This window comes from Aotus nancymaae, unplaced genomic scaffold (assembly GCF_030222135.1).
Source record: "Aotus nancymaae isolate 86718 unplaced genomic scaffold, 86718_ANA_hifiasm-v0.15.2.pri h1tg000059l, whole genome shotgun sequence".
NCBI classification, from domain to species: domain Eukaryota; kingdom Metazoa; phylum Chordata; class Mammalia; order Primates; family Aotidae; genus Aotus; species Aotus nancymaae.
Genome location: NW_026988473.1, coordinates 25504427 through 25775523, shown reverse-complemented (window position 1 = coordinate 25775523; position 271097 = coordinate 25504427). Strand labels below are relative to the sequence as shown.

Below are 271097 nucleotides of genomic sequence, written 5' to 3'. Positions count from 1 at the left end.
CCAAGTATATGTTAACTCTCCTGCAGTCATCACAATATAGTCAGAAACAATCAGGACTATCTGGACATCTTTCAGGGTAACACATTGATACATTACATCAGTAACAGAGCAGGGAGAGTAAAAGGCGGCTAGTACACTGGAGGCCTTGCTGAAACAACTCACTCCAGGTGGTAGAAGATAAACCCTATGTAGATGTAGGAACATAGCTCATTGGTAAGATTAGTAGGGATCCAGTGATTAGGGGTGTGCTGAGAGATCCTGTAAAGGATAAATTGCTGCATCATGCATCCTCTATTACAAAGAATGAAGTACAATGTCTGACATTAGTTGCCTCCAGAATCCCCCTTTGGGTTGGGTTCTGGAGACAACACATTTCACACCTCTCAGTGCCACTTCAGCCCAGGAGACCTAAAAGGTAGTTGACTTTGTGTGGGGCTGGGAGCAAGAAAGGGATCTACAGACAGTCCAGGCTGCAGTGCAAGTAACTTTGTCACACGGAACATATGATCTGGCAGAAGATTTTGTGTTGGAGGTGTCAATGGGGGGAAAAGATGCATTATGGATCTTATGCAAGCCCCAGTGGGAGAATCAACCTAAGCCCCTGAGGTTCTGGACCAAGTTCATGCTACCTGCAGCAGAGAATGCTATCTTTTTAAAGAACAAATACCGAATGTTACTGAACCCTGGTGGACATAGAACATTTGACTCTGGGGTATTAAGTGACCACAAATATGAAACTCTGCATCATGATCTGAGTTCTATCAGACCCTCCAACTCCTCAAGTTATATAAGCGTATAGCAATCCATCTTAAGATGGAAAAGGTCCATCCAGAATCAAGCCCAAGCAGGACCAGAGGGAACAATCAAGCTTCATGGGTGGAAACCCCAGACCCCCATGCCATCCTCCATGGCTGTCCAGTGTCCCCTCTTAGCTTGCACTATGGCCATATGGTTATGGGAATTCCCAGTACAACTGTCTGAAGGAGGGAACTCCAAGCTTGGTTTACAGGTGGGACATCTTGTAGCTGCATGAAAGCTGACGGTGGGTGGTAAGTACATTGCAGTCACTTTCAAGAGTAGCTTTGAAAGACAGTGATGAGAAAAGATCTTTCCAATGGGTGGAGCTTTGAGTAGCGTACCTTGTTATCTGCTTTGTGTGGAAGGAGAAGTGGCCTGAGGTGAAAATATATTTGTAGATTCATGGGCTGGGGTGAATGGCCTTGCTGGCTGATCAGAAGCCTGAAGTGAAATGCACTGAATAGTTGGAGGCAAGGAAGTTTGCAGTAGAGGCCTGTGGATGGGCATAAGGGAGTGGGTACCACGTGTGACCAGAAAGCATGAGAGTGGTCAACAAGAAAGCCTCCACCATGGAAGAGGCACTGAGCAACGAAGCAGACAAAAATGGCTCACCCAGTTGACATTAGCCAGTGTTTGTCATCAGCCACCCAGGCCTGGCATGATGGGCACATAAACAGAATGGCCGTGGTAGCACAGAGGGAGGTGTTGCACAGGCTATAGTAGCCTAGGCTATAGCTTACCAAGGCCAATCTAACTACTGCAACCTCTGCAGAGTCAACCTCCCAATGCTGCGCTCCTGAGAAGGCACTATTCTGACCCAGCAGGAATGGGACAGGGACTGGAGATTTTGCATTTCTAACAAGGTCCCAAATAATGCCCCACAAAGGATGGTCTGTGTACCAGTTAGAGGAGTGAGGACTTACAAGAGCAGAAGTTACCTCCTCTGAGATCATAAGCTGGACAATTGACAGAGGAGAAAAAGCTCTCTCAATAGACTGTAAAGGAGAGTCATGAAGATTTTTAGCAAGGAACGCTTTTTCCTTTAAGCAGAAGCAGTAGCAAGGGACTGCTGGCCCTTGGGAGCTGGCATCTATGAATTAGGGAGAACTTTCCAGGCATGCTCCCTGGGAATGAAGCGGTTACTCTTCGCTAAGCGGCTTAGAGGTGAACAGCATGAATTGTGTTGCACCTAAAGGGATTTAGGATTTGTAACAAAGTCGTCTCTTTCCCCTCTGCCCTGCTGGCATGACCATGGGCCTTAAACTTTGCATCTTGAGTTTCCATGAGCTACAACAGCATCATTATCTGAGGAAGTATGCTGAAGGGGGGGCCCCCATAAATCCAAGCCCACACATGCTTCCCTTGGGCCCTGCAAACCTGCTTTACCCTTTCTCCTTCACAGTGGGCCTCCCAGGGCCTCAGCACAACCGTAAGTCAGACTGGATCAGGGCTGTGTTGACACCGGCTTCTCATGAATGTCCCTCTGGTGAACTGGGCCCATTTACCTGTGATTTGGCTCTGGCCTCTTTTTTTCTTATCATATTTCACTGGAAAATCTGATCTCATTTGAGGTTTGTGCTTCCAGTTCTGTTTTTGGTCAGGTGATCAGTGGAATGTAGCCAGGGAAATGTAAACAGTTAATGAAATCGAACAGGGCCCACACTTTCAGTGATATTTCATGTCTCCAACAAGTCTGTCTTTCCTATTTCCTCCACTGGGCTCTTCCTCCTGGGTATGGCCGGGGTCTGTTCTCCATCACCATGGTGAACACTTCAGGGAAACACAGGTGTCTGCAGTCATCAGAAATTCAAATCCACCTGCTGGACCACGTGCACGCAGGAGGGCAACTGGAGGCCAACTTGTATGCGGTGGGTGGGGGGTGGGCGTTGCTGTCTGGCCATGAGCCCAGAGGACCCATAAATCATGCCGGTTTCCAGAGGCAAGGCGCTCTAATGGGAGTTAGGCAAGAGGCCCACCTGCGGCCAGGCAGCTGGATGCTATTAAACAGTGGCCCCAGAAGGACTTGAGAGTGGGCGTATTTGGTTCCTTCTACTCTGGAAGCAATTTACTGTTCATGTCTGCCCTTTCTCTTATTGTGTCTCTCTGTACGTCTCTCTCTTTCTGCACACATGTTCATTTCTCATTTTCTTTCACATATTTGTCTCTCTTCCCCTCTGTTCTCCTCCTTTTCCCTCTCCCATTCTCTCTTTCCCCTTTCTTTTCCATGGTTCCCCTCTCCTCTCTTCTTTCCCCCTCCTGACTTCCAGGGAAGAAAGACTCAAAAATATAAATCAGTCAGACCTAACCATCATTACACAGGGAAGGGAGATTTTTGAGCCCATGGCTGATGCAGGGACCGCTGCCTGGAAGAGACATGGGAAATGCGCTGGGAACCTCAAGGTAAAATTGAGAAGTAGCCCATTTTGTCATTGTCCTTCACTTCCACTCTTTCCCCATTTTAGCATCTGCTCACCCTTCTTGGTACCCCCGGGCCTCCCCTCCAGGCTGTACCCAGGCTTGCCATCACACATGGTTTCTGCTGTCTCTGCTAGTGCTGCAGGCTCCAGCCCCCTTCTCCAACCTCTCTCCCATGCTCACTGGCAGAGCCTAGGACCTCAGGAATTGTCCCCCCGGGCTAGAGACAGTTCCTCTAATAAAAGCATCTTCACTAAATACCTAGCTTTAGCCCAAAGGAATAACGTGGATGGAGGACGTTGCTGAGTTCAGGGTCTGCCAACAAGGGAGACATCTCGGGCAGGCTGGTTTTTTGTTTGTTTGTTTTTTGTTTTTGTTTTTGAGATGGAGTCCGGCTCTGTTGCCCAGGCTAGAGTGCAGTGGCATGATCTCAGCTCACTGCAACCTCTAACTCCTGACCTCAAGTGATCCGCCCAACTCAGCCTCCCAAAGTGCTGGGACTACAGGTATGAGCCACCACACCCAGCCCAGGCTGGTTTTTGTCTGTCCCTATAGTCACACCACATGGAGTCACCCAGCCTGGTGACAACTTGCTGACATCAGCATCAGTGCACCCTCCAAGTCTCAGTGACCTCAAGAAAATGTCAGTGATATATATAAGTTCCCTCAAACTCCCTGAGGTACCAACAGATGCAAGGCCAGAACTCAGATCTCCATCTTAGCTATCGACTCTGGGAAAATCAACCTTCCTCTCTGGGCCTCAGCTTCCTCCTCTGTAAAGTGAAGGGTTAAGCTCTGTGATCTCTAAAGTCCACTAAGCTTCTAACATCAGTGGGTTTATTCTACATAAAGCTGAGTTTCTCAGGTCTCGCCGATCTGTGGGTAGTAACTGGTCACCTATCACGGCCATTCCCACACTTCACTGGGTCTTTCTCCCACAGGATCCTGGAGAACATCAACACCCCCATAAGATTTCAATCTCCCGTATCCCAGCATCCCTCGGAAGTGTCTCTCAGGCGCTCACAAACCAACATGTCACTATCAGACACATCAAGTTGCAGCCACTGGATTTTTCTCTTCTCCCACCTCACTCACCTATGTTGCCTGCATCTGAAGGCCCCCAGCAGATGACAATGCTTACCTCCCAGCGGCCACGGATGCCAGTCCATCACAAGAATGTCAATGTCCATGGCAAGGGTGCTACCTACCACTGCTCCCACAGCTGCTCCAAGGACCAGCATGCTTCTCTGGTCCATTCAGAAGTGAGGAGATTGTCCCTCTCCCCTCAGCATCACATGTGGCCACCCAGACCTTCAAAAGGGCCTGCTTGTGCCCTCAAGGCTCACAGAGACTGCTGTGCAAACAGTTTCTCATTCTTTCCTTTAGAAGCCTCCTTTCCAGGGGACTCAAATGCATGGCTGACTTCAAGGACTCCTCCCCATTCCCTGGTTCCTCCCAGTTAAGGGTGGGAGAGTCTTCCTGCAAACCACCTCCTGATCCCCCTCCAAACCCCTCCTACCGGTTCTACAGACATGAATTCCATTTTAGGCTCAAGTTGAGACATCCTCACTGTCCCAAGCAGCTCTCAGTATCACAAACTACAAGATCAGGTAAAAATAAAGAATTATCTTCTCCAATTCTTCCTCCCAATATATTCTAGAAGCAGGTCTGGGTCTCCAAAGAATGCCTGTGACAAAGAGCGTTACTGGTGATTTTTAAAACTTTATGCTTGCTGACAAAGAAGAATCAAATTGATGAGGGAATAAAATAATAAACTGAAAAAAAAAGTGCTTTTTAGTGGCCAATGTATGGGGCCTGGAGGCAAAAATATAGGCTCAATGCTCAGTCTGGAAAATCCACAACTCTATTTTTAGAACCAATGAAAAGAGCCTTGTGTAAGAACAAGGCACAATAATAGCCATTTTCTTCCTCTAGGAATGAGGATTAAAAAGTGGTTATTAGGAGTCTGGACCAGGATTCTGAGTGAAGAAACCTGGAATCTAATCATGACTCTATAATCCGTGCTCCCTGCCTGTGACCCAGAGAGCACAAGTCAGACCACATACTCCTTAAGGGAGACATCTATTCAATAATTGATGACTGAATTTCAACCAAGACAATGCATGTGACCAGAAGCCCAGACCTAGGCTAAGGGATCAGGGAAGGCTTCCTGGAGGAAGTGACGGCAGAGCTGAGTGTTAAAGGGTGAAGAAGAATTGATGAGATATTAATAGATGGAGTGATACATTAGTGTTCCGGGCACAGGGGGAAGCAATACTTGGAAAGGCAGGCTGGGCAGGAACATGGTGTGTGTGGCAACTGAAAAAAGGCCAGTGTAAACCAAAGCCCAGAGATCAACAGGAGTATTTTATGAGTGGAGGCTGATAAGGTAAGCAGTTCTTTGTTAAGGACTTTGTCTTTAACTTAATGGGTGGTCGTCAGCCTCCAAGATGGTGTCTAAAAATCTTGGCCTCCTGGTTGTCACGAACCTAGCATAATCCCCTCCCACAGTGTGCCAGGATTGCTACGTGTGACCCATCACAGATGGGAGTAGTGACTGCATATTCCTCCCAAGATTAGGTTATGAAAGACACTGCTGCCTCCAACTGTACTCCCTCCTGGGTCACATGCCCTGTGGGAAGTCATGTCCCGAGCAGTCCTGAGGACAGGCCCACCGGCCAGGAACGAAAGCTTCCTGACAACAACCATCTGAGTAAGCTGCTGGGGAGAAAAAACTGTTTTCCCTCTACTCATCTTAGATTCATTTGTTGGCTGGCCCTGCAAATTAGACTGATAACAGTCAGATTATCAAGAGAAAAACAAGCAGAATTGTATTAACATGTGTATGACACATACACATGGGAACACCCAGTGAGTAACTCAAAGGTGTGGCTAGAACTTGGGCTTATATTGCATCTTATCAAAAGAACTATACAGTTTTAGAGAAGTGGTAAGACAAAGGAAAATGACTTTGAGCTTCTAGGAGTGGCAAATTATGGAAAGGCAAATACATGTGGGGGCTAATGGAACAGGAAAACTCATTGGTAAGGTTTTTAATGAAGATTCCTCTGGTGCCCTCTCGGGGCTTGTGAGCAAAGCAGCTGCGAGTGTAATAATTAAAAAAGTGTAATATTGATTGGTCACTTACCCTGTGCTGGGTACAGTGCATGCATTATCTCATGTAATTCTACCATCTAGCCCGAGTTAGGCACTGGATCACCTCAATATTACAGAAAAGAATGTGAGGCACAGAATCACTAAGCCAATGACAATCCCATCCTTCCATGCTCCTGAAAGTTGCAAATAAGTTGTTTGGGTCTTGAAGCAACTCCTACAAAAAGCAAAGCGGAAATCAATTGCTTTTCTGCCATCTCCTTGGTTTCTCACCAACACCACCCTCAACGGCATCCTCTAGAAAATCATCCCGACCAGACAATTATCAAAGTGGCCCCATTCTACCTCCCGGGTACAAATTCCAAATTCTCAACCCCACTTGACCTGGGAGTTTGGAGGTGTGGGCCATAAATGGTGGTGGGATTTGGTGTCGATGGTGGAAGCCAAACAGCAGCCACGCGAGTGCCTTCCAATCATTCATTTCCTGACAAAATACTAAAAAGATGACCATTAAACTTTTCTCCAGACTCATTGGAATCTGGGGTCTTTGTTCCCATGTCTGGAAACACATCAACCTGCCAATTCTGGTAACAGAGTCTATGATGATGCTCTTGGTTTTTATCATTATTTTTTGGCAAAAGCACTGCCAAGTGCTGCTTTATTTTTTTAGTTTTTGTCTCACTTTTCAGAGAAGATAAATCAACTGTAAAAGTGTGTTATGAAAACCAACTTGGCAAGCAAGGTCTCCTGGAGAGGAGCAGGGGTAGCTTTATTTTCCATTATCTCAGTGTAAAACAAATAGATTTATCCTTCTTAGATGTTCTTGTAAGGTCATCAGGAGCACGTGATTTAAACCATGGCCCTTGGCCGACTCCAGTCCAGAGCATGATCTAATCAGGCCTGAAATTCTCGAAGAAGAAAGGAAGAAAATGAATGGCCTCGTTATGAGGATTTCAAAGTTATCTCAGTACAAGGAAGTTTTTCCTCTCTGCCAAAACCTCCTGAGAAATCTCCAAGGAAAGTCTAATTCTTGACATGCTTTTAAGGTTCTCTGTTCCGTTAACAGTGAGTGAGGTTAAATCTGGGCAGACCAGACCCTTGTCTTCATTCTTCTCCCAGCAGGCTCAGACCTTTCTCAGCTTGATGGCTTTGCTTGGAATGTTAGAACAGAACAACAATTCACAAAGTATTTAACCTGTCTGAGCCCCTATTTCCCCATCTGTATGCCTGCCATCAGAACCCATACTGAGACTTGATTATTTTTGTGAAAGTGAAACAAGGCGATTGATATAACGTGATTAGCATCTTGCCAGGCACATCCCAATGAGTCGTTTAATAGAGAAGCCTTTTGTGATCAAGGTTGTGAGGACCACAGCTGGAGATGCTGCATTTGTATCCTGGCTCCATCACTTACCAGCTACAGGCAAATTACTTGATCTCTCCAAGCCACAGTTTTCTCATCTGCAAAAGGAGGTGATAATGGTATGTATCTGCTACTTCACAGGATTGTTAGAAGGATGGTGTGAGATAATGCTTAGACTATGTCCAGAACGTAATAGAGAGTAAGTATGTGGTAGTTATTACTACTGTGACTTCAAAAATGGTGACAACAACATCCACAGCTACTATATGACTAATGTGACCTCTCAAGTATTACTTAGGGTTCTTTGATTACTAAGCAAAGCAAATCATCTCTGGGTAACTTAAGATAAAAGAAAAGAAAATGTATTAGGTGACTCTGAGACAGCTGAAAGAATCAAAAGCTAAATTGAATGGCCAAGGTTTAGAAAGAACCAGGAAGCAGAAGAGCCCCAGATATGTCAGCCACAGGAACTAATTATGGACTCTTTAGGATGTTACCTTCAGGACCAATCAGCTCCACCAAGGTGTTAACTTTGAGCCACTGGCCAAAGGAGGGTGTACATTCTGACATCCCAACCAAGACCAGATCCGATGGGGAGGGATAATTATACAAAGAAAAGCCTAGTTGTTACCAAAAGTAGGGGCTTAAATACCAGAGAAGCAGAAACAACTGATGCCAACCATAATCATGAATGCACCTACCACTATTCCTACTAATATTAATATGCATGATAATAATAGTTGCAGTTCCTGGACCAAACCAAGGGTCAGTCTGCTTGTTCTTACAGCCCAATAACAAAGATGCAGATGAACTGAGAGAGAAGGGAGTTTATTTCCAAAACCAGGTACAGGGAGAAGGCCTGGAAAATATCGCCAGACCAACTCAAAATTACAAAGTTTTCCAGAGCTTATACACCTTCTAAGCTATATGTCTGCATGTAAGTGTGCATTCATCTAAAGACATATGTGATTAATTTCTTCTAATCTGTAACTAAGATCTCAATCTTGAAGACCTTCCTCTGGAGCCTTAGTAAATGACTTAATCCAAATACATCCAGGTGCAGGAGTGATTACCCTAATCTTGTCTCCTGCCAAATCATGGAGGTTTGGGGAGTTCCTTCAGACACTCAATACACTTCTTTGTGGAGGCCTGGGGAGTTTCTTTAGACCCCTAATAAAACATGTTTAATCCTAAACAGCTCCTGTTAAGAATTCCTTCCTCATCGGCTGGGCACAGTGGCTCACACCTGTACTCCCAGCACTTTGGGAGGCCGAGGCAGGCAGATCACGAGGTCAAGAGATTGAGACCATCCTGGCCAACATGGTGAAACCCATGTGGTGGCAGGTGCCTGCCGTTCCAGCTACTCGGGAGGCTGAGGCAGGAGAATCGCTTGAACCTGGGAGGCAGAGGTTGCAGTGAGCTAAGATCACGCCACTGCACACTCCAGCCTGGCAACAGAGTGAGACTCTGTCTAAAAAAATAAAAAATAAAAAATAATAATAATAATTCCTTCGTTATCTTATTATGCTTCAAGACCCAGGAAAGGCCTAGGCAAAACTCTTGGTGGGCTTTTGTTACATTCCCGCCTTTGTATAGGGGCACTGGGTCTTTCAGCTTTTAATCTTTAACTTAACCACTCAGTCAGTGCTGAGACAGTCGTTATGGAGGCCTGCCTGTTCAGCCTTCAGGGAGACCTGGCCTTCCACAGTAGTAGCTGCTAATCTTACCACAGTAGCCCCCCTTATCCTTGGGGAATATGTTCTAAGACCTCCTATGGATGCCTCCAGTGGATGCAAGTATTGAAGCCTATATATATACACACACAAAAAAAACCACACACATACATATATATACAGGGATATATATGTGTACACACAGACACATATACTATATATACTGTTTTTTCTATACATTTATACCTATGATAAAGTTTGATTTATAAATTAAGTACAGTAAGTAATTAATAACAATAATAATAAAGTAGAATAATTACAACAATATAATGCAATAAAAGATACGTGGGTGTGGTATCTCTCTCTCTCTCTATCACTCTCTTTACCAGGCAACTCAAACTGCAGAAAGAGAAACCATGGAGAGATGGTTTGGCTGTGTCTCTACCCAAATCTCATCTTGAATTGTAGGTCCCGTAATTCCCACACGTTCTGGAAGGGCCCCAGTGGGAGATAATTGAGTCATGGAGGCGGTTTCCCCCATACTGTTCTCATGGTAGCGAATAAGTCTCATGAGATCTGATTTTATAAGGTGTTTCCCCTCTGGCTTGGTTTTCATTCTTTCTTGCCACAACCATGTAAGACGTGCCTTTCACCTTCTGCCATGATTGTGAGGCCTCCTCAGCCACGTGGAACCATGAGTTCATTAAACCTCTTTTTCTTGATAAATTACCTGGTCTTGGGTATGTCTTTATCAGCAGCATGAAAACAGATTAATACACATCGATAAGGGGGAACTACTGTATTAATTCGAGAAAGGAAAAAAAAACAACAAAAAACAACAATGTCAATGAATATTCAACCCTGAACTTCATGAATACTGTCATTCCTAGATAATCAGACAGCCATCAGGCTGGAAACATTTTTATTTCCAAGGTTTTCCAAAATGCTTTCATCTTTTGGGAAAAGTATAATTTTCCTGTGATAAAATGAAGACCATCATTTCTTGTCTGCTTCCTAAATGTCTGACAGCATGCTAAACACTTGACATATTTTATCTCACTTACTGTATTGTAAGCTTGGCTCAGGAGAAAAAATTAACCGTTGTTAAATAAAACTTAATGGAAACAATAAAAGTTAATGTTCAAGTCACAATAATTTTTATAATTGCTAATAATTAATACCAAGCTATGATCATTTTTAATTTTGCAATAAATCTTCTTTATGCAGTGAATTGGTCATTCAGTTCACCAGGACACACAATTAAATCCATGCAGCTGCTTGCCCTAGATCACGCTACGCAGAGTCAGTTGCCTGTGTGAGAAGCAGTTCAATCAAAAATTAATGCTTGCAATTTGGAAGGTCTGTCCTTGTGATGTATTAGTAGTGAAACAGGAGAAACAGATGCTCATTGGGCATCTAATTTTTGTTGAATTATTAAGTGATTCAATGCAAAGGACTTCTAAGTACTGTTACAGTGTTTAAAAATTCTTTAGGATGATTATACAGCCTCTTTTTAAGACAGCATCAACTTTCAGAAATTGAATTGCTGTTAGATTCTTTAGTTTAATCCTTTCAAGGCTCATATTTCAAAACATTGTTTGTCTTTTGTCTTAATGGAGAGCTAATCTTTATGGGAAGGCAATGTAATATCCTCTGGGCTGGAAATCCATTGCTAGACTGTGAAAGCCTGGGCTTCTCTCATCAGCCATCACTTAGCCCTCAGAGCCTCTCTCTGGAACTCAATTTCAGCTGCCCCAGAGCACCTCAGCCTATCTCTTCAGTACCAAATATTTTGAGAGAGACGCATTGTTCTTTTCATTATGAAAAATACGTTGTAGGCCGGGCGCGGTGGCTCACGCCTGTAATCCCAGCACTTTGGGAGGCCGAGGCGGGTGGATCACGAGGTCAAGAGATCGAGACCATCCTGGTCAACATGGTGAAACCCCGTCTCTACCAAAAATACAAAAATTAGCTGGGCATGGTGGCGCGTGCCTGTAATCCCAGCTACTCAGGAGGCTGAGGCAGGAGAATTGCCTGAACCCAGGAAGCGGAGGTTGCAGTGAGCCAAGATCGCGCCATTGCACTCCAGCCTGGGTAACAAGAGCGAAACTCCGTCTCAAAAAAAAAAAAAAAAGAAAAAGAAAAAGAAAAATACGTTGTGAGCTATTAATATTAATATTTTTCCTAGCATGGTAATGCATTTGCACTGACTTTTTATCCTCCGTTGACATTTCGGCTGTGTCCAGCAAGACACACTTGTGCTATCAGGAGTAAGGGGCAGTGTTCTTTGCAGAGCTAATCTGCCCACCATGGTAGACACTCTAGCCCCCTTGGCCACACCCAAAGGAAGCTACAAGAGAAACGGGAGGTAACTCTGAGAGTACTCATAGGAAAAGACCACACAGGCCACCAGGAGAAATGTAACCATCGAGGGACTAATGGAACATACCTCAGCAAGGGAGCTATGGAAAGTCTTACTTCATAATGGCATTGAAAGTACTTATTAAAGAAAAAACTTTCCAGAGCAGAGGAATTCTCTCCATCCTCCCTGGGGCTGCACACTTGGTACCAAAGTACTTCTCTTGGCCCCAGATCCCATCTATAAACCTTAGGGCACAGAAAGAGGAAATGAGAGTAGGGCCCCTGGAGATAAACTTATTCTATTTAATCATTTAGTTAAGAGTTTTAATCCTGTGCCTTTCCTCATTATTTAGTATATCTCCTCCCACAGATAAATGCTAGAAATCTGATCATTTAATTCACACTACAGTCACTGGGGTAAAAAAAGAACTAGAGGGACAGAACAATGCCTAACTTGAAGGCGTAATAGTAAGAAAATAACCAGTCAGTGCTCATTGTAGGGCATTATGTACCAAGCAATGCAAATGCATGACTTGATTGGCCTATTAACCATCTTAAGAGGCAGTAAGTAACCATCTTAAGAGGTAATAAGTAGCTTCTGCATTTTACAGAGGGAAAAATAGATGAAGCTCAAAGAAACTATGATTTGTCCAAGGTAAACCCAGTAAAGAAAACAACAAACTGCCAGAGCTGAGACTCCTGCCTGGATGCCCCCACCTAGTGTCAGCATATCTCTGAATCATGTTAATAGAGCTGTTGTTCTCCATCCTGGCTGCACATCAGAACCACCTAGGCTGCTTTTTCAACTACAGAGACCTGGATTTTTCCATGACAATTAAGTCAGAATCTTTGGGGGTGAGAAGCTGACTTTTTTTTTTTAAAGAGTCTGAAGTTGATTCTATGTGCAGCTGGGATTGAGAACTACTGAGACAGGGCACCCTACTGATGGAGATCAGAATTAGTTCCTCTTTCTTTCTTCATGTGTACAATAAGATGACCCAACAACCAGATCTCCTTCATACTCCTCCACCCTATACCAAGCCAGAGTGAAGCCGCTGCCTCTGCCTTGCTGAGCTTAGGAAAATGTCAGGCCAAAACTAGAAAGAAGACCAAGTTTTCCAGCCAAGAAACCAACAAATTTATCTCCACATCTGTCATGGGAAGTCAAGGGAAGATCAAAAAGGAAGCAGAAGGAAAACAAAAGGGCACCAGATGAATTATGCAGTGGTCAGTCCAGAGGCCACTGGGGCGCTGGAAGCAAAGATTAACCAGTGGGGGAAAGGACTGATTCTGGAAATGGCAAGGGAGTCAGAAGCTCTGGAGCTGAGCAGTGGTCTGGGGGCCTGGAGAGCGGGGTTCTCACCTACCACAGTGGTCTGAGAGATTCTGGACAAAGATAACCTCAGTCCAGCTACTCTAGGGTGAAAGGAGAGAGGTGTCTTTCTCAATGAGCACAGCTAGACTGTTTTTTTGTTTGTTTTTCCTTTTTGCTTTTTTTTTTCTTTAGTATTGCAGTCCAGGCTTCATTGTCCATGCTAATGAAAAGAGGCCATGTTGTATAGCAGTGGGATTTTTCATGTTTTTTTTTTATTATTTTAATTTAATTTAATTTCAAGTGCTGGACACGTAGGCATGATGTGCAGGTTGGTTACATAGATAAACATGTGCCATGGTGGTTTGCTCCACCTATCAACCCATCACCTAAGCATTAAGTCCCACAGCATTAGCTATTTATCCTGATGCTCTTCCTCCTCCTGCTCCCCCCACCTGCTCCCCCCACAGGCCCTAGTGTGTGTTTTTCCCCTCCCTGTGTGTATGTGTTCTCATTCTTCAGCTCCCACTTATAAGTGAGAGCATGTGGTGTTTAGTTTTCTGTCTCTGTGTTAGTTTGCTGAGGATGATGGCTTCCAGCTCCATCCATGTTCCTGCAAAGAACATGATCTTGTTCTTTTTTATAGCTGCATAATATTCCATGGTATAAACATACCACATTTCCTTTATCCAGTCTATCACTGATGGGTATTTGGGTTGGTTCCATGTCTTTGCTGTTGTGAATAGTGCTGCAGTGAACATACACATTCATGTATCTTTATAATAAAATGACTTATAATCCTTTTGGTATATACCCAGTAATGGGATTGTGCATCAAATACTATTTCTGGTTCTAGGTCTTTGAGGAATTGCCACACTGTCTTCCACAATGGTTAAACTAATTTACATTCCCACCAACAGTGTAAAAGTGTTCCTATTTCTCCACAACCTCACCAGCATCTGTTGTTTCTTGACTTTTTAAAAACTGCCATTCTAACTGGCCTGAGAGGATATCCCATTGCAGTTTTTATTTGCATTTCTCTAATCTGATGGTCAGTGATGTTGAGCTTTTTTTCATATGTTTGTTGGCTGCATAAATGTCTTTTTTTTTTTTTGAGACTTGTCTATGTCCTTTGCCTACTTTTTAATGGGATTTTTTTTTTTCTTGTAACTTTGTTTAAGTTCCTTGTAGATTCTGGATAGTAGACCTTTGTCAAACGGATAGACTGCAAAAATATTCTCCCCTCTGTAGGTTGTCTTTTCATGCCGATGATAGTTTCTTTTGCTGGGCAAAATCTCTTTACTTTAATTACATCCCATTTGTCAGTTTTTGCTTTTGTTGCAATTGCTTTTAATGTTTTCGAGCTAGACTGGTTTTTAAGTTTCCTTAAATAATTCCACATCTGGACTATGACAACAGCCTTTTAACTGGCCTCCCTGCCTGCTGTCTCTGTCCCCACCCCATTCCCTTCTCCACTGAGCTACAGTGATCTTTGCTTCTCTACTGCAGAGCAGCTTAATCCTCTGTTCAAAAGCCTCCTATTGTCCCCAGTATAAAGCCCAAATGCATTAATGAGGCTTAAAAACTCTGCAGGGTCTTTTATCTTCTTGCCTTTCTGTACCTCAAATAAGCCATCTTTGACTGCTCTGGGCCTCTCCACAGACTGCCCCTTCCTCCTGAAACCCTCTTCCCACTCCATTTCTTACTCATCCCTCAGGGATCAAGTTAGACATCACTTCCTTCGGGAAGTCTTCTCTGATTCCCCTAGAGTGTGTGAGTGCCTATTTTAGCTTTTATTACACTGGATTACAAATGCTTGTTTCTTAGTCAGCTTCCCTTGAGATATAAACTCCCTCATGCAGGAAACATTGCTGTGATATATTTCCAGCACCCAGTTGTTTGAGGTTAAACTGTCTCCAGCATTGGAGGGAAGAAATAACTATAAAGAGCAGATCAAGAATAGCCCATCCAAATATATATCTCTTTCACTGGGGGAAAGAAAAAATCCCAATGCTTTAGAACCACATTCTAAAATCAGAGGTCCTGATTTGACTTTGGGACTTAACTAGGAGATTATAAACTCAATCTCCAAAGGGCTAGAAAAGCCATGAAAGAATAAGAGAGGAGGAGATAAAGAAACAGAGTCTGCTTCCCTTGAGATGTAAACTCCCTCATGTAGGAAATATTGCCATGATTTTAATCTCAGAGGTTTGATAGTAAGTGCCATGCTTTCTCCAGAGCCCAGCATCTTAACCACAGCACCCAACTGTCTGTCCCGCCCCACTCAGCCACTGGCAGGATCTGCAGGCTTTCAGCTAAGCGTGTGCTACTCTGTAAGCGCGGGTATACTTTCTAGTCCCCAGTGAGAAAATCGCAGTATGTGCACTGAAACCTGAAACCCTGACTATTCCAAGAGCCTAATTATATCTTTCAAGTGCTCACATTCTGCAGCCCCAGCTCACCGGTGCTTTCTCACCAGAGGGCTTCAGTCTGCCTGGAACTTTGTCCCTCTGTAGTGTGGAGAGACCACAGTTATCACTCACCGGGGACGTAGCTACAACCAAGCAAGAGGGCCTAGAGAGCAGTAGTTGTCAAATGCGGCAGATTCTATCCAGTGATTCCTGAATTCCGCGTCAGTCTTTCCTCTTGTGTGACCTCAGTAAACCACTCTGTTTTATATTAGGTTGGTGTGAAAGTCATTGTGGTTTTTGCCTTTATTTTAAAAAAAGGGTAATTGCAAAAACAGCAATTACTTTTGCACCAACCTTTAACCAGCCTCTGAATTTGAAGTGACAGGACTGACTGGAACATCAGATGATGCACATTGACACCTGTGTAGCCTTGAAAATCCACAATTCTGAATCTCAATCTCTTCAACTGTGGGGTGGCACTGTACTTGGACACCCCAATCCTTGACACATCTCTGAGTTCTCTTGATGCCATTCCCTGTTTGCTTCTTCCTTTTGAACAAATCCATGTTGATGGTCCCCGGCTTTAAATTTTGGCTCCTCTCCATATCACTGAGTTTCCCATTCTCCCTTAAATTGCACACCAGCCAAAGCTCGTGGTTAACTACTAACCAGCGCTTCTCAGTGTCCCAGGTTCTTCCGTGGAGATAGATATTGGAGAATAATTTTGCACCAAAGGATTTGTTCTTTTTTTCTGTGTAGCCAAACTTTGGAAGGTGGCAGATAATGGTCAAGTGACCTTTGAATCTGAAGCCCAATAATTAGTTCTGTGAGAGGGCAAGAGAGTAGATTCGATGACATGGCAAGTTCCCAGGGCACCAAGTATATGTGGGAAGTTTGTGTGCTGCATATAGGCGCCCAGGCTAGGGGACAAGTGGAGGCCAGAATCCAGCCCAGCTTCTACTGACCACGCCATGGGCCCATGGTTACATTCACCCAAAGGAAGCGGGTATCTTTCAGTAGACTGAACAAACGTACCCTACAAAGGATCCTAACAGGTCCTGGTACATGTTAGGGCTCCATAAAGGTTAATTGAATCTTAAATTCTTTATTATCCGCACAGACAGAAAATAGAAACTGTTATTGCTGAAATCATAATAATCTCAGCCTACTTCCTTGGGGTAGCAATACAGCCGAGTAATTAAAAACAAAAGCTTTGGAGTTAGCCCAGGGTTTGAGCCCCAGTTCTGCCACAACTATGCTAAATGATCAGAAGCAAGATAAGTAACTTCTCTGAGTTTCCATTTCATCATCTGTACAAGGGGAATAATTTGGGAGGATTAATGGTGACTATGATAACCAGTACCTCCTGAATACCTCCTATTTCAAGTGTTCTGGGACCTAGCTTTATAGGGAAACAGACCTCAGGTCCACAGAGGTAATCAAACATTCATTATTGTAATTGGTATTTATTAAAGTTCTAATGTGTTCTAGGCTCTGGAGGGCTTATGCCATCTATTGAGAATTTTCTGTTTACCAGATAATGTGCTAAGCACTTTGTACGTGTGGTCTCATTTAGACCCACAACCGCCCTAGGAAGCAAGACCTATTATTATCTGTTTTCAGGGAACTTACAAACTAGTTAAGAAAGCAATGAGTTAATACTTGAAACCACTTGAGTAAGCACAAAATGAGTAAGAACAGATTGATTTCCAGGAAAGACAAGTACGGGGATGCACTTTGAGTGACAGTGTAGCTAGGAATTGGAGTTAGTTGTTGGAAGCCACCAGGTATCTGTCTCTAGAGTGTATGGTATAAAAATATGATAAAATATTATGCAGCAGTCAGAAATAATAATTTATTCCTAGGAATAGGGATAGATCTTAAAGACCATGTCAAATGAAAAAAATAAGAAACAGAGTGACATTTAGAGCATAACAAGGTAGTATGTGCCAGATTGTGGGGTGATCCTACAGAGCTTCCCTTATCTAGGAGGGCTCTTAGCCCTGGGAGCCTCCATTATTGATATCTGGGGACAGCCCCAGAGTCACCCATTCATTCCCAATGTGCTGCCATGTAACATGGCATCAAAAACAAAGGTGAGTAAGACATGGACCCTTCCTCAAATTGCCATGGCCTAGAGTGGAATCCCTGAATGTGTAAGCTCTGATAGAAAATTATCCCTGTTACACATGAGCTTCTCTCTCAATAGTTGTCCTCCTGGGTCAGCAAATTCATTTTTCTCTGCCAGATGTGTTTTTATAAAGTGGAAAAAATTAAGGCCTGGTCAAAGTGGGGAGTGATATCAGCTGGGAATTGTGCTGGGTAATTCTGAAGAAGGCAATTAGCCAATGTAACATTCCTATCAATGACCAGTATTCTGTCCTGCTTGTTGAATTGTTATAAAAGAAGCTACCTGGGGTAAGGAAAAATAGGTTCAACATTCTGCTCAAGCATCATAACCACCCCCAGCCCTATATAAGGCCTCAAACAGTACAGCCTGACTTTTGGTAGTGATAGGCATATCTTGAACCTGCAAATATTCTGAGACCAGGGCCTTCTCCAGCCCCTATATAACTCCAAGACCCTGTTGGCTGCTACCAATGTGTATTTGATTGTCAGACTCATCACATCGTAGCAATACTTGTGGCAAACTCATGCTCCAAGATAGCCCCAGAACCTACTATGTGCATGTTCTGCCTCTACCCAATCCCCAGCCAATAAAAAGATCACTTCTTACATTACCTTCTCACACAACTAATTCTTGAGCCTCAGAGCTACAGATCACCCGACCAACCATCATCTGCTACCCTCCAAAATTTGGTCACACAGAAAAACAAGAACAAATGCTTTGGTGCACAATTACTCTCCAATATCTATTTCCATAGGGACAGTTGGAACTCTGAGAAGGACTGGTTAGGAGTTAACCATGAGCTTAGGTGGTGTGCAATTTAAGAGAGAATGGGAGACTCAGTGATATGGAGAAGAACCCAAATTTAAAGCTAGGGGACCATCAACGTGGATTTGCTCAAAAGAAAGAAGCAACAGGGGGTGGCATCAAGAAAGAACGCAGAGATGTGGCAAGGATTGGGGTGCGGAGGGGTGCTAGGCACTGAAGCCACCAGAACAGAGCAGGAAGCAATCTGCTTGGACATTCGCAGCTTCAGTGTGAGTGATGAGGAGACCATGAAGGTCTTTGAGTAGCTGTGGGCAGTATAAAGACCACTGAGTATTTACACACACTCAGTAATGGGAGGATCACCCTGATTGCATTGCAGCAGAACTCATGTGTTTCTAAAAACTCAGGTTTTCACATATTGTATTTAGATTCCAGAAAGTAAGAGACAGAAGGAGATAGGGTTTGGATCTGTGTCCCTGCACAAATCTCATGTCAAATTTTAACCTGCAGTGTTGGAGGTGGGGCCTGGTGGGAGGTGATTGGATCATGGGGGTGAATTCCTCATGAATGGTTTAGCACCAGCCTGTCTTGATATTGTTCTCATGATAGTGAGTTCTCACAAGATCTGATAGTTTAAAAGTGCATAGCACCTCCCCTTCTCTTCCTCTTACTCCTGCTCTAGCTATGTGAAGTGCCAGCCCCCCTTCACCTTCCACAGTGATTGTAAGTTTCCTGAGGCCTCCACAGAAGACAAGCAGATTCCTCCATGCTTCCTATACAGCCTGCAGAACCATGAGCCAATTAAACCCCTTTTCTTCATAAATTACCCAGTATCAGGTATTTCTTTACAGTTATGTGAAAACGGCATAATACAAAAAGACAAATCACTACACACCATTTTTCATATGGAAAAACATTCCCAGGGAGAGAAAGCAACTTACCCAAGCCCAGGGACATCACTAGAGACTGAGGAGCTTGGGGAGAAGTTGCTCTCTTCTTTTGCTTGGCCCTGGGACTAATTACCCCTAATAAAAGAAGAGGTCATGATGCCTGCTAGCCCAAGTAGTGGAATGTAAACGTTGGCTAAAACTTCTGAGGTCGGATATGTTCTCTGATTTCACAAATGGGGAAACAGAAACTGTTCATCTTATGATCATTCTAGTTCCAAATGCCTATGGATCACATCTCCAACTAGCCAAATACTTTCAGGGCCCCTACACCACACAGCAGGCCCTAGTATGACCCCTGCAGATGGTTGACTACCCAGATAGTGAAGCACTGCTTCCTGATGACACAGAGACTTGGGTTCTGAGAAAGTCTCAATGGCCAAAAGGCTGTCCTAGTGTCAGGGCTGCTGAAGATAACCAGATAAAATGTTTTATTTGTCTGGAAACCCACATACCACTTTTGGGGAGCAATTCTTGTTGTTCTTTCTATCACCAGCCTGGACTTTGGCCTCTCTCTCACTCTCATTTAGGATGTGGATTGGAAATTCAAACTCCAGTTTGTCCTTGTGTTTTTCCTTCCTCTACCTAGTCTATCTGTTACTAAAGTCATCTCTTTCAAGACTTACATTCCCAAGGCTTCTCTTTCAACCTCCCATCAACGATTTCCCAATGCAGCCACGTATTGATTTCAGCTCTACCCCCAGTTCCAGCTTGGCCTGTGGGTTCTCAGCCAATCACCTCCCCATCTCCATTACCTTAAGCGTCAAGCCCCACAAGGGGTCCCTGGTTATCACCTCACCATTCAATTACCCCACTCTGAAAATGTCTGAGTCAGAGAAAGGCAGAAAAATCTCAAGAATTCTTCTAGAATTGAAGGATTATCTCTTACTCCTGAAAAAATGTTCAGAAGATGCCCTTGTCTCTTTTAAGAAGACTTTAAATCTTGTTACACAAGGTAGAGATGTAGTCAGGATTTTATGCCAATGGATTCGTGATTCTTGGTATTTTAATGAGCCTCTCTGTTTTGAAAATTCTTCAGCAGGAGTCACCCTATGCACTCTTACTAACAGCCACTAGGCTTCCTTCATTAACACAATGAGACTTGGAGAAAGAGCATATTTGCTCAGATGTTTGTCTGCTGCTCTTCTTACTGTAGCAGGGCCTGCTGTGTATTTACCTTTTCCTGCAAGCTGCTAAGTGGACCTCATCTCTAGCCTCCCTTGCCATATGATTGTGTTCTAGCCAAAGGAATATGAGTGAAGTGATGCATGCCACTTCTAAGTCTGGTCCATGGAACAGCAGAGAGACTCTGCTATCTCTCTTTTCTCATCTGCCAGCTAAACGAAGAAGATTTCAAGAATCTTGAGGAGGACAGAGCCACTAGATGTAAGGATCCTGAGTCTAGAAGTCATAACTTGGAAAAGAGTTGACTGTGAACACCATCATGGACTGTTGCAAAAGCGAGAAACTTAATTATTACTAGGTTAAGCTCTAGACATGTGGGGGTAATTTGTCATATCAGCTAGCCTACTTTGACTAATACATTACTCTATTTTTCAGAGACAGTAATTTAAAGTCAATAATCTAAAGTCAATTCAAGACAGAACAATCTTTAAGAATCTGTCTACTTATAATAAAAGCATCTTGAGAATAACAGATGGTGAGAAAATATTTGCAACATATTTTATAGTCAAGCAGTTATTGTGACTAAAGAACAAAGAGTTCTAAATATATCAAAGGATATAAACATAATTCACAGAATTACAAATGACTCGTAAATGTATAAAAAGATGTTCAACTTCATTAGTGATCTGAGAAATGCAAATTGAAATAGCAATGAGATGTAATTTTTCACCAATTAGATTAGAATAGATTAGATTAGATTGGCTTGATAATTTATTCAGTATAGGCAAAGATTTGGGGAAAAGAGCATTCCCAGATACTTTTAATAGGATGGTAAATTGCTATAATGTTTTGAACATTTGCCTCTATCAATCAAAACACAAAATGTGCTTCTTATCAAAATGTGAAATGCATGTATACTTTGGCTCAACAATCACACTTCTAAGAATATTTACATAAGGACACAAGGATAGATGTTAAAGGATTATTCATTGAAGTATTACTGGTAACATTGAAAACTCACCTAAATAATTATCAACATGAGAATAGTTAAATAAATTATGATACATCCACCTGTACCACATGAGACGTTATACAGCTGTTGAAGAATGTAGAAACTGTCATGCCAGTGAAAAAGGCAAGTTTAGAGATATAAATGAGTATATATGTATATGTAACAGATTGCTAGATGGGACTTTTCCTATAGCCTTTGAATCCTGCTAATACCCAGAGCTAAAAACAGTAAGTGCCAAGTACCTATGCATTCTAGTTCTAGACTCATCCACCCACAGAGGTCTTCCACTACCAGGCCCCCTCGCCCACCTCCAGGTCATATAAGAAAAGGTTGAGATCCCATAGACAATTTTTTTAAGGAAATTCATAGGGGTAGAGAGCATAGTTGTGTTTTTCCTCCCTTTTCCTTCAAACTGAGGGACTCTGAGTTTTGTCTGCCAGGCAAGGCAGCTACATCTCACCCTTTAGCTTAATGCATCCTGGAAACAATTCACAAGCCCATCACCTGGTGCTACTACCTGAGTGGGGCACAAAGGAGCTCTGGGAGAATCTGAACTGTAGCCCCAAGAGTTTGAGAATTGTGGACATGGAGATAGAAGTGCCTTCCTCTAGCCTAGACAAGTATAGAGGTGGGAGACGAGCTAAAGCGACTTGTGATGCTGGGGAGAGGAGAGAGGGTAGAGGCAGAGCCCACCTGTATTTATGCATGTCAAGGAGGCATAAGGTTTCCTATGGGTTGAGTCATAGCCACTCCTAATATTTCCAGAGTCCACAACAAGAGTACAAATGGAGGCCCACATACTCTATGTCTAAATAGTTTAAAGTATAAATAAAGCTCAATAAAATATGTTCTGTCATTCTACCATGACAAATATATCTTCAAAATGACCTGGAAAGCCAGATCCAAAAAGAAACTTTTAATAATCCTTGGTGTTGACTCCTATACACAGAGGCATAATGAGAGCTGGCCCTGCCAAGCTTCCCTTCTTGTCCCATCCCAGGTTCCTGTTCCCACACACATATACAAGTTTATCCACATACCAAACAAGCAGCACACCTTGATAACCCCTTCAGGCTAGGGGTTTACACATCTGCAATAAGGCCTAGGTGAACCTGGAGAAGAAACCTATATGGGCTTTGCAAGAGGCTTTGAGGCCATACAAGCAGAGGATTCAGGAGTCCCTTTACCCAAAATGAGGTCTAGAGGAGCTGTGTGAGCTCAGCTGGGAACCTCCTTGTGGACTGCTAAGTTCTCACCTGGTCAAAGAGCTGCTGGCAAAAGAGGGCAAAAGTGGAGTCCTCTCCAGTGTGGGATCCAAGTCCAGCAGACTTCTTGCCCAAATCTGAGGAAGGACTGGGCCAAATGAACTCTGTGAAAGTTGAATGGGGATAGGAGGCAAGTAGACCCCAGGGTGTACCCTTGGGAGTAGGACCCAGGTCTTGGGGACAATAATTGTACCAAATAGTATATCCTGAAGAGCCAGTATTCAGGCACCTGCACACAGATCACAGCACTGCAAGCCAAGTAAGACTTGATTTTTTTTTTTTTGAGATGGAATCTCACTCTGTTGCCCAGGCTGGAGTGCAGTGGCAAGATCTCAGCTCACCACAACCTCCACCTCCTGGGTTGAAGCAATTCTCCTGCCTCAGCCTCCCGAGTAGCTGGGATTACAGGCGCCCACCACCAAGCCCAGCTAACTTAGTAGAGATAGGGTTTCACCATATTGGCCAGGCTGACCTCGAACTCCTGACCTCATGATCCACCTGCCTCAACCTCCCAAGGTGCTGGGATTACAGGCGTGAGCCACCACACTAGGCCAAGACTTTGATTTTTAATTCTAACTCCCTCTTCCCCATCTTGGGGGAGCTAAAAGCCACAAAAGACGTCAGGGCGCAAAAAGTTTGAAAGAACAGATCAAACTACCACTACTACTCCTTCCCCATCAGCTCAGGACTAAGATGGATCAGAGGTGATGGCAGGGGTGGCAGGGAAAGAAATTTTGAACTAGATGCGAAATTGAAGACTTAATGTGTACTGGACTGGACTTTTTAAAATCTGACAGTGATTTGAAAGCTATGAGACCACCCAAGATGCCTTCAAGAGCCCGGAAAGGGAAATTATTAGAGCACATTTAAAGTAAACACTGGAGTAAATTGTACTAACTACTGACTGTACCCTATCATATTCTTCCCATTCAGTAACCAAGAAACAGAAAAAACCCAAACCAATTAGTAACACATTTGTATGTCATACATAGTAATTTTATGATGGTTCTTATAAAAGTGGTTACCCAAGAAGAGTAAGCTATAAGAAGGGGGAGAGGTGATTTTGACTTTTTATTTCACACATCCTGAATGACTTTTGTTTAAAGAAAATATCTGGAAAGGTTTTGAATAATGTATAATTGCCTCAATTTGCCCAATGAGGCACTGAGAAATTCTCTTCAACCTAGGAGGAAAAAAATCAAGCCAAACATGAGACCTAACTTTTATATTACATAATTCTTCTCCAAATGTTGCCACAAGGCCAAACTCTATGAGTTTCCTAGGAAAAAAGAAGTTGTTTATTATTCCAACTGTTGCCATAGCAGTCAGTGTTTCCACGTTACCATCCTTTTTTCTCCAGACATTACTCCACTAATACAAGTTCCAGACCTGCAATTCCAGGCATTGCAGCCAGAAGGAAATACCCTTGTGCTGTTGTAAAAATCAACAGAGAAGGCCAGCCCTGTGGTTGCAGTCTAAGTTCCAGCATTTTCAATCCCTGCTTCAGTGAGGAAGAAAAAGTGGAGCCTGTCTCTAGACTCAGCAGGGCGGGATCCTGAAGAATTGAATCTAACCCCGTGATTGATCTCCCATTCTTTTCTGCCTTTGGGACCCCTTTGGCCCCAGCCATTAGAACTGAGCTAGTCTCCTTATGAAGAGTAAAAGAAGAATATGGAAACCTAGAGATTCATTATTTGAAAGCTTGGCCCTGGTTATATCTCTGTTAGCATAATTAAATGAAGAATCAGGGCAATTCTTCAATTCTCATCAAGGTATCTGTTGTCTGGTATCACCAAGTCTCCCAGCCTTAGTGGCGTAGTGTGGCCCTTTCATTTATCATTCAAATGGAATAGTAAATGAACTGGCAATCAGAATCAATACTGTTACTCAAATAATTCTGAGGATTCTTTGGTGCCTTACATTTCTCTGGTCACCTTTTACCCTGATTTTGCATTCTGTTGAGTGATCTCTCTCCATTCCACTCACTTCCTTTGATTCTTGTCTGTTCTCTGTCCTTCTTGTGACACGCTAAACACCACCCCATTTCTTCAGCCCTTCCAAGTGCTCTAAAGTTATGTATAGCAGACTTTTACCGAAGGTTGTAAGCAACAGAATTACAGCATAGCAAATATAAGAATCGGCTTGAACTTTAATCTCATATGGTTGTATGTGCACAGAACATCCCTGGAAGCATGTGTTACACAGAAGAACACGGAGTCAGAGAGACTTTCATTCACCTGGCAAATACTAATTGAGTGCCCAATGCATACCACGCATTGTTCTAGGTACTTGGAATAAATCAGCAAACAAACCACACAGAAGGCCTGGTGCTGTGGCTCAAGCCTATAATCCCAGCACGTCGGGAACCAAAGCGGGCAGATCACCTGAGGTCAGGCACTCAAGAGCAGCCTGGCCAACATGTGAAACCCCATCTCCACTAAAAATACAAAAATTAGTTGGGCATTGTGGTGAGCACCTGTAATCCCAGCTATTCCAGAGGCTGAGGCAAGAGCCTTTGTTGAAACCAGGAGACGGAGACTACAGTGAGCTGAGATCACGCCACTGCACTCCAGCCTGGTCAACAGGGTGAGACTCTGTCTCAAAAACAAAACAAAACACACACACACACACACACACACACACACACAGAAGTTGCTTGCTGTCCTCAAGGATTTTATTTCATCAATGGGAGACAAAATAAACAACAAATAAATACGTAAATTATACATTAAAATAGTATACATTTTTAATATATAAGTACTATAGAACCAGTAAAGGAGCCAAGAGTGTAGGGGGAAAGAGAGTTAGTTTTAAATAGGTGCACAAGAAAGCCTCATTGGAAAGGTAGCATTTTAGCAAAGACTTGAAGGAGGTGAGAGAAGAAGCCATGAAGATACACAGAGGAAGAGCATTCTCCATGAGGCAGGGAACAGCTACTGCAAAGGCCGTGAGACAGAAGTGCACCTGGTGTGTTAGACTCTAACAGGTAGAGGGAACAGCAGGTAGGCTGGTGTGGTTGAAGTAGCATGAATGAAAGGGACAGGAGGACAGAGGATCAGAAAGGTAGGGCTGACAGGGTCATGATCAGGACTTTGGAGTTTTCTCAGAATAGAATAGGGAATCATTGGAGGGTTTTGAGCAGAGGAGTAATGCAATCTGACTTGTGTTTTAGCAGAAATACTCGGGCTGCAGCGTTGGGAATAGACTACCATAAGCCAAGAACATAGCAGGGAGCCCAGCTAGAGGGCAATTGGAGCAATCAGGGAATGTGACTCCTACCACACTGGTGGCAGATTTCAGATTACTTTATCATCAGAATTTCCTAATGGGTGGTGTGGTGTGAGAAAAGGAGATAACTGTGGATGGAGTAGGTCTGGGGAGGAATTTTAAAGGTTAAATCTCAGAAACATTAATGTGGGGAGGTCTATTAGATACCCAAGTGGAGACACCAAGTAAGTAGCGAAAATATGAGTCCGGAGTCAAAAGAGATGTTTGGTGGGGATGTAAACTCAGGAGCCATCGATACATAACTGAACTTAGAGCCATGATATCAGAAGAAATCACTGTTGTAATTAGTATGGACTGTACATAAATGGCTGCACAGAACATCTGCAGTATTAAAATTTCATGGGGAGAGGTGGTTAAAAAATATCAAAAAAGATTCCTTAAGGGGACACGAATGGAAAAAGAAAACCTGAGAAACAGTTTAAAGAGAGAATGTGCGTAAAGGAATTGGAGGCAGAAGGTAAGCAATGCTCTCATGAGTTTTGCTGCAAAAGAAATCAAACAAATAGCCAAGGACAAAGCAGGGTTCAGAGAAACTCCTCTAAAATATTTAATAATGGGAATGTAACTATAGTGCTTATGAAGTGTTTATTCTAGGCCAAAACACAATCAGTCATTTCTAAAAATTAGTATTTGGGGTTTCATCCATAAGATGTGTCATTTTCTGATGTGGAGAATTCCTCAACGTTTCCTTCCTCTTTTGGTCCTTCTCTGTTTCTTGGAAGATCTTCTCTCTACTTTGGCTATCAGCTCCCCTAACTCTAATTCTTAAGACTTTCTATCCACAGCAATGTGTGCTTACCCATCCCGATTCAGCCAAGGGGGTCTGAACTTCCAAGCTGAGAAGTTCATCAAGGCTAATAAAGGTGATTCCTTTCACAGAAGAGCCACCTAATTCTAAAACTAAATTAAACATAAATATAGCAAAATGTAAAATATTGAGTTAGCCCTTTCCCCTGGAAGGTAGAAATTCAGACAGTCATTTTATTTATTAAATTACAGTTTTTCCCGTGAAAATCCCAACACCCCCTCAGTAGCATTTCCTTCCACAGGCAATGGCTTAATTAATATAACCCAAAAGTACTTCAGAGAAAATTCAAATAAAGAAATCCTTTGCCTTAATTAGATAAATTTGTCAAGGAAAACTATATTTGAAGGCCAAATTATTTGCATATTATCTTAATTCTTTACTTAATTTAACAGGTTCATAGCAAGTCAGAGGCAAAATTGTTTAATTTTAGTAGATGAGTCCTAACCAGTATCTGTCCATGACAAATTATTTTAATTAGGGTTCAATTTGGGAGCAGGGACTTTTTTTTGCTACTCTACAAGGGGCAAATGTAACGGATTCATGAGAAAACAAATGACTTTCTGAATGTGCTGTGTAAAAGGCTTTTATGGAGTGCCCTGTGAGCACACCACAGTTCCCAGTCTTGCTTTCTGGTCTTTGGGTCTGTGATTCTGAGGGAAAGTGTCTCATGTTACTCTCTTCTGGAAAACTCTCCACCAACCTTTGGAGCAACCCTACCCCAATCCAAAGAAACTGATCTTACCCAAGGATCCATCATTCCTCCCACAGCAGGCAATATCCCCAAGTGGAATTCATGGATACTAAGTGGGGGCTGGGGCGAGCTCCAGCAAGATTCAACCCTGTCCTCTGACACCCTAAGGCCCATGAAATATCCCAGAATATTTCTTGCTATGCTTTTGAAATTGGTCTACAAATGGAATTTAGAGATAAATTTCATAATTCTCCCTATTGTCCAGCTCCTCCTAACAATGGAAATCAAACACATCCACTCACAATTCCAATTTCAGAGTCAGTACAGTCATCTTATAAGCAGAAATATTTTATTTTTTCCCATAATTCTCAATGTATGAGGCTATCTTTCACATAAAGAAGAGAGTCTTTTCTTCTAATATGCAGAAGTGTGATTTCCTTTCCTCCAACTGCTAACCTCAACCTTTCAAACAGTGTCCTCAGATAGTTGGCACTGATGAGCAATAGATATCTAAAATAACAACCCCCTTAGCTCCAGCCTGAACTTAGAGTAACCATGTGTAAGAACATTCAAGTCTTGGCTAAGGACAATTCTCATCCTAGAGGATGCTAAAGATGCTTCCTTTCCTCTAGATTATGTAATTTTTTGTTCTCTAATTGTACTATTCCCTTTTATCCTTTACTCAAGAAGAATATATGAACAGAAATGGGAGTGGGAACAGAAGTGGGAGTGATATAATTTTATAGATAATCCAGAGTCCACTCTAATTTCTCAATGTAAATCATTAGTTCTTTTTTCCTTTTTGTTTTATATTTTTAAATGCTCAACTTAACACTTAATGATATATATATAATTGCATTTTAAAATCATTAGTTCTTATCAGTATTTTGGAATTGCCAGTAGATTACTTGTAATATATCTAGCAGCTGATTGCAGGTACATAGCAATTCTTTGGTTGAGAACTACTGACACAGAATAGAGTAAAGGTTTATAGAGACAAGATAGAATGGGTTCATAAGTTAAAGGTATGAATACTGAGCACTAGGTAAGTAGTACCATGGTTAGGAGCTTGAGATGTGAACCCAGAGTCCCTAAACCTGTCCTGTGCTTTAGTAACTTTTAAGACTTTAGGCAAGTTACTTAAAAACCTTTTGTGACCCTGAGTGTTCTCTTTTTAAAGTGATAATACAGTATATATTACTGTGTTATATATAATTACCCACAGCACTGCTGTGAGAATTACAAGCAGTAATATAAGTAAAAGAGAAAGTACAAGGCTAATCCATAAAGCGCTGTTGGTATCCAATGATCACAATCCACACAGTCATAATCCTATGGGAGGGAAAGAAGTTGGGTTGAAAGTTTTGCTAAATAGTTTCCATATTATTGATAAAGAAAACATTTCAATCCATTTGCACATTGCACAGATGTTTTAAATTTAAAAATATGTAACTTATTTTGCAATAATGTGAAGTTATTTTCCTAGGCCCATATTTATACAGTGAGAAATCAATGTTTTGAGACAATAAAATGGTCCATATATTTTTGTGTTATCTGGATGAGCCATTTTGAAAACATACAGCTTTGAAATCTCTCTTGAATCTAAGCTAGTTTGAGTAAGTGTTTGGAAGTTAAATAAAGTAAAACTTATCCAGAAATCTTGGTACTCAGATAAACTGCTTTTTTAAGAGTTTTAAATTATTTAGATTAAAAATTATTTAATTTTTAAATAGTATAAAATTGTTACCAAAATATTTTCCCTAAGTGATCTGGTTTCAAAACACATTTTGACACTAAGCAGGCTTTCGCTGCCTTAAAAACCACTTATAAGTTATGAAAACCACATTAAATAGATTCCAAAACAAATAATGTTTAGAAAATCGTTCCAAAAACAGTATTTTGAAAAGGTTTGCAAATTTAATCATTGATGACAATGACTCTCAAGATTCCCAAGAAACCAATTACTAGATGTACATTTCATGTGCTCAAACTTTACAAAATATCTTATTCTTTTTCACTCCTGGTCTATTTTAGCCTTTTTTCCTAGAAGACACATAAATGTAAGTATATTTAGCAACCAACAGCATGCAGAGAAGAAAAATATAGCAAGGATGGAAAGGACCTGTTTTTGACTGAAGTTCAGGTTTGAATTCCTTCTCTGCCATATACAGTCTGTGGTAGTATTCTACCACATTACTACCCTCTTTTGATCTGTAATTTCTTTCTTATACCAGATTCCCCCATAAAGCAAATCCTGGTTAAGAGCTCTCATGCAGGTAGTTTGGGAATTGGTCTGGGGAAAGGATTAAGAACTGAAAAAAAGTAACACAGGAAAAGAGAAAAAGCCATTACAATGGCTGGAGTTGGCTACTGTTGTGGACAATTGGGCCCAACTGTGCAGGTACCTTCTGGGGGCCATGTTGAATGCCCCAAGGACAGAGGTGGGGACAGTTCTTGATGGGCTCCATTCTCCCCATAGGGGTACCCTCCCAGATTATGCATGCATAAGTGCCAGGTGGATTCCTGCAGATTTTCCATGTTAGAGAAGCCCCTGAGGTGGAAAGTGAGAGAAGTGAAGTGTGGCCCATATGAGGTGTTGTCAGGCTGCACCTATGCAAGCTGGTAGCTGTGGCAATAGCTGCAATAAATGGTAGGCCCAAGAGGATGTGAGGCAGGGCACAAGAAATGTCTAGTGAAGTTTCCTCATCTAAGTAATGGAAGTAAAAATATTATTTGCAGAATCTACGCTTCAGGTGGGGCAGGATGGCTCATGCCTATAATCCCAGCACTTTGGGAGGCCAAGGCGGGCTGATTGCTTGAGCTCAGGAGTTGGAGACTAGCCTGAGCAAAACACACAAAAATTAACCGGGCATGGTGACACATGCCTGTAGCCCCAGATACTCAGGAGGCTGAGATGGGAAGATTGCTTGAGTCCAGAAGGTGGAGGCTGCAGTGAGCTGAGATCGCACCACTGCAATCCAGCCTGGGTGACAGTCAGACCCTGTCTCAAAAAAAAAAAAAAGAAAAAGAAAAAAATTCTTCATCGTCTAACTCTTTGCCCTTCTGAAACTTTTTGCGATATGAAGCAAAGAAGGCTTCCTTACGCCTCTGTGCCTTCCTCCAGGATCTCAAGGAAAACATTCTGTCCTCTCCATTCCAAACCACCCCCAGCCACCACCACAAACTTCTGTACTCTTCTCCTAGTGAGAAGGGGTAGTTTATCTGAACTGCAATCTCAGAAAAAGCTCTTTTTCAGATTCGTCTGGCCACTCTTCCTTTTCTACCGTTAGCACACTGGGGCCTGCCTTCTACAGTAGGTACGTGCCACCTGGGCAGGATGAGGCAGGTTTTACCTTCCCTGAAGATGATGGGAGGGGAAGGGGTCTTGGGAGGAAAGGAAGAGCAAGGCAGATTCCAGCAACATCCTCCCATCCCAATCATAGTACTTGGTTTTTACATCATCCATCCCAGCAACTGTAAACAGTTCTGGCTATCCCCACTAGCATGGGCTAAAGTATTCTGGTGTCTTAAATAATAACCAGCTAATAAATCTGGTATGTTGATCACCAACTGACGCTTCAAGCTATTTCACACTGGGCTCCTCTGTCACAATATGAGTCCTCCAAAAAGAGAGCTTGTTCTCCTTTTGTTCACTGATGTCTCCTACATGCCTGGATCACAGCCTGGCACACAGGAGGTGCTCAGTAGTTGTTTAACAAATGAATGAACTCACAGGGAGAAAGGACATGATTAGCACCTCAGAAACCTCTGTCATTTCCTCCAGACAGAAATGGACTCTCCCTCCTTGGTGCTCCCTAACATCTCCTCCTACAGCACTTAACACATTGTAATCATTTGATACAGAATCTAGCTCTCATATTTAACTTGGAACTTCCCAAGGCCAGGGATTTTGTCTTATTTATCTTTGTTTCTAAAATGCCAAACAGCATGGGGACTGACCATTAGAAGGTACTCAAAAATGATACCTGAATGAATGAGAAAGAAAAGAAATGCAATAATATCACACTTTAGCTGTCTTCTTTTACTGCTAATGCCAGAGATTCATTTGTTTTAAAGTTAGAATGTATGATGAATGAATCACTCCCAAGCCTATTCCAGAACTCTAAAGAGAAGGAATGGAAAAACAAGATAAGCCAAAAGGAAAAGCCTAATGGACAAATGTAGACAGTGACTCTTGGCGACTATTCTTGAAATCCAAGAAGCATGTGTCATTCAAAAGGAAGGGTGTAAAATTCTTTGAGAATTCGCTAAAATTATCAAAACCATGATTCCAAAAAGGAAAATAAGAGGGCCCAAGGAAATAAGAAAAGAAGCCGTCAAAACATTAAAGAATTATAAGAATGGCAAATATGTGGCAATTGTGACAAATAATTTCCCCCACCCTCCTCATCCACACCTTCACCTGCCATCTTTGGTAGACGTCACTGATGAATCAAAATACAGTCATGCACTGTATCATGACATTTCAGTCAATGATGGGTTGCATATGACAGTGGTCCCATAAGATTATATATAACACTTGATTTTTGCTGTGCCTTTTCTGTTTTAGATATATTTAGATACACAAATATTTACCATTGTTACAATTACCTACATTATTCAGTATAGCAACATGCCATACAGGTTTGTAGCATAGGAGCCTACACATCATATAGCCTAGGTACATAGTAAGTTATACCATCAGGTTTCTCAAAGTACATTCTATGATGTTTGCTGTCGTTAAGCAACACATGACTGTGTGTGTTTTTATCAAGGACTCAAAGTCCTTCCCAGTCAGCATGGTCAAGAACTATATTTGTTATTTGGTCTAGATCAAGAGTTTCCCAACTTGAATGAACTTCAGACTCACCTGGGGAGCTCCTTAAACATTCAACTGCCTAACCCAGCTTTCCAGAGGTCCTGTTAAACAGCTGGAGTTGGGCACAGGAATCTGAGTGCTTAAAAGTCTTCCTGTGAGGAGGATATTAGGGAGGAAAAACTTTTCCTCCACCTTCTTAGGTTCAGTACTTAGGAATCTGTGAATTAAACTAATAATAGAAGGCAGAATAAGATGGCCAAATGGAACCCTCCAGCAATCATCCCTCCTGTCCCTCCACAGGAATACTAAATTAAAAAGCTATCCACACAAGAAAGCACCTTCATGAGAACCAAAAATGAAGTGAGCAATCACAGTACTTGGTTTTTACCACATCCATCCCAGCAGCTGGAAACTGAGTTCTAGTTATCTCCATCAGCACAGGCTAAAGTTATCTGGTGCTTTAAATAAACTTGAAAGGCAGTGTAGGCTACAAAGACTGCAGTTCCTTGGAGAGTCCTGGTGCTGTGTTGGTCTGTGACCAGTGGATTTGGTGCATTTGACCCAGTGAGACACCAGCTAGGGTGGCCAAGGAAGTGATTGCATCACTCCAGACAGTGCAACTCCCAGCTCTGGAAAGAAATGCAAGAGTAAAGGGGATTTGGCCTGGCAACTAGAATACCAGCTCAGCCATGGTAAAATAAAGCACCAAGAAGAATCCTAAGGCCCCCATTCCAGGCCCTAGTTCCCAGATGACATTTCTAGACCCACTCTGGGTCAGAGGAGAACCCATTGCCCTGAAGAAAAGAATCCAGTCCTGGCAGAATTTACCGCCTGCTGACTAAAAACCCTTAGGCCTTAAATAAACATCAGCGGGAGCCAGGAAGCAGTCACCACAGGTCTTGGACAAGACCTATCATCATGCTGGCTTCACGTGTGACACAGAACATTCCCAGCTGTTGTGACTATAGGGAGAGACTCCTTCTGCCTGAGGAAAGGAGACGGAAGGATAAAGAGGACTTTGTCTTGCAACTGGGGTACCAGGTCAGCCACAGTAAAATAAAGCAACAAGCAGACTCCTACGGTCCCTGATTCCAGGCATTCCCTCCTCGAGAGGACTTCTAGACCCACCCTGAGCCAGAAGGGAATCTGCTGCACTGCCCAGTCCTGGCAGGATTTATTACCTAGTGACTAAAGAGCCCTTGGGCCTTGAATAAACATCAGCAGTTGTCAGGAAATAGTTGTCACAGGATTTGAGCAAGACTCAGTACTGTGCTGGCTTCAGGTGTGACCCAGCACAGTCCCAACAGTGGTAGCCATGAGAGTGCTTGCATCATCCCTCCCCTAGCTCCAGGCAGCTCAGCATAGAGAGAGAGAGAGTTTGGGGGAAAATAAGGGAAGAAAATAAGAGTCTTGCCTGCTAATCTAAGGAATTCTCCCAAGAATCTTATCCAAGACCACCAAGGTGGTACCTCTGCAAGTCTGCAACAGTAAACAGCCTTACTGGGCTTGGGGTGCCTCCTAATGCAGATACAGCTACAGTGACCAAAGACTTAGTTCACAACACTCAATTCCCTTTGAATAGTTGGAAAGTTCCCCAAGAAGGACAAGTACAAACAAGCTCAGACTGTGAAGACTATAAATGCCTAACTCTTCAATGCCCAGACATTGATGAACATCCACAGCCATCAAAACCATTCAGGAAAACATAAACTCACCACACACTAAATAAGGCCCAGTGATCAATCCCAGAGTGACAGAAATATGTGATCTTTCAGACAGATAATTCAAAATAGCTGTTCTGAGGAAATTCAATGACATCCGAGATAACGCAGAGAAAGAATTCAGAATCCTACCCGACAACTTTAACAGAGAGATTGAAATAATTAGAAGGAATCAAGCAGAAATTCTGGAGCTGAAAAATTCAATTGACAAACTGAAAAATGCATCAGAGTCTCTCAACAGCAGAATTTATCAAGCAGAACAAAGGATTAGTAAGCTTGAAGACAAGCTATTTGAAAATACAGTCATTGGAGTCAAAAGAAAAAAGGATAAAGCATGCCTACAGGATCTAGAAAATAACCTCAAAAGGGCAAATCTAAAAGTTATTGGCCTTAAAGAGGAGGCAGAGAGATTGAAGTAGAAAGTTTATTCATATGTTCATTGCAGCCCTGTGTACAACAGCAAAGACCTGGAACCAACCCAAATGCCCATCAATGATAGACAGACAAAGAAAATGTGGTACATATACACCATGGAATACTATGCAGCCATAAAAAATGATGAGTTCGTGTCCTTTGTAGGGACTTGGATGAATCTGGAAACCATCATTCTCAGCAAACTGACACAAGAACAGAAACCAAACACCGCATGTTCTCACTCATAGGTGGGTGGTGAACAATGAGAACATGTGGACTCAGGGAGAGGAGCATCACACACTGGGGGCAGTTGTTGAGGGGTAGAGGAGAGACAGCAGGGGGTGGGGAGGGAGGGGAGAGTGGGGAGGGATAACATAGGGAGAAATGCCTGATATAGTATGCACCTAAAATTAAATAAATAAATTTTTTAAAAAAAGAAAGTTTATTCAAAAAGATAGTAATAGAGAACATCTCAAACCTAGAGAAAGATGTCCATATTCAAATATAAGAAGGTTATAGAACACCAAGCAGGTTTAATCTAAATAAGACTACCTCAAGGCATTACTAATCAAATTCCCAAAGGTCGAAGATAAAGAAAGGATCCTAAAAGCAGCAGGAGAAAAGAAAAAAATAACATATAAAGGAGCTTCAATATGTCTGGCAGCAGATTTTTCAGTGGAAACTTTACAAGCCAAGAAACAGTGACATGATATATTTAAAATATTGAAGGAAAGAACTTTTATCCTGGAATGTAATATCCAATAAAAATATCCTTCAAACATGAAGTAAAGACTTCTCCAGACATACAAAAGCTAAAAGATTTTATCAACACCAGACCTATCTATAAGAAATGCTAAAATCAGTTCTTCAGTCTGCCTAGCAAAAGAAGTAATCAACAAAGTGAAGAGACAACCCACAGAGTGGGAGAAAATATTTACAAACTATCCAGCAGTCAAGGAATTAGTAACCAGAATACATAGGGCACTTTAATAAGAAAAAAGTCTAATAATCAGATTTTTAAAGGCAAAAGATCTGAATAGACACTTCTCAGAAAAAGACCTAAAAATGATAAAGAGGTATATAAAAATGTGCTCAACATTTTGTTCATCAGAGAACTGCAAATCAAAACTACTATTAGACATCATCTCACTCCAGTTAAAACCTTTATCCAAAAGACAGACAATAATAAATGATGGTGAGGATGTGGCAAAATAGTAACCTTTGTATACTGTGGGCGGGAGCGTAAGTCAGTACAGCCACTACGGAGAATGATATGGAGGTTCCTTAAAAAACTAAAAATAGAACTACCCCATGCGCTAACAATCCCACTGCTGGACATATACTCAAAAGAAAGGAAATCAGCATATCAAAGAGATATTTGCACTCCCATGTTCATGAAACATTATGTAAAATAACCAAGATTTGAAATCAACCTCAGTGTCCATCAACAGATGAATGGATAAAGAAAATGGGTGCATATACACAGTGGAGTACCATTCCATCATAAAAAAAGATGAGATGCTGTCATTTGCAACAACATGGATGCAACTAGAGAGTACTAGTCAGTTTTCATGCTGCTAATAAAGACATACCCAAGATTCGGCAATTTACAAAAGAAAGAAGTTTTTTGGACTTACAGTTCCACATGGCTGGGGAGGCCTCAAAATCATGGTGGAAGGCAAGAAGAAGCAAGTCACATCTTACATAGATGGCAGGAGGCAAAGAGAAAGCTTGTGCAGAGAAACTCCCATTTTCAAAACCATCAGATCTCGTGAGACTCATTCACTATCAAAAGAATAGCATGGGAAAGATCCAGCCCCATGATTAAATTGTCTCCCACTGGGTCCCTTCCACAACACATGGGAATTATGGGAGCTACAAGATGAGATTTGGGTGGGGACACAGAGCCAGACCATATCATGGAGAAAATGTTAAGTGAAATAAGCCAAGCACAGAAAGACAAACTTCACATTTGCTCACTCATTTGTGGGAGCTAAAAATTAAAACAATTAAACTCATGGAGAGAGAGGATAAAACAATGGTTATGAGAGGCTGAGAAGGGTAGTGGGAAAGAAGAAGGAATGTTGATGGGTAATGGGTACAAAAATACAGTTCCATACAATAAATAAGATCTAGTATTTAACAGTACAACAGAGTGACTACAGTTAGCAATAATTTGTTGTACATTTTGAATAACTGAGGTAGTATACTTGAAATGTTCATAACAGAAAGAAATGAGAAATGCTCGAGGTGATGGATACACCGTTTACCGTGATGTGATTATTATACATGTATGCCCGTATCAGAATATCTCATGTTCCCCATAAATAAATACAATTACTATATATCCATAAATATTAAAAATTTATTTTTAAATGGTGGGACTGTTATTTGAACCCAGTGGAAAAAAGACATAAACTGACTATAAATTAGCAAGAGAAAAAAACAAACAATCACACACTTACTGGAGTTTACAAAGAAATGTGATGCAAGGAGGTAGTTACAATTTGGGGTTTATATACTATCTTAACAGGGGAAGGAAAGAGAAAGGGCACTTAAGGGAAAACAAACGGCTTTTTGGAAAGATAAATGGGCCCTCAGGGGAAGAGATGAGGGATATGATAGTTTTGTGACATCTGTGTGTGGTGCTGATTTCTCATCTCCAGTGATAAGAGTCAATCTTCCCAAGTTCCCACAGGGAGGGAATTTATGACAATTGAATTCTGTTGGGAAGCTCTGCTTTTAATCAGATAGAAGATTTCAGGAACCAAATGCCTTCAGTTCAAAATAATTTTTATGCTACAATGATGTATTATGGACCCCTTCGAGTATTTTATCACTGACATGGTTTAGAATTGCAGATGCATGGCGATCATAAAAAGCAGAAAAACTTTTAATCCTTTTTATTATTGTTTGTAAAATCTCTACAGACAATACACTCCATCACTCCTCATCCCATCTTTAATACCCACTGCAGAGCACTCAACTTCTTTTGTGATTAACCTGTCATTTGCATAGGCTGGAAGCTCTATGAAGTCAGAGGACTCATCTGTTTTTCACCTTTACCATTGTATCCCCAGCACCTAGCAAAGCCTGGCACAGTGTAGGCTCTCAATAATATCTGTTCAATGAAGGAAGAAAGGAGCCAACTCAGGTGTGGGTATGGCAGTCCCAGGTACCTTTAGACAACTCAACCCAACCCGACTGTGCCTAACTCCCAGGCATCTGTCTATGAAATGGCATGGTCCTCAAATGAATTCATAATGAAGAGAGAACAACAAGAACAAGGCAATTCATTTTTTGTTCATCTAAGCTTCTTTATTTTTAAAAAATTCAGTGATTATGATTGCATATGTATGTGTGTGTCATTGTACTTTTCATATACTAAATGATATAGAATTGCACACGTAGCTGCTGAGCACTTGAAATGCTGCTCACTAAATTGAAATGCGCTGTAAGTGCAGAACACGTGCCAGATCTCAAAGGCTTAGTATTTTTTAAAAAGTCACATCAATGTTTTTACTATTCCATGTTGAAATTAGAATATTTTAGATATGTTGAATTAATAAAAATATATACTTTTTATAAAAATTGTAAGCCTCCCTGTGATGCTAATGATTTGCAAAATCTGAGTACAACTAACTGAAGCTGAAGGCTAGATAGAGACTGAATTCAGAAAAGAATCTCAGGCACTATCTGACTATCTGAATTAAGAAGGCCGAACTGCTGAAAAGCATTTTATAGACACCATCTTCCTCAGCACTTTTCAACCCAAGCATCTTGACCTCCCAACATGTCACCAGTGCTTTGTTACTAAAAATAATTAAAATTAAGCTTGAGAATTAGTTTCCTTTTAATAAAATATAGCATATTCAAGGATACCTTCTTATCAAAGTTATTTTCTCACTTACATACCAATATCCATTCTTTTTTCCTTGTTTAAACAAATGATTTTATTTTAGAATAGTGTTAGATTTACAGTAAAATTGCAAAGATAGTACAGAGACTTCCCAGAGGCGCTGCACCCAATTTCCTATTATTAACACCTTACATTAATATGGTACATTTGTCACAGCTAGTGACATAATATTTACACATTATTATCAACTAAGGTCCGTAATACCTTATTCCAGTTTCCTTAGGTTTTCTCTAACATCTTTTGTTTTTGGTCCAGGATCCAATCCAGGATAGCACATTACTTTTAGTCATGATGTTTTCTTAGGCTTCTCTTGAAATTACTGCAGTAATTTCTCAGACTTTCCTTGTTTTTTTTAATGACCTTGGCAGTTGTGAGGAAAATTGGTCAGGTATTTTGTAGAATGGCCAACAATTGGGATGCGCCTAGTACTTTTGTCATGATTATTAGACTGGGTGCTATTGTCTGAATTTTTATATCTTCCCAAAATTCATATGTTGAAATCCTCACCCAAAGGTGATGGCATAATATTAAGACGTAGGGTTTTTGGGTGTATAGAAGCCCCTTGGCTCTTTGAAGTTTCACAAAAAAAAAAAAAAAAAAAAAAAAAAAACCAACTTGCAAAAAGCAGATTAACTGGAGGAAAAAAAATACACATTTATTTAACATGTATTCACAGGAGCCTTCAGAATAAAGACCCAAAGATACAGGGGAAATTATCCATGTTTATTCTTAGGTTCAACTAACTATGGACAGCTATGTAGAAATATCACTGGACAAAATAGTATTCTCTAATGCTAATAGACTGAAGAGAAAACCCAGCAAGACCTGTCTAGATTCTTCTTGGCCTGAGCATACATTGATCCTTCTGGGTATGGCAGGGCCCTCTTATGACCTATAGTTAAATAAGGTACATCAGATAATTGCCTTAGTCCAGTTTTTACCCAGAAAGGTAGAGGATAAATTAGAGTAATATTTTTAGGTTTTATAGCTGACTTCGAAGAAATGGAGTTCTGGTTTCTATAACCTGTCTTGAGGAAGAGGAATCTAGTTTCTACGGCTAAAGCTAGCCTCGGGGGAGAATGGGACTGAGAAACAGGAGGGCAGGAGAAGGTCAGACAAAAACTTTTGCTTCTGAGGCTACTTCAGAGAAGTTCATTTTACGGAATTGTTTTCTGAGCACTGACAGGTTATTATGTTATGGGGGCAGAGCCCCTGTGAATGGAAATAGTGTCTTTATAAATATAAGAGGCCAAAGACAGGCCCCTTGCCCGCCCCTTCCACTTTGTAAGGCTGCATTGAGAAGATGGCTGCCTGTAAACCAGAAAGTGGGTCCTCAACAGATCACCAAATATGCTTTGACTGGAGCCTCAGAGCTGTGAGAAACAAATTTCTGTTGTTTATAAGCCACTCAGTTTACAATGTTTTGTTATAGCAACCAAATGGACATTGGGGTTATGTGTTTCGGGGGAAAAGACATTGGGGTTATGTGTTTTGGAGGAAAAGACATTGGGGTTATATGTTCTGGGATTATGGTTTTCTGGGAAAAGACATTGGGGTTATGTGTTTCGGGGGAAAAGACATTGGGGTTATGTGTTTCGGGGGAAAAGACATTGGGGTTATGTGTTTTGGAGGAAAAGACATTGGGGTTATATGTTCTGGGATTATGGTTTTCTGGGAAAAGACATTGGGGTTATGCGTTTTGAGGGAAAAAGATCACAGAGGTCAAGGGCCATTCTGAGCACAACATGGCAAACGTTGCTTATCGGCTTTTCATGGATGACGCTGACGCTGATCATCTGGCTGAGGTTTCTCCAATGTGAAGTTACTCTGTTTCCCCCTTTCCATACTGTAGTCTTTGGAAGGAAGTCAACATGCACAGCACACACTTAAGGAATGGGGAGACAAATTTTATGAGCCCCATTTTATAGAAGAAAGGGAGGTAAAGACAGATTAAATACCTGTCTCTAGGTTTCTAGGTTAGTAATTTGCAAAGGCAGGATTTAAATAACCCATGCTTGATCGAAAGGTTTTTCTCATGGTCTTTTGGAAAGTCAGTGGTAATTGACTTACAACACAATTCTGTATTCCTTTGAAATACAGAATCCCATTGTCTTAAAAAAGAACACAGGCTGAGAAGTCAACAGGTGTAGTTCCATCTCTGAGTTTACCCTGAATGGTCATGTCACCTTGGACATCAAATATCCCCAGCCTCGAGTTCACTCTTCCTGAGAGTTTAGGAATTGGTGTCTGATGTTTGAATTCCAGCCAAGCCACTAAACTGTTGAACCTTGGGCACCTGCTTTGCTGTCTCTAAGGTTCAGTCTTCTCATCTGTAAAATGGCTGTATCAGGGACAAATCTCAGTCCAGAAATTCATGTGAGTGAGAAATATAACTTTGTTTTTCATAACACAGCTTAATTTATATCTTGAGCTCCACTTGTAGCTGAATGTCAGATCTTTACTTTCATCTGGAATCCAGTCTTCTGCCCTTTCTCTCTGTGGTTGTGATCACATTCTGAAGGGGTTTATAACATGCTAAGTTTAAGAGTGCTCACCTGGTCCCCAGGTCATCTATTCATAGTGGTATCTACAAAAACACCAATTCTTTGACCCTTTTTCATCAGCCCAGGTTGGTAGCTACAGCTGTGAGCAGTTGATTTTTCTCTTGCATTTCTGTCTTCAATTTCGACCTATCAAATTTCTCAATCTTAGCCACATCAGATGTGTTGGACGTGGTTGCTAAAACTCTCTGTGAATGTGCACCCCTGGTATCCACATTTTCTTTCTTTCTTTTTTAAGACGAAGTCTCACTCTGTCACCAAGATGAAATGTGGTGGCGCAGTCTTAGCTCACTGCAACCTCTGCCTCCCAGGTTCAAGTGATTCTCCTGCCTCAGCCTCCTGAGTAGCTGGGACTACAGGTTCATGCCCCCATGCTCAACTAATTTTTTTATTTTTAGTAGAGATGGGGTTTCACCATGTTGGCCAGGATGGTCTCTATCTCCTGAGCTCATGATCCGCCCACCTTGGCCTCCCAATGTGCTGGAATTACAGCTGTGAGCCACCGCGCCTGGTCAACCTTTTCTTACAAAAATACCAATCTGATTGGATTAGAGCCCACTCTAACAGCTTCATTTTAATCCAATCACCTCTTAAAGGCCCTGTTTCCAAATACAGTCTTATTCTGAGGTGCTGGGGGTTAGGGCTTCAACATAGAAATTTGGGGGGAAGACACAATTCAGCTCATAATGATAGCAAACAAATTCCAGTTAGTTAAATTTGAGAATTTGGCAGACTTTTTATCAAAAATAAATGAAATGAGGCCAGGCACAGTGGTTCATGCCTGTAATCTCAGCACTTCGGGAGGCTAAGGCAGGCAGATCACTTGAGGTCAGGAGTTCGAGACCAGCCTGGACAACATGGTGAAACGCCATCTCTACTGAAAATATAAAAAAGTAGCCAGGTGTGGTTGCATGTATTGATAATCCTAGCTACTTGGGAGGCTGAGGCAGGATAATCATTTGAATCTGGAAAGCAGAGGTTGCAATGAGCCAAGATCATGCCACCACACTCCAGCCTGGGCAACAGAGTGAGCCTCCATCTCTAAATAAATAAGTCTCATTATTTCAAGAAAAGCAACTGACAGTATGTGTCGCCGATGATAAAATTTAAGCTTTCAACTGAAAATTTGAATTTGGAGTAATTTTATTCACCATTATGAGTTTGATAGTTTCTCAATATTTAAGAACTTTCCTAATGAAATCAAAGGTAATATTGGCAAGTACGATTTTGTGATATTTTATAATGAAATGTTTGAATATCTGGAAGATATGCATAACCTCAGTGAGCCAGTATTTTCCCTGATGTTACAAAATCATGCATGGGTAAAAGATCCATTCAAATTTCAAGACAGGCCAATGGATTTTAGTATAACAGGGTATGAAGAGTACACTAATATCGTTTTAGATTCCACACTGAAAATAAACTTTAAGAAACTACCACTTGGCAAATTTTGTGTAGTATCAAAGGATAATATCTGCAATTTAGCAGGCATGATGGCTCACGCCTGTAATCGCAGCACTTTGGGAGGCTGAGACAGGAGGATTGCTTGAGCTAGGAGTTTGAGTCCAGCCTGGGCAACATAGTGAGACTCCATCTCTACAAATAAAAAATAATTAGCTAGTGTGGTAGCATGCACCTCTAGTCTCAGCTACTGGAGGAGCTGAGTTGGGAGGATCGCTTGAGCCTAGGAAATCAAGGCTGCAGTGAGCCATGATCACACCTGTGCACTCCAGTCCAGGTGGCAGAGCAAGATCCTACCTGAAATTACAAAATATAAGAATATTCACAATTACCTAAACAGCCTACTAAAAAGCTTTTTCCTTCTCTAACTGCATATCTGTGTGATGCCAGATTTTCTTCATAAACTTCAACCAAAACAACGTATCACAACAGATTAATAGCAGAAGCCGATATGAGAGACCAGCTGACTCCTGTTAAGCCAGACATTTAAGAGATTTGCAAAAACATAAAGCAATGCCATATTTCTGACTAACTGGCTTTCTGTTTTCAAAACATTTTCTATTAAAAATGTTATTTAGTTAACATGTGATGCATTTGTTATTTTTAAATGAATCAACTGAAATTTTAATGTTTTCTTATTCAGTTTTAATTTCTCCTATGGTAATAGACATACTTTGAACATCTACTATATGCCAAATAGTGGGCATTTTATAACTACAGCTTGTAGTACAAAAAAGAAGAGTCAGTCTTTCTCCTTAAGAAGCTCACATCTAGAAGAGATGTTGAAACATCATATAGTCACCATAATTTTATTTGTGCACAAATTAAGGTGTGCAGAGGTGGCTCTGGGAAGGGACAGGCATAGCCTTTAACTCTCTTGAGGCGTCACTATTTCTCCCTCCCCTGACTCCCCAAGCTGCAGGCAAAAGGGTAAAGAGGAATCACACAGAAGATGTGGCAGGACAGAGCAGCCCAGGCTGAGAGAATCACACGTTCACATAACCCAAGGAGAGAAAAAGCTGCTCTGCTCAGGGAAAAGCAAATGGTTGTTTAACATGGCGGGTGTGTGGACCACACAAGGATTAGCAGGTGGGGAGGCTAAATTCCTTTTAAAAAGGAAAATAAATAGATGTTGCAAGATCTTTCCTTTTTTCACTGTTAACAGATGATAATAGTTAGCTTCCCCATGTCACAGAGGAAATAGGCATGAATGAGTCAGCAGAGATGACCCATCAAAAGGAAACTGGTGCTATGAGATCTGAGTCAGTCTCTTCAAACTAAATCCACATGGTGTCTCACCTTAGAAAATGAATTTTTCTCCATGGGAAGTAATTTTTATACCTTTATATTTAAGCAAACACATAGATTATGTCCTAGAATGCACAATTCATGTGAATGTTTGAGACAAAGCGTAAAACTTAAAGAAATTTTCTGTTCGCAGCTAACTGCTTTGGCTCCATGGGTACTTTGATATTTTCAGTTATGGTTAGTACTTCAGTGGAGAAGTTTGTTTAGCACGATTTAAGAGTTAACCAGTCATGTTCTCTGCAAAAGCCAAGACAGCCGTATAAAGGATCATATTCTTGGAAATACATTTTCACCTCATTCTTCCATGTCATTCTTCCATTATGCCCTCGAGTAGAGCTTATTTTTGAGTGGCATGCAGCTTGTGGAATTGCTCTCAATTATCCCTTCCTCTTGTCATTTACGCTTTCATTTAAGTTCCTCCCCTTGAGTGTGAGCTGTGCCTAGTAACTCACTTCTAATCAATAGAGTATAATGAAAGAGATGGGTAAGAGTTTCAAGATTAGACTACTCTGGTCTGAATGTTTGTATCCCCACCCCCAAAATGTATATGTGATGGCATTAGGAAGTGTGACCCTTGGAAGGCTATTAGGTCATAAGGAAAGAAACTTTATGAATGAGAATAGTGCCTTTATAAAAAGAGGTCAGAGAGAGACTCCTTGTCCCTTTTCAACCATATGAGGACATGGCATGGAGGTGCTATCCATGATCCAGGATATGGGAACTCTGCAGATATCAACTCTTTCAGTTTCTTGATCTTAGACTTTCCAGACTCCTGAACTATGAGGAAAACATGTCTGTTGTTTATAAGCCATGCAGTTATGATATTTGTTATAGCAGCCTGAATGGACTAAGGTTACAAAAGAAGGACATTTACTTCGCTCAAATCCACTCTCTGTTCCTCTCTCTTTCCCACTCTGATGAACTCCAGCACCACCCACTGTGAGCTGCCCTGTGGACTCACCCGACAAGCAACTGAGGGCAGCCTCTAGCCAAAGCCATCAAGAAACTGAGGCCCTCAGTGCAGTGGCCCTCAAGGAAATGGATCTTGCCAGCCACCACATGGACGTGGACCTTCCCCAGGTGAGTCTTGAAAGGACAGCAGCCCAGATGGCATCCTGATTATAGTCTATGAGTGACCTTGAACCAGAGGGCCAGTAAAGCTGCCCCAGACTACTGATCCACAGAAACTCGGAGATTTGAAAAATATGTTGCTGTTTTAAGCCACTACAGTTTGGGCTCCTTTGTTATAAAGCAACACATAACTAATACATCTTCTGTTGTTAAGTTGTAAATGGATAAAATTGTTGTACTTTAATAAAAGAGGAGAAAAATGTCTGTGCCAGGTTGACAGAATGTGGCAGGTTGGACTGTGGGAATCCATTCCTCAGGAACAAACGCTTACATGTACTGTCTTTTTCCAAGGCATTCTGAAATCTCGTTTTTGACATGTTCTGTCCAATTACCTCCCACCTCTGTGATTACACAAAACCAACAGAGCTGTATGTTCAGTGTCTCCATTCCAAGGGCTGCTACCATGCCCTTAAATGCTCTAATCTCACTTCTTTTGCTATCAAAAATTCAATAAACATGCTGCATGCTGCGTGTCTGAGCTAACATCTTCTCTCATGGTGAGAAGGCTCTAAACTCAAAAGAGATTTTTATGTCTGTTTTTCCTATTCAACTTCCTAACCTTGTTCTATTTTCTCCTCCTGTCAGTGCCAGTTATCTAGAATAAAGGCTAATAGATAGCATTTGCTTCATAATGCTGCTTTTCTGTTAAGGTTTTTAAGTTTGGACTGAATCTAGGTATGGAAGGCAAACTGGACGGTGGCTGTGTGAGTGAGAGCAGGCATTGGATTCAAAATGGGATGGTGCTTGGGATTCGCCAGCCTTCCAGCCAGCACAGGCCCCCAGGGACTGTTCTTAGAGCCCACATTAGCTAGGGTTCTCTGAGAGTCGGACTCCAACACGAGATCAAATATGCAAGGATTTGATAGGTGAAACACCTAGGAGAGAAAATGGGAGGGAGTCAGAAAAGGCTGGGAGAGTCATCAGACTGAGATGAAAGCCTGGCCCTGAGTGGGAAGAGCAGGAAGGGAAGCATCCCAGATTGCCATGCCATCCTAGGAGGGTTCTGTAAAGTTCTCGGGAAGACTTCAAGCCAAAGCTGAAGTGACCAAAGCTTTACTGGCCCTCTGGTTCAAGGTCACTTCAGCTGGCATAGGAGGATATTCCTTTGTCCCCTAGAAAAGGTCTGCCCCAGTAAGCCTGCTGCACTGGTCCTTGACTGGGAGCATGGCCTCAGCACAGACACAGCAATGGGCTTCAGAGTACAGTGCCTGGGGCCCTTGGTCAAGTATATTCCCCATAGGAGAGGTTTGCAAGGAGCATACTATGGCCAGCATAGAGGCATAAGACAATAAAAATTCTGGCAGCAGTGGGTCAGCGGCCAAAGGAGTATTGTGGAATGATATAGCTCCCTCCTCAGAGGTAACAGCATAGTATTTCTTTGTCTATATTGACAATATGCAATCTTTACATTGTCACCAAAGAAGCAGAACTGTGCCATGTTTCCTGATTTATGTAGGTCATTTTCTATGTTGTCACATTTTCTATTCATTTACTTGTTCATTTCTTTTTTTATTCATCCAACACTTTTTTTTTTTTTTTTTTTTGAGATGGAGTCTCTCTCTTTCATGCAGGCTGGAGTGCAATGGCACGATCTCAGCTTTACTGCAACCTCTGCCTTCCGGGTTCAAGCAATTCTCCTGCTTCAGCCTTCTGAGTACCTTGAACTACAGGTGTATGCCACTATGCCCAGCTACTTTTTGTATTTTTAGTAGAGACAGGGTTTCACCAAGTTGACCAGGATGGTCTCGAACTCCTGACCTCGTAATGTGCCTGCCTTGGACTCCCAAAGTGCTGGGGTTACAAGCGTGAGCCACCACGCCCGGACTAACAGTACTTTTCTTTTCTTTTTTCCCAAGATGGAGTCTCACTCTGTCACCCAGGCTGGAATGTAGTGGCACGATATTGACTCACTGCAGCCTCCGCCTCCTAGGTTCAAGCAATTCTCCTGCCTCAACCTCCCGAGTAGCTGGGACTACAGGTGCACGCTGCCACGCCAGGCTAATTTTTGTATTTTCAGTAGAGACAGGGTTTCACCATGTTAGCCAGGATGGTCTTGATCTCCTGACCTCGTGATCCACCCACTGCAGCCTCCCAAAGTGCTGGCATTATAGGCATGAGCCATCGCCTTGGGCCAACAATTCTTTTAACAGTCTAATTCTTCTAGTCACTAGAGAATCAGTGGTAAGTTAGACAGCCATGGAAATAACTTGTTTTAGGAAAAATAGACAATAAAAGTGTGAAGAAAAAAATTAAGATGAAAATTTCTGATCATTATAAAACCCTAGGGAAAATAAAACAGGATGAGCCAATAAAGAATGACTTTTAGTGGGGGAGGAAGACAATGTATTAATTCTATGTCCAATCAAGTTTTCTGCTACTTTCTTTTCTTGTCCTACAGACTCTATTTTGGAACAGTAAGATGGGTTGATCTAAACTGACCAGTTTGTTTTCTCCCCCGGCATAAACATTGGCTTAGACTATAAACTCCAGCCTCTGCGTTTCCCTAACAATGTTATTGCTGGCAAGCCCTATCCCTCCGATACTGTAAGCTGCCCCGTACATCCGTCTATACACAGGGGACAGGGTTGGTCTTACAGTGATGAATAAAGATTTCTTCTGTGTTAGTAACTCCTCTAATTTGTCTTGGACTATCATCATTTTTTCCTTTCAAGAAATAAAACCCCAAACAAACAAAGGTCTAACAAGTCATGTGAGAGTAAAGCCTGCCAGGTCACACTCAGTTCTGGGAATGCTCAGCCCTCCCCTAATTAATTGCAATAGTTGAAGCATTAGCCACACAGCTAGATGAGAAGGAAGCATGAAATGGAGAGAGTGTTGGGCTGGAAATTGGAAGACCCGTATTTTTGCTCCAGCTCTACATTCACTAAATGTGCAATCTCAAATAAATGTCTTCCTTTCTGGCACCTGCCATTTAATAAGCACATAATCTATTTTGTTGAATGAGTGGAACAGGATCCTAAACTACCACTGCTCCTATCAGCTAAAGCAGAGATTCAAAGACTGTAACAAAGAGACCTGAAAATATAGCGGCTTAACCAGCAAAGAGGTTTATATCTCTCTGACACAAGAGAATAGTGGTAAGGAGGGGAGGTTGGCAGCTCTGCTCTGTCAGGATATCCTGGGACCCAGGTTTCTTCTATTTTCTTCCTCTAGATCCTTTTAGGGTGGTGCTATGTGGCTGATGCCGGTTCAGCAGTGCCACAACCAAGTGCCAGCCAAAGAGAAGAGGAAAAGAGAGTGGATGTGAAAGATGTACACTCCTGCTCCTATTCCCATTCCATTAGCAAGAAGCTGATCACGTGGCCACAACAAGCTTCAAGGGAAGCTGGGAAATGTGGCCTCCAGCTGATTAGCCATGTTCCCTGAAAGCACCTATGGAGTAAGGGAGAATTTTCTTACTAAAAGAGAAAAGAGGAGAACAGACATAGTTGGACATTTAGCAGTCTCAGACGTGCCTATAACTGTTCTCCAGTCTATTATTCTATTGAGGAATGAATTTTATTGTCATGCGATCATTTAATTTTATTTGGCTTCTTTTTTTTTTTTTTACCCAGAATTTTGCATTGATTCCAGCTTTAAACCTACTACTGACCTAAACCTAGTGACTTTGTATATGTATGTGTGTTTTAATGTGAGGTCCATGGCTCCCACAGGCTCCCCGCCAGGGGAGTCTTACAATTTTTTATGAGAATATTTTTAATCAGAGGTTTTCCTTTTGATCATAGTCTTAAAATTGAGTTTTACTATCTTCTGCATCATTCTACTGACTCATCATCACATCATACCACAGGATTCCAGTGCCGTTGTTTATTCCAGTGTCACAGATGTAAGCTTTGCAAAGAAATGTTGGGTTAGCACAAAATAAGGCCAAATAAGTTGATAGTATACTTTACAGAGGGAGTTTCCATAGCAGTTCAAATAAAGAAATTGTGGAAAATTGGGTCATCACATGGCACCCTGTAGCATAGACATGCCAAATTTAAAAGAATTAATGAGGCAGCAGTCAATATCATGTTTTCATTTGAGAGATAATTTGGTTTCAGCAAAACACATCATCCTTCCCATTAAATTAATGTTGTTTGATTGAATTACATTGACTTTGTAGTTTTGTTTGAATTTAACTTGTATTGAATTATATAATTTAACTTCTTTTTTGTTTTATACATAGATCAGAGCCATAAGGATAAATTTGAAAGTAGCATTGTAATCAAACAATTTAAGTAAACACTGGCAGGAAAAGTGGAAACTGCTTTTTTCTTTCAAAAGGCTCCATTTATTACTAAAGGTTAAGGAGCAGAGTTAACATGAAGATTTTTAAACCTGCAAGTATGTGATCTGCCCTTATGGTGATTTTCTCTAGACTATGATTCTAGTAGATCCTAAATATTTTTACCCTGGAAATACTTGCTTTAGATCTTGTCCACTCTCACCACTCAACCTCGATGCCTACTCAGTTGCTGCCAACTTCAGAAGAAGAAGAAACATGGAATTGTGTAATATTCGCAGTATTTCATGAATCAAAGAAACTTTGCCCAAGAGGGTGGGTACTTTACTCTCACTGCTAGTTGATTTCTGTTGCTTGAAAGGACAGGAAAGTGAAAAGCTCCTTCCTTTGCCTCTTGTCTTACCCATGACTACAGTTTCTAGGGTAACTGTATGAAAAGGGCAATAAACATTCCACTCCCCCAATGCAATGGTGTAGAAAATGACATATAGAGAGGCTCTGCAGCAGTGCATACATCAGTCTGTCTGGTGCTTGGAGATCCATTGGGATGAGAGGTGCTATATAACTATAAGTTATAGAGATGCTTAATCAACCATTCTCCCACCGACTTGTGTTCTGCCCGTGATTTACTGGCACCTCTGTTTACCTACAAGATAATGGTCCTGGTGGGCAAGAGTATGAGGAAATAAATGACTAGGTGGGTGATTAATTGTCCTCACGCAACACAGAGTCTGGTACCAAGATCATTATTTCTATTGTATGACAAGAAAGAAAGAAGGAACAGCGAAGCAGTGTGCATAAATAATGTGAGAAAGATTTCTTCACTGCTCAGGAAAGTTTTGCTGTCCCATTCTTTTCAGACTTTCTGAAGGGGCCTGTTCCATAATCTTTATTCTCACCTCTCTCTTGAATCTTCAGAACTGATCTTTACCAATCCATTTGATAGGGGGCTAACAGATATTTGGGGGATAGTTTTCATCCCATTCACTACCAAATGCAAAGGGAGTATGGAATTGCTACTTTGCCCTTTCTGGAGCTTAACAATGCAAGCCCCCTCCTAGGAGAGAGCTCTGGGTTCCAAAAATAAGAGGCAGCAGGGAAGAATATATATTTGGTTTGAATGAAAACTATGAGTAAGGGCAGAGAAATATGGAGAAGAGTTCAGGACCCAAAGGCATGAGTTTTCAACATTTTATTTTAATTAACTAAATCAAGCATTTAGCTTAGGTGTTCTCAATCCCAGCACGTATTAGAAACACTTCACTTGGGAGCCTTCAAAAAAAAAATTCCAATGCCCAGGTTTCACCTTAGACCAATTAAATCAGAAAGAGGTCAATACCTTTTAAAATTACTGACCAAATGGAAACAAAGTTCCTGGTCCTTGAAGATAACTCTTTGGGAGATTTGGAGCATTGATTTCATCAGGAAATCCCTCTCCAGTCTACAGAGAGCAGTGGAGAAGAGCAAAGCACAAGCTGCTGTGGACTGTTCCAACTTCAACATTGCTGCTTCCAATAGGAGAAAATAAATCACTGAAGAAGAACTGTGCCTGACTTTAACTAGCCTGGGCTTTAATAGCCCATCAGCTTTGGTTTAAATGCTTTTTGATAGCACTGAGCATTTGACCTTAAGCAAAGCACTTGGAGTCAACCTTGACATTTATCATAATTAGACAAAGAAGATTTTGCTCATTAAATATTATTTTTGTTTCTTGGACCATGAACTGAATTGTGAATGATCTCCAGTTTCAGGTAACACAATGGCATGAGCCTCAGTTCCTTGCAGCTGGTAGCAGCTATGAGCCCCAATCTGCCCTCAACGGAAGGCAGGAGGCAAGGCTGGCATTTCCCATAGACTCTCTTTGCTACTTGCAGCTACTGAGAAATGTCACAGAGGCTGACATCCACCAAAGAGAGGATGGGTAGAAGGCCAGAGAGGTAGGCAACCCCATGCCAATTCTCGTGGATATGAACTTTAGTGCCATGGAATCCCAACCCACTGAGATAAAGGAGTGGATCATTTTTAGCAATACTCACCCAGTTCAAGTAGAAACTCTTAACTCCCTCCTATTCACAGCAGTGCGCCTTTGTCAGTTATTTTGTGAAATATCGCCTCAGTCTTCTGCCATGATTTATTGGACCAGATGTGGGCAATTCACTCAAGTTAGATTGAACAAAGTTCTACCAGGAACTAGAAATGGAATCAAGAAAAAGAGAATATGACTTTGGATGACCAGACCTGTACAATGGACGTGTTCCAGCCGCCACATGAATTGAGAAGCAGAGAAAGCAAGGCTCCAGGGAAGAAGAAGAATGGAACGGAGATCAGAGGCAAGAGACCCACAATGAGTATGGCCTGTGTGTGTCCTGATCCCTGATCTTAGAGCTTTTCAAAGCCCCATTTTGTTCCTGTTGTTGGCTTCCAAAAACCACTCCTGTGTCTTTATAATAAACTCCCCTGTGAGAAAAAGTGAGCTTTAACTGATTTGTTTGTTCTTTCATTAAGGCTTAAATTTTTTTTAGAGCAGTTTAAGGTTCAAAGCAAAATTGAGAGGAAGATATAGAAATTCCTCCTGCCTCCACAAATGCATGGCCTTCCCCACTATCAACATGTCCCACTGGAGTTGTCCATTTGTTAACATTGATGAGCCTACCTGAGCTCATCATCATCACCAGAGTTCATCGTTTACATGAGGGTTTACACTTGGTGGTTTATGTTCTATGGGTCTGGACATAGGTATAATGACATGTATGCACCATTGTAGTATCATATCTAGTCGTTTCACTGCCCTAAAAATCCTCTGTGCTCTGCGTTTTCACCCCTCCTTTCCCCTCGACCCCTGTCAGCCACTAATCTTTTTACTGTCGTCACATTTCTCCTTTCCCAGAACATCACATAGTTGGAATCATACAGCATGCAGCCTTTATAGATGGGCTTCTGTCACTTAGTAATATACATTTAAGGTTTCTCCATGTTGAACTGGTTTTTGTTACTTACAAACATGACCTAAGCAAAGCAGATAGGGAAACATCTCTTCCCTTCCTCAACATTATTTACCTTCTCTCCTTTCTTGATGTGGTGTCTGGGGACCAAGTCATCCACTTAAAACCAAAATCTAGGCTGGGCATGGTGGCTTACGCCTGTAATGCCAGCACTTTGGGAGGCCAAGGCAGGCAGATCACTTGAGCCCAGAAGTTTGAGACCAGCCTGGAGAACATGGTGAAACCCTCGTCTCTACAAAACATACAGAAATTAGTCAGGTGTGGTGGTGCACGACTGTAGTCCCAGCTACTCAGGAGACTGAGGTGGGAGCATCACCTGAGTGCAGGAGGTCAAGGCTGCAGTGAGCCATGATTGCACCATTGCGCTTTAGCGTAGGTGACAGAGAAAGACCCTGTCTCTAAAACAACAGCAACAACAAAAATTCAGACATAATCTCTCACTCTCTGGAAACTCCACCCACTGAGAAGAGATAGTGGATTCTTTCTGGCAACATCTTTCCAGTTCACAATGAGATCCATAACTCCCTTGTGATGGCTAATTTTACGTGTCTACTTATCTGGGCCATAGTGCCCAGATATTTGGTATATTATTCTGGATGTTTCTGTGAAGATGTTTTTTGGATGAGATAAATTTTGAGTAAAGCAGATTACCCTCCATAATGTGGGGGGGTCTCGCCCAATCAATTGAAGACTTTAATAGAACAAAGACTGATGTCCCTTCCCCAAGCAAAAAGAAATTCTGCTACCAGATTGTCTTTGGACTAAAACTGCATCTCCTCTCTGAGTCTGCAACCTGCTGGCCTCTCTACCTCTCCCATCTAATTTTGGACTCACCAAGTTTCCACAATCATGTGAGCCAATTCCTTAAAATCTCTCTCCCTCCCCACCCCCCCCACCTCCATCTCTCTCTGTCTCCATGTATTTACATATATAGCAGACATCCATCCTGTTGGTTTTGTTTTTCTGAAGAGCTAGAGAACTCTGACTAATACATTCCTCCTCATCCACAGCAGAGTGCCTCTGGCTATTATTATCTCAATTCCCTCCTTGTATTTATTTGTGATGTTTTAGAATTGATGTTAACTGACGATACGAAGAGCGTGTGGCAAAATGGAATGAACTCTGGACCCAATTCAACTAATTAGTAGGGGTAATTAGTTGGGCAAGTCACCAATCCTGAGCAAGTCACTTAAATTCTCTGAACCTCTTCCTAGACTATAGCATTCCGAAGGATCCTCCTAGTTTCATAACATCTCAATGAGAGATGAGTCACTCCCTGTTCTGTTGGCCTTCACCAAGGCTTGGGACACACAGCTTTAGCTGGCTGTCCCTTTCTTTGCCATATATTTCCTTGGTTGGAAATCTTGTTTCTGCTCCTATAATCCTTTTGCCATTTTGGACCTGGGGAAGGGAAGGTAAATGGCATAGAACAAGGAAGAAGGAGGATATGGGGACAGTTCTTGTTGGAGAGAAGGGAAATATAGAAGGTGCTTTCAGTGGAGGTAGGAGCTTAGAAGAGGGCTGAAGAGAGAAGGAGCAAGTGAGACACAGCGTCCTGAATTTCCCTCAACATCCAGATCAAAACCCCAGGCTGGGCTGGGTGTAAGCATGCACTGGGACTTTAAAGAAGCTTTGAAGAAACCTCATAAGGCCATGGCTGGTGCTCTCCTTCCCCAGGTACAGCCTGGGAGTGCACAAGTCTATGGGAGAAGTCTGTATTTCCAAAGGGTGCTGTGTACATCAGGTATAGGTACTATGTGGCAGCATGGGCAGAAGTGGGTGCCTGTATAGCCAGGCCCTGAGATAGCCTCATTTTACCCCACCCTAATATTCTTTTGGCTTCAGCAGAGCACAAAGAAGATCTGGAAAGTTCTCAGGGACCAATAAAAGGGGAGGCAAAGGTAACTAAGAATTAAGAATTGAGAAGGCTGCCTACAAGTGCTCACTGAGACACAGGATGGGGAAACCCTGTAGGAGGGCCCACAGGGAGGTCTGGTCAGGTCTGGGGGGCTTATGGAGCTTGTGACCATGTCTCAAAGGACCAGTATCACCAGTAAAATCTCAGGTGGCTGGAGTCAGCAGCGGGAGATGGCTGAGGTTGTATTCCATGGGCTGAGAGAACATTCACCAAGTCTACCAGGCTTTGCATTGAGGCAAGGAAGGCTGTAAGGCCAGAAGCTGGGGCCCAGAGAACGGTGGCCCAGAGGACCACATGCAGTTGAAGAACTCCTCCTCTCTGCTGTGAGGATACCTAAGGTTCTGTTTCCTTCCACTTCAGATGCCATATTGAAAAACAGTAGAAAGAAACTTCTTGAAAAGAGAAAAACAGACATGGTAGGAAACCACTTCAGAATATTTGCCCAAAGGGAACGATTTTGAACTGAAAGAGACTGGGTTCTCTTTTACTGACATGTCTACTTTTGTTTTTGTTTTTCCTGCTACTCCTATGGGGGCTTCAGAACAGAAGAAGATCTGTTACTAAAATAAAGGAAGTTCCTTTCTGGTTTTGCACACCTGAGCTGTAGTGTGTAAAGCTGTAACTGTGATCGAGGATCGAGAAGGGGAAGTCTTTCTTGCCTCCATGCCCTGGAAGGAGAGGTGCTCTTCTCCCACCCTGTTGGAAGAGAGAAATTCAGGGATGGCTCCAAGGATGCCAGCTACTTTTAGGATGTGACTCACTGTCCCTTAGGATACATCACTTTGATAACAAGCCAGAAATATGAGCACTGAAGAAAGTTGTAGAAAGATGGCTCAAGTCCCTCCCTCCTCCTGATGCTATAGTAAGTTGCAGAAAGAAGAGCTGGGAGAGGCACCAGGGATCCTAGTTTGTGGGTGAAAAAGCTAAGCCAGGGAGTGGCCTCTCCCAGATGTTGCTTGACCAGCTGAGGGGCTCAACAGGGAGAGTGTGCCGTTGCCCCTGCTTTTGTCAGTTTCCTTACCTGTTACACTGAGACACTCCAGGAGCTGTTAGGGCTGAGGTTTTCAGAAGAGGCACCAGCCTTGCAAGTTGACAAGAGGAAAGATTGGAGGGTAGCCCATGGGAACCAAAACTGCCTCTGCCATGGGTATGACACAGCTCAACATCAGCTTGGAGAGCTCTCCGTGTCCAAGTATAATCCAGTTCTGCCGGTCCTGTTGTAGTCTTACATTAGTCTTTTATCCCCTTAGCCCTGTCACACTAGTCCATGGCTTTTCCAATCAGACCGATTATTTCTTGAGAATTATCTGAAAGTGAAAAGTGAGTTCTAATACTATCTCTTACAATGCAGTTGCTAAAACTGCATCCCTAAAAACACAGAGCTTTCTGCAACCATATCTCTACCACCCTAGCTATTTCTGTTCTTAGTAGCTACTGCTCAGATCCATGCAAGGACTTGAATCACAATTACCCTTACCAGTTCTGCAAATATGCTTTCTGTACGATCATCACTCTTGTGTGTATACAATGCACAAGGCACAGCAGTAGACATTTGAAAAGTATCTTATTTAATCCTTACAATAATCATGAGACGAGTACAATCAGCCCCATTTTACAGAAGAAATGAAAGCAGGAAAGGTTAGAAAGTGAGTAATTTGCAAATGCAGGAGTCATAAAAACACGGGTCTCTCTTTAACCAGAGCCCATGCTCCTTCCATGATAATGCACTGCTTCCTTATTGCCTGCTGTAACCCCAGAGCTGCCTGCGGCCACACACCAAGGCCTTCTCTCCATGCTGCTGCTGTTGCTGCCGCTGCTGCAAAACGAGAGCTCCTGTGTAACTCTCTGATCTTTCACTGTCATTTTTGTGGAAAGATAACTTCTGGATTAAGTTCAGAACTGAAATGGACTTCACTAACTGAATTGAACTGAAAAAAATCTCATCCATCTTCAGAGGCCCTTCATTTCTTGTTTCCATTATCAATGGCATCAACAACAATAGTGAAAACATGTCTGTTTATGTGTATGTGCAGTATCTTTCCTTTGGGTGTCTACAAAAAGATGATGTGGAGAGAACTGAAATGTCTAAATAATTATACGACAGTTTATATTATGCCCCATTGCTGTCTCAGGAGAACTGTCCAAATATCAACTACAGGGCAAAAATGACTTCACCAGAAGGTAAATGCAAAACCAGGAAATGCTTTCCAGAATTTTGTCAACATTTTTTAAACATCCTAATTGTTGGACATATTATAATTAGTCCATAAGGCTGGCAAAGGCCATTTTCCTTGTGCATCCTATTTCTTCATTTATACTGGTAGAATGTGTACCTTCACTTTTAGAATAATGTCCCAGTTTTGTCCTTCCTGAACTGTCCCCCTTCTTGTCATTGGTTATTTCTCTCTCTCCTTCAGGTGGTCATTGCTAAGTTACTGAGGCATTACTTAATCATGCCCTTCTCCCTTCCATGTTCTCAAGCAATTGAGAAGTATGCAAAGGAATCAGACAGAGGTCCTAATAGTAGCAGTACTACTGGCTATCTGTACTGGTGAATGGAAACTGTCCCTGTGATCCGAATGAGTTTTCTATTCCATACTGAGTTATACTTAGCCACCCTTTCATGGTCACAGCCGCTAAACAACTGCAAGACTTTCCTCTTGAAGGCAGGGCTTGCCTTGGCAGACTCACCACATGAAAGAGGCAGGAACAGAAGGAAGAACGTATGCCAGCTTCGGGCCATCTAACCTAAGAAAGGGAGCCACAGAGAGTGTCATGCTTTAAAAATCATTGCTAAAATGCCTCCCTACATGTATGCCCCCTGGCAACGTGGGGTTGCTACTGCTCCCATCACTTGCCTTGTCCAATGGAAAGCACTAGAATCATGGTAAGCAGTTTCTGAGCTTAACAGAAATTGCTTACCATCATTCTGCTGCTTTCCATTGTCGCTTAAGGTCTAAGTCAAGTGACTTCTGCATTCTCTTTCTCGGAATTCACACACCAAGTGAGGAAGCCCAAGCTAGCTAAATCAGTGGAAAGGCCTTGTGGATAAAAACCAAAGTGCCCCAGCTGACACTTCAGCCAACTGCTAGGCCTGTAAATGACATCATCCAGGATCAGCCAACACCAGTCAACATGCCAAGTGACCACAAATACGTGAGTGAACCCAACAAACACCACACAAATGGAGATGAACAATCTCAGCTGAACCCTGCCCAAATTGCAAGGCCACAAAACCTTGAGTAAATAAATTAACACATGAACAGAGCATGCTCAGTAATTGTTATTCAGCCTCATCAATTAGATAAGTCCCTCTGGTATAAGGCTAGGCAAGCAGTGTGGCTTTAATATGGTTTCGACAGAACATGAGGCATGGGGTAATATCCCTACTCAAGAGTTATGAATTCCCCAGCTATCGTGTATGCTAATGTCTTCCACAGGCACTAGAAAGGCACTTTAACCATTGACCATTATTCAAGGATCCAATGAAAAGTAGAGTATATGTTTCCTATTGCTGCTGTAACAGATTGCCACAAACTTGGTGGCTTAAAATGAAACAAATTAATTATCCTATATTTCTAGAGGTCAGAAGTCTGAAATGGGTTTACTGGGCTAACATCAAGGTGTCAGCAAGGCTGCATTCCTTCCACGGGCTCTAAGGATAAATCCTCTCTCTTGTGTTTTCCAGCTGTCAGAGGCTCCATGTATCCCTTGACTTCAGACATCCTTCCATCTCCAAAGGCCGCAATGGTCAGCTGAGTCTTTCTCAGCCACTCTGACTTTTCTACCTTCCCCTTCCACACTTAAGGACCCTTGTGATTACACTGAGCCCATCTGGATAATCCAGGATGCTCTATTTTAAAGTCAACTGATTAACAACCTTAATTCTGACTGCAACCTGAATGGAAACTGTCCCTGTGATCTGAATGAGTTTTGTATTCCGTACTGAGTTATACTTAGCCACCCTTTCATGCAATGTGCATTTCCTGTTGCCATATAACATAACATATTCACAGGTTCAGAGATTAGATCAGGGGCATCTTTGAGGCATGGGGGCATTATCTTATCTACCACAAATAGTGATCTCAGAAAAAGTAGCGTCATACTACTCAGGAAAAATTAATGCTCAGTTTTGGTGTTTTGTTTTGTTTTTTTTTTTTTTTTGAGACAGAGTCTCATTCTGTCACCCAGGCTGAGTGCAAGTGGTGTGATCACAGCTCACTGCACCCTCAACCTCCAGGGCTCATGCGATCCTCCCACCTCCGCTTCCCAAGTAGCTGGCACTCCAGGCATGCGCCACCATGCCCAGTTAGTTTTTTTTATTTTTTGTGGAGACAGAATTTCACTATGTAGCCCAGGCTGGTCTCGAACTCCTGGATGCAAGCAATCCTCTTGCCTCAGCTGCCCAAAGTGCTGGCATTACAGGCGTAAGCTGCCACGTCGTTACACTCAGTTCTTTACTCCCACCTCGCCTAACAGTTTCTAATTGTTCTGAAAGTAGGGATAATAAGAAGCCATATTTTGTGGTATGTTTTGGAGTTGATCATGTAAGACAGACATAGAACCTTGTTGAAAACAAAATACATTTTATCTCTTGCTTCACTCTAATAGCCCTGTGAAGGCCAAGTTGACGGGCTGTCTAGCTTCCCTCTCAATCATGTTGCCAATAACAACATTGAACCAGTGTTGGGGCCTTCAGGCCGGACACTGTCAACAATGCAGGCTTCACCGAGAGATGGGCAATCTTTCTCAGTCTGTCAGATGCTACAGGATTTTTTATGGCAATGGCAGGGAGAGCACTCAACTTCCTGCTTCCATCAGTCTACTGAGTGGTAGGAGAGAAGTAGTACAGCAGCCTCCCTTGCCAGAAGCCAGAAAAGGAGATGGATGGATTAAACAATACAGAACTCTTATGCCTGCTTGACTGTTTTCTTCTTGTAACTGAATGTTAAAAGGATGACTTGAAAAAAGAACAGTTTGTCCCACAAAGGTGCATGCCTTGCCATATCTGTTAAAGGATACAAGACACAAAGGGTCATCCCTACAAATGTGATGTGCATTCATTCACTCTAGGTCCCATACATTTAAAAAGTGAGAGTGTCCTTTCTCTACTTCGTGTTTTTGTTTGCTTTGTTGAAGATTAACTGGCTATAAGTATTTGGGTTTATTTCTGGGTTCTCCATTCTGTTCCATTGGTCTATGTGCCTATTGTTATATCAGTATCATGCTGTTTTGGTGACTATGGCCATACAGTATAGTTTGAAATCAGGCAATGTGATGCCTCCAGAGTTATTCTTTTTGCTTAGTCTTGATTTGGCTATGCAGGCTCTTTTTTGGTTCCAGGTGAATTTTAGGATTTTTTTTTCTAGTTCTGTGAAGAATGATGGTGGTATTTTCATGGAAATTGCATTGAATTTGTAGATTGCTTTCAGCAGTAGGGTCATTTTCACAATATTGGTTCTACCCATCCATGAGCATGGAATGTGTTTCCATTTGTTTGTGTCTTCTGTGATTTCTTTCTGCAGTGTTTGTTGGTGTCCTTCTAGAGGTCTTTCACCACCTTGGCTAGACATATTCCTAAGTATTTTATATATTGCTTTGCAGCTACTGTAAAGGGGGTTGAGTTCTTGATTTGATAGCCACTCTTTGTGTATAGTAGAGCTACCGATTTGTGTACATTAACTATGTATCCTGAAGCTTTGCTGAATTCATTTATCAGTTCTAAGAGCTTTTTGGAGAAGTCTTTAGGGTTTTCTAACTTTATAATCATACATCAGCAAACAGTGACAGTTTGACTTCCTCTTTTCTGATTTGAATGCCCTTTCTTTCTTTCTCTTGTCTGATTGCTTTGGCTAGGACTTCCAGTACTATGTTGGATAGAAGTGGTGAGAGTGGCACCCTGTCTTGTTCGAAGTCTCAGAGGGAATGCTTTCTACTTTTCTCCATTCAGTATTATGGTGGCTGTGAGGTTGTCATAGATGGTTTTTATTACATTGAGGTATGTCCCTTGTATGCCAATTTTGCTGAGGCTTTTAGTCATAAAGGAATGCTGGATTTTGTCAAGTGCTTTTTCTGTGTCTATTGAGATAATCACGTGATTTTTGTTTTTGATTCTGTTTATGTGGTGTATCACATTTATTGATTTATGTATGTTAAGCCATCCCTGCATCACTGGTATGAAACCCACTTGATCCTGGTGGATTATCTTTTTGATATGCTGTTGAATTCATTTTGCTAGTATTTTGTTGAGGATTTTTGGATCCCCAATATAGGGATATTGGACTGTAGTTTTCTTTTTTTGTTATGTCCTTCCCTGGTTTTGGTATTAGGGTGATACTGGCTTCATAAAATGATTTAGGGAGGATTTCCTGTTTCTCTATCTTTTAGAATAGTGTCAATAGGATCGGTACCAATTCTTTGACTGACTGAACTCAGCTGTGAATCCGTCTAGTCCTGGGCTTTCTTTCATTGGCAAATTTTTTTTTATTACCATTTCAATTTCTCTGCTTATTATTGATCTGTTCAGAGATTCTATACATTCCTGGTTTAATCTAGAAGGGTTGTACATTTCCAGTAATTTATCCATCTCTTCTAGGTTTTCTATTGTGCAAAAGTAATTGTGGTTTTTGCCATTAAAAGTAATGGCAAAAGCTACAGTTACTTTTGCACCAACCCAATAGCTTATGCACATAAAAGTGTTTACAGTAGCCTTGAATAATCATTTGTATTTCTGTGATATCAGTTGTAATATCTCCCATTTCATTTCTAATTTAGCTTATTTGGATCATCTCTCTTTTTTTCTTGGTTAATCTCACTAGTGGTCTGTCAATTTTATTTATCATTCCAAGGAACCACTTTTTGTGTCATTTATCTTTTGTATTTTTTGTTTGTTTGTTTCAATTTCATTTAGTTCTGCTTTGATCTCATTATTTCCTTCCTTCTGCTGAGTTTGGGTTTGGATTTATTAATCACTAATTTTTTGAAACAAAATAATTTAGAAAATCAAATAATTGCATGAGTTTTTTATGTAATGCTGCTTTCTGAGTTGCATATGAAAGAAGAGACTTTTGAGGACTTTATTGTTGTATTATCTTCCCTTACCTTTGTTACCTCGAAATTTACTTGCTTAAACTTTTTATTTTTATTTTTATTTACCATTTCCTTCTATTATTGTGTGTGTGGTGTGGGATGGGGAACCCTATGAGAGACAAGTAAGTCTGACCTTGAAAATAGCTCCGAGGCTTTCTAATTGGGCAGCTGAAGTGGTCTTTTGGGATCTAGAGTCATGAAGGTCATCTCTCATAAATTCCTGTTCCTTTTGTGCACTATGGGTAAAAGTAGAGAGAATATATTCTATTCAAGGATGGCCTATCTATATGAAGAGGTCAAATGCATTGAAATGAAAAAAAAAAAAAAAAAAAAAAAAAAAAACTCGAGCTAGTGACATTGCTGACAGATTCTAACATTTCTCCACACTGTTTTGTAATTCAAAAAAAAAGAAAAAGAAAATGTACCTCTCTGCTAAGAACAGCAATGGCTTGATTATACTTATTGGGGTTAGATGACTAGGGACTAAAACAAATGATGCCTCAGTGTAAAAGTAGGTAGATAATTCCATCTTCTAATTTTCTGTTTTAACAGTCAGGAAACTTTCAGTAAATTGGGTCCCCATAGGGTAATTCCCAATTACCTTCTCCCCTTACAATAAAATAAATAGAATATGAGAGAATTCGTTAGTTATTGGACTAACATCAAAATACACAACTTAATATGAAAACTTTACATGTTTAATCTAATTTAATGTGGTAAAATAAAACATAGACTGTTCTTCCTTGGAATGCCATGTTCTTATAAATACTTAAAAATGTCCATTTTTGTTAATGGTACTCTAAACTAAAAGCAACACATAAGGATATCAGGAGTATTTTACCATCTTTTCTGCCATTGTTTGTGAATGAAGTGTCTTCAACCCTCATGTGTCTTTGTTGAAACATTGTTGGCAGAAGCCATGAAAAATAAATAATACCAACCCAGTGGACATAGAACAGACTGTGGATAAATTCAGATTGCAGCAATTTGAGGCAACAAATGGCACAATGCTTCTAATCATTGATGTTTCCATATTGTGAAAAAGGTGTGAAATGCATTTGATCATCATGGATTATCTTTTTGATATGCTGTTGGATTCAGTTAGCTGGTATTTTGCTAAGGATTTTTGCATCTATGTTCATCAGGGATATTGGTCTGTAGTTTTCTTTGTTTGCTATGTCCTTTCCTCGTTTTGAAATTAGGGTAATACTGACTTCATAGAATGATTTAGGGAGGCTTCCTGCTTACTCTTTCTTGTGGAATAGTGTGAATAGGATTGGTACCAATTCTTCTTTACCTGTTTGGTAAAGTTCGGCTGTGAATCCATCTGGTCATGGACTTTTTTGTTGGTGGTAATATTTTTTAACACCATTTCAATCTCACTGCTTGTTATTGGCCTGTTCAGTGTGGTGCTGGGATAATTGGCAAGCCACATGTAGGAAAATGAAACTGGATCTTCATCTCTCATCTTATACAAATATCAACTCAAGCTGGATCAAAGACTTAAATCTAAGACCTGAAACTATAAAAATTCTAGAAGATAACATCAGAAAACCCTTCTAGACATTGGCTTAGGCAAAGATTTTACGACCAGAACTCAAAAGCAAATGCAACAAAAACAAAAATAAATAGATGGGGCTTGGTTAAAGAACTTTTGCATGGTAAAAGGAACAGTCAGCAGAGTAAACAGACACCCACAGAGTTGGAGAAAATCTTCACAATCTATACATCCAACAAAGGACTAATAATATCCAGAATCTACAAGGAACTCAAACAAATTAGCAAGAAAAAACAAACAATCCCATCAAAAAGTGGACTAAGGACATGAACAGACAATTCTCAAAAGAAAATATGCAATGACCTCCAGGTTCATCCAAGTCCTACAAAGGACATGAACTCATTCTCAGCAAACTGACACAAGAACAGAAAGCCAAACACCACATGTTCTCACTCATAAGTGGGTGTTGAACAATGAGAACGCGTAGACTCAGGGAGAGGAGCATCACATACTGGGGGCAGTTGTGGGGGGGTAGGAGAGAGACAGCAGTGGGTGGGGAGGGATAACATGGGGAGAAATGCCAGATATAGTATACACATAAAGTAAAATAAATAAATTTTTTTAAAAAAGAAAATATTCAATGACCAACAAACATATGAAAAAATGCTCAACATCACTAATGATCAGGGAAATGCAAATCAAAACCACAATACAATACAAACTTTCTCCTGCAACAATGGCCATAATCAAAAAATCAAACAATGATAGACGTTGGCATGGATACAGTGAAAAGGAAACACTTCCTTTTTCTTTTTTTTTCAGACGGAGTTATGCTGTTGTTGCCCAAGCTGGAGTGCAATGGTGCAATCTTGGCTCACTGCAACCTCCACCTTCTGGGTTCAAGAGATTCCCCTGCCTCAGCCTCCCAAGTAGCTAAGACTACAGGTGCCTGCCACCACGCCCGGCTAATTTTTGTATTTTTAGTAGAGATGAGGTTTCACCAACACTGCTGGTGGGAATGTAAACTAGTACAACCACTATGGTAAACAGTGTGGAGATTCCTTAAATAACTAAAAGTAGAACTACCCTTTGATCCAGTAATCCCATGACTGGGTATCCACCCAAAGGAAAAGAAGTCATTATACAAAAATGATACTTGCACATGCATGTTTATAGCAGCACAATTCACAATTCCAAAAATATGCAACCAGCCCAAATGCCCATCAATCAACAACTGGATGCCCAAATGCCCATCAATCAAGAAACTGTGGTATACATATATATACAATGGAATCCTACTCAGTCTCAAAAACTATTATTGATGATAATAATAAATACCTGTTCATAGCCTCCTGTAGCAGGTTGTTACACTGATTGTGCTCAATGAATCCCATCTTCCTGTATCCACGCCCTTGCTAGCTCCCTTCCACTGATGCTGGGCTTGGCCATGAGCTTTGCTTTGCCAATGGAACATCAACAGATGAGACATCAACAGAGGTGAATAAGTGCCTGCACATTGGGGCTTGCCCTCTTAAAATACTGCCACTACCATGAAAGAAGCCTGATATCTTCATGTAGATGCTACCACCTAGATACTGCAGCTAGCAGCCCCAGCTTCTCACCTAGTGTAGAGCCCAAGGCCCTCCATCATCTGGCCCCTGCCTGCTTCTCCAATCCCCTCCCTCTCCTTTCCCTATCTCTCTCCTCCCCTCTTTCTATTCACACTGACCTTCCTTCTGATCCTCAAACCTGGCAGGTTTGTTCCCATCTCAGGGCTTTTGCCCTTGATGATCTTTCTCCTTGGAAAATGTCCCCCCAAAATCTGTACACAGCTGTCATTTTTCTCTCATTTTGAGGGCTCTGTTTATTGTCACCCCCTGCTACCGCCTTCTCTGACTAGCCTAGCTAAAACAGCCCCTCCCTTATGTAGTCACTCTATATCACAGTACCTATTTTATCTTCTTGATGGCTCTTAGACACACCTTAAGTTATTTGTGTCTGCTTGGATTGTCTACTGCTACTTTGCTTACTGCTGTTTCCCAGTGTGGCACACTGCCTGGCTCCTAATAGGTACTCACTAAGCATAGATTGACTAACGGACAAGTAAATAACACAGGTGGCACTCAAACTTGGGCAGACAACTGTCCCCCAGATGCTAAGGGGTTTTCCAGGATATGTGACGTTCAGTGATAACACTGGGAAAGTCCCAAGCAAACCAGAAGAGTTGGTCATACTCCACTGCCCCACCTTTGGGATTCCAGGACATCGCATGTAAAGTCAGAGACCTCATGCTTTACAACAGTGCCTGACACAAAGCAGGCAAATGGCAAATATGTATTGGATAAATGAATGAATGACATTAATGAATGAATGACCTGGCTCCCATAATTAGAAGCCCAAACAGAATCTCCCTGTGTAGTACACAAAAATACATGTTCAAGGCCTCAGAGTTTCCACAGCTGTAGAGAGGATGGCTTTGGAACCCAAATGACCTAAGTCAAACTCTCAGCTCTGCAATTAACGTATCAGTCACCCGTCTCTATCTGTGGTTCTGTATCATGGATTCAAAACCAACTGCAGGTCTGAAATATTGGAGGAAAATGAAAATAATACAACAATTAAAAATATAAAGTTTAAAACACAGTATAACAACTATGTTCATAGCATTTGCATTGCATTAGATACAAAGCAATCGAGAGATTATTTAAAGAATATAGGAGGATGTGTGTAGGTTATTTACAAACACTACACCATTTTATATGAGAGTTGAGCATCTGTGCATTTTGGTATCCACGGGGTTTCCTGGAACCAATCCCCTGTGAACGCTGAGGGACCAACTGTACATATGTGACCTTCAGCAGATTATTTAACCCCTCCAAGTCTCAGTTTCTTTATCTGTAAATTGAGATTTCTGTGAGAAATGAAGATTATGGAAGTAAAGCAATTGTCACATAAGAGGCACTGGTAAACAGTGGCTTTCTCATCATTACATTAAAAGTTTATATCCGAGGGAGAGTTGTTTGGGCCAAGGATAGTAGGTGGCTCTGTCCCTGGATAATGAACAATTATCATTGCAGCTGTGCTTCAGGGGCTCGCTTTGGCATCCTCACGGAGAGGTGGCAATAATGAGGCTGGCAGTTTAAGATGCCCAAAACACTGCCTGACTAAACCCTCCCTCCAGCACTAATTCCTGACTTTCATTTCGATTTAATAGATTTGGGTTTAACAAGATAATTATTATACTTGAAATAAATACTGACTGGCCAGAAATGCAACGTTTACTGCAAATGAAGAACAAAGAGACTACTTCGGTTACGTCTCTGCTTTGTCTCAAACACAGCCTTTGAATAATTAATTCGCCATTTTGATAATACATAATAACTGGCCTATTAAGCCAAGAATCCTGCATTTATTAAATGCTAACTTAATGGCAAACAAATAAAACCTGAGTCAATAGTTGCTTTGCCAGATATTAAAAGCTCTCCTCCCTGAGGATTTGTGTGGGAGGCAGACCACATGGCTGGGGCGTGTGGATCTTAGGAGCAGGCGGTAGGAAACTGAAAACTGAACGTGTACGCAGGAGGATATTCAAAACTCAGATTCTGCTCCGGTGGGAGGATATTACTAGGATCATCTGGAGTAAGTGCCAAAGAAACCACCTGGATTTTCCACCAACGCCGTACCAAAGCCATAACATTTGCTTTCTGTTTGGGCTTTCTGAACGTTCTTAATGCCTGAAGATGGGGCTTGGAAGCAGGAAAGATATGTGGAAAAGGCCGGGTGCAGTGCCTGACACCTGGAGTCCCAGGACCTTGGGAGGCCGAAGCAGGTAGATCACTTGAGCCCAGGGATTCAAGACCAGCCCGGGCAACATGGCGAAACCCTGTCTCTACAAAAAATTAAAAATTAGCCAGGTGTGATGGCATGTACCTGCAATCCCAGCTACTTGGGAGGTTGAGGCAGGAGAATCACTTGATCCCAGGAGGTTGGGGCTGCAGTGAGCCATGTTTGTGTCACTGCACTCCAGCCTGGATGACAGAGCAAGACCCTGTCTCAAAAAAAAAATGTGGGAAATGGTAGGGATCCCAATATTACAATCTCTCAATCAAGAATAGTGGAGAACTAAAGAATATAGCCCTTGTTGTAGTTAAATACACAGTACAGATGTGAACAGTATGGGTTTCAATGAGGAAACAATTAGGATGTTATTGATTGCATATAAAAGCAATTCTAACTCCAAACAGTTTATACATTAAGAAAATTAATTCTCACCCACAGGAAATTCAGAAATATATAGGCTTCTCAGTTGGGATTAAACCAAGCTGCATATAAAAGAAAACATTAAGTAACAGTGGCTTATGTTAGTTAGAAATTGCTAGCTTACGTGGAGAAAATGCTGTATTTCTCTCACATAAAATAAGCCCAGAGAAAAACAGTCAAAGCAGGTATGGCAGGACCCACACTCTCAGCATTGCCATCTTCAGTGTATGACTTGTATCGTCAAGTTATCTTCATGGTCACATAATGGCTGCCATAGTTCTAGCCATCAGGCCCACATTCCTGGAAGCAGGAAAGTAAAGAAAGGTAGGGCGAAAGGCCACATAATTTCCATTGACAAGGAAGTCTAGAAAATGTGGTTTTATATCTGAGTACATTACTACACTCATCAACATAGATTTTCTGTTAGTAAATGAGAATAGAATGCACATTGGAAAGGCAAGTCATAGTTTCTGCTGCTGGAGGCTTCTAGGGTGGGTTATGTAGTAACTCAGTCCAATCCTCAAGGACCCGGATTCTCTTCATCCCTGCACTTCCATTTTGGGTATTTGCCTCACTCTCAGATTTGGCAGCAACTGGCTGTGCAGCAGTTCCAAATATCCCATCCTGACGCAACAACATCCAGAGCAAGATGAAGGAAACCCCTCCCATAGCGCCCCCTCCGAAGTCAGAACGCTCTTCTCAGAATCTCATCAGCAGATTTCTAATGGTCAAAATTAGACCAGGGGAAAAGACAGCTGTTGCTCTGGAGGTGAGGGTGAGCACATATTCCTTAAAGCACATGGCTTCATGGGGGAGGGTGGGATAACTGGCCAAATTTAGGGTCTGTCAGAAAGGAAGAGGGACGTGGGAGATAGATGCTGGATGCAAAGACCAACTCCACCATATTTAGCCCAGGACCTTATCACGGACTTAATGACTAACTTGTAGGATGTTGTAAGGCTAGAGTGAGATGATGTATGCCACGTGTGTGTGTGTGTGTGTAATTTTACATTTCTATAGATATGAGCTGCCCCATGCTCTTATAACACAAGTAATGCTATAGGTCTTTATTTCTCTAATAAAATGGAAGTGGCTCACACTCCCATACACCAGATTGGAGGGACGTTCAGTTACTGCACTTTTGAGACTTCTCTGGGGCTTATGGATCCCAAAAAGGAGGTTTGTCAAACTGCCACTTTCACACCAGGATGCCTCCTGAATCACTTGGCCTCCTGTTTCTTTTACTGTTACTGCTTCTCACTACTTCCTACCAACTAAAAGTAAAAATACTTGTAACAGCGATCAAGAATGCCCTCCGTGGCATGCACTCCAAGTGCTACACATAAATGAACTTGTTCAGTGTCCCCAAGGCCCCTCTGGGTCTGTGGCCCTCCACATGTCTGCTGCTGCTGCTCCCAGCTCCATGCTCATGCCAAGATAGCCTTTGAAAGACTGATCTTTGAAAGACTGAAAGCCTTTGAAGTATCTCCCCCACTGATTCACTCCCACAAAACCATGCAAAATCCTGGAGGCCCCTTGTCTAGCACTCTAGGACTTGGGTTCTTCATGCCCAGTTTTCTCAGGCACCCTCATGATTATTCTCCTCTACAGTCCCCAACCTAGAGCCCACACCCACTGTCTTGCTTCTCGGTTGGAGAAATCTTCTATCCCTCTTGGATATTTTCCTACTTCAATTTCAGCCACTCCCCCATGCACCTACAAACACCAGCTATTCCTGCTTTATTATCCAAAGCTAGAGCCTGACAGCTCCCTAACATCCCTCCCACACACACCTCCATTGTGCAGCTGCCATATGGGTGGGATATGGTGATCCCACCACCACTCTCCCTATAAGTGTGCTTTGCTCAGATAACCTAAGCCAGTTAACATTCCCCAGTCAAATGGACACAGTCAAGTATAAGAATGAGACCCAATTTGAGTCGGTGAGAATACAGCTGAGCTTTCCCAAGAAACTTCTAGGGGCAAAAAAGATTTCTCTATGTCCTTCTAGATAATATGGAAGTAAAGGTTGGAACTGCTGCATCCATTTTGCCACCATGAGGAAGCCAGGCTGCTACCATATGAAGAGCATAACAGAAAGCTTGAAAGAAAACAGCGCTGGATAACATTCGTGAGTCCCTGAACTGACCCAACCCAGAAGACCTTCTAGGTACTTGTGCCTTAAATCTATCTCCTATATAGTTTAAGCAATTTGGAAGTGAGATTCTTATAGTTAGAAGAAAACAAGACTAAAGTGACCCTATGAGGCATCCAGAAATGGCCCAGACCTTAGAAAGGCCTTAATTCTCTCAGGCTGTGATAAAAATAGCCCAGGTCAAGGGAAGAATATGAGAAATGCTTCCCTAACTGAGGACCTAATTAGACTTCTAAAGGAGTTCAGCCTGAACCTAAAAGAAACGACCCTTAAATGAAGGAACTCATTCATTTGTCCATCCATCCACCACCCACCCACCTATTCACTGATAATTAGAATTCTAACTCCTTTACATCCCTCCATAGCTCTGCACCAGTATCTAGGCTCCCTCCTCATGCAAACAGTGCCACTTTGCAGGCCTTAATCCAATGCAGGTGATACCCCTGGCTCCCGGTTTTTAATGGCACTCAACTCCCCTCCCTTCCTTTTCATGTCCACTGCTGCCACCCAAGCCCACACCCTTGCTACCATAACTCCAGCTCCAGTGGGGCAACTTCATAACAGTCCCCTATCCTATCTGCCTTTTGATAACCTGATGCCATAAAGCATGAATTATTCATCTGAGAGCATTCCCTTGATCATTTCAGTCTGCTCAAAAATATATGCTGAATATAATGAATTTAAATGTCCAGGAATATATAAAATTTTTTGAAAAAGAAAAGGAAGAAAGTCCTTTCTCTTCAAATTTCTTCTTCTCAAGGTAAGGTAAGTCAACAGTTAGATATGTTTCCTTTCAGACTTTTTTCAAGGAACAAATATATCTTGTACTTTTCTTTTTCAACAAAGCACAGTGTAGCTTTCTGAAAGTTACTATACTACAAGAGAGGGACTGCCCTGTGATCACATAAAAAACCATCCCTACATGATTCCTTAGGGCCACATTCACTCAAAATAATGGAAATTTAAACTCAACTGCCCTGCTGGGAGAGTGCTCTGAACACAATTGGAACACAACTCCAATTTTGTTGCTGTGATATTTCCGTTGTTACATCCTCCAATGGCTTCATTAGTGCATGCTATTGTCTGACACAATGTCACTTTTACTCCAGTTATAGCCAGAGGCGGTTAACACAACATTCATAATATTTTAAATTCCAATAAAACTATTCTGCCTAATGGTCCTGTTTCAGCAACTTTAGAAGGTAGAACACCAGCATCTGAAGTTGCAAATGAGAAAAAAAAAAAAAAAGCTTTCCATGTGTCTCAGAAGGTCCATGGCTGGGCATGAACTCCTGAGAATTCCTGGTACCTTGGCCTCCCAAGGCATACACAAAAGAGTTGACTCAGAGGCTTGGCTTAAAATGATGTTAATACCATGCTGGCTCTGGGAGCAAATATTATATCCTAATTCCCAATCTGTGGTAGTGAAGACTACAACTACTCAGCAGTTCTGGGACCCATCCCAGGGAAGCCAGGGATGGGTATCGAAGCTGCCAGTTTTGGGTCCTTTCGAGCTGGCTTTCCAATACAGATGGGTGGTCAGGACCGAGTGACCTGTGGACACACTGGACCAGGTTTGAATCTGGCCTTATCATTTCAGAGTTGTATCATCTTGAGCAATTTACCACTCTGAACCTCGGTGTGCTCATCTGCAAATGGGGCTGATAAAATTCACCTGAAAGGGTTTGTGGGGCTATGTGAGCTGCCTGGCATGTAGTGAGACTCTGAAACTGGCATCCGTTATTAGTCTATCCCTGGTTGTTAGAGATGTGGCTTCTGGCTTCCAATAAGTAATTTCTGATCATCTTCCCCAGCAACCGCCCACCTCCACTTCCAAAGAAAATAAACAAATCACAAGGAATGGGTGGGCAGCAGAGGGGAGATTTATTGCCACTCGAAAGGACTCTTGTGGGCTGACCGGAGGGGAGCTAGCTGAGCAAGTCCTCTGTGGCGCAGACGTTGCCAGGAGGCATTACAGAGAACACAGAGCATTCTTCCTCCCCTCCTAAACTGGCCAGGCTCCCTGCTTCTCACTTTATCCTCAACCTCTTGGGCCCTGGCTGGGTGCCTCTTTGCTGGGAAACATGGATGGTCTGCATAGAAAATGCAGTCTGGATTTGAGCTTGCCTTAGAAGAGCCCTAAATCAGTCTGCCCCAGGGCAGTGACATGTTTGTCTCTCTCTCTGACTTTCACACACACACACACACACACACACACACACACACGTATAGATTAAACCTTGCGTGCCATCTGTGTGCTTCATATTCTCTGCCTCCCAATCACTGTAACATTACAGGTCATGATAGAAAAATCAAAAGATCCCCTGTTACTTTTCTTTGCCCTAATAAAGGTCTCAAATTCCCTTCCTAACCGGGGAAGGAGCACTAAAAAAATTTATGGTAATTCCGGATCTGCTAACCGTTGGAGTCAAGAAGACAAGTGTTGTTATTGTCGTGTGGGTGTGTTTGCCATCATAATCAACATTTATTCAGACCCAAGGCAGACTTGTCACTCTGCGATGTATCACCAAGCATATGAATGATGAATCCTGCTGGATTTCAATTTTTATTGATTCCTTGCAAAAGATGCACAAAATTCGTTTTGTCGAGATTTTATGGAATAGCTCTACTTGCTTTATCCATTGTTAGAGGTTTTAGATCATTGTTTTAAAACAAATGCAAGATTATAACTTTTTAAAAAAATGAAACAACACAAAAGTGTCGGGATGGACATGTGTAGAATCATAGTCCAGCACAGAACTGTTTCCTTACATACTAAAGGCTGAATGAGCTGATGCTGAAAACCTGGGCCTAAAATGGACCAATCAGATTCCCCCTTCCTGGAATATAAAAGCTTGAAAGGAAGGTGACCCACACCCTTGATCAAAGGCACTCCTGTTTATGTACCCAGGGCTGCTCAATTCTGGTGTTTGCTGGTGCCCACTTTTCAGTTCTTCCATTGATGCTGTTACTTGTAGTGAGTATAAATTTTGTAGTCACAGCTGGGCACAGTGGCTCATGCCTGGAATCCCAGGTGTGAGAGGCCAAGGTGGGAGGATCACCTGAGACCAGGAGTTCAAGACCAGCCTGGGCAACAAATTCAGACCACGTCTCAACAAAAAAATTAAAAACTTAGCTGGGCATGGTGGCACTTGCCTGTAGTCCCAGCTATTCAGGAGGCTGAGGTTAGAGGATCCCTTGAGCCCAGGAGTTCAAGGCTGCAGTGAGCTATGATTGCACCACTGCACTCCAGCCTGTGTGACAGAGCAAGACCCTGTCTCAAAAGAAAAAAACACACACACACACACACAAAACAGATTTTTACAATCACACCGACAGATATACAAAAATGTCATATTGTTTATTACTCTCTATCTGATCATTACACTTAACATGAGCAGCACACACCCATTAACACTTACACATCAATCCCACGATGAGGTATAAAGTAATAACATATGCAGTACGAAAGTGAAAGTGCCCCCCACACACAAACGTCCTCTTGTGGAGTAATGCCATTAACAGTTTAGTGTGCGTCCTCACAGACATTCTTCTATGCAGTTTCATGTGTGATTTTTATTATTTATTGAGAGCCTACTATATGCCAGAAACTGCATGTGAACTTTTCACTTGCTATATTTAATCTAATCCCATAATCTCATTGAATTCTTGCAATACTTCTGTAAGGCAAGCATCAATAGCCTATTTTTACAAATGAGAAAATCGAGGTGGGAAGACATCTATAGTCCAGCTACTCTCACTTTTCCTAAAGAGCCATGCAGGTCTGTTGTCACCCCTAGCTAAATGGCCCTCTCAATGGGGAGAGATGAAGACTAACTCAAATACCATGCTTGGATCTGCTGACTTGATTTTGCCCTGAGTGAGCAGGGGAATTGTGCACGGGAGCAGAAAAACAGGAGGAAGCTTTTTGCTTGTTACCATTTCCTATTAGCTATCTCAGAGCTGTTTTATGATCTTTTTCCCCCAAAATCCTTCACTCAGCAAGTAAGTCAGTAATAGTAATTACCTGAATTTTCTTTATCTGACTTCTTGGGTTAGCTCTTCTGCTTATTGAAACAGGTAGGCAGAGAAAAGTATTTAAAAATAGTATCTCTCTCTTTTCCCTAATTTTCTTCCTCATTTTCCTTCCCCGCTTCCTTTCTTTCATAAGTGCTAATAAGAGAGATAGAAGAAGCCAGTGTAGGCAGGTCAGTTGAGGCCAGGAGTTCAAGACCAGCCTGGCCAACATAGTGAAATCCTGTTTCTACCAAAGGAAAAAAAAATACAAACATTAGCAGGGCATGGTGGCATACACCTGTAGTCCCAGCTACTTAGGAGGCTGAAGCATGACAATCACTTAAACCCAGGAAGTGGAGATTACAGTAAGCAGAGACCACACCATTGCACTCCAGCCTGGGTGATAGAGCAAGACTCTCTCAAAAGAGAGAAAGAAAGCACCATTGAATGGGAAAAGAGCATCTAAATATTCTAGCTTTTTAGCAATCGTTGGTTTCTTTTATCTGCCCTCATTACTGGAATTTTAGCAGCCATTGTAATATACAGGCAACATGTACCTATAACTATGTGTAAAACATGAGATAGAGATAGAATCTGCAGATGTGAGTCACACTGGACAGAGTGTCCTGTAAAACCTCTGAAGTGGAATTTGAGTAAAGTGCATTCTTGTTCCTGGTGTGTCAGGAACTAGCTGGGAACCTAGGGCTCATCACACAACTCTCTGAAGCTCAGCTTTCTTCTTCATCAATAGGAATGATAACTAACCCCTGCCTTACTACCCCTCCCTAGCAGGTTGTTGTGAAAGCCCAATGAGATCACCATGTGAAAGTGCTCAGCCAAATTGCAAGGAGCTAGACAACTTTATCACCATCGTTACTCCTCAGCTTTTGTCCTGCTATTCCTCAGGCCAAGATTGTAAAATGTAGCCATGCTTTAAACTCAAGCAGCAAGAAATGGCCTTTGAGGTTTCTTTCTTCTTTTTTTCTTCAGGTGAAATGAAAGGAAAGGAGATATGCAGCAGCAAGTCTCAATGTGTGGTGTGTAACAAACACACCCAGCCCCACAGAGGCATCTTCCCTGGGGCAAACTCAGAGTTTGCTCACAGGAAGGGCAAAACCAGAGGAGAAATGACAGCAGGTATTCTCGTATTGCCATTCTTGTCCAGGCTGATCTGCTCCCCAGTGCCATTTCCAGGACTGCCAGCCCAGCCCTCCTCTTTTGGGACCCATCACCCCACCTGATAAGATACTATTAACCCTGTGGAGCTTTCTGTACTGCAATGTATCTCTCAGTAAATGGGCTTGGGTTTAATCACTCAACAGAGATGAGGATGCAGGTAGTACCTATATCAAACAGCCTTGAGAGACAGCATGCAGGTACCGAGAGAGACAATTCCCCTGTAAGAGTCCCTTGTGCTAACTCACCAGTGTTTCTCAGCTCCAGGAAGCCAAATGGCGTTGTTGTTAACATAACCTTGGTCTTCTGGCAGACGAGAGTTGGGGTTTCTCTTCCGCCCAGTAGCAAAAGTCTTGTGGTCTGAGGTTTGCTCTAACGACGCTCCTTTTTCCCATCAATGAGATGGGAAAATAAGATCTTGGGGTGTTGTTGGGGGGATCTTAAAGATTAAACGCATGGAAAACTCTCAGCACTCTGCCTGACGTGTAGAAAGTATACTGAAAATGATAAATTGTGTCTACCAGAAATCTCTTCAGGGACTCCCCAATTTGATCTCTAGAAAAACCTTTACCTGAGGTAGAAGCTGAGATCCTGAATGGATCCTGAATGGGAGCAGCCCTATTTTACGTGATGTAAGAGGAAAGTTTCACCTGTTTCCCCACAAGGGAGGGAGAAAGGAAAGAGAAGACAGCTGCATGAATGAAGACCTTGTATAGTGTGGTAACCTCTCCTCAGCAACGCCCTCTCCCCCAGATATTCAGTAAAGTCACTAAATTCATGATGTCTTAGTCCAAATAAGGGCGGAGGGGTAGTTAAGGCACTGAACTTCACACTCATTTAACGTGTGCTGGAGCCAAAGCCACGACTATGAAAGCAGGAAGTGAACACAGAGACAAGTTTGAGGCACAAAGCTCCAAGGACTCTCAGGAATAGAGGGAAAGTCATTGAACCTCCCGCCACCAAGACCATACAATTGGATCTCAAAACAGCAGGCGGCTTCAACTGACAACAGGGTACGTCATTATTATCTTCATGATCATCACCATGGCTGTCATCACCATCATCATCAAACGTTATTGATTGTCTGCCTATGGGATGCAAAAAGCTGATTTTAGGCGACCACACCTGGGGCCCTGGAAGCTAACACATTCTTAACGAGGGCTGCATTACCTAAGAACTTCTGTTTTTTCACCCACCTGATTGTGGAAATATAAAACTACCTCCACGGTCACCGTTCCCCATCAGTGAGTGTCTGTACATCATCCTGTGCCTTTTCCTACTCTTGCCAGCCATTTTTCAGTCCAGCAGCAATGACTTTTCCTGGGTCTGGAAGTCCCTTGATCTCCCACTTAGGTGGCTCACGATTCCAATGCCACTTTTCTGCACTGCAGTAAGCCCCCAGTTATAAATTACTTACCTGCTGGCCATCATTTTAATGTAAATGGGTTTTAAAAAGCAGCAAAGGAATATATTTTCATTTGGAGTTAAAGCATCCATTTTTTATTTGAGTGTGAGCCTGGTCTAGGGGAGATGGCAGAAGAATGGCTCCAAGGCTAATATGGTTAATGATTATGATGGAAATCCCAAGAGCAGCTGATATTTCACTTGCAGCCATCTCGATTCGGGCTTTGCTGCTTGCAGTATTTTTTTTCACTGCTTCTTCCATTAACACCCATCGCCTATGATGGAACCATTATGATAATATCTCTGCTTTCGGCAGCCTCGATTGGTCTTGACACATTATCACCCTAAGAGCTTAGCCACATCGCACTAAGTCCTATTTATAATAACCCTTGGCAGGAGCCAGCAAAATAAAACCTGGTACTTATGAGCCACCTTTCATCTGAGGAAATCAGAAAGCTTTACAAGCTTAATTAAGCTTCAGCATCTATCTGACTGATGAGATATGTGGGGCCTTGGAAAGCTGAGGAGGCACAGAATCACTAATTGTGCACTGGATAAAGCTCTGGGCAGCAATGAAGAACAGAAATCAACAAAGAAGAATGACAGTCACCTCTTTTAGTGGGAGTGTTTGTTGAGTGAATTCTTTTCAGAGTGGGTTGAGACCAACAATCATAGGTTATTGATGAAGAGGCCATTGAGGGTCTCTAATGAGGTACCTCTCAATCTAGGGAAGGGGCCTGAGATTTACTTCTTTTGCCAAAAGAGGATTAAGTTAATTCAACACACTCAATTCTTTCTTTCTTCCTTCCTTCCTTTTTTTTTTTCGAGATGGAATCTTGCTCTGTTGCCCAGGCTGCAGTGTAATGGCATAATCTCAGCTCACTGCAACCTCCGCCTCCTGGGTTCAAGCAATTCTCCTGCCTCAGCCTCCCAAGTAGCTGGGACTACAGGCATGTGCCATGCCTGGCTAATTTTTGTATTTTTAGTAGAGATGGGGGTTTCACCTTGTTAACCAGGATGGTCTCGAACTCCTGATCTTGTGATCCATCTGCCTCGGTCTCCCAAAGTGCTGGGATTATAGGTGTGACCACCGCACCTGGCCTCGGTGCTTTCAAGGATGAAGAAGTTGAGGAGCTCCTGAAAGATGTGGTAATCTACCTGTGGGCACATGGCTGCTGAGTTCACATACTGTTCCCTCTACTTGGCAGAATGTCCCACCCGACCTGTAAACCTCCATTTTTCCAACCAGACTGATCTTGATGAAGCCTTCCTGGACTTCCCAGCAGAATCAGTAACTCCCTATTCTATGCTCCTACACGTGCTTTCTATTTCCATAATAGCTACAGCAATTGACATTTATTGAGTCCTTACTAAGTGCTTAAGATACATCTCATCCATACAATAATGAGGCAGGTACAGTTACCATCTTCATTTAACAGATATGTAATTTTTCCAACACAGCACAGCTCACAGTGGCAAGACTCTGCCTGGCTGCAGAGCACATGTTCCAAAAAATTAACCCACACTACTTTCCCAGTAGCCCAGTTGTGATGGAAGAGATCTGTCTGTTTATAAGTCAGCCTCCTTTAGTTCCTAAGCTCTGATGTGAAAGGGTATATCATTCAGGAAACTTTTGGCTACAAACAACAAAAACCCCAACTCAGAGTAGCTTAAACCACAGGAAGTCTAGAGGAAGGACATTTTCAGAGTTGATTAACTTCCATCTTTCTACTGTGCCTTCCTGATTGTGTGAACTTAGTTCCCCTCATATTAACATGACTTCCCCAGTTCCAGGCCTCCCATCCAGCCTTGAACCACGCAGAAAAGGTGCCATACCTTTCTTGCGTCTCTGCAGGGGTACCGACATCTTTCCCAGAAACCTTCCACTGGGCTTCCCCGGAACGTTCACTAGCCAGAGTAGTCTCACGTGCCTATGCCTTAACCAATCACTGCAAGGAACTGAAATCACCATGACTGGTCTCGCCCAATCAGGATTCCGCAGCCCTTTAAGGTCAAAGGCACAGGGGAGGAAGGTAGAGAGACCTGCCAAGAAAGAGGAAAAGAAGGTGGAGGATGAAAAGGAGACAACGAACGTTCCCTGATGCAGGTGTGAAGGAAGATCTGATGCCCAATCACCTATTACTCAGTCTTTTGGCCTTTACCATGTGGGCAATAAATGTCTGTTGAACTAAATTATAGTAGAGAAATCCACACCTCCAAATGCCCATTCTGGAGTTCTTACCATCATACTCTGTAACCAGGACTGAAATATGTGTTGGCAACTGCTCTAAAGTTTACAACATTGATTCACCAGTGCTCCAACCTTTAGATTCAAGTCTTTAACACTAGCGTCTGCAGGAACCTTTTCAAAGCAGGTCCAAAAGACAGCTAGTTGGAATAAAGAGAATCATAAAAATGTTAGTCTCATCACAATTTACAAGGTTCATGTCAACCTCGACTTTCTTTCCAGAAACACGATGTGTTCTTAAAAGTGGGACTTGTTCAAGCAGATAGGTTAATTGCATTCAAAGACTACTCTATTTCCTGACCTCCTTCTTGATCTCCAGCAGGATTTATCTGGAACTAGGCAATATACCTGCCCTCGACAGCCAGGGATGTGAGAATGAGATCAGTTAAGCAATTTTTGGAAGACCACGATCATAGTCAAAGAGAGATACCAAGAAAAGGAAACTGATCCCCAAGCAGTTTCATCTTGAGTTAAGGTACATCTCATCCATACAGTAATGAGGCAGATACAGTTACCATCTTCATTTAACAGATGAGTTAATGTACCCTGGGGTAGAAAAGATGGGAAGAAGGGAGTGTCTTAGTTCAGGCTACTATAACAGAGCACCATTGGCTGGGGTGGTTTCAACAACTAACAGTTGGCCAGGCGCAGGGACTCACACTTGTAATTCCAGTGCTCTGCAAGACCGAGGTGGCTGGATCACTTGAGGCCAGGAGTTTGAGACCAGGAGTTTGAGACCAGCTTGGTCAACATGGAGAAACCCCATCTCTACCAAAAATGTAAAGAAAAAAAATTAGCCAGACATAACGGTGGTGGCACACACCTATAATCCCAGCTACTCAAGAGGCTGAGGTAAGAAAATTGGCCTAGGTTGCAGTGAGCCAAGATTGTGCCACTGCACTCCAGCCTCGGAGATAGGGCAAGACTCTTTCTCAAGTATATACATATATATATTTGAGGAGGTTGGGAGGTCCAGGATGAAGGTGTCAGAATACTCTTCCTGGCTCATAGGCAGCAGTATTCTTGCTGTCCTCACATGATTAAAAAAAAAAAAAAAAAAAAAAAGAGCCGGAGATCTTACAGGGGTCTGTTTTGTAAGGGCACTAATCTCATTTATGAGGGCTCCACCCTCATGATTTAATCATCTCCCAAAGGCCCTACCTCCTAATGCCACCACATTGGAAGTTAGGATCTCAACATATGAATTTGTGGAGGGGAGAGGAACACAAACATTCAGTCCCTAACAGAGACATAAATAATAAAACTCTAGCCCAGAGGTTTAGAAAACTCCCCAGGGTCAAACAGTAGTGGCCAATGTGGGAGTCATACCAGTTTCAGGGAATATTACACTCATCTCTGACATCTTTTTTCCCCTCTCTTCCTTTTCGTAGAAGCATGTGGAAGGGTTCAACTGGAGGCCTCTGTCTTTTCCAGGGGCTGATAACTCAGAAGATCCAAAAGAGGTCAGGATTGAAGGAGGCAGAGTAGTAAGAGGAAGCCAGAAGCTGTCTGCCTGAGGCTGGCTGGAGGCTCTGGGCTTTTAACAAGCGTTACACCGGGAATCTCGGTAGAAGCCAGGTGGTCTAGCTCCATAGGGAAGAAATATTGCAAAACTGTCAGGAAGGATACCATTTCAGGCTTAAAGCAGGTGCATTGATCTGGAACACCACCTGTGTTAGGGCTCTCAAGACCAAGTGAGGCATGGGAGAGGACAGCAACAATAGAAGGAAGACATCCCCATCTGGGCAATGAAACAGTGAAACAGAAAGGAAAAAGAACAACAGCTATCATATAGTGAACACTTAGATGGTCTTTTAAGCACTTTAAATATAAGCACTAACTTAATTGTCCCAATCATCTATAAGATTTGTTTGGCCGGGCACAATGGCTCATGCCTGTAATCCCAGCACTCTGGGAGGCTGAGGCAGGCAGATCACAAGGTCAGGAGATCAAGACCATCCTGGCCAACATGGTGAAACCCTGTCGCTACTAAAAATACAAAAACATTAGCTGGGTGTGGTGGTGCACGCCTGTAGTCCCAGCTACTAGGGAGGCTGAGGCAGGAGAATTTCTTGAACCCAGGAGGTGGAGATTGCAATGAGCCGAGATTGCGCCACTGCACTACAGCCTGGGCGACAGTGCGAGACTCCGTCTCAAAAGAAAAAAAAAAAAAAGATCTGTTCCTATTCATTAATCACTAGTAATCATTAGATATTGTATATTGTTACAATTTTTATTAGTAATACTAGTAATAGTATTCCTACTGCATTTTACAGATATATACAGTGAGGCACAGAGGGGTTAAGTAATTTAGCCAAAGTCACATACCAGATAAGTGGCAGGACTGGGTTTTAAACCAGACAATCTGGCTTGACAGTTGACACTCTTAACCATTTCACTTGGGAGTAACCCCAGAGAACGTATGAAACCAAAATTTCATCTAAGTTGAATCTATTTTGATTTAATGCAATAATTTCTGCCCCTGACATTTCCCTAGCAGTTTATAATTTATAAGGGTTTGGCCCCCATCATTTTGGAATCTCAGCCCTGCCACTTTCCTGCTGCACGACCTCATTCCAGTGACTGGCTAAGCTTCTGCTTCCCCATCTGTAAAGTGGGGATAATAATACTTGCTGGGAGGGTTTCATGAGATAAAGCACATGCAGGGTTTAGAGCCCCACATCAAGCCCATAATAAGAGCTCAGTAAGTGTCTGCTGCCACTGTTGCTGTGGTTATTATTAATATTTCACTTGAGCTGCATGACAACTCTGCAAGTTAGTTAGATTTATTAACTCATTTCTCAGGTTCTGAAACTGAAACCTATAGAAAAAGTAAATAACTAGCCCAAGGATCAAACCAGAAAGTGCTAATGCCAGACCTGGAAAATATTCCAACTCCAAGCTTCCTCCCCTGCTTCCAACTCTCAACTCCACCTCCTCTCTTTTCCCCAGGAGGCACCATTACATGAACCGGATCATTCTTCAAACACGACTGTGGGAAAGTTTGAAGATATTGGAAGTCTAGGCTCAGGGATAAATTCTAAGGAGTATTAAGAAAGCCATAAAGGTGCAAATAGATTTCTCATCCCCAGGCAACAGCCAGAGGGCAGAAGGGACTGAGGTGATTAACTATGGGGACATTAGCTATAGGGACATGGCGATTAACTCAGCTACCCCATAGAGCCAAAGGGGTTTGGCAACAGACCAGGAAATAAAGGAGAATGGGAGTGTGCATCTAACAGCTAAACAGAAGCATGTTTTTAAACCCTGTCTCAAATAATCAAATACCATTCCAAAATTGCATTCCACTTTGAGGAAGGGGAGTGTTTGTTCCTTTGGTTTTCTGTGTTTCTGCATTTCACTTAATTTATTAAAGTTTCAATGAATGCATCCTGTTCTGGTACAAGATGCATTCGATCCTGTGGGTATAGGAAAAGGGCTGTTCAATGATAAAGTTAGTTCATCTTATGAGGTGTACGATCTTAGTCAATTTCTTTAAGCCTGAGTTTTTTCATCAGTACCAGTAATATGATTGGGAGATTCCAGGAATTTCTAGTCTTTGGATTTGAAGCCAGCCCTCCTAGAATTAAAATCACGTGCTTCCCCTCACATCTATTATGCAGAACTCTCACCAATATTTTTTCTTTTTAAAATTAATGTAAGTTCTTATTTTGTATCCTTTAATCAGCTGAACAATAACCCACAACCCTTGGACCAAATTATTTTGTATTCTTTAGTAGTGAGGTGTTTAATAAAAATATAAAAAAAAAACTTGATACATGCTACTTGCAGAGCTTCATCTCATTAGCATTCTAACGATGTATTCAGCAGATTGTTGTTGAACACACACTAAGTGCCAGGCATTGTGCCCAGGCAGCCATAAAACAATGGACAAGACAGACTCCCCAGGAAGTTTACAATGGTAATTACTTACGACTTTTGTTAACAACTAGAAAGACAGAGACCCCAACTACTTTGGATTTCTCCATACCCCCTAGGACATAGCTTGGGACATAGTAGACATTTAATAGTCTCCAGGTTTAACTTGAACAATTAATCATCCAGTTAAAAATGTACACTTTTCTCCAATTGGATGGTATTCTACTTATGCCCACAAGGTGGCAATCTTGCTTACAGTTTGCCCTCGCTGAAAGAGGCTGCCTTTCAAATATATATATATATATATCCCAGTATTAGTTAAACCAAAAGAAAAAAAACTAAATTTATTGAGTGCTTATTTAGTGTAATATACTATGTTAGGTTGTATAAGAAATAAAGAGTTGGCCGGGCACAGTGGCTCACGCCTGTAATCCCAGCACTTTGGGAGGCTGAGGTGGGTGGATCACGAGGTCAAGAGATCAAGACCATCCTGGCCAACATGGTGAAACCCCGTCTCTACGAAGAAAATACAAAAATTAGCTGGGCATGGTGGCGCTCGCCTGTAGTCCCAGCTACTCGGGAGGCTGAGGCAGGAGAATTGCTTGAACCTGGCAGGCGGAGGTTGCAGTGAGCCGTTATCTCGCCACTGCACTCCAGCCTGGCGCCTGGCGACAGAGGGAGACTCTGTCTCAAAAAAAAAAAAAAAAAAAAAGTTGATAAGACAGCCCCTGCCTGCTAGGGAAAGATGGGAAGGAGCTCGCATAGGGCAGAAAGATAACACCTTTGAATGAATTAATATATTTTGATGTAACCATATGGGAGTCATAGTAATCTCATTATCAGATAAGAGTTATAAAATGGCATGATATGGCCACCATGTGGTTGGGAACAGATTCAACAAAGATCCCACAGTTCAGCCAATATGTACTTAACCACACCAGTGAAAACACTTGACAGTATCTTGGGTCAGTGCTGGAATACTCCAGATGTGGTTTTTTGATGCCTCTGCTCAGCTACAAACATTAGAGTGTCTGCTCTATAACCCTACAATGTTTTTTCTTTGGCAAATAAAACATAATCAGCACCAGCTGATGAGGTAGTCCAGTTGAAAACCCCCACGTGTACCTGATGGGGAGATGAAAGGAGAGAAAAGATACACCATGTAAGGAAATCGATTTCAAACTGTGGCCTTCGGGAGGTGGGCGCGATCTTGTGTCTACCCTGGGTATCTGTGTGGATCTGGGACTCACTCTGATGCAAAGAGGTAAGGAGAGGGCCGACTAGCATCCAAGAGTTTTCCTAGTAAATTTAACCTAGAGGTGGCTGGAAGATGCGTTGGGGTGGAGACGTTGTTTATTTTGTTTTGTTTGCTCCTTCACCACCTCCCAGCCCCACACCATTTCTTTTTCCCTTAAACCATAAAAGCAGCAAATCAAATGTAGTATGGCATTGAGGGTTTTGTTTCTCCTTTCATATGAAAAATGCTTTTAATTGAAAAATCATATTTGGGGAACAAAGTGACTGGTTAAACGACAGTGAAACTTGAGAATGCTGACTTGATTTTAAAAATATGGATCTTTCTTGATGGAGGAAAAATCAAGTGCACGAGGCTAGGAGACCTCAGTTTGACTTTTAGCTTCACCACTTGCTAACTGTGCAATCCTGAGCAACCCCCATCCCTTCTCCGTGCCTCACTTTCCTCATGGACAAAACAATATCATTTCTTTCTAAAAGTCGTCCCTGACTTCCCTCTCGCCAAAACGAGGTTGGATGGCCATAATCTCTCCTAGCAACCTGAGAGTCCCACTGGAATGTAAACTCCAGCAGCACTGGGACACGGATCTGTGGATTTTGCTGCTCCTGAGTAGAACCAGAACCAAGGGCAGTCGCTGTGTTGAATGGAGGCGTGAATGAATGGGAGCTGGCCTAGGTGTTCAAGGGGCACGTGCACGGCGAGGTTTCATGCCCCGCGAGTCCCTTGGGAGAAGCAGAGCGGCCAATAGTGATTGGTGCTAGTGTGCGTGCTCGGAAAAGGGGGTGTCGGTTCAAAGTTGTTGGCTACAGACGGTTCCTCTTTCCGCTGGAATCACATCCTCTGTGGCTCAGAGACGTTCCCAAGGATTTACATAAAGCAGCGTGAATCACCCGGGCAGAAACTGAGAAAGCAAAGGGACCCTCCCTGATCATAGCCTGGCGCCGCTCGGAGCGCGGTGGAAATCTGTCTGAAGTTTGCAGGTGACCCGGCGCTGCCTAGGCGAAGGGACCCAGCGACCACTATCCCCCCGCGAGGGCCCAGGGTGCGTCCCTCCCGCCAGGCCCCAGACTCCGGCTCTGCGCCGCCCCCTCCTACGCCCTGGCGCGGGCGCCGCCAGTCCGGCTTCCTCCAGGCCCCTAAGTCCCCGACCGAGTGTGGGACCGCCTCTCCCGCTCGGAAGGAGCCATCGCCGCTTTAAGGGGAAGAGGAGGGGAAGGGGGCGGAGGAGCGGGGGGCGGGGAGCAGCGGCGGAGGAGGGGGAGGGGGATCCCCCTCGCTCCCACGTGGTCCGGGCGCCTGTGAATCGCGCCCACCGGAGGGTCTCACAGCGAAATACAAAAGCAGCTGGGAAGCGGCGGCGACGCGAATTCCCAGCGCCCGGCGGAGCGCGGGACACAGCCCCGCAGCCGCGATGGAGCCGAAGCGCCCGAAGCCCCGGAGCCCCCGAGCTGCCGGGCCCGCCTCGCCGCCGGGACCCGGGTGCCTGGGCTCGGCTTGAAGCGGCGGCGGCGCACCGGCACAGCCGCGAGAGCATGGGCAGGAGGATGCGGGGCGCCGCCGCCACCGCGGGGCTCTGGCTGCTGGCGCTGGGCTCGCTGCTGGCGCTGTGGGGAGGGCTCCTGCCGCCGCGGACCAGGTTCGTCTCCCGTCCGCCCGAAGACCGACTGCCACGGCGCCCCGGCCGGAGCGACGGCTCAGCGCCCGCGCTTCGCTTCCCTCTGCCCCCGCCCCAGGGGTGGGACGCCCGCGGCGGCTCCCTGAAAACTTTCCGGGCGCTGCTCACCCTGGCGGCCGGCGCGGACGGCCAGCCCCGGCAGTCCCCGGGCGAACGCAGGTGGCACGTGCCAGCCGGGCAGCCCCGGCCGGAGGAGAGCGCCGCGGTGCACGGGGGCGTCTTCTGGAGCCGCGGCCTGGAGGAGCAGGTGCCCCGGGGCTTTTCGGAAGCCCAAGCGGCGGAGTGGTTGGAAGTGGTCCGCGTCTCTCGGGTGGTGGCCCTGGAGCGCGGGGGTTGCGGGCGCAGCTCCAACCGACTGGCCAGCTTTGCCGACGGCACCCGCGCCTGCGTGCGCTACGGCATCAACCCGGAGCAGATTCAGGGCGAGGCCCTGTCCTACTACCTGGCGCGCCTGCTGGGCCTCCAGCGCCACGTGCCGCCGCTGGCACTGGCCCGGGTGGAGGCGCGGGGCGCGCAGTGGGCGCAGGTGCAGGAGGAGCTGCGCGCTGCGCACTGGACCGAGGGCAGCGTGGTGAGCCTGACGCGCTGGCTGCCTAACCTCACGGACGTGGTGGTGCCGGCGCCCTGGCGCTCGGAGGATGGCCGTCTGCGGCCCCTCCGCGACACTGGGGGCGAGCTGGCCAACCTCAGCCTGGCGGAGCTGGTGGACCTAGTACAATGGACCGACTTAATTCTCTTTGACTACCTGACGGCCAACTTCGACCGGCTTGTAAGCAACCTCTTCAGCCTGCAGTGGGATCCGCGCGTCATGCAGCGTGCCACAAGCAACCTGCACCGCGGTCCCGGCGGGGCGCTGGTCTTTCTGGACAACGAGGCAGGCTTGGTGCACGGCTACCGGGTGGCAGGCATGTGGGACAAGTATAATGAGCCGCTGTTGCAGTCAGTGTGCGTGTTCCGCGAGCGGACCGCGCGGCGCGTCCTGGAGCTGCACCGCGGACAGGACGCGGCGGCCCGGCTGCTGCGCCTCTACCGGCGCCACGAGCCTCGCTTCCCCGAGCTGGCCGCGCTCGCCGACCCCCACGCTCAGCTGCTACAGCGCCGCCTCGACTTCCTCGCCAAGCACATTTTGCACTGTAAGGCTAAGTACGGCAGCCGGTCTGAGACTTAGTGTCACCCGGAGGAAAAGAGAGAGACCTGGGACTGGGGTATGGATGATGGGGGGAAGGGCCGTCGCTTCTGCCACTGTGGGAGACCAGCCGGCCAACGCCCACCCGCAAAGGTGTCTAAAAACTTCAGCTCTTCACCCACCTGCCCCTTTCTTTAAATCCGACTCTGTTTCCTTTCAAAGTTCTGGGAGGACGAACTCGCCGAGGCGAGAAGTCTAACATTCCCTCCACCCAGCTTATAAAAGGATTCTTTTCTGTGCCAGCAAGGAGATTGGATCCACAGAAACTGGCTACTGGGGTTTGGCCTTGGAGTGGCCGTCCCTGTGGGAGAGGCACCCCATTCTTGGGGTTCCCCCACTCCCTTTCCGAAAAAGGAAAACTTCCGTTTGAGCCGTTGAGCTAATTCTGCAATTTTCTACCAAACTCAGTGCTGGTGGCCCCGGAGCAGGGCTGTGACATTGGCTGGTGGAGCCCCCTTCCTGTGTTCTCCCTTTGTTCCAGCGCCGCGATGGTGAGATCACTGTTCCAAGCAGGGGGACGGCTCCCGATTGGACAAAGAGCAGGACCTCCAGACTCTGGGGAGCCCTGCAGACCTTGACAATTTGCCTGACTCATTCCTGACCTCTTGTCATTTTGGCCTGAAGGCTGCGAATTCAGGGCCAGCTGTATGCACTAAGTCAAATAATGAATTTTTTCTTCCTCCCTCTCCCAGCTGACCAAAATTTTGACAATGATGATGTTCACCAGAAGGAAAAAAAATCAGTTTTATGCACTTTATTTTGTTTCTATTTTAATTTTTTATTAAGAAAAAGTTTTTTATTTGACAGAATTTGCCTTCTCTGTATATATGTGCATAAAGTGTGGTGTAAATATACTAAACAAACTTATATTTCAATAAAAGGGAATTTAAAATTTAGAATTTAATTCCTGTGGTTTTAACTTGTTTAATGTTTCTGGTACCCTGTCTGCTTTCAGAATAAGATTTAGGTTTTCTTTCTTGTGGATGTGCTTTTAAAACAAAGGATGCATATCCAAGCCAGTTGTGACCACAGAACTTATAGAATTGAACAAAGACAAGAGCAGACTCCCTGTCCTCACTTAGATGAACCCTGGTGCTGGAAATTTGAGTTTGGCTTAGAATGTGGGGGGAGATGGAAAGACAGATGGGAGGAAAGTGTTCTATTTCCTGGCAAATAAAACTTTGATATGAAAGGATTTCACTGTAATATATTCCTATATTAATCATTTAGCAAATATGATAGAACCAGATGTGGGGACTAAAATATGACAAATGCCCCCTTTTAAAACTTACAGTGATCACATGTTGCAAACTATTTTCAGCATCATAATTACCGTGCATCGCAATGTGTACAGATAATAAGCTGAGTCCACATTGGGAACAGGTAGAGAGAGTCATAAATTAATTCTTATCTTTAATCTCCTGGCATAAATTCCAATGGATTCAGGAGATCATAATCTCCAACATCTGGACTCATCCAGTTCTCTAAAGAGGTTGTACTGTTTTCCGGGTACTAACTGCATGGTCCCCTCAGAGCAGCCAGCGTGATACCACAAAAGTGTGCAGTTCTTTGCAATTTGGACCTTTTTTAGGACTTCAAACAAAATACTTTTGGATTTTTGACTCGAGAGGAAGAGGTTGATTTTTATTTTACAGGCTTTTATGTTTTATTTTGGCATTTTCTTTGGTATCTGGGCTCAAGTGATCTTGCCTGTTACCTTCTTTTTATTTAATGACCTTTAACTCAAATCAACTTTTGGTTGCAATTTTAATAGTTTTTTATTGGACTTGGGTTTGTAAACCTAGGGTTTTATAGAGTCAGGAAGCTATTAAATCTCTGGGGGCTCCCCCTACTCACTCTACATTACAATGTAGTGTGTAATTTAACTATTTAATGTCATCCTTATGTTTTCAGTGCCTTTTGCTAAGCCAAATCTTATCTCAGCCTTAAAAAAAAAAGTCCATAAGCTATGTGTGATGTAAGTAAAATGTATTCACAGTACAGCCATAGAATGTACTGATAATTGCAAATTTATCTTTTTTCGAGACATTGTTAATGTGATACCTCTCATAATTACACCTTTCAGAAAGAAACATTTTCCATTTCTGGGGATTATTTCACTATTAGATTTGCTGTTTAAGTTAATGGAGACTGTTCGAAGAACAGGACAAGTATTCAGCAACCTGCATTTTTACCCAGTGTATTCATGGAGGAAAACAATGAGCAGTAATAAGTTAGAAGTTTCACAGATTGCACAGGAAATACATCCTGGCTCCCATGAAGATTCAGCACTGGTGAGTTCTGGGCCAGCAACATTCTCTACATTCTTTCTAAATTTCAGTTCCAAGCCCAGACTTGATCGTGGTTAACCCAGAGCAAAACACTGAGCATAATTTAAACGGCTCTTCTCAGATTCTTTGGTGAACCATATCTGCCTGTTCGAGAACTGAGTTTAATTACGTGGTGGAGTTGTTAATGGAACCAAGACTTAATTACAGAATGGGTTTTAACTGTTGCCGTTCCTCATGGATAATAAGTAGGCTGTGGCATGGAAAGATCAATTAAAGTTTCGCCATGGTCAGTGAATGCTACTGGGGACAAATCATTTCTCAAATGAGCAACGACAACAACAAAACAACTTCAGACCCCAGCATGATTCGGAAAGAGTAATGGGTTCTGCAGGCAGATGATATTCTGAATTCTGTCCCCTGCCTGCTTACCTTCAGCAAGTCATTTAACTTAGTTCCCTGATCTGTGAAATGGAGATTCAATCAGAATATTGTGGATTTAAATGCTAACATATAAAACATACAAGCACATTCAGGTGCTTCAAAAAAACAAAAAAAAAACCTCACTTTTTATTACTCTTTAAAAAAAAAAAAAACTCTTGCCCTTCTTACGCTTCAGTAGTTTTCATTATCAAAGCCAAATCTGGCTGTTTCCAAGGTCTGTATTAGTTTTAAACGTGGTAGTAAATTAATTCAACAAATTGCTTACTAAGGACCCTCTTCCAGCACTATGCAAGGCACTGGTTCATAAGGCCAAGGGCACAGGTTTGATCACATGGGTTTGAGCGGGTGGTTTCAGGGCCCAAGCAGACTTCGGCATCAAGGCAGCTATACTACAAATATATGAGGGTGGCTTAGATTAAAAAAAAAAAAGCAGATGGCTTATTGCAGATCCATCACCACTTCTGGAAAGCTTCAAGAAGTGATGAATCTTTGCAAGAACAACTGTCTTCCCTATTCCTTCTGCCAAGAGAAAGCGGGCAGTTGACCTTTTCTCCCTGGATTTGACTTTTGATTAATTCGCTTTATCAATGACATAGTTCTAAACTCTATTAAGTGTACTCACCCTCCTGTCTTCAAATCAGAAAGAAAAATTATTTTAACACATCTCAATGCTTCTCAACCTTCTGCCTACAACTGCAGCTGGGAGAGTCCTCTAAGACCTTGAGGTTGATTATGTGGATTAAATGAGTAAATATTTATAATATTGTCAGAATAGTGCCTGGCACACAGCAAATGCAATATAAGTGTGTGTTTATTGGTGAGGTAGAACGTTTCTCCTGTAACTCAAAAACAGAGGCACCTTAAGTTCCAGACATGATCCTCTTTCATAATCCTGTTCTATCTCTGCAGTTATGGAACACTGTCTACATGCTTCTGTTTTGAACCCAGGAAAACCAGCTAGAGTACTTGAGTCTGGCAGGAATTACCCAGAACCCACAGCTGTCAGCTAGCTGTCTTGTGTCTGAGGATGCCCTCTAAGTGAGTGGTCATATGTACTTCCCTCTTTTTCACAAGGAGGCTGTAATTCTATTCCTGATGTGGCTCATCAGCTCCAGGGAGCAGTGAGCTGTGGAACTCCAAATCTTCTGAGCTACCGTGAGCTATCCATGAGTCATGGATCATCCAAGCCTAAGTGCGGATATTTTGCCCCTGTGCACACCAGCCCACATCACACAAAATCACTGATCCCAAGTGGTAGAAGGGCCGTGGGAGTGCTAGAGATGGAGAAAAGGGAATTCAGAGTATAGGAAATGTTCTAGAAGAGAATAGAATGTCACCTGCCAAGGAAGTATGGAAATCAAGGGACAAGGGTTGACATCACCTTCAAACATATTTTAGGCATGAAAGTCTAATGGAAATGATACTGGGAGACAGGAGACCTGGGCTACTTCTGACACACTGTGTGACTGGAGAAAGTCCTTTCCCCTCTCTGGCTTCGGTTACCTTGCCTGCAATGGGAAGGTATTTGGTTAGGTTGATAATTTCCAATTTTTTGGACCAGAACTCACAGTAAGACACACATATTTTATATTATGACCTCGGTTAGGCAGAGAGACACACGCTCATACCACTGAAACAAAAGTTTCACAAAGCAGTATGTATAACACACTTTTCCTTTTTCATCCAATGCCATTCTACTCCTTCTCCTCCTCTATTTCCTAACGCTAACTGTGACCCTCTAAATTGATTTCATATCTCATCGGTGGAGCACAGGCTGCACTATGCAAAACACTGGATTAGATCATCAGTAAGCTCCCTTTCAGCTCTAAGATTCTAGGGAAATTCCATTTATAACCAGATTACTACCTACTACAATATTTCCCCAAAGGCAATACAAACAGACTTCAATTTTGAACACTCTTTAAAAACAAAAGAATGTAGTGCTTTATTTCAGAATGTAATTGGAAGAACTGCTCAAAATCTTACATAGGGTCTTTCTATAAATACTTGAAACATTCCCTAAATATGGGAAGTAACTTTCAGTCTGTTCCAACCATGTATGAGCAAACAGTGCTTTGAAGCAAACATAATAATAATAATCTTTTGCATCTCTGCTTCAACATGGCCCAAGGACGACTCAAGAGGACAGTTCCTCTTCTGTGTATTCATAACGATCAGATGTAGGAGACATAATTTTTTAATGTGACTGTTTTACCAGTTTCTCTTTCTGTGTCCTGCTGTGGGGGAAACTGCATTATTAAACTACGTCTTAATGCTGCCTAGCTAGAATTTTTTTCTCTGCAGGAGTCCACTAAATATAGCTAAAGGAATGCTCATTTTATTTATCTTTCCAACTTTCTTTCCATTTTGGATATGTCTTCTTGACACTTTGGAAATTTTTCTCCTAATGGCACCTTAGTTTAGTTTAGTTTTTTTTTTTTTTTTTTTTTTTAGGAGAATAGAGAACTAATTGTTCATTGAGTAACAGCAACAAAAAAGAACTCCTTTTTTCTCTTTCATCTGTGCCATATGGTGTCTTTTACGGTTTTATCAGTTATTTTACACCCTATGCAGAAAAATTATGTAGAACTGGCATTTTTCCAGTACCAACTCACAGATTCTACTTTGCTGAGAAATTGTGGGTTAAAAAATAGAGAGGTGTCACTTTTAATTAGATACACCATGCATTTGTCTTTGCCACTTTACGCCTTCCTCACGATGATTCTTTTTTCTTTCTAATGTTCACTAAAGACTTTGTCCTCACCTCACAACTGGCCTGGAGAGGCAAAGTGGTTGGGGAATGATTAGTAATGAACTCTTCTTTCTTCATTGTGGTAAAATATGCATAACATAACATTTTTCTTTTTTGTTGTTTTGTTTTGTTTGTTTGGCTTTGAGATGGAGCCTCACTCTGTCACCAGGCTGGAGTGCAGTGGCGCAATCTCGGCTTACTCCAACCTCCCCCTCCCTGGTTCAAATGATCCTCCTGCCTCAGCCTCCTGAGTAGCCGGGATTACAGGTGGTGCACCATCGTGCCAGGTTAACTTTTGTATTTTTTTGTAGAGACTGAGTTTCACCATGTTGGCCAGGCTGGTCTCAAACTCTTGGCCTCAAGTGATCTGCCCACCTTGGCCTCCCAAAGTGCTGGGATTACAGGCGTAAGCCACTGTGCCTGGCCCCATTTTGATCATTTTTAAGGGCACTGTTTAGTGTCATTACATATACTCACAACTTTGTGCAACAACACCATTGTCTATTTCTGAAATTTTTTCATCAATCCCCTGACCCCCTGCTAAAACACCTCTGTAACCATTAAGCAGTAACCCCTCATTCCTCCCTTCCTCTAGCCTCTGATAACCTCTAATCTACTTTCTGTCTCTATATTATATCATTGCCTATTCTAGATATTTCATGTAAGTAGAATCATACACTATTTGTCCTTTTGTACCTGGCTTCCACACACAGCCAACGTCATGGAGGTAACGTGATAAAAGTGAAGCAATACTGTTTGGGAACTGGCAGAACTGCATTTGAGCCTGATACTTACTATTTGATAGCCCTGGACTGTAAGACAAATTTGGTGAACTCCTTATTTCCCTCATCTGGAAAAGCAATGGAAAGACTACATAGTCTCTGGAGTCCCTTTCAACTCTAGAAAAATGCCATGGTTTTATGTACAACAACTATGCAAATGAATTCCATTTCTGACTTCCAGTTTCTTTTCCCTACCTGCAGATTCGAAAACTTTTTAGGTACCTCCTAAAAAGCCCCAGGCTGTAGACTAGGCACTGTGGATTCAGTGGTGAGCAAGATAGGTAAGAACCTGCCTCCATGAAGCTTAGAGTCTACCAGCGAAAGACAGATAATTATCTAGCAGATGCTAAATATGAACAATGCAGTCTATAGTAGAGAAAAGTGCCATGGGACCATATGACAGGACTTTGGATGCTCATCTGGAGGGAGGTCTGTTTTTATCTGTTTTACCTGTGTTTATCTCCAAATTTCAGGAAAAGTTTGAAGAAAAGGAGGGTACAAAGAGGAATTTTCATAATGGTTTTCTGAACAACCTAAAGATGTTCTGCTGACTGTGATGAGGCATGACCTCTATAGCTTCTCTTGGAGGGTTGAGGGAGCCCTGTAGTAGTGGTTTAAACTTTCCCAGCGGGGATGCTATGTACTTTCTGCAATAGGGCATCCATTTAAATAGTAATCACCCCAAGATTGGCTGCACAGGGAGAGTACAGTAGGAATTAATATCACAGGGAAATTAGTTCTGTCAATAACATCAATACCTACTTTTTACTGAATACATACTAACAAACCAGGCTTTGGGTCAGGCATTTTGCAAGATTGTTAGGATAAGCAATGATATCTATACACCAAATATTTCTGTTACAGACGTGGACACTAAGGCTCAAAGGGATTAAGTAAACTGCCCACATGGCTGGAAGACTTGGTTGGGGCTCTGGCTTGAAGATAGATCTATCTAGTGCCAAAGAGTGAGCTGTAATTTTTCCTCCTCATCTTTTTCTTTTTTGTCCTCTTTTTAAATATTAGTCTTCTAATTCTTTTAAAGTTTTTTTCTTTGTCTTTGATTTCCAATAATTTCATTATAATGTATTTATATATGGTTGGGGATTTGTTTATTGTTTGTTTTGTAGAGAAAACATCTTGTTAGGTTGCCCAAGCTGATCTCAAACTCCTGGGTTCAAGCGATCCTCCCGCCTCAACCTCCCAAAATGCTGAGATTATAGGAATGAGACACCAAGTTGTGCCTTCACTGGGATTTTGTTATTGTTGTTTTTCTGATAGAAACATGCTCTTTCTTAAATCTAAGAATTCTCTTTTATTTTCCAGTCTAGAAAAATTCTCACTCATCATCTCTTATTTTCTCTTTCTCATTCTTTCTCTTCTCTCCTTAGAGAATGTTATCTTTCTATCCTTCATGGCCCAATCTCTCTCACATATTTTTTATCTTTCTGTGTTGCTCTCTGGGTATTCAGATCTGTCTTTTAGTTGATTAGCTTTCTCTCTGATAGAGTCTAAATTGCTGCTTAACCATCCCTAAAGATTTGTTTTTTCTGTCTGTTTGAATTCAACGACTTATTTTCTTATTTCCAAAAGTCCTATTTGGTTCTTTTTCAAGAATTGCCACTTAAAAAATATTTTCTCTTCTTTTCTCGTGTATTCAAGACTTTCTTTAATATATTCAATCATTTAAAAGTATACATCTGATTACTCTATCTGAAGTTCTGGGGTGCTCTAATCCTGTACCCCAGGCTTTTGTGTGTCTCCTGACTTTTGCACATTTAGGGCTGCCACATAAAATATGTGAAACTCAGTCAACTTTAAATTTCACATATGCAATGAACAATTTTTTCGTATATATATGTTGCATGTAATATTTGGAATATGCTTATATTAAAAATTATGTATTATTTATTTGAAACTTGAAGTTAACTAGGTGTCCTGTTATGTTTTGTTTTGTTTTCCCCAATCAGCAACTTGACACATGGAGGCTTTTTATATTGTAATTTTAGATTGTAAACTCATGTTCAGGCAGGATTTTATCTGTGAGACTCTCATTTTGTTTGGTGAACATATGTCTTTCCCAAGATGTTTTCATTTCCTTGTAGCAGACAACCCAGGGTTAAAGCCAGACTGGATCGCTTTTATATTAATCATTTTAAAGTGTAAATTTAAATAACAAACATATGACAACAGGAGGAATCTTCCCAGAGACCTTCATTTTTTTCCCAACCAGAGTTCAAGCTAAGACAAGCAATCTCCTCTCGCATCTTCCTTTGCTAGAAGGATAAAGTTTTCCTTTGACAGTCCTGACTTTATGGAGGATCTTTGAAAGATCCAGCTTTCTCTCCCACTGGGGCACATTAAACCCAATCTGATTACAAAGACCAGACACACACACACACAAAACCAGGGCAGCTCCAGTTTCAGCTCACACCTATCATTCTGCTTTTGGTTCTCTCTTTGTTTTAGGCCCCTGGGGATTTTCCTTACATTTTTATGAGCTCAGCTATGCATTTTAAAAGATGTTTGTTATATTTTATAAAACACGTATAGGTGTTTTACAGAGGGAATGTTTTTAGGTCATGTAGTTTGCCCTATTGCTAGAAACAAAGTCCACCTGAGCTCCTTCTAAAGCCTGTTATCAAATCCTGCTTGCAATAAGCTGACCCTTACTTGAGGATTAGATGCCCTATTTGGTTATTCAGAGAGATTTCCCCACAATGGAAACATTTACTTTAACAGGATTTGACCTGAAATAATCCATAAAACAAGTGACCCAGGAGTTAATAACAAATTCTGTTCTGTTTGCCACCAACAAGTTTGAGATATACGCCAGGAAAATGATTAAAAGGAAAGACAAAAGGAAAAGATTGGGAACAAGGGGAAAGGGGAAAGATTGTTAAAAAGAATCACATGTGGTAGAGTGGCAAAGAAGCAGCCTTTGCCTCTGGTACAGATAGCCCTCACACTGACCTTCAATCAGCATCGGAGACAGCAAAATGATGCCACATTGCAGGGGAAAGAGCTAGTGCCTCTGCAGGTTACATTTAGGATTAAAGAAAGGTCAAGTTACTGCAGGGATAATTACTTTTCATTTGCAGTCAGCGTCCTACCTCTGCCACAGCTCCCAACCATGTAAAGTCCAGCCATCGCCACTTGATCTTTGGCCCCTTGACACTGAAGAGCACATTCTGCCAAACTTTCAAAAACGAAAGGCTTTGCCATCACACGTGAATCTCAACCTTGCACTCCCAGAGGCAGCACATTCAATTTCATTATTTAGTGAGCCTATCTCTAGTGACCTATTAGCAAAATCAAAAATGCTAATGAAAAAAAAGGTTAAGCATCTTTGACTTATCAAGGCATTGAGCTAATAAAAGATGCCCAGAAAACATTGCTGTGTGGCTCCCTTCTCCTCCACCTGTTTATAGTTGGGACCCATCCAAAGTCTCCCTGCAATATAACATTCATGACCCAACTCCACATAGTGTCTGTCTTTTCTGATACTACGATCCTGGATGCATGACTCATGTCATAAAAATTATTGTAATGCCTCTAGACTTAGCAATTCAGAAGTTGGTGCTCCATGTAAAATCCCTCCTGGGCTGTTTTCAAGTGATTACTCATGGCCCAGGTATGTGCTGCATGTATCAGTATAGTTATGTTGGTTATTAGACTACTGAAATACTTCCAGCTCAATTGATAAATGTCTACTCTGAGGCCCCAGAATGACTCTTCCATGTTTCTGAACAATACCCCCTCACCATCCCATGATCCTGCAACTAACAGGTTAACACCTGGAGTAGCAGAGAGTTTCCTGAACCAGTGACCCAGCACTAAGACCAACAGTAAGTTCTGATTGCCCCTTATGCAATTTGAATAGCATTTCCTGGATATAAGATGTAAAGGTTCAAATCCATGGAACAACAGAGGTGTCATCCTAAGCCCTATCTTTAGTTCCCCTGCTTTATTCAAAGCCTTCATTTTGAATAAAGCCTTCACTTGGCAAACAGGCATTAAGCACCTCTCATTGCATTAATGTTTCCTGGCTGCTAACTGTGGGTCAGACGCTGTGTTAGGTGGTAGGACAGGTCAGTTAACTGGAGAGATATGGTTTCTGATCTTCTGTAGTGTAGAGTCTGGTAGAGGAGACAGACATTAAGCAAATTATTACTGTAATAAATGGGATGACAGGAAAATGCATGGCCCTATGAGAGTGTTAATAGGGGACAACCTCACATTGGAGGTTGAAGGATGCGGCATTTAAACAGAGACCAGAGCAATGTGCAGAAGTCAGTCAGCACAGAGGGGGAAAGAAGGAGTGGAGAGCATTTCAGTCAGAAGGAATTGCATGTTTGAGAGCCTGAGAGAAGGAGCTTGCGTTACGGAAATGAAAGCCTGGTGTGATTGAAGAGTACAACCCTAGAAGGGGATTGCAAAATTTGAGGCTGCAGAGGTAAGTAGGCACCTACCTACTAAGTGCCAGGCACAGAGGGTAGGAGATGGATATCATAATCCTCACCCCTTAGGGAGGCCCTATCGCATAGTGGTAAGGGCCGAATTACAGAAGGAGATTCTATAGGTTTGAACCCTGGCTCTTCCATTTTCTGGCTTTGAGAGTTTAGGCAGGTTATTTATGCTCTCTGACCCTCAGTTTCCTCATTTGAATATAGGAATAATAATACGACCAACCTATTTATGAATTAACACATGCAAAGTATTTACAACAATGCCCAACACATAGGAAAGACTTAGTAAATATTAGATGATGACTACTAGGACACAAGAAAGAAGTGGAAACACAGATTAAGTGGCTTATTTTCTACCCATTTCCACCTAGTTCAAAAGTGGTTATGTGGTGACATGGTTTGGCACTTCGTCCCCACCCAAAACTCATGTTGAATTGTGATCCTGAGTGTTGGAGGCAGGGCCTGTTGGGAGATGATTGGATCGTGGGGTGGTTTCTAGTGAGTTAGCACCATCCCCCTAGTGCTGTCTAGTGATAGAGTTCTCACGAGATCTGGTGGTTTAGAAGTGTGCAGCACTTCGCCCTTTGTTCTCTCCTGCTTTGTCATGATAAGATATGCTTGCTTCCCCTTCGCCTTCTGCCATGATTGTAAGTTTCCTGGGGCTTCTCAGCCATGCTTCCTGTATAGCCTGTGGAACTGTGAGCCAATTAAACCTCTTTTCTTTATAAATTGCCCAGTCTCAGGTAGTTCTTTATAGCAGTGTGAGAATGAACTAATATATGTAGTAAAACATTCTGTGCTTAATAATCTCACTTAAGGCACCAACATTGTCTGTGCTATATAGTTCATGAGATGCTTATGTAATGACTCTCCCTCCCATGACCCATTCTATCAAAAGGAATTTCCAGCCAGGCATGGTGGCTCACATCTGTAATCCTAGCACTTTGGAAGGCCGAGCTGGGCAGCTTACTTGAGCCCAGAAGTTTGAGACAAGCCTGAACAACATAGCAAAACCCTGTTTCTACTTAAAATAAAATATAAAAAATTAGCTGGGCATGGTGGCACTCATCTGTAGTCCTAGCTACTCAGGAGGCTAAGGTAGGAGGATCACCTGAGCTTGGAAAGCTGAGGCTGCAGTGAACCAAGATCATGCCACTGCATTTTAGCCTGGGTGAAGGGAGTGAGACCCTGGCTTAAAAAAGCAAAAAAGCAGTTGCCATATGCCTACTGTAGGGATTTGCCACTGATTCTTTTCCAAATCAATTTCTTCACAGATTTCTCAAAAGCAAAGCCACAGAACCCTGCTGTGGCAGGGAGATCGTCCAGATAGCGCCGAAGAAACAAAGCCATCATCAACAGAGTTGTTATAAACAACAAAAAAAAGAAAAGACAAAAGAGGATAAACCACTTTTCTTAAATTTATCACAATACAGGATAGAAGGAAAAGGAAATCTAAACAAGAAAAGGCACACTAAGGCCCCCACAATATTTCTGACAGGTTTACAGAAGACTTTCCTGGGTGCTTAGCTGGTACCCAAAGAAATGTACAGGAGCCTGGAAGCAAACAAATCACCCTATGATGTCATCCCAAGATTATAGATCCCTTGGGATTCTGCAGAGCTGTCATCAAAGCCGTCATCACATTAATCACCCTGGGCAGGAATGGGAGAAACTGGAGGTGAAAAGGGCAGATTAAGTTCTTAAGTCTTTCCCCAGAGAATGCCACATGAAGATCGCCCTGTGAAGTGCATTCTCATGAACTGAGTAAACTTTGGGATTACTCAAGCTAAAGGCAGGCAGCTTTTCCTTTGAGGTCATTGTTTTCTGCAGTCTGATGGGCTTTGGGTTGTTGTTTCTTTTGTTTTTGTTTTTGTTTGTTGTTTGTTTTTTGTTTTCATGGATCTATGCTGCCCTCACATTCTGTGAAAGACCGTGGACGTGAGGGTTAGTTGCCATGACCATCTCCTTTGCAGAAATGGACCACGAAACATTTCCCACTGAGGGGACTAAGAAGGCAGAATGAACATTTGTTGTGGTTATGGTCACTCAGCATCTATTTCTTCAAGAACATCTGGTTTGCTTTGGAAAATTATCCAGTTGTGGTTAATGTTATTGAATCCTAAATCTAGTTCTCCCATACATGGTTCTCCTATACACACTCTCCATGCCAGAGTGGGCATGTGATCTAAACTCAGTTGATTGAATTCTCCCTTTTAAGAAGTTTCTTCTTGGCCAGCCATGGTGGCTCACACCTGTAATCCCAGCACTTTGGGAGCCCAAGGCAGGCTGATCACAAAGTCAGGAATTTGAGACCAGCCTGGCCAATACAGTGAAACCGCATTTCTACTAAAAAATACAAAATTTAGCCAGAAGTAGTGATGCACACCTGTAGTCCCAGCTACTCGGGAGGCTGAGGCAGGACAATCACTTGAACCCGGGAGGCGGAGTTTCCAGTGAGCCAAGATTGTGCCACCGCACTCCAGCCTGGGTGACAGAGTGAGACTCCATCTCAAAAAAAAAAAAAAATGAAGTTGCTTCTTAACTATTTTTTCCAGCTGGGGAGACAGCTGGGGAGGTCCTGCAACCAGAAGTTCTGCAGCTGCCTGGGACCTGTCTATTCCAAGCTACGTACTTCAAACTTCCTTTCAAATCTTCTTCATTTCTTGCCATTAAATTCCCATTTTGCTTATGTTTCCCAGATGTGTGTTTCTGTTGCTTACAGTTAAAGACCCCTGATTAAAGAAAGCATTCAAAAAGGAGGAGGGGTGGGAATGATGTCTGGAATGATTGTCCCATGACAACAGATATTTCACCTACTGCGTTGTACAGGGGTGAAGACTACATGGTCAGGAGAGGAGGGGTATCCACTTCTTCTCATCTGCTTAACTGGTTAGTAGGCTTTTGACCTGGCTGGGACCCCTGTCTTCATCCTGCCTTGAAGCTGTGGAAAAGGAGGCTCAGTGGCGCAGTGTGTTCTCTTGCACTCAGCAGTGTCTTGGTGAATGTTTAACAATTGGCTTTGGGTAGGGGATGCGGACAGGGGTCGATCTGCAATGTTTGCCAATTTCTATGGTGTAAACATTCCCACTGTGGTCGGTTTCAAGCTACAGATGTGATGTCATTGAATGCAGAGCTAGGAAGAGAGCCACACATCAACTCCCCTGAGCCAGTATGAGCCACTCCAGCGTGCCACTGCCTCTCTGCCTCTGACTGTGGCAGTTGCACAGGAAAGTTTCTGGGTAATAATGATAGCTAAGACTTATTTTACACTTTGCCTCGTGCTACATACCATTCTGGGCATCTTGCTACATGTATTATTGCATGAATTTAATCATGACTTCTTTGACAGATGCAATTCTTGCCTCTATTTTACAGACAAGAAAACTGAAGTACAAAGAAAATTAGAAATTGTTCCAAATCCTAAGACTTGGAAGTTGAGGTGCCATGATTTTCATCCCTGGTCATTGTTTATCTTGCTTAACCACAGCGTTGTGCTGAGAGAACAAATCGGATCATGAAAGACTTCTGCCTTCTATAATGCAAGGTGAGAAATGGCATCAGGCTCAAACAACCTGGCAGAAATGACAATGAAAATGTCCACAGATACACTCAATACAGATGTTTCCTATTCGAGTCTAAACCTTATTTTCTGTATGTACATTCTAATTATTCATACCTCATCTACCACCAAAAGGGTACAAGGTAGCTTGATATAGTAATATCTAACAATTATTGAGTACCTACTATGTAGTATTTACATATTACCTCATCTTCACAACAATCCTTTAGAGAGAGGAATTGTTCTGCCCATTTTGCAGATGAAGAAACTAAAGCTCACTAAAAGTTGATCTACCTCAGCCCACATAGCTAATAAATGACCAAAGAAAGGCAGATTTTTTTAAATCCTCTTTATTTCATTGATGGGGAAACAGGCATAGAGTGGTTAAGTAACTTGCCCCATGTGACACAGTTAATTAGTGCTGATGCAAACCCCTGTCTATCTGCTGCTGAGGCCCATGATCTTCACACTATATCCAGTGACTTCTCCCTTTAAGCAGATCCCCTCATGATGCAGCCAGAATTGATTTTCCTAGAAAGCCCTGTCTGGGACACTCAGGAAAATGACTCTGTCAAGTGACCATTGAAGAACCAGCTGTAATTCCACAGCTCAGAGGGCTGTCTCAGAACCTCCTACCACTTACTCATGATCCACAAAGTCAAACACTTTTCTCTCTGAAAAGCTCACCTCTCTGCGAAGATCAGCAACAGGTTAGATGCAACATCAAAAGAATGAGTTTATTTTCCCAATAGTGGTTACCTGTGATCTTCTCTTGTGACTTCCCTACGGAGACTGGGCTGGATGGGGGAGGTACCGCACCAGAGTGCATGATTCTTCTTGTGTGTGATGCTGAGTGGCTTTTGCCGGACGCATACACAACTCAACCTGACTGCCTTGACAGGTGTGATATGAATGAGATGCTCCTGTTATTGGTGATAATGAGACTTTTCAGTGTCTGTCAGTTACAGAACAATTGATGTCATCCGGTGAATGGCAGCTTCTCGGCTAACTTGAGGCAGGGCTGCTGAAACATGGAACACTTTAAGGAAGTCATTGATGCTGGTTCCGGAAGGGTTAACACACCCCAATGTGCCTGCCTTCATTCTTCCAGCAGAAAGAGGAGGGCGTGGACTGGGGGTGGGATGTGTCACATTCAGACACATATCCACAGCAAAACAGTGGAGAAACAGTTTTAAACCATAACGCTCCCTATTCTGGCTTGCATACTGATGTCTTTGGAATTACTTTTCCCCGCTCTGGCAATCTGTCACCTGCAACTGGGGAGGAAAGGTGGGCATCAGAGAGCCTAAATGATTAAGTAGTGTAGTCTTGTTTTTAAGGAGCTGCCTTGCAGGTCCTTGACCTCATTAGAGCACTGATGGTGGGACAGTCCTGCAGGAACACCTGAGAATCCCTGAGGGTACCTCTCAACACCCCTTCTGCTGCAAATAATATACACATGGGACATCCAGCATCAAAAAATTAAACCTACAATTATCATAGGACCAGCAATCTCTGGGTATACACTCAAAAGAATTGAAAGCAGGGAATTAAACAGATATTTGCACACCAATGCTCATAGCAGCATTATTCACAATAGCCAAAAGGTGGAAATAACCAATTGTCCACCAATGGATGAATGGATAAACCAAATGTGGTATACACATACAACCTTAAAATCACTTAGCCTTAAAAACAAATGAGTTTCTGACATATGTTACAATGTGGGTGAACCTTGATGACCTTATGCTAAGTGAAATAAGCGAGACACAAAAAGACAGTTATGGTGTGATTCCACTTACATGAGGTACATAGAGTAGTCAAATTCATAGAGACACAAAGGAAGATGGTGGTTGCTAGGGGACCAGGGAAGAGAAGAATGGGGAGTAATTTTTTAATGAGTACAGAGTTTCAGTTTGGGATGATAAAACATTTCTACAGATGGATGTTGGTGAGGGTTGTATAAAAGTGTGAATACACTTAATGTCACTGAACAATACACTTAAAAATGGTTAACATGAGGCAGCGTGGTGGCTCACACCTGTAATCCCATCACTTTGGGAGGCTGAGGTGGGAAGATCACCTGAGGTCGGAAGTTCAAGACCAGCCTGACCAACACGTAAAAATGCAAAATCAGCTGGGCATGATGGCACATGCCTATAATCCCAGTTACTTAGGAGGCTGAGGCAGGAGAATTGCTTTAACCTGGGAGACAGATGTTACAGTGAGCCTAGATCATGCCATTGCACTCCAGCCTGGGCAACAAGAGCAAAACTCCGTCTAAAAAAAAAAAGAGTAACACAGTAAATTTTATGTTATGTACATTTTACTACAATTCAAAAAAAGATACCTAGCACAGTGCATGTAGTCAGAATACTTACAAATCACAAGCCAAATGAAAGAGAGCTGGGGTATTCATTGCCATAGTCTATAAAGTGTCCTACAAATGTTAGCTAAATGTGTACACTTGCCTTTAGCTTACTTATTCTTCAGGGAAATATCATCAGCTTCTTTCGACAGAAGAGGAAATAGAAGTCAGAGAAGTAAAGTAAGTTGCTCAGATTCCATGGCAGTGATAGAGGGAAGATGTAAACCTTGATCTGTCAATCATCAAATGCAGTGCAATTTACATACTGCAAAATGCCCAAAAGTGTACCCCTTTTCAGGGTGTTCACATGCCAGACAGTCAGATGAAGCCAAATTCTCCTGTTCTATGAAACATGGGAGACTTACCCTCATAAATACTTCAGAATTTGTCAATGTAGAAGAAGTCAACTTTTAATTTATAGAACTAAAGTGTATATCTGCTCTGATCATAGCTAAATAGAGAGAGGCCTAGAGAATTTCCTTAATAAAGTTGCATCATCTGTCATGTGTGGCTTTGGCTGGCTTAGTAAGAAACAGAATCAGAAAATTCAAAGCATTCCATTTATAATCAAGAGAGCCATGCCTCCACTGCATCGGTAATAACCACACCCCACTGGTAATCACCACACACCACTGGTTATTTTTCTAAACCTAGTTGGAATAACTTACTTATCCCTGGCCAGATCTATCTCTTAGTTTGAAAAAGGTAATGATGTGTTATTCTCACTCTGTTTTTCTTATAGGTTTGAAGATCTTGGGGCTGTGTACTTTTCCCAGGTATTCGTTCCATTCTCAATGTTTATGTTAGCATATACATTTAGTCTAAGCCAGGCTTGGACAAGATCAGCACAGTGGTTCCGACCATGGGCTCTAGGGCCTTACTGCCTGAACACAAATCCGGCTCTACCACTTACTGGTTATATGATCCTGGGCAAGTTACTTCATTTTTCAGTGACTCAGTTTCTTCATCTGTGATATGAGGACAATAATAGCACATACTTCATTGGATTATTGTGAAATTTACCTGCTCTAATAAAACTACCCACCAGGGTGCCTGGTTTAAAATAAACATACAAAGTATATTAGCCATTATTATTAATTTCTTTGAGCACATGGATGCATCTTACTTCCCAAATTCTAGTCATTCAGAAAAGATCTAAGATCACTTATATTTTCAGAAGTGCACCCACTACTATTTGAAGAGAGGGAAAGAAAAGGTGGCTTTGAACCAAGTATAAGCATCACACATTCTCCTCTGGTACCAATTACTGTGATAAATTGAAGGTGACAAGTTATTTTATGACATAAATGCAAATCAGCATTCACTTCACTGTTATTTTCCAATGCCCTGGCACTTTAATGGTCCCCATAAGTTTGCTTCACTTGCAGCAAGTATCAGTATGTTCACAGTCAGCCAGAGAATTTATTTTTAGGTGGGGAGTGCAATGAACTGAGCCCACCAGCTGACTTAGAAAAATGATCACATTTCCATCCACAAATTATTCGCAAAGCTAGTTAGCATTTGAGCCTTTGTTGGTGAAATAACGCAATAAATAGAGATGTGTCAGGAGGGCTCATTTCCACCTGCCAGACTTGACTCCCTAAATATCAGGCATTCACACATTTGTGGGTGCATGTGTGTTTACTAGGAAAACAAAAACTTATCCCAAAAGGTAAAATTCCCTGCAATGGTTAGGAGTAGAGACCTTTTACTCCTCAGAAAACACTGTGGAGGGAAGAGCATGGCTTCCTGTCTGTTGAGCCAGTAAAACTGTGTATACCTGAAACTAATGGCAGTGACTTCCACATGAAAGGAGACAAAAACAAGGAAAAAACCGGTTGTTTGCTTTTCAGCACTGAACTTGATTTCTCGTTCTGCCAGTTCTACCAGCCTGTCATTTCCTTCTTCATTGATGTTGATGAGGGGAGGAGGGGGGAGAAACCAAAAAGTTAAAAAATAAAAAAAGCACAAACAAAACCAAAGAGACTGGCAGCAATTGTCACTGTAAACAGGCTCTACCTCTCCATCTGTCATTGTACCATTAACAGACAGTGGAAGCTGTTGAATACACTACCCAATTAATTTAAAATAAAACTTCAGACAGACAACCCCTAATTGTTAAAAGCTTTTTATTAGGACATAAAGGTAATCACAGAATTAAGTCATTAAGAGTCATAATAAGGAAACTGGTGCTCAAAATGAAACCCGATCCCCAATGTCACCCTTCCTCCGTCAAGGAGTTAGCGGCTGCATTCATTCATTTACTTATTGACTAAATATTTAGTGAGTGCCTACCACTCAACCCCTGCCAGTGAGGCACCAAAAAGAAAGTCTTACATTCTAAAGACAGGTGGCATTTTCCCCTCCTTCATCCCTCGAATTGCTGCTTCTGTGTGTGAGTGTGTGCACATGTGTGTATGGTTTGCTTCCTCAGATGCAATCCACGTGCAAGAGCAGAGAAGGCCGAGGGAACCGGGCAGTGTGAAACACTTTTAAGCACACCACAGAATGAGGAGGCTTTCTATCAACACCTTTCCTTAGGTGCATTGCATTAAGCATTCCCTCTTACAAGTTGCCACTTACAGACACAATCTTACCCCCTTCTCCATCCTCCAACTTGAAACCTGACATTGCTTCACATCAAATGTTTAATTTCCCATTGTTTGAAATGAAATGGTATGTAAGGCATGCGTTGCCATGGATGCAAGATCCGACGGTGCATATAGAGTTTTCTGAAGTCAGCAACTTTGGATCTGCCCAGGTAACCAGGGGCTGAAGAAGGCAAAGGGAGAACTGACCCTCCCAAAAGAACTTCCAGTGCAAATTTCCTCCATTGCAACCAAGCAATAGAATATTTCCCAGTAACGAACTCTTTCTTCTGCCTTTAGAAAATGTGCCTGCTTCAGTTTTTCCTCATCTGCTGTCAAAAAAAGTCATTTTCTTGGCCAGGTGCAGTGGCTCATGCCTGTAATCCCAGCACTTTAGGTGGCCGAGGCCAGTGGATCACAAGGTCAGGAGTTCAAGACCAGCTTGGCCAACATGGTGAAACCTCATCTCTACTAAAAATACAAAAATTAGCCGGGCATGGTGGCATGCACCTCTAGTCCCAGCTACTCAGGAGGCTGAGGCAGGAGAATTGCTTGAACCCGGGAAGCAGAGATTGCAGTGAGCCGAGATCACACCACTGCACTCCATCCTGGGTGATAGAGCAAGACTCCGTCTCAAAAAAAAAAAAAGTCATTTTCTTTTTCATGGAATGTTTCCAGGTTCAAGACCTTATCTGGAAGCTCCTCTGATGAAGAAGTTCCAGAATGACACTGTTGTGATCCCTGAGACATGAAGCTTCTTTTGTATACAACACTTAAGGTGAGGCAATAGCTACTAGCAACGGATACACATTCAATTCCACTCCTAGGTATGTACCCAATAGAAACGTGTTCATATCTTCAAAAAAGACACATTAATTAGCGTGTTTGCAAAAGCTCCATTCTTAATAGCCCCAAACCGGAAGATGAAAATCCGCTTCTTTGTGCTGCCAGGCCAGATGGTCAGATGCTGCTGCTTTGACTTTTGCTCCTCTAGTTACCCTCCTCAACCCCAGCTGTCATTGTTTTTGTTTTATTTTGTTTTGTTTGTTTGAGACAGGGTTTCACTCTGTCGCCCAGGCTGGAGTACAGTGGTGTATACACAGCTTATTACAGCCTCAACCTCCTGGGCTCAAGCAATCCTTCCACTTCAGCCTCCCATGTAGCTAGGACTACAGGCATGTGCCACCACACCCGGCTATTTTTAAAAATTTTTTTCTAGAGACAGGGTCTTACCAAGTTGCCCAGGCTGGTCTCCAATTCCTGGACTCAAGTGATCCTTCTGTCTTGGTCTCTTAAAGTGCTGGGATTATAGACACAAGCCACCATGCCCGGCAAACCCAGTTTTGTTAAATTCAAATTCCCTGTGTTTTAAGCCTTCAATCTTAGAACACACTGAGTGGCCTTTATATTCCTGATGGAGCCCTGATAAAGCAGAATAACAGAAGGGCACACACACAAAGAAGATCTACCATTCTGGGGCCTAAAGCCTAGACTTAACAGAGCTGTGAGGCTGCTGCCAAGCCCTGAGCCTTACCTGAGGAGCTGGCTTCCAGAACAGCTGTAAGACCTCCATAGTCCCACCTCTGGCTCTTTCTCTAACTGCACCTAATACCAATCATTCCTCACTCTCTCAGCCCCAGCCAAACAAGCCATCTGTGCTTTGGGACCTGCCTTATTCTACACTGACTCAGAGACTTCACACCAGCACTTGCTTTTATTTGAGACCCTCCTTCTCCCTTCAGTCATCTAGCACACATCCTGAAGGCGTTAATTAACCAGTCACTTCCTCAGGAAGTCATTTTTGATACCCCAGAGCACGTACTCCCATTACATTCTCTGTGGCTCATTTCTTATAAAACCAGTCTGTCAACGCTATGTGGGCAGAAACCAGGCCCAAAGAACGCACCACTGTATCTCTAGCATCCAGCATCCTCCTGGGACATGGAGGGTGCACAATGAATATTTGTTGAATGATTGGTATTTGAAGCCTCCTCTTCATGGGTAAATAATGTATTTCCCTCAGAACAGATGGGACCCAGTTTTATAGCAGGTGGAATTGAGCAAAAGGAAGAATTACATGTATTGGGCACTTTCTTTACACTGTACATGGTGTCAAGAACTTTGCCTACATTAACGTCATTTAATCCTTGCAAGAAGACTAAGAGGTAGATGCTATTAATATCTCCATTTTATAAATGAAGGAACTGAGGCTTAGAAGGGTCAAGAAACTTGGCCAAGTTCATACAGTTGCCCCAAGCCTCAATTTCTCATCCCCTGTTTCACCCGTAATTGCTCATGATGTCATATGGCCCTCACGCTGCTGGCAAAAATGTCTCAGAAATTGCAACAGTTAATTTCCATAATTATGTGAGGTTGTTTTGAATGTGTCCTGATATTCTATTTTGCCACTTTAGCAATGACAGGCTTGCATTTCTACATCGTTTAGCTACGGTGGCTTAGTCCTGACCTCTAACCTCCCCCAACTCTTTGAAATTGCTTCATTTCTCTCCCTTCAAAGGGAGCCAACACTGTTTCAGTTAAGGGGCTCCACAACAATTTCCTTCTAAATCCCTCATTTCTCAGGATGGATTGAGGTTAGTGGTGCTCTAAGAGGCTCCCCCACTCCAACCCCACCCTTCACTAGTAGCCATGGTTCATGGCCTGCTGGCAAAAGCAGGTGGGTATTTAGCAGTATCATAGCCAAATAAGTGGGCTTTGGAGTCAGATTACCCACTCAAATCCTGGCTTCACTGTTTATAGCATGTTACACTCTCCACCTCAGTTTCCTCATCTGTAAAATGCATATAATAATAATGTCTCTTGCATGGGATTGTTCAGGGGAGTCAATGACATAGAAATGGACCATGCTTATGGCAGCACCTGGTCCATTGTAAATGCTTGACAAATGTGAGCGTTTGTCATTATCTGTGCTGTGTAAGCACTTGAGACAGAATGTAAGCAAGTTTTATCCTGCCTCCAAATTGCAACCACAGCCCTGGTTTTCGCTTTGTTTTGTTTTCCTTCTCCAAATAGACTTGAAGCTAAGTATCCTTTGGCTGTTTGGCAGTGAATTCAAGAAAGCTTAGCTCCAAGGGCAAAGAAGGATAGACCCTAGTGGGGTAAGCTACTGGCATCCATGCTTTCATTGTTGAGGAGTTTCCTCCCTTCAAGAAGGAGAAAAGGGAGAAAACTCTTCTCCTCTTCTCTCATCTCTTACCAGTGTTCTGTGGCAGAAAAATGTATTCCCCTTTCTAACTGAATCACAGCTTTAATAAAGCTATTGTATTTGACCACAGGCTTAGAAAACGGTAATATAACATAATAAGAGAAGATCATTAAAGTTCTATAAAGCAAGCATTCAGCTCCTTCATTTCCAGTGTCCCCAAGCCTTAGATAAGGGATAAACATTTTTTAATCAAAATCAAAATAACAGTAAATATCACTTTTCATTTTATTTCAACTATTTTTCCAGTTAAGTATGTGGTGTTTTCTAATTTCCTGTGTAGATCAGATGGGCTATAAAAGGTGTTTTTTTTTTAATTTTAAGTTGTAGGGCACTTTTCTGACTGCAATTCCAGCACACGTCTCTGGTTAGGTTGTCAGAGAGGCGAGCCAAGAATGATTAAAATTCTGGAAACCGATTTGTAAGGGAGTAACAATGGATAAGCACCGAGAGGTAAACGAACTTGCTGTAGGTTAACTGGGAAAGTAGCTCAAAAAGACCGAGAAAGACAGACGTAAGTACAATATTCAAAAGGGTAGAGTTGCTCTGAGTCAGGAAAATTGTTTTAAAGGTAAACAGAAGCTTTTTATCCCGCTGCTTTTGCTTGAAACAGCAAAGGCCACAAGCACTGAGGTCCCAGGCAGAGACTCAAGTCTTATTTATCTCTACCATTTGCTGGCTGGTTAGTCTTGGAAGTAACTAAACTTCTAAACCTCGATTGTATTGTCTGTAAATGGCAATAAGAAAAACCTAATTATGCATGAGAAGGTCAGGAGAAATCAAGAGGAATATTTAATGCAGTTAGCACAGTGTCCAACACATAATCAGTTTCAAAATATCAACATTATTGATGTTTTGTGGTGATATTTCTGAACAGTATCATATTTTGAATAATGTAAAACTTCCAAAGGAATTGTTTAAAGAAAACTTACTTAAGACTTTTTTTTTCTCAATATGGAGTCTCACTTTGTTGCCCAGGCTGGAGTGCAGCAGCGTGATCTCGGCTCATTGCAACCTCCATCTCCTGGGTTCAAGCGATTCTCCTGCCTCAGCCTCTTGAGTAGCTGGGACCACAGGTACACACCGCCACACCCAGCTAATTTGTGTATATTTTTAGTAGAGACGGGGCCATATTGGCCAAGCTGTTCTTGAACTCCTGGCCTCAGGGAATCCGCCCACCTTGGCCTCCCAAAGTGCTGGGATTACAGGCATGAGCCACCGCGCCTGGCATTAAGACATTTTTAAATGATCTGGGCTGAGCCTGGCATGGTGGCTTATGCCTCAAATCTCAGCACTCTGGGAAGCCAAAGCAGGAGGATCCCTTGAGGCCAGGAGTTCATAGTGAGCCTGGGCAATATAGTGACCCATCTCTAAGGTGAGAAGATTGTTCAAGCCCATAAGTTGAAGGCTGCAGTGAGACTTTATCGTGCCACTGCACTCCAGCCTGGGTGACAGCATGAAACCCTGTCTTAAAAAAAAAAAAAAAAAAAAAAGTCTGGCCTGAAGTATAAAAAATCTAAATCATAGGTAAGCCTGGAAACAGACCAGCAAACTGGGATTTGACACTTCATCAACACCATCATTAAAAAAATATTTGTAACTTTATTTTATGGACTGTAAGATGCATATTTTTCCACATTTTCCAATCAGGAAGTCTTACGATCCCTAACTTTTTTTTTTCTTGGTGCTATATGGAATGATAGTATGTATTCCAATGAATGGCATCTAAGATTTGATGAAGTATAGGATTAAGCATTAAGCTTACTGGTGCACTGTTTCGAGTAAATCAGCCCAAACAATTTTGGCTCTTAAGGAATTTATAACGTGAGGCAGACAATGTAAAAAGAACATTGAAACAACTAAGTCAGTTCTGCATGGAGAGAGGGAAGATGTGGTTTTCTGTGGGCAAAAATTTTTAAAAGAAATTTAATTCTTTAATTAAAAATTCCATTTCACCATTTACTTATTGTGTAAACATGTTTAAGTTACTTAATTTCTACATGTGTTCATTTCATCCTCTATGAAAGGGGCCTAATAACATCTCTTAAAAGGTTGTGGTGAGGATGGAAGGCATCACTATGTTAAAAGGAAAAGCCCATATTGGCCCTTAGCTTGGCACATGGGAGGCACGGCTTTCACACTACCAAAACAGATGTCTCTTTCCTTCCTGAGCACTCCCCAATATGGATGATGTTTAGTCCATCCAGCCTGCTATGACAAATTAGTCCAGCCTCAGGACTCTCATTGTAGATGGTGGTTTAGTCTTTTGGGGCTGCTTTGCACAATTACCAAAGACTGAGTGGCTTAAACAAGAGATTAATTTCTCACAGCTTTGGAGGCTGGGAAGTCCAAGATCAAGTCACCAACAGACTGATGTCTGCTGAGGGTACTCTTGTGGTTTACAGACGGCAGTCTTTTCACTGTGTCCTCACGTGCCAGAGAGTAGAAAGAGGCAACAAGCTCTTGTACCTCTCTTTTTATAAGGGCATTAATCCTCTTCATGAGGACTCTACCTTCATGACCTAATTATCTCCCAAAGTTTCCACCTCCTAATACCATCACATTGAGAGTTAGGATTTTAATGTATGAATTTTGGGGAGACACAAACATTCAGTTTGCAGCAGGAGGAATTGCAAGTATCTACCATCTCAGCTCTTGTTCCAATTTGCAACCCCTATTCCATTGATACTTGCCCTTTTCATGGGTTTCTGTCTTACATCTCTCCTGCGTAGCCATCATGATTTATATCTCCTGATTCTCCTTGGTAAAATCTATCCATTACCAAGTAGGTTTTTATAAAGCCCTAGTTGCTACAGAACACACACCTCATAAGCTACGTGAGGGTAGGGTCATGCCTGTCTCATTCACTGCAGGGTCAATGGTAGCAACGAGAGTGAAATGGGAAGGTGATCAGTAGCAGGTCTTACCAGACTGAAGTCAAGGTTTAGAGCTCGCATTCCTTTTTAGAGACTCTAGGAGAGAATTTGCTTTCTTGTGTTTTCTATCTTCTAGAGGCTGCCTACATTCCTTGGCTCGTGTCCCCTTTCCTCCATTTTTAAAGGCAGAAATAGCAGACTGAGTTCTTCTTATAACATTGCATCACTCTGCTTGCCTCTTCTTCCATTTTTAAGAACTCCTGTGATTACATTCGACCCACTGGATAATCCAGGATAATCTTTCTATTAAAAGGTCAGCTGATTAGTAACCTTAATTTCATCTGCAATCATAAATCCCCTTTCATGTAACATGATATATTCACAGGTTCTGAAGATTGGGACATAGATATTTTTGTGGGTCCATTACTCTGTCTACCATACTAAGTTAGATTTTTATTAATAATAACAAATGTTTGTGAGAGCTTAGTATGTGCCAGGTACTGTATTGGCTAGGCACTTTGTATACATTCACTCATTGTATCTTCACAATAACCCTGTGAGGCAGAAACAATTATAGCCCTAGTTTTAAACATGCTGTAGCTAAAGAACCCAGAGGTTTAAAAGACCTGTGCAAGGCCACAGATCTAATCAGTGCAGAGCCAGTATTTGAACCTAGGAGCAGGCTTAGTCACAAGGCCTTAGTCTTAAGAGCTAGACCATCTAATTGCAGGTAGCAAGTATATCTATAGGAATTAATGAACTTGGACAAGGAACAAAGTTTCCAAATAAAAGTCCAAGAGAGTACCATAAAATTAAAGTGCCAGCTTGGTGGATGGCTTCAAAATGAATATCCACACTTCCTTAGCTGGGATTCCGTTCTTTATATCTGTCACTTTATAAGTGACAGAAAGTCTTATCAGGAAAGTCTATTCCAAAAAAGCGGTGGGTCAAGTAAACTGAAAAATACAGAATTTGGGCTTCAGACATGATTGGATTTAAGACTCAGTTATCTTATCAAAAATCAGTTTTCTGAATGTATAATTTTTTTTTAAGTTTTTTTTTTTTTTAGAAAAAAGGAATTGGTGTTCTTTTTTTTCTCTTGTGTTTACCTTCCATGGAGTTGGCTCTTCAAGTCAGCAAGATGTAGGGAAATCCAGCAGCTCCAGCCACTATTCCTCTCTGCTTCTAGGTCCAGCAGGAAAAAAAAAAGGAAAAGAAAAAAAATTTTCTCTTTCTCAAAAGGCCCAAGGAAAATCACATTGCCTCTCATTGGCTCTGCCAGAGTCCTGGCCCATCTTTGAAATAACCACTGTGATCAGGTGAATGCAGATGCTAATTGCTTAGTTTTGGGTTGTGAGCGCCTTCCTAGAGTCACCCATGGAGTCAGCATCTCTAGAACCATACAGATTCAGAGGAGTGGAAAAGGAATGCTTTTAACAGCAGATAACAGATTTGCTTGTTTATTTGGGTGTATTATCTCACATAACAAGAAGTCCAGAGGTAAGCAGATCTGGGTTGGTGTCTTAGTTCATCTGTGTTGTTATAAAGAAATAACAGACTGGATAATTTATAAAGAGAAGGGATTTATTTGGCTCATGGTTCACAGGCTGTACAAGAAGCATGGTGCCAGCTTCTGCATCTGGTGAAAGCCTCAAGCTGCTTCCTCTTATGGTGGAAGATGAAGGGGGCCCTATCACAGAGCAAGAGTAGGGGGGCAGAGAGAGAGAGATAGAGAGAGAGAGAGAGAAGGAGAAAGTGAAGGAGGAGGAAGAAGAAGGTAACAGGCTCTTTTCCACAATCGGTTCTGGGGATGCAGGGCAGGGGTTGGGGGGAGACAAAGTGAGAATCAACTTACTCCCTTGCAAATGCCGTCAAGCCCTCCATGAGGGATTCACCCCCATAATCCAAACATCTCCCACCAGGCCCCACCTCCAACACTGGGGATCAAATTTCAACATGACACTTGGCAGGACCAAACAAACCATATCCAAATCATAGCACTGGGTGACATAGCAGTTGGATAAATCCAAAGCTTAATAATGTCATGGGTTTGGGAGGCTGAGGCGGGTGAATCACGAGGTCAAGAGATCGAGACCATCCTGGTCAACACGGTGAAACCCCATCTCTACCAAAAATACAAAAAATTAGCTGGGCATGGTGGCGCGTGCCTATAATCTCAGGAGGCTGAGGCAGGAGAATTGCTTGAACCCAGGAGGCAGAGGTTGCGGTGAGCCGAGATCGTGCCATTGCACTCCAGCCTGGGTAACAAGAGTGAAACTCCAACTCAAAAACAAAAAATTTTTAAAAATTAAAAAAAAATAATAATGTCATGGGTCTAGGTATTTCTCTGTGGTCCCTTACTCTAATGATTATAAGATGACTTCCACAGCTTGTTCATCACAAGATCCTAAAGCAGGAAGGAAGGGACAGGGCTTTCCTCTTGCAAGTCTCTTTCTTCTGTTGAGAAAAGGAAATCTTTTCCAGAAGCATCACGATAAGACTTGCCTTGATGTCTCATTAGCCAGAGCTTGGTCACATGTACACCTCAAAACAAATTACTGGCAAAAGAGGTTGGGATTCTCATGCTTGGCTTAGCTCTATGATGGTTCATGTCCCAGGGCTGAGGATGTTAATATCTAAATATCTGGACAGATGAGGGTTCTGTTAGTAAGGAAGCTGGGCTGTAACCAGCTATGTGTGCACCAGGTCCCTGGAGGGAAACTAGGGAGCTTGGTTACCAGAAGAAGGCTGAAGGGACACTAGGTAGAAAAAACAATGAATGTCTATTAGAGCTAAACAGAGAGCAAAAAGGATTCAAGATTTGGAACATACTAGGCACTCAGTAGGGAATTCACAGAGTTCAAAAACCAAATTGTGAAGAACGGGAATTGCCTCAGAGCTTTAGGTTCAAGTATGGACTGGCAGAGCCAACATGGACCACACAGATTACGGTAATTGCTTTGAAAAATGCTCAGAACAATCCCTCCCATCCTACATGCCCTTTCATAATGTAACTCTGAAAGTCTTCAGGAGCTGGAGCCTTTCTCCCTCTCCTAGAATCTTAGTTGACCTCTGACTTGTTTTGACAAATATTCCGCAGTGAAAGTAATATTGAATGACATCTGGAGTAGGCCTTAAGAAACTTTTGAGTTTCTATTTTGAGCCTCTTGGAAGCCAGCTTCCATGTAAGGAAGTTCAGGTTATCCAGCTGGAGGGACTGTGTAGAGAGAGAATGACCCTAGGGGTTAAGAGTTCCTCTCCCTAGAGGAGAATGGAGGCTGACAAACACAGCTGCCAAACAAGTGGGTAACACCATGTTGGATGTTGCAGCTCCAGCTGAGCACCCCACTGAAAGCAGCTGCATGAGCGATCCCAGCCAATAAAGCAGAAGAACCACTCAGCTGAGCCAGACAATCCATACCATCCTGAGAAATAATGAATTATTATTGTTTTTTTTTTAGCACCTAAGTTTTGGAATGGTGTGTGACATACCAATAGTTAACCGAAACAGGAATACTTCAGCTCACTCATTTCACAGAGGAGACTGAAAAGCCAGTGAAGTTAAAGGACTTGCTCAGAGCCACATAGCTCATTAGTGGCAGAGGCATGGCAAGAACTTGGATTTCTGCATTCTCAATCCACTGCTCTGATCATTAAACCTGGCATAATGGCCAGGCACAGTGGCTCACACCTATAATCCCAGTGCTTTGGGAGGCCAGGGTGGGAGGATGGCTTGAGGCCAGGAGTTCAAGAACAGCTCCAGCAACATAGTGAGACCCTGTCTGTACAAAAAAAAATAATAATAACAATTTTAAAATTAGCCAGGTGTGGTGCCACATGCCTGTAGTCCTAGCTGCTCAAGGAGGCTGAGGCAGGGAATCGTTTGAGCCCCACATTTTGAGGGTATAGAGTGAGCTTGCACCATTGCAGTCCAGCCTGGCTAACAGAGCAAGACCCTGTCCAAAAAGAAACCCCTGGTATAACTATTTGCATCCAAAAACAGGTGTACTTGTAACTTTTGCTAATGTGCATATAAAGCAATAGTTTGCACTGAATGATTGTTTATTATTGCTTGGGCTGTTTAGTTATTTCATTTAATCCTTACAATGAAGTGGGTCTGATTTGACCACTCCCTCCCCATTTTACATGTACGATAATCGAAGTTAAAGAGGCTAAATAATGTGCTCAGAGTTGCCCAGCTAAGTAGGTGGTAGAGCCAGGATTCAAATTCAGTATTGTCAGGTTCTGAAACGCGTACTCTTTAGCTGTCATGATACACAGCTTCCACTGACTCACGAGGGCATTTTTCACTGCAGATCAAGTTTTCCTTTCTTGCATGATGCAGTGATTCCTTTCAGTTCAACTCTGAATTTTGTTAGTTCTCAAATGTGCCTTAGGGTGTATATGGATTTCAGGATGAAGACAGAGTAAACATGTTTGAATTATTCTAAGAGGTTTTCTTTACTGAGCATTTTCTCTGAGTCACTACGACTGTTTCTAAGGAAGGAAATTAAAAGATCTTGAGTTTTTATCCCTCAGAAGAGCTGCATTCAAGACACTTCCCACCCTACCCCACCCACTGTACACTCGGCATTGAGATTTATGGACTCCTATCATCCTGAAATTACCTGCGAAGTAAGGATGAGAATTGTAGGGTTGTATTTTGGCAAGATTGGACAGTCTTGCTGAGCAAGAAGAAAGAAAAAAAGAAGGGAAGAGGAACAGGAAAGAAGGAAAGGACTTGGATCCACAAAAGAGAAACTATTGATCTAGGAGGATTATTGGGGGACTAGAAATCTAAGGCTGCCCCCCTTGGTTACCTTAGTAAGACGACTGTTCATCACACTATACGTAGGACAGTTCTGGTCTCTACCTAGTGTCCTGGCATGATTGTCAGTAGTGCTCCATTTCATTCTCAAGGTATCCCGGTTGGGACAGTAAGTCATGTAGTGATCCTTTCAATCATGTTTCCCTCTCGGCCCACCACTTCAAGTTTCAAGGGAGAAAACTAGGTACTAGATGCTATCCTGAGTGCTGAGCACACCAGAGTCAGCAGATACAGCCCATTCCCCCGAGGAGTTCATTGCACAGTAGGAGAGACACATGGCTGCTTTACGATTTATGAAGCACAAGAACAGAGGCACTGCTGGGCACAGGGGTAGGCAGCGCTTGAGAGAGGAGAGGAGGTGGGCATTACAGGAGAGGGAACAGCAAGTGCAAAGCCATGGGGGCATGGCAAAGCATGGCATGGCTTAGGGAACCATAGAAACTAACCACTCCTAACTGCCAAATGCAATGCAAGATTCTGGCCCCATATTATCTTTCAGAAAAGGGCCATCTTATACTTGATTTCTTCCAAAGTCTCTCATTTTATGAGGTGATTTCTGGGTTACTTTATTTTAAATAAAATAAATGACCATTTAGGAAAGTAGATGAAATTAGTTGAGAGAGAGTGTGTGTGTGTGTGTGTGTGCACGTGTGCATGTGCACTCATTCCTGAGGCTCCCAAGAACACTTCCCAGAATAGCTGGGACTAAAAGATGGAGCTCGCTCACAACAGAGTCTGTCTCCATCCAGTGTTCTTTGCCCCTCTGCCCTGCACAGCCTGAGAGCAGGGTTTGCTAAAAGGGAGAGAGGCAAAGAGAGGATAGCAGGCACACAGAGCCCAGAGCCCAAAGGACAGAGAGATAGATAGACAGAGAGAGAGAGAGAGAGAGAGAGAGAAAGAGAGTGAGATTTAAAGACTCAGTATTGTCCCTTGCCTGGGGTACATCCTCAAAATGCTTAGTGGTGCATGTCATTGTAAGGTAGCTTTTTAAAGTCCACTATTAAAAAGCAACAACGTAGCGCATGGCTACATTGTGGAAAATACATATATTCTCACCTATAAGGGGCCTTTTTTTTTTTTTGAGACAGTTTCACTCAGTTGCCCAGGCAGTGGTGTGATCTGAGCTTATTGCAACCACCATCTCCCAGGTTCAAGCGATTCTCTCGTCTCAACCTCCTGAGTAGCTGGGATTACAAGCACCCACCATCATGCCTGGCTAATTTTTGTATTTTAGTTGAGATGGGGTTTTACCATGTTGGCCAGGCTGGTCTTCAACTCCTGACCTCAGGTGATCCACCCATCTGCCTCAGCCTCCCAAAGTGTTTGGATTATAGGCGTAAGCCACCACGTCCAGCCTATGAGAGACTTTTTAAAAATGTCCTGTTGTTATATAAAGGCATATGTGTGACTTGTGATACAAATTCCAGTGGCCGTATCATTTCGTTTCAAAAAGTCCTATGTTACAGTGTAGAAAGCTGTGAAGATGGAATGCTTTGAAAAGCTGTGTTCTGTGACTCAAAACATGGCTCTAGTGGTGATGAAGACAAACATTGTCAGAACTGCCTATGAAGAGTTGGAACAAACTTATTCATGAAATTTGAGAGACAAAAAGAACCAATGTTTCTAAATTAATATTGTATATGTTTATTTAAAATATATGTAACTAAATTAATACATGAAATATTACAAGGAAACACTGGAAATTTTCAGCTATATCCCCAAACATTTATGCATTCAAGTTGGCCATACAAGTTTTGTTATATGGTCATTTCATAAGAAAATGGGGGAATTGCCTTATTTGGGGGTCACCAGATGTTTCACATATACGAAATATCCCCCTTGGTCTATGGGGAACCAAGGTGTAGAGTAGCTGGGGGAGGAGCAAGAGATGAAGTTGGAGAGGTAAACAGGTGGTCAAATCAGGGAGGACCTTGCATACCATGCTGAGTTTGCAGTAGGCAATGGAAACCTAAAGAATATTCAGAAGACAAGTATATCTTAATTAAATTTGCATTCTGAAAGAATGATTCTGGTGGTAATGTGGAGAAACAGAATGATATGTTAACATAGAAGAAATAGAAGAACGTTAACATATGCTAGAAGTATAAATGCACTGGCAGCGCTCATGGCTTTGTTTTGCAGCTGCATCTTCAGAGTCTAGGAGAGGGACTGGCCATGGAAAATTACCAACACTTATTAAATGAATAAGTTAATGACTGAAGGAATGACCCACTCTGAAACTACCTGTTCTCACTCATCATCCCTCCCCATCAGAAGAGGCTGCCTCAGCGTTTTCAGGATGGCTCTTCCTCATTTTGACTGTCTGTGGGCCCTCTAGCTTATTTGTGTTTCTTGAACCGAGGCCTCCTCCATTCTCAACTCCACTTCTCTAATGTCTTGTCATCATAGTCTAAATAACTACGATGGCTATATGTTATTTTAAAACTTTTTTGAAAAGGTGACACTTTTAGAGAGCATACTTAGGGGAAGTAAGTCACCAGTTAGCTGTCCCTCACTCTCTGCTCTTAACTACATCATTATGGTACCTCCCACAATACAAATTTCTTTATTCATAGATAAGATTATAAATTGAGTCAAGATATTAAGAAAACGGCCTCACTCTATAGAAAAAAAAGGTTAAGTTAGACCCTTATCTAAAACCATATACTAAGGTAACTTCTAGATGGAACTTAATGTGAAAGGTAAAACCATAAAGATAAAGAAAGAAGATATTGTAGTGTATATGTATAATCTTGAAGTACAGATAAACTTTTAAAACAGAATGGATTTGACTACATCAGAACACAAAATCTCTATTCAAAAAGGATACCACTAGACAATGTTAATGGACAGGTGACAGACTGGGAGAAGATATTTACAATGTCTAAAACTGACCAGGATTAATTACCCAGAAGAAACAAGAAAATTCTATGAAAACAATAATGAAATGTCAGAGAATTCAATCAAAAGTAAGCAAAAGCTATGAACACACTGCTCATAAAACAAGAATATAAAGAGACATTCATCTTTATAAGTAAACCAGGACATGCAAAAATAATACAAGTTATCCCTTTATACCCACTGACAAAAATTAGAAAGTCAGATAATACCAAATGTTATCAAGGAGTGGATATCCAAGATTTTAACAATCTCAGCATTGTATTAAAAATAAAAGAAAGAAACAGAAAGCATTCCTTAGTGCCATATTTATGTAAGGACTAACATGTGCATAAACAAAATAATATAACTTTTTTAAAAAATAGATATATACTCAAGGATATTTATCAAACACATTATAGTGAGTTTCTTTAGGAAGAAGTTGGGGGAATGAGAGTGGGAGTTTGTAGATAAAAGAAAAATTAAAATTACATAAAATAGGAAAGATGACTTGTATTAACTAAAGACAGGTTATGATCTTAGTAATATGATTAACTGGTATATCTGCACCTGAGCTCCAAAATAATTAAATAAATGGAGAGAACAAGCCTTGGGGAGATTTCCCCTCATAATCCCTGATTTACAAGGGCAGTGCACTAACCACGGAAATACAAAGACTTTAATTACTTCCAGTCCAGAGGTGACTGCTTTTCCAACTGGAGTAATGGAAGGCAAATTTAGGGATTTTTCTCACTCCCAAAGAGGGCTGATGTCACAGATGATTAAGTGTCTGCTTCCATTCCCTGAAGCCCACTCAGGTAAAAGTGAAGACCACCCCTAAGAAAGCATTTTCAAGAAGAGGAGTTTGGAAAACATCATTTTGCCAAAAAGAATTAGCACCACCCAGGGGTTAGGTAGCTGGCTTGGGGACCAGGAAGTAAGTCAGAGATTAACTCACAATGGACTGGATGTTCTTTTAAATCTCTCTCTTGGCCTTTCGTTTTCACACTGTTGAAATGAAGGCCTCCACTAGCAGAGACTATAGAAAGTGTCTGAAGAAAACTGAAACAACAATCAATGAAATCTTTTGAATTCTTACAGTGAATAAAATAATGAATATACAAATGGGATATGTTAGTATTGCTATTATCAGGGCTCCAAGTCAAGTCTGGCTAATTTAGCCTTGGTGACCTGCACATATACCTCTGGATGGTCCCCAAAAGCCAGAAAGTCTGAAGCATCCACAAGTAACCAGGTGGCCATAGAAAGAAGTGAAACAACTTGTTCCTGCCTCAGCTAATTGCTCTCCTGCTGCAACCTGCAACCATTGTTCCTGCTCAGCCTTGTGAAAATTTCTCCCTGGACATTGGGTTTTTCAAAACCCCCACCCCTGTTATTATGTAACTTACTGCACCCTTCCCTCTGCTTGCAACCAATAGCCCCCCACCCTTATGATTATGCTTGTTTGTAATAGATAACCCCTACCCTTGTGACCATGCATCCTGTGATGCCCTTCCCCTCCCTAAAATAGATTACCACCTTTAACTGACCACTTGCCCCAACCTATAAAACCAACTCCTATCCCACCACCCTCCGCTGACTCTTTTTTTGGACTCAGCCTGCCTGCACCCAGGTGAATAAACAGCCATGTTGCTCACACAAAGCCTGCCTGGTGGTCTCTTTATGTGAGTGACACACCTAACATTTATAGTTACAGGAACTATTTGGCAAGTATGATACTAATTGCATGTAATGAAAATGTCTTGATTGGGGCTTCTCTGAAGTTATCTTTACAACTGCTTATTTTTTAAGGGTTTGGGGTGTTTAGATCATTGTAATTTTTTTTTTTTTCTGTTTGTTTTGGGTTTTTTTGTGTTGTTCTTTTTTTTGAGACAGAGTTTTGCTGTTGTTGCCCAGGCTGGAGTGCAATGCCATGTTCTGGCCTCATTGCAACCTCAGCCTCTCGGGTTCAAGTGATTCTCCCACCTCAGCCTCCTGAGTAGCTGGGATTATGGTTATTTGCCACCGCACTTGGCTAATTTTGAATTTTTAGTAGAGACGAGGTTTCTACGTGTTGGTCAGGCTGGTCTCGAACTCCTGACCTCAGGTGATCTGCCTGCCTCGGCCTCCCAAAGTGATGGGATTATGGACATGAGCCACCTCGCCTGGCCAGAGCATTGTAATGTTACCAAGAAGTGAAGCACTTGCTTGTAAGCACTGGATGAAATGAAAATATTCAGAAGGGAATTGGGCCTTGGAATTATTTTGCATATCTCTCACCAATAGGCTTCTGAGGAACAGTCAGGCTCAGCCATAAAGGCTTCATTATTTATATTTTGGCAGGGCTGGGATGGGCTGGGAGATACTATATTTTACTGCACTGACTTTAATAGGACAAGATGTTAGCTAATATGATAACAGCATGAGATGAGATTTAGGTGATCTCAGGGGCTTGTTGGGGAAAATGAAATTAGTCACTGAAGTGACAGTCTAATTACATAAGAATGGGATCAGCTGAACAGGGCATTACTTTCCCTAAAGCAGTGGACTTTGAAATTTCACCCTGTTCTCTTTTCAATTTCTAAAGGTTTTTCTGAAATTAAATGTACTATATAATGCATCTTACTAAACTCGATTCTTCTGTTTGGCATAGGTGAAGGCAATAGAAATAGATTTCACAGCTCAAAGGAAAAAGACAGGTAAAGTTACTTAGAATCAGGCAATTAGGGGAGATATTACCTACTGTAACCACAGATGAATATGGTAATATCCAATCTAAGAGATCTGAATTTGAATCCCAACTCAGCTAGCTTCTGGCTGTGTAAACCTTAACAAGTTTCTTCACCTCTCTGAATCTAGGTTTCCTCATCTGTGTAGAGTTCAAATGTTAAAAGTCTTAAGGGCTAACAGCCATATAACAGCTGACACCTGTTTATTTAGGAATACACTATTTATTTCTGGAAGTCTCACATGCACTCAGAAAACAGCTGCAGCTGCTAACTGCCCCGTTCTCCACATCTGCTGGCTCTGAGGATCTCGGAGTTGCCTTAGGGCCATTGCTAACTACAATGGAAAGACAATGGCAATGCCAAGTGTGATGACCAGCCCCCAAGATGACTCAGAGTTTTGGGGTAATTTGTTATTGTTGGGGCTTAGAAAATGATACCCCAAAATGAAGGTGTCTGAAGCATAAGTTTCTCTCTGACCTTCTCCCACTTTCCTGTCTCTAGCCCCTCATTCTCCCCCAAAGCTAGCCATAGAAACTAGAATCCTTCTTTCTCAAGGTGGGTCATAGACACCAGAACTTCTTTTCCTCAAAGCCAGTCATAAAACTTAAAAGTATTACTCTAACTCTCCCCCAGATTTCTGTGTAAAAACTGGCCAAAAAGAAATTATCTGACTTACCTTGCTGGATTTTAGGTCATAAGACCCCCATTCCAGAGAAAGTCCTGCCCTGTTCCTAGAAAAAAGGAACATTGCACAGAAAGGCCAAGAAGAATCTAGACAGGCAGGCCCTGCTGTCTCCCCACTCAGTCTGTTAGTGTTATCTGAAAGAGAGGGTTCTTGGATCTCGAGAAATTAAGAATTCAGGGCGAGTCCATGAAGTGAAAGCAAGTTTATTAAGAAAGTAAAGGAAAAAAAGAATGGCTACTCCAGAGACAGAGCAGCCCTGAGGACTGTTAGTTGCCCATTTTTATGGTTATTTCTTGATTATATGCTAAACAAGGGGTGGATTATTCATGCCTCCCCTTTTTAGACCATATAGGGTAACTTCCTGTCGTTGCCATAGCATTTTTTTTGAGAGAGAGTTTTGCTCTTGTTGCCTGGGCTGGAGTGCAAGTGCGTGATCTTGGCTCGATTCACTGCAACCTCTGCCTCCCTGGTTCAAGCGATTCTCCTCCCTCAGCCTCCCGAGTACCAGGGATTACAGGCATGCACCACCATGCCTGGCTAATTTTGTAGCCATAGCATTTATAAACTGTCATGGTGCTGGTGGGAGTTTAGCAATGGGGACCACCAGAGGTCACTCTCATTGCCATCTTGGTTTTGGTGGGTTTTAGCTGGTTTCTTTACTGCGATCTGTTTTGTCAGCAAGATCTTTATGACCTGTATCTTGTGCTGACCTCCTATATAATCCTGTGACTTAGAATGCCTAACATCTAGGAATGCAGCGCAGTAGGTCTCAGTCTTATTTTACCTGGCCCCTATTCAAGATGGAGTTGCTCTGGTTCAAACGCCTCTGAAATTAGCATTAGATCATACCCTTTTTTCTTCAATCATATTCCTACATAGTTGTTCATATTTCATTGAACCTAAGTATAAAAATAGTTTCCATGGTATCTTTGGGTCTTCATTCTGAAGACTCTGGGAAATGTAAAACTTATATTAAATAAATTTGTATGTCTTTTCTCCTATTAGTCTGCCTTTGTTCAGGTGATTTTTCAGGAAACCTGCTGAGGGTGAAGTTTCCCCTCCGTTCCCACATTATGTAGCAATAGACAACGAACATGAATTTTATTAAAAAGAATAAAGTTGGCCGGGCGCGGTGGCTCACGCCTGTAATCCCAGCATTTTGGGAGGCTGAGGTGGGTGGATCACGAGGTCAAGAGATCAAAACCATCCTGGTCAACATGGTGAAACCCCGTCTCTCCTAAAAATACAAAAAATTAGCTGGGCATGGTGGCGCGTGCCTGTAATCCCAGCTACTCAGGAGGCTGAGGCAGGAGAATTGCCTGAACCCAGGAGGCGGAGGTTGCGGTGAGCCGAGATCACCCATTGCACTTCAGCCTGGGTAACAAGAGCGAAACTTCGTCTCAAAAAAAAAAAAAAAGAATAAAGTTTTATCATAACAAAAACCTAAAATGTTGGAGTGGTTTTGGAACTGAGCAGTAGGTAGAAGCTGGAAAGACTTCAAGGACAATGTTAGTGAAAGACTAGAGTCTTTGACTAGGGTCTTTGTTGGGCATGGTGGCTCACGCCTATAATCCCAGCACTTTGGAAGACCGAGGCAGGCAGATAGCCTGAAGACAGGACCAACATCTTTAAATCTCTTGAAAGACCCTAAGTCAGAATCAGTCACTCCCAGAGTCCTGCACAGAAACTATGTGAGATAATAAACGTTTATTGTTTTAAGCTGGTACATTTTGAGGTCATTTTCTTTTTTTTTTGGTTTTGGTTTTGATTTTTTTATTGAGATGAAGTTTCGCTCTTGTTGCGCAGGCTGGAGTGCAATGGCACAATCTTAGCTTACTGCAACCTCTGCCTCCCGAGTTCAGGCGATTCTCCTGCCTCAGCCTCCCAAGTAGCTGCGATTACAGGCATGTGCTACCATGCCCGACTAATTATGTATTTTTAGTAGAGATGGGGTTTCTCCATGTTGGTCATGCTGGTCTTGAACTCCCAACATTTTGAGGTCATTTTCTATGCAGCGATAGATTAATATAATAAGGGATCTATTTGTGGACACTCCCAAATATACTAATTCTTGGGGGAATCAGATGGTTTGGATTTCTGTGCAGAGGGTTACGGAGATCTGCCTCATTGAGTTTGCCACACCTTGTCACCAGAAATTTTTGAAGTCCCTTTTAAATAGTTTAAACTGGCCAGGTGTGGTGGTTCACACCTGTAATCCCAGCACTTTGGGAGAATGAGGCAGCTGGATTGCTTGAGTCCAAGAGTTTGAGACCAGCCTGGGCAACATGGCAAAACCCCATCTCTACTAAAAATACAAAAATTAGCCAGGCATGGTGTCACACACCTGTAATCCCAGCTACTCGGGAGTCTGAGGCAGGAGAATTGCTTGAACCTGGGAGGTGGAGGTTGCACTGAGCCAAGATCATGCATTCCAGCCTGGGCAAAAGAACGAGACCTTGTCTCAAAAAAAAAAGTTTAATCTCTCTGCCTTTAAGACCCTCTTTCCACACAGTGCTCAAAGAAGGATTGTAAAGTGTCAGATGCTGAACTTCACAGTGTTATATTTTATAACTTTCTATCAGGTAACATTAAGAAGAAACAGTAATAACAATATTGATAACATGACTCCCCTTGCCCCCACCAAAGACCCTGAATACAAAATGTCCTTTTAAGATATTAAAAAGGCCAGGCCATGGCTCACACCTATAATCCCAGCACTTTGGGAGCCTGAGGTGGGAGGATTGCTTGAGTCCAGGAGTTCAAGACCAGCATGGGGAACATAGTGAGACCTCTGTCTCTACAAAAAATAACAAAAAATGTAGTGGAGCTTGGTGGCTCATGCCTGTGGTCCCAGCTACCTGGGAGGATTGCTTGAGCACAGGAGGTTGAGGTTGCAGTAAGCTGTGATCACACCACTGCACTCCTGCATGGGCAACAAACAGAGACCCTGTCTCAAAAAAAAAAAAAAAGGACATTAAAAATTATTTTCATTGAAAAAAGACTTTCTAAACGTGAGAACATTATGTTTGTAAAGGCAAAGTTGTTTCCTTTTAAGCCTGGGGGGAGGTCGGGAGTGAAATAACCAAGCAAGGCACACTTCTCACTAGATACATTAATGTTGATGTTTGAGTTGACATTTGTTGAATTTTTTTTTTCAGAATAGTACATCAATTCATGTTTCAAAAGCAGACACAGAAATAGTTTCCAGAGAAATGAACCAGGGGAATACAGAAATATGTATGGAATTGAAACAAAATAAACCTGACTTTTTTTCAACATTCTATAGAATTGTTCTGAGGTTAGAAAGAAAGGTTTCTAAAAAATAAATATCTAACAAAAGCTGCACAATGATTAGGCATATATTATCCCTGGAGACATTAAAAACTATTTAAAATGCTTTTTACCCCACCTCATCCTCTGGTATGTTTGAGGAAAGCATCTGGAAATTCTAGCTCAAAATCATCTAAGGGAATCAGTGTAAAACAGACACCATTCCAATCCTCTTCATTCTTCTTGACCACACCTCAGCCTCTCCCTTGACTAGATAAAAACATCCTTTTCCCTCTCTCAAATACAGTGCAAAACAAAAACTCTTCTGTGAATGGAGAGACATGGATATGGGGTAGAGGTGGGGTCTTGCCAGCTGAAAATGCCCTATGTGAGTAAAATATGTTCCTTCAAAGGTGCATTGTGAGCACTAAATATACTTTGTGCCAAAAATAATGAAAGCTTAGTGAATACAGTACAGGAATCTTTATATTTAATCCACAAAACTACCCCCTGAGGTAGATGTTTACCATTCTTTTCACTTTACATATCTTTTAAAAAGTGGAAAACAGAATGATGAATTAACTTGTCCATGGTCAAAAAAACTGATAGGTAGTGGCACCAGGATTTGGGGACCATAGGGCAGTGGATCTTCCAAAACTGGCTTTTAAAGAGCCACAGAAAGATGTAGCCGGGTTCTTAGCACTATACTATTGCTTTATAAACTACAGTTCCCTTCCTTTCTCTTAGAGCCCAATAGGATCTAGAGGGACACTTTACATAAAGGAAAATGACTGCAATCTGGACCTGTCACTTGACAAATGATGCCTCTCCCCACTTCACTTCACCTTACATCTCTGCCCAACCCAAGGTAGGCTGTCAGAAAACCGTACAGAGGTTACCACCCCAGAAGTTCTGAGATCCTAGGAGGCAGGAATGCAAACAGACAAAGCACAGTATTGCTTTGGATCGAAAATGTTTGTTTGCTCATCCTGACTCCGATTCCCCGAGCCTAGAACAAACCCAGCCCTTCCGTACTCAGGAAATCCCGAGAGGCCAGGTTCAGTCTGGTAAACAACACTGTTCTGGCACCTTGCAGAAGGCTGGGGACTGTGACGGGCGGCGACAAATTGGAAACAAGAGCGACTGAAATGCACAGGGACACCAGCCTAGTGGCCTTGAAAACGCAGGTTGACACTTCCAGGGAATGGGGGAGGCGGAGCCCAATTCTCGCCCCGGGAAAGAGCAAGAGATTTCCCCTATCCTCCTCCTCCTCCCCCCACCCTCCTCCAAGGCACTGTGAGATTCGGAGCGGCGGAGCTGAGCCCCGCGGGAAAAGCGGAAAAGGGTCATTGCCACTTTAAATGACTCAGGAAGTGAAAGCAGGCCGCCTGACGGGGAAAGGGAAAGTGGAACCGGAGCGGCGCGGGGGCCGGCGGCGGCCGCGATCTCGCCCGGGTAGCGGGAGGCCGAGCGGGCGGCGCGACGCGGGGGCCGACGGGGTCGCCGGGCGGCCGCGCCGGAAGTGCCCGGCGCGGCAGAGGAAGCGCAGGGACCCTGCGGAGCAGGCAGAGCCGGTGGGAAAGCTCTTTGCTGCTTCGCCCGGTCAGGGGCTGCCGCGGCCCCAGGTCCCGCTCCAAGACGCGACGCGGTCCAGGCGGGCGGCAACTCCCGAGGAAGGGAGCAGGGGCGGGAGGAGGAAGTGAGGAGGCCGCGCGGAGGGAAGGCGGCGAGCCCCGAGGCCCCGAGGCCTTGGCAGCGTCACAGCACCCACATGGCCTCCGGAGTGGGCGCGGCCATCGAGGAGCTGCCTCACGACGGCACGTGTGACGAGTGCGAGCCCGACGAGGCTCCGGGGGCCGAGGAAGTGTGCCGAGAATGCGGCTTCTGCTACTGCCGCCGCCACGCCGAGGCGCACAGGCAGAAGTTCCTCAGTCACCACCTGGCCGAATACATCCACGGCGCCGAGGCCTGGACCCCGCCGGCTGACAGGGAGGGGGCGGGGAAGGAAGAAGCGGAGGTCAAGGTGGAGCAGGAGAGGGAGATAGAAAGCGAAGCAGGGGAAGGGAGCGAGTCGGAGGAAGAGAGCGAGTCAGAGGAAGAGAGCGAGACAGAGGAAGAGAGTGAGGATGAGAGCGATGAGGAGAGTGAAGAAGACAGCGAGGAAGAAATGGAGGATGAGCAAGAAAGCGAGGCTGAAGAAGACAACCAGGAAGAAGGGGAATCTGAAGCAGAGGGAGAAACTGAGGCAGAAAGTGAATTTGACCCAGAAATAGAAATGGAAGCAGAGAGAGTGGCCAAGAGGAAGTGTCCGGACCATGGGCTCGATTTGAGCACCTATTGCCAGGAAGACAGGCAGCTCATCTGTGTCCTGTGTCCAGTCATTGGAGCTCACCAGGGCCACCAACTTTCCACCCTAGACGAAGCCTTTGAAGAACTAAGAGTAAGTATTAGGCTTTCAGAGCATAAGCATAGGGGTCAGGACACCTGGGTTTCAACTCAGGTGGCCTGGCTGTGACCACATTCGTTTTCATTATGTTCCTAAGAAGCTAGTCTTTCCATCTTTTGGGGAGTAGTTCTTATTCACCCTTTTTGGTTGAACTCCTTTGAGAATCTGATGAAAGTTCTGGACTCTGACCTGAGAAAAAACATGCACATACAAAATCTGGTATACAGTTTCTAGAAAATTGCAAGTTTCTGGTCTGTGGATCCCAGATAAAACATTTTTTGGGAGTTTTGGCCCCACTTAAGCCAATTTCCATGGCACCGCTGTTGTTGAAACTGGTGCTTTGTGCTAGGGCTCTTGATAAGGCAATCTTTTTGCCTACTTGAAAACATGGGAAATATGATTTGGCCACATGAATCCAATCAGGTGATACTTCTGCATTGAAAAGACTAAGAAAATAGTTTTAGTAGTAACAATATGTGCCCTGAGTCATTTTAGATTCTTCATGTTTGAAACTTAGTAGGAAAGGAGGATAAAAAGATGAAGGCCAAATTGGGGTGGGAGTGGAAGTTCCCATGTCCTTTGTCTGGGTCTTTATCTGTCTTGGACCTTACTAGTCCCTCATAACAGTGGACACTTAGGAAATATTTGTTGAATGAATGAATTTGCAGACGATGCGCCTTTTATTTATATTGTGGGTGTTGACTATCAGTGAGAGAAACTGCTGGTGTTAATCGGGGAGGGAGGGGGAAATTTTGAGTGGAGTGATCAATTCATTAAGAAATCTGTATTAGTGAACATTGTCATATTATGATGACTTTTGCTTCCCTGAGCGACCTTACAGTAGCTGGCCCTGGGATAACAAATACCTCAACAATGAAGATCCTCTGTGTTAGGTTTTCCTTTTTTTAGTCCCTATTTATAGTTGTAAAATGCACATTCAGAAAGTATGTAAAAACTTATGCACAGTCTAACAAATAATTATAAAACAAGTATTTAGGTAGTCTCCTTCCAGATTAAGAAATAGAACAATTGAATTGAAGCAATATTGAAGCCTTTCCCTATACCTTTTCCAATTATAACCATCTCTCTTCTGCATAAGTAAGCATAATCTTGACTTTTGTGATCATTTCCTTGCTTACCTTTATGCTTTTACCCCATATGTATGCATTCCTAAACTTATTTGAACTTGATACCATAGGTATCGTATTTTTATCATGCATTTTTCTGGGTTTTGCTTCATTTTCTCAACATTGTGTTTGTGAGAGTCATCCAGTGTGTGGCTGTAGTTTGTTCATTTTCATTACTATATTGAATTCCATTTTATGAATATACCACAAGTTACCTATTCTGTCATAGATGGACATTTGGTTTGTTCCCAGGTTTGGGACCATCAGGTTATTACAAACAATGTTGGTGTAAATATTCTTGGTCATGTCTCTTGGTGTACATTTACATACATTTAAGTGGAATATAAATGCAGGAGTGAAATTGCTGTGTCAGAGGCTATGCATATCTTCAGTAGTACTACATGTTGCCAACTATTTTCCAGAGTGGTTGTACCAGTTTGAATCATTATGAAGAGTATATGAGAGTTCCTGTTGCTTGGTATCTTCAACGCATGCTGTTACAGTGTTTTTAAATGTTGTCAGTCTTGTGGATATGTAATGGTATTTTATTGGGGTTTTAATTTTCAGTTACTCTTGACTTTGAGGATCTTTTGTATTTCCTCTGAAGTACCTAGTCAGATCTTTTGCTCATTTTTCTATTGAGTTGTCCTTTTCTCATTACTTTACACACACACACACACTCTCTCTCTCTCTCTCCCTGCCCCCCCTCCCCTGGCTGGCGTGCAGTGGCATGATCTCAGCTCACTATAACATCTGCCTCCCAGATTCAGATGATTCTCCTGCCTCAGCCTCCTGAGTAGCTGGGATTACATGCACTTGCCACCATGTCCAGCTAATTTTTGTATATATATATATGTTTTTTAGTAGAGACAGGGTTTTGCCATGTTGACTAGCCTGCTCTTGAACTCTTGACCTCAGGTAATCCGCACACCTCAGCCTCCCAAAGTGTTGGGATTACAGGCATTAGCCACCACACTCGGCTATACATTTGTTTGTGGTTTTGTTGTTGTTGTTGTTCTTTTTATATGGGTTGCAGATATCTTCTATGTGGTTTTTCTTTTTAAAAAAGTTCTGCCTTGAATAGAATTTTAATGTAAAATTTATTAATACTTTCCTTATGGTTAGTGCTTTTTGTGTTTTGTTCTTAGTATTGATTTTTGTATAGTAGAAGTAGGGGCTCAATTTCATTTTTTTCCCCATACAGATAGCCAATCGCTATTGCTGTATTTATTGAAAAGCCCTCCCCTTTGTGCACTGATCTGCTGTGCCACCTGTCATATATCAAGTGCCCATAATGTGTGTGAATGTGTTTCTTGGCTTTTCTGTTCTCTACCGTTGATCTGTTAGTATACCCCTGCATGAACAGCATGTTTTCTCAGTTACCATCCCTTTATAACATGTCTTAATATCTGGTAAAGCAGGCCCTTCCATCTTGTCCTACAAGAGTGTGTTGGCCAGTTTGGGCCCTTTAAATTTCTTAGATTCATGCCATTAAAAAGCCTGCAGGAGTCTTTTTGGATATTGTATTAAATTTATAAGCCAATATAGGGAGAATTAATATTATTACAACATGAAGTCTTCTGATCCATTTATTTAGGTCTTTTTTATTGCTTTGCAGTAAAAGTTTAATCTTTTTTTCCTGAAAGATTTTGCACATCATTGTAAAATTTATTTTTAGATACTTCATAATTTTATAGTATTGTAGAAAATATGAGCCAAGCACCATGGTTCACACCTGTCAGCTATAGGTAAAGCTGAGGTGGGAGGATTGCTTGAGTCTAGGAGTTTGAGGCTGCAGTGAGTTAATGATCCTTCCACTTCCCTCCAGCCTGGTGGACAGAGCAAGACCCTGTCTCTAAAATAGAAATAAACGATTTTAAGTCTTATTTTCTAATTGTACATAGGAATATGATTAACTTTTATATATTGACTTTTTTGTAATCTATCAGCTGAATTTTCTTACATATCCTAATACTTTATCTGTAGATTTATTCTACATACACGACTGTATTATGTGTGAAGAGAGATAGTTTTTGTTTGTTTCTTTTCAATCCTTATACCTGTTATTTGTTTTTTCTTGCCTTTCTGCATTGGATAGTACCCTGAGTTTTATGTTGAATGGATGTGATTGGTGGGTATTCTGGCCTTGTTCCTAATCTAGCAATAACTGACAACATTGCACACATAAGTGACATGTTCTATGGTTTTTGAAAATAGATATGTTTTATCAGTTTAAGAAAATTCTAGCCGGGTGTGGTGGCTCACACCTGTAATCCCAGCACTTTGAGCGGCCAAGGTGGGTGGATCATGAGGTCAGGAGATTGAGACCATCCTGGCCAACATGGTGAAACCTAGTCTCTACTAAACATACAAAAATTAGCCAGGCATTGTGGCGCATGCCTGTAATCCCAGCTACTTGGGAAGCTGAGGCAGGAGAATCATTTGAACCAGGGAGTGGGAGGTTGCAGTGATTGGACCACTGCACTCCAGCCTGGTAACAGAGGGAGATTCCTTTTCAAAAAAAAAAAAGAAAAGAAAATTCTAGGCCTAGTTTGCTATGTTTTTCTGATTTTTGATTGGTTACTTAATATCAAATGCATTTTTTGCATCTTTTGGGATGATCATATGATTTTCTCTTTTATTGTGTTATGATGATGAATTACATTAATTGATTTACTTTTTAAAGTTAAATTTAAAAATCAGTGATATGTTCACATATCTCAAAAGCCTTTGCCCTTTTCACCTGATTCTTCCACCAGCTGTTGGCAACTACTTGTTTTTTTCTTAGAAACAGGATCTTAGTCTGTTGCCCAGGCTGGGATGCAGTGGTAGGAGCATAGCTCACTCTAATCTCAAATTCCTGGTCTTAAGTGATCCTCCCACCTGAGCCTCCTGAGTAGCTAGGACTACAGGTATGCACCACCATGCCTGGCTAATTTTTTTTATTTTTTATTTTGTAGAGATTGGTGTCTTGCTATGTTGCCCAGGTTGGTCTTGAACTCCTAGCTTCAAGCAGTTCCTCCACCTTGGCCTCCTAAAGCTGTGGGATTACAGGTGTGAGCCACTGCGCCTGGCCAGTAACCACTTTTATTAGTTTTTTGGTTACCTTTCAAGTGTTTCTTTTTACAAATATAACAAATATAGGTGTGTGCATATATTTGGTCTTATTTTTATCTCTTCGTATTGTTGTATTTTATAATTAAAGCAGAAAGGCAAGCATTTCTGATATATCCTTAACCCAACTTGGTCATAATGGAATGACTTATGTTTTTGGATTTGGCTTATTAATAATTTATGTAGCATCTTTTCTCCATTTATATTTATGGGCTTCATAGTCTGAGGCAGAGTGTAGTGTTTCTATATATTCTTTCTCTCTTTTAATGCTCTGGAAGTATTTGTGAAAGATTGAAATTTCTTCCTAGAGTGATTGGTAGAACTGACTATGGAAGCCATTTATTCCTGGAGAGAGTGAAGGGGGAAGGGAGAGTTGGTTTATTATTGGTGTTTTGTTTTGTTTGTTTTTGTTTTGCATTTTTAAATTGGTAACCAACATTTTATTATTTTTAGTTTCCAACTTGTAAATTCAGGGTTACGTGTGCAGGATGTGCAGTTTTGTTACATAGATAAATGAATGCCGTGCTGGTTTGCTGCACAGATCATCCCATCATTTAGGAATTAAGCCCAGCATCCATTAGCAATTCTTTCTGATGCTCTCCCTCCTCCCTCTCACTATCCACTGACAGTCCCCAGTGTATGTTTTCCCTACCACGTGTCCATGTGTTCTCATCATTCAGCTCCTACTTGTAAGTGAGAACATGCAGCATTTGGTTTTCTGTTCCTGCATAGTTTGCTGAGGATAATGGCTTCCAGCTCCATCCATGTCCCTGCAAAGGACATGATTTCATTCCTTTTTTTGGCTGCATAGTATTCCATGGCAAATATACCACATTTTCTTTATCCAGTCTATTATTTTTGGGCATTTAGGTTGATTCCATGTCTTTGCTATTGTGAATAGTGCCACAGTGAACATACATGTGCATGTATCTTTATAATAGAATGATCTATATTCCTTTGGGTATATACCCAGTAATGGGATTGCTGGGTATTATTGTTTTATGTAGTATTTTTGACTGTGGACTCAATTTCTTTAATGGTCATAGGTATGTTTAGGTTGTCTACTTTTTCTTAGGTCAGTTTTGATAAGTTACATTTTCTCAGACATTTGTCTATTTTGTCTAAATTTTCAAATGTGCCAGGAAGTATAAATTTGTGAATCATATTCTTTTATTTATTTTTTCATTCTATAGCTGCCTTATCGATTTCTTTAAGAACTGTAGGCATATTGATTGATAATATTCTCTGATAATTCTAGTATGTGAAGACTTTGTGGACCTCTTTCTGCTGTTTTTATTTTATTTTTTCATGTTTCATGTTTTTATTTCTTTTTGTGCTTGGTTCTGTGTAACTGTAAGCTTCTCATTGCCTTTAAAAGATTGTTTATGGGACTTTCCCAAATCTTGCATGAAGCTGCATCCTTCGAGAGAGAAATTGAGTTTGATTCTGCTAAGGCCTGAGAGTACAACTTGTTTAGAATCCCCTTTTACTAAATTAATTTCTTGAGGTTTCTTGGACCAAACTTTCAGGAGGACGTTGCCCAAATCTTAGAGATTTTCTTTCCTACTTTCCCCCCGCTCTGTTTTGTTTACCTCTCTACTGTCCCCTTTGGATGTTTGGATAGAGGCAAGTTTAGTTTGCTTTTACTCTGGGATTTTACTCCTTAGCAGAGTGGAAAGGTGAGAGGGTCTCAAGTTTATATGGAAAGGATCCCCTTTATTTATTTATTTAGTTAGTTAGTTAGAGACAAAGTTTCACTCTTATCGCCCAAGCTGGAGTGCAATGGCTCGATCTCGGCTCACTGCAAACTCCATCTCCCAGATTCAAGCAATTCTCCTGCCTCAGCCTCCTGAGAAACTGGGACTACAGGTGCCCACCACCATGCCCAGCTAATTTTTTGTATATTTAATAGAGGTGGGGTTTCACCATGTTGGCCAGATTGGTCTTGAACTCCTGACCTCAGGTGATCCACCTGCCCAGACCTCCCAAAGTGCTGAGATTACAGCCATGAGCCACCGTACCTGGCTGTAAAGGATTTCCTTTAAATGTTTTTTTTGGGGGGGTTTTGTTTTTGAGATTGAGTCTTATTCTTTTCTCCAGGCTGGAGTGCAGTGGCGCAATCTCGGCTCACTGCAACCTCCGCCTCCTGAGTTCAAGCAATTTTCCTGCCTCAGCCTCCTGAGTAGCAGGGACTACAGGCATATGCCACCGCACCCAGCTCATTTTTTGTAGTTTTAGCAGAGATGGGGTTTCACCATGTTGGCCAGGCTGGTCTCGAACTCCTGACCTCAGATGATCTGCCTGCCTTGGCCCCCAAAGTGCTGGGATTACAGGTGTGAGCCACCACACTTGGCCGTCCTTTAAATGTTTTACTCTGAGCATGCCATAGGCTTTGCTTTCTGTTATCCCATACTCCCCTCACACCTCACTTTCTACTAACCAAATGCACAGCCTAGTTTCTTGGGCTCAGTATATGTTCTCAGATCAAGAGCTGCTTCATGTACTCTGCTTATCCTAATGTTAGACCATTACTAACTGAACTATAGACTTTACTGAATGTCAGTAGTTTTTCCTCTGATGACTTCTGTACCACGATTCTATTTAGGACCTCACATTACATTTCCTTGTTTTGGATGATCTTGATAGTTTTGAGTAGTGCTAGTCAAGTATTTTGTAGAATGTTCCTCGATTTGGATTGGTCTGGTGTTTTTTTTCTCATGATCAAACTGAGTTTTAAAGTTTTGGGAGAATATAATATTATTTTATGCTTTGTTTTTTACACCTAGTATGTCCTGGAAATCACTCCATAGATTTGCTTCATTCTTCATATATAGCAGCTGGAAATACTCCATTGTGTGTCATTAAATTCTTAATTTAAGATACCGTGTTTTTCAACTCCAGAATGTCAGTTTGGTTATTTTTTTAGAGATCTGTTTCTCTGGATCTTTTTGGGAATCACCCTTGATTGTATACTATATTATTCTGATTCTTGTCATGCCTCACAGTTTTTCATTTAATGCCAGATGTTGTGTTTGAAGGAATTGTAGAGTCTGGAGTAATATTTTCTTTATTCTCCTCAGAAAGAGCTTGACATTTGCTCTGTTAGGCAGCTAGGGTGAGAAGCTGTTCATTTTGATTCAATAAAGATGTGAGCTTAATGGCACCTCTAGTTTCAGTTTTCTGGTTTCAAATGTTTTGAGTGAAATGTACATTTACTTATTGGCAAGAAAATATCTTGGAATAATTTGGAACAGTAATAGTGGCTCAGTGGGATGATGCGCAAAAGAGAATTGTTGTTATACTGCGTTCATTCATTTAGCAAGTGTTTATTGAGCATCAGCTGAGTGTAGATACTCTAAGTATTGGGAATATAGCAGTGAACAAAATGAAAGTCTGTACTTCTGTCAGAGCTTACATTCTATTGGAGGGAAGTAGAAAAGGACAAGTAAGCAAATAAACATGTAATAAATGTTATATATGAAAAGTGAAACATACGGGATTAGAGAGCGACAGGAAATATCCTGGCTTTACCACTTTTTGACCTTATGCAAGTTATATTATAGTTTGGCCTTGTTTCCGTATTTCTAAAATGGGCATAATATTAAGAAATAAAATAGAGCTTTCGTGAGAATGAAATGACTTTGTGGGTGATTAAGAGACTTTAACAATGCTTAACGCATTGTGGTGCTCAATAAATGTTAGCTGTTCTATTTATTTATTTATTTTATTATTATTTTTTTTAGTTACTTTTTTTTTTTTTTTTTTTTTGAGACCGAGTGTCACTCTTGTTACCCAGGCTGGAGTGCAGTGACGCGATCTCGGCTCACCGCAACCTCTGCCTCCTGGGTTCAGGCAATTCTCCTGCCTCAGCCTCCTGAGTAGCTGGGATTACAGGCACACGCCACCATGCCCAGCTAATTTTTTGTATTTTTAGTAGAGATGGGGTTTCACCATGTTGACCAGGATTGTCTCGATCTCTTGACCTCGTGATCCACCCGCCTCAGCCTCCCAAAGTGCTGGGATTACAGTCGTGAGCCACTGTGCCTGGCCCTATTTATATGTTTATTGAGATGGCCTCTCATTCTGCCACCCAGGCTGGAGTGCAGTGGTGCAATCTCGGCGCACTGCAACCTCCGCCTCCCAGGTTCAAGTGATTTTCCTGCTTCAGCCTCCCAAGTAGCTGGGACTAAAGGCATGTGCCATCATGTCCGGCTAATTTTTGTATTTTTAGTAGACACAGCATTTCATCATATTGGCCAGGCTGGTCTTGAACTCCCAACCTTGTGATCCACCCTCTTTGGCCTCCCAAAGTGCTGGGATTACAGGCATGAGCCACCACGCCTGGTCTCTTTTTATTAATATAAAGAGGCTAAGTATACAAGTTTAGAATGAGAGGAATTTGTACAGTTTATATTTTGATACCTCAATGTTTAACCAGGCTGTGAGTGGCTGGTATTGGCAGTAGAAGGCCAAGTTGTTGCCAAAGTCTGCTGACATTTACAGGAAAAGCAAACTTCAGCGTAGGTCAGAATGAGCAGAAAAACAGGGTTATCCTAAAGCGAGAGGGGATTAGGAGTGGAGACAACCTACTAGACCAAATGGACTGAGAGAACATCTTGAAGGGGCAAGATCAGCACTTAGTCACTTGAAGTACTGTTCTTTCTTTTCTCCTGGACATTGCTGTTTTACGGTTTTGGTCCGTGGCATTTGGTCTCCAGAGGATTTTATGGGTCCAAGTTTGAATTGAGCCTAGTCTTTAGCTTTATCATAGAAAAATAGTTATGCAGCCAAATTTATGACCTCTTACCTGAGTCATGACTTCTCATCTCAGATATGTGGGATTCTCTTACTCTGACCATAATTTCTGGCTAGGAAAATGGGTTATTGGCTCTGACAAAGGAGCTTGATCTGGCTTATGGATTTATTCATATGAAAATTCTTACATTGTCAAGGGAATTTGCATTCAGAGCTACATTTAATGAATTTTTATGTTGAACAGTAAAAGTGCTTTAGATATACTCAGTAGTCTAGTCTAAATTTTTAAAATTATTTTGAACACAACCTACAGCAGAGGAAATATATTTTGTATTGTGACTTTCTTTATATACACAGCCACCCACTACATATACCCCTTTAACTCAAATGGAACACCATTTACCTTACTACATATGATATGTTCTGTTTCTCTTCTATTCTGTTTAAAAAAAAAAATTCTGGAGGCTCCCGCTAAAGTGATTTCATGGCAGTCTAATGTGTCATGTCCTGTGGTTTGAAAACCACTTGTCTAGTTTACCCCAAGATCACCTGAAGAAAAGGTAGAGTCTTACAAAGTGGCAAAAGGAGAAGTGGTTGGCAGAATTCAGTAAGTATATAGCATCTGTGGAGTTCTTAACATGGCTTTTTAAAGACAAATCCTAAGGTTTTGAAGCCACACCCTTTGCTTTTAAGATGGATATTTGGGGAGAATGTTTGTTTAAGTGATAAGAGGAACAACTGCATGGGGAGTCACTGAAGATACATAGGTATCTGGGTGGATGGAAGGATGTAGGTATATGCTCAGAAGAGCTGTAATTCCTGAGGGACTGGAGGTATGCCGTAGTGTATCCTGTAGTGATCAGTGAATCTGGCTTTTCATTCAGCTCGTAGAAGCTCTTGTGGGGAGACAGAAGGTTGAAGGCTTGCTGTAATGTATCTATTTATATTTTTATATTTTTTATTCTTGCTGAAGAAATACAGGTCACCTTCTAATTAGAGTTCGTAGCACTGGCACACATAATAGTTCAACCAATGTCTTATTTATTTGTACAGAATGAAACGAAAGCTAAGACCCAGATAAAGTGTATGGCATGCTGTCATTAGTTGGAACCACCCCCTACATAGTTCTATAGAAAGTTTATGTGAGGCCGGTGGTTCTGGGATTTCCAATCAAAATATACTTACTTAACCTGTAAAAAGTCTTGGAAGTATGCAGTGAACTAGACAGATAGGGCCTTAGCTTTTTGGAGTTTACTCTCTACAGTGGAAGAGAAATAGAGTAATTTCTGACAGTGTTATGTGCTATGAAAACAATAAATCATGATAATGTAAGAATGAGTTGGTGTGGCAGGATAGGTTACTTTTTGATAAGATGTATTATAGAAGGCATCTCTGAGCATATGACATTGGGTAGAGACCTGAATTATGACATCTTGCGAAGATCTAGGGAAACTCTCCTATTGTGTTACCATTTGATGTTACTGTATAGAGTCCAGTGATTTTATTCATAGCATAGACAGTTGGTTTGATTTATACGAACAACTCCTCATAGAAGGGTTAGCTGGCTCTGTAAATGAGAGAATGACATTGTTCTAGCAATTGAATGTGTTATTAGCACAGGTGAAAATACTGCTCTATGGAGGGAATATGAGATTATGGAGTCCCTTTTACATTAGTTAGATTTTTCAGGGGATTCAACATTGGCAGTGATGGAGCTTCATTAAAGAACTAGAGTGCTTAGTCATGGGTTTGAACAATCCGCTCTTGAGAGAAAAGGTCCAGTCTTTTTCTACCCTCTCTATCCTGAAAGTCTAGTGCCTTCCTTTTCTCTTTCCTGTCCTTTCAATCAAGAGAAGATGAGTTCATAGGCATTTTATGCTGTTAGGCCATTGATTTTTGGGGTGAGATTTCTGATGCAGTAGGCTTATTCTTAGGCTCCGCTGGAGATAAAGAACTCTTGAGCCTCTGTCACCATCGTCTTGACCACAACTCTCAACGTGGAGGTTGCCCTGCCTCCTGTTCATTGACATACCCACCTTTTCCCTCGCCTTTCATCTAACCCAAGTCTAAGAAGCCAGAGATTCATCTGTATCAATGCCTAGTATGTGTTCTGCTTGAGCTTATAGTTCTGGGATGACCAGCTCAGTTTCATGCTTATATTCTTGTTTTAATATTCAGAAGCAGGGGCTAAACTTGTTAGGTGGCAAGAAGGAACACAGATGCTCATGGACCTTTCAGAATAGGAGACATATTATAGACAGTGGATGGAACAAAAGCTCTAGTCTTGATATGGGGAGTAGAGATGAGAATCGGGTAAGAAACGCAGAAGGCTGGCTCTGGGAGACTTGAATCCTGTGTGTGTATGGTGGGAGAGAGAGAATTGTGTGTGTGTGTGTGTGTGTTTGTGCATGCATGTGTGCATGTGTGTATATATCGCTATGATAGGATCAAGCCAACATTGCGTCAGGTTAAAAATCAGTATTGATGGCCAGGCGCAATGGCTAACGCCTGTAATCCCAGCACTTTGGGAGGCCAAAGCAGGTGGATCATCTGAGGTCAGGAGTTTGAGACCAGCCTGGCCAATATGATGAAACCCTGTCTCTACTACAATTTAAAAAAAATTTTTTTAAAGAAAAAAGTAAATAAAAATCAGTATCGATGCCCTTTTTAGATGTCAGAAAACTGATCAAGAATGAAAAAAACAAAACCAACCAGTAAAACAAAATCTCCCAAATTTACCAAAGGCTCAATCCACAATTTATGGCAAATAACCGTATGGGCAGGGACTTTGATGTGTACTGTAATGTGCTTGATTATTTTTGTTGAACATTTATTTATATATTAAACCCACTCTAGATGGGTTTAGCTAGTTTTTGGCAAGGCAATAATTGGTTTTTAACGTCAATAAGAAGATTAGCAAATACATTCATTATAATAGGCCCAAACTATAACATATAGCTAGCTTTCATTTTAGAGACTGATATTTTATTTTTTTAAACTAATTTTATTCATCTGAATAATTTTGGAGTACTTATTATGGAGAGCTGTATGGTGGATACTGAGAAGAATAAGCAAAGTTTCCAACTTCAGGAAGCTTATACCCTAATAGGAAAGATAGTCTTTTCACATGCTTATTTGTATGTATTAGAGAAAAGGTACAAACAGTATGCTATGGAAGTGGAGAGAAAAGAGAAATTGATATCACTGGAGGGCATGGAGCCAGGAATAGATTCTTAGAGGAAGGAGTCTTTGAGGTGGGTCTTGAAAGATGGGTAGGGTGTTAGTGGGTAGTTACAGGCTTTGAGGTATCCTCTGTGTTTCCATAATAATAGCCTGTAAACATTTATTGTAACACTAAATACTGTGTACTATATCATGTTATTTCTTTCCATGTCTTTTCCTGGTGAAATAACATATTATTTTGAAGAGGCTAGAACTATATGTGATTCATCTTTGTATTCCCAGCACCTAGCACAGTGCCTGCTGGATAGTAGATGAACATGAAATATGTGGTAAATGTGTGATAGGAAGTATAATCTTGTCTAGTTCCAAGACATTAATGAAGAACTGAGAGAGTATTACATAATTGTTAAGTATTTACATTGGTTTTAAGTTTGACTGCATCTAAAATAATGAAATAGTTTGGAGACATCCAAAATAACCCCTCCCACATAATGTTTATTTCTCTGTCACATAAAAGAACTTTAGGTGTAGGCAGTCGTTGGTGTGGAGGAACCACGAAGTTACCAGAAATCTAGGCTTTTTTCAGCTCCATTCGGACATCCTTACTGTGTCATGGACCAAGATGACTGCTGGAGGTCCAGCTAGTATTTCCTAGTTCCAGAATGACAGACATAGAAAAATGAAGAAGGGCACACCCCTCTATTTTAAGGGAACCCTCAAGAAGTTGTACACATTGCTGCTTAGTTTTCATTGGCCAAAACTCAATTCCCTGGCCTTATCTAGTAGCAACGGAGGCTGGGAAACAGTCATTTCTCTGGGCCACAGTGTGTCCAGCTAAAACCTGAGATTCTCTTACTAAGGAAAAATGGGAGAAAAATATTGAAGGACCAAACAGTCTTTGACCCAGTTGGCTTTGCAATCTGTTTTTGAGTCTTAGCTCTTCCACCTACTAGCTGTATAATGTTGGGTAATTCATTCAGCCTCTCTGAGTCTTGGTTTCTTCTTCTGTAACATGAGCTAAGTATTGTTTCTCCTTATTGAGTTATCATGAGGAACAAACAAGATCATAGATGTAAAGAGTTTAGCACAGTGCCTGGAATATAATAAGCCCTCAGCAATGGGTTGCTCTTATTCTTATTACTGTTATAAAGTCATCTAAGGTTTATTCTGAGTTCCATTCCAGACAAGTTAGTCTGGCAGCAGTAGAAGTTCTGGACACCAAGTTTCTTGGGTGCAAACTGTTCATCCCCCTCTTCATCTGTTCCTTCTGCCTGCTCTAATCTGGTGGGTAGATAGGCTGGAGAAAAATTTGTCTTTAGAGAAGAAGCTTCGGTATATTTCAGTGTCCTGCTGGTGCCTTATGCACTAGCTAACCAAAACACAGCTGGTAGGTCTAATTTTAGGTTCACAAGTCTTGCTGGTTGTCCTCTTTAGATTCTGTTTTACATTCTGAACTATGGGAAGTTTTTATAGAAGCAGAGGGGAGGTGGGGACGATATACTCTTTTCTTTCTGGTTAGAAAATAGCCTTCATTTTCTTTCTAGTAGGCAGTCACGGGGAGAGATGTAAGGTTAAGTTTATATAGGCACCCCTACTATTTTCCTCTCTGAATTTTTGAGTGTGTGCAAACCCTGGCAGGCTATAACCTGTGTTGATTGGTAGACTCTGACTTCATGTTTATAAATAATGAAAATGCTAATCTTTGACTGAGGTTATAAAACCAAGAGAGTCTAGAAACTTTTGTCTGTTGAATTTTGAGACTCTGTTTCCTGAGATGAGAAAAATAACAAATAGCTATCATTTATTGAGTGGTTTGTGGCCAGGTGCTTTTCATGTATTGCTTCATTTGATCCTCAATAAAATTCCACAATAAGCTGTGTTGTTATGTTTCCCATTTTATATATGAGGAAACTCAAAAGAGGTTTGGTTTTGCTGAAGGTTACTTAGCTAGCAAGTGTAAGGACTAGGATTTGAATCCAGGCCTGACAAAGTAAGTATTCTTTCCATCCTTCCATTTTTTGCCTCTACCAATTTGATAACTTCCTCTTATATTTAAGCTAAGTTGTACTCACACCCTTATGTTTATTTTCTGTATGATGGTATTTAATAGATGAATACTTTCTGTATATCCTAAAACTATTTTTCCCTTCTCTTTGGCTTTCTTTCTATATATTGTATATAATTTTCATTAGTAACATTGTTTTTTATTTTGTTCCATTCAGCACTTCTCTAGATCAATACCTGATACTTAGTAGTCACTCAGTCTATTGTTATTTAATTAATAACAATGCCAGAAATGATAACTTTTATTGAGAACTTAGCTTGTACCACTTTTCTACTATAAACTTTGTGCATATTTTTTAATATTTACCACAGTTCTTTGAGGTATAGTATTTATTAAGATACGTTTATATATTATTCAAATTTAATGGCATGATTTTTTTTTCTTTTGGTCTATTTATTCATTCAACATATATTTATTGAGGCTTAAAATTTGCCAGGTGGAGTATTTTGGGCAGTAGGGAACCAAACAAGGAACAACTCTAAGTCATGGAATTTATAATCTATGAGCAAAACAGACAGTAAGCAAGTTAAATAATAAGTAATATTTTAAATAATAAGTGCTATGAATAAACAAACTGGAGAATGAGATAGGGAGTGACTGGGATGTGGGAATGAGAGGGAAGCTTTTTAAGGATCTGAGATGGACTTTTTGAAATAGTAACCTGGCTATAGTTAGAGCCAGTGATGAGAAGATCTAGGGGCATAGTGGTTCAGCTGGAGGGAATAGCAAGTGTAAACGCTCTGAGGTGGAACAAGTTTATTGAGGGGATATAATGAATGGCTGGAGTATAGTCAGTAGGGGTGAGGTGGGGGTTAAGAAGTAGATGAGGTCAGTTTACCAGGTAGCCTGTGGTAAAGATTTTGAGTTTTATTCTAAGTTGTCATAGACTGTTTAAGCAAGGGAGAAGATGATCTGATTTCTGTTCTTTTTTTTTGAAATGGAGTCTTGTTCTGCCGCCCAGGTTGGAGTGCAGTGGCGCGATCTCGGCTCACTGCAACCTCCACCTCCCGGGTTCAGGCGATTCTCCTGGTTCAGCCTCCTGAGTAGCTGGAACTACAGGCATGCATCACCATGCCCAGCTAATTTTTGTATTTTTAGTAGAGATGGGGTTTCACCTTATTGGTCAGGCTGGTCTCGAACTCTTGACCTCCTGATCCACCTGCCTTGGCCTCCCAAAGTGCTGGGGTTACAGGTGTGAGCCACTGCGCCTAGCCTAATTTATGTTCTTAAAACTTCTCTTTCATTCTTATGTGGAGAATGGGCTGTAGGGTAGCAAGAGTGGGAGCAGTATTGCTGCTTGTACTAGGTTGTGAATAGCGGACATGGTGAAGAATACATGCCAACTGGATATGGCATATATATTAGAGTTAGGCCTAATAAGACTTGCTGATGGATTTTTTTTTTCAGAGCCAAGAATGACTTTGTATCTGAACCACTAAAAGTGATAGCCTAGCATAGGAGTGGGTTTGGAGTTAGAAAAAGAAGTAATGTAAAGGAGATGGTAAAAATTTTCGTATGTGGGATGGTGATACTAAAATTTAGTTTAATTTCTTCTTGACAAAACTTTGCTTTCTGATTTGATTCCTTAGGAGAACTTCTTTCCTCTCCTCTCTCCTCTCTTTTCCTCTCCCCTCTCCCCGCTCCCCTCTCCCTTAGACAGAGTCTTACTTGGTTGCTCAGGGTAGAGTGCAGTTGATCCCGGCTCACTGCAACTTCCACCTCTCGGGTTCAGGTGATTCTCATGTCTCAGCCACCCAGCTAGCTGCAAATACAGGCATGCAGCACCACACCCAGCTTATTTTTGTATTTTTAGTAGAGATGGGGTTTCTCCATGTTGGCCAGGCTGGTCTTGAACTCCTGGCCTCAAATGATCTGACCGCTTTGGCCTCCCAAAGTTCTGAGATTACTGGTATGAGCCACCGTGCCTGGCCAAGGAGGACTTCTGTATTCCATCTTCTGATCCTTTTCCACTATTTCTCCCTGGCAAGACCTTCTGGTAAAAATGACCAAGTTGGTTTGATTTTTATTATTTTTTTTTAGAAGAATGATACCAACAAAAGCCAATGGAATGTGGGAGGAAACACCCCAAAACAGCCAGTATTCTTTCTGAATTTAGTGTCTTCTGATTGATTCTTCGTATTAATAAAATTCAATATTCAGGAGCCAGTGTAGGATATCTTTGTGGCTTATTTACATTTTTGCTGGCACGTGACTTTTCTTTTGAGTGCCTAGCTGGTTACTGGCATTAGACTAGACTGACTTCCGTGAAAGTGCAGAGACCACTTGTCAAGGAATACTTCTTCCTATTCTTATGCCACTTTTACCTGCCGCATTCTACTTTTGCTTCTACCCTTTGCCCATTGTTAAGGCATGTTTACATTAGAGTGAAATGCTATTTCTGTATTTAGGGGCGAATGGATATGAATCTATCAGGTAATATGTGCTCCTTTGAAGAAAGGCACCCCAATTTTCATGGTGTTCAAACACAAGGAACCGTAGAGTTAGAAAACTTTTAGATTTGCTTCCAGGGATAGCAACTTCAAATATCTACCAGAAAGGTGCTGTAAACAAGAGAAGCAAGCCAAGATAACTGGCAAACTTGAGAGAGCTTACTTTACCTCAAGTGAGTAGTTGCTACTCAGCTTTAGCCAATTTCTGCTGTGTGGGAATAGGAGCCCATTACAGTCATACCCTTTGGATTTACAAAAGAAGCTAGAAATCTTTATTGTTATGTTGTATCTCCCGATTTTTAAATGCTAGCAACTAACTTAAAATTCTTAGTAGATGTGTGGGACAGCACTCTAAAAGCCAAAGAAAATAGTTCTGTAGGCTGCAGGCTGTGGATGTATAGCTTTTGATCTGGTCCATCTTTCTCATTTACAGATGGAAAAACAGAAACCTAGGGACGTAAAATGACTTTCCCAAGCTCACACAGCAGTTGCTGGCAGTGCTAGTAGTAAAACCTGGGTTTCCTTTCTCTTTGTGCAATGCTCTTTGCGTTTGGAATGTTGTTTTTCAGGATGTGAGAAAAGCTAATGTGATATGCAGCCCAAATTTTAAATCGTTTTGAGGAGTTCAGAGCCCCTGAAATCCATACATGAATATTAAGTAAAGAACCTTCTCTTGGCCCTGCTGGTTCATATGTTTGCAGTGTCAAAGGAAAAGGCCCCAGTATTAACACTTAGGCAAACTCATGGGAAGAAGCGCTGGGAGCAGGAGACCTTGGCCCTCTTGGTTAACTTCTACCTCTCTCCTTCCCTGCCTGCCTTTTTTTTTTTTTTTTGTATGCTAAATCTTAATTATGCAATTAATAGGAATATATTTAACTCTAAAATTCTTCTATCCCAAGTATTAGTTCCTGACGTACATTAACAAATTTAGGTAATTTAAAAGCAATAATTGATTTTCTAATACTTTACATACTTTCTATATCACTCATAGAAAATAATCATTTTTTAAAATGTATTTGTTACATGTACCATTTTGCAAGGTTTTTCTTTTTTAATTCAACAGTATGTCATGCCTTGTAGCCAGGTACATACAGACTACCTTATTCTTTTTATTTGCTATGTCATATTCCACAGCGTGTTAATTCCATGGCTTGCTTAGTCACCCACTATTGATGAATCCTTGGGTGTTTACAGATTTTTAGTATTACAAACAATGCTACAATAAATACTTTTGTACATGTATCCGTGACTCAGATGTGAGTCTTTCTCAAGAGGAAAGGAGAAGTAGATTGGTAGGCATGTGATTTCAGAGTGGCAGTAATTTTACATATCCAACAACATGTGGAAATCTCCAATTTCCCCAGGGACTAACACTTGCTGTTATGAGATTTACATTTGTTTCAGGCTGATGGGTAAGAAATGATCTTTTAATTATGAGTGAGTTTGAGCATCTTTGGCATGTTCTGTTGTGTTTGCATTTCATATTTCTAGTATGTTTATTTGAGACAGGGTCTCGTTTTATCTGTTCATATTTTGGGGGGGATTTCTTTTGGGTTTATTTGGCTTTTTCTTACTGATCTATAGAAATTCCTTATGTGTTTTTTGTATATTCTTGATACCAGCGTCTTCGATTGTATATGTTATAAATCTTTTTCATTTAGATCTTTCTGATCCTGGTTTTGTCATTGACCATCTCTGTGATTTTGGGGCCATCGTTTGTCTTCCACAGTGCCATTTTTGTCTATTGTGAAGTGAGAATACACTACCTTTCAGTTATTGTGTTATTGTGAAATGCCAGTGAAAGAGTATAAGCTCTCTGATTTTTTGATTCATTTGATTTTCACCAGCCATTTTTCTCAGCTGTAAAGTGAGAATACACTGCTTTTTAGGGTTATTGTGAAATGCCAATGAAAGAGCATATGAAAGTGCTTTGGAGACTAAAGAATACCTTCACGTGTACACCATTTTGTCCTTTCTTTGGTTTTATTATGATTCCTAGGAACTGGCTTTTGTGAAGCATCCTACACTTCTACAGATTAATCAAATTCTGAGTGGTGGGTGTCACAATGTAGCACTTGTCTCTTTTTATTCTACACCTTCTTAGGGGAGGAACAAGGTACGTAAACAAGATATGCTCCCATTGAACTCCTGTGTTCTTGGAATGCATTGGGTGGGATGGAGGTGGAGAAGTACGGATAGCAGGAGAATCCTGCTAATTTGCTAGTCATGGTGTGCGCCCCAAGGATTGATAATCATTTCTACTATGGAACCGAATGTCTGTAAGGTTAGAATTAGCCTGCCTTTTGTTATTGCCCTGGTTCATTTCTCAATTAGAACTCAGGATTCAGAGGGAGCTGTTCTGTTCCACTAGCTGTTCTGTTCACTAGTTCCCTAACTAGGGAACATATGAGGGTATAATCTCTTGTCTGGCTATCTTTTGACTAATGGCTGTCCTCAGCAACCAACCAAAACATGATACTATTCTATGGTTTGGGGATACTCAGACTCAGATACCACCACCCTTAAATGCAAACAACCCCATGCACCTGACCTATCTCCCATGCTTTTTTTTTTTTTGAGATGGAGTCTTGCTCTGTCACCCAGGCTGGAGTGCAGCAGCATGATCTTGGCTCACTGCAGCCTCTGCCTCCTGGGTTCAAGCGATTCTTCTGCCTCAGCCTCCCCAGTAATTGGGCTATGTCCCATGCTTTTGAAGACCCCTCCTGTAGCCATGACTGTGCCCTTCCATACCACTCTTTAAGTACCTAGCTACCTAATAATTACCTGGCAAAATGGCCTGAGCTTGATTGCAGGGCGTGCAGAGCCTCTTCCTGAGTCCATCTGCCTGAAGATGGACCAGCCTCTGACACATGTATCCCTAGGTCCCACATATGTATCAGGGGTGACCACGAGGGGTACTCTCAGCTTGGACATGCTAGCTTGAACACCTGTGCACAAGGCTCCTTGGGGTGCAGGAAGGGACTGGAATGTGGGGAAGGTGGTGGGAGTGGATTGGGGCCAGAGTCCTCCATTTGGACTCTTGCCCCAGCTCTGCAGCTGTCAGGGTCAGGTCTGCCCAGAGGAGCCTCTCCCTTCTGACCAACTGCTTATTTTATGGTTTTTAAAAAAGCCTTTGGGAAAGGTTTTCTTCACCACTCATTTAGAGACTGAGTATAGCAGGCTCACCATAGAGCCCAGTTAATCTTTGTGAGTAATTCACACAGAGTGGGTTGGGGAGGTGGAACAGGTGAGTTTCCTTAAGGGAGGCTCTTTTGAGGTTTCTCTCCTCTGTCTCTTCCCTGGTTAGGCGATGCTGCTGGTGCTTTGTGAAAAGGAGGAAGGATTCTTTTGACACACTGAATTTTTATGAAAGGAGGCTAGGGTTCCCTCATGCGTTTACATGAAGCACATCTGCCTGCAGACAGGCTGTCTGCTTCTTAGGGATTCCTTCGTTGTCATTTTATTCTTTTCTGAAGGTTTTAAGGCACAATTTGATGCATTCCTTTCTGTTCTCTAGAGCCAGGGTAAAGTCATAATATATCAGGGCTCTTGCTGAAGAGCTTAAAATGGGCGCTGGCAGCTGGGATGTGGGGGAAGAGAGCTTTCCAGGGACAAGTGACCTGCTTGTTTAGCCAATGAGAAGCAGTTTAGAGGAATGATATCACCAGACAGCCTTTATTGTCTGATCATCTCGTAAAAGCAGGATTGTGTCTGGCAACTTAACCCTTTTTTAGGCACTTCAGGTCTCGTCCGCTCCCTGGTATGTGACTTCTAGTTTCCTTTCCTCAACTGTCTGCTGTGAGACTGCAGAGATTAAAGACTAAAATTAGTGGAGGAATTAGGCAAGTTGTAAACCATCATTTTAAAAAATAGAACTTATTAAAATTTAGAACCACTGCTAAAACGGAAATATGATCTAAGCTGTGTTTGGAGAGCACATCTCAAGTAGATATTGGTCGTAGGCATGTTATGTCTGAGTTTTACTGTGTAGTCTTGAGAGGCAAGAAAGGTCAGAGAGGGAAAAATTGAGCCTTTAGTATCTTATAATTTATATAATGGAATCTTATTTGGTATTTCCTATTTTGGAGGAATTGAAATTAGTTCTGTAAATTTGGAAGATATGTTATCACTGATCCAGAGGCCAATTTTGAGTAAGAACTATTTGCAGTGTCTGTTTATTCTTGTGCTTCTTTATTGTCCCTTCCCCCATAAATATGACAGTGATTTTACCTCTTCGTGCTTCCTTTCCCTCATTGGTAAAATGAATGGTCCTGCCTATCTCATAGAGTTGTTGAGATAAGAAAATAAGTGAATTCCTGTGATTTTAGATTGTCCTATATACAGTGTAATGTATTATTATTAGGGCATTCATGTCTTAAGGTTATATGTTCATTCATTGATTTGTTTAGACTTTTTACAACTTCTAGATGCTGGGCATAAAAGATACAGAGATATAAAACATACTTCTTACCCTTAAGGAACTGAAAACATCATGAAGGAGGCAGTAATAAAACTGTTTCATACTTCCTTTTGTATCTACCATGTGCTAGGCTTTGTTCTGAGCACCTTGGCATACATTAATTTAATTTTACTACAGTCCTGTGAAATAGATACTGTTATTAGTTTCATTTTACAGGTAAAGAAATTGAGTCATCAAGAGGCTAAGTAACTTGCCTAAGGTCACACAGCTAGTGTGTGACTAATGGCACTAGAGCCATTAGTACTCAGAATCTATACTGACCAATATAGTAGTCACTAGTCATATGTGGCTTTGGAGCACTTGTAACGTGGCTGGTTTAAGTTGATTGGGCTGTAATTGTGAAATACTAGATTTCAGTGACCTAGCATAAAAAAAAAATCTCATGTTGAAATTACATGTTGTAATGATATTTTGAATATACTAAGTAAAATATGTCAAAATCAATTTTACTTTTTAATTGTGGCTACTATAAAATTATATACATATGCTTGCATTTGGGGCTCACATTAGTCTTTTACTTTACTGCACTACTCTAAATCATTATACTGTAAGAATAGTAATAGCATGTGAAATTTTTGAGCACTCACTCTGTGCCACATACTGTGCTAATACCTTTTAAAACATTGTTTTAATTAGGCCCCAAAATAGCCCAGTTTATTATCCCTATTTTATAGAAGGAGGAGAAGGTTTTGAGAAATTTAGTAATTTGCCTGAGATTAATTAAGTAGCTAATGGTAAATCCAAAATTGGAACTATATATGTCTAACTCAAAAACCTGTCAATTTTGTGGGTTTTTGGTCTTGAACTCCTGGCCTCAAGCAGTACTCCTGCCTCAACCTCCTGAGTAGCTGAAATTACAGGTGCAAACTAGCATACCCAGTTAAAAAAACTGTGTTCTTCATCACTACACTGCAGTTCCATTCATAATTAAATTTCAGGCTATTTTTTTGTTTTAATTTTTATAAGTGTATTTAATATTGCATACGTCTATATCTGATGCACAAAGGTTCAAAATAAAAATTATTATTCTATACAGTAGACATCTTGTATGGAACTTTTTCATGGAGCCGCTGAACACCGGCACAGTTGAGCCTGAGATGAAGCAGTGAGTCAGCCTATACAAATTGTATTTAATTTTTATTCCATATAGTTCTTCCAGTCACTGGGCAATTTGCGTCCTGACTCTCTTTGTCCATAGAGAAGGGGAAGAGAGGAAATGCACCTCTCCTTAGTTGTTTAGCTTTCTTGGCTGATAAGAAAAAAATTGCTTTCTATTTCATTGTCCTCCGAAATGCTGTTTGTGTTTGAGAGAGCAACAAAATACTATCTGGTGACCCCTCACTTTTCTTTCTTCTAGAGCAAAGACTCAGGTGGACTGAAGGCAGCTATGATCGAATTGGTGGAAAGGTTGAAGTTCAAGAGCTCAGACCCTAAAGTAAGTATTGTTTTGGAATTGATTGGGTGTTGACACCCCAAGCATTTTATTCTCCCTGAGCTAAATTTGTGGGGCATTAATGATCATCTTTCTGAACACTGCATTAAGATTTAATTAAGCCTGTCCATCAGAAACAGTGTCCTGATATGCCTAAAGATAAGTCATCTATTCTTCCCCTTCTTTATTTTATGACTTACGACACATAATCATTAATTGTTTTCCCTGAACTGTAGACAAGTGCATTTTTAATCTTCCTTTACCAGGGTTCTTTGAGACTTTGGCCCTGTGTCCATTAAATGCAGCCAAAGGCATCTGAGAGAAATACTGATCATCTTAATGCCAGGGACTGGAATAGGATCCAGACTCATCTAGTTGGTGTTCAGCACTAGTGTCTTATCTCTTCACTGCTTCCAGGAGCCAGCTGCCACTCAGAATACTTTTTTCCTCATGGTCTGGAGTCTGGTTTGGGAGCTGGTTTCAGTGTTCCAGCCTTTTTTTGTTTTTTTTTTAAAATATGTTAGGGTCTAGAAGATTGATATTCTGGGAGACACCATAACGGGGTGGAAGTAAACTGGGAACTGAACATGCTGGAGGGACTGGGACTAACACAGACTCCCTTCTCCTTCCTACCCAGACACTTATTGTGGCACTACCTGGTATTGGGGCCAGCTGGCTTTGCCATAGAATCAGAGCTTTTCACAAATAGGGAAAGGAGCATGATTTGATTTTATTTTACCGTAGGTCCTTTTTTTTTTTTTTTTTTTTTTTTTTTTTAAGAGGCATGGGACTAGTGTTTCTTGAGTATCTACTGAGATCCAGGCACTTTGCTGGGACTCTTACATAATTGTACTAAAATATACATAAAAAATTACAGTTCAGTGGCATTAAGTACATTCACTTTGGCTTTTTTGTTTGTTTGTTTTTTGTTTTTTTGAGACAGAGTCTCACTCTTTTGCCTAGGCTGGAGTGCAGTGGCATGATCTCAGCTCACTGCATCCTCTGCCTCCCATGTTCAAGCCATTCTTCTGCCGTAGCCTCCTGAGTGGCTGGGATTACAGGCACATACACCACACCCAGCTGTTTTTGTATTTTTCGCAGAGACGGGTTTCACTATGTTGACCAGGCTAGTCTCGTACTCTTGACCTCAAGTGATCTGCCTGCCTCAGTCTTCCAAAGAGCTGGGATTATGATCATGAGCCACCGTACCTGGCCACACTTTGTTTTACAACCATCACCACTGTCCACCTCCAGAACTTTTTATTATCTTTAACTGAAATTCTATACCCATTAAATGCCAAATTCTCATTCCCACTCTCCCCTTAAATACTTTTAATTATTTTGACAACACTGTAAAGTAGCATTTTATTCCTAATTTATTGATAAGAACCCTGAGACTTACAGAGGTAGATTCATCTGCCCAATACTAATATAATATAGAGGTGGAATTCAAACTCTGACTCCAGTGCCTGTACTCTTGATTTTATGTCGTGCTGCAAACCAAGCACTGGAGTTTATCTCCTTTCTGCCACAGAATCACATTGTGCTACAGTTTTCTAAACTGAAACACAATGTGTGGCAGAGCCACAGACAGTGATATAGTCTTCAAAAGCTGGCTGCAGCCACAAAAATAAATTTCTCTTCATCTGGTGATGAAAGTATTGAGGACATTGGTAAGATCTCTTGTCTTCTGGTGTAGTTAGGGTTCCAGAAGTAGAGAGTATCTTGGTAGATAGAAAAAATTGGGGTAACCTTTATCAACTTTCGTAGCTCAAAGTAGGAGGACCCTTGATAAAAGTTTTTCCTTTAGTTAGGATGAACCACTTATTAAAAGTTACTGAAAGCTTTTCTTACCAAGTTTCTCTGGTTTCTGGGGCAAGTCTCGTTTTGCAGGAGACCACCATATTCTGTTTCTGCCACATTTATAATTAGCAGGGCAGATTATGAAGAGGGAGAGGATGAGTACAAATCACACTGAGTGTTCTCTACGTATGACGATAATACAGGTAAAGTGCTTTGGGAGCCTTTATGAATGCATATAGTGCTTCTGATGGAAAGCTTGCCAGAAGTGAAAGGATTGAATGGTTGCATGAGAGGAATCCCTGGAGGTGTCAGGGTTTTCCCTTGATGCATCATAAGGTAAAGGATATTTGTAAGGACCTGACTTGATCTTGGGTATATGTGTATACCGGCACCTCTCTTTCACCTATTCTTTCTTTTGCCCTGGGTCATTTACTACCAACCTATTTTATTTTCAAGCCTCCTCTTAGTCTACCACAAGCATATGCCATATATACTTGGAGCCAGTTTGAAGAAGGATGAACCTAATTGTAGAATGACTGCCATGTCAGCAATGGGGGTAAAAAATGGGCCACTTAAATATATAATTTCTGCAACAAAGATTTTTCTAGAAATAAATTGGCATCTTCCAAGACAACCAAAGTTTTCTGGCTTTTCTCTTTTCCAACAGAGGCCTACCATGCCCTTTTTGAGTTGGCCTATTTAAGAAGGGCAAAAATCTCTTAGGCTTTGTAACTTTTGTCATTTCTTGGCACAGAGGCTTTACCTAGAAGCACTAACTGAGTCATGGAGGACTGAGCACTATCTCTGCCTCACTTCCTCTAGAATTCCCTAAAGCATCACAAAGCTTGATTAGTCCAGACACTGAAGCCTACTGGGGAATGAGTTAATTTTTACCTCTGAGTTTTGCTAGAGATCAGTAGAAGATGCCTAGATTAATCATTTTTATAATTTATAAAATAATACGTGTTTATAGATTTTAAAATACAGATATTCATAAAGAAAAAGTAGAATAAACCTCTCCCAAGTTAGCCACTCTTAACAATTTAGTATGTAACCTTCTAGACATTTTTCCATGTAGAAATACATTTTCAAAATTTTTTTACAGAATTATACCTGTGGCTTTACACTTGCTTTTTCCTTTATGTAGAATATCCTAGATAGTCTTCTGTGTCAATAATATAGACTTGATTCTCTTTAATGGGATGCCTCATTTTATCCAAAACATTTGTCAGACATCTTTTCTTTCAGATCCAGAGGTTCTTAAACTTTAGTGTACATGAAAATCGCCCAGAACATGTATTAAAATACAGAGTGCTGGGCCACCTCCAGAGTTTTTGATTCAGTTGGCCCAGGGTAACTAGAGAATGGCCTGGGGTAACTAGAGAATTTTCATTTCTATCAAATTATCAAGTGATGCTGATGTTGCTAGTTCAAGTACTGCACTTTGAGAACCTCTGTGCTATACCTTAGCTATTGTCCTCTGTGCTTGTTAATGATTTTTTTTCTCTTTTGAACAAATAGAAGAGCCCCTATAAATAAGTCCAGGTGATTTCAACTTTGAAAAAAAAAAGTAGATAAAAATCTAGGCTTATGAAACAAACAAGTTGAGCAGAGGTAACAAAGGAATAGGGAGGGGAAAAAGAGGTGGATTGGGAAGTTAGCTCAGGCTAAAAGGACAGGACTGCTTACACTGTCACTTCTAGCAAAGCCAAAAAGAGGGAAATGGGTTTTGATCAGGATTTAGGAGGATGATCAAAGCTCCCTGCCATTGTCGAGGTGTAGGCTGAGTTCTAAAACCAGAGGAAAATCAGGAACAACCAGCCATTATGGGTGACCCTGAGGAGAGGAATCAGAGCCAGTGATGGTTAAGAAATAGGACACAGGACCAAACAGTTTTGCGCGTGGATGTTGCTGTGTTGAACCCTGCTTTAAAGGGTGCATACCTCTCGGCATCTAGAACCCTTTATATCATGGAAGAAGATTACTTTTAATAACAAATAATCTTCCGTTTGTCAAAAGGATTAATAGAAAGTGGTTTTTTACATAAGTTGTCCTAATGTGTTTGACTTGATTCAGTTTGCAAACGTTTTTTTTCTCCAGCCATACTTTGCTGAAACACCTATTGCACAAGCAGGATTTTTATCTGTAAATTGCTTACATTTATGCTAGGCTTTAGGGAAATTTTAAAATGTAATCAATCAGGTGTGTGTGTACTTGGATTTTTAAGAAATTGAAAGCTTTCTTAGTTCTTTATCTTCACAGCTTTCCTTTGTAATGACTATACAGTTATACGATTTAAAAATTAAAAAATGTAATCAATCAGGTGTGTGTCTGTACTTGGATTTTTAAGAAATTTAAAGCTTTCTTAGTTCTTTATCTTCACAGCTTTCCTTTGTAGTGACTATGCAGTTATCTTTCACAGTTTACTCAGAGGTAACCTAGGCTTAGAAAACACATTGATTCCCTTTCCTTCCTTCCCCCGCCCAGTCCTCAGAAAGCATTGAACCAAAAGTACAACATGCTAAGCCCAATCAAACTAACCTCTTATTATACAGTTAGTAACAGCCATTTTCTCTCTATTATGTATTGATTGCTCTTCTTTCCCTGTGATACGCACTGTTCGTTGTTTCCTATAACTGGTGTGCTTGAAGTAAACAGTTAACAACACAGTTGTGTGTCTTGATTTCATACTAATCTTATATTCTCAAAAAGGAAGCATCTTAAAACTTGAGCCAAGTGGCTCACATTATTCTGTGACTGGAGTGGGATTAAACATAGGATCTGATCATACCCAGTACTTCCTAAAACGGCAGGGTTTTTTTTTCCTTTGGTTTCCTCTAGCCTGTAGAGGTATTCTTACTGAAGTGTGAAACCAAAAAATTATCTAGCAACGTGAAATTAGTTAAATAAATCCAAGAATGGTTTTCTTTTTTTATATCAGCCTTTATGTAGCATTTTATAATTGCAAAATAACTTTGCAATCATTTTTCATAGCTGATGTAATTGGCATGAAACACAGCCCAGTTCTTCACTCTTCCATGATAATCAGATTCTTGTCAAAAAATATAAATTTCAAATGTACAGGTAGTGATGAATATAAGCAAAACCTAATTTGAAATTCTTGTTATTGTGTCCTATTACTCACAAAGATCAAGCCAGGCATCATCTTAATCCTTGCCCCATGCCAAAAAAAGAAGTATTCCCTGGGGCACTGTATATCCAACTAGCCAAAGAAGAGAATTGAGATGCCTTAGCTATCAAGTTGTTACATGTAGAAGTGTTCCTTTGGTTGATGAGTTATTAGAATTATTGACCCATTTCTGTACTTTTAATTTAAAAAGTTGTAAGTAGGGAATTTTAGAGGTCCTGAGTTATATTTATTTTATCTCTGGATCTTCAGCCCTTATTAGCACGGAGCCTGGCACATTGTAATTGATATGTATTATCTATTACAGCAACCCTATAAAAATAAGTATTTGTCTTGTTTTATGGATGAATATTTTGAGACTTAGTTGGGTTAAATAGCTTGCTAGTTAGTGATGGGACCAGAGCTTAACTTCAGGTTTGTCTTATTTCATGTTCTTCATCCATACTCTATTATTGAATCCATGGGTAAATAGATGTATATATTCCCTGGCATCCCTAGCAATATGACCCTTAACTGATTATTTTTCCCTCACACTCTTCTTTTACCTCCCTTTACTGGGATCCTACATCCACAGCACAGTGCTCCACAATTCCAGAGAACTAGGACTGGAGAATGGCCTTTTCCAACAGAAAATGTGGGGAGATGGTAAAAAAAAAAAAAAAGCCGTAACACTCAGAGCATTTAGCCCTAGCTAAATAAAGAACTGAGGCAAGTACTTCCACAGTTTGACCTGATTAGTGGAGGACGCCAATTGGGAAAAATACCTGTGCTCTCTCACTCCTGGTCTAAGCTCTGAGGCATGAAAACCACCCAGAAGTAAATGTGGCCCCTTTTTATCCTCTGTAGACACTTGGGCAAGAGAAAAAGGAGAATCGAGCTCTTTCTCTCCTTCACCATTCCCCTGGCTTTATCAAAACAAAGCAGCTTACGCCTCTCACCCTCCCCTACCCAATTATAAAAGAAATACACATGCTCCTTGACTTACAATGGGATTACAGCCCAATAAACCCATCATAAGTTGAAAATACTATGTCAAAAATGCATTTAATACATCCAGCCTACTGAGCATCATAGCTTAGCCTACCTTAAACGTGTGCAGAACACTTACATTAGTCTGTAGTTGGGCAAAATCATCTAACATAAAGCCTATTTCATAATAAAGTGTTGAATGGGCTCATGTAATTCATTAAATATTGTACTTTTAAAGTAAAAAACAGAATAGTTGTATAGGTACTTGAAGTACAGTTTCTATTGAATGTGTAGCAGATTTGCACCATCATAAAGCAGAAAAATCATAAGTCAAACCATCATATGGGGACTACCTGTACTTGTTTTCTGTAGAAAAATGTAGAAGACACAGACAAGTATAAAGAAGAAAGAAATAAAACCCACTTTTTTTAATCCCTGCAGTGGTTTGTAAACTTTGGGTACTCACTTTTTTTTTTTAAAGCAGATTCTTGAGCCTCACCAAAGCATCTAATTTTGTGGTTCTGAGATATGCTTTTTGAATATGCAACCTGGATGATTCTCATGCACATGGTCATGTCATGTGCATTCTTTGAGACCATACTTTGAGGTGACAGACACCTATGGGAAAAAACTGGGTAATATTATGGTTCTTTGCCTTTTGTGCAGAAAATGGTATTATAGATTGAGTATCCCTTATCTGAAATGTTTAGAACCAGAAGTATTTGAATTTTGGATTTTGGAATATTTGTATTATACTACTTAAGCATCCCTAGTCTGAAAATCTGCAATCTGAAATGCTTCAGTGAGCATTTCCTTTGAGCATCATGTCAGTGCTCAAAGAGTTTTGGAGTTTGGAGCATTTCAGATTTTTGAGTTTTGGATTTGGAATGTTTAAACTGTATTATATATTATTAAAAGATAAACTTCAGCTGATTTAAATTTAAAGGAGTTTGAGCAATGAACGATTCGCAAATTGGGCAGCCCCCAGAATCACAGCAGATTCAGAGAGACTCCAGGGGTGCCCCATGGTCAGAACAAATAGGTAGACAAAAAAGTAAAGTGACATGCAGATATCAGAAGTGAGGTACAGAAATAGCTGGATTGGTTACAGATTGGCATTTGCCTTATTTGAACACAGTTTGAACACTTAGCAGTGTATGACTGGTTGAAGTTTGGCTGCTGGGATTGGCCAAGACTCGGCGATTGTAACAGGCACATACTTCTAAGTTAGGTTTTCATTCTTGTCTACCTATTAAGTTAGGTTGTAGTCCATCCACAAAGACTCAAATACAGAAGTACGGAGTCCTTCTCAGGCCATATTTAGTTTGCTTTAACAATTCCCCCCTTTTGGTCATTTTCTTAATTTTTAAAGATTGACTAAAACTTTAGTCATTGATGTCAGTATTACCATCATAAATGTACTTCATTTGGTCTTGCAACCCACTGGGAAACAGTAGAACAGTGAGTCTTGCAAAGATAGGCACAAGGACTGAGTAGTGGGTACCTCTTTATGCTGGAATGTCCTGTTTACAGGAGAAAAACAAAACCTGTTTTTTTCTAGTGTAAGATCTATGTTTCTTTAAAGTCTTAGTTTGATTATGTCACATTTAGCATGAATGACTCCATTTTTGTTTGGTCTGTTGGGGCCTAATGCATGAGCTCAGTCTAAAACAATGGCATCTCATAATTTTGATTTAAAAAACTACCCTGTTTCAGCCAGGTTCTCTCTTAGGTGAGTGTGACCAAAACTTATAACCTTAGCGCCACTCTCAGTTACCATCATTTTGGATTTTCAGTCTCAGCATGTCATTCATAGGTTATGGTGCCCTATAATATTTCTTTCAGCTCTTGTCATTCCAGTTGAAGAGAGACCATTTGACATTCTAGAGATAGCTGTATGCAAACATTTAAAACTTTTGAAAGAATAGAATGCACCAGGAAGACCATTATTACAGCTATTGAAAGGATAATAACAAGAGTTTGGAGTATGCTCCTAACCCAGGGTCCCCATAAAGCAAACCACCTAAAATCAAATATATCAAGGAAAGCTAAAGAGTCTACTCACTTAACTAAGCAGTCTCTTCATTAATCCCCTACAACTAACTCTCTTTAATACCAGATTTTTTCTCTATACGCCGTAAGTGCCAACAGCTGCACATACACAGATAATTTTCTGTTTAACCAATTCTATTATTTAGTATAACTTTCGCAGAGAATTTAAAGTCTGTTGTGTAACCATAGCCTTTATAGTAGAATCTACTATAGAGCCGATTATGTGGGATTCGTTCTAATCATTGCCTTTTTTTATTCCAAACCATGGACAAAGGACCTAACAAATGATGCCCTTCTAGAAGAGTGAAAGCTTCCTGGCAGTTTTTTTTGTTGTTGTTGTTGTTGTTGTTTTTTGAGACAGAGTTTCACTCTTGTTGCTCAGGTTGGAGTACAATGGCACGATCTCAGCTTACTGCAACCCCCGCCTCCCGGGTTCAAGCAGTTCTCCTGCCTCAGCCTCCCGAGTAGCTGGGATTACAGGCATGCACCACCATGCCCAGCTAATTTTGTATTTTTAGTAGAAACGGGGTTTCTCCATGTTGGTCAGGCTGGTCTTGAACTCCCAACCTCAGGTGATCCACCTGCCTCAGCCTCCCAAAGTGCTGGAATTACAGGCATGAGCCACCCCACCCAGCTGGCAGTGTTCTTTTTAATTCATGATGTAGGTTAAGAGGAGTGAATTAATGTTCTGTTTCTGACTCATAATGAGGCAACATATGTACCGTTAAAATTTCTCACCTACATTGGGCCTTCATCTTTTACCGTATGAAATATAAGGTTATCCATGTGTAAGCCTGGCTGCAAAATCCTTCACAAATAAAAGTATACCCTATAAGTGCACACAACAGACCCCCTTTCATTTCTGTTGTTCGTAGAAGCATAAATAAGAAAAAATATTCATTGTTAGGAGTCTCATGATAGTAGAAGTCTTGATCTGTAATCATGGAAAAAACTGTTCACATCAAGGAGGCCATCTTCTGGGGAGAGATTACCTGGGTAGCTTTACTCTAAGGGTTCTAATGGGTGTACATTTCTAAGATTGTGGAAGGACCCTTCTCAGTTGTGAGATTATGAACCGAAAATTCAAGGTTCCAAAGTTTTGCTGCAATGTGAATGGCAAGAACAATCTTTCTCTGATGTTCTTAGAGGATCCAGTCTTCAGGTTCTAGATTGTGAAGGGGTTGACTGTCCTCAGTGAACCATAAAAAGCTTTCTTTACCTGGTGAAAATACACTGTGGGATAATAACTTAGTGTTATAAGATTAGCCCTCTCACATGGGAGAGCTTTTATACAACCAGAAAACATGCATTGAAAATAACAGTTGAATGACATTTTTAAAAAAAATGTTTAAATGGCCCATGAGGTGACCAAATGTACCTGAAGCTTTGATTTTTTTCCCCAGGAATATAGAACCAAACATTGTTTATAAACTATTTTAGCAATTTGTAAGTCACCACACCAATATATTCAATTTGGATCATTTTTTCTTTTCCATGACAAGTCATGGAATACAGAACTTTTTTTTTTTTATTGCATTTTAGGTTTTGGGGTACATGTGAAAAACATGCAAGATTGTTGCATAGGTGCATACGTGGCAGTGTGATTTGCTGCCTTCCTCCGCTTCACCTATAGTGGCATTTCTCCCCATGCTATCTCTCCCCGATTCCCCACCCCCCGCTGTCCCCCCCACTTCCCCCCAACAGACCCCAGTGTATAGTGCTCCCCTCCCTGTGTCCATGTGTTCCCATTGTTCAACACCCATCTATGAGTGAGAACATGCGATGTTTGATTTTGTGTTCTTGTGTCAGTTTGCTGAGAATGATGGTTTCCAGGTTCATCCATGTCCCTACAAAGGACGTGAACTCCTCGTTTTTGATGGCTGCATAATATTCCATGGTGTATATGTGCCACATTTTTCCTGTCCAGTCTATCATCGATGGGCATTTGGGTTGGTTCCCGGTCTTTGCTATTGTAAACTTTGCTGCAATGAACATTCATGTGCATGTGTCCTTATAGTAGAACGATTTATAATCCTTTGGATATATACCCAGTAATGGGATTGCTGGGTCAAATGGAATTTCTATTCCTAGGTCCTTAAGGAATCACCACACTGTCTTCCACAATGGTTGAACTAATTTACACTCTCACCAACAGTGTAAAAGTGTTCCTATTTCTCCACATCCTCTCCAGCATCTGTTGTCTCCAGATTTTTTAATGATCGCCATTCTAACTGGCATGAGATGGTATCTCAATGTAGTTTTGATTTGCATTTCTCTGATGACCAGTGATGATGAGCATTTTTTCATATGCTTGTTGGCCTCATGTATGTCTTCTTTTGTAAAGTATCTGTTCATATCCTTCACCCATTTTTGAATGGGCTCGTTTATTTTTTTCTTGTAAATCTGTTTTAGTTCGTTGTAAATTCTGGGTATCAGCCCTTTGTCAGATGGGTGAGCTGCAAAAATTTTTTCCCATTCTGTTGGTTGCTGATTTACTCTATTGACTGTTTCTTTTGCCGTGCAGAAGCTGTGGAGTTTGATTAGGTCCCATTTGTCTATTTTGACTTTTGTTGCCAATGCTTTTGGTGTTTTGGTCATGATGTCCTTGCCTACGCCTATGTCCTGAATGGTTTTGCCTAGTACAGAACTTTTAATAACAAAAGCTTTCAGGACTCAGGAAGGACAAGGTGGCCATCCTGGTTCTCCATGAGTCCATGCTTAATTAACATTAGACTTATGTCCTCCTGAGTACCAGTTGTTTTTTCAAACTAATTGCATAGCACTCATAACTGATGGGTTATCATGGGTAATTTTACTTAGACCATAGAGTTCATTCAAACTGTGTATCTAAACAATTTCAATATCAGCTGATTTTGCATTAAAATCTGGCAAAGTATTTTCTTGGTATTTAATTAATTTTTGTTCTGCTTGGGTTAGCAGTTTTATAACCCAGTCAGTCTTTTCATTAAAGTTCCAGAAATTCTTACCCAGTTCAAATGATACGATTCTAAAGTTATTAGAAACCTGTATTTAGGAGTGCTTTTTAGGGTCATTTTCATCCTTTCATGAACCTCCTAAAAGACACCATATTCTAGGATTTTGTGTGCTCATGAAGTTTTCAGAAACTACATCAGCATTAAGCAATTAACTGTGGAAATGACTTTAAATAGTTATAGATGAAAACACAATTGAGAAGGAAATTTGGTTATTTCTGTGTTCTACAATAACTTAACATAAAATAGTAGTATTTTGAATGATAGCACATACTCAGATATGTTAGAATTTTAGAGATCTCATACAATTTTGGAACATATGTTAATATCGTTCACTAAAATACAATCTGAAGAAGATTAAACTTTTTATATTTTGACAATGCTTCCCATGTAACATGTCAAATCTGTTTACCTCTCTTTTGGATGCTTTAGGGGCCCTCTGTAGCATTGTTAGAGGAAAGAAAAGACAGTTTTGAAGCTGAAATTTGATTTTGGTACCCTATCAAATATGTTAAAGGTTTAAAACACTTGACATTATGAAATAGAATTCCAGGTTGCCATAAGTCATTCATTTAGCCAAAATGATGAGTCAAAAAATTTTTAAAAGCTAAAAACATTGATAGAGTGAAGACTTAACTTTCCAATCTCTCTCTTTCCCCTCACCCCTTTTTGGTAGTTTATTTAAAAGGCAAACAAAAATCTTTCATTATCTTTGAATGTTACATGAAAATCTTGTTCAAGAGAGAAAGCCAAATTTCACTCTTGCATTACTGTACTATTAATTTTTAGTAAAACCTTATAGACAAATCAACTCCAATTTTTAATAAAACCTTATAGACAAATCTTTCCAATCTTAAATCAGTTTGACCATAAGGTGAGATTCTCATAAACCTTTTATAGCCCTTTACAAATTTTTGTTAAAGAGCAGCTCAATGCTTTACAAAAACCCTGTTTGTGCTTTTATTTCTGTATTCAATTTATGAAAAAACTGGAAAATTCTGTTTTAAATTTAGTCAGTGTGTTCATACACAGAATTTTTTTACAAGATTAATTTTTACAAACGTTTTACAACTTGTTCAAACCTTTAGCTTATTCTTATCTAATTTAAAACAATCCTTTAACCCTCTAAACTAGGCAAAAATTTACATTCCCATGCCTTATAATCTTTCACTAAATACACGTTTCATTCTCCTCACACACCTTGCATGTAAAACTATTTTTTCAGTAGTCTCAATCACATGTTATAATGGTAACTCTTAGCAACTTTTGCTTTTGGTGCATAAATGTCCTTTCATGAATCCTTTCATTATTTAACAGCCATCTACATCATGCATGGATTTTCTGACTTATCCTAAACATCCCTCTTTTTAAACAACCAGTTATTTTACTTTAGGACAAGAATTACCCATACAAAATCCTTCCTTATATAAAATCTCTTTTCTTTATAACCTTCTTTGCATAGCTAGGGGGCATGGCTAATTCCACATGTCCGCAGGCCTTATCTACAATCTAATGCTCCAAAGTAGGTAAACTGAACAATTTTCAAAAGCCTAGGAAGCAGTTTTTGTTTCCCAGAGATTACTAAAGTTATGCAAAGTAAAACATTACAGCTTTACTTTTCTGACAAAATATTTAGGCGCTTATTCTTCTTAAAGCCTATTAATTAGAGCTATTTCATATGAACATTACATATACAATACATGTATACTATACACAGGATCCAGTAGTTGTAAGATTTTTCATTTGCCAGTTTTAAAATTTTCTTAAATTGGATTACTGGCTTTAGGGTAGAGTCCTTAGAAGAACAGGGCCAGGACAGCATGTAGTTTCTAGGGTCCAATGTAATAAGCAGGCACAGCTGGAAGGCAAAACAGGTCCCCAGAAATTAAGGGTCCCATTTTTATACCAGCTCCTGGATCCCAAAGGGAACAGAGCCTTAGATTTTGGGTGGATCTATCCATTTCCAATTTCTGGGTTTCCATGAGGAAAACAGGTTTTGGTTTTTTTCCCCCAAAACGGGGTCTGTGGCACCCCCTGTTTTTCCCAAGGAGTCCCAGGCTGTTAGAGCTTGAATATCTGCTTTTAATTAAGCTGATGTTTAACCATAGCACTCTTTTTAAAAAAGTCATTTTAAATCTTTTATTACCCAACTTTGGCTAGGCCAAATGGCCAGTTTTTGTGCTCAGAAAAAGAAAATATAAGACGGTTCATGGAGGGGAAGAGAATCAATGGTCAAGGTCATGCAGATCTCAAACTGGAAAGTACTCAGTCCCTAAGCCAGGAAGTGAGCCCTGAACCTGGACTGCCATTGTGAAAAGAGAAAGCACAGCCACGTGGTTACAAGGTCGAGCTCCAAGGACATAACTGACCAGTTTTCTGGGCCGTCTTGAACAACAGACTTACGGGGTCCTAGGCATTTTATCCTAAGGTACCCCTCTTTATGACAGAACAATACAGAAAGACGCAAAGCACACTAGATTCACTACAGCTTAAGACCAGCCTCGGATGTCTTTTTTTGTATTAATCCAAACTTTATAGAGGAGATAAACAGTGACTTTTACAATTCATTTAATGAGTTTGCACAGAGAGAGAAAGGAAAGGTCAGAGTCTGGTAAGAAATTGTTACCCTTTTGCTGGCAGGCCGGACTTCTGGGTTCCTTTTCCCTGAGAGACCCTAGTGACCCTGCTTGCCACACTATAACCCTGAGGGCCAAGCTGCAACATAAAGGAAGATCATATTTTTTGTTCCATAGGCAAAAGCCTCTGAGTTTTACAGGTTGCCACCCAAGGGGTTACATGGCGTAACCCGATTAACATTTTTCATTCTGGCCAGAGCAAAATATGTATGACTAAACCTAGACATTAGCCACTCTGCCTAGCACCCAATATTGAACTGGCAAGGCTCAAACTTACCCCTGGTTGGACCCTGTCACCTTTAATCCATTTTTAACCAAGAAGGACTTTACTGAGGGAAGGACCTCTACCCCAATCCCATCTTTTACTCAGGTAAAATGTACCCCATTACTTATCCAAAGTCAGCCAATTGGTGCTGCAGTCTGTTTCCTTTGGATCAGGATAGTAACTAAGCTCAAAGAGTAGCAGATATAATTTTGGGGGGCTCTCATTTGTAAATGCAGTTCAATGCATTGTTGTTTATTCAGAACGTTCTACTGTAAGTTACCTTTACTAAGATTTCGCCATTTTCTGTAAGACTTTGCTGCCTCCTGTGCCTAATGTATAAGCCAGAAGGAACTCAGTTTTTCAGAAATTAAGGATCCCATCTTTACATAAAACATTGGCTTTGCTCTCAGATTCCCTTGATTAACTTAGCCAATGACTTTTTTCCTACCTACATGGGCAAGAAAAATGAAACAAAGGGGTTGAAAAAAAAAATTCTTGCAAATTTTTAAGAGCCAAATTGTATACCCCTAAAATATTACCATTTGCTGTCAGTTACTTTCTGACCCAGTCAGATGTAAGAGGCCTCTAACTGGATCCCAGCCAGTTAATTACCGGATCAAATCCATTTCTGGACCCAGCCCAGTTTCTGTCGTGACTTCCAAACCTAGTTTGGATCAGAAATTTGCTCTCAGAGAAAGGAGCTTAAAACGCAAATCCGTAGAGCTCGGAAATCCAAGAAAATACTTATGCTCCCAGCCACTCTGAGAGATTAAAGGACACAGGTGGGTCCTGCAGGCACCTTACTTGTTCACTCAGCACTCCTGGGGGTCGTTAGAAGCTGTGCTTCATACTCCACTTCTGAATACCATTTGTTTAAACAAAAACTTCAGCTGAATCAAATTTAAAGGAGTCTAATTGAACAATGAATGATTTGTGAATCGGGCAGCCCCCAGAATCACAGCAGATTCAGAGACTCCAGGTATGCCTTGTGGTCAGAACAAATTTATAGACCACAAAAAAAGTTAAGTGGTATACAGAAATCAGAAGTGATATACAGAAACAGCTGGATTGGTACAGCATTTGCCTTATTTGAACACAGCTTGAACCATCAATAGTGTATGACTGGTTGAAGTATGGCTGCTGGGATTGGCCAAGACTCAGTGATTGTTATAGGTGCATACTCCTAAGTTTTCAATCTTGTCTACCTATTAAGTTAGGTTACAGTTCATCCATAAGGACTCAAATATAGAAGTACAGAGTCCTCCTCGGGCTATATTTAGTTTGTTTTAACTATATATATAGAGAGAGTTTTGTATTCTACTTTTTTCACTTAATGCTATCTGATAAATGGGTATAATTTTATCATTTGAATCCAGTTCCATCTTTGAACCCCAATTTAGAAAACTGGGATCCTGAAAAATAATTTTCCTCTCTACCCTTGAGAGTTCTTAGTTGAGACAGACTCTTTTAACAAAGACAGATTATCAAGAGAATAACAGCAGTTTATTAACATATATACCTCATGTGTGCATGTGATACCTAAGGGAATATAAGTAAATCCCAAAGAGGTGGTTTTGAGTTCAGGCATAAATACCATGGAAGGGAAGGCTAGTTATGGGGAGAGACCCAGGAAAAGCATAGTAAACAAAGGTAAAGTTTGTTATGCAGATTTAAGTTGGTGCCTTCTCCATTTATAACATAAAATAGTTTCTAATGATTGAGAGTCATCCTTCTCTTCCTGATATAGAGAGGGAGACACCCCCTGCAAATGGAGATTTCCTTTACAGATGTAAATTTTTTTTACAAAAGGGTAACTTCTCTTGTTTTCAGTGCTTCTCCTGTATTTGCAGTTTCTCCAAATAATCAGCTCAAAACAATTCTAATGTTAAAGATGCGTATTATGGGGTGGCATATTCTGCCTCCTACAGTCATATTTTGGGGTAGCATATCTTGAACCCCATCAGTAGTCACTGAAAGAAGTTATTCACAAAAGACCAAATATATGATTCTATCTATATGAAATTTCAGAATAGGCAAATATATAGACATAGAAAGTAGAGTCAATACTATATGGGACTGAGGGAGATGGAGGAATGGGGGGGCGACTGCTAATAGCAATGGGGTTTCTTTTGGGGATAATGAAAATATTTTAAAACCAATGGTGGTGATGGTTACACAACTCTGTGAATATACTACAAACCACAAAATTGTATACTTTAAATGGGTCAATTTTAAAATACATGAATTATATCTCAATAAAACTGTTGAGAATGAGATTACTGCCTGAATCACTATTTTCAACCATTCGCTTGAAGTGTCAGCAGTGAATATTAATTTTCTTTTTCCTTTTCCTGACAGGGATGAGAGTTGGAAACCTGATGTTAGCCTCTGGCAGGAGGAGGTAGTATACTACAATTATTAAAAGTTCAGGCTGGGGAATTGCCCCATCAGCTCCAGCATTGATAGCTATCTGACCTTGGGCAAATCCTGTGCTTAATCTCTTCATTTCTGAGATATTTTGTTTTTTTCCAGTACCAAAATAGGGAATAATAGTACATATTTCATAGGTTGTTGAGAAGACTAAGTGAGATGGAAGCAGGAAAGGCCGCAAAACAAACCTCTCGAACAGCAAACTGGGAAGAAGTGATGATTTATTCGGCCAGGACTGTGGAGGCATAGATGCCTAACAGCGGAGCTCCCCTAACAAAGAACATCCCTGCCTTTTTAAAGGCTTAGAACTCTAAAAATTACATGTGAAAGGGTCTTGGGCTTACAGCTCTAGAAATTACATGTTAAAGGGTATTGATCCATTAAGTAGTTGTGGGGTATGTGACTTAGGTGGGGTGTGATCATGGTTAAGTAAAAACAACACCTTCCAGAAAGATTCCTCCATACCATGCCTACTATCTATAGGAGTGCGATTAAGGGTGGAGCCCAGGTCTTCGGGCCTTTGCTTCTTCTATTGAAATGCAATGTAGAAGAGTAGGGGGAAGGGCTCTTAGAAGCTTAAGCGGATTAAGGGTTCCATTGCCCTGTTAGGAGTTTAATTTCAAAAGTTGTATGCATAGGGGTTCTGATGGATCATAGCAGACATCGGGTTGTCCATCCCCTGGGCTACACACCTTTTACTGAGTACCATTATATAAACAGATTCCCTTTTGTGTCCCTGCACATTCATAATAACTGTAGAACAAAAGGAGAGCAACTTTCCTTCCTACCTCAGTAACCTGGTACACACTCTGAGAGCATTCTCCGAAATCAGTTAATATCCCTACTATGTAAGTCCAAATTTTTAAGGAGAATAAGTCCCACAATGAATTTCCTCATGCTTTGGCCATGTGTGGACTAGCCAGCCTCCAGGATGTGGCTGGAGCAAGCATGTTTGTCCTTCTTAAGGTGATTCTGCAGTTGTTGTCTGGGTCTAGGTCTAGCTTCCCAAGTGTAAGGTCTGTTTTCGCCGAAGACGAAACGGAGAAACTGAGGCCAGGACGAAAATAATCCAATGCAAGGGAATTTATTCAGGCTTCCGGACGAGGTTCTGCGGTCCGGACAGGAAGGGCCGGAGAAGTCGCCCGGACTCCTCTCAGGCACGGGGTTTTATAGGGAGTGGAGGCATCCGATTGGCTGTGGCCAAGGTGGATGGGACAAAATGGAGGGGAGTGGGACCCGGATGGAAGGGAGTGGGGCCTGGATGGTGTCAGGTAAGTCATGATGGGGCTTTTTTCCCCGGGCTCCCGGCGGGGGGAGGAGGCGTGTCTGAGCTCCCGGCAAGGGAAGGAGGCGTGTCCAAGCTCCCGGCGAGGGGAGGAGGTGTGTCCGAACTCTCCACGACGTGGCCAACCTTACATTCCGACCTTTTGATGATAGATAGAGGGCGCCGCTCTTTCTGACTACTTCTTGCTGAATAGGGGCGAAGTAAGGGGGACAGGTCAGTCAACTGGCACCTCGACTGAAGAGTCGGACACGTCCAACTTCTCGCATACGAGCTGGTAGCGCTGTATTGGGTTCTAGTGGTGGGGCCTTGTTTCCAGGATTCCTGCAAGTAGAATTGCCAGGCATAGTAGGGGCTGGCTTTAAGGGGAGATATTAGAAGAAATGTTATGAGGAGAATTTGAAGGATCAGGAGTTGATGGGCAGGGGCAGCGGGTGAGGGGAAGGCAAGTGGGGACCAGGGATTTGGATTTCCACTGGTCATTCTGTGGTGCTGGTTTAAGGCGGGACACATGATACCATGGGGTGTGACCCAGGAGCTTGGCAGCCGTGGGAGTGGTCAGGATAACGATGTGGGGTCCTGACCACCTGGGCTGAAGAGATCCTGGCTGGAGCTCCCGGAGGAGAACACTGTCACCTGGCAGAAGGGGTGCTGCCGGGTGCGTGTCTCCAGGCCCTGGAACAACGGGGAGAGCACGATCTGCATGCTCCCTGAGTAAGTGGCAGAGGAGAGACAGATAGGGAAGGTAAGTGGCTAGGGGAGGTGGTTGCACTGGGAAATTATGAGAGACCAGGAAGGGTCAGCCATACAGCAACTCAAAGGGACTAAGGCCCGTTGGTTCCCGTGGGGTGGCTCGGATCCAGGCTAGAGCAAGAGGTAGGAGAGTAGGCCAAAAAAGTTTTACCTCAATGATCAGTTTGGCCAAATGGTCTTTGAGAATGCCGTGGGCCCGTTCGACCTTACCCGATGACTGAGGGTGATAGGGGATGTGTAGTTTCCAGGAGATGTTGAGAGACTTGACGACCAGCTGGACTACCTGGGCTATGAATGCTGGACCGTTGTCTGACTGGATGGTGGCAGGTAGGCCAAAGCGGGGGATGATCTCTTGAATAAGAATGGATGCTACCGTATCTGCTGTTTCACGAGAGGTAGGGAAGGCTTCAATCCAACCTGAAAAGGTATCTACAAAGGTTAGGAGGTAGCAAAGTTTTTTGTGAGTGGGCATATGGGTGAAATCAATTTGCCAATCCTGAGCCGGCAGATTGCCATGCATTTGGTGGGTGGGAAACTGCAGTCTCAAGCTTCCCTGAGATGAGACCTTAGAGCAAGTAACGCATGTTTTGTGTACCTGCTCAATTGTCTGTTGCAAACCTGGTGAATAAAAGAGGGGTTGCACAAAGCGGTGTAACGCTTTGGGCCCTATATGTAAGGATTGGTGGATTTCGGCAATAATTTTAGGAGCCTGTTCCCGTGGAAGGACGATCTTATTATTTAGGAAGATCCAGCCCTGGTCAGACTTGGTTCCACCCCTTAACATAAGGTCCTGTCTTTCCGATGGCGAGTACACCGGCAACTTGGCTGTGGTAAGGAACAGGACCAGAACAGGAGCTGGCCTGGTACTGGTTAGAGCCTTCGCTACCACATCTGCCCTTGCATTGCCCCGAGAAATGGGATCCTGCTGGGTCCAGTGCCCCCGACAGTGGATGACAGCAACCTCTTTGGGGAGTAACAGAGCCTGCAAGAGGTTTGAGATATGGGTGGCATTGACTATGGGGGTCCCCTTTATGGTAAGGAATCCTCGCTCTTTCCAAAGGGCAGAGTGACAATGAGTAATAAGGAAAGCATACTTCGAGTCTGTATAGATATTTGCCCGTTTCCCTTTTGCCAGTGTGAGAGCTCGGGTTAAGGCAATGAGCTCTGCCTTTTGGGATGTTGTCCCATCAGGGAGTTGGCGTGCCTCGAGGGTGGCTGAATCTGTAACTACAGCATAGGCTGCTTTTCGCCGTCCCTCGGCCGTTATTACTGAACTCCCATCTACATACAAGGTAAAGTCGGGGCTGGGGAGTGGAAGGCTAGGTAGACCCTCTCGTGGTTTAGCAAATGCCTCTATTAGTTCAGGAAAGGAATGAATTGGGGAAGGGGAGTGGGATGGAAGGGGAAGTAAAGTAGCAGGGTTGAGTGGAGAAGAAGGATGAAGACTAACTGAAGGATTTTCAATGAAAAGTAAATGAAACTCTTGTAACCGGGAAGGTCCCAGGTGTGCGAGAGGCTTATGGGAGAGAAGGTCAGTGAGCCGATGGGGAGAAAATACCGAGATGGGCTGGCCTAAAGTAAGTTTTAGGGATTCCTTAGTGAGTTCTGTTGTTGCTCCCAAAGCCCGCAGGCAAGGCTGCCTCCCCCTGACTGTGGGGTCAAGTTGCTTTGATAAATAGGCTACTGGACGATATACAGGGCCTAGGGGCTGGGTTAAGACTCCAACTGCGATTCCCTGTCTTTCATCAGTGAACAAATGGAAGGGGCGGTTTAGATCGGGTAATTGGAGTGGAGGTGATGTGGACAAGGCAGTTTGTAGGGTTTTAAAAGCCTGTTTTACTACCCCAGGGTGGGAGAGGGGTCCTGTGGGTGTGTCTTTAGCCGCTACATACAGAGGTTTAGCCAGGGAGGCAAAATTAGGTATCCAATGGCAGAAAAATCCTACAAACCCTAAAAAGGAGAGAATTTGGTCTGCTGTCTCTGGAGGCTGTAGTGAAAGGAGTGCCTTTTTCCTGTCTGTCGTTAGGCTCTTGGTTGTAGGGGTGAGGCGTATGCCTAAGTAAACTATGGAGGTGGCTGACAACTGCGCCTTGGAAGGGAATACTCGGTATCCTTTAGATCCCAGAAAGTTAAGAAGAGTGGCTGTATGCTGTTGAGACAGGGTGAGGGAAGGACTACAGAGTAAAAGGTCATCCACATATTGTAGGAGGAAACTGGGTTGGAGAGGGCAGGAGCTGAGATCAGTTGCTAAGGCCTGCCCAAAAATATGGGGACTGTCTCTGAATCCTTGGGGCAAAACTGTCCAGGTAAGCTGTTGTGACAGATTAGTGTCTGGATCAGTCCAGGTGAAAGCAAAGAGAAAATACGACTCAGGGTGTAGAGGGATGGTAAAGAAGGCATCCTTGAGGTCCAGAACTGTGAAGTGGGAGGTATTGGAGGGAATGTTAGATAACAAAGTATATGGGCTGGGGACTACCGGGTGCAGGGGTACTACTGCCTCGTTGACAAGGCGTAGGTCCTGAACTAAGCGATAGTCGCCGGACGGCTTTTGGACTGGTAATATAGGAGTGTTACAAGGGGAACTGGTAGGAATAAGGAGTCCCTGGGCTAGGAGTCGAGCAATGATAGGCTTCAGGCCCTGACGGTGGGTCTTTGAAATAGGAAACTGAGGACGTGAGGGAAAACGAGTAGCATTTTTGAGAAGTATTTTAACTGGTGTGTGATGTCTTGCCACTACAGGCTTGGAAGTATCCCATACCAAGGGATTGACTACATCCGGAGGGATAGGGAGTTGGGTCGTAGGGTTAGGACAGGGTGTAGCCTCCGTTAGAAGAGACAGTAGGAGGTGTGTATGTGAGGGGTTTGACTTCGTGTATGTGAGATTAGTGAGTTGGAGGGTGGCCCCTACAATCTGGAGAATATCTCATCCTAGCAAGGGAACTGGGCATGAGGGTATGATTAAAAAGGAGTGAGAGAAGGGGTGTCCCTCGAGGAGACAGGTTAGGGGAGGGGTTTGGTTGGGATAGGAAAGCCTTCCATCAACTCCCATGACCGAGACCTGGGAAGGTATGCTAGGACCTGAGTAGGAAGGTAATACAGAGTAGGTAGCCCCCGTGTCCACTAAGAAGGAAATGGACTTACCCGCTACCTGCAGCGTTACCCTGGGCTCGGCAAGGGTGATGGGGGTCCTCGAGTCTGGGCTGCATCAGTCATCCAGAAGGCCAAGAAATTTAGGTGAAGGGACTGCCTCCTGCAGACCGGCCTGCTCCCCACATAGAGGTGCAGGGAGTGGGCCTTTGGTCCGGGACGGGCAATCAACCTTCCAGTGTCCAGTTCGTTTGCAATCTGGGCAAGGTCCAGGGGGTGGTCGAGGACAGGGGCACTCCCGGGCCCAATGTCCTTATCGACCACATCTATAACAGGACCCGGGTGGGACCCTTAAAACATTTCGGAAGGGTTTCGATGGACCTCCCTCACCAGATGTTCGGTGGGCTGCCGGCCTCAGAGCCGCTACAAGAGCTCGGGTTTGGAGGTCAACCTTTCACCTTAAGTGGGCCTGTCGGGTGGCCTCAGCTTTATCCTCTCGGCCATTAAAAACTTTAAATGCCATGTTTACCAGGTCTCGCATGAGAGTCTGGGGGCCCTCCTCAGCTTTTTTAAGTTTCCTCCTTATATCAGCCACTGACTGGGAGATAAAGTGGGTGGCTAGGACCGTAGCTCCTACCGAGGAGGCCGGATCCAGCCGTGTATGGAGGATCATAGCGTTAGTTAAGCGGTCAAGGAAGATGGCTGGGTTTTCATCAGGTCCCTGAGTTATTTCCCTTAACTTATCATAGTTGACTACCTTTTGGGCTGCATTTTGCATGCCCGCCAGGAGGCACCATAGCATCTGGTCTCGGCGGCGGCGGCCATCTCGACCATCCTGATAGTCCCAATTAGGGTCGGCCTCTGGGACCGCTGCCGCACCTACTGGCATCTGGTTATCAGTAAGATGTTACTGATTAGCGTGTTCCCGGGCTGCTGTAAAAATCCGGTCACGCTCGTCTGGGGTGAGGGTGGAGGATAGGATGACAAACGTGTCATGCCAGGTTTAATCATATGCCTGAGTAAGGTAACGGAATTCCTTGGTGTAAGCAGTAGGGTTGGTGGAAAAAGAACCTAGATGTTTCTCAATGGCAGATAGGTCAGAGAGGGAGAAGGGAACATGCACTCGGACAATGCCCACTGCTCCGGCCACCTCATGGAGGGGGCAAAGGAGGGAGGCCTTGTCGTTGGGAGCACTGTGTGAGCGGGTGTGAGCACTAACAGGTGAGGCCAGGTTGTAATTAGGAGGTGGAGGAGCTGAAGGGATTTGAGGTTTATCATAAGGTGGAGGATCATTGGGTCAGGCCAGTGGAAAGGAGAGCTCCTCAGGCGCATTAGGGTCAGAAAAAGAAGAGGAAGGTGGAGGGGCTAAGGGCAGAGAGGAGGTTTCTTTGGCTAGAAGTACCTTGGTGGTGGTGCAAGAGGAACAGAGGGTGGGTTGGGAACGAAGATACCAGAAAGCCTGCACGTTTATAATAGTCATAATTAGGCAAAAACCAAGAAAAGACATGGCCAGGGCTATGTGCCACATGGCTACAATAAACACAGTACTACATGCACGACTGACAAACAAAGGGTGGGTGCCCCCCAGATGGGAGGCCAGGCTGATGCTTTCCTGGTCACATCCCTGTGGAACCGTGGGTTGAGGCCCACACAAGCCCCGCAGCTGTTACGCTGTGGGACTACACATAAACTCACTCACTCACTTGCATTGGAATTAGGCAGAAAGAGAGAAGGATAGGATTAAAAGTGTAAAGCAGCCACCATCTTAAGGACGAGGCACAGGATAGGACTAAAAGTGTAAGGCAGCCACCATCTTAAGGGCGAGGCACAGGATAGGATTAAAAGTGTAAAGTGGCCACCATCTTAAGGGCGAGGCACAGGATAGGATTAAAAGTGTAAAGCGGCCACCATCTTAAGGGCGTGGCACAGGATAGGATTAAAAGTGTAAAGCGGCCACCATCTTAAGGGTGTAGTACAGCCACCGTTTTGAAAGGGAGAAAGAGAGAAAGCTAAGAGAGAGAGAAAAAGAAAAAGGCCAAAAATACAGTTTTTTTAGAAAACGGGAGCCTTTTATGCCAAATGGGCTAATTTACAACAACAAATTTGGTATGAGCCGGGGGTTTGGCTCTGCCGTGAGGCAGGGCTGCTTAAACAGGGCTTCTGAGTACCCACACCTCGGTTGCTGGTGAGGGTTCAGGAAAGTGGGGATGTCTCCCTCAAATTCCTGACCCTAAATATACCCCTCACGGGGAGAGAACAAGAGTGTAGGGATGTCTCCTCTTACACTCAGGTCCTAAACTGGAGTCACGGACTCGTGGGGAAGGAAGCTGGAGTCCTCACGGACTCGCGGCGGGAGGCCTCCTGGGGTCACGGACCCGTGGGGAAGGAAGGGAGGGAAGCCGGAGCCACGGACTCGCGGCGGGAGGCCTGCCGGGGTCACGGACCCATGGGGAGGGAAGCTGGGGGTCACGGACCCCGCGGCGGTGGGAATCCCTGACGCTGAGCAGCGATTTCCTGACAGGGACTCCCTGAAAGCAGCAGGTGAGGTAGTGGGTACCAGAAGTCTTACCTTGTGGTGAAACAAACGACAGCTTCCCGGTCCGGCTCTGCGCGGAGGAGTCAGTTTCCCCGGGGAGGGGTCTTACAACTCCCTCCTGGCTGGCTCACCATCTGTAAGGTCTGTTTTCGCCGAAGACGAAACGGAGAAACTGAGGCCAGCACGAAAATAATCCAATGCAAGGGAATTTATTCAGGCTCCCAGACGAGGTTCTGCGGTCCGGACGGGAAGGGCCAGAGAAGTCGCCCGGGCTCCTCTCAGGCATGGGGTTTTATAGGGAGTGGAGGCATCCGATTGGCTGTGGCCAAGGTGGGTGGGACAAAATGGAGGGGAGTGGTACCCGGATGGAAGGGAGTGGGGCCTGGATGGTATCAGGTAAGTCCTGATGGGGCTTTCTGTAAACTGTGGCTCCCGGCAGGGGGAGGAGGCGTGTCTGAGCTCCCGGCAAGGGAAGGAGGCGTGTCCGAGCTCCCAGCGAGGGGAGGAGGCGTGTCCGAACTCTCCACGACGCGGCCAACCTTACACCAAGTTGCTGCAGGTTTTGTGCGACTGTGGTGGATCCAGGCTGGGATTCCCTCCACCTTTATGGCTGTGGGAGTGGTCAGGATGATGGTCTGGGGTCCTTTCCACTGTGGCTTCAGAGGGACTACATTCCAATCTTTTATCCACATGCGATCACCTGGTGAGAAAGGGTGAACCAGGGAGAATAAACTTACAGGGCTTCTTTCATTTACCCAGGTTGAAATGTCCTGAGTGATTTTTCCTATAGCTTGTAGCTGTCATCCTAGCTCAATTTCTCCCCACTCCCGAGGAGTTCCTGGGAGTGCCCACGGTATAGGATGGGGCCTATGATATAAGACTTCATAGGGGGAATATCCTGTCTTCTTAGAAAGAGTACGTCTGATTTTGAATAACACCAAGGGAAGTGCCTGCATCCACTTTAATCTTTTTTCCTGACACATGTTCCCTAAGCTATTCTTAATGGTCCAGTTCATCCACTCCACCTTTCCGGAACTCTGTGGTTGATAAAGCGTGCAGCTTCCAAGTAATACCCAATGCCATCACTGTTTTCCGGACCAAATCTGCCACAAATGCTGGTCCGTTGTCTGATCCAATGCATAGTGGCAGTCCAAACCTAGGGATGAGATCTCGAAGAAGCACGTGGGATACTTCATGGGCCTTTTCAGTCCTAGTCGGGAAGGCCTCTCCCCACCCAGAGTATGTGCACACCAGGACCAACAAATACTTATGCCCCCCACACTTGGGCATTTCAGTGAAATCTACCTGGAGATCTTCAAATGGAGCTGCGCCATAGCTTGAATGCCAGGGGCAGTAGTTGGACCTTGCCTCACGTTGTGGTGCCGACATGTAATGCATTGCTGCGCCACAGTTTTGGTCAGGGCTGTAAGTGTGAGATGTAAAAATACTGGCCTAACAACTTCTCAAGGGACTCTTGACCTAATTGAGTGGTTTTGTGTATGGCCTGTACAACCGCAGCCCCCAATAGCTGTGGCACTGCTACTGTTCCATCTGGCAGCTGGATCTATCCCTCTTTATTTGTCCCTACTTAGTGACTTCATAAAGGGGTTTGGCCAGTACCTTGAAGTTTGGAATCCACAGTTTACAGAAACCCATGGATGCCAGCTACTCTCTCACCTGCCTTCTAGTTTCGGGTCCTAGCAGGTTGCAAATGACTTGTTTCCTCTCTGCTCCTAGGCTGTGCTCTCCCTGCTGGATGGTGAACCCCAGATATCAAACTTGCTGTCAGCAGATCTGGGCTTTCTTTTTAGACACTTTATACCCACAGTCCTCTAGGTGCCAAAGTAAGGCATCTGTTCCTTTAGCACACTCAACTGCCGTGGGGTGTCCCAGTAAAAAGCCATTAGCATATTGGAGCAGAATACAGCCTAAGTCCTTAGCAGGAAACTTCTGGAGGTCATGGGCTAATGCCTTCCCAATGATGGTGGGAGAGTTCTGGAACCCCTAGGGGTAGTAGCCAGGTCCAGGTGTACTAAGTGGTTACACCTGTTTCTGGGTTTTTCCATTGAAAAGGAAATAGTTTCTGACCCTCTGAGGCCAGTCCAATGATAAAAAAAGCATCCTTTAAGTCCAAGCAGGTGAACCAGCTATTCTCTGCTGGTAATAATCCCAACTGTGTACGGGTTAGGTGCAGTTAGGTGCAAAGTCACTGTGGCCTGATTAACCAAACACAAGTCCTGCACTGGCCTATAGTCTTTGGTCCTTGGTTTAGGAACAGGCAAGTTGGGGGTGTTCCATGGAGACTGACAAGGAACTATAATTCCATAGTCCAAGTGTTTTAGGTGGACCTGCATGCCTTCTAGGGCCTCCCAGGGAACTGGATCCTGCTTTTGCCTAACTGGCTGAACCGCAGGCTTGACTTCAATGAGCACAGGGGCCTGGTTGATTGCCGGGCCTGGTTGATTGCTGGGCCTGGTTGATTGCCAGCCCTGGTGGATTGTCCTCTGCCCAGACCTTAGGCCATTGTTTTGCTAATGCAGGTTCTATCTCCTGGTCTGGTTTGGTTAAGAAGATCCTCCATACTTCTTCATGATGCACTCTGAAGGCCATTATGACTCCAGTTTTAGGCAATGCCAGCTGTAAAGAGCCACTCTCGGTGAAGGTGATGGCTGCTCGTAGCTTACTGAGCAGATCCCTTCCTAGCAGGGGCAAAGGGCAATAGGGCATGTATAAGAACTGGTGAATCACCTCGTGCCCCTCCACCTCACAAGTCCGAGGCAAACAGAAAGACTGTTTCTCTGACACCCCAGTAGCTCCAACAATATTGGTTGTTTCCTTTGACTGGGGGGGTTACAGGACTGTCATCTTGACCATGGGCTATTTGAGGGCAATTGAGCCTGGCCCCCTTCAGTCCAGTGGCCCTTCCATTAGATTGAACAGAGCTCCTTCACTTTTATCTGAAGCTTCATGCTCAAGATCTCCCTGTTTGCCTGTCAACTGGGGGAACTTGTCCTTCCAGTGTCCCACTTCCCTACAGTAAGCATACTGGTTATGCTGCAGGCGCAGGCGATTAGACTGGGCAGCCCTCCAGGAGCCCCCCTTTCCCCGCCCTTCTGGGGGCGCTCCTCTAATAGCAGCAGCTATCAAGTCAGTGCTTCATCGAGCTTGATGCTCGTTTTCTCTACAGCTTTCCCTACAGCTTACCGCATCTCTGCAGCCATGAATATATGTACAGAAATTGATCAGGGTGTCCTGGCTTGCTGCATGTAACCTTATGCCATACTTTGGAGACAAGAGACCTGTCTAGGCTCCCCTCTGAGGGCCAATCCACCCCAAATGCTGGCCAGTCTACCTCACATGAGGTCCTCAGCTTTCCTGGTGTCATAGTTACTCCATAATCCCCACTAAATCCCTTCTTGAAATTTTTCAGCATAGTCCCTAGAGGAGTAGGCTTGCTATGAGTGTGATCCATGTTTTTGCACAGAAAAACAGTCCTCACAGACAGTTAAGAGAATTTTACTCCACCCTCAGTTTCTCCTGCCCAGCATGGCGTGACATATTCTTTTTCACTTTCGCTCCAGGCTGGTAGGATAGTCTCCCTCTCGGGAGTTTCAGATGCCACTTGGCATTGGAGAGTTTATTACTCCCCTCACAATACCTAGATTGCAAGGGCACCTCTTTCTAGCCATATGCACATCACCCCTAATCCCAACTGGTCCCACAAGTCATTTGGAGCTTAAGGACCTCTCTAAGGGACCTGCTGCTCCCACATTTCACAGCTGGTGAGTCCAGTTGGACCTCTCCAATCACTCACACAGTCACACTCCTCCCCCGGTTTCCCCCACCCAGTACGACCTGACACACACCGTTTCACTTTCGCTTCAGGCCGGTAGAATCATTTCCCTCTTGGGAATGTTTCAGATGCCACTTGGCATCAGAGAGTTCGTTATTCCCCTCACAATGCCTAGATTATGAGGGCACCTCTGTCTAGCCATGTGCGACTGCCCCTAATCCCAACCTACCCCACAAATCGCTCGGAGCTTTGGGCCCTCTCTAACGGGCCTGCAGCCCCCACATTTCATGGGTGGCGAGTCCAGTTGGACACCTCCAATCACTCACACAATCGCACTCCTCTGTCCACCTAAATTGAAACCCAAAGCAAAACTTCCAAGGTTATAGAAAGAGAGAGAGAGCGCTGAGTTCAAGAGTGCCAAATCCAGCACATGTGGGTGATCAGGCCACGCTTCCACCTAAAGGAGGTGGGCAAGTTTCCCAGGATCAATCCTACCATGTTTCTGTCATCCAGACACTCCAGGCACCCATTCCTTCTTGGTGTTCAGCCACTGGGTGGATCCACACTGCAGGAACTTCACTGCTCTGCTCTTGTGAGGCTTTCCATTGGCCCCAATACCTGCCTGGTAGCGCTCTCAGGAATTGTGTTGCCTAAGTGGGCTAAAGTCCCCCACAGGGATGCTTTACAGGGCAAGGCAAAACCGCCTGAAAGGCTGGCCACCAACTGAAACTCTCTTCCCAGTCAGGGAACCAAATAATGAAGCAGGAAAGGCAAACCTCTCGGACACCAAACTGGGAAGGAAGTGATATTTTATTTGGCTGGGAGCTGTGGCAGCATAGATGCCTAACAGCTGAGCTCCCCTAACACAGAAAATACCTGCCCTTTTAAAGGCTTATAACTCTAGAAATTACATGTGAAAGAGTCTTGGGCTTACAACTCTAGAAACTGCATGTGAAAGCGTCTTGATCCATTAAGTAGGTATGGGGTACATGACTTAGGTGGGGCTGTGATCATGTTTATGTAAAAACAGTGCCTTCCAGAAAGATTCCTCCATACTATGCCTGCGATCTATAGGAGTGTGATTAAGGGTGGCACCCGGGTCTGCGAGCCTTTATTTCTCCTATTGAAATGCAATGTAGAAGTCTAGGGGGTAGGGCTCTTAGAAGCTTGAGGATTATCTCCTTCCTCAAGATAATCCATTTAAAGTGCCAAGTACATAAGGAGACCCCCATCTCTACTAAAAATTAAAAAAAAAATTAGCCAGACATGGAGGCACACGCCTATAGTCCCAGCTACTTGGAAGTCTGAGGTGGGAATATCTCTTGACTGTACTACAGTGCACTCCAGCCTGGGCAACATAGTGAGATCCTGTCACAAAAAAGGTGCAGAATACAGCATCCTATAAATGGTGGCTGCTGTTAGCCTGCAGTCCAGAGAATAACCACTACTCCCAGCAGAAGGGCAAGGGTATGTTAGGTCACCTTCCTCCCCACAAAGTTCAGGAAGCCTTCCAAGCCTTGCAGAGAAAAATAAACCACGTGTATACTTTGGTCATAACACTTCCTAGGAATAGTGACACCAATTGCATGTTTTAAAGGGCCATTGATACCTGTTTGAGTGATAATGACTACAAATAAATTGAGTTCAATCTCCACTTTTGGGATCCCTTGGTGTGGCTTGTTGGCTCGCTCACTCTGTGGGTATTTCCTGGTAGCAGAGTAACTGGCAGTAGTTCAGCATAGGTCTGTTACCTGTTCAAGTCAAGGCAAGTGTATCTGCCTTGGGAGTGTGTAGTTGTGAATCCATATATTGCCAAAAGAAGGAAGAATGTTTATTGTTATGAAGCAGACTCCTTAGTTAGCAGAATTGCTTGGTGCCAAACTATAAGAAAAATAAAGAAGTTATGTCAAATTTAACAAGCACATTAGGAAACATATTCCCACTTTAAAGTAAATGCTGCTGAGATTCTTCACTCCCTTCCTACCTCTTCTCTCTTCTCCTGCAGCTTTACCTTATCCTTCTCTTTCTTACTGGAACGCCAGAGTTCCTCAACACCAGTAGGTTATAGTTATTTTAAAACTAAGGTGGCCGTGGTTTCCAAGCTGCCTGGTGGACTGGAGCATTGCTACAAAGCCAAGGGATTGAGCTTTAAATGGCTTAATAAAATTAACACTTTGTGATGTCTTCTTCCCCCTGCTCCAGCTCCTCTCTGCATTGACAGGATACTTGATAATATACTCTCTGCCAAAGGCTTGAAGGGCTGATTACACAGTGAACGTGGAGAGGGGAGTGAAGCTGTCAGAACTCCCCCATAGCAGCCACGCTTCAGGTTTCCAGTGCAGGATTGTATTTGACAGTTAATTTAGGAGCCGGGGTACCTAGATATAAAACTTTACTGTGATAATAGTGATAAAACCACCCAGACTTTTATTTAAGGGCCTGCGGCTCTCCTGTCCCCCTCCTTCCTCTTTCCCTGTTAGTTCAAGCTCTCATTCAGTTAAGAAAATAAAATCAGATTTGCTCAGGGAAAAAAGGTGTTTTATTTGATATTTTTAGACTAAACCTACAGAATGCAACTCTCAGTCTACTTCAGATCTATATGTAGATGCTTATACATATAAATATAAAATTTGAGAACAGTGCCTCTCTCCTAATTGACTGCAATTACCCGAAGGGTAGAATTTATTAGGTCTCCTATTAAGAGACATTTCATTCAACCCAGTGATCCAGCTGATGTCCATCCCCTTGTTTAATGGCTTTTGTTTACTTCTACAGCAGGTGAAATAGATTCTACTGTGTCTCCCTACTTCCTAACTCAATCTATTGATTGATTGATTGATTGAGACAGAGTCTCGCTCTGTACCCCTTGTCGGTTCACTGCAACCTCTGCATCCCGGTTCAAGCAATTCTCCTGCCTCCGCCTCCCAAGTAGCTGGAACTACTGCTGTGCGCCACCATGCCCAGCTAATTTTTGTATTTTAGTAGAGATGGGTTTCACTGTGTTAGCCAAGATGGTCTTGATCTCTTGACCTCGTAATCCACCCACCTCAGCCTCCCAAAGTGCTGGGATTACAGGAGTGAGACACAGCATCCGGCCTCAACCTTATTTAGACATTATGATCCCCTTTTACAAATGAAGAAACAAGATTTAAGAGGTTAAGTGACTTGTTCAAGGTCACAGGGTTAGTAAGTTACCTTTCTTTGACTTCTATATAGAAGTTATTAACTTTTACCTATAGAAGATGTATTGAGCACGGTATTCCAATGTAGAATTTGTTCAGACTTTTCAGGGTAAAAGTTTACATTGAGTATGACTTGCTTTTCTTTTTTTGTGGTGAAAGAGCACAAATATTGGAGTCGATGACATGAGTCCATATACTTCAGTTTTATCTATAAAGGAGAACTAATCATATTATATTTTTATTAATGAAGATCCTGAAAATGAAAACTTGTGAGGAGGAGATAAGAAACAGTGGAAGAAGATTTTGGGAACTTAAAGGTATGTTAGCAATCGTAGTTAGTTAATGAGCACTGTGGTTCTTGTGTAAACAGGTTGTTAGCTCCTTAAAAGAGTAAGTAGGGTTTCAGTCTACAAAGGAGAGAAAATACCGTAAGAGGCAAGTTGTGAGATTGAGGAGACAACTATTCCCATAGACTGACTAGGTACAGAGGAGCAGAACGTGACCCATCCTTCCTGTGCTTTCCGTACTTTGCTTCTGTATCATTGAAGTAGACTGACTCTGAGATGTTGCACAGTCAGATCTTATCAAATTAGGAAGGCAGCCATTGCTCCTTGACAGTCTGTGGCCATTTAATTCAAACTGAGTCAAGGAGCCTCAGTATTGACATCTTTGCTCTTCAGTGCTGAGGATGTGTAAGAAAGTCCTTTATGTGTTCCCTTGGGAAATTAGATATAAACTCCCAGGGACATAGGCTCCCTCTTTTCTTTAGGAAAGCTCATTGGGGGCTCTTTGTCTATGAGAGCTCATTAGGCACCATATGGGAGACACACAATAAAAGTTCACAGTTGCTATTATCTCTAATGAGCACAACGGTTCTGCTGATGGTCCTGTGTGCCCAGAAAGTACTAAGTGCTTTCCATGTATTTTGTGTTAAGTTTAGAAAAATATCTATTAGGATGTTATTACCACCCTCATTTTACAAAGAAACTTTCTATGGAAAAACTTTCACCTTTCTGAGCTTCAGAAGCATGGAGTTAGCAGAACCAGTCCTCAAACCCCTTTCTCTACTACATCAAACTCTATATACTGTACTGTTGTGACCCTCTGTAGGAAAGAAGACTCAGCAAACATGAGACCTGTGTCTCAGTGCCCTTTCCTGAGTATGTGTGTTGGCATGCAGTTGTTTTGCTGTTGTGGTTTTAATAAAATACAAATAACTGTGACATTATAGGGAAATTGCTTGAGGATAGAACTGGAATGAAGGTTGAGTCTTATTTTAAAAGTGCTTTAATCTTCAGCAGATAAAAGAGGCTTTCTTTGTATATTCAAGTCTAACTTATTTTAAGTCAATACTTAAAAATAGTATAAATTCTGTATAGTTGCCCCTCAAACTTCCAGTGTCACTTCCCACCTCCCACTTCCTACATGAGAATTCCCAAAGCAGAAGTTGTTTTTCTAGCTTATGCATAGGTTAAGGTGTTAAGAAAGCAGGAAAACAAGATAAAATAGAAGCTCTCACCCTTTTTCTTGGTTGTTACAAGTCCTGGGTGTCTCTGGGGATACATTCTTCTAGTTTCACATTCCTATAGCAGGGGCCACCCAGAATTTTTTTCTGTTTGCTCTGGAAAAGTGGTGCTCAGAAGTTTGTGATGACTTTCTTTATTGCCACCCTGGGGTCAGACAAAGAGAGAAGCATCTTAAGAGCAAGCATTAGTACTGAGTCAGAGTGAACCCAGTATCCCCAGTGAACTGCTTTCTGTTGCATCCAGTTCAGTGCCATGTCACTGGGTTACACATCAAGTTGTCATGGCAATAAAGTCATGGCAGCTGACAGCATGAACAAGCAGCCCTGGGAGGAGAGGATGCTTGGCGGCGATGCCACAGTTATAGTGGTTAGACATCCATCTCTCACATTAAGGGGTACTTGTCAGTCAGCTGTGACTGTGTCTACTTCACAGCTGATTAACAGATTCAATTCAAGTGTTTATTAGTCCCTTTAAAGCCTCTAAGAAACGTAGTCCTGAGCCTCTATTACTCTGTGTATGTGTATGTGTGTGTGTGAGAGAGAGAAAGAGAGAAAGTGTGTGTGTACACAGGACATGTATATTTATGACTGTATATGGAGGAGGGAGAACCATGAAGGGAAGGCGATTCAGAAGAAGCATAGGGTCATATTCATGAAGCTGTAAGGAACAATACAGAATTTGGACTTAAGTACCAAAATTTTAGTCTTAGGAAGAAGTACAGTGGCCACAAGTAGAGGAAGGATAGAGTAGTCAGACTGAGATAGGGAGTGTATTAGTCCATTCTTGCATTGCTATAAAGAACTACCTGAGACTAGGTAATTTATAAAGAAAAGAGGTTTAATTACTCACAGTTCTGCAGGCTGTACAGGAAGCATAGTGGCTTCTGGAGAAGCCTCAGGAAACTTTCAGTCATTGTGGAAGGTAAAAGGGAAGCAGGCATGTCATACGTGGCCAGATGAGGAGGAGGAAGAGAGAGGAAGAAAGTGCCTCACAATTTTAAACAACCAGATCTTGTGAGAACTCCCTCACTATACTACAGTACCAAGAAGTATGGTGCTAAATCACTCATGAGAACTCCACCCTTATGATCCAGTCATGTCATACCAGGCCCCACCTCTAACACTGGGGATTACAATTGAATGTGAGATTTGAGTGGGGACACAGATCCAAACCATATCCAAAAGTATTTGTTTCTGGGAGTCAATGCTACAAGCCAAGACAAAGACTATATAAGAGAAAGCTGAGTGCCAAGCACCAGCAGAGGGAGGGAAGGGCACATATAATCACTAAGTTTGAAGGGGCCAAAGATGGAATTTGAGGTCAAGATTAGAAAGCCAAGAATTCAGGGCCAGGTGGAGATGAGAAGGGAGAGAAAGCTGGCCGAGAACAAGTTGGAGGTAGAAGCAGGATACTAATCAGTGTCCTCACATCACTCTAGAGTTCCTTGAGACTTTGAATTTTGTTTCAGCAAGATAGTGGTGCAGGGGGCAGTGGGAGTAGATTAAAAGGCCTAGGTGGGGTGAGCAGGGGGTGCTAAAGTGGAGCTTTGAAGAATGGGTCTAAATTTTAGCAGAGAGTATTTGGAAGGGACTGCAAAGAAAAGAAGGGGATTTTCATGTAAATGGGGCAACATCTCCACTGCCAGACTGGTGGAGGGACAGATGTGGGATGACCTCTGACATTCAGTCAGCATGTATTGCCCACCATTTTGTACATGGCCCTTAGTTAAGGTGTCATAATTTCTCCTCGAGGTAGTAGTAAGTCAAGAGACCTATTGTCTGGTAGAGAAAATAAAACTTGATTCCAGAGTTTGGAGCCTGCTAACTGCCTAAATCATGGTGTCATTAAGGGGAATAGAGGAAGCAAGTCAACATTTGAAGGGAGGATGGAGAATAATGTTGTGGTCAGAAGGCAGATTGTATTGTCAAACTATTTGGGTTCAAAATCTGCTACATACTATATGTGTGAATTTGGGCAGGTTTCTTATCCCCCTACTTAAGTTTCTTCATCTGTAAATGAGTATAATAATACTAGCCACCTCATGGCATCGTCATGATGATTAACTGCAATAATACACATAAAGTGCTTAGAATAGTGTCTAATAGTGAGGCAGTGACTAAAGGTAGCAATGATAATGATGAGGAAGGGGAGGACTCAGTTTGAGGCTTGATGGCTTCTGTAATAGAAATGTATCCAGGTTGAGATGTGCATCAGCCAAGAGCAACTGCGAGACTGGTTTCCCGTAGAGAAAATCTGGGCATAGGCGCCATCTCCATGGAGGTGGTAGTTGAATTTCCAAAGATGGAATGAAATTGTTAAGGAAGAGTGTAGAGTAGTGCTTCTCAGTGGAAAGTAATTAGAGGGCAGTGTTTAAAGACTAAGGGGTGTCAGTAGTGCTGAATACTACAGACACATCGGTAGTGAAGTTAAATAGAGTTGGTGACTTGTAGACACCTTTGTAGTGGGGGAAAAAGGGTAGCAAGTGTTATGTTACTTTTTGTAAAAGCCTGGTGTGAAAGGTAGAAGACAGCTCCCTATGGTTTCATCTCCAGCCTGACCAATCAGGACTCCTGACTCCCTGGCCCCCATCTGCCAAATTATCCTTAAAAAGCCCCAGTCCTCAAATTTTGAGGGAGACTGATTAGCGTAATAATAAAACTCTGGTTTCCTGTTCAGCCAGCTCTGTGTGAATTAAACTCGTTCTCTATTGTAATTTCCCTGTCTTGATTAATTGGCTCTATCTGGGCAGTAGGCAAAGTGAACCCATTGGGCAGTTATAAAACTGTGCCTCTGAAAACCAAGATTAGACCACTGGTAAGCAATCCAGAACTGAGGAAAGCACCAAGATAAAAGCAGAGGCCCCAAATATCCAACCAGCTGTGTGATTTTGGGCAGGTAACTGAATTTCTCAGAGCCTCATTTTTTTTATTATAAAAAATGAAAAGCCAAATTCAGTTTCCTTTTATTTCTAAAGTAATAAAACTGCATAGATTTTAGACTCTCGAAGGAGTAATTCACGAATCCAGATTTGTCTCTAATCACATTTGTTGCTAAAACAAGAGTGGAGATTCAGGGCACTAGGAATCTAACTCAGTAGTTGTTAGGATGACATAGCCAAAATAAGAAGTGAAGAAGATAATAATAGAATAATCTTGTCTTTTGACAATGCTCTTTAGCTGTTTTGGATGCCATTATTTTCATGGGCTTACATTGAAATGGGCTTTTAAAAACTTGGATTTATTCTAGAAGAAGGGAGTCATATGAGAAGGAAGGGTCTAATATTAAATGGGAAGGCAGAGAATGAAAAGGTTGACAAATCTGGGTATAAGGTTTAAGCAGAATTATCTTTCCTGATCTATTTGATGCTCACCCCATCCCCAGATCTTCTCTAGGCTTCTCAGTGGCTACTTAGTTTTCTGTTTTAATTTTATTAGGTGGTGCAAAAAAGTAATTGCGGTTTTTGCCAGTGAAATGAACCAAATTAATATTAACATTTTAAAAATAGATTTTATTTAGAGTGGTTTTAGGTTCGCAGAAAAATTGAATGGAAATATAGAGGGTTTCCATGTACTCTCTCACCCCATATGCACAGCCTCCCCCACTGTTATTGTCCTGTACCAGTTAAGTACATTTGTTATAATTGGTGAAGCTGTACTAACATATTATCACCCAAAGTTTATAGTTTGCATTAGGGTTTACTGTCAGTGTTGTATGTTCTATGGGTTGATAAATGTATACACCATTAAAATATCATATAGAATAGTTTCACTGCCCTAAAAATCCTCTGTGCTCTGCCTTTTTATTTTCTCTTCCTCCAAACCTCTGGCAACTGATCTTTTTACTATCGCCATAGTTTTTTTTTACCTTTCCTATAATGTCATGTAGTTGAAATCACACACTGATTCCAAGCTTTTTAGATTGGCTTCTTTCACATAGTAATATACACTTAAGATTCTTTCATGTCTTTTTATGACTTGATAGCTGTTTTTCTTTCTTTTTTTGGGGGGCGGTGCGCGGGGATTGATTAACATTCTGTTGTCTGGATGTACCACAGTTGATTTATTATTTTACCTACTGAAGGACATCTTGGCTACTTCCAAGTTTTGGCACTTATGAATAAAAGTTGCTATAAACATCTGTGTGCAGGTTTTTATGTAGATGTAAGTTTTCAACTCATTTGGGTAAATACCAAGGAGCATGACTGCTGGGTTCTGTGGTAAGAGTATATTTAGTTTTGTAAGAACTGCTAAACTGTCTTCCAAGTGGCTTTACCATTTTTCATTCCTACCGCAATGAATGAGATTTTCTGTTGTTCTACATCTTTGCCAGCACTTGGTCTTGTTAATGTTTTGATTTGGACCCTTCTCATAGGTGTGTTTGGAACCTTATTGTTGTTTTAATTTTTAATTTCCTAATCACATGATGTTGAGCATCTTCTCATATGCTTATTTGCCATCTGTATTTTTTTGGTGAGGAGTCTGTTCATTTTTTAATCAGGTTGTTCATTTTCTTATTTTGAGTTTTTATAGTTCTTACTTAGTATATTTTAGATATTAGTCCATTATTAGATATGTCTTTTATAAGTATTTTTTCCCAGTCTGTGGTTTCACTTCTCATTTCACTAGACAGTGTCTTTCACAAAGCAGAAGTTTTTCATTTTAATGAAGTTCAGCTTATCAATTGTTCTGTTCTTGGGTACTAACATTGGTGTTATATTTAAAAAGTTATCACTAACTCAAGGTCTTCTAGCTTTTTAAAGATGTTATTTTCTAAGAGTTTTATAGTTTTGCATTTTACATTGAGTTCCATGATCCATCTTGAATAAATTTTGGTGAAAAGTATAAGGTCTGTATCTAGATTATTATTATTTCCATGTGGATGTCTAGTTGTTCAGCACCATTTGTTCAAAAGACTGTCTTTTCTCTCTTGTATTACCTTTAGTCCTTTGTCAAAAATCAGTTCACATATGTATGTTGATCTGTTTCTAGGCTCTTCATCATGTTTCACTGATCTATTTGTCTACTCTTTTGCCAGTATTACACTGTCTTGATTATTCCAGCTTTATAGTAAGACTTGAATTGAGTAGTGGCAGTTCTTCAGTTTCTTTCTTCTTCAATATTGGGTTGACTACTCTTGGTCTTTTGCTTCTCCAAGTAAACTTTAGAATCAGTTTGTTGATATCCACAAAATAACTTGCTAGGATTTTGATTGAGATTGTATTAATCTATAGATCAAGTTGGGAAGAACTGACATCTTGACAGTATTGAGCCTTTTCTCAATTAACATGGATTATTTATTTCTTCTTTGAATTCTTTTATTAGAGTTTTACAGTTTTCCTCATATAGTTCTTGTACATATTTTTTAGAATTATACTTATTTCATTTTTGGAGGTGCTAATGTAAATGGTATTATCTTTTTAACTTAAAATCCCACTTGTTCACTGCTGGTATATAGGAAGGTGATGCGATTGACTTCTATATATCAGTCTTCTATCCTGTAGTCTTGCTATAGTTGCTTATTGGTTCTAGGAGGTTTTTTTTCTTTTCTTTTTTCAATTTTTGTGAACTCTTTCAAATTTTCTACATAGACAATCTTATCATCTGCAAAGATAGTTTTCTTTCTTCATTACTAATCTGTATACCTTTTATTTCAGATATATTAGCTAATTTCTCAAATGTTGAACCAGCCTTGCATACTTAGTATATATCCCTCATTTTTGTCATCTGGCCTATAATTCTTTTTGTACATGGATAGATTATATGGATAGACTTGACTTGCTGGTATTTTGTTGAGGATTTTTTTTCTTTAAATCACATTTCTTTTAAAAAATAGTTTTTAAAAAGTGTTACATGTTATTTTAGAAAATTTGGACTGAGAAGTAAAAAAGAGAAAAGCACTTGTAATTCCACCATTCACAAATAATCACTCTCCAACATTTTGGTATTTATTTTGGTCTTTTATAATGAAAATAATAATGATAACAACCGCAATAGTAAATATCATTATCGTTTCATTGAGTAGATAGAGATCCAATAGTGCCCTGTTAACAAAGTGGAGGTGATGAAAGGAAGTGAAGATACAAATGAGTGCTTTTGACTGGAGGCTTCTGAAGAAGATAAGAAAGATCGCTTAATGAAGAGTTTAAATGTTCACTTCAGTAAACTTTTTTTCTTTCACTCTCAACACCCTGTTGTAAAATCTGCTCAAGTCAGGCTTCTAATTAGGTCACTGAGGATGACATCACTAAGAATGTTGGTAGTGGAATGCTGTTCAGAGTTTATGTCCATCATGTTTCTATGCTGCTGAATAATTTTCTAAGCCTCGTGGTGGGCAGTTGTTTTATTCACAAATAGTGGCTATTCCACCCATACTCAAAAGACATTAGAAATGGGAGATCTTACTGTCTATTGAAAAAGCCTTGATCTCCTTGTTGATGAAGTTTTCCCTTGCCTGCCCTCACTGGAGCCTGGCCTAAGCTTGGAAGGAGCTGTCTTGGAGTACAATGTAGGAATAAATGCTGGAGGCTAAACAGAAGCCTTAACTATGAACTTCCCAACTTGAAGTTTCCATAGACACTGGCAAGTGGGGAGGATGCTGCACTGTGGGAGTGTGGACAGCTCATAGCATCTGAAAAATTTCCTTTTCCTGCTTTTTTGTTTTTCTGTTTTAGAATAATAGCCTTTCAAATGAGGAAGAGGGAAGTGAAAATACTTTCTGGGGAGGTATTTAGAGTCTTCAAACTCTATTTTATGCAGTCTACAATTTTTAAAGTTATTTTTGGAGTAGTGTCCTTAACATCTTGCAGGAATTTGACTTATAGGACTGTTACCGGAAAGGGGTCTCAATCCACACCCCAGAGAAGGTTCTTGGATCTTGCTCATGAAATAATTCAGGGTGAGTCCACAGAGTAAAATGAAAGCAAGTTTATTAAGAAAGTAAAGGAATGAAAGAATGACTGCTCCATAGGCAGAACAGCCCCAAGTGTTGCTGGTTGCCTATTTTTGTGGTTATTTCTTGATCATATGCTAAGCAAGGGGTGGATTATTCATGCCTCTCTTTTTTTCAGACCATATAGGGTAACTTCCTGACATTGCCATAGTGATGGTGGGACTGTCATGGTGCCATGTTGATGGTGGGACTGTAATGGTGAGGACCACCAGAGGTCACTCTCATCGTCATTTTGGTTTTAGTGGGATTTGGCCACCTTTTTCACTGCAACCTGCTTTATCAGCAAGGTCTTTATGATCTGCTTGTGCTGACCTCTTATCTCATCCTGTGACTTAGAATGCCTAACCTGCTGGGAATTCAGCTCAGTAGGTCTCAGCCTTATTTTACCCAGCCCCTATTCAAAATGGAGTGGCTTTGGTTTAGACACCTGTGACAGAACAAGTGTTTTTGAAATCTTCAGTGTAGATTTGGATGCTTCTCATTTGAGTAGGTTCTTGTTCCTAAACCTGACCATTATTCTTAGTTCATCTCAGCAATACTTTTCTAAAATTTTTTTTTAATCTCTCTCTCCTCTCTCTCTTTCTCTCTCTACCTCCCTCCCTCCTTCCTTACCTCCCTCTCTTTCTCCCTTCCTCTTCCCCTTCTCACTCTCTCTCCCTTCCTTTTCCTCTCTCTCCCTCTCTTTCTCTCTCTCTCTCTCTCCCCCCCGCTCCCCTTCTCTTTTTCTTCTTTCAACAGGGTCTCATTTATAACTCATTGGAAATGATGAGTTATAAAAGTACATTGGACTGGACCAGAGGAAAGTTTCTAAACCTAACTTTCTTATTGTACTTCTCTGTGGCTTTTTTTCCCCTTCACCTATAAAATTAGAAGGTCGGATTCAGATGTTCACTAGGTAGCTCTGACCATACAGTGGTCAAATTTTTCAAATTGCAGTGCTATAATTTCAATAAAATGCTATGTTTAATCATATTGCGCTTTACCCTAATGCAACTATAACAAAGATGTATCAGCTTGATTGAACTTACATGCTAAAGGTTTTGATATTTTAGATTGGAAAATGCTTATTTGTTAATTAGAGAATGAGAGTGGGAAGAAGGCATAAAAGTTTTAAATAGATTTTTTTTTCTTCAGTTTTCATTTATGACCTGATCTATATAAAATACAGGGTCATGTTGAAAACCCTATGTAATAAAGCCATGGGAAATAGAGAATTTTTAAATCCATGACTTTTTCACCTGCTGTTGTCTGGCCTACACCTTTACTAAGTGAGATGTCAGTGTCGTAACTCACGTGTGTATGTGAGGTCAAGTAAAATAGGTTGTGAGTCAGTTTTTATTATGATATTCATTTTTAGTTACTTGTAACCATTAAGAGAATTTCTCAGGCATTCAGAAAAGTTCATCCCTTAGTGAAAAGGTTTGGTTTCTGAAAGAAGGTCCTAGTCATTTAAGACCCAATTTATTTCAGGAGTAGAGATCCATTGATCAGTGATCACTGTAAAGCATACTAGCCCTAAAATATATACACTAAAAGTAAAAAGGAATTACATAAACACAAATCACAGTTCTCAATCGGATACAGAATTTGCAGGGACATTAATAACATTTAACATTCCTTCCCATTTTCTCCACCACCAGGGAGAGTACCTGTGGAGAGTATATGAGGGCCTATGTCACTTAGTCACTTGATGTGTGAGCAGATACAAGTCATACAGGCCTTATTTTGCACTGATGTCCTTAGCAGTGTTACAAAAGCTGCTTAAGGTATCGAGCTTCTTTGAGTTTTTAAGAGGCTAATTAAAAATGGCCTAATCTGCTAACCCCTCCTTTAGGCTTTCTCTTTCTCAATCTCCTTTCTTAGGTTTTCCCAGTTTGACTTTTCTTCTGACAGGCTTTTATACTGAACAGACAACCAGACTGAAAACAAGATTGGAGTCTTTCCCTCGTCTATAGGTCTGTAACTGTGTCCATTTCCTTATGTGTAAAAAGAAGGGGTTCATTTAGATGACAACTACTTTCTCTTCCAGTTCTAAAATCCTCTGTTGGCTTTTCTTCTGCCTTTCTCCTTTTGTCTACAGTTTCCTTCTTCCCTGCTCCCTATCTCAGCTGCTCATAATGTGTGTAGTTGTTTTAAAATCCTCATAAGATAAACATGGTTGTGAGGAAACATCAATAAATGCAGTTCCTGGTAAAATTTGGAGTTTAGAAGTTCTCATTTTGAAATTTCTCACTTTGTTAGCCTTTCTTATGCCCTAAGCATAAATATAGCTAGCAGTTGTATTTTCTTTGGTTTGCAGTTGTTATAAAATAAAACAATAATATGTGTGCACCCATTATAGTAAAAATTTAAAAGCTTGATATTATCCAGTATTGGCAAGGGTGTAGGAAAGTACTTACTTTGATACATTGTTGTAGGAATGTAATGAATACATCTTTTTCAGAAGACACCTTGGCAGTGTGAACCAATATTTTTAGAGTATATGTCTGTTGACTAAGTGGCTCTAAACATCTTTAAAGAAACTCATATGCAAATATTAAGAGATATAGCCAAGGATGTTTATAGCTGTGTTGTTTATAATAACAAAAATTTGGAAATATTCTGTATTTCCATTAAGAGAGGAATGGTTGGATAGGAGATACACACACACACACACACACACACACACACACACACACCCTCACCCTCCATCTCCATATCATACAGATAGTAAAAATAATAGAATGAAGTTGATCTGTATGCACAAACATATCCTAAGTAGAAAAGCAAGACAACAACCTTATTTTCACTATGATCCATTTATATAAAAACTACTTAATTGTCTATATACAGAGACTTGCTCTGTCATCTAGGTTGTAGTGCAGTGGTGCCATCTTGGCTTACTGCAACCTCTGCCTTCTGGATTCAAGCAATTCTCCTGCCTCAATCTTCCAAGTAGCTGGGATTACAGGTACCTGCCACCATGCCCAGCTAATATTTTGTATTTTTAGTTGAGATGGGTTTTCACCATGTAGGCCAGGTTGGTTTCAAACTCCTGACCTCAAGTGATCCACCCACCTCGGCCTCCCAAAGTGCTAGGATTACAAATGTGAGCCACCGCACCCTGCCTAATTTTTTACTATATATACTCATCATATATATTACTGGTATAAAAGTGAACAAAACCAAAAGGAAAAAAGGATAAGAAAATACTCCCTGAAGAATGAAAAAAGCAAAAAGATTAGCAGGAAATGCATCAAAGATACTAGGGGAACATTGTTTTTAGGATATTCCCAAAACTTCAGGATCAGATAGGATCCATGATCTGTATTTTGGCCAGGGCTCTGTAGTAATAACTCTGCTCTTTTGTTTCTTTGTATGTTCAACTTATTCTTTTTATTTGTGTCTTTTCTATAGGTAACTCGGGACCAAATGAAGATGTTTATACAGCAGGAATTTAAGAAAGTTCAGAAAGTGATTGCCGATGAGGAGCAGAAGGCCCTTCATCTAGTGGACATCCAGGAGGCAATGGCCACAGCTCATGTGACTGAGATACTGGCAGACATCCAATCCCACATGGATAGGTTGATGACTCAGATGGCCCAAGCCAAGGAACAACTTGATACCTCTAATGAATCAGCTGAGCCAAAGGCAGAGGTAAAGGAAAAGCCCGTAATTACTAGTAGCAAGAGAAATAGGAGGAAACTGATGCCATATTTGTTAGACCCCATGTGGTCCCTGAACATGAATGAATTGAAAGCTAGGTAGGGTATAAGTGTTTTACATGATGTGTAAACTAATATGAAAGTATTGGCCACTAGTGCATTCAGTGGCTGGACCTAGCAAATTATCCATCATTACTTTAAGGAGTATAGTCAGTGGGAGCAGATACTAATCACAATTAAGGAAGGAAGCCAAAAATTACAGCCAGAGAAGAGGACAAGCGATAGACCCTAAGTTGTGAAATGAGCGACCTGGGCTGAGTAAGAACAAATCATGAAGTAGAGCATAAAGCAGGCCAGAATGAAAGATGTTGGACTTACTTTGCATGTAGTGAAAGAGTATCTTAAGCTGGTAGTTACATGCAGCCAGCTGAATAAATTGGAGGCATAACTGCTAGATTAAGAGTGGCATGTCCACTAGGGCATTGTAAGATTAAAAAAAAAAACTGAATGAAAGATACAAGGTAAATGTTGAATCACTATACAAATGTTAGTTTTTTTTAATAGCTGATTTTGTCTGCAGCTATTAAAAATTGTTATTTTGTAACAGAAATAAAAGGGGCTTAGGCATTTTACTAAACAACATATTTAGGCATTTTGAATCTACTTGGAAAAAATTATTTAAGGTAACCATTAAAAAAAAAAGCTGGGTTTAGTGGCTAGTGCCTGTAATCCCAACACTTTGGTAGGCTGGAGTGGAAGTATTGAGCCCAGGAGTTTGAGACCAGCCTGGGCAATATAGTGAGACTGTGTCTACAAAATAAAATAAAATTAAAAAATTAGCCAGCATGATGTCACCTGCCTGTAGTCCCAGTTACTCAGGAGGCTGAGGTAGGAAGATCACTTGAGCTTCGGAGGTTAAGGCTGCAGTGAGCTGTGATTGTGCTGTTGTACTCAAGTCTATGTGACAGAACGAGATCCTGTCTCAAAAAAACCAAAAAAACAAAAAACTTAAATTTCAGCCACTAGAGAGAGGCTACTGTTCATCAGATTTCATAGCATTATGTTGACAATTCTAGTCAAGGTAATGCCAGATAGGTTTAAGGTAGGTCCTTCTAGAAGAAATCCTAGGAGAGTCCTGTGGACTTTCTAGGATTGTTGCTGACTCAGTGAGCGCAGGCTTAACTGGAGGTCCTGCCTTGGCTTGAGAGAGCCTGGCCACAGAATAAACTGGCTGGTAGAAGAGCCAAAGTAATCCAGGAGGCAGGTATTTCCAAGCTATCCTGACAGGAAATGTAAGAAACCATTGAAAGGTATCTGCTGTACCCAGCTAAGGCTTTTTGATTAATTTTCATCAATGTGTGAAAAGAGTAACTTTTCATTTTATTCTCTCAATAATTGAGAAATTATGTGCCTAAATAAGTTTCTAGATAGGGAAGAGAGCATTTTATATTCATCATTTCATTTAATCCTTATGTCAGCATTCATTAACTCCATTTTACAAATGGGATATTTGAGATGCAGAGAACTGCAGAGACACTGACCCAGTGTCATTTAGTTAGTGGAAAATAGAGCCAGGGTTTAGATTTAAGTCTGTCCTATTCCAGTGCCTGTGCTTTCCCCTTACTATATGACATATGCTAAGCATCCCATCTGTATGTGTGGGAAAAATGAGAAGAATCCATGTTCTAGACAGCTTTGCATACCTTTACAATGCAGTTTGTGTCTTAATAAACAAAAGGATCAACCAGAGTTAATTCAAGGGATCAACAGCATAACTTTGTCCGCAATTCCCATTCAGTTTGACCCCTTCATTTATTCTGTATATTGATTGGGTGGTTTTTTGAAAAATAAAATTTAATTTTGGCTGGGTGTGATGGCTTATGCCTGTAATCCCAGCACTTTGGGAGGCCGATGTGGGTGGATCACCTGAAGTCAGGAGTTTGAGACTGCCCTGGCCAACGTGGTGAAACCCTGTCTGTACTAAAAATACAAAAATTATCTGGGTGTGGTGGCAAGCACCTGTAGTCCCAGCTACTTGGGAGGTTGAGGCAGGAGAATTGCTTGAACCCAGGAGGCGGAGGTTGCAGTGAGCCAAGATTATAGCCACTGCACCCCAACCTGGGTAAAACAGAGCGACACTCCACCTCAAAAAAAAAAAGTTTAATTTTGAAGTTTATTTTTCTCTTTTATTTTCATTTTAATCAATGAATTTAGTCCTTCTCTGACATGAACTGTCCTTTAAGCACCTCAACTGTACTATGCTTGTTAACTGTGATGGAATTACTCTTAGAAGGATGCAAGAGCTGACAAGGCTTAAGGACCAGGCTGCAGACAAAATCAGCTATTAAAAAAAGAGGGTAGCGTTCAGCCACTAGAGTGTTTACAAAGAGCTGTTATCATTTAATAGCCTCTTGTTCCAGTTAATCTGGTAACTTATTGGTGAGAGCAAATATCCAGTACCTGTCTTTCACTCATCAGAGGAATTCTGTTCTTTGCATCGCATAGAATTCATCAAAAATCACCTGCATTTTGAATTCAGCCAAAAGACCCCCCCACCAACATTTTATTATAAAAAATTTTAAACATACAGCAAAGTTGAAAGGATTTTACAGATTACACCCATGTACCTACCGCCTAGATTATCCTATTAACATTTTGCCATACTTGTTTCATTATATAGCTAGCCATCTTTCCAATAAATCCATTTTATTTTTGGCATATTTAAAGCAAATTGCAACTTCTGGTTCTGAGCAAGATGGAGTAAACATACTCTGTTTTACTCCTTTCACTTATTACAGTAGAACCTCTGGGCAAAAATACTGAAATCATCTACCAAAAGACTCTTGAAGATGGAGAAAAGATGGCATACTGATCCAGGAACTTGGGATTTGAGGGAATACAAGGCAGTGAATTCTCTGGCGTTTTCTTTACTTCCTATATATCCTAACCTGGATGTTCTACAAACTGGAAACACTAATACACACAGATAAAAAAGAAAAAAAAGAAAAGCCTGCTTCTAGAGGCAAACATCATGAAAAAAGTGGCACTGCTCCTCAAGCCCAATTGGCACTGCAGTAGTGGAGCCAGTGAGTGAAACTCACTTACTTTATATACTTCCCGTGGTAATGAGGTGTATTTCTCTATGGAGCTTGTGGGTGAAACTCTGACTTCTACCTTTGGCCCTGATTCTCTCAGTAATGAGTGGTATTCATCTCTCATGCATCTGTAGGTAGAACTCTGACTTCTGCCCTACTCTGCAGTAATAGTACAGAGGAAGTTGTACCTCTTTATTTTGGAGACTGTAGATAGGGCTCTAACTCCTCCCTCTCACCCCTGCATTAACTAGGCTATTCACTTCCCCAGCTGAGTCAGTTATTGGAATTTTATATTTAACTCCTGCCCTGTAGTAATGAGTTGGTTCCCCGCTTCCTCCCCAACTAGCTCTGTGGAGAATGTAGAATGGAGTCCTGTCATCTGAGTGGGGCAGACAAGAATAGCACTGTAAAGGCTTTATAAACTTAAGGTGACGTGTGAACCATAGTTCACAAAAGTGATCCAGGACATGCATTTTGAATCTAAACAGGTTGACTGCTATAAAATAGAAGATTTAAATGGGAACTAGATTTTTATAATGTAACTCAACATGTCCAGGATATAGACCAAAGAATCAATAAAAATCTCAATTCTGGAAGGCCAAGGCAAGATGATCATTTTAACCCAGGAGGTCGAGTCTGCAGCAATCTGTGTTCACACCACTGTACTCCAATATGGGTGACAGAGCAAGACCTTGTCTCAAAAAATAAAATAAATGAAAATCTCTCAATCTCTCAATTCTAAGAAGAAAAGAGAATTGATATATGCCAACTCTTAAGTTGGTATAGATATTGGAATTATCAAAGATTTTAAACCTGCTATTATAAGAATGTTTCAGTGAGCAATTATAAGCACTCTGGAAATAAATGAAAATCTCAATAAAAAATAAAGGTATTACAAAGTACCAAATGAAAATTTTAGAACTGAAAGATACAGTTACCAGCACCAAAAATTCACTGGATGAGCTCAATGGCAAATTGAAGGAAATATTTGATGAATTTGAAGATAGACTGATACAAATCCAATCTAAACAACAAAAAAACGCATGGAAAAATAATTGAACTGAGCTTTAGGGACTTTTAGGACAATAATGAAAGCTACATGTCACCAGTGTCTAATAAGGTGGAAAAGAGTGTGGAGCTGAAAAAAAGTTTGAAGTAATAGTGTCTTAAAATGTCTAAAATTTGGCTGAAAGACATAAACCTACAGATTTAAGAAGCAGAATGAACCCAAACAAGTTAAAGAAATCCATACCCAGATGCATCAGAGTCAAACTTCTGAAAACTTATGGTAAAGAAAAAAAATCTTGAAAGCAGAGAAGCTAAAGAGAAATGACACATTAGGCATGAATGAACATATGTCTCCATTTATAAGTCTATTTTTACATGCTCTCAGAAATGGTTCATGGTTTCCATTTAAAGGTCTTAATGGCTTTTGTTAAATTTATTCCTAGTTATTTAATATTTTCAATACTATTGAAAATAGAATTGTTTTTAAATTTATTTTTCAGTTTATGTTAATATATAAAAATGTAATTGGTTTTAAATATTAACCTTATATCTTGTAACCTTGTCAGATTCACCCATTAGTTATAATAGTGGCTTTACAGATTTTTTAGGATTTTCTATATCAGCAATTACGCCATCTACAAATAGAGACAGTTTTACTTCTTTGTTTCTAATCTTTATGCTTTTCTTTTCTTTGTCTTGTCTTATTGCAATGGCTTGAACCTCCAGTGCAATGTCTAACATAAACGGTAAAAATGGACATCCTTCCTTGCTTTGTTCCTAATCTTAGAAGGAAGGCATTCAGTATATTACTATTAAGTATGATGTTTTTTGTAGATGCCTTTTATCAGATTGAGGAAGTGCCTTTCTATTCCTAATGTGCTGAGGGCTTTTATACAAATTGATGTTGACTTTTTTGAGATATTTCTTCTGCATCTCTTTAAATGATCATAAGCATTTTTTTTTCGTTATTCTGTTGTAATGGTTAATCATGTTGGTTAATTTTACAATATTAAACCAACCTTGCATTTCTGAGATAAACTCCCATTTGGCCATGATATATTATCTGGGTTCAGTTTGCTTATATTTTGTTCAGGAGTTTTGTGTCTTTGTTCGTGAGGAATATTGGTCTGTATATTTTTATAATGCCATTACAAGTTCATATAAACAGCCCTGTTTGATTCTTGGTGAACAACATTTCCACTGGTGGAGATGGAAATGGGAGGTTGCACAAGAGTGCAGTCTGACAACCAAGAGCATTCATGATATGTTTATTAAGGATTTGGGAGCACTGCTTAATCTAACAAGTCATTTAAATGGAAGTTGGTATTTAATAGACTCTTAAACCCTATGTATATCTTGAGTAATTATTTACTATGAAATAATTACTTGTGCTCTGTTAAGTGCAGTGAATACAGAAATGAACAAAACACAAGTTTCTGTTCTCAAGAAGTTGAAATCCAAAGAGGGACACACTGTTTGATGTTGTCATTGTCAGTTTTCTTCTTTAAGTACTAGTGTAGAGTGGCAAACCCTTCAGATGTGGGAGAAAGGAGCAGGAGTAACTTACTCAAGATGTTAGTGAAGAAATTTCTGAGTAAGGCTTGATCTTAAAGGATAGATAGTTAAAATTAACTAGGTTTTTCGAATAGGGATGTGCATTTCAGGTAACAGGAACAGCACATGCACATCTTGTACTAGCAAGATTAGCCCTCCTCTCTGGGCTAACATAATTCATATGTGTGTGTGTTTTCTTGCTTTGTAACAGTGACCATTGTTTCTGAAAAGAAGCATACATGTATAAGCAATAGAATTGGATGAACATAGAGCGAAACCTTGTGTCCCATCTTTTCTGTCCTTCCCTGCCTGCTCTCCCCTAGAAATGTTGTTAACAATTCAAGGAAAGTAAAATAATGGCTGCCATTATTGAACGAGTACAAGGTACTAGTCATTTGCTTAGTGTTTTAGACAGATTTTCTTATTTATTTTAATCTATATGGTGACCCTTTGAGGTAAAAACTAGGATCTTCATGTGCAGATGGAGAAACTGAACCTTGGAAAAGTAAATTGCCAAAAGCTTCACTGTTGGGATTAATGAACCAGAATTTGAGACCATGTTTTTATATTATAACTCAGAAACCCTGTCTATTAATCATTTACCCAAAGTATGTGATTTTGAGAGGACTTGCTCTAAATAGTGGGAGAAAGTTTAGGTATTTTTTCCATAATGTTCTCTTAGGCAATTAGGCTTAAACATCCAAAAATAATTGAAAAATTTGTGTTGAATACAGAGAACACCACAAAGATATTCCTCTAGAAGAGCAACCCCAAGGCACATAATCATCAGATTCACCAGGGTTGAAATGAAGGAGAAAATACTAAGGGCAGCCAGAGAGAAAGGTCAGGTTACCCACAAAGGGAAACCCATCAGACTCACAGCAGATCTCTCAGCAGAAACCCTACAGGCCAGAAGAGAGTGGGGGCCGATATTCAACATCCTTAAAGAAAAGAACTTTCAACCCAGAATTTCATATCCAGCCAAAGTAAGCTTCATAAGTGAAGGAAAAATAAAATCCTTTGTGAACAAGCAAGTACTCACAGATTTCATCACCACCAGACCAGCTTTACAAGAGCTCCTGAAGGAGACACTACACATAGAAAAAAACAACCAGCACCAGCCACTCCAAAAACGCACGAAATGGTAAAAAGCAGCAACACAATGAAGAATCTGCATCAACCAATGGGCAAAACAGCCAGCTAGCATCAAAATGACAGGATCAAACTCACACATAACAATATTAACCCTAAATGTAAATGGACTAAATGCCCCAATCAAAAGACACAGACTGGCAAATTGGATAAAAAGCCAAAACCCATCAGTGTGCTGTATCCAGGAAACCCACCTCACATGCAAGGATACACAAAGGCTCAAAATAAAAGGATGGAGGAAGATTTACCAAGCAAATGGAGAGCAAAAAAAAGCAGGAGTTGCAATTCTCATCTCTGATAAAATAGACTTTAAAGCAACAAAGATCAAAAGAGACAAAGAAGGACATTACATAATGGTAAAGGGATCAATGCAACAAGAAGAGCTAACGATCCTAAATATATATGCACCTAATACAGGAGCACCCAGATACATAAGGCAAGTTCTTAAAGACTTGAAAAGAGACTTAGACTCCCACACATTAATAGTGGGAGACTTCAACACACCATTGTCAATATTAGACAGATCAATGAGACAGAAAATTAACAAGGATATCCAGGACTTGAACTCAGACCTGGAACAAGCAAACCTAATAGACATTTACAGAACTCTCCAGCCCAAATCCACAGAATATACATTCTTCTCAGCACCACATCACACCTACTCTAAAATTGACCACATAATTGGAAGTAAATCACTCCTCAGCAAATGCAAAAGAACGGAAACCATAACAAACAGTCTCTCAGACCACAGTGCAATCAAGTTAGAACTCAGAATTCAGAAGCCAACCCAGAATCGCACAGCCTCATGGAAATTGAACAACTTTCTCCTGAATGTTGACTGGATAAACACTGAAATGAAGGCAGAAATAAAGATGTTCTTCAAAACCAACGAGAATGAAGACACCACATACCAGAATCTCTGGGACACATTTAAAGCAGTCTCTAGAGGAAAATATATAGCAATAAGTGCCCACATGAGAAGAAAGGAGAGAACTAACATTGACACCCTATCATCAAAATTGAAAGAGCTAGAGGAGCAAGATCAAAAAAACTCAAAACCTAGCAGAAGACAAGAAATAACTAAGATCAAAGCAGAATTGAAGGAGATAGAGACACGAAAAACCCTACAAAAAATCAATAAATCCAGGAGCTGGTTTTTTGAAAAGATCAACAAAATAGACCACTAGCCAGACTAATAAAAAAGAAAAGAGAGAATAACCAAATAGATGCAATAAAAAATAATAAAGGGAATATCACCACAGATGCCACAGAAATTCAAACCATCATCAGAGATTATTACAAACAACTCTATGCACATAAATTAGAAAACCTGGAAGAAATGGATAAATTCCTGGACAGTAGCCTCCTCCCATGCCTAAACCAGGAAGAAGTCGAAACCCTGAATAGACCAATAACAAGGTCTGAAGTCGAGGCAGCAATTAAGAGCCTACCACCCAAAAAAAGCCCAGGCCCAGATGGTTTCACAGCCGAATTCTACCAGACATACAAAGAGGAACTGGTACCATTCCTACTGAAACTATTCCAAATAATCCAAAAAGAGGGAATCCTTCCCAAATCATTTTATGAGACCAACATCATCCTAATACCAAAACCCGGCAGAGACTCAACAAGAAAAGAAAACTACAGGCCAATATCCATGATGAACATAGATGCAAAAATCTTCAATAAAATACTGGCAAGCCGATTACAACAACACATCAAAAAGCTTATCTACCATGATCAAGTAGGATTCATCCCGGGGATGCAAGGCTGGTTCAATATACGCAAGTCTATAAATGTAATTCACCACATAAACAGAACCAAAAACAAAAACCACATGATTATCTCAATTGATGCAGAGAAGGCCTTCGACAAAATTCAACAGCCCTTTATGCTAAAAACTCTCAATAAACTAGGTATCGACGGAACGTATCTCAAAATAATAAAAGCTATTTATGACAAACCGACAGCCAATATCATACTGAATGGGCAAAAACTGGAAGCATTCCCTTTGAAATCTGGCACTAGACAAGGATGCCCTCTCTCACCACTCCTATTCAATATAGTACTGGAAGTTCTAGCCAGAGCAATCAGGCAAGAAAAAGAAATAAAGGGTATTCGATTAGAAAAGGAGGAAGTCAAATTGTCTCTATTTGCAGACGACATGATTGTATATCTAGAAGACCCTATCACCTCAGCCCAAAATCTCCTGAAACTGATAAGCAACTTCAGCAAAGTCTCAGGATACAAAATCAATGTGCAAAAATCACAAGCATTCCTATACACCAATAACAGACTTAAAGAGAGCCAAATCAAGAACGAACTGCCATTCACAATTGCTGCAAAGAGAATAAAATACCTAGGAATACAACTAACAAGGAACGTAAAGGACCTCTTCAAGGAGAACTACAAATCACTGCTCAACGAAATAAGAGAGGATACAAACAGATGGAGAAACATTCCATGTTCATGGTTAGGAAGAATTAATATCGTGAAAATGGCCATACTGCCCAAAGTAATTTACAGATTCAACGCTATCCCCATCAAGCTACCAATGACCTTCCTCACAGAACTGGAAAAAAACACCTTAAACTTCATATGGAACCAGAAGAGAGCCCACATAGCCAAGTCAATTCTAAGCAAAAAGAACAAAGCGGGAGGCATCACACTACTGGACATCAAACTCTACTACAAGGCTACAGTAATCAAAACAGCATGGTACTGGTACCAAAACAGAGATATAGACCAATGGAACAGAACAGAGGCATCGGAGGCGACACAACATATCTACAACCACCTGATCTTTGACAAACCTGACAAAAACAAGCAATGGGGAAAGGATTCCCTGTTCAATAAGTGGTGTTGGGAAAACTGGCTAGCCATATGCAGAAAGCAGAAACTGGACCCCTTCCTGACACCTTACACTAAAATTGACTCCAGATGGATTAAAGACTTAAACATAAGATGTAACACCATAAAAACACTAGAAGGAAACCTAGGCAAAACCATTCAGGACATAGGCGTAGGCAAGGACTTTATGACCAAAACACCAAAAGCATTGGCAACAAAAGCCAAAATAGACAAATGGGACCTAATCAAACTCCACAGCTTTTGCACGGCAAAAGAAACAGTCAATAGAGTGAATCGGCAACCAACACAATGGGAAAAAATCTTTGCAGCCTACCCGTCTGACAAAGGGCTGATATCCAGAATTTACAATGAACTAAAAAAGATTTACAAGAAAAAAACAAACAAGCCCATTCAAAAATGGGCGAAGGATATGAACAGATACTTTACAAAAGAAGACATACATGAGGCCAACAAACATATGAAAAAATGCTCATCATCACTGGTCATTAGAGAAATGCAAATCAAGACTACATTGAGATACCATCTCACGCCAGTTAGAATGGCGATCATTAAAAAATCTGGAGAAAACAGATGCTGGAGAGGATGTGGAGAAATAGGAACACTTTTACACTGTTGGTGGGAGTGTAAATTGGTTCAACCACTGTGGAAAACAGTGTAGCGATTCCTCAAGGACCTAGAAATAGAGATTCCATTTGATCCAGCAATCCCATTACTGGGCATATATCCAAAGGATTATAAATCATTCTACTATAAGGACACATGCACACGAATGTTCATTGCAGCACAGTTTACAATAGCAAAGACCTGGAACCAACCCAAATGCCCATCGATGATAGACTGGACAGGAAAAATGTGGCACATGTACACCATGGAATATTATGCAGCCATTAAAAACGAGGAGTTCACATCCTTCATAGGGACATGGATGAACCTGGAAACCCTCATTCTCAGCAAACTGACACAAGAACACAAAATCAAACACCACATGTTCTCACTCATAGGCGGGTGTTGAACAAGGAGAACACAGGGACACAGGGAGGGGAGCACTATACACGGGGGTCTGTTGGGGGTAGGGGGGATAGTGGGGGGGAGGAGAGTTGGGGAGGGATAGCATGGGGAGAAATGCCAGATATAGGTGAAGGGGAGGGAGGCAGCAAATCATACTGCCACATATGCACCTATGCAACAACCTTGCATGTTTTTCACATGTACCCCAAAACCTAAAATGCAATAAAAAAAAAAAGAAAAGAAAAATTTGTGTTGAGATTTAATTGTGTCATTCATAGTTATGTAACTCATATTAACCTTAAATTATATAACTTTTTTCTTGGTATATTATAGTTCCCATGAGACATACCAGATGATAAAAATGCAAAGAAAGCTTCCACCATCCATATACCCTCCCTCTACCACTTGCCCTGCTTCCCTCTAGTTGGAGTGTGGATAATTAGTGCCCTTCCCACTATTGCAGATCTTCAACAGTCTGCTAAAAATGCCCTTCTTATTCAACCTCAAATGGCTAGTCTGATTTAAATCACCTTTCAGACTGCAGCTCTACTTGACAAGCTTGCACCCTGGCAGTCTCCCTTTACCTCAGTCACGCTCAACCCCACTTTGCCTCAGTTCCAATGCTATACAACCCTCAGTGCCCTGCCCAAAACATACATGTGCACATCCCCATTCTCTGGTTTCACAGAACTCAAACTTCCTTGAACAAGACATTTTTAAACACTTGCCTTTGTTCTTACTAGTTCTGTGCTCTTCCCACTTTTCTCTGTTGTCAGCCTGGGAAAATACTATTTATCCCTCAAAGTGGCAATACCAATGTTACCTTCTCTGTGTGAAGCTTTTCCCACCTTCTCCAGGAGAGGCAGCATTCATAACTTCCCTGCTGATAATCATATTATTCTGTTTATGTCTTTGGTATTATCCTTAATACATTTTGTAATAGTTCGTTTTCTTTCTGCCTGTTTCTTGTGCTCCTGATTGGAAGATCCTAGAAGGGTAGATCATTATGGGTGATTTTTTTTCCTTAGTTAGCATATATATAGTAGCTTCTTAATGAATTATATGAATTGTTACTGATACTGATAAATTACCTTTTTTAAATGCATCCTGTGTCACAGGCACTGTGTTTGATGGTTATAAGCATAATTTCATTTAATCCTCATACTTATCCTATGATACAGAGACAATTATTACCCCATTTTACAAATTAAGAAATTGAAGTTAAGAAAGGCAAAATAATATGAGTAGGGTAATACATCAGTAAAGGGATGGGGTCAAGACTTGAACCCAGAACACCTGACTTGAGAGCTCATTCTGCCTTATACCATTCATTCATTCATTCATTCATTCATTCTCTGAGGAGTACAACCAGAATGTACATTCTCTATTAGGACTATCCCTGAATAGCTAAAAAGAAGGATATAAAAGATATGCTGACACCAAAAGGTGAGTGAGGTCCCTTGGGAAAGGCTTGAGAGTTATTTGAAAAATCTCATTTGATCACAGAAGGAAGCTCAAAGGAATCTGCTATGTTCACTTCTGATAAAGTTAGGTTGAGAGAATGCTATACTTGGAAAAACAATGTTCACACATTGTTTTTGAAAAGTGGACAAGAAAAAGAGAGCCATTGTTTGGCTGAAGAATGATGTGGATCATCAAATGCCAGAACTACCCTCTTACAGAGGAGAAGACCAAAATCCAGATTAATTAATGTTTACCCAAGGATACATAAGTAATAAGTAACAGAACTTAGACTAGAACCCCAATTTCCTGAGTCCCAGTTCAGGGCCCTTTACACCACAGTGTTCTTTTACATTAGAGTTGCTGTGTTCATGTTTGGCGAAAAATGCTAGAACAAGGCAGAAATTAGTCTTTGAAGGAAACAGCTTTACGCTTTTGGGACTGGCTAGCTTTTGCCTAAGACCTGCCTCTATTTTGGGGTTCTCAGTTTGCTGAGAACTTAATACTGCCAGCCATACAAATCAAAAGGCAAGGCTTTTCTTTAGGCCTCCTAGGTCTGTGCATTCACTTCTCTGCTCTGCTTCCTGGGGCAAATTATCACTTCATCTCCACTGGGCAGTTTGAACACAGGATTGTATTAGCTCTTGTCTTAGCCCTTAGATGTCTGTTGGTTTGTCTCTGTTACAATAAATGTATAGTCTGTGCATTCAACTTGGGAGAGGAGAGGGAAAAGAAAGAAATCTAACTCTGTACCAACAAAGATTTCTAATACTGTTTCTTTCTGTTTGTCTTTCAGGGCGATGAGGAAGGACCCAGGTAAGATCACATTATTGTTGCTTGTCTTTTCTCATAATTGAAGTAGAGTGACATTTGTGGCCTTTTAGTACTCCATGAAATATGGACAGCCAAGGAACAGCACAGAAAAGGGATCGCTATCTTAAGCCTGGGATTTGAAGATCTTATTTTGTAAGACTCCCATCTCCTTCTCATCTATATCATTTCCTGTCTGTAACCTTAAGATAAAGGTAGACTTTAGCATATATAATGACAGTAACTTTGCTGTATTCTTTTGTACATTCAAAATACCTTGTTAAGAAGAATGGGCACTACATTTAAATCATAATGTAGTATCATTATGATAATGGTAATGGTATCAGGTGAACTGACTAGATAAATTTTTGTATTGTTCTTTCTTGATTGGAATTGGATTGATTTTTTTTAATGGGCTCTAGATCTAGTATTCTTTATTTCTGATCTATAGTATCTTTGTGTCTGACCCAAGACACCTATATAATGAATCCTAGGATATGGGTATACAAAACTTTGTTTAGGAAAAAAAATGTTCCTTTGTGCTTCTGTATCGCCACAGTTGAATACGGTTTAAAGCTGCATTTTATTATGGTCTCAGTCTGGCAGTGAACCTGGACTGTGGTTTACTCGATGTTGGGGTCCGTGAGATCGGCACATCTGCCGGGGGTCTCTTGACCAGCAAGAGGGTCCTAATACCTGGAAGAGAGAGTGCACGGAAGAAAAGAGAGATAGAGAAAAATGGGTCTGGAGGTCTGAAACGAGCTGTGCTCAGATCAGCAATTTATTCTTTGTGCACAGGAGCTTATATATGTTTTTTCATACAGTTACTGACGTAGGTCCCATTACAAAAGTTTTATCAGGAGGGAACAGAAAATTACAAAGTAAGCATGGGAGGGGGTAGCATACAGTTTTATCTAAAGATGGCTGAACCCAAAACAAACAAAAGATTCTTATCCTATAAAGATTCTTATCCTTTTATCAATGACTACAGTTACGGTAAATAACATCAAGGCGAGCGATAATTTGAGGGGTAGCGTTTTTCTAGTAACGTGAGCGATCACAGGATTTCGTGAATGCAGGTAAACAGAGTCATAAAACCAGCCCAGAAGAGGAACTTCAAGAGACAATAGTCTCGTAAATAGTCATGCAGGCCTCACCCAGACATGCCATTAGCTCAGTGGATCAAGAATAGGCTTCTGCAAACTCAGGCCTCTATATCACTTCCTTCTTTTTTCCTCAGCTCGACTACCCTCAGTGGGGGGAGAATATGTCCGGGCTCTAACTCCGTAATGGCGGAGACACGGAGGGGTCTCTACGCTGGTGGAGTGATCCCCATAACTCACCCTTCCTGTCATTCTCCTCAAGCAGTGAAAACAGATTGTGGGAAAAGCTACAGCTGTGTCATCAACACAATTGAGGAATATTTGTACATAGTAAAATGCAGTGTCCAGATGGGTCCCATCTGTCACGTAGAATAAAGGGTTGTTAAGGCTGGGAAGTATCAGAATGGTCATCCAGGCCACTGCTATTCAAACTTTATTTTTAGCAGAAGCACCCTTTTTTCAAATGGACTTTAAGCAGGACCTCAACGTGTAAAAAGCAATTTTCCTCTGGCTAAAGTTGGGGCAGCATTCATCGGTGAACCTTCCCTCTTCATCACAGTAGACCCTGAGGAGCTTTTGCAGAGACCTAGCGTTCCTCATTTTGAAAATCACTATCAAGTCCCTCATTAAAAGAAGCTAAATGAACTGTCAAAGGTTACCTTACTAGAAGCAGGATTTGACCCTTCTTTGTTTTGTTTGTTTGCGTGTTTCCTTTTTACAAACCAACAAAAACAGTTTCCTCTCTTTTTTCCTTTTTCTTCCTTGTATGCTGAGCCTCTTTCTTAGTGCCGAATGTCCCATATCTGCATCTCCTGATGTGTTCTTCCCTTGGAAGCTATAGTTTTTAACATCTGCTCGGGAACCAGAAGATCCTATCCAGCCCCTTGTCTACTATGGCTAAAGCCACAGGCACCCAACTTTAAAAGACATAGGCACCTTGCTTCAAACCTACAGGGTTTCAGGGAACCACTTTAGAATCCATCTTCCAACCATTCTCAGGAACAGGCTTCTTCTGTGTTGTGGTTCTTTTCCTTCCTTCCTCATTCTTCACTCCCTTTTGTTCATTTAACATATATTTGTGACCTACTATGGCACTGTGCTACATCCTGGGCATATGATGGTGACTAAAGCAGACATAGTTCCTACTCTTGTAGATCCTAAGTCTAGTGGGAGAGGTAAACATGTAACTGGTAATTATGCAGTTGGGAATGTGTTCTGATAATCTTAGGCTACTTTAGGAAGGGCTCCTAAGTTTGTCTTGGAGGATAAGGGGAGGCTTACCAGAAAAGGTTATATATAAACAGAGGTCTGAAAAGGGGAGAAGGCAGATGAAGGAGGAGCCGGGGTTAGTTGTTCTAGGTAGAGTAAACAAATTGTATACAAGCTCCAGACAAAAGAAGAGGGGAAGAAAGACAGCAGAGCCCAGATCTTTTAGGGCATTATAGACTTCTTAAGGCATTTCAGCACTATACTGAAGGCAGTGGGAAACTATTAAAGAATTTTAAATAGGAATTAACCTGAACAGGTTTGCATTTTAGAAGTGTCTCCTACCTACAGAATGGAATATGCATTGGAGGTAGATCAAGAGCCTGGGAGACTTCCAGGCACAGTCACGTGCACCTATAATTCCAGCTACTCAGAAGGCTGAGGTGGGAAGATTACTTGAACCCAGGAGTTTAAGAGCAGCCTGAGCAACATTATAAGACTCTGTCTCTAAAACTAAGTAAATAAAAAATAAATTTTAAAGATTGAAAAATAAGGAAGAGCCTGGGAGACTAGTTAGACTAGGTTAGCAATGATGGGAGCCAAAATCAGTATCTTCTAGTTATTGATCAGCTTTTCATCATTTTGCACAGACCTTTGGTTTAGACGTACTTTAAACTCTGCTTGGCCCTCCACCGTTTCTCTCAAGATTAGTTCTAGCTCCTTAAAATCCAGTCCAGTCAGAGCCCTAGAGTTTCTTTCCCACAAAAAGAGTTCAAACAAGACCATGTTAAAGAAAATACTTGGCAGAGGTAATGTACAGGTTCCACAGGATAGACATTTCTGTCTTGGCAGAGCTGGATTAGGATGAACACACTCATCTTTATAGCCACATGCAAGAGTCACGTTGATGAGAAGAATACAAGGAACATATGAAGACATTAACTTATTCAGTGTGAGATACTGGCTTTGGAGTTTAACTGCAGATACCTTTGTATCATTTTGACAAGATAATTGAGAGGCATAGAGTTTCTTTCCTTACAACCAAGATGTCAGGCTGTCTCCCTCGAGCCAGCCTGCTGTGGAGGTCAGCAGGGAGTTCATTGGACTAGGACTTGACAGAACCCTTTTTGGTACAATAAGTACTTGAAGTGCGTGTTCTGATTTGTTGGAGTCATCGTCAAATTTTTTTTTTTTTTTTTTTTGAGACGGAGTTTCGCTGTTACCCAGACTGGAGTGCAATGGTGTGATCTCGGCTCACTGCAACCTCCACCTCCTGGGTTCAAGCAATTCTCCTGCCTCAGCCTCCTGAGTAGCTGGGACTACAGGCGCGCACCACCATGCCCAGCTAATTTTTGTATTTTTAGAAGAGACGGGGTTTCACCATGTTGACCAGGATGGTCTCGATCTCTTGACCTTGTGATCCACCCGCCTTGGCCTCCCAAAGTGCTGGGATTATAGGCGTGAGCCACTGCGCCCGGCCCCAAATTTTCTTTTTTAACCTTTAAATTCCTACTTGTTGGTTCTATTCACTTTATTCATTTTGAACTACCATTTGGCTCAATTTATTCTGATTAATCCTTCAGAGAAAATTGCCTTTGATCCGAAATTTTTCTCATTTATGACATATACTTTACCATTTCAACAAGCCAAATAGAATTGTGTTCCAAAGGCTTCTGTATTGATGACAGTACTAGATGAGAATTTGATGTATAAGGAAGGCAGAAAGGAAGTGTGGGAGTCCCTACACAAGGGATGGATGAGAAATGAAGCTGGAGACACTGAGTTCCAGTTCTTCTTGGATCATTATGCCTGTGTCTCCATTGCTAGCATTCTTTTCACACAGCCACCTCTCCACTATCTACATAGAAGATATGTAGATTAGATTACATATCTAATCTACATAGAGAATTAGATTCCATCCAGTCTCCATGGTGGAAGGAAAAAAGAAAAATTCCTGTCCGATGGAAACATATTTGTCCATAATGAATCTTCCTCCTTTTCTACTAGCTGGAGTGTTTTGCCTTGTTTCCTCTTTTCTGTTTTGATTTCCCAAGCTGTTTGATATGAGGGGACCAGATGTTGTGCTTTTAGTCATGTCTGTTTCTTGCCTGAATTTCACTGTGCAATTATTCTACTAATTTACAATAATAATCATAGCTACCATTTATTGACAGTTCATTATGTCCAAAGTGCTTTATATGTATTCTAATTTAAGCTGCATACAAACCCCATGATGTAGTTATTATCCCACTTATCAAATGAAGAAGTTAATGCTTGGAGAGCTTAACTTGCCTTAGATCACATGGCTAGTAAGTGGCAGAGCATGACTTGAATCTACTGTGGCTTCAGAGCTTAACCACCAAGTGCTCTCAGCCACCATTTGGACTATCTCCAAAATGCCAGCATGCTTCTCTCTGTGACCCGATACAAAAGCCAAGAGGACCCTATATGCAGTCCTCAGAAGATCACTTTTGTCTTGTTCCTCTAACCTGGGAGTTCTTTAATTGCTTTGACATTGAATTGCTGTGGCCTCTGTTTTCTGCAAGTTGCTTCCCCTCTCAGACTCTGTCATTATAAAGGGAATGTCTTTGTCTCATTCTCACGCAGTATCCTCTGAGGGTTAGCAGAAAAAGGGGTGCTCCCTGGGGAGCAGCCGACCGAGCCTTCTTTTGACTCCACAGAATAGCTACCTGTTGCCTCTCGGTCTGACAGATTACTCCTCAAGTCCATGATACACAGTCATACAGCTGGCAAGAATTCTTGGAGGGCATGGAGAAGCAAAAGTCCTAATATGTAGGACATGTATATTAACTGCCGTGGAGTTTAAGAGGGTATCTTTGACTTTGGGAGGCCAAGGCAGGCAGATCATGAGGTCAGGAGATCAAGTCCATCCTGGCCAACATGGTGAAACCCTGTCTCTACTAAAAATACAAAAATTAGCTTGGCGTGGTGGCACGTGCCTGTAATTTCAGCTACTCGAGAGGCTGAGCCAGGAGAATCGCTTGAACCAGGGAGTGGGAGGTTGCAGTGAACCAAGATCATACCACTGCACTCCAGCTTGGCAACAGAGCGAGACTCCATCTAAAAAAAAAAGAGGGTGTCTTTGAAGTCCAGAATATTTTTTTTTTCTAAGCAAAAAAGCAATTTACACTTTTGGCAGCAATTTTCTGTCTTCTCTGTGCTATTATGGGAGATCTTGCGTTCACTCCCTCACAGATTGACTCCTTCTCTACTCCTCCCGGAGCCTGCTGAAAAGAAATGTATATTCGAGGAGAGGGGGTGGCAATAGGATCTGTTGGTGGAAAAGCTATTGTGTAGTGGGAGGAAGTCAGAGAGGGAAAAGACCCTTTAACTCTTGTGCTTAGAGAAGAAGGAGCAAGATAAGGATTAGATTTTTATTTGCTATTGAGGTTTTCTGTAATTTTTTTTTTAACCTAAGAGGAAATTGGCTTTTTAATAGTAACAGCCGTACTTGGAACTTCTGTAGAATTTTTCATCTTCAAAGCTGGCTGTTATTCAGGCAAAAAGCTCCCACTGAGATCAGTGTGAATCTGACCCATACTGATTCTGTGATCAAACAGGAAGCATGTTCTGAAGGAGTAGGAGCTGAAGGAGAGTCAGCAGACCTAGCTTCTATTTTTGATTCTGTCTGTAACTGACTGTGTGACCTTGGGCAAGTCATTTAACCTCCTTGTACTCTATTTTTAGTTCCCTGTAAATACTAGCCTCACCCCCTCCACTCTTTCCTCCACCTAGTTTTGGTGATATCCTTGTTAGGAGGAATACAAGTCTTTTATCAAATACGGAGTGGAAACAACCTGCTTATAGATTCCGTAATTTGGTAGTTTTTTTTTCTCAGTTTTGTTTCTTTAAAAATTATCCTGGGTCTGTATGCTGGTTACTCTTTTTCCCCCTCTAAATGAATAACCATATGTTCTTAGATGTGGCATTTCTCTTTCTATTTAGGTTTTAGAGATAAAAGAGGACTAAGTTACTGATACACTTGGGTTTCTTCTGTCTTTTGATTGCAAATTTGTGGTTTGGTGTTGCATTGTCTTAATTGCAGGAAGTCTATCTGGAAGTGGAAGAAAATGGCTGTGATACTTGTGACATGGAATGGAATTGTCAGGGCTGTTTATTATGCAGAGTGGGGTGCCAACATCTAAATTGTTCTTCAGCATATAGAGTCTCTTAACTGTCATGTTTCCCTATTATGCAGTTTGAGCGGATTTTATTTTTCCATGCTGATAAGGATGTTTATCCCCCACTTAAGCCAGGTGAAAGTTGAAGCCACACTATGCATTGTGCTGCCTGTCTATACCCATCACATACCTCCTTGCTAAAATAATTGATTTTCAGAAATTTGCCTGTAAGAGTCACAACTTTATTTTGTGAATGTTAGTATATTAACCAGAAAATCCATTCACAGCTGGAAACTTCTAGCTTATTGCATCTGCTTCCAACTGGAAATGTTGATTAGAAGCAGCCTATATTTTTAACATACATCTATCTACTTCATAATGCTAAGAGAAAAGGGCCCAAGAGGAAGGGGCATAGATATCACTTTGCATGCTGTGGTTTTACTCTAATCAACTTGTTTGCCATTCAATACAGTAGTTATGATGGTTGGCAGGCTAACCTTGTTTATATATTTGGCCTCAGAACTTATCAGGATAACATTTCCCACTAGGAGCTCTATTTCCTAACCTCTCAGATGAGAAAGATTGCAGAGGAATTCTTTCTTTCAACAAAATCTTAGAGTGCCTAATGCCAGGCCCTCTGCTAGGCTTTGGGAATATGAAAATGACTAAGACTTTGTTCCTGTATTTAAAGATCTCAAAATCTAGTTTGAAAGAGAGCTAAATAAACCATTGATTGATTGATTGATTGCCAGAAACTTGCTCTGTTGCCTAGGCTAGAGTGTAATGGTATGATCACAGCTCACTGCAGCCTCAATCTCCCTGGCTTAAGCAATCCTCCCAACTCAGACTCCCACCCCCATTGGTGAGTAGCTGGGACAATAGGTGCATGTCACCATGCCTGGCTAATTTATTTATTTTTTGTAGAGATGAGGTCTCACTTTGTTGCCCAGGCTGGTTTTGAACTCCTGGGGTCAAGCGATCCTCCTGATTTGGCTTCTCAGAGTGCTGAGAATAGAGGCGTGAGCCAGCACATCTAGCCAACAATTTAAGTTTTATATTTAAGTGTAATATAATAATTATTATCATGATAAATTATCATAGAGAAGCATTGCATGCCAACTATATGTGAGGAAATATTTTAAACATTTATATATATTATCTGCTTCTCACAACAGTCCTAATAAGTGGTTAATATATTATTTTTATTTCTCATTTGAATGAAAAAACTGAGTTGCAGAGAGGTTATACACTTATGAGGTCACACATCTAAAAAGTGGTAGAGCCAACATTCAGACTCAAGTTGTCTAACTCCAGACTGCAGGTTCTTAACTACTGCAATATAATGATTCTCTGAAAAGCATGTTGGAAATAGTATAGGCTCCAACTAACTCAGAATAAAGAATCAGAAAAGATAGCATTTCTTCTGGACCTTGACAAATGGATAGGTCTAGGCTTCTTCAGATGGAAAAAATAGGAAAGCTGTAAGTAAAGAGACCATTAAGTATAAAGGTTCAAGGAGTGAAAACACATGTGCTACGGGGTGGAGGGGGAGGGAATGGTGAATAACTGCATGACTGGCCTGGGACAGGAGACGAGACTAGAAGGTGAGTTGAGTCCAGCTTGTAAAGGGTGAGGTGTACCATGTTGAGACACCAAAAGTGGTTACCGTTTTCTATTATACTTTACCTCTTGACTACAGCATTACTCCCTTACAGAAGAAATGAACAGACTTCTGAATCTTACAGGTTTCTTACTCTAGTCACATCTCATGATTTTTTATGGGTAAATTTCTTTCTTTACATTTTTGTTTCTCTGTCAAAATCTCACATCTTCTTAAACTTAAAGGACAAATAAGCTTTGAAGCATTTAAAGTATTCCCCTTTTGGGGTTTGCTCTTTTAGATGGAAAACTAAGCAACTGAGGTAAAGTAGTTGTAAAAGGGAGTTGTCTATTTGATTTGTGTCTATTTTGATAGCTCCTACCTTCCTCTAATTTATTCTTTTTTCTTTTTTTTCAACAACAACACATTTATTACATAAAAGACACTCTGATAGTCTATTCTGTTTCATCATTATGATCACTAATGTTGTTTGTGACCCACTAAAATAATTTCCCAGCCCATCAATGGGTTACAATCCATGGTTTGAAAAACCCGGCAGTACATTTTATGCTGATCTGCCATGGATACAGGGTTACCACTGTCCATGATACCTTCGTGTGTGAACTAGAAAAAGGTGCCCTTTCCTTAAGATGCTTAATTCCATCTGCCAAAAAATTGTCATAATGTGCTGACTTTGTGACAGTAAGACACTACTGTCATATGCCAGAGAATGGTCAAAAATAAATAAGTAAAACTTGATGTCAACATTATGAATGGTGTCCCTAATAAATAATGATGTTGTAAGCACCAACACAAAACTAGATGACAAAATAGGTTGGAGATGTTTGTTCAATGGATAAATTATCTCAGAGTAGCTGTATACCAGGGATTTGTGACAGCTCTTTTGCCTTCTTAGGTCCTTTCTGCTCATTTCCCTATTAGAGTAGCCAGATAAAATACAGAACATCCATTTTAACTGGAATTTCAAATAAACAACAAAAAAAATTTAATATGAATATGTGCTACACAATATTTGGAATATAATCATGCTAAAAATATTCATTATGTATTTCAAAATTGCTAAATGACTACATCTTAAATGTTCTTAACACAAAAAATTAATTAGCTTAACATAGTTGTTCCACAATATTTACACATATCAAAATATCACATTGTATCCTATAAATATATATAATTATTATTTGTCAATAACATTTAAAATTAAGAAATAGTTAAAAACACTGGCTGTTCTCTGAAATTTAAATTTAACTGGGCACCCTGTATTTTTATTTTTTTTTATTTCTTCAATATTTATTTTAAGTTCAGGGGTACATGTGCAGAATGTGCAGGTTTGTTACATAGGTAAACGTGTGCCATGCTGGTTTGCTGCACAAATCATCCCATCCCTTATTAAGTCCAGCATCTATTAGCTATTCTTCTTGATGCTGTTCTTCCTCCCACCCCCAACCCTCTGACAGGCATTCCCCCTACAGGTCCATGTGTTCTCATCATTCAGCTCCCACTTGTAAGTTCCTATGTTAGTTTGCTGAGGATAATGGCTTCCAACTTCATCCATGTTCATGAAAAGGACATGATCTCATTCCTTTCTATGGCTGCATAGTATTCCATGGTATATGTATACCATATTTTCTTTATCCAGTCTATTATTGATAGGCATTTGGGTTGATTCCATGTCTTTGCCATTGCAAATATTGCTGCAGTGAATATATGCATGCATGTATCTTTTTATAACAGAATGATTTATATTCCTGCGGGTGTATACCCAGTAATGGGATTCCTGGGTCAAATGGTATTTCTGGTTCTAGGTCTTTGAGGAATCACCACACTGTCTTCCACAATGGTTGAAGTAATTTACACTCCCACCAACAGGTTTTTCTCTGCAACCTCGCTGCAATCTGTTATTCTGACTGGCATGAGATGGTATCTCATTGTGGTTCTGATTTGTATTTCTCTAATGCTCAGTGATGTTGAGCTTTTTTGTGTTTGTTGGCTCATGTATATCTTCTTTGGATAAGTGTGTGTTCATGCCTACTTATTAATGGGGCTGTTTGTTTTTTTCTTGTAAATGTAAGTTCCATGTAGACTGTAAATATTAGACCTTTGTCAGATTGATAGATTGGAAAAATTTTCTCCTACCTTCCTCTAATTTGAAGTCAAGTTTGGAAAGCACAGTAAGTCCTCACTTAACATCATTCATAGGTTCTTGGAAACATCAGCGTTAAGTGAAATGATGTATAATGAAACCAGTTTTACCATAGACTAGTTGATATAAGCAAGAAAGATTAATAAAACAAGTAAGATAATTATTTATTCAGTTATTCCAGTTCAGAGTCATGTGTGGCTGGAACAGCTCAGGGCACAAGGTAGGAACCTCCCCTGGCCAGGTTTCATGGCCGGCCGCACCCACACCCACACTCACACCCACACTCACTCAAACTATGACAATTTAGACACACCAGTTTACCTAAGATGCACATCTTTAAGATGTGGGAGGAAACCAGAGTACTTGGAGGAAACCCACATAGACATGGGAGAAAGTGCAAACACCACACACAGTGGCCAGGGCTGGGAATTCCCCCCCAACTTTCTTTTCCTAATCAACATTATAAAAAAAAATGCTAAATGAAATTACTCTATTCAAGGACCTGCTGTAGTTTAGTTCCTTCTAAATTAATGGAGAAAAGCAATATTAAAGTACCATCTTCCAAATAGATTTAAGGACATAGAGGTTTTACTTAAAAGGTAATCAAACAATTAAGTTGATGAGAAGGAATGCCACATTGGTCACTGAGTTAGATCCAATGCTGGGGAGTCTAACTGCAGCCTAATGCTCTTCGTCCTTATTTGTCTTCATAGCTATTTTGGTCTAGCACTAAGCAGAATGGATTTTAGGAAGTCACACAACTTTAGTCTGTGTTTTAAGAATAACTAAATTTGATGTCCTTGGTTATGCCCCTCCTCCCCGACCTGTGGACAGCCACAGCAAAATTGTTGTTGGTGGTATCTTTTTCATTTTAGGAGAAGCCTGCTGGTCTTAAGCATCTTGTCACATTTATTCCCAGTGAGAGGCAGGCAAGAGGTCAGTAATTCCATTTTCCCAACAGCTTTCAAGGATTCTTCCCTTTTTTTTTCTTTGTAGCTCTATGTCACTGAACTGCAGTCACCTCTTTATCCAGAAACTAAAACACCAGGCATTTGTAACTCATGCTGGCAGCACATACTCATGGAGTTTTTTGTTTTTTTTTTCTTTTCAAGAAGATGTGAAGTTTAGAGTCAATGAGTGCAGATTTTCTTAAAATTAGAACTGTAGGGAGGTGGCTTCAGAACTTTAAGAAAGGTAGCCAAAGACTGAGTTAAAACTGGGGTACCCTAAATAGTGAGGTTTTACCATAAGGCAAATTCATGTGCCTATACTTGTTTAGACCCAGGACCTAAACATGAGTAGTTACAGGTTCATAAAATAAATAATTTCTCATCTATAAGCTGGGGTTTCAACGAAGAAAAACATTTTCTTAATATAAACGCCTTACTCCTTCTTAGCACCACTACCAGTTGTTCCTTGTAGGTTTGCAGTGTGGTTGTAAAATGAAAACGTATTTTGTTTTCTTGGTGAGTACATGTCTTACCCTCTGGTTTCATCATTTCTATTTAGAGGGAAGTGAGATTGAGCATGAGAAAAACAGTGCAGAGAGGGAGGAACAGACAGAGTTGCAGCAAAAGCAAGGAGAGAGGTATTTCTCAGCTGCCCCTGGCTGCTAGACGCGTCTTGGTCTAGATACTGTGGGACAGCTGCTATTTTCTCCCACCTGTACAGGTATTATTATCTCTCATACAAGGACTAGTTAAAACTGACTAAGCTGCCAACTTTTCCCTAACTTTCCAGATTGTCCAGGGTTAATAGTTAACCAGCAGTAATACCTGACTATGTATTGAGCATTAACTTTGAGCTAGATCTACATATATAATTTCAAAGTTTTTTTTTTTTTTAAAGAAAGAAAGAAAGAGAAAAAAAATGAAGAAGAAGAAGAAAAAGGAAGAGAGAGAGAGAGAGAGAATGGGAGTATTGCTTTCTTGCCCAGGCTAGAATGCTGTTTAGTAATGGGTATTGAAAACCTCTTTTATACCGATAATTATACTTGATGTAGACAGGAAGGAATAAGGGAAGAAAATAACAAACAAGCAGCCAACCAATATTTCATTTAAACCTATGAAATGCTATGCTATTACTGAGGAATGATTTACTTCCAATTATGTAGTCACTTTTGGAATAGGTGTGAGGTGGTAATGTATGTTTTGTGTATTTGAAGTGGAGAGTTCTGTAAATGTTTATTAAGTTTACTTGTTCCGGGTCTGAGTTCAAGTCCTGAATGTCCTTGTTAATTTATAATTTCAAAGTTTTAAAACAACTCTGTAAGGACAGTTATTTTAACCCCATTTTTGTTTGTGTATATGAAGACATTGATACTACAAGAAGTTAAGTGACTAAGCCATGATCACACAGTTAGAAAGTGACTCAACCAAGATTAAGAACCCAGATCTGTCAGGATTAAAATTTCTATGCTTCCAACAATTATGCTATACTGCCTTTGTCAGAAGATGGAAGATTCCTATCTTCCAACCTTTTGGCCAGGAATAAGTGAAACTGATGGATGGAATTCTGACAAGGCAACAGGGATTTGGTACTTTTATGAGAAAATTTTTTCATTATCTTTGTTGAATGTCAACAAGCAGTTTGTCTGAGAAGAAAGTTTAGGTGGGGGTTGTCAGGAAAGTGTCTAAGGTGGAATGAACTTATTTCCCCAAACAGGTAAACATTAATTTACTCACAGGCTTTATGGAGCCAGCAACTGCCATTGCCTCTTCTGAAAGAGCCACCATTCACCAAGTGGCAGGTGCAGGGCAACTGTTACCATGGCAACGGCAGGAGAGGCAAGCAGTTTAATTCTAGAACTGATAATTAACTGAGGGGTATGGTGTGGGGTGGGGAGAAAATGGGGGGATAATTGTTGCAGGAGGGAAAACTTAGCAATTACTGGCAAGTAGCATAGATGAAAAGGCCAGGCCCAGCATGCTCCTAGCTTTTGGCACTCATCCCCTCAGGTTAGGAATTTTTGATACACTAAAATGAAGGGTTGAATCCCTAGCCAACCAAGTCTCTTTAAGGAATCACCTGAGGAAAGAAGATTGTCACATAGGCTGTGAAACGATATACAAGGGGCCATATAAATGACTACCCTAAATTATACCACTCACCCAGAAGCAACCCAGAAATGCTATCTAAACTCTGCAGGAAGGATTCATATTGGTGATAAAATAGGACCCATAAAGCATACTTGTTGTGGGTGTCTACTTCTTTGGATTGAATGGGGGAAATTGGCTTATTAGAAAATAAAAAGAAGACTCTAGGAGGTGATGAACTTGTTTAGGTACTTAATCATCATCGCTATTAGTTCATCAACCTTTCAGAGACTGTGTTAATGAAAATAGCTAGAACTCACATGGATGATTATCTATCTCATTTAATCTTCAAAACAATTTAGGAAGAAGATGCTATTAATATTCTCATAACAGACTCAAAGATGTTCAGTACCTTGACCAAGGTCATAGAGCTAGTAAGTTAATGTACTGAATCTTATCCTATTGAGTTGTATTTTAAAATAGAAAATATAGAGAAATCGTGTTCCCAGTCTAGAATAAAACAGACTTAAGCAGATATAATCAATTTATAATAAAAAGGAAAATATTTTCTAGTAAAATAAGGTTAGCTGCAAAATGAAATATCCTGAATGAGCAATATTAGAGAATATCCTTTTCTTTTGAGATCTGTCAGGCCCATAGCTCGAGATTAGCTCTAGGTCCCAAGCCCTGATCAGGTGAATAATGTGAGTCATGATTCTTTCCTGACTTGGTTCTGTGGCTCAGGTGGGTTAAAGCTCAGAAGAAGAGGTAACTTGTTGAATGAGGCTGTCCAAAGCTCATCTAATCATCTATTAGAACCTAACTTCCATGTGTATGTATTTCTCATGTGAAAAAGCCATAATGTACAGCAAGACTTCCTTGTATTCCTCAGTGTGTGTATGTGTATGTTAGAGGGTGAGAGAGAGAGAGAGACAGAAACAGAGATTTTACTTTGAAACAGTGAGTCTCAGTGGGAGCAGAAACATGGCATTCATTCAGCAGAGTTTATAGAGCACCTGCTTCATTCTAGCATTGTCTTTGGTGCTAGGGATACAACCTTAGAGAAAACATTCAAAGTCTTGGCCTTCAAAGAATGTGTGCTCTAGAATCTTAAGAAAAGGTAGAGGAAGGTAATTGATGTGTAATTTAAAAACACATTTTAAGAGACCCGTTAGTCCTTCTTTCAAAATCTATTATAGAAAATAAAACTTAGTCCTTCTGGCTGGTAGGAAAATAAAATATACAAAAGATAGAATAAGAGAGCAGTAGAGGCCAGGCACTATGGCTCACTCCTGTAATCCCAGCACTTTAGGAGGACTAGATGGGTAAATTGTTTCAGGCCAGGAGTTCCAGACAAGGCTGGCCAACATGACAAAACCCTGTCTCTACTAAAAATACAAAGATTAGTGAGGCATGTTGGCACACTAATTCAAGCAACTCAGGAGGCTGAGGCACCATAATTGCTTGAACCCAGGAGGTGGAGGTTGCAGTGAGCAAGATTGCGCCACTGCACTCCAGCCTGGGTGACAGAACAAGACTCTGTCTCAAAACAAACAAACAAAGATAGTAGAGGTTGATAATCACTATTTAAAACTATGAGCTTACCCTTGATTTTCTAAAGGTTTGACAAATTAATAAGTTGATACTGCCTTTGCAAGGGAAAAAATTAATACCAAAATTTGGGAGCTTGACTGACACAGTAATTATGCTGGAAAATGTAATTTTGCTTCCATAATAGAGATGGGATTATTTCAAGAAGATCTCATTAATGTGCTGTCCATCAACAAAAAGCAGTGTAACCTTTCTTTATTGGATTAATGCAGGGTCGTGATGCAAAGCCTGTTGGAATATTTCTCAGTTCTTTGTTCTAAGAAAATAAGTACTGTCTTAAAGTCTAGATATGGAAATTAAAATCATTGAAAACAGAAAAACAGTGTGACCACTCATTCCAAAATCTCCATGAACCTTCTGTCATTTCTTTTTTTTTTTTTTTGAGACGGAGTTTCACTCTTGTTACCCAGGCTGGAGTGCAATGGCGCGATCTCGGCTCACCGCAACCTCCGCCTCCTGGGTTCAGGCAATTCTCCTGCCTCAGCCTCCTGAGTAGCTGGGATTACAGGCACGCGCCACCATGCCCAGCTAATTTTTTGTATTTTTAGTAGAGACGGGGTTTCACCATGTTGACCAGGATGGTCTCAATCTGTTCACCTCGTGATACACCCGCCTCGGCCTCCCAAAGTGCTGGGATTACAGGTGTGAGCCACCGCGCCCGGCCGCCTTCTGTCATTTCTATAAAATTCATTCCTTTATCCATTTATGAAACAAATTTTATCAAGCATCTACTATGTGCTAGGTAGTGCTAGATGTTGGAGCTATAGTAGAAAGCAAAACCAAATGCAGTCCTTGCTTTCATGGTGCTTACTACATGGTGAATGGTCTCTCCTCCACATTTCAGGGGCATATATTCTGTGTCTGCTCAACTCACATTAAAGAAATCAGCAGCCTACTAAAAGATGCATGTCACTTGGAACTGTAAATGGAAATCTGCCAATGCAGGGCTTTCTAGATATATTAGACTAAACATTATTTTAGTTGTCAGTTTGCCCTTCTAAACTAGGGTTCCATGGTCCACTAACTTTGGCAAAGTCTACCCTCTTGGAGTTCCACAAGTATCATGATGACTTTGAGCAGCCTTGTGATAATGAAATACGTTTACTTTGTTTAACCTGACATTCCCAAATATATTGACCATAAGACTCTTTTAACCCCTATCACATAAATATTCTTCATAAACTGTGTTCCTCAAGATATACTATGATAAATACTGCTTTTTCTCCACTAGATGTGGGACTTATTGCTAATGACTGACATGCAGAAAGAGGGTATAAAAAAATGTAGAGTTATTTCCTTAGTTGAAATCATCTCTTCACCATACTTTGGGACTTCTAGAATATTTCCCTGTATTAATGTAATTTATCTGTACCACAATTAAAAGTATACCTATTAGGGATATAGAAAATGAAGCTAATACACATTCCTGGGAAATAGAGCTGCTCAGATATTTTTTAAAATTGCCATGAAAAACTTGTATGTACATAATTCCATTTTAAAAAAATCACCATAAATAAGTTTTGTGTTCTTTTCATCTTAATAATGTGATTTTTCCCCTATTTTTAATAACAAAGCAGTGGTACCACTATATAACAAGCACCCAGCACATTGTCTAGCACAGAGTAGACACTCAAATCTTGGTTAAATGAGTGAATGAATCAGATGGTAACAAGGAACATTACTAAATATAAAGCAATGCAGAACAATTACATTTTTCCAGTTTTAAGTCATTGCATAAAGTGAGCCAGTCCTTTTATGTCTTGGTAGTGCCTCTTACATCTAAAAGCTAATACATGTTTACCACATGTTGAAGGAAACCAAGAAGATATTTTGCAAACCTTAAGTACTGCATCTAAGGAATAGTAATTTTTTTTTCACCAATGATCATGGAATTGCTATAACATTCTGTATGTGAGAAATTTCTCTAATATGGCCAGGCCTTGATGCCAAATGAATTACACACTAGGATCACAGTATCCTGACTAAAGGCCAAGAGAGAAGGGCAGAGAGACCAGGATATTAGGCCTTCGTTAGAACCTCACTGTCTCAATTTTTTCATCAGCCATATAGGAGCAATAGTACCTACTCTGTATTAAGAATCAAGTAATGATAGTAATAAGAAATACAAATAAGTGTAAATTGTGTCCTTCAAAAGTGTAAAGTGCTAAACAAGTGAAATAAGATTGGATGAAGTAAGTTTTTTTATAATGGTATCTGTTAAGACATAATTGTATTTACAACCTAAGGCTTAAATATGAGTCATTTAAACATTTACCGGAAATAACAAAGGAGACAAGAAAATTGACCTTGATTCAGCAGCTTTACAATTTACAGGCTGTACAGAGACATCTCATTTACTTATTTGTCAATCCTGAGAGGTGGTTTTGCTATTTCCATATTACATAGATGAGGAAATTGAATGAGTGTAAGTGACTTGTCCAAGTTTGCCCAGCTAGAACTAATAGTGGCAATAGTCAGGACTTAGAGTAAGACCTTCCTGCCTTACATCCTATGGCCTAGCTCTCCTGGCTACTTTTGTTCAAAACATAACTCCTGTTTTCTCCTCTGTCCTCCAAATTCTTCTACCCTTTACCTTCTTAGTAAATGACATTATTCTGTCTCAGGCCAGTAGCCTAGGAATTATCCCCAATATCTTTCTTTTTTCTTTGCATTCCATATCCAGTTAATCAGCAAATCCTGTCAGATTTATCCTAAGTATATATCAAATATAGAGACTTCTCACCACCTCCACCCCAGTGTCCTAGTCTATGCCATATACTTCCCTCCAAGAATCCTACTTCCTTCTTCTTGTTGCCACTCCTACTCATTCTTCCCCCTGACAGACCTCCCATTCCATTCTTCACATAGAAGCTAGCATGAGCTTTTAGGATACAAAGAAGATCATATAATTCTCCCCATCAGAACACTGCAGTATGAATTATATTGTGTCTGGAATTTGTGTCAGAATAACCTGGGGATAAGGGAACCTATATAGTCTCACAAAACAAGGCTCCCACCTACCTCTCTCCATCCTCATGCCCCATCGCTCACCTTAGCCACATTGTTTTCTTCCTCTTCTTCAGAGGTGAAGTTATTTCCTATGTCGGGGCCTTCGTGCTTATGTTCGCCTCTGCAGGAATGCTCATACCCAGATCTTCACATGGCTCTTTCTCTCGCTTTACCCAGGCCCCTGCTAAAATATTACTTCTTTAGTATAATATTCCTGACTGTGCTTTGGTTTTCTGCATAAACTTGTCACTTGCATGAAAGTGTATTATATATTTGTTTTCTTTCTGTTCCACTAGAACATGAATGTAGTAAGGATAAAAAATTTTGTCCATTTCACAACTATATTCTCTAGAATATAACAGGCATTATTTTTGAATAAGCAAATTGCTTTGCAAACCCTGTTTTCTAAGTGAAGAAAACCCTGGTTTGGAATAGAAAAGCCTTAGATTCATTGGATTACATTCCCAGTCTGTCACCTTGTGCAGGTCATTTGCCTTTAGCAGTTATTTGTGATTCTGCTTTTGTTATTTACACAACAGGGATAAGAAGGTGATATAATTGGGGGGGAATTAAATGAGCAAATATATATGAGTCCTTTGAAAATAGTAAGGTGTTATAGACATGGAAGAGAAAGCCTGTATGTGGGCCTAATTCCCCTCTAAGACAGCACTTGTAGGGAATTTATACAGACCTATTTCTTCAGTGTTTCTCTGCAGCTCTATACCCTCACAGCTTGGCAGAGATTCTACTCTGCCAATGTTAGAATCCCAAGCTTAGGACCTGCATTCATTTTCAGACTCTAGCCTAAAGAATAACTTGTCCAAGCCATATGGTTACCAAATGGCTTTGGGAAATAATGCTTATGGATCATAATTTTTGCTAGGAACCAATATTAAGCCATGTAGGGGCAGCTGTCTTAGGCAGGACTACCTTAATGACAGGCAGGTATTCTCTTGCTTCTTTTCAATCTTGTTTGGTTTCTAGAACATGCAGATTGTGCTTAAGTAAATGAGTAGCAGCACTGTTATTACTGAAACCACATCCATCCTAATGCTGTTTGGAATGAGAATGTAGTTGCCAAATTGATTTTTTTTTTTGAGATGGAGTCTTGCTGTGTCACTCAGCAGGTTGGAGTGCAATGGCGCAATCTAGGCTGGCTGTAACCTCTGCCCCCCAGGTTCTAGCGATTTCCCTGCCTCAGCCTCCCAAGTAGCTGGCACTACAGGCATGTGCCACCACACCTGGCCAATTTTTGTATTTTTAGTGGAGACAGGGTTTTACCATGTTGGCCAGGCTGGTCTCGAACTCCTGACCTTGAACCTGGGAGGCCGAGGTTGCAGTGAGCTGAGATCACACCGCTGCACTCCAGGCTAGGTAACTGAGCAAGACTCTATCTCAAAATTAAAAAAAGAAAAAAATAAATTCATTGAACACTTCCTAAGTGACTAGTAAGTGCTAAGCATTTTACATGTGAGTATTAGCTTGGGCCTTGAGACTGTGTTCAAGATAATCTTTTCTTTCTTTAGTAATCTTTACTAATCTTGTAGTGGTTGTACAAAAGAGACATGCTAGTATTATTGTAGTTAAAGGGAAATTATTGGCGAAATCCTTAGGTAAGTAAACAGAGAATCACGTGGCATTCCTTGCAGTATGCAGGGAAACATTCCGGATATAGTACAAAACAGATACCCAGTGTCCATGCTGCCTGCTGTTAACTCTAATGCGTGGCTATTATGGAGACTCACTGCCCATCTCCTCTTTACCTGTACACCTCCTAACTTTCTCTCAGGGTCCCATTTAGTTGCCTCTTTTTCCATCAGTCCATCTTTGATCCTTCAGTCTTTGTAGTTTATTCTTGTATTTTTTTAAATTAATTTTTTAGATTGATAGATAAAATTGTGTATTTATATAGTACGACATGGTGTTTTGAAGTACATATACATTGCGGAATGGTTAAATCTAGTTAATTAACATGCATTACATCACATTATTATCATTTTTTGTAGTGAGAGCACTTAATATCTACTCTTTCAGCATTTTTCAAAAATACAGTATTTTGTTATTATCTATAGGCAACATGGTGTAGTCACCATGCAATCAATCTATTGAACATATTCCTTCTGCCTAGCTGTAATTTTGTATCCTTTGACCAACATCTCTCTAACCCCTCCCTCAAACTGCTCCAGCCTCTGGTAAATACCATTCTCCTCTCTACTTCTGTAAGATCAACTTTTTTAGATTCTACATATTAGTAAGGTTGTACAGTATTTGTCTTTCCATGCCTGGCTTATTTCACTTAATATAATATCCTTCAGGTTCATCTGTGTTGTTGCAGATGACAGGATTTCCTTTTTTTTTTTATGGCCAACTAGTATTCCATTGTGTATATATGCTATATTTTATTTATTCATGTATCCATTGATGGTCACTTTAAGTTGATTCCACATCTTGGCTATTGTGAGTATAATTTATCTTTGGACTTAACACTTCCTTCTCTATTTTATAATTATCTATCTTCTATATTATACCAACAGCCTTTGAGCTCCCAAATGGCAGTGTCTGTACACAAGTTTTCTTTATCTCTATAACTGGTCTGTTGTAGCAGGTCTGTTGTACTATGTGCTTACTATATAGATATGAGCAATACTTTGCCGTGTTCTAGACTTGGAAAATGATTGACCAGGACTCATGAACCCATGGCCATTCCTTAGATAATAATGATCATGGCCATAATAGCTAATACTGATTGAGGGCCTACTGTATGACAGACACTGTTAAGAATGTTGCCTGTCATAATTCCATTTAATCCTTATAATAACCCGATAGGAGTAGAGTAGGTACTATTATCCCCATTTTCCAGACGAGGAAAATTAAACACAGAAAGATAAAATACTTTGTCCAAGGTCACATAGCTAGCAAATGGTAGACTAGTATTTGAATCAAAGCTTTCTGGCTGCAGAGTCAAATCACTATTGTAGGCTTGCACTGAAAGAAAACTTCTCCTATGCATGTCTACTCTTAAAAATGGCTTTAAATCTAACTCCTCAAGGCTGTTATTGGTTATTTTTGCTTAAAGTGACTTACCTTCTCTGTTTGCTCTTTGAGCCTTTTGAGAAAGGCAAGGATGCAGCAGGGAGAGCTTTGGAGAGAGTAAACTGTATTCTCAGGAATATAGGGGCAGAAGAGCACCTGGAGAGATTTGGGCAGTGCTCTTTTCTCTTTCTTTGAGAAGTGATAGGCTAAGAAGGTGCTTTCATGGCAGTGGCTGCCCATTCAACTTCAGGCTTATGTACAGTGGTCTGTCTGAGTCAATGACTGTGCAGGCTGCTCTCTGGAAAAGCAGGGTGTGAATGCAAATTTATTGTCCTGGGACATTCCACAAAATAAACAGACTTTTCTTTTTTGTGCTGGCTCCTGCTTTTCCAATTGAGGCCTATTTTCTCTTTCTTTTTTTAAAATAATCTTTCTAGATGGCATTTCTTTTCCTTCCTGTCTTTGAGGGATAGGGCTCACATCTAGGAAGGAAATGATCTTTTTCTTCAAAGGTTCTATCTCTGTCAGACTTAAAGTTGTTTAAAATTAAGTCTTTGCCTCTGGAGCTCTGAGTCAAGGTGAAGAGTGCTCACTCCAGAGTTCTGATTCCTTCCACAGGACTGGAAGTAAGAGTGAACTCTTGCCCTGAGCCAGCTACAGTCAGTCAAGGAATAAGTCTTTATTGAGCCTTGACTAGGTGCTTAGGCTTGTGGTAAGATAAAATCCTTACCCTCAAGTTGTTTACAACCATGGAAAATGGTGTAGGAGAGTCAAGATCATAATACGTGAAATAACCAGACAGCAATAAGAAAATACATAATTAAGAACAAAATACATCAAACTCAAGTGGTTGTAAGCATTCTCAGAATCAGTATGATGCACTGGTTAAAGAATTTTGGCTTTGGGTTTAGAAGTTCTGAGTTTGAATTCCAGCTTTACCACCTATTAGCTGTATAACCTTAGCTTTGCTATTTAAACTCCTTAGGCCTTAGTTTTCTCATCTGCAAAATGGAGATGATAATAATGTCTAATGTATGGTTGCTGTTAGGCCTAAATAAGATGATCCATTCTTTCAGTTAAAAAAACAATCTGAATGCTTTCTTTGTGCAAGGCACTGTTTTAAGTACATCTGTGGAATATACAGATGACCCTGGAATCTCAGTGGCAATAACAACAAATGTTTATTTTTCTCACGTACTGCATGTCCATTGTGGATCAGCTTTAGCGCTCTTCTTCCTTCTCCTCTATTCTAAGGCCAAGGCTAAAGGTGAGCCCCTATGTGAGACATGCTGGCAAAGGGAAAAGGGCAGTAAGAAAACCATGCAATCCACCCAGGTAGAGCAGAAAATCACTGTTAGGGCAGATTAAGAAGTGATTTCAGATGGAGAGAAAGAGAGTCCTGAAGGCCCACTAAATTAGAACATTATTGTAGTGATTCAGATGAAAGATCTTGACATTCTAGACTTGGATAAGAATAGTAGCCAAGGAGAGAAAAGAATAGGTGGAGGGAACAAGGATACAGGGAAATGGAGAGGACTTAGTGAGTGGCTATATTTGAGGAATAAAGGAGAAGGATGGAGCTAAACTAAGAGCACTAACTTCCAAAATTAGCTGTGCTACTAAGTTTACATAGTTGTATAAACTCAAGACAAGTCATTGAACCTCTCTGGCCTTGAGTTTTGAACATTTATAAAATGAGAGTCCTGAGTTTGATGTGGCCCCTAAGGTTCCTTCTGGCTCTATTCTTTTACGGCTGTAAAACTCCAAAGTCTTTGTTCTGGAAGACCACACAGTACTACTGGGATTGGTGCTTTTGGGAGGGAAAATTAATTTGGAGAGAAAGATGTTACAACAGCCTAATTTTGCATTTGTCTGTACCTGTTGGATTGTGTGCCTTTCTTTTTTGCCTTTGCTCATAGCCTTCACTTTCTTCTTGGCTTGATTGTGAATCCAGAAAGGAGATAGTCTTTCTTTTAACTTCTCTATCAGGTCACTTTTTCCCTGGGACTTAGATAAACTAATTTAGTCAAGAGGTGGCAAGAAACATCTATAGCCTCAGACACCAGTCCATGTAAGTTAGCACTGTACTTTATTAATTGGGTCTCCATCAGCAAAAGTAGTGCCTTGATCACAGTTTAGCTGCTTAGTTTCTGCTCTTCCTGTTTGAAGTTGAAGAATCTGGTAAATAAGTGACACCATGACCTTTGGCAGAACCCTTCAGCATCACATCATAGTTGTTAATGGTTTCCTATCCCTCTTTCCCAGCTTTGCCAGTAGGAGAGTGCAATTATCAAAGAGGCAGACTGTTTGTACTTTGCATCATAGGAAGTAGTTTACAAAGCTCAGTGGCCATCAACCAATATTTGCTTGGCCCATAACTGTGCTTCGAGGAAACTCAATCCAGCTTTATATCCTGACATATTAACCATTTCAGATGGTCTTTTCAGTTAAATGATTGACTTTTCAGTATTAAATTTATTTTACAGTGTGAGCTCTCTGAAGATGAATGTTGTACTTAATAGTTTGGGAATTTTTTTAAATCTCCTTCTTATCCCCATCTCTAGTCCATATCCCATACAGTGTTTTGGAAGAAAACTTTTCAGCTGGCAAGTACTTAATAAATTCTGACATGATATCGAAAGACGTTGTTTGTTTGTTTCTAAAATGAGAGGCCAACTCATCTGAAATGGTTAAGCCATTTGTGTGCATAGTTGTAATCCCAGTTGATTTGTTACAGAAAAAATTTAAATCTTAATAATTATTTTCAGGACCTCTCTCATGAGACAGCTCATGGGCATTGATTTTTTCCACACACATGTATACCAGGTACTGTGTGAGGCACAACAGAGATAAATAATAAGCCAGGGGCCTTGCTTTCAAGGCATCATAGTCCAGTTGAGAAACAAAATTCCTGGACAAAGAATTATAATCTACCAGTATGAGAACCCACATAGAGAAACGTGTTAAATGCTATGGGAGGCAGGGTAAAATATGACTAGTTCTTCCTAGGAATCAAGGAAGATTTCACAGATGTTTACTCATTCTGACCAGTGACTTGAAAAGAGCTGTACTGAGCTCAGTCAACAGTAAGTTGATTGGTAATGGGTAGAGAATGAACATCCTAAGAGTAAGCTCTGTTAATTACAAGGAGATTTTTGAACTGTGGTTAAGGAGAAAGTGTGCGTTGCCTCACTATTTTAAGTCCTTTGTCAGCATCATGCTTTATTATGTAACGAGAGGTTTTGTCAGCATTTATTCTTCTGATTCTAGGCAAAGCATGTACCACAAAAAAGAAATAAACTTGGCATATTCTGAGGCAGCCATAATTTGGGGCCTTTTCAGTCTTGATGTTTCATTCATTCATCATTCATTCATTCATTCTTTTATCCATTCTCTCCTCTTTCTGTGTAATCTGATAGAATAAAATTTAGTTTCTTCTTAACCGTCCCTTACTCTTTCAATTCTTCTTTGGTATAACTATGTCTCCTGATTCTTACTATGTTTGTGAGAGGCAAATCATAAGAAACCAAAATCCATCCAAACTAGTTCAGTCAACACAGTAGGGTAAGGAAAGGATATGGTACATTTCTTAACACCCAATCAAAGCAAGTATTTCTGTGCCTGGTGGAGACAGGAGTAGTAATCGCTTACAACCAGAGATTACTCTCACAGTTTTCTTTCTTCTCTTTGTCTCTTTCTCCTTTTTGTGTCATTCTTTACCTTCCAGAACAGCCTCCTCTGTTTACTTGTGTCTCTCTTCTTCCCACGTAATTTCAGCTTGCACTGGCATCACTTTGGCCCATGCTCTGCAGTTCTCTGATGCACAGTTCACCCTTACCTGAACACTGTTTCAAAAGAAAACCCAACCAATTCATCTGTCTGTCAATTAGCTGCTCGAGTTAAGGGGGCATACCTAGTCCAGTCAACTACAGTAAAAACATATGCATGTGTTGGGCGTCGGGAATTCATGTGGTTATATAGGGCTTCTCCTCTCCAAGGCCAGGGTAGAGGAGAAGGATAAATTGGGGAAGGCAGGCAAAATTGAATGATACTGTGCTTTGTTGCCCTAGAGAGACAAACCAGCATGCAATCTAAGATGACAATTGAGACTTTCTTAACAGAAGTTTTACATAGTTGGACAACAGAGTGCCCCTACATGCCCACATTCAGTGTCCATTTCAGAACAAATTACTTATTGCATGCCTGACATTTTGCAGATAAACAGAGTAGTGATCATTCAACCAGCACATAGTTCTTACCCGTTTCTCACTTGCTGTGGCCTCGGCAGGCCGGGGTATATGAGAAAAACCATGAATTTGAAGTCACTGGATTTATTAGTTCCGTCTCTTACTAATTCAGTGACCATGAATAAGCTTCAACCTCTTAGAGCCTCTCTTCCCTGATTCAAAAAATGAGGTTGACTTGTGCCTCACCAGCCTCCCTGGATACTTATGAGGGGCACATGGTATGTGTGTGTTGAATGACTTTGTGAATAGTTAAAGCACTGTGCAAGTAAGTTCAATTATTAACAAATTATGTTACAGATGGGAACAAAGGTCTATTTTTGGCTTGTCTGACATTTAGCATGAGGTACTAAGGAATAAATTCTCTGATATCTGCTCATCCAAGTCAAGGCATGGTTTTAGGCAACATTCATAAACACACCACGTTTCTGGTTCTCTGGCTCTAACTCTCAGACTGTCATCAAGCATGTGAAGTTCCTTGAATGAAAGACGTAATGGAAACAAATAGGTGCATGCCCCTGCATCAGTATGTGTACCATTATGGCCCCCAGACATGATAGAGGACCTTTCATTTTAGCTGAAATTATTTTAATCATTATAATAGTATTAAATGGGCTGTTACCTGGGTGCTTATTTTAGTTAGATGGTGATGGTGAGAGAAAAACATGGATCACAAATGTGATTTAACTGAGGATCATCTTTACTTGGTGTGTAAGAACAAAGAAAAGACCAAACTTGTCAACATATAAGATCACCTTCCCTGGCCCTCGTCTGTCAGTCAGAGGCATGCAAAAGATAATCCTCAGTACTACCGCTGTGTTCCAGGATGGAGAATTAAGGAGAGGAGAGGTTTAAGGTGCTGCCAGCTCTTTTTGTCTTTTCTGTGGTTGTATTATGTCTCTGTGCTGTGGTGGGATAATGAGGAAACATTATGAGAATAATGGTCTTTCTCTGTGGGAAAAAAGATCATCCATATCTATTTACCACCTCAGATGTATTATTTGAAGAGAGTTGAAGAGAGGCAACTTGATATAATGGAAGGACCATGGGCTTTGAAGTTATACACACATGGATTCAAAAATCCAATCCCACATTAACTATTTTTATATGGATATGACCTTGAGAAATTACTTAATCTCTGTGAACTTTTCAGATGTTTCATCTGACAGTGCAGATAATAGTGCAGATATAGGATCCTCTAGGACAAGGCCTGGAACATAGATGCTTACTAAATGGCGGCTATAGTGATAACCATGTATGCCTCTGAGGGTCGTTGGCTCTGAATTTGTTCAACCAGGTGAAGGCTGACCATCGTGACAGCTGCAGTGGAAATTTTAGTCAGAAGGTGGGGGGGCTTCTTTCTAAAACCATAGTTAGTTCATAAGGCTGCTCACAGCCCTCTGCTGCAGTTACAACATTCACTGAATTATACAGGGGACCTTTGGAGAAAGAGAGCACTGCCTAGGGCATAGCAGACAAAAGGCCTACAGGAAACTTAGACAGGGTGTGGGGATTGAAAACTGAGTGATTTGATTCTGGGTGGCCCAAAGAGACTGTTTAACTTGGATTCAAACTTTGAGTATAGACTATAGAAGAGAGATTAAGAAAGTTTTATTGTTTAATCCCCTGCCATGTGGCAGGCACCACACGAAGTAGCTTACATACTTAATTTAATTTACTGTTTGTGGTAGCCGTACAAGGTAGGTGGGATTATTCTCACTCTGAAAATAAGTAAAAGAAGCTAAATAATTTGTTGAAGGTCACACAGCTAGAAGGTGAGGGTTTGCACTCAACCCGGTTCTGATTTCAAATCCCACATTTTACCCAGTATGCCTCAATGCTGTCAGATCTTAGAGCCCACTTACCTTAGTGCAGTAATTTCTAATTGTGGCCCTTGGATCCCAAGGGGATCCCTGAAGGTAGAAATGAATTCTATGTGCCATTTTCATTATTTCAAAAACGTTAATGGAAAATCTTACATTTAGTTGCAACAAGTTTATACTCAGTAACAAAAATGGCATGTTTCTTTGCTTTGGGTAGAGTTAATGTTAACTGTTTTTCTCCCATGGTGACCTAGTTTGTCAGTTATTGATTAATTAATAAAACCTAATTAAATACTCAAAAATGCTGTTCATTAGACATTCTTTCACATTCTGAAGCTCCTGGGGAGGGTAAATGGGGGTTCTTGATGGTAAAAAAAATTTGTGAAATATAGTCAGATAGTCAGATCTGAAGACTGCAAATTGATGGGTCATCAGCCAATTCTGGCCTAAAGATGCATTTTGTTTGGCTAATAAAGTGGTGTTGTTCTTCAATTTATAAATTACTGACAAGCATTTAAAAATTAGAAAATGTCACATCAAAAAGCAGATGTTTAAGCTTCTTGTCAAAATTCTAAAGTTCTGGCATTAATGGATGCACATATCTCCATGACAATAACCAGCTGGAACTGGGTTGTCACTTAGATGTAGCATGTGCTTTTCCAGCTTCCCACATTTTCCACCTGACCCAGTTCATTGATGTATGTTACCTGTCAGGCCCTGTAAGCATGTGAGTCTGTGATGCCTGAGCTAGCTCAGACTCATCATCTTGTTTGGCTATAGAGTAAAACCCATTTTCTGGTTGTGATCACTCACATCTTTTGTGTTCTGTACAGCTTCATGTCTTGGGATTTTTTCCTATGTTGTTATTTCATGTCTTTCATGTAAATATATCTATTTGACAAGAGTCACATTCTCATCAGTTCACAATTGGCACTGTTTTGGGGGATGGGATTGCAGAGGAGTCATATGGTGCCCCCACCCTGAAGGAGGTCACAGTCTAGGCTTGTTTCTTTTTAACTTACAAAAGCATCCAGCATTCTGATGTGCATGTTCAGGGCTTACTAGAATGTGGAGATTAACAGCATGGGATTTGGTATCAGAAAGGCCTAGGTTAGAGGACTGACATAGTTTATGTAAACTCTTCAGCCTCTGTTTTCTTGTCTTTAAAAGGGGGATATTTTTAGTACTTATGGGATGCAGTGAGGTTTGAATGACCCAATGATTACAAGGGGCTTAGTTCCAATGCATAATATTTAATAACTGCCAAATACCTGGTAACATTTATTACTAGGGCTGGACTTGCAGTTGGCACTCAATTGATGCTTGTCGAATTAACAAATAAATTGAACAAATTGAGTGTAAGGAATTAGATGTATTCAGACAAATAGCTGCAATGGTTGATGTCACCAAAAGTGTCTCCAGCAGGCCTAAAGACTACGGATTTATTTATTTATAATTTCAACTTTTATCTTAGTAAGTTCAAGGGGTACATTTGCAGGTTTGTTACATGAATATATTGCATGATGCTGAGGTCTGGGGTACAATTGATCCTGTCACCCAGGTGGTGAATGTAGTACCCAACAGTTAGTTTTTCAGCCCGTGCCCCACTCCCTCCCCCATCTAATAGTTGCTAGCGTCCATTATTGCCATCTTTATGTCTGTGTGTACCCCGTATTTAGCTCCAACTTACAGATGAGATGCAGTATTTGGGTTTTTGTTCCTGTGTTAATTCACTTAGGATAATGGCCTCCAGCTGTGTCCATATTGCTACAAAGGATATGATTTCGTTCTTTTTATGACTGCATAGTATTCCGTGGCCACATTTTCTTTATCCAATGTACTGCTGATGGGCACACAAGGTTGATTCCAAGTCTTTGCTATTGGGAATAGTGCTGTGATGAATGTAAGAGTGCATATAACGTTTTGGTAGAATGGTTTCTTTTCTTTTGGCTATATACCCAGTAATGGGATTGCTGAGTTGAACTGTTTTAAGCTCTTTAATTGCTTTCCACAGTGGCTAAACTAATTTACATGCCATCAACTGTGTATAAACATTTCCTTTTCTCCATAGCCTCACCAGCATCTGTTGTTTTTTGACTTTTTAGTAATAGTGATTCTGACTGGTGTGAGAAGGTATCTCACTGTGGTTTTGACTTGCAATTCTCTGGATTAAGATGTTGAACATTTTTCTATGTTTGTTGGACACTTGGATATTGATATGGTTTGGCTCTGTGTGCCCACCCAAATCTCATCTTGAATTGTACTCCCATAATTCCCATGCATTGTGGGAGGGACCCAATGGGAGATAATTTGAATCATGGGGACAGTTTCCCCCATACTGTTTTGTGGTAGCAAATAAGTCTCACGAGTTCTTGCATCTTCCTTATTTTCTTTTGCCACCACCATGTAAGAAGTACCTTTTGCCTCCTGCCATGATTCTGAGGCCTCCACAGCCATATGGAACTGTAAGCCCAATTAACACTCTTTTTCTTCGCCTAGTCTCGATTATGTCTTTATCAGCAGCGTGAAATGGACTAATACAGTACATTGGTACCAGTAGAGTGGAGCATTGCTGAAAAGATACCTGAAAATGTGGAAGTGACTTTGGAACCGGGTAACATGAAGAGGCTGGGCTTACAAGAAAACAGGGAAATATGGGAAAGTTTGGAACTTCTAGAGACTTGTTGAATGGCTTTGACAAAAATGCTGGTAGTGATATGAACAATATGAACAATAAGGTCCAGGCTGAGGTGGTCTCTGATGGAGGTGAGGAACTTGTTGGAAACTAGAGCAGAGGTGACTCTTACTATGTTTTCGCAAAAAGACTGGTGACATTTTGCTTCTGTCCTAGAAATTTGTGGAACTTTGAACTTGAGAGAGATGATTTAGAGTATCCAGCAGAAAAAATTTCAAAGCAGCAAAGCATTCAAGAGGTGACTTGGGTGCCATTAAAAGCATTCAGTTTTGGATGGGCATGGTGGCTCATGCCTGTAATCCCAACACTTTGGGAGGCCAAGGCAGGCAGATCACAAGGTCAGGAAGTCGAGACCAGCCTGGCCAACATAGTGAAACCCCGTCTCTAGTAAAAATACAAAAATTAGCCAGGTGTGGTGTCAGGCACCTGTAATCCCAGAGTAGCTGAAGCAGGAGAATCACTTGAACCTGGGAAGTGAAGGTTGCAGTGAGCTGAGATAGCACCACTGTACTTCAGCCTGGGCAACAGTGAGATTCTGTCTCAAAAAAAAAAAAGCATTTAGTTTTAAAAGGGAAACAGAACAAAAAAGTTTGGAATATTTGCAGCCTGACAATGTGATAGAAAAGAACAACTCTTTTTTTTTTTTTTTTTTGAGGAGAAATTCAAGGTGGCTGCAGAAATTTGCATAAGTAAGAAGCCAAATGTTAATCCCCAAGACAATGAGGAAAATGTCTCCAGGGCCTGTCAGAGGTCTTCACAGCAGCCCCTCCCTGCACAGGCCAGGAGTACTAGGAGAAAATGGTTTCCTTGGTCAGGCGAGGGTCCCCATGCTGTATGCAGCCTAGGCACTTGGTGCCCTGCATCCCAGCCACTCCAGCCTTGTCTCCGGCCTTGGCTTCAGAAGGTGGAAGCCCTAAGCCTTGGCAGCTTCCACATGGTATTGAGCCTGTGTGTACACAGAAGTCAAGAAATGAAGTTTGGGAATCTCTGCCTAGATTTCAGAAGATGTATTGAAATGCCTGGATGCCCAGGCAGAAGTTTGCTGCAGGGGTGGGGTACTCATGGAGAACCTCTGCTAGGGCAGTCTGGAAGAAAAATGTGGGGTCAGAGCCCACACACAGTCCCTACTGGGCGCTGCCTAGTGAAGCTGTGAGAAGAGGGCCACAGTCCTCCAGACCCCAGAATGGTAGATGCACTGACAGCTTGCACAATACACTTGGAAAAGCCATAGACACTCAATACCAGCCGTGAAGGCAGCTGGTAGAGAGGCTATACCCTGCAAAGCCACAGGGGTGGAGCTGCCCAAGACCATGGGAACCCACCTCTTGCATCATGTGACCCAGATTTGAGAAATGGCATCAAAGGACATCATTTTGGAACTCTTAAGATTTTTTTTTTTTTTTTTTTTTTTTTTTTGGAGACGGAGTCTCGCTCTTGTTACCCAGGCTGGAGTGCAATGGCGCGATCTCGGCTCACCGCAACCTCCGCCTCCTGGGTTCAGGCAATTCTCCTGCCTCAGCCTCCTGAGTAGCTGGGATTACAGGCACGCGCCACCGTGCCCAGCTAATTTTTTTTGTATTAGTAGAGACGGGGTTTCACAATGTTGACCAGGATGGTCTCGATCTCTCGACCTTGTGATCCACCCGCCTCGGCCTCCCAAAGTGCTGGGATTACAGGCTTGAGCCACCGCGCCCGGCCTGGAACTCTTAAGATTTGACTGCCCTGCTAGATTTCAGACTTGCATGGGGCCAGTAGCCTCTTTGTTTTGGCCAATTTCCCACATTTGGAATGGCTGTATTTACCCATGTCTCACAGATAGAACTCAGTGCCTGTACCCCCAATGGATCTAGGAAGTAACTAAATTGCTTTTGATTTACAGGGTCATAGGTGGAAGGCACTTGCCTTGTCTCAGATAAGACTTTGGACTGTGAACTTTTGAATAAATGTGGAAATGAGTTAAGACTTTGGGGGACTGTTGGGAAGGCATGATTGGTTTTGAAATGTGAGGACATGAGATTTAGAGGGGCCAGGGGCAGAATGATATGGTTTGGCTGTGTGTCCCCACCCAAATCTCATCTTGAATTGTACTCCCATAATCCCACGTGTTATGGGAGGGACCTGGTGGGAGATAATTTGAATAATGGGGGCGGTTTCCTCCATGCTGCTCTTGTGGCAGTGAATAAGTCTCACGAGATCTGATGGTTTTATCAGGGGTTTCCGCTTTTGCATCTTCCTCATTGCTGCCGCCATGTAAGAAGTGCCCTTCGCCTCCCACCATGATTCTGAGGCCTCCCTAGGCATGTGGAACTGTAAGTCCAATTAAACCTCTTTTTCTTCAGTCTATATTAAGTCTTTATCAGCAGCATTAAAATCGACTAATACAGATATCTTTTTTAAAGGAATATCTATTCATGTCTTTGGCCCACTTTTTAATGGAGTTACTTGTTCTTTGCTTGTTGAATTAAGTTTGTTATAGATTCCAGATATTAGACCTTTGTCAGATGCATAGTTCACAAATATTTTCTCCCATTTTGCAGGTTGTCTGTTACACTGTTGGTAGTTTCTTTTGTTGTGCAGAAGCTCTTTAGTTTAATTATTAATAGATCCCACTTCTCATTCTCATTGCAATGCTTTTGAGGACTTATTAATTCTTTGCCAAGACTGATGTCCAGGATGGTGTTTCCTAGGCATTTTTCTAGGATTCTTGATATAGGAAGAGATGGCCAGGGGCAGACCTGTGTTACTTATAGTTAAATGATTACAAGCTTGCCTTGCTTTTTATACACTGCGATTTGTGCCACAGATCATATCCAAACTATGGTGTAGTAAAATAAAAGCAGAGATCAAGCGGTAACAGGAGGCCTATGGTAAAGACCATCTGAGAGCGCCCTATAACCGCGGAACACTTCAGTGTGGTTGCAGAGCAGAAGAAAAGAAACTGCTTTGATTCCACAACTCTTCCACCATAGAATTTGTGTAAGGATCTTGTTAAGGGAGCTTATGCAGAAGACTCCCAACCTCTGCTCATAAGACTCGAGAGGGTCTTCGCAGATGGGTGCTGGTAAGGCCTGAAAGCCTTGCAGGGCAGAGACACTAGAACACCACAGGCTCTGCCTATGTTCTCAGAATATGGAGCAATTCCAATTGTTACGTGTCCACAATGCTTGGAAGATAAAAGCCCCTTGATGCATTGTGTGTGGTCAGACTTTATGGCACCGCTGCACCTCTCTTGCCAAAACACCTGGATAGACAATGGATGGTAAAATCTCAGTGTCCTTAGTTAGCATTTCTTAGGAGAACTGGTTTTGCTATTTAATGCTGCAGACACATGCTCTTCCTCCGGCTATCTTCCTTCTCAATCCCCCTCCCCACAGCCTGCAACATTAACAAGATAATACACCTAATAAAAACACTTGGAACCCAGAGCTCAATGCCAACAGGGATCACCCCGGTGAGAGTGCATTGGACCCCTGGACCCATGCTTTAAAATTCTATTCTTGTGTCTTTTCTCACTCCCTCATCACTGCCAGGACACGGGGCACCCATGCACAGGGTTAGGCTGGTTCCCAACACTTATAGTTTGAGATCATCTGTTTAAATCTTTAATTTATCTTACTTTTTGTATATTGTAAAAGTTAGGCAATTTCATTCTACTGCATATGGCTAGCGAGCCACCCCAAAACCATTTATTGAATAGCGAGACCTTTCCCATTGCTAATTTTTTTTTAACTTTGTCAAGGATCAGGTGGCTATAGGTGTGCAGCTTTATTTATGGGTTCTCTATTCTGTTCCATTGGTCTGTGTCTGTTTTGGTATCATTACCATACTGTTTTGGTTACTGTAGCCTTATAGTATAGTTTGAAGTCAAGTAATATGATGCCTCCAGCTTTGTTCTTTTTGCTTAGGATTGCTTTAACTATTTGGGCTTTTTGGTTATATACAAATTTTAGAATAGTTTTTAAAAAATTCTGAGGACCACAAATTTTTGATGGTTTTGAATACCTTGCAGGATGAGACCAGCGGAAGCACATGTGGCAGAATCAGAACCCAGACTTACTTAAAATAGATTTACAAGCCTACCTCTGTGGGATAACATCAGCCCCAGTTTATTTTTATTTATTTATTTTTTTGAGACGGAGTTTCGCTCTTGTTACCCAGGCTGGAGTGCAATGGCACGATCTCGGCTCACCACAACCTCCGCCTCCTGGGTTCAGGCAATTCTCCTGCCTCAGCCTCCTGAGTAGCTGGGATTACAGGCACGTGCCACCATGCCCAGCTAATTTTTTGTATTTTTAATAGAGACGGGGTTTCACCATGTTGACCAGGATGGTCTCAATCTGTTGACCTCGTGATCCACCCCCCTTGGCCTCCCAAAGTGCTGGGATTACAGGCGTGAGCCATCATGCCCGGCCCAGCCCCAGTTTAATATGAGTTGATACAAGGTTGAGAAGAGAGGAATAAATCTCTGTTATCCTTGGAAGGTATCCATGCTCAGTGTTTTGAGAATGTACTCAGGACTTCAGAATTAGCTGTAGGCTAGACTCCCTGATAGAGCAGCTTGAGATTATCTCCCTGAAGAATTATAACAGTTACTAAGGTGACTGCTAGAAGCATTAGCTACTTTCCTAGGGATCCTGCATTGCTTTTTAGAGCCTTAAGGACAGGCAGAGAAGAACTAACTGATACTCTGTGCTATCACTGTTTCATTTAATTGTTACACTGATCCTCTGAGAAAATTCACTAAATAGATGATAAACTAAATCTCAGAGAGATAAAGGAATATGTTCCAGTAGTCATACGTTTTATAAGTGGCAACCAGAACTCTTCCTACAATTCCTCATAACATCTCAAACCCAACCCCATCACCCCTACACATATTAAATACATAGTACCCATCAGCCCAAACCCACCCTGACTCTGAAAAGGAAACTTAAGGCAATCAAAATGGATTGACTCAGTGAACACACTCTGCCTTCTTTTTTTTTATTCATTTTCGACACATACTTATTAAGCACCTACATTATGCCAGGCACAGCTCTTGGTACTGAGGATATAGGATTAACAAATCACATGAGATTCCTTCTCTGGTGGAATTTAATTCCAGTGGGAAGAGTTAGACAAAAAAACTAATAAACCACTAACTGAACAAAATAATTTTTGATAGTCATGTTAGAAAGGGAAGTGAAACCTGATTTGGTAGAAAGGGACTGGGGAGAAGAAGCTACTATAGCTACAATGTGGAAGGTGTTCAAAGAAGGGCTAAGGAGGTCACTTTTGAGCTGAAACGTGACAGAACAAAGCCATCCAAACAAAAATGAACATGGGAAGTGTTACAGGCAGAGGAACAGAGAGTTCAGACCCACATCAGACCACTTCATATTTTAGCCTTTTGTTTAATGTAATGTGCATAACAGTGAAGCATGTTTCTGATTTATAATCTGAATGATATTGTATTATTCAGCATTATTATTATTTTTCTGGGTGTTTTGGCAGCGGGGCTAGTAATCTTATTTCAAGAAGGCTATGATCTGCACAAGTCCCAGAGACAAGCTGGCTTTATAGGAGGAGAGAAAACATGGGAGTTTACATCTGTTTTCTGAGAGAACAACACACCTTAGGCTCAGCCTGAGAAACAACTCACTGTCAGGGATAGTTGGGTCCCAGATATGCCAGGGTCAGTGGGAAGCCTCCAGATCCCTAGTCACACAGATGGAACTCAGGCGCCTCAGAAGCAAGGTGCTGGATTATATGAACATTTATTTTAGTGCCAAATGGGACTATTGCCAAGATGTCTTTGGTTATCATGAAGAGTAAATTCTAAAACAAGGAAGGAAATGAAATTATTTTTGTGTAGATAAGAATAGACTATATGGCATAAAATAATTGAGAGAGCCAGGAGTAGGGGAATGTTATGAACTCAAACAAGGATCAAGTGGAATAACTTTTAAAACGATAAAAATCACTGCCTAGACCTATGCTTTTCCAACCTAGAATCTCTGAAAGTAGTAACAGGAACTAAAAAGCTATTTGTAGTGTTTCAAAGATACAAGTGAATGATAAGGCTACATAGGCTATCCTTTACTTCATGCCCTTTCAGATCATTCTTTCATCGTTCAGTATTTCAACAAATCGTAAATGAGTTGTCTACTATGTGCCAGGTGCCATGCCAAGTGCTAGGAAATTTTATAAATGGCTCAAGTAAGCATCCTTGCTGTTAATATATTGTAACCATCTAACGTGGCAAAGAGACAAGTAAATGGATAATTTTAAAACAATATTACATATACTGATTGAAGGGTTTATGGGGTACTTTGCAAAGTCCAAAGGGTCGGGGGAATGCTAATACAGCTGGGGTAGGGTCTTGCATAAACTTCCTAGAGGAGACATTGCTAAATCTCAGTCTTAAAGTACATATATAAATTAGCCAGATGGATCCAAAGAATGAAATTCTTGGCAGAGGAAAAATCATATACTTATGTATAGGACTTTTAATTCTCCAGGTACTTATTCATTGTATCAGTTAGAATTGTGTTCAGTTTTGAGGAACAGAAAACTCTGGTATCAGTAGTATAAGCAAATAAAGGTATATTTGTTTCACAGAATAAATTTGGAGATAAGTGACATCTGGCTTTGATTTAGTGGCTAATGATGTTAGGACTGCCATGTGTCTCTGAGATTCCTCGGACTTTTCCTTCATGCTTGTTGCCTTATGATGGAAGAAGAGCTGCAGCTTTGTTCATGTTCAGTCATGAGGGAGGGGTCAGAAGAAGCACCATGTCTCTATTAATCAGGAAAATAAACACTTTCCCAAGGAGCACCCCACTACCACCAAACCAGAAGACTTATCCTTGTGTGTCATATGCTCAAGCAAGGCTACGTGCCACTCCTAACTGCAGTGTAGGCTAGATACACAAATATTTAACTCTTCTACTCTCCAGAGTAGAAGTTAGCAAGTAGAGTGAGTAGGGAATGACTAGTAAGTCAGCCAATCAGTAGTATCTGCCAAATATATCATTTCATTTGCCTCCTTATAATAAGTTTGTGAGGTGGAAAGAGTGGGTGTTATTAGCTCCACTTTACAGAAGAAGGAACATTTGGAGAGCCTAAAATCACAAAGCTGAACATTTATTCACTGATAACAAAAACAAAAGCTAATATTGGTTGTTTGTATGCTTATTATGCACCAGACTCTATGCTAAGCACTTTATATATGTTCTCTCATTTTCTTCCCATGCAATCCTGTAAGGTAGGCTTTCCTCATTTTATAGATGTATCTGAGTAACACATCTGAGGTGTAAGGAGATATTGACATAAGTTGGCCAGGATCACAAAGCTAGTATATAGCAGAGCCCTCAGGATTCAAACTTCAGTTCCCCAGAATATCAGCCTGATGCTTTTCTTGTCTCATCTCCCTTTGATTTAAATGATCAAAACTTTCTCCCTGTAGATCTAGAGAATGTACCACCTCACTGATGTTGCCCAGAGCCCTTGAAGCCACCCTATGCCTGTGTTACTTCTAATTTATGTGAGCCACTCCTGTTTCTTCATTGTTGCTTTTATGGACTTAGAATCCAGCAACACATTATTTCAAATGTGCTGCCATTATGAATGCATTTTCTATCATTGTAATAGCACCAACCATAATGAATACATTTTGTATCCATGCAGATGTCACTGGTGCTTTCAGTGCTTCATTCTAATTTATGCTGGAAAATGAATACTTAAAGTATTGCCCAGGCTCCCATTACTCCAGAGGAAATTAGGGATGCCTTATGTGTGTGCATATGTTTTTGCATTCATGTAGCAGATAGAATGCTTTGGTCAGAATGAATTGTGTGTGTGAAATGAGAGTCTAGCCCTGTCCCGAAAGGGCACATTGGAGGTAATTCCCTATGCCTATCAGTGAACCTTTGCAAACAGGTTTCTTTGTTAGTGGGTGTTTTGGGCACAAATTATAGTCAGATTTTGTAGAAGTAAAATTGGGAAAGCCTTTCAGATTGAGAGATACATGTTTTGTGGTGCCCCAAAGTCTTCTGGCCTTCTTATACACAGCCAGCAAAGGTTCCAGATGTGCTTGGTGGTAGAACTCACCCCATCTATCAGCCTCACACTGATATAGCCTTCAGTGTTGAGGGTGAACAGTGAGGCAGAGGCCTGCTGGAAATGTGCTGGGCTTGGGATTAATTATGTGAACTGACCTTTATGACAAGAGTTAGTTCATGATGTAGAGGATAATAGTCAAAGATTCTGAAACTCTGGATTGTGGTAGGATGTAGCCCCATTATGGATAAGGGCAGGAGTACTCAGCAATCCAAGAAATGACCTCTCTTATGTTTGAAACAATATGTAGGTCATAATGCTCTGGATATTCAGCCTGTCTGTAGGGGATTCTTGAAATAGTATCTTGTTAGGTATATCTATGCCAAAAATATTGTTTCTGAGGCTTGGGATCTGAGCAGCTAAAGGGTACCTGGAAGATAACTTGTAAGATCCAGTATTACAAATCTTCATTCAAGGGTTCTGTGTATTAAAAGAAGGAGAAGTGGTGGTTTACATAATATAAGAGTATTCTAAGTTTCTTTAAAATACCACATTTTTATACCATACTTATTTAAATATTTTAAATATTCAGAAGTTGCCTCTTAATAAAAAGTACCTACTTTGTTTAGGATTACTGATGTAAGGTTTGTTCTCGCCGAGTTTAAAACGGAAGAAACTGAGGCCAGCACAAGAAGAAGATCCAATGCGAAGGGTTTATTCAGGCTCCTGGGTGAGGTTCTGCGGTCCAACAGGAGGGGCCAGAGAAGTCGCACGGACTCCTCTCAGACATGGGGTTTTATAGGGAGTGAAATAGCTGGATTGGTTTGGGAGAGCAGGGTGTGAGCAAAGCTGGACTACTATTGGGTATGGTTACAAGCCTTTGTTTGAAGGCCAGGCTGTGCGAGCATGGGAGAAGGGAACATGCCCGAGCATGTTTGAGCTTGCCCGAGCTCATCCAGGCTTGTCCGAGCTTTCGGAAAAAAGAGGGGAGGGGTGTGTGCGTCTGAGCTCCTGGCGAGGCAACCGGCCTTACAACTGACTCCATAACTGCAAGGCAAATCAAAGAAGGGATAGTGATTGCAAACTGAATTTAAAATGGGTGTGTATTTATATATGTGTGTGTATGTGTGTATACACACATATACTATATATATATATAGATTAAGGGGTTTGGAAATGTTTGTTTTGCCTCTAACACAAAAGGGCAATAACCATTCGAAAATTTGGCTTGGGGAGAAGCAAAATTTCTCTATATATGTTTAGGTGATCTTAAATTTCACCAGGTTTTTATTGCTGAAAATCTAAGAACAAAAAACTAAGTTGTAGAATTTCAGTATCTTTCATTTTCTGTTTCATAATGAGTACTTTCCCCTCCTGGAGTCTCTCAAGCCTTAATTTTTACACAATGCATCACCTGACTTATGTCAATATCTGAAGGACAGATTTGCAAGAGCTAGTTTTCTCAAATCTACCTTAGAAATAGAGCCTAGATAAGACCAATGCAATAACCTTAAAGAAAGTATTGTTCTTCGCTTCTTTCACACCAGAAAGCTATGACTACTTGTCCTATACTGACTGAAATGTTTACGGTTTTACAGGAAATTCCATGGGACCAAGTATACTGTTTGAGGGGATTAGTTAAAACACAAATGAATTTAGCTCTGAATTGAATCTGAGTTCCATGTTCTCCATTTTTGCAGATTCAAATAGCAGTAATGCTTTCTCTATCCCTTAAAAGAAAACAGCAAGAGGCAAAAATCTTCAAAGCTCAAAAGACAGATGCAGTTTACCATCAGGGCAGCTTTGAGTCAGAATTGCAGGAGGCTAAAACCTGAGAGAAGAACCTCTGGGTCTCTACACCCCTGTTGGGGTAAGAGTTCAGTCTTTATGGTGGGGAGCAGGAGTGGCAACACAGTATCAGCCTGATTTGCCTTCAGTTTCCTACTTTCAGCTCCCTTAAGCTGGCAGGAAAGGCTGGGAACCAACCTGATTCCTCCCTAGGAGCTGCCCATCTTAAAAGAGTTCCTCTAGTAACTGTGCCTTCAGGGGCCTATATAACTGAAGCAGCGCCATTTGCATTAATTCATCCTACGCATGTCTTTTGCCTCCTAAAATTTTCAGGGTTCCCTGCCATATGTGTGTACTGGATAGTAAAAGTTTCTAGTCTCTGAATTGCTGTGCTTATAGTTTGCTCTAAGATGATTGAACCACATGAGAGAGAACCAGCCCCAAGGAAAACGTGGCACTCTGTTTCCTTAACCTGAGTCATCTGTGCTTTCACTGCCATTTTTTTGTTGTGGTTGTTTTTAGCCATGAAACGAACTAAATATTTTTTTAAAAAAATTTTCAACCATAAATAGCACCTACTGAATGAGAATAAGTTAATACCAAACTTAGGTATTTTCCAAAACTTTGAAATAAAACAAGTTACAGCTATTGTTTATAAAGTATTACCTTGTGCCCAGAATAATATTAAGAACTTTAAAAAGAATTTCTCTTTAGTAGCATTCACATCTACTCTTACTGGATGCATTTTACAGATGAGGAAACTAAAACTCAGAGAGGAAAGTGACTTTCCCAAGGTTACATTGTCTACTTATCTCAGTTCCCAGTCCTTTCCTTTTAGATGGTTATTGACAACTAGGAGATTGAAGAAAGAGTCCATCAAAGACTTCATTAGCTCACTTAAGATAAATAGGTTGACTCTTCTTTTAATCAGGTGGACAGGATAAGCCACCATGCTCTGCACACCACCCACAGTAGGACCTAATTAACCCAGGAGTAACAGCTACTGAGACCTGACAAGACTCACAGTCCCACCCAACCTTCTTTTTAGTGGGAAGAACATGAGTTTTGCAGCCAGTCACTGACCCCTCTGAGCCTCATTTTCCATATCTGTAAAACAGAATCATAATGCCTTCTTCACAGAGATGCAGCCCTAATTGGACAAGAGATTACATATGAATGCCTATTATAATACGTGTTCATTGAATAATTTTTTAAATATACACAGTTGCTTAAAATGTCATTTTCTTTGTGTTAGCAAAAGGTTTCCCAGGCACAGGAGAGTGGTTGGAAGACACAGTGTTCTTCAGTTTCCATTCTTCAGGTTCATTCTTTATAGCCAACTTTGCTTTTTATGTCATGTTTTTCCCTCCAAGGTAGGAGGTGGGCTGACGCTTTCCCTTCTGCCCTCCCCATCCTTTAGCTTTCTGTAAGTATTCTCTCGCCTCCCTTTTGTGATTTCCTTAAGTGCTTTTAATGGTTGCTTGACACTAGAAAGATATTCCCAGCAGGCACTCAATTTGTAATCGCAGCTTGTTGCTTGATGTGAACTTGTGATTGACCTCTGGGAAAGCTGTGTGGGCGGGCATGGGGATGAGAGGAGGAAGCAAGGCTCTGTTCCAGCAAAGCGAGATGATATGCCCCTGAGCAGCTGGCTGGCAGCTGGAGGGGTAGCTCAGAAGATTGCTGTCACACCTTCTGCCATCTTGGGTTGGCCAGTGTGTCTGGAAGTATAATCTGTAGTAGGTTATGGAATGGTTAAACAACCATATTCTTAACACCAGCCAAAGCACAAACAAAAAAAAAAACAAGATGATAGAGAAGCTACAGTACATTTCCACAGTGTCTTTGTTATTACCACAAGGTGAATGGAATGCCCTGAGGAGCAGCCTGCATACAGCTAGAGCTAATCATCCATTATTCCACAGCCTGTGACCAGGGGGCCTAGAATGTCCCCACTTTTTTTTTTTAATCTTCTAATTCTGATTGTCTTCACCAAAGTAGGTGACTGAGGTATTGCAAATGAAAGAAAAATGCAAAAAATTATTTGTATCTTCATTCTACCAATCTTATACACCTGGCTGCTAATTAGGGCTGAAAGTGATGAATCCAGACACTTGCCTTCAAGCAACAGCTTCCTGTCCAGAGGAGGAAAAGCCAAGTGTCTGTACCGGCTTAGTATTACCACAAGAGACACCTGTGGTAGTGGGTGTCCATGTCAGGGAAATGGATTTCATGTTAAATGCCTTGTCCCCAATCTTTTGTGACCCGCCTGAACCTTATGGGTTTATCCCCAAACCACACTGTGAGCTAGGACTTCATAAAGAGGCATCCAGAGTCTACCACTGTTCACAGCCTCACTTCCTAGCCTTTGTAATGAATTACCCTGTTTATGACATGGCTCACTTTCCAGGCTGCCACTCTCCCCTTCCTCACATGCTCTGATGCCAGCCTTACCCCTATGGCAGTTGTTCATGCTTATTCCCTTGATTAGGCTACTTCTAGCTCCCCTGGTCTTACCAGCCCTTGGGATCCTACATTTCTACTGCTCCCCCGTGAACAGTAGAGCCACTATGTTCCCCTTGGTACTACAAGCAGGACCCCAGATTCTCTGAGCCTGAAGGTGGATGATGAGTAGTCTCTAGGCTGGAGTGGTCAGCACAGACTTAATGGAAGACTTAGGCTGGTTATGATTTGAGTGGGGAAAGAGAAAGGATATGGCTATTCCACCCTGGAGCAAGAGAGATCTTTGTTATGACTTGTTAACAGACATTCAAACCATCATCGTGAAGGAGGAGTTTAGAACTGGAACTGCCACAGAGATTCAAGGATTATCTGTGGATTTCAGTGTTGTACTGTTCTTTACCAAAGGGAGGGGGAAGGGAGAGAAGGGGTCATTGGAACAAAAGAAAGAAAATAAAGCGTCTAGTATGGAGTTATATCAGATTCATAGAGTCATTCTATTCTCTTCCTCGAGACAATTTTTATATTCCTGCATTGGGCCTAATTTGAGAGTCTGGTTTTGACCCCTAACAAGAGTGTCCTTTGCAGCCATGTTGTGACCATTCATGCCAATTAAAATGAAAGTGATTGTCTTGCCTTTCACACATACCAGTGGTTCTCAGCCTTGGTTGCTGGACCCCTACAGTTAATGGCTCCATTTCCAAAGCCTGGTCTTTCCATACTCTTCAGTTAGCAAAAAGAAGCATATGATTAGTCATCAGAGGTCTTAGTCCCACCAGAGCTCAGAGCTTTATCAGAAATCAGACTCAGGAGAGATGGTTGGAGAAGCAGTCTGGGAAGGAAGTAATTTCTCTTTACTGAACATAAACTAAGTTGTTCCATAGGCTTTGCTTAAACTCTTATAGAATTATGACTCTTCTTTTTAACTCCTTTTTTCTTTCTTGTGTATATTTCAGCCTGAGGCCCTAAAACTTTTTTTTTATAGAGGAGGAGATTTATTGTCTCACAGCAAATGTTTTTTAATTTAAAAACAACTCTCAAAAGAATTTTCTCATCTTTTCCCCAAAGTGGTTGACTGAAAAATATTTTATCATTCCGTCCCTCCCACCCATCTCTGCTGGGCTGAGTGAAGACTGCAGTGGAATGTTTTCAGTACTGAGTGGTTGAGTGTGTAGGAAAGTAAAAGATCTATACAGCTGTCATTAACTTCTCATTCTAGGGTAGAAGAGCCATCTGATATAGTTATTGTTCTATATTAAACTTGAGTCTGATTGAGACTGAGAATGAAAGAGCCTTAGAAATCATCCAATCCAAGGAGGAAGAAGGGGATACAGCAATATGTCATGAAAGCTTAGCATGTGCAGGGTACTGCTTTGTACAGTGTTTAATGAGAAAAATGATCACTTAATAGTTTACCATGTGCTATATGTTTTTACACTCATTAAGAACCTGGGAATCATTGATCGTCTTTTACAAGTGAGGAAACTGGGACCCAGTGAAATAAGTTTTGCCCAGTGGGGACTCAGTTAATAAGTAAAAGGACTGGATTCAGCCTTAGTTTCTCTGACTGCACTTTCTGCCCCTCTTAGCCTGAAAGGCAAAATTGAGAGTTCTGACAGCAGGGAGCCCTATCATCATCCAAGTTACTGACAGATGCCCCTCAATTAAGCAGTCTTAAAGAGCAACTGGGTCTTACTCAGTTCTAAGAGGCATATTCCCCATATTTACTGTTCCTTCTGCCTGGGCCCTCCATTTGGGCCAGTGATGAGCAATTGCTTTTCAGGTATCATAAATACATCTTATGACACTTGATTTCTATTGAAAATAAGCCATAAACAGGTTCTTCTTCATGTAGATGAAACAGGTCTGAAGTTGTAGGATTATGTCATTTGGGTGTCACAGCAGAGCTGGCTTCAGGGAAAACTGGGAGGAGGGCAAAATGTGTCTTTAAAAATCTTATCTGCTTCTTTCAGCACCCTGTACTTATGCCCTAGTCCTGACCCTTTAAAGATTATCATTTCTCTTTCTCCCAGCAAAACTTAACCTCATCCTATCACCTACTAAGATGACAGCTGGCTCATCCAAAAGCTCTTCTGCACTCAAGTGGTTTGTGGTTGTTGTCCCATGGCATACTCTTGTCTTGTAGTACATACTGATGTTTAACTAGCGGCGAAACTACAAGGAGCCTTCTAAGTGCAGTACCTTAGACTAAAGGAACAATTTTAATAGGGACTTTAGGCTTAATGGCTTATGGGAGATCTTTTGAATGTGGCAGAGGCCTTGCTGTTTTTCACATGCTCTCATGTTTGGTGTCTGTTACTTCCTCCAGTACACTCCAGTACATAGAGCAGTCCTTTGAGTTCAAAACACTGGGCTTTGTTCAGTCTTGAGATTGGGCAGTGACATATAAAGGATGGAAAGCTGCAGTCTTCAGTTCCTCTCTTCTCTGTTCTTCAGCTCTCCTATTTGGTGTTTTTATGTGTTTTGGGTCATCTAGTGGTGACCAGACTAGTGCTGTCTCTCATATGAGAGCACTGAACTGCAGTACAAGGAGAGCCGCTAGTAAGATTGGCTGAAAGTAAATTGGATGTGATGTTCATCACCTCTTTGCTGTCTACATCAAGCAGCCCTCCTCCCAGGAGGGGCAGATTTCCTACAGTCCAGACCTGTTGACTGTATTATGAACTTTTGAAATACTGAGGTTGGGGTGCAGGTGGGGATAGCTTTCTTACCTTCTTTTCCATTTCCTAGGGAAACTCATAACAAGAACACTTACTGAAAGGGGAATGGTAGAACTGGGTAGTAAACAGGGAAGGAATCAGGAAGTGGGAGAACAGGGACCCTCTGTTCCCTTTCATAAACATCCACTTCTCAGTTATACTCATCTGAGAAGACATGCTGCCAGAGATGCTTCAGTTATTAACTAGGCATAAGACACCTCCTCATGGTTTTTTGTTTTCCCATTTCAGAGCCCTCTCACTGTCCCTGGCACAGGCTTTAAACTCCTGGATAAGTGAGTCGGCTTTGGCAAAGAGGGAGCCCTGGCTTCTGCTTGGGAGCAAGAGTCTATTCACTCCAGACCCCCAGCATCCTGACATTGGCACCTGTAATACACTCCAAGCTGAGTCTCAGATCTGTGCTGATGATATAATCCCATCTGAGCAGCCTAATGCCTGCTGGCCCCCATGTAGGCTTTATATGGAGTTACCACTGAGTGTTTGTTTTTCTTTTTTTTTTCCCTGAAACATCTGCTTGTGCTGCCTTAAGGAGTGTCACATAGAACATAGCCTGAATATTTTAAGCATAGCCCTTGTTCACATTTTGAAGTGCTGGCAATGTGGTAGACGCCATATGGAGTCCTGACACCCTTCTCATCTCCTGTTCTTTCCCATTCACATCCCCCCATTTTCTTAGGAGACACTTAAAGCATGACCCATAAAGATAAGCATTAGGAGCTGCTGATGAGACACATTCTCTCAGTGGACCTCTCATACTTTATCTCTAGCCATTCTGAACTTTTCACATCTCCTTGAACATGCCAAGCTGTTTCACATCTCCAAGAGTTTGTTCAAGCTGTTCCCTCCACCTGGCATACCCCACTCCTCGCCCTGTTATCTTCCTGGAAAATACCAATCCATCTGTCAACACTCAGTGATACAGTCTTCTCTGACTCTGTGAGTGGAATTTAGCACTTCTTCTCTCATGGCACATAGCTACATTCTTCGCCCTACTATGAGCTCCTGAACGGTGGAGATACCTGATACACCACTGTGTTTCATCACTGTCATGTATTTGGGGCTCAGTCACTGCAAGGTGAAAGAGTAGCCACTGACTTCAGGATGGGAGTGATATAAAAACAGTTGAATTTAGTTGAGTACTCATTAGGCAGTAGGCTGAACACATTATATCCATTATCTCATTTAATATTTATATCAACTCTAAGAGGTAGATCCTGATATTGCCCCTTCCTGAATCACCCCTACACATACAAACACACACACGTGTGTGCACACACATGTATATGCACCCATCATTCTCTATTCCAGCATCCTGGTTTATTTTCTTCATATCCACTATCTGAAATTATTTTGTTTATTGTCAACTTACTGGAAGTTAAGCTCCGTGAAAACAGGGACTTTGTCAGTCTTTTTCACTGTTATTTTACCTATTTGAGTGCCTTATATACTATGGGTACTCAATAAATACTTGTTCACTGAAAGCACAAATGAAGGAATGACTCCCCATTTCACAGATGAGGAAACCAAGGTCTAGAGGATGTTAAATAGCTTTGCCAAAGTTATACAGCTCAGAGCTGAAGGGCTTGGATCGTAATCCTGGTCTCATTCCAAGTGGATGATCCTAACATATTATTCTCCCTCCTTTAGGAGTTCTTCAAGGAGACAGATCTTAGTGCTCCTAGAGAAAGGTCTGCTTTCCTGCTGGATGTAGTTTTTTACCTTGAAGGTTTGCCTTCCCCGCCTTTTACCTCACCAGTGAAATCCCTCCTCCTAGGCCAAGGCAAGTTATCAGAGCCGCCATATGCCAGCTGCCAAATGTCTTCAGTGCCAGGCATGTTGCTAAACGTGGGGTAATACGGTGAATGAGAAACAAATGCAGCCTCCAAGGAGATCAAGTGGCAAAGACTGACTTTTACAGTATAACCACCTGCATCACTGGTTCCCTGACGGCAGATGGGGGACATCATCTTGACCTAATTTAGATTTCATCCTTTAGTAGGATATAGTGAAAATCAGCTCAAACCTTGAAAGATATGTCTATGTAACCTAATCAAATGAGTGAGACCTTGGTGTCTCTCACTGCAGGACAGATAGAATTGAAAATGAAACTGATATCTGACTCAAGGAGATTCTGTCCTAAGTTCAGGGGAACAGGTCTTGGTGGCAGGCCCTTTTTCAGGACTGTTTGCTGGAGCCCTCAGAAACCAAGAAGAGAATCTGAGGGAAATGGCCACTTTGCAGCCAGGTTACAATAGGAAAGTTATGACTGGCTGCAGTTGTAAAAACTGGAAAAAAAAAAAAAAATCTGTGTTTTTTTTTTCCTTTTTTTTTTTTTTTTAAGAGACTATTGGGGCCAGCCACAGTGGCTCACACCTCCAGTCCCAGGACTTTTGGTGTCTGGGGCAGGCAGAACACCTGAGGTCAGGAGTTCGAGACCATCCTGGCTAACATGCTGTAACCCCATCACTACTAAAAATACAAAAATTAGCCTGGCATGGTGGTATGTGCCTGTGATCCCAGCTACTCAGGAGGCTGAGACAGGAGAATCGCCTGAACCCAAGAGGTGGAGGTTGCAGTGAGCCAAGATCGCACCACTGCACTCTAGCCTGGGTGACAGATTAAGACTCTGTCTCAAAAATAAATAAACAAACTAAGAGACTGTTGGAATCCCCTGTAACAGGGAGAAAGTTTTCTAGTAATTGGTGCCCAACTGGAGTTGGAGTCTGCCAAGGCCTTGGAACATCTTTAGCAACAAGGTACCAGTTACCTCCTCTGCTACTAGTAATGAGGCATTACAAATAACCCAGCTGAATAAATGGAGCCAGCTGATGTCACCAGCCCCTCATATGCTGCCTTCACTCATGATTGCCCAGGGCTAAAAACAAAAGCCAGGCCTTGATAGTTTCAGCTCTGCCTAGCTGGGACCTTGGGATGTTACTTCATTTCTCTACTCTGCATGTTCTTCGTCTATAAAATGGAGTGTTAATGCTGTTATACAGGGTTATTATGAAAACTGATTGTAAAGATTTTGGTGAAGTGATTAGTTCATATCTAGTTAGTAATAACATCCATTTATTAATTGTAAGTGCTTATAATGTGTAATTATCCTCTTTTTACTGATACGGAAACTTTAAAGAGGCATCTCACCCAAGGTTGTACAGCTAATGTGTGCTGGAATGGGGTCTCGGAACTTAGTTGTGTGCTTTTTCCACAGTCAGTCTCAACCACCACAATAACTAACCCAGCTCTCCCACTTCTGGATCCATGCCTCAACTGACATATTATCTGAGGGAAAGAGGGGAGCCATGAATTAAGCATCTCTTCACCTCTATCTTGGCCCTGCTGACTTGATATCATCCTCATCTCTCTTGCTTCATAGACTGTTAGGGTAAAAGTGGATAAAGTATTGGAATCCAAGCCTGCCTTGAGGACAGCTCACAGCTGGGTTGTGGAGAGTTAAAAGTTGGCAAATGTGCAGCTGTTTTATAGAGAAGCCAGATGAGAACATTTCCTGATGGAGATGAATTTGTTCTTCAGGTTTCTCTGTTTAGGGAGGGCTGGATACGAGCTTCTTCTGCTTTGTTCTTAGTGATAACAGCATTCCCTGTCCATGGGCCACACGGTCCTTTACTATACAGCTTCCAGTAAGGCTTACTTGTTTGTAAGAATAATCAGTTTATGATACAACATTTTCATTCAACCCAGAGCTCCAGTGTTTATGTATGCCTGGTCATTGCAGAGACAATTAGAAAAGAAAGGGAGCTTGGGTTTACCTGTCAAAGTAAGCTACTCATGAGATTCCTAGGCAGTGTCTCCATGACCAGCAAGTAGCCCATGTTTTGCCTGGGGAGGTTTCTTGAACAGTCACGCTTTATAAGATTGTTTTGATCATTTACTCATTCGTTCACTCAAAAATATTTGTTGAGGTTTCAAGAGTGCCAAGCACATTACCAGGTACTGGTGATACAACAGGGAACAAAATAGTTATAGACCTCTGCTACTGCAAAACAATTTTAGATAGTGATCAGTGCTATGAAGGCAATATAGCAATTTAGTGTAATAGTACAGGGACGGGTGGCTACCGTAGATTTCCTGTCCAGGACAGCATCTGAAAAGGTGATATTGGAGCTGAGACCTGAACATTCACGAGTCATTCATTCCAAGATGTCAGGGTAAGAGCTTTGAGGCGGACCAGCAAAGCACAAGCTTTAAAGCAGAAACAAGCTCAGCTTTTTGGGGGAACAGAAAGAAAGCCAGTGTGGCTGTAAGGTAGCATAGATCAGGTTGGAGAGGGAGAGAGGGGCCAAAGCATATAGGAATTTGTGGGTTATGGACTTTATTCTAAGGGTTGAAGGAAGCCATTGAAGGATCTTTAAATGGGGCACTGACATAATCTATTGCACATTTTTGAAATATTATTCTGAGTACAGTTTGGATAATAGACAATAGTGCATTAAGATGAGAAGTAGGAAGACTAGTCAAGAGGCAACTCCAGTAGTTCAAGCAGGAGATGGTGGCAGCAGTAGAGAAGATGAATGGACACAAATGGGAGAGGTCATGCAGGGCGAGTCAGTAGGACATGCTGTTGGACTGAGTGGGACAGGGAGATGGTGCTCCTAAGATTTTGAGCACAACGCTTGGCACATAGAATGCATTCATATTCATGATAGCTGTTACTGTCTTTATTTTTTAAATGGCCTATACACTAAGAGAATAGGCTTGAGAAGGAATCTTGAGCCCACTGGAATGACAGCATGGTGCCTATAGTGTACATGCAGCAACAGTGTTAACTTTTCTCCTTTTTTTGTTAATAAATAGCAGTTTCAGAAGCAATGGGGGTTGCAGGTATGGTGATGTATTCAGGAGCCAGAAACTGACTTCTAGTTGATCTCACTGCCACCAACTCACTGTATGACTTTTTTTTTTTTTTTTTTTTTTTTGAGATGGAGTTTCGCTCGTTACCAAGGCTGGAGTGCAATGGCGCGATCTCGGCTCACCACAACCTCCGCCTCCTGGGTTCAAGCAATTCTCCTGCCTCAGCCTCCCGAGTAGCTGGGATTACAGGCACGCGCCACCATACCCAGCTAATTTTTGTATTTTTTAGTAGAGACGGGGTTTCACCATGTTGACCAGGATGGTCTTGATCTCTTGACCTCGTGATCCACCCGCCTCAGCCTCCCAAAGTGCTGGGATTACAGGCTTGAGCCACCGCGCCCAGCCACTGTGTGACTTTTAACCTCTCTTAGTCTTGGTTTCTTCATACAATGTTATTAAATAACTACAAAATGTTTTGAGCACTTGCTGTGTGACAGGTACTAAGACAAGCTCTTTATATATCTGCCAAGTACTTCATACACATTACTCTCATTAAATCCTTCCAGCGCTTTTCTAGATAGGCACTATGTTGTCTACTATTTCCAAGTATGAACACTGACCTCAAAATCTCACAGCTAGTAAGTGGCAGAGCTGTGATTCAAACCCAGGTGTTTCTAACTCCTAGGTCCATATTCATAACCCACTGTCGTATGAAAAGTAGCACTAGGTCTTTATGGGTTGGTATACTTCCAGCTTCCTACAGCTTTGGGACCTCAACTGAAGATCGTCATCATAGGACTCCCAAAGCTACTGAAAACTATTCTCTCTCTCTCTCTCTCTCTCTCTCTCTCTCTCTCTCTCTCTCTCTCTCTCTCTACCCCCCCTCTCCCTCTCTCCCTCTCTCTCCCCCCCCCCACCGTCTCTGTGTGTTCGTGTGTATCTCTGCCTCTGTGTGTGTCTGCCTCTTGCTCTCTCACACACACACAGCCTACTATTCAGACAGATTAGAGATAAGTGTCAAGTATATTTATTTATTGATCTTTTCTATTTCTCGCTTTGGTAACTTGTGAGATATAGCAGCTGAGGCAACAGGAAATTTGAAGTCCAGCATTTTATTAAATCTTATGTTTGAGATTTCTATGGAAGGAAACTGCTTGAGAGAGATTTGGTTTTCATTATACATATGCCAACAGAAGATGAGGAAACTGGGTCAGGTGGATTCCCTGAAGATATGGGAAGCAGGGAAGGTAAACCCTTTGACTAATTTCTGCTTCTAACTCTCCACCCCCTGAAATTGCCTGGGCCCTCATAGAGGGTATAGGAAAGGTTCCTTTCAGACCTCATCACAGGAGATCCCCAGTGACAGACAATCCAGCAGCACTGGGGGAGGAAAGGGAGGTTGGGGAAGCCCAGTGTAAAGGCAAAGAAAAGGAAAAACTTAACTGCCCCAGAGCATTTTTCTCTTGAAGTTCAACAGGAAACTGAGTAATGTAGAAGTTATTTTAAAGAGACAGAACAGATAGACACATACGTGCATATATATGTACACTATCCCATGCCAGGTCATCTCACTGCAGACACTTTGAAATTGCCTCATTATTGGCAAGGGTGTGGGGAAAATGGGCATTCCTGTGCTGGTGTGAGTAATGATTGTAAATCAATATAAGATTTCTGGAGGGCAGTATCAAATGCCTCTAAAACCACATGTCCTGTGTTCTTTGGAGAGTATCTGATTTTAGGTTTGGGGAGAAAATAGACAGCTAAGCCTGGAGGCTCTATAGTGCTAGAAAGTAGGGGAGTGCTCAAACACCAAAAACAAACAGAAAACCCGTGTTGATGGGGATATGTCAGTGGAACACAGGAGCCAGCTAACAGAGCTCTCAAAGGCCAAAGCTGAGCAGTTTGAGCAACAAAATGGCAATATTGGATTGTAACCTAAAGAATAAAATAAACATCCATGAGTCCATACTGATATAAATGATCAAATAAATAAATGAAGGAGAAGAGAGAAATCTCATGTTTGAAAGTATTTCACATAATTAACGTAGATACTGCACCCTCAAGGAGAGGGAACGTAACTCCTAACTCTTTAAGTATAGGCGGCTCATAGTGACTTCCTTCCAAAGAATACACTGTGGGACTGGGGAAAAAAAGAGTAGCTATACCATAGAAAAATCTGACAAGCACTACCTCAACCAGGTGGTCAAGGTCACCTTCAACAGTGCTGTCATATTGATAGATAAACCCTTGATATGATGTAATGATAATGGAACTTTACCTCTGTAATTTTCCTTCCAAAAGCCCATAACCATGGCCTAATTGTGAGGAAAACATCAGACAACTTCTGATTGAGGGACATTCTGCAAAATACCTGATCAGCACCCCTCAAAACTGTCATCACCATCACAAACAAGAAGTCTGAGAAACTGTCACAGCCACGAGGAGCCTACAGAGACTTAATTATTAAATGTGGTATTCTAAGTGAAATTTGGAGCAGAAAAAGGACATTAGGGGAAAAACTAAGGAAATCTCAAAATAGAAACTTCAGTGTGAATGTACCAATATTGGTTCTGTGAACCTCAAGTATCTGAGACAGGTCTTAGTCAATTTAGAAAGTTTATTTTGCCAAGGTTAAGGACACACCCATGACACACCCTCAGGAGGTCCTGATGACATGTGCCCAAGGTGGTCGGGGCACAGCTTGGTTTTGTACATTTTAGGGACATGAGACATCAATCAATATATGTAAGATATACATTGGTTTGGTCCAGAAAGGCAGGAGAACTCGAAATTGGGAGGGGCTTCCAGGTCATAAGTAGATAAAGGACAAATGGTTACTTTTTTTTGAGTTTCTGATTAGCCTTCCACTGAATCAAAGGAAGCAATTGGATATGCATTTGTCTCACATGAGCAGAGGGATGACTTTGAATGTTGTCTGTCCTTTGTGAGGGAGGTATGTAGCTTTTTTCATCTTTGTAGCCACCTTATTTAAGAACAGAATGGGGGGAAGGTTTGCTGATCACGGTTCCCAGCTTGACTTTTCCCTTTGGCTTAGTGATTTTGGGGTCCTGAGATTTATTTTCCTTTCACAGTTGGTTGGCAACGAATGTAACATGCTAATGTAAGATGTTCATAATAGGAGAGACTACGTATGGGAATCGTGTACTATCTTTGCAATTTTTGGTAAATCTAAAGCTGTTCTAAAAATTAAAGCTTATAAAACAAATGCAAACATGCCTTTGGACCCAGGAGGAAACTCCTGGGAATTTTTCTTTAGAAATCACCAAGGATGATTCATCCACAATGATGTGTGTCACCGAGATGTGGGTAATAGTGAAAACGTAGAAATAATTTAAATGCCCAATATTAGGTATGATAAATCCATAGAAATCTATCATGAATCATAATCTTATAGAAATATATTTCTTGATATGACATTTGTGATTGATAGCTGAGTGGAAAAAACAGGCTATGAAGGAGGCTGTCAAGTATGAGCTGATTTTATAAAAGATACTTACTTTTATATATGTATAGAAGGCATATGGGCAAATATACTTCACTGTGTTAATGGTGATTATCCCTGGTGATAATATAATGGAATTTTTTTCTTTTTTATGGAACCAATACTTGTTTGTTACAGAAAGTAAAAAGCAACAAAAAAGAAAAAGTTACTCTTTGAATTAAAAAAAAAAAAAAAAAGGCTGTAAATGATGCCATTCTAAATCCAGCAGCAGTAAAGGACTCAGTCCTAAAGTAGGGAGTTCTGAGAGCAGATGGGACACTGGCAGGCTACAAGCCTGCCTGTTACTTCCATTCAACCACCTCCCTGTTGCAGGGCACGGCCTGAGCAGGCCTGCTGGCTCCTTTTAATCCTCCATAGAAGTAGGCCATCCCCACACAGGCCCTGCCACATGCAAGAAAGGTAGCCAACTATAAAAACAGTAAATAGGCTGCAAGGTTCATGGAAATCAAACGTGGCACTGTGGTCAGAGTGTGGGCTTGAGGTCATGCTGGAGACCCAAGCCTCTCTCAGAGGTCCCTTAATAGGTCTGGAGAGACAGAGTCAGCTGTGAGGGCTGAGACAGGGCTGTATTTCTTCTTCTATAGTAATCCTTCTATAGTAATCTTCTGGCATTTTTTCATCTTAAGCACTTGCTCGTATCTTCAATCTCTTGATGGGTAGGTATTAATATCCCATTTTTTCAGGTGAAAACATTCTGCCTCAGAAAACTTAAATGACTGCTACTTACCAGCTGGATAACTAGGGGTCAGAAAAATACAGGCTCACCTCTTATGCAAGTTCAGTTCATTTCTGAGGGTTCTAGAGTCTGATCACTTAACCTAGGTCTATTATTTACAAGTTGTGTACCTTAAGCACTTCTTGTAGCCTCTCTGGGCCTCAGTGTTCTCAGCTGTAGAATGGAGATAATACCAGAAGTTAACTGAGTTTATGTTTATAGATTTCTTAGCACAGTTTGTGGAACATTAAGTAAGTCCTCTGTGAATAGTGGCCATTACTGAGAGAAGGCTCATAGGATAAAGTAGAAGCAAACTAGAGAGAGAAAAGCCCTTCTTGTGGTTTGAGAAGGAATTACAGTGAGGCTAGAGCCAAGTCCAGCTTTTTTTTAAGACTCATGATGAAATAAAGAATCATGGGGCTTTTGCTTATGGCAGAGCTTACTCTTGGGTCTGCACTAGGTAATGATCAGGCAGTATCAGTCATCAACTCAATATTTGGGCCCAGCCAGAAAAAGAGGTGAAAGGACTTGGAACATTTAGGCCCTCTTTCAGATTATGGTGACAGAGGATAGAGAGGGGCACAGGATGCTAAGAGAGACAGCTGTATAAATGAGAGCAAATTAATTAGCTCAGCAAGTCTGTATGTTGGAGTGGAGCTTTATTAGCATTTGTCTGGTGTGGAGTTTTCCTAAATTTTGCTTAAAATGCAAGGCATCCTAATTTCTCATATGAGGATACTGAGTCCCAGAGTCACACAGCAGAACCAGGACTAAAACTGTAGTATTTTCATGTTTTTCTCAGTTAACCTAAAATAGACTAAGGACATTTTGCTTTATTAAGTTCAGATCCCTTAAAGCACAGTAACCCCCTTATTTTCAGCCGAGGCTGTTGGGGGAGGTGAGTGTGGGACAGAGGGGACAAAGAAGGCAACTCTGTTTGGTAGAGAAAGGTCCCTGGATCCAAGCGTTTAGTCCATCTCCCCAGCGGTGCTGATGGCACATTTACTGCCACCAGGCAACCACTTTCTCAGATATTTAGTGAGACTTCCCAATTAGCTCCTTTTACAGTGCCCAAGCAGCATAATTTTTGGAGAATATTAAATATTTTTTAATTTCAGCTGAATCTAGCCTTCCTCCCTTGTCAATACCTCTTAATTTGTCCATCTTCCTGAGTTAAATAATCCTTTTACAGCAATAATTAATTAAATACCCAAGAGCTCAGCTGACATGAGTGATGCCAAGTCACATTAAGTTGTACTATATGCTTAGGAAAAGAAACTATTTTTTATGCTGCCATATTTATTAACTTCCCCTTTATACACCTACAGCACTGGGGACAGAAGCTGAAAAGCTGAGCTGCATATCTATACAGCTTAACTAAAAAATTGTCTGACAGTAAAACACTGTAAAATGATGATGATAAAATATAATCATTTTATCAGCGGGTATTTAGGGTCTGAATGTGGGGCTTAAGGCATGTCTCTGATATTTCAGTTTCACAGGCACCACATCAGACCATGCACCCAACTCAGAAGGGATACAGCATTCTGCTGACTGAGATACCTTAGTCTCATTCTGTCACCGCATCCCCTACCCACAACCAAGAAAGTGCTAAATTTCACACCACCCTCCTGGTCAGAATTTAGGAGCTCCCAGTTCCTTTAGTTAAACTTTTTGGTTTGACATCACCTAAAATAAATAAGAAGTATGTGCCTTTTGCCCATTTTTAAATTAATTCCTGAAATTATGTATCAAGTGTAAATAGTTGCTAATGGTGTGATTGCTGACATTATGTAGTTCATATGAGTTTTTGTATATATTTTTGTCAAAACTTTGGCACTATGAAGTTAGCTTATTAAATTTACAGGCAAGATGTACTATATAATCTAATTGGCAAAGCCAGTTCTGATGGTCAAACCATCCAGCCAAATCAGACTTGCTTTCTGTCGGGATTTCATTTTCTTTCAATTCAAATAAATATTAGTACACACCTCATGACAACTATCTCACTTCTAAATTTGAAGTATTAGATCGATGGATAGGTAGAGAAAACACACAGCCTTGCCGAGTTTCCTGCCTGGGTGAAAAAAGAAATTGTCTCTTACTATTGATTGCCCTTCTCTCATAGGACTCCTCTAAGGGAGACATTCTAAAATTGTTACGTGCTAAGATTCAGAAGGGTGAGAGGTAGCATTTCTGCTGAAGTGTGGGAGTAAGGTGATCTGGAAAGTGGGAGTGGTTGAAACAAGAACCTTACAGAGCACGGGCATGTTTCTGAGAAAGTAAGTTTTATGAAACAGTGTATGTGGAAGTTAAGGATTTGGACATTTATTTTTCTTAAAATTACTCAGGCCCAAATACTTCCTGGAAAGTAATTACATACCACAAGGGTATCCATACCCCAGTTTTAAGGCCACCATTTTTAGATACAGCAGTATCCTCAAGCTAGATCAGTGACTGAGCTAAGGCTAGTTAACTAAATTAAACTTCACTCAGCATTTGTTCTCACCAGTGTTTGGCAGGCATGACTTTTCTCAAGACCTGCCACCTAGAAGGGTCAGAATGATACTCAGCCTTTCTACTTAGTACCTGTATTTCATTAGGTCTGGGGTTGTCATTAAAAAACTCCAAGTGAGCAAGGTGGGGTACTGTTGCTCTCCAGATATTTGAAGGGCATTTAGGGATAGGAACACACTTGTTGTAGAATGTAGTATTTCAGCTGCCAGAACTAGGAACATTGGGGGAAAGGTAGGAAGAGGCAGATTTTTATTCAGGATAAGAAGGAAGGTGGGTTGAAGAAGAGGAGCAACATTTTTTATCATTTGTATTGCATAAAATACATAAAGCTTCCTGGAAGATAGCATTTCAGTGAGGAAACTGAGATTCACAGAGGTTGGTGACTTGCTTAAGTTCCCACAATTTATTAGTTCATAACAGGGATTTGAACCTAGTTCAGACAGTTGACATGAAACTAATTATGTAATACTGCCTCTCTCATTGGTAAGTATCTACTGTAGAATGGGCTGTCTGCCTAACACCTTTAGTTTATTATTATTATTTTTTAATGAAATAGCCATTATTAACCTCTGAGTCCCACTCCAGTTATAAGTCTCAGTGTGACTGGTAGATGTTTCAGACGAGCACTATAAGTGACTGGGATGGAAGGCTGTATTACTTCCCTTGCAGAAAGTGAAGACTTTTATAGACTATTTAAGATAAAATATCATGAACAGCCAGGCCCCGGTGACTCATACCTGTAATCCCAGCACTTTGGGAGACTGGGGTGGGCAGATCCACAAGGTCAGGAGTTCAAGGCCAACATCTTGAAAATCCATCTCTACTAAAAATACAAAAATTAGCTGGGTGTGATGGCATGTGCCTGTATCCCAGATACTCGGGAGGCTGAGGCAGGAGAATTGCTTGAACCCAGATGGTGGAGATTGCAGTGAGCCAAGATCGTACCACTGCACTCCAGCCTGGGCGACAGAGCAAGACTCCATCTGAAAAATAACTAAGTAAATAAATAATCTCATGAACACAGACTAGCTTATATACAAAGTGAAGCAAGAACATTCAGGAGAGGAGAGGATGCCGCACACTAATTATATTGTTGAATCCTTCAGGAGAGACCACATACAAGCTGAGCAAAGCTCTGTGTTACAGATTCAGTTATAACCTCTTTTCTTCTTCATTATTGTGAGAAGAGGGTTATTATAAAAATAAGATGCCTTCTTTGAAGATGCTGTTACAGAAAATAAAAGGTTCTCCCTCCCTCCCCCAGCCTGTGTCTCACCTACTAGGCTTTAAAGTCCTAGAGGGCAACTCCTGTGTCCATCTTATTCATTATTGCACCTAGCATCATGACTGACACATGGTTGACAGTCAATAAATATTTAGCAAATGAAATAATCAATAAATGATATGCCAGTATCCTAAGATCTCATGTTTTAAACTGTGAGATAAGTTTCAGGCCCAAGAACAGGTCTCTTTTAAGTTAACGAGAAGAGATTTTCTCCGTCAGGACTTCAGACCTTTTCCCCAAGCCACTCTCCAGATCTTATAATAAAGAACCTGGCAACAGGAAAAGAGTTTATTTATAATTTGATTATTCTCAATTTGGCAGGAGTTGTTGACTTCTTTGAGGAAATGATGAAAAGTATGGCTTCTCTCAAAGGAACACACAGATAAAATTCTGTATACAGTTTCATTAGATTTGTGAACGTTTAAACGTTTAAACTATATATCTCAAGTTAAGAATGCTAAAAAGTGAACTGCGGCTTAGGGCAGAGTCACCATGCTGCCCTCATATTTGAAATAAAACTGACAAGAGAACAATGAGAGCTTGCTTTGGATATAATACCAAGGGGGAGAATATGGCGCCAGTTCCAGCTCTGCCTTGATTCTGATGAAAAGCTTTCATAAAAGACCTTTTGTTCCCTTTGGGACAGTTGCCATTAAATACTGCTCCTTAATGACAGTCCACTGTCCAGCTCTTGCTGGCATGCACCCTTCATCCCATGATTGTATAACCAGCAGGAAAAGGGAGTGGAAATAGGGTGGAATTCAGAATGGTGAAGATTATTGAGTTGGTTCTTTGGCTCCTAGCATACACTCACCCTAACTTGCAGAACCTGTTTCTTGAAATGTTTCTGCCTTTAGTGGAAGTTCTAGAAATCTGTTGCATAAGATATTTTCCCTTAAAGTCTTTCCCAAATGGATGCAAAAGAGCATAGGTTTTATATAGACATACATTTGCCCTTCGGAGTGTGCTCATTCCTGCTTTTTCAGGCTCTGCCTTCCCCTTCCCCGATCCCTGTATCAACAGTGTTCTCTCCCAGGACCAAGCCAGAGGTGCTGTAACTCTGAGCAGCTGAGGTACTAGCCATGCCTCTGGGGCTTGACAACCCTTTTTTTGGCCTCTGAAACATCCATAACATCTGGTATACCCTGGCCAGGGCAGTAATGACTGACCAGTCCCTTCAATTGTGTCCATCCCTCCATCCCTTTCCTCTTGTTCGTATTTCACTTCCTTTTTAAAAACAATTATTTATGCAGCACTTCTATATGCCCAGCCCAGTGCTAGTGCTAGATATACATCGTTAATAGATAGTAGTGCTATTCTTGTATGCTCTAGTCAGGGGTAGAGAGAAGAGTAAATCACAAACAAATAAATTATGTAATGTCATAAGGCCTATGAAAGAAATAAGAGAATCACCAGGGAGTCCTACTAAGTAGAGGCCTTCTCTGACAAGGTAGATATGTCCCTATGGCATGAGTTGAAATCTTGGACTTTTTTCCAAGTGCAAAGTGCCATTGAGAGTGCAGATGACAGTAGCTTTTCCTTGTTTTTTCTATCCTAATAGATGGCTTAAGGCTTACAGGAAATCATACATTTGATTTTTATCAGCTATTTACTTTTTTAGTTAAGTTTAAAAGAATTAGGACTCTCACCTGCTCCTTTAAATAGCTCCTCACTTAGTGTATACCAGATACTGTGCATTTTATATGAATTCTTTTATTTAATCCTCTAGTAACTCAAGAAAGTGCATTTTATCATCATTCCCCCTGTGGCCAGATAAAGAAATCAATTTAAATAAACTAAGTAACTTGCCTTTGGCCATATTGCTCAATCGTGGTATTAAGACTTAAATCCAGGTATGTCTGACATAAAGCCTGTGCCATCAACCAGCAAACTGGGCTGCCTCCCTTCTTGTGATATCTTAATTCACCTGGTTCTCTCTTTTTTTTTTTTTTTTGCAGTGGTGCCAGTGAAGAAGAGGACACATGAAGGCTTACTACCCCCAGTGGAAAATCATCCCCTCCCCTTGTGTGTATGTGACAGTGTGTATGTAACGGCTTCTGGTTCCTGTGAAAGCTGCTCAGCAACAAACGTACTTCCACCGGATGTGTCCCCAGATCCACAGCAGGCACATATCTCTCCAAGGGATGACCAGTTTTATGCTTACTGTGTGCTTCTCATCCTCTGTTTGTGGTAGGTCAAGGAAAAGAGCCCGTTTGATCCACCGGGAGCAATTAAGGGTCCTTCAAGTAATCCCTCAATGGCTGCTTTGAACTTACTCAGGAAAGCCGGCCCCCATAATATTTTACAACCAAACAGTACGCTTTGTTAGGAAGGATCTGGAGTAATCTTGAAGGAAAGTCAGAGTTTTCTCCCTGGCTATTAACAAAAACCCAATTATGTTCATATTGAAGCATGAAATAAATGAGGGCAAGGCAGGGCCAAATTGACTCATGTAGACAGTCCCTAAAAGTCCAGTTCTATGTTTGTGAAAATGTGGTGCCATGAATCAAGATGGATGACTGGAAAAGGTGTTGGAGAAAGAGTTAAAGGTTAGGAAGAGATATTTTTAGTATATGAAGTTATCTAGGACTTGAGATTCATAGTTCAGTGCTGTGGAAGCAAAACAAAATGATAAAAGAGGTGGAAAGGAAATGACCTTAGGAGGGGAAAAAGGACCAAAGAAATCTGATTAAAAGTTGAAATCAGTATTTCCGAATTCAAATTGCCTGAATTTCCAAAATAGTCACTAAAGGATCTAATAGAACCAGAATTATTTGGGTGAATTCTGCAGGTTTTCTGGGCTTATCACAATATGAAGGGCTGGAATGTATATTACCAAATGGGAATTTTCAGTGTAGGTTTTTGTTAGTCCCACCCCCATTTTAGCCTAATTTGGCTTAAATGCAGTAGGGGGAGAATTATTGCCACTCCATGTGTTCTGAATTCAGCTCATCTCCCAGCAGATGATATATACCCTCCTTTAACTCTAACCAGAACCCTTCTTCCTGTGGCACCCCCAACCCACAGACCTTCAGATCATCTCCTACACCCTGGATCTTGCTCTCCTCTTAGTAACAGAGACACACCTGAAGTTGGACTTCCTTGCTTTTCTCCACGCCCAAATCACAGTTTCTTACAACCAAGCTTTGTACTCCCAAGTAAGCAGGGATGTGCTAGGGGAATATAAAACTGCAAACTTAAAAACCTGCATCTTCTTGAAGCATCAGTTTTATTTACCAAATAGTTTGGAGTCAGGAGATGACCTTATTTTTATATAAAAGTTATATTATAGAATAAAATGTTCATACATATAGACTGTTAAGATAAAATAGGAATCTTGAAAGGTACTTCTTACTTGCAAGTGGGCTATGTGTTCACTCTTCTCTGTCTTTATGGTATTTTGGTGTTCACTTATGAGGAATACAACTGGAACTATATCCAGGCAGACTCTGGGTGCTGCTAAACCAGGACCTAGACTTCTAGTGCCTCTAAGGCAAAACCAAAGCAGCCTACACTGGGGGAAAATCCCTTTTCCCGCCTGCCTGTCTGCCTGTGACCTGTGTACCTATTACAAGCATTAGGGCCAGCTGATTTTTGTGCTTGCAGGATGGTTTTGAAATAGAAACAAGACTTGTTTACTGTAGGAGTCCTACTTATTTTTCAGTCCTGTGAATGCTGTGAAATGATTTATTCCTTTGAGGCCAGGAAGCTCCCAGGCATATATGCTTCTAGGTTAGGATTGTCATAACTCACTAAAGATGTCAGGATATTGGGGCTGAAATGTAAAAAGTAGAGTCTGAAATGTAAAAAACGTAGAGTCTGAAATGTAAAAAAAAAAAAAAAAAAAAAAAAAAATGTTTTTCTCTCAAACTTGTGGCCAAGAAATGACTAAGACAATTTTAATGCTTTACCTATCTCTGCAAAGACTGGAGAATTTGGCATACCATTAATTACAACCTCCAGTCATATTCAACAAAACTACCCTAAAAGAAGGACCAGTGGTCACTCTCAAAAAAGTTTAAATATCAGAAGATTAAAAAGATTTTAGGATTTGGAAGCATGTTGTCTTTCCCCAATAATCATTGTTTGATCTCCAAATAGTAGCCTTATATTAGCAATAGACAGATCATTGGCCGTCCATATCTGATCATATGTTATTACTTTGAATCAGTATTTGGGAAATTCAAGCCTTTATGCAGTGGATATAAATGGAAATATAAAAATATGTGCCAACCTGTCTCAGTAACTTATCATATCTCTGTAATCCTCAAGGAAAGCACTTTTGCTTTTACTTAGAAAGGGTTTGAGATTTGCTTTATAGACTCCTGCTGTCTTCAGCACCTGATAAAACTTTAAGCAGGGAAGCATTAAACACAGCACAGCAGCTTTTGCCCAGGCTCCTAAGTTCCTGCCGGCAGCATTTATCAATGTAAGAACTAGGATGCTTCCTGCAGTGGCACCACCTTCCCCCAGAGCTGGAGCATGCTGCTTGGCCTTAAGCCCCAGCATGATGAGGCTTCCCTCCTGCCAGGTTAGTAAAAGTTAGAGAGCTCAAAATTGTGTCTTGCCTGGCTGCAGGTTGCAGGGTTTGCAGAAACCCCTAAGGACATGTCACCAAGGGAGGCAGGTAATGAATGTCTCCAGAATCAATCAGATACTCAGCAATTTCTAGCTACCTTTCAAATGCTGAATTTCTGGATGCTGAGGGGGGACTTTGGTTTGATATCATTAAATCCAGGACAGTCTCAAGAAGTGCTTGGAGTCTCGGCTTTGACAGCTCAAGAAGGGAAATAACTTATATTAAGGAAGAACTATGAGCCAGGTCCTAAACGACACCCTATTTCTTAGATAATAAAACAGATGGGGAGCATTAGACTCACTTGCTTCAAGTTACACAGCTAGGAAATACTCAAGCCAGATCTTGAACCGAGCTCTCGCTAATTCTGTGGACAGGCACTTTGTACCATACACCCTGGTCCACCTAAAGACAGAAGGATAAAGAGGCTTCAGGTTTTCCCACTGCACTCTGACCATCCCAATTTATGAATCTTTTTCAAAGTGACATTTCACAGTTGTAGTTAGGGCTTAGAAATGGCATTGTGGTAGCTTTATTTCTTTCCTTTAGCAGATACTTTAAGTACACCTTGCTGACTTGAGCCCACCCCCAGGAGCTGGGAGAACCTTTCCTTTTTTGTGCCATCTTCCATAAATAAGGTGTTTCTTGACCTTCAAGGGTACAGAACTTTGCAGCAGTAGTAAAAGTAAAGAGTGTTCTGCTCTCTACTCAACTTTATTTGAAAATGTCGGCAGCTTCACGGCTATAGAAAAGGAAATCTTCATATTTTAGTAAACCTAGCTGCCAGTGTGCTCTGTGAGGATGTAGCAATTTAAAGTCCAGTGAATCTGGACTCTTCTACTGATTCCTGTTTGTGTGTGGTGGGGGGTTGGTGGTGGTGTGTGTACCTATATATAAATGACTAAATGACAAGTGTGATATGTGTGTATATGTATATACATACATATATATCCACACACACCACATACAGAATACTTGAGAACTAAGGAAAACTCAAAGCAGCCCCTTCATTATCTTGCATACTACTTCAGAGGTTTCTGTCAGCCCTGATTACAAGTGCCGCCATATAGTTGGAGCTTAGGTACTTGCTTACAAGAAGAGCAATTCTCTAGCAAAGTTATTAGCTTCTAAAGCACTGAGTCAAAGTGACAGCCCTGAAGGAAATTGCACTCCAGCCCTCCTCCAAGATGTTTAATAACACAGGAAATTTGGATGCCCAGCCATTTTGGTGACCTGAGAGTCTAACTACTCAAGTTAGACCTGAGGACACAAATGCAGAATTCATGATCTTGTAGTAGTGGCAGGGTCTAGGAAGTCCTCTCTCCCCAAGTAGAAAATATTATCTTGCCATTCCTGAAATTCCACACTCATATAATGGCCGTTCAATACATGCTTCTCAATATGAAAATGAATTGCATGTTTACTGTGTGCTGATAACATCAGATTTTTATGTTTAAAAAAATCTCATTATGGATTGAGTCCAGCCTAGCCCTAAGAGAAGAAGAAGGCCCATAGGGGAGACTTCAGATCTCATTATTATTGCCTTTATCCAGCAGTGCTTATGAAGCCCCCTAACCCTGTCCCATTCCAGAAACCGTAAGACTCAGGCAGTTCTTGCTTCTGGAGGCCTGCCTGGTAAGATAGTATCATTTGGAACTGAGAACATACCAGAAACAACAGAACAAGGCCAAGAGCAGAAAAATGAAAATAACTGAAGATACCTGTGGGTACATTGGTGCAGAAAAAGCCACAGAGCCCATACTGGGCTTGATATGACTTTGAGGGGACAGCAGATTAATACTTAATGAGAGTTAAATCTGACCAGTCTTTCTACAGTGACAGGCCACACTGCATGAATGGGGAGAACCAATGAATTCATTGTCCTCTGCCTATTTTCCTGTGCACAGTCATATTCCCTCCTTAGTCATCTTCCCCTTCCACCCTTTACATTAAACAAGGGAACACTGAATCTTTCAAGGGAATTACACATTTGAGTTAATGTTTCAGTATATCATTTTCATACTGTAAATTATTTTGTAAGAGAGATTTACTGCTATCCTAGGATGTTCGGACTCGGCGCCCCTGTGCATTTGGAAATCAATAAACTATTACTGGAAATGCCATTTGTTTCTCTGAGTTGTGCACAAAGGACCATGCAAGGTGTAAATATTCATGACGATCTGCATACTTAACTGTGGTAATGCTAAAGATGCTGGTGTTTTGGTTACTAGATGTGGGAGTCTAATTTACTTCTGACTTTTCCAGAGTGCCTTAGGAGATCTCTGGGAAGTGGCAAAAGAACAGACTGAAGATCATTATTATTTAGTGATATGTTTTCTCCTCAAAATGATCGAGACCAAG

The 271097-nt window shown here is 41.3% G+C and overlaps 2 protein-coding genes across 2 annotated transcripts; both read left to right on the top strand.

Annotated features, from left to right (window-relative positions):
• Nucleotides 1-84327: 84327 nt before the first annotated feature.
• FJX1 (four-jointed box kinase 1) lies at nucleotides 84328-86725 on the top strand. Its single transcript, XM_012452641.3, has one exon. It carries the CDS (start codon nucleotides 84493-84495, stop codon nucleotides 85801-85803), a length of 1311 nt encoding a protein of 436 aa, XP_012308064.3. The 5' UTR covers nucleotides 84328-84492; the 3' UTR covers nucleotides 85804-86725.
• Nucleotides 86726-127312: 40587 nt separating this feature from the next.
• On the top strand, nucleotides 127313-270859 carry TRIM44 (tripartite motif containing 44). Its single transcript, XM_012452354.2, has 5 exons — nucleotides 127313-127996; nucleotides 150534-150611; nucleotides 193408-193647; nucleotides 206601-206620; nucleotides 266119-270859. The coding sequence occupies exons 1-5, from the start codon at nucleotides 127328-127330 to the stop codon at nucleotides 266144-266146; spliced, it is 1035 nt and encodes a 344-aa protein (XP_012307777.1). The 5' UTR covers nucleotides 127313-127327; the 3' UTR covers nucleotides 266147-270859.
• Nucleotides 270860-271097: the final 238 nt, after the last annotated feature.

What these genes read in the sequence shown, in the direction of transcription:
- FJX1 (XM_012452641.3), top strand. Translation starts at nt 84,493, where the DNA reads ATGGGCAGGAGGATGCGGGGCGCCGCCGCCACCGCGGGGCTCTGGCTG.
- TRIM44 (XM_012452354.2), top strand. Translation starts at nt 127,328, where the DNA reads ATGGCCTCCGGAGTGGGCGCGGCCATCGAGGAGCTGCCTCACGACGGC. An exon ending in CAGCTGAGCCAAAGGCAGAG is followed by an intron (nt 193,648 to 206,600) that starts GTAAAGGAAAAG and finishes TTTGTCTTTCAG; the next exon opens with GGCGATGAGGAAGGACCCAG. An exon ending in GGCGATGAGGAAGGACCCAG is followed by an intron (nt 206,621 to 266,118) that starts GTAAGATCACAT and finishes TTTTTTTTGCAG; the next exon opens with TGGTGCCAGTGAAGAAGAGG.